The sequence below is a fragment of the Amblyomma mixtum genome, chromosome 1 (assembly GCF_055824585.1).
Source record: "Amblyomma mixtum isolate Tamu chromosome 1, ASM5582458v1, whole genome shotgun sequence".
NCBI lineage: Eukaryota > Metazoa > Arthropoda > Arachnida > Ixodida > Ixodidae > Amblyomma > Amblyomma mixtum.
The window spans coordinates 267,816,939-268,059,198 of NC_143012.1; the positions used below are offsets into that span (position 1 = coordinate 267,816,939).

The window sequence follows — 242,260 nt, forward strand, 5'->3', positions numbered from 1 at the left end:
ACTGGAAGGGTCTGATCGATAGCGATATTTTGCCTATTAATAACGGCAAGAAAAAGTTGCGCTTGCAAGATCAAGCTTGCAATTTGCAATATGACTACAGGATATAAGTGTCGCTACCTCCAGACAACTGAGAATGTGTTTAAATCATGAACGTCTCGAGAGGCAGCGAAACTCGTCCTCAAAATAGGTACCATGTGCGGGCTACCAGTTAATGGACTCGTCGCAGCGAAACCGACCGGATCCACAGTTATCTGCGAGGCTGACGGTTCAATAGACCTTACCTTGATCGCGGAGTGAATGGAGACGGACGGAGAGATACTCAGGCGCCGAGGGATCCCCGTCCGTCATCATCCGACATGCGGATGCTGCTCCCCCTCCCCCGCCCAAGGTGACAGACAGTCTTCAATGTCTGCTTCCCGGTGAGCTAGCCTTGCGAAAGACATGCCCACTCGGGGTATCTAACCGTGCCACCGTACCTTGCCCCATCGCAGACCGATGCCTAATCTGCAGCTGCCATCATGCCACCCGGTCAGGCGAGGCGCGCTTCCCCAAGAGCCTGCACTCCGGAGGGTGCAGCGTTCAGCCCAGTCGCTGCCTTTCGGAACTCCAGCGGGCGTGAAGCTCGCCGAGAAGCCAGGTTGTGACACGACCCTCACCCCACAGGCCACGCCGTGGGGGCTCGCGTCGCGGTCCATTCCGAGCCCTTGCCACCCAAGAATGCTCATCTGAAGGCCTGACAAAGCCATTTCCTACTTCTATCCACAAGCGCTCGCAAGCTGGTGCCCTGGAGAGGCATGCCCCAAATCCTGCATAACAGGTCCTTATGAATCAGTCAACTTTGCTACCGAACAGAATGCGAATAATTGAGTCAAAACCGAATGAAATGTGAGTCGAAGAATCAAAAGCTGAATCGAATACGAATCGAATAATTGTGTGGTTGTTCGCTAGCTGTGCGATTATTCGTACGCTACCAATATTCAAGCGAAGCTCTAGTAGCGGCGCTGTGTATGGGTCATAGAACTGAAGTTGCAGAAATCGAACGACCCAACGCGGGCCTCCCTTAGGGTACACAAAACACGAAGTAAGTTAACTCATTATATGGCCGTCATGTAATAACCGTAAAAAAATTGCCATTTGCTAATAGTGACACCATAGAGCAAATTCTAAATTCTAAAAGAGATTCTAAATTCCTCTTCTTTCCATCATACCGCTAATTCGTTTATGAGCATATACGTTACTAATTTCCTCCGTTCCTTCTAGAAATCTATGCTAAACCGACAGCTTGCCGCCCTGTGGTCTCTACATCTCACCTACCCGAGCACCTCCCCATCCTGCGCGATGCCATGTTGCGCACACAATATGCAGTCTATCTCATTTTTAGTCTCTCTATTCTGGATCTTTCCTGCGCACTTCCGTTTCTCCCGTCTGCGAAAGAAGGCATTCATACCTTCGTAGCCATACGAATTGAAAGGAACGCCGTGGACAACTTCATCGAATCTTTAATCATAGTGAAAATTCATTCTATAGATTGTCAGGTAAAAAGACGCATTTATTGATGAGAAAATAGCATCTGAAAAATTTCACGCCACTCAGTTCAAACTAGTGACATCAAGGCGAAATAGGGCTCCGAGATCACCGTTTTGAAGTGAATGTCGACGTAGCCTAGACTCTGGGATCCATGCTCAAAACGCTGCGTCGACGCACCCCAGTTTACTTGCGAAATCAACCGGTGATGGAGACTACTGTATTTGATTTCTTGGCCTTTTCAACCTTAAGAAAGCCGCGTTTTCATTGAAAGTAGCGTCTTTGTCGTTAGAACGCGGTAACATAATCATGCACGCCTAATTCAGTTTGTCTTCAGTGTCTCTTTACATATCTAGTGAAGCAGCGCAACGGCACAGGGCCAAAGGGAAGAAAGGGACGAACACAGCGCTGGCCATGTGCCGTTGCGCTACTTCACTAGATATGTCAGACCAACTCGCCCACCATTTCATGTTGTCTCTTTACAGCCAGCGCTCACAGCCACCATGTATAAAATTGGAAATTTTATTGCGAAAGCAATACTGCTTGCACTTTTCTGCCATCGATGGTCGTGGCGCCTCCTTACACAGCGGCGCATTACGTAACCGTGTGACGTCACGACAGACCAAGAGACGGGGCCCTAGCTTGCGCAATCGATGGCGGAGGTACAGCATTACACGCCGGCTGCGCCGCTGCCAAGAGAGGGCGCTTGCTAGAGCGGGATAAAACGGGGGGGGGCAGCAGCTGCGCTCCTCTCAGTGCCCTATGTCGGATGATGTGTACAACGCGAGGCTGGAACGATCTGCTGCGGCTACAGTGTACTAGAATAGGGGCAGTGTGTTCAGGAGCGCTTGCCGCTGAGGCGCTTCATGCAGAAAGCACGAGATGGCGCTACAGGAGCATGGGCTGTACGGAACCAACGGCGCAGCGCTGGCGCTGCGCGTTTTTAGAAGTGTTGTAATCATCCTCCGCCTCGAACAGACGTGCAAATGCTCGGAGGATGTGGAGATGCATGCTTGGAACTGACGTTCACATAAGAGATTAATTATATGTGTACTTTAGCGCATCACAACGCTCATTAGACGGATTTATTAACAAACCTGACAGCAAAGGGTTTGGAGACACCGAAATAGTGGGGTAAAGCCGTTAAATCTGTTGAGCCACGCTACAACGTAACCAGAAGTTATTCGAACGTAAAAAAAACATTGATTAATGGGTTTAATATCCGCAAGCAACACTCGCGCTTCAAGTAGCACCGTAGTAAAGGGCTTCGATTGAGTTGAAGCAACTCGGATTCCAGGTGCATTTTCTTGCGCAGTTCGCACTCATAAAAATGCAGCCGCTGTTGTAGAAAACACAAAACTGTACACGGCCCAAAGCCAAAGGCCTTCCCTGCTTGGTATTTACCTTCTTTCGCGGTAAACATGGTAAACATTTGTCCCTCGTTCTATCCTCCGGTTTCGCGAATTACCCGCAATGACTGGATTTGCACAGTTTATTCGTGACTTTTATTTACGTCATGAAGAGCTTCCCAACGTCAGGCTCATGTACGAGTCTGAGACACACCAACATCACACATTTGAATGAAAGGAATAAAACAGGTAGGAAAGAGGCCAAGTAAAAGGGATTAAACACAGAAAAAGAGCGAGTACATTCCAATCCAAACAACGGAGACCTACAGCGGAATTAATGTACTTAAATGAATTCCTTAATTCATTTTTGAATTATATTTACAAAATTGGCTTTGGAATGCACAAAAAAAAGCCGTGTATTTAGATAAAAAAAACGCAAAGGAGCGTCAGCATATGTGTTGCACAAGCCTGCTAAGAACAACGGCTAACTTTCAAGTGCAATTTCTTTTTTCGTCGTGCTTCTCTTGACTGATTAAGACCTTTAACGTAAAAGTGCAGCCTTGTTAAGACATAAAAGCGCACAACTGCTGATGTGAAATCATCAGCATGCAATTTGCACCCTATGGCATAGCCAAACTTGGCTTTCACTAGAATCATGACATCGACTATGCTGTCGCTGCAGAGCTCCTCTTGGCTGAAGAAGATTGTAAATATCCCCTCAAGTTTCTTTACTGCTTCAAAAAGCAACTTGGAGGGATACAGCAAGCCTCCCCTATCACAAATTTCTGTGAATTTTGAGACTCTGCTGCTGACATTTGAGTTCTGCAAAAGAAGAGAGCGGCAGTGCTCACATTTGTTGCGAGTAAGAAATTTCCGCGCAACATACCCTGCCATGTAATGAACGAGGCGGTCATCGCTCTTTTCCTCCACGTAAGCCCGGTGCTCAGCTGGAGTACTGTTTAGCCTTTGTTCTACCACCGTCAGATTTCCAGCTTCAACTAACTCATCAAGAGATGCAACGTTCCCTTCCATATCAGATTTATCAGGTGAGTGAAGTAGCGAGACCAAATCTTCATTGGCCTCAGTGTTGCCTGTTTGCATTGCTTTTGCCAAGTTTTAGAAAGACAGGCAGTTGACGACAATCAAGAATTGAGATGGCGTTGGGTGGTCGTTGGATCCACACGACTGCCTCACAATACCAAAGAAGTTCTCCAACTTATCTTGACTTAGTCGAGATGTTAATAGGTATTTAAAACCCTCTCCCCCCAAATACTCTAACAAGGCCAAAGTGCTGCACAGTGTCACACGGAGCCCATCTGCCGTCGACTGGCTCAAGAAGCCGCCAACTCCTTTTGCATGTGATTCCCAGCGAGACAAAAACTCGAGGAATTCCTTCAGAGTCTTCACATTTTCGGATCCTGGACGAAGGGCTTTGGCTGGGAACCGAGAAGTCATGATCTTGATCAGCTTGTTGATAGCCCTGAAACAGTGCGAAGTTCATAAATAGGCTAAAGTTATCATTTATCTGCAACGCTTGTAAGGGAAACTAGGAACACAGTTGATATGCACGTTCCTGAAGGCGGTAATTCTGAACAGCGCTCACCCACCACAGTGGTTCATTGGCTACGGTTTTCTGTTGCTCAACATGAAGTGGTATCCAGCGGCGGTTATATTCTTATGGGGGCACATTGCAAACATCTATGTGCTTATATTGTTGTGTGCAGTTAGGAATCTCAGGTGGACTAAATTATTCCACAATTTTCGATTACGGCGCTCCTCAAAGCCCACTGTGCCACTTCGTGGTGCATAACCCCATCAATCAATCAACGACATTCACAAACACATGGGATCCTCAGTAATGGGCTGTGGTTCGACAAGCATAAGAATGTTTTGCAACGAGCACAGAATATAATTATGCATGAAGTTGAAAGGTTTTCCTATTTTAGACAGAAACATTGCGGTGAAGAAAAGTAAGGACGAGAACATGAACAGACCACATTAAAGAAGAAGCAAAGACAGAATGTCACAATGGTAAAGTGCATCTTTAAAAAATTCACTTGTACTCGCTGCTCACTTGTCCTCAAACGTTAATAGTTATTTCTGCTTACGTGAAAAATGATAACGTTGCATCAATCTTCCCCCACGACGATTCCAACGTGTCTTTGTAGAAATTCAGACCATTCAAAACACGGTCCCCAAACAGCTGAAATGCAAGGGTCACTCGCATTTTCTCAAAGCCATTCGGCTGCAGATGTACCAGCGTGAGGCCGGGCATCGCCTTGAGAGTGATGTTCCCGCTGTCAATTCTGAACGCTTGCCTCAAAGGTTGGATGGAAACCTGAAATTATAGTTGTAAGTAGTAAGAGTTTAATGTATACTCACTCGCTCAGTGCAACTCAACAACATTAATCTGCAGGTTATTATAAGCCATCGACATGAAATCGAATAGCAATTAATAAGGCAATAGTCAGGAACAAACCGAATTTAAGTGACACTTCTTATGAAGACAAAATACTTACCATCCCATTCGGAGTGTTCAGTGGGTGGCTGAGCAATGTATTCCTGACACACTTGATTAAGTGGGGAAAGTCAGAGAGAAAATGCAGGTGACGAGCAGGATCTACAGGGTGCTCAGACTTGCAAGTCACCTTTCCTGACTCCACACCAATTCCTAAGATCTTCCACATGCGACGGTTCCATGAGGCTCCATCAGATGTAATAAAATCAACAAGAAGTCCACTGGCTTCAGCAAGTACTGTTGCTTCTGTTATTATTTTAGCAAGGAGTTCCGCTTTCGCATTTCCTCGAGTGGCAAAGCAACCAATTATTTGCGTCCACTTCCCAGTAAAGGGGATGAACATTACCACCATCCCGTGGTCGCAGGGAACGCTCTCTCCTCCTTCGGTAAAAGAGCCCATGTCGACAAATCCCTCAATATGCCCGGACGACGTCACGTTCAGGTGCTCCGACAGTTTGAGTTCATCGACCAAGAGCCCTCCACGCCTGCTAAATGTGCTCATGTGTCTTGTTTTCTGCTTCAGTTGTCTCAGTATTTTAGTGCTGAAGCCAAAGCCACTCTTGTACAGCTTCAAGTAACGCTTCAGTGTGCTCTTGCTCGGAAGTGAGAGAATATTGTGCTTACGCAAATGCTCGTAGAGTTTGGCACTCTTCATCTTCATAAGGATACATTCTAAGATCCAATCTTTTGAGTACACATTACCCTTCGCACTTTTCTTCTTGGCAGCTGAAAAGCACTGTCGGACACAATCTTGCTGTTTCAAAGGCAGGGATGCAATCTGTTCCTGTAAAACTTCTTCAGGCTTTAGGGAGTTCTCCTCCTGCATTTGCTTCAACCGGTCTTTTAACCGCGCACAGCGAGAAAACAGTCTCCTATTTTTTTTGTGCTGCTGCTCGGAGTCTAGCAGCAGTGGTCCGGGTGCGCTTTCTTATCAATCCCTTCAGCCTTGATTTTCGTGACTGAAGTGCCTTTCTGGTGTACCGGCAGGAGATGCATGCTTGTCCTGCAAAGAGCAAGTGAAACAAAACTTTATTCCGGGAATTGAAATTAGTCTGACTTTATAAAAAGTATGGCACACACCATAGTAAATGACTTTGTAAATTATCATGTGCTTGCGTGCATTTATATTCTTTACGCACAGAACACAAAAAATCATACCTTCAGATTGTTCCTTTCCTGCGCATTTTTTGCTGTAGTATGCCCCATTACGGATGGTGACCTGCTGCTCTAGGCCTTCTGTTAAGTTGGACTTGGGCATCTGGCTCGTTGGCAAGGCACCAAGGCAGACACGATGCGAATCAGTTCTAAAAAGAACGTCCGCTGCTTGTTCACGACTCAGAATGGTTCCCTTTTCGACGATGCTGCCGTAGAGATGCGCCGTGTACTTGACTTCAGGCCCGTCGTGCTCTGTAAATATAACCGCCCTTTCACAGACAACTTCTTCGGACTTGCACATTATGAGCTTGCAGTATCCAAATCCATTATGGCCCGGCACGTTGTGTGAACTCCAGTACACCGAAGGCACATCGAGAGAGCGAAGGCCTAACACAGAGGTTGCCTCAAACAGCTGCGGTTCAAGTGCATCGCCTTGCAAATATGGCGTGTCAAGTGAAGCGAGTTCCTTTACAGCGTCATTGTGACTGTTTTGTTCAGTACAAGGCCTCTTGGGATCAGCAGAACACACCGTAGGGCTCTTCCGCTTTCTTGGCGCCCGAGGCGTCGGCGTCTTCTTCGATAAATAGCCCGGCGTGTTTGGTAGGAGCGTAGGTACGGCATCCGGCAGCAACTCTGGCTTTCCTCGCGGAATGCGTACCTCTTTCCCCTCTATAATGTGGACGTAATCCCGTAGGATACAAGAAGGATCGAAATGACGCTCGCAGACCGAGCAACTTTCATCAAGGACCTTATCTTTTCGATGCAGGTTTCGTTCCCAAACCTTTCTTTTTCCTTCATCTTTCGGCACGGCGAAGAGGGAAGGCTGCTCGCCTTGGGCCCACTTGTAGCCGGTGTCGCACCCCGGCGCAAAGCAATGACGTTGCCGTCGGCGATTAGGCATTGGCTCTCACTCGCGAACACCGCAGCAAAACATCACACTGCTAGCACTGCCCGTGCGGCCGAAACACCCCGTTTCTTCACAAGCAAGGTGGAGCTCAAGAAGCACGCTGCAACCCGCCGCAACACACGGAGAACGCGTCCGTACAGCCGGTGCGACTGCAGCGCCACCACATACATCCGGGACCTGTCTACGCTGCCGGCTTCACGACGGTGCGTGGCGCGCTCCGCCGCCTGAACACACTGCCCCTATTCTAGTACACTGTACTGCGGCCAAGCGACGGCGCCGCGCCGAAGAAACAGACGAAGAACGGGAAGAACGGCTAGCTAAACAACGTGTGTATGCAGCAGCCTGGCGAGCACGCCGGTCAACATCGCTTGATGCGGGTGCATCTACAAGTGCTAGGCCAAGTTTAATGAGTGGTGTTTATATTTCCTCATATCTTTCAACTCTCTTCTATCTGCACGTGGCAGCGGTGGTGGCTCGGCTGGAGCCAGTAGGCAGGCCCGTGCACTTTCCTTTTCATCCTTCTCTCAGTCGCAACCAACCAACCGTCGGCGCAGAGCAGCGGTAGACACGGCGGATGCGGGCTGAAGAAACGGATGAAGTTGCTTTCGCAATTTCCGGGCTTAACCAAGCTGAGCCTCTACCAATTTTTTGCTAGATTATGCACAGCCAAAAACAAAAATCTGGGATAAAATCTACTACCGACCAACATTACGTCATGAATAGCACCTACGTTCCAAAAATGTTCAAAACGTTGAGAAAGAAAGCAGTAAATAAAATTAAATTAGCAAATGACTATCACTGCCGAACGCCTAGTAAAGATAAAACTGCACACACAGTCCAGCACCTTCAATAAATATTTAGTTGAATTCAAGATCCTTACAGCTCCTGGTTACGCAGCAGTAAGTCTCGGGGTTTTTTTGCGTTTTCGGTTAGGTGTGGCTGTTTCTCATCTTACAGCAAGCCCCGTCCATCTCTGGAAACCGATGCTTCGATTTTGCTTTAATAAGCATGTAAGAGATTGCGGTTTGTGCAATACTGTCAAAATTTCATGTATTTCTGCAAGACAAAGAAAATTATTAGCATTCATAGTATCTATTGTACGCAACAAGCCGGGCGTTTCAGGCTTAACAAGCACTTGTAATGGCTATTAGTATGAGAAGTTAATTGTACCGGGAAAAATAAGCAACAGCGACAAACGTTCAGCGTCGGCACATTGCGTAATATATGTTTACCGCTTTTCATCACCACAAAAAAATACAGGAAGAAACATGGCGAGAAGTTTTGCGGGAATAATTACTGCTTACATTTTATTCGTGATTGTAATAAACACAATTAATTTAACTCCAAAAACATGTGCCCCGCTAGAGGCCAGAGGCGACGTCATGGCACAAATCTCTTCGTGCATACTTCAGCGGAACCGTGTGGCCACGTGCGGAGCTACAGCTGCGTTGCCTTGGTTCTTGGTCAGGCATATAGACCTCAAGGCCTGCGAAGCTCGGGTCGCTGATCTCATTGTGGCGGCCATTCGGCTGTCGCCGCAGCGTCGTGAGTACACACACTGAGCCGCCCTTGGAGCCCTTCAGGCCAACTTGGACAGCTCGTACATGTACGCTGCGAACAGCTTTGCCTGCAAATGTGACATTAGGGAGCGGCACAGTGAGTAGAGATATCAGTTTCTTGTGGCACGTCCAGTCTCCTCAAGTTAAGGATTACTGACGAAATTCGCAGCACAACGTTACATTCGTGACTATATAATGAGGGATTCTGTCAAATGGATCCGATAGTGGAGCGTAATGCATACAGAGTCATTTACATTGAACCTGAAACAAACTGCGCCACAGGATTATAGGCCTCGCACCAACGTAACTTTATAACTTGCACCCGTTGCGTATGTACTCGCTAGCTCTTCCGGTGAGCGGCGTGTTGCTCCCTAAAATAACTAGATATTGCGCTCAACTTAACGCGAATGAATTGGTACTCTCACATGGACTTCACATAGTTCCCACTTTTGTAAGCGACGTTTTTAAGGAAGCTTTACGCACAACATGATTGCTGGACGATGGTGGCTGTTATCTGAACAGAAGCAAGCACGATGTCCACATAACATGCCTGCTGTCAGGCACATTGTTTTCATGTTAACGTGCCGCACTGGATATGGTTTATTATACGTACGCTCGAGCCTACCAGTTATTTTCAAAGTAATCTAAACAGGTTTGTTAGCACAGGCACTGTAGAAGTAATAAGTGTGGATGAGGCCGAACACTGCTTCCAAAAGGTGCAGCTTCAAACACCCTGTACTCTTTCTTCCATAAGCCGGAATTCGCTGTAGAAAGCTTGCGTTGCCAAGTAAGTAACAAGAAACAATTGTCACCAAATTTCGTACAAAGATCGAATACCAAATATTTTTAACATTACGTGTTGAGGGACTTCCTATTTATGGCAACCGTTACAGCAAATCACAGCTAATAGCGTAAAATGTCCGCCGAGGATTTTCATTCCTCTATAAATAGAGCTTGAACGAGAGATAGAAGCCGTAGAGGAGAGCTCGGGAGAAATTTTTAATCACCTCATTTACATCCACTGCAAACGGGCACTTTTGTATTTCGCCTCCATAGAAATGAAGCCGTCACGGCATGAATTCGGTCCCACGACCTTGGTCTCAGCAGCTGAACAGCACAGCCACTGAGCCTCTACGATGGGTGAAAATTTGTGCCGATCAGCACAAGAAAAAAAACAAATTGAAGGAAACACTTAAGCGCCTCGTTAAGGGTATGAGGTGATAGAGTAATGGGTCAATTTGCATATATGTAGAAGGCCATTCTCTACTTAGCATTCATAGATCTCTGGGAGTCCTCATGCCACTCCTGGTGCAGTGGTGCAGCTGTTAAGCGATGCGCCACTGCCCTGCGATGGCAGGGTCTCCCAGCGGTGAGCCTGTGCGGCCCAGGTTGCTCTTCACGAACGAACAATCATTAATTTAGCTGCCACCTGCCACGATGGGCAGTTTGCCATCCGGTGTGCAGGTTGTGATGACGTCGCAAGGTCACATGACCTAGGTGGCCCACCTGCCTTCTAAGTTGCTCTCTGGGAACCACATGCCAGAGTCATGCCCGTGATTTTTTTTCGCTCACAACACTGACAACGCCGACGCCTCATTTTCTGCGTACGGGGCGTTTTACGCTGCCACGTTACAATGCTGTTTAAGATTCCACTTACTCCGGCGACGAGTTCTTCCACCCGGATGTGCTCGTCGAGCGAGTGGCAGCCCCGTCCCGCGGGCGTCATGCTCATCACGATCAGGTCGGAGCAGACGTGCTTGTGCAGCAGGGTGGCCGCACTGACAGTGCCACCTTCGCGTGTCAGGTCCGGTCTCAGGCTGTACGCTTAGGAACGAGGAGAGAGGTGCACGGTCGTGAATTAAGAACACCGTCCCCCGTGAAGGGAGTGCGAGTGACGAAGGAACTGTCTACAAGCAAGCAACGGATACATTGAAGGAAACGCAATGAAGGCAAAACAAAAACGCGATAGTGTTAACATACATGCGGAAATGATATTTCTCTACTTTACCTTCGTAGATAGCTGGAAGTCCTCATGCCAATCCTGGCGCAGTGGGTCAGCGGTTAAGCGATGCTCCACTACCCCTGCTGGTGGCTGTTTCAAACGCAGTCACTGGTGGGGCTCGTGAGTAGACCCACATTGCGCATATTGCTCCAATCATTAATTTAACCGTCGCCTGCCACGGTGGGCACCTTCCGTGCCATCTTCCACAAGGGGGAGGGTAGTGGGAGTGTAGATTTTGATGACGTCACTAGATCACGTGACCTCACTCCTCCGCCGCCGACTCGTATTAAAACGTGGTTAATGTGATGACGATGAATTTTTATGGAGCAAGGGCATCTGCGGTCAAAGAGTACCATGACACAAGGTTTTTTCGTTTGCTCAAGTTGGGGTCAAAGACCCATTTCCCAAGCATTTCACCCTGAATAAGCCGAGAACCAAGCTAGGGGACGCTTGTACCGTTGGTCGGTATCCGGTGGCACTGGGGATCGAACCACGCGCCTACCGCATGCAAGGCAGATGCTCAACCACTAGGCCACCACTGCGGTAAGCGAGGTTAATGTAACAATTTCGGGAATCCCCTCGTATGTAGAGTAAGTTTCAATTGAAGGAGCAACTATACTAATTGATATCCCCCTCAGCGTTTGCATACAGCTAGAAAAGAGCGCTGTATAGCTTTTTCCTTGTATAGCCGTATGGCTGCGCTGAGGTTGATATAATTAGTAACTGCCGGTTTGAATGAAAACATGGTTAGAGATGCGATGTGCAGCGAACAAACCAATACCGACACGGCACGGCATTTTATTTTACAGATATTATGCTTCGGAACCATGTTTTTTTTTTTTTTTCAAGCAGGCCCGGGCGTCAAACCTGGGCGGGGGAGGTTGAGGTAATGAATGGGTCAGACAGGTATACTCAACACCGGCGCCTGTACCTTCGCACTGCATCCGTCGAACCATCTTACTCCTCTTACTGTAACCTGACTACAATACATATAATATATATTCATTTCTAGCCATTGTAAGGACAAGAGTGAGGACAGTCGTTACCCCGTGAAAATTGCCCGAGGTCTAAACTTAAATTTTAACATCTATAGTGTAGGATGCCTGCTTTGAGACCAGTAGAGCGTTTTGAAGTCTGTAAAAGTGGAATATCGTACCGTGGCGCATTGCAGCTGCGGCAGCCTTGAAGTGGGAGTTGTAGCGATCGTTGAGCCAAGTCTCAGTGCTGCGCGTCATAGATACCCTGGAAACAATAAAGGACAGACATGTCAAGACTGGCTTTCGTTTTATATGCACCATATTGCTGGACCACCGAAATATGCTTGGGTCGGATTAGTATTATCTCAAATGCTATTACAACAGAAGTTACGTGAACGTTCTAAAAGGTGATGACATGCATACCATATAAGTGCAATGGAATCGGTTCCAACAGGAATTTTGGCGGAAAAACGGCAAGAAGATTAGGCCCTTACTAAGGACACCATAGCAGGCAACCTAAACGCTATCGTATTTTCTTTTTCAGTATGTGGTTAAGAAGGCTCCCTTGTTTTTTTTATTTAGTTTTTTTTTTCAGAACACAACACCACACTAATTAGGCAATGGGGTCCTCCTTAGACGATGTTTTAGAGCATTAACTCATTTAACTCCTTGCCCGCTTTTACGGCGTCGTCCGCAAGCGCTAGTTCGCTTGCGGACTGACACTGATTAACACATGTTCCTATGCTTTCTTCTTTGTGGAGCCTACCGCCATTTGTCATTATCTTACGCAAACTAGCCTCGGTCTTCAATTACACAGCTGCAGGAGACTAAGGGCTAAGAAGATTCACGTCTGTTCATACGTACACAGGTCCCAGTTCCTGTTCTCACCTGAGTCTGTTGGGGCTCTTCCGTTTGACAAACTCCTGCTCCAGGTGCTTTGTGACGCAGTCGGCAACCTTCTCGCTCGTCTGGTTGGGCACCGTTCGGATAGAGAACCTTCCCACCACGCGGCCAGGGATGACCGCTTTTTCACCGGGTGACCAGTGCGCACCTTCGATGCCTGCCGAGTTGAAAGTAAACAAACGTTCGGAACACGCTCGCTCCGAGAGTAGCTTAGGACGTACGAAACGCCAAGGCTCTTTAGTTATAGGACCTGACAAACTTGAGATGATGTGGTTAGCCCTTATATTTCTTAGAGGACCAACAGTTGCTAAGAGCCACCGACAGCTGTCTTCTCAGCTTACACCAGCTAACCGCCATAAGCTGGCTGTGGAGACCATATCCAAATTCCGATTCAGAGTTTCATGACAGATGTCATAAAAAATTTGGCTCTCAAGCAGAATATTTCAGTTGCGAGAAAAATTATTCGCTGCGACTTCTGATCTAATTGCCTTATTACAAATAAGGTGAGTATGTGTGTACTAAGAAACCTTCGTTGTCCAGAGAACAGGATGACTGTTTGACCGCTCTGCTAGAGGCGGCTGGCGGTTCTCGTCAGAGTAACGACACAGATTAAGCAGCATTTTAACAAACAACCCAACCCCGTCTTTATGTCGTGTTGCATCTCTTCACATGCGACGCAGTCTGTCCTACACCTTACAGGTTTTTTTTCTTTGAAAACTGGCAAGTGACACATGTTTTCTGGCACGAACGCAGCCAATTAGAACAGGATTAGGAAAGAATGGGCAGAAAGCGCGCGGGCGTCATTGAAAGTAGGAAATGTTGAAGATCTTTAGTGAGAGGAAAGGTGGGAGGTCGGCTGGTGGAAACGTTATCCCAGCTTGCTACTCCATACTAATGGAATAGGAAGAGAAAAAAAGAAAGATGTATGCCGCCGCGGTGGCTCAGTGGTTATGGCGCTCGGCTGCTGACTCGAAAGACGCGGACTCGACCCCAGCTGCTGTGGTCGAATCTCGATGGACGCGAAATTCTAGAGGTCCATGTACCGTGCGATGTCAGAGCACGTTAAAGAACCCCACAGGGTCGAAATTTCCGGAGTCCTTCACTACGACGCTACGAGCCTGAGTAGCTTTGGGACGTTAAACCGCCATATACCCATAAAAAAAGGAAGATGTCTAGTGTAGGTGGGAGGTGATGACGCCATAATACAATGATATTGCGTGGAGTGTCCAAGTGAGACATCACTCCACGCACGCACAGGCAAGCACGCATCTCGCGTGATATGAAAAGCGGAATACACACGTGTAAGTGCACATAATGCACGTCCAAACGACGCACATGTCGATGTGCACATTGTTAAGCATTTGTCTCTCGCGCAGTGTTAACAGCGTAATCCTCGTGCACGCCGGCACATCACGCATACATGCTACGTTTAAGCCTTGCGTTCAATGTTTCTCCGTTGCTTAAAGGGACACTAAATCAGAATACTAATTCAAGCTAAATTAATAGGTTACCGTCGAGTTATAGAAAATTTGTCATTTTTAGCGAAATCAGAGCACCAATAGGCCAGACAAATTGCGTAAAAGAGAAGTACATGTGGCGACACCACTCATAGATTCTTTGCAGTAAAACGGAGAGTTTATCTAGTTGGTACTTTGTTTGACTACAAACTCAGCGCCGTGGCAAGGGACGAAGAAGGAAGGACAAGCGTTTTTCCAACACGTTCCAACAGTTCGTTAAACTAGCAGTTGTCCTTCCTTCCTTCCTTCATCCTTTTTGCATTTGGCAGCAGCGGGCAACAAGGGACAACATCTAAGCGCTCTTTGCTTATTGCTACAGATAACCCTAGGAAACAACGCAGTCTGGCCGTGCCTTGAGTCATCTACACGTGCAACGCACAGTCTGAAGCTACAACGCGCTTTCACCACGGCACCGCCCCCTCTGCAATCGACTACCGCCAGGAGCAGCTCGCCGCCTATATAAACTGAGCGCCGCTTGGACCCGGATCACTTGGCAGCAGCGGGCAACAAGGGACAACATCTAAGCGCTCTTTGCTTATTGCTACAGGTTAGCATTACAGCCTTACTTTGTTAATACATTTACTTCCTTCTCAATTGCCTTGCTGCTGCCAACTGTTCCAACTTTTTCCTGTGTCGCCTATTCGTGTCACTGAACTGCTGTTCAAGCTATGGCTGCTAAAGCATATGGGAAGAATTTAAGGAAGAACTTAAAAGGGAAATGAAAGAGTTTAAGAGCAAGGTTGAACGCGATTTAAGGCATGAATTGAGAGAAATGAAGGATAGTTAGGACTTCATTAACAAAGAGTACGAAGCTGCTAAAAGTAAGAATGAGCAGCTCGAAAGAGAAAATGAAGCGCTGAAAAAAGCAAATGAAACACTTCTAGATGAGAGTAACAAGGCAAAAAAGCAACTTGATGAGCACGAAACAAGAATAACAGCGAGTGAGCAATACTCAAGAAATCGAAATGTTGAAATAAAAGGAGTGAAAAAGGAGGATAGTGAAGACTTGATGAAGATCGTCAGTCTAATTGGAAATGCCTTGGGAGAACAAGTCACACCAGATGACATTGAAGTGTGCCACAGGACGAAGACTCGCAACGAGTCGTCTCATAACATTGTGGTACAATTTAAGACCAGATCAAAGAGGGATTCCTTGCTTCTCAAAGCAAGGAAAACAAGGCTTTCAATGAAAAACCTGGACGAGAACAACGAGGAGAGTCCCATTTATGTAAATGAGCACTTATGTCCCGTAATGGAGAAACTGTTGGGGATCACTGTTGCAAGGAAGAAGGAATGTAAGTGGAAGTTTGTGTGTACCAGGGACGGAAGGATTTTTGCTCGCAGAGATGAAACCTCAAATGTCATTAATGTGCGAAGCGAACGGGACGTTCAGTTGATTGTGTAATGTGCACCTAAAACTGTATAGTGTCGACTCTTCTGTCCAAAATGGCATTACTGCCGCTGGATATCAATAACATTTTTCATTCAGAAGCAATAAACGGCTTGAAATGCTTCCATTTGAATATTAGATCTGCACTGAACAAAGAGGACCAGTTGCACGTCCTTCTAGAAAATTTCACATTCAGTTTTGACATAATGATGTTAACAGAAACTTGGTATTGCTGCGACAGTGATGTCATGATGGACAAAAACTACAGCACCTATTTTTAAAACAGATACAATCAGAGAGGAGGCGGCGTACTGCTAAACGTGAAGAAGAGCCTGAATTGCAACTTGCATGAAGAGTTCTCCTTTGTCAATGAACACATTGAATGCTTAGCTGCTGTTAGTTCTAAACACTTTTTTTGCTGTCATCTACCGCCCTCCTGATGGCAATATAAATAGCTTCTTTTCTTGCTTAGAAAGGCTCCTTTGTTATACGAATGAAAATGGTCTGACACTTGTTTTGGGAGGGGACTTTAATATTGATTTGTTAAGCCAATCACCAGTGCAACGTCACTTCCAAACTATACTCTCTTCAAATGGGTTCTACAATTTAATAGACACGGCAACCCGCCTAACAATAAGCACTAGCACATTGATCGACCTCTTTATAACAAATCTTCCAACCCATGAGACTTTAGCAGGCGTTTGCGCTGAAACCATAAGCGATCACCTACCCATTTTTATGTTCACTAGGCTACCCGTAATGAACTCTGATACCAAACATGATGTTCGGTTTACAAAGCAGAACATCAACAAAAGAACGTTAGACAATTTTCGGGGAAAATTAATGGAGCTAAACTGGAATCCTGTTTACAGACTAAACTCGGCAAATGAAGCCTACAACGAATTTCTGAAGCTCTTTACTTTCGCCTACTATCAGTCTTTCCCGGTTGTTCTCATTAAGAAAGCTACGAAGTCTCGCAAGCCTTCGATTACAAATGAGTGCCTAGCAATGATAAAAAAGAAAGGAAAACTATATAAAAAGTTCCTGACCACCCGTGAACCAAATGACTGGAAGAAATTTAAGCAACACAGGAACAAAACAAACGCACGGCTAAGAAATGCGAAACGTAATTACCTGTACAATATTTTCGAACCTGGTAGCAACAGAAATACCCAAATAATATGGAAAAATCTAAATGAACTGTTAGACCGTTTTCCCAAAAACAAAGGCCCCACCGAAATAACAATAAACAATGATGTACTACGTGATAAAGAATTAGCTGAAGCCTTTAACCATTTTTTCATAAACGTGGTTTCGAATTCTTGCTCGCTCTCAAGTTCTTACCCTTTAGCGACGAATGCTGTAGTCAGGAACCCTAACACACTTTTTTTAGATCCAACTTCTGAAAGCTAAATCTACACAGTGTTTGTTTCACTTAGTAACAGCCATGCCACTGACATAGATAATATTCAAATAACCCCTGTTAAATATGCTCTTGACCTAATTTTACCACAGCTCAATCACGTATATAATCTTGCCCTCTCAACAGGCATCTTCCCTGACAGAATGCAGTTATCTAAAGTTATTGCTGTGTTTAAATCCAGTGACAAAAATTCTTTATCTAACTACCGCCCGATTTCTATCTTGCCGATTTTTTCAAAAGGCTTAGAAAAGATAATACATCTCCGAATAACAAAGTTCGCCAATAAGTTTAATCTTATCAGTACCTCTCAGTTTGGCTTTCGTAAAGGCCGTTCTACCGAGACTGCTCTTTTAGCGCAAAAAGAAATAATCCTAAAAGCATTTGAAGAAAAAGAAATAGCTGCTGGCCTGTATATTGATTTTTCGAAGGCATTCGACTGCCTACACCACACAACACTACTAAAAAAATTAGAATTGTATGGCATACGAGGAACTGCACTCCAATTAATAACGTCATACATGCAAAAACGGAAGCAATGTGTAACAATCGGAAACTACATGTCGACCTACAAAACAATTAATGCAGGCGTACCTCAAGGGAGCATCCTGGGGCCCTTGTTATTTAATTTCTACATCAATGATATCACAAGCATCCCTACAGCTGCAAAATTTGTAATCTATGCTGATGACGCTACTTTGTTGTTTCGAGGCAATAGTTATGACTCCCTGGAAAATAATATTAGGAACTCTCTGAATTATTTGCATTCTTGGAGTGTCGCAAATTCGCTGCAGATTAACAGCAAGAAAACCGAAGTCGTTATCTTCACTCCAAGGCAGTCATCAGCGCAACGTATTAATTTAACCTTCGGTGACACAACAATAGAAGTCGTGGATACAATAAAAATACTTGGTGTACATTTTCATAAACACATGTTATGGGACACTCACGTTAACAATATTGTTTCCCGAATTGCCAAAAGCGTCGGCTTACTAGCGAAATTCAAATATTTTCTACCGACACCAATTAAGTTACTTTTGTTCAATGCATTGTTTCAGTCACATGTAAACTATTGTTTTCTGATATGGGGAAGCACAACATTTACAAATTTACAACAGATTCACATGCTACAAAAAATAGCAGTTCGCCTTATCGCAGGGTTAGATCCTTATGCACACACTAGAAGCCTGTTTACGCAATTCAAAGTACTTTCTGTGCATCGGCTCTACTCTTATATTTTAGCCAAAAGATATAAACAGGATGTCCAAAACAATGAGGTCCTCATTCAAACCATATCAAATCTAAGTTTAAGAGAAGGTAGATCTACATCGCGGTCACCTGAAATTTGGAAAATTCCATTCTTACGCACAACCATCAGCCGTCAAATGCTCGAATATTCACTGCCAACCTTGTTAAATTATCTCCATAAACACGATATTAATATCCAAAGTGTTAGCACCCAAACTCTGAAGAATTTTTTTACACAACAAGAGTGATGGTTATGCTCGCTATAATTGTATAATGAGGTTTTCCTTTTCTCAGGTGTATTATGGTGGTCTTGATGTGATGGGGATATCTTATTGTTGTGTAAAATGCGATTTTTTCTTTTCAGACAAGAAGGTCTTGACTCACTTTCTATGTGTGTATGTTCTCGTGACTATGCTGCTATACATGTAAATGTGCAACTGCTGTATGCCTTGTAAATGGAGGCTCGAACCACGTGAAGTGATATGTTTTCACTTTTGTTCGAGTCCCTTTCCGCCTCGACGGAATAAAGTTCAATTTCAATTTTGCGAAAAAATATGCAGTTCGAATGGTTTGCTCCTCGTTCGTACAGTGCTGCCACCTCTGCACTGCCATCGCTCCAAATCTCTCGAAGGTAAGAGGATCTCTTGGCCTCACACCTTCTGTTGTTGTTACGACTGAAGGAAGGATGAAAAGGAACGTGCACGGACCTGCCCACTGGCTCGAGTTGAGCCTCAATCGCTGCCGCGTACACGCAGGGGAGAGTTGAGAGATGTGAGTGAGGGGAAAGATAGAAAGAACAGACGCACGTCGCAACAACTGCGTCCGTAACAGATACGCGGCTGTTAACAGATATCCAGGTCCTCTCCTTCCCCCTCCCTCACACCTATGGAGCTAAAAGCTTACATGTGTATTGCAAGAGCGTCGCACATGGCTTAGAAGCAAGCCCCTTAGGCCGCATGTTTGACAAAGAAATGTCCTAATAAGACATGTGTGTACGCGGTGTACACTCTTTTGCCCCTAATGAATGAATCTTTTTTATGTATCACGGTGCACCGCTGTCCAGGCATAACCACTGTGTGTGGGCACATAAGTTTGAAGTATATAAATAAATAATGAAGGGAAACCTCGAAAGAAAAAACTCTAGATGAGATATAAATCGCAATACGAACATAATTATTGTTGCACTTTAGCACCGTCTTACCATGCATGGAGAGTGCCGGATAGCGCCAACGGCGCATCAGCAACTGCACCCTGTCGTCAGTGGTGAGGTTCCAGATGCCCATCTTCTCCTGGTACTCATCCTGTGATTGAGCAGCAGAAAAATCTCGAGCTAAGGTCAGGCATAGCCAAGGAGGTTTCGGCACTAGGATGCAAAACCAGAACACTAACTCGCAAACTTCCCACCCTATCCTCAGAACAAAAACTGGAATGGAATTGCGACCGGCTTCCTCAGTATAGGACGAAGACAGAAGAGCCATATCACGTGACTGCACACCTCGCAGATTCAGGCATAGGTAGATGAGCACTAGATCAGATGGGGATAAGGCGATTACACTATCCCTGAGTTGCGACAACTCTGAGATATTTTTTTCAGCACGGTGAGCTACTATTGCTACAATCACTACCACCACTACAACAACCATTGTCATTGTCATTGTCAACCGTTTACTGTCACTGTTCAAACTACAAATACCATCGCTTCCAAAACACCCACCACCACCACTTGTATTATCCCCTCCATATGCACTACCCCCGTCCTCATCTGCGGCTCGAAGACGAACCGCAGTTACGTAAGAACTTCTGCACTGTCGCCCCACTTCTGGTTAAGAGGGTTCTTTGTGGTTGTCTGCGATCCTAAGTGCTCACCGGGTCGAAGTTGACGTGTTCGTAAAATTTCCACTCCATATCCGTTATGGGAGCGACGTCATCGTAGATGCCTTCCACGGCGATGTGTCCGCGGGGACCCATGAGGCTATCCAGGAGGTGGACAAGGTCAGACATCGCTTCGTGCCTGCATTGTGCGGACAAAGCTTCAGTGTGGTTCTAGTTCACATATCTTCATCTCATAGTGGGTAATAAATATAATGGTTTTCAGTCCCGTGAACTACCAGATCAAATGAATGATCGAGCACTGCATGATGATGTAGTGCTTTAGTGATGACACTAGTAGACGATCTGAACGGCTGTTCGGTAATTATTACCCCCCATAACTTGATGTCATGACTAAATTAGTTTTTTTTTTCGCATAAATTATTGAACCAGTCGAGCATTGGTGAGCCGCACATTGTTCAAGAGGCGTGAGAATGGGCTTTGTTCGCAGGCGAGCACTAAAGCATCAGTTCAGCGGTTACGTGTGAGATTCATAAGGCTGTCCATACCACGGGCACGTACCTGAGGCCAATTGTTGGTCGACCGGCATCTTAGCTACTACCTTGTGGCCTGCCCTGATTGCTTATCTTACTCGAACCAGGCAAATAGTAACTAAACTTACGTACAAAAACCTGCCAGCACAGCGAATATAGGCAATGGTATCAGGCTTAAATCGAATAGGTTTTAATTACGACATCCCCCATTACACACAGAATTTCGCAGGTGATAGTAAAGCTTCATGCAGTATGGGGAAGTTTAATTTACTGCTTCGCATATCAGCAGTGATGCCTCGGGGTAAAGAGGTTGCCACATGGGGAAGTAAACAGCCAGGATACGTAGAACGCTAGATAGGGAGATGAAGATTGGATTTTTTCGGAACAAGGTGGCTGTAGTTGGCGAAGCACAGGACTAATTGGGCATCCGGCGCCGAGGCCTTTGTCCTGCACTCACCTAAGCATGGCTGATGATGATTATTCGCTGGCTGTGTGCCGCGCTAAGTGACATATTGAAAGTTCACTGAGCATGCTAGTTATGTTGCATGATGCAGTATTTCAAACGTTTTGTTCGCTGTCTAACTGAAGACCATTGCTGACTCCATGAAAATTCTGCGACGTGACCACCGCTGTTAACCGCCGCGGTAGAGCTTCAATGAGAGAACATCAATATAAACAAGGCTTTCTGTTTTACGCATTCTTTGCCCCAAAGAATCAATGCGCAGCACTGGGGAAAAGAATACTGACTGTCAGGGAACTCCCTCAGCATCAATAATGATGGAATTAAGCGTAAATTATGGCAAAACGCGCCAGGATGAAAACACCGGGCGTAAGCTATCCGGCAGTACGCTTTTGTTAGGAGCTATTGTGAGACATTTCAGCGGCTAAAAAGACACGGACGAAGGTAGACGAGAAAGGAAGAACGCCGGTTCGTCCTGTTCGGCGTTCGTGCTGTCTCGTCTACCTTCGTCCGTGTCTTTTTTATCCCCTGGAATATCTCACAATTGTACTAGCAACCAACTAGCCCAGCTTTTTACGCTTAATGTTAGGATCTCAAGCGCTCATACTCGTGCGTTCGACAAAGCAGATGAGAATGCAAAAAGAAAGAGAAAAAAAGGAAAAGGAAACTGCCAACCACGAGAGATGACTTAGCATGAGGAGGAAAATGTTTTGGTGCTTGAAGCATTGCCGAAATGTCGTTTATATTTTAAGTTCAGTTGCTTCTATGAATACTACGTAATCGGTGATGCTCGCGATCTTTTTTCCACACACCGTGGCTTGCTGGCGGTCAAAATTTTCTCTGAAGGCTTATTTCAATGACGATCGAAGGTTTCCGCGTGTCAGCGGTAATAAACTCGAGTTCTGAGCGCATCCATTTTTTTTTTTTTTTTTGCTGTACCATTTCTCCTCACGTACATATTCTTGTTTGCGGTCGACAATGTAGGCAGTTAAAATGCAGCACAACTGCTTTCTTTCATTCCCACGTGATCTGCATTTACACGCGGCCAAGTTCAGTCGGAAGTTTCGACTTACGTGGTGCCACCGTAGATGCCAGAATGAAGGTCTGACCTGGCCCCGATCACCTCTACCTGGAAGTGGCACATTCCCCTGAAAAAAACAAAAAAGAAACATTAATGCTATCAAGCTCAACAATTTAGAGCGAAGCTGCGCACTACTGATTGAAATTCGTGGCTTTGAAACGCATTTCAGCCGGAAGTGCAAGTCATTAGTGTAAATGCAGCGACTTGATTGATATACTTACGGAGCACAATAACGTCCCCAACATGCGTCTCGTGCGTCTCACTTGTGCGAGAACCTGGCCGTGCGGAGGCCCAAGGACCTACGTGTCCCAAATTCCCCCGGCGGTGGCCTACACAGACGCCTGTCTCACGGAAACCGCGGGCTCCACAGCAGCCTTCTTCCTCCACCCTTCCCTCTCTACAACCAGCACTCACACAACTGGTTCATACACCTCCCCATCCTCCACTCTCGCCCTAGAAATACACGGGATCGTCGATGCCGTCACACACTTTGCCGCCCTACCCCCCGCTCCCACAAAGGTTGTCTAGATAGACTCGGAGGCAGCTCTGCGTGCCTTCCACAAAAGAGCCCTCCCCTTCCCTACCCGATCGGCCTTAGATGCTGCCCTCATAGCATTAAGCCCACAACGGGTGACCTTTCGGTGGATCCCTGGTCACATGGGTATTCCCGGCAATGAGCTGGCTCACCAGCTTGCCTGCGAAACTATACACCGGACGCCGGAAATCCCATGGACGAGCCCACCGACGGAGCAAGTGGTCAGGGCTTACAAACGCACTGTCGACGAATACTACACGCAGCAAAAATTGGACTTAGCTGATTTACCACCGCCGCACCCATCCTTATTGATCCGTGAAGCTCGCATTCTTCGCCGAATACAGTTTAATCTCCTACGTACGCCAGCCAAACTTTATCTGTACCGGTACACTTCAACACCTCAGTGCCCGAACTGTCGACACATATAAGCAAACATAGAACACTGCCTTACACAGTGCCACGCAGCCTTCCAGTCCCCCGCCTATTCTTTCCCCCCACCCCCACCGTGGCCCATCTGGCTCGCCTCCCTGGATCTAAAACTGCAACGTGCCCTCGTCACCTTGGCCCAGGACCTATTGAACGCCTAACAGAAAGGCTGTTTTTAATAAAAGTGTCACACCACCACCCCTGTTCCAAATAAAGGTTTCACCCCCACCTAACTTAGCCCCGCCGCGGTGGCGCAGTGGCTACGGTGCTCGGCTGCTGACCCGAAAGACGCGGGTTCGATCCCGGCCGCGGCGGCGGAATTTCGATGGAGGCGAAATTCTAGAGGCCCGTGTACTGTGCGATGTCAGTGCACGTTAAAGAACCCCAGGTGGTCGAAATTTCCGGAGCCCTTCACTACGGCGTCCCTCATAGCCTAAGTCGCTTTGGGACGTTAAACCCCAATAAACCAAACCAAACCAACCCACCTAACTTATGTGTCTTGAATTGTGTGAGTGCCTTATGAACGACAAGTGAAACCACTGCTTTGAACCATCGCTTCCGCGATACAGCTAATCAGGCTAAGAAAAGAAGAGATTACGCCCCTAGGCGAGGGCGGGCATGGTTTAGATCGGAAGCATTGTCTTGTTGTAACACCGCATATACGATTACTATATCATACTTCAGAAAAAAATACCCCTCATAAACTCTAATACTTGCGTGGAACTCAGGGTACTTGTAAGTTTCTGAAGCTATCTGTCATGTTTACAGTGCACCACAGAAGGTCCATCCGCCCATCCGCCCATTCCCCACTCCTCTGTATGACTAAAGAAATACGCGCCAGTAGAGCGCTTATGCACTGACAATGGTTCCCTTCGGCATCGGAAGTAGCCACGTTACACCGTGAGTAATCGCTGTTCTTGCACACCGACATCAGTCACAGAGAGAAGACGCTACTGAGAGAAAGGATGGTGATGTTGATGTCGTTGTGGGGGTGTGATGGTGATGCTGATTGTTTATTTTTAGGTCGGAGATCGCCATAGCACAAGATGTTTTTGTTACACAGGGCGGAGTGAAAGACCGGTTTCCAAGCATTTAGTCCCAGAGGAGCTGAGCGCCAGGCCAGGGTAAAGGTTGTACCCATTTTATCATCGATGAGTACACGATGGCACTAGGGATCGAACTTCGCACCTTCCGCATGCACAGGCAAAAATAAATCACCATGGAAAGAGGGGCATGCCATTCGCGGAATTTCGCTCTTCTTGCATGACTGCTTTACGACCATTTGGAAGTGCATCTCTCGCAATGAGACGGTTGCGTAGAAGGCCAACTCCTAGGCTTTTTGAACATTTTGAGTTAATAGTCACATCACATTCCTTACAGTTCCCTCGCTCCGGCACAAAGCATCGTTTCAAATAGCAAGCAGAAGTACTCAAAAATAGCAAAAAGCAGGAAAGCGAAACTGGGTTTCCACCAAACGATGACGTCACGAAAGACCGTCCTATGACGTCACGGGTACTGTTACAAAACCTATCGTGTGGGCGTTGACTGGCCAAACTGGCAACTGTAAGTTAGAGCTTGGGTCATCAGAAACAGTTAGCATGCCGTGTACCGTGTTACCGCTAGCGTTACCGGAGTACCGGGAGCCCGCGAGCCGTCTATGCGCATGCCCAGGTTGCCCTGAGGACGCCAGATGACGCAAGGCACCCGGCAACACATCGGGACCTATCAGCACGTGCGCACTGGCGGTGGGCGGGTAACGGCAACAAAGGTGTCTATAATTTGTCTGCAATGACCAAAAGCCTGCTCGAAATTTTCTGCTTCAGCAAATATACAGCTAATATCGACGGCCGTGCGTCCGGTGACGTCAAACACGCAAGGTTACCTGTAAAAATCTCTCCGACTGAGGCCACGAAATGGGAAATTTAAAATTCATTTGCGCGACAAAAAACAACGCCCCGCCGCGCAATTTAGCCCAAAGGACCAGAAAACTGCGGAGAACGTACCGTGATAATTTCAGTAAAATCAAATGAGGTGAAAAAAACAGTAGAGTAGGCTCTTAAGGCGGCAGTAAAATATCGGCGCTCTGGTTTAAGCTACTGAAATTTGGCAGTGCAAAACTTCTCGTTTCATTTTTGGGACAAATCTCTGCGAAAAAGTTCACAGTTTTTTTCGGAGACCATCGCCAGATGAGATAAGAAGATAATAGCCCTCCGATCAGAGGTGCAGCAAACATCGATATAAGGCATGCCCATCAACTACAGCGGATCCTTCCGCGGTCTCTCAGTGCCTTTGGCGTTCGGCTGTTGATCCTAAGGGTTTGCGGGTCCGATCCCAGCCGCGATATCCGTAGCCTGATGGAGGTATATCTGGAGGCAATCTGAATATCGCATTCCCCTTAGCTGCGGCCGGATTTATGTGGGCTAGACGGGGAAATGTGTGAATGAAAGGTTGCGCAAACACGCAGCGTCGCTAAGGACGGGTCATGGTTCGAACCTTCCCCTGCACTGCAAAAAATGTAAGGATTGCGAGGGCGGCCGTGTGCCCAACTTGGGTGCGAAAAGTATCATCGGGCATGGTAGAAGAGTGGATAGAGATATTGGAGGCCTCGAACATAATCGCCGCAGGTGACGACTTGTGTGTCAGTTCCACTTCAGTGTTCTTGCTGGAAAAAGAGCGCAAATTCCTCGGTACCTGATAGCAGGAGTGGTAGCGCTTTCATGCAGGTTTCGCCTTTCACATGTGCTGATTATGTGGTTCGGTCACCCCAGAGGTTTAGGTTTCTCGTCTTAATTCTTGTCTTACATATTTTTTATCTTGGTTTAGTCCGCTTGTCTATCGTACAGCAACGTCACGTTTTTATTTGGGTTTTTATCTTGTTGGCACGTGCTGAATTTCCTGGCGCACGCTTACCGAGTGACAAGTGTTTTTCGACCAAGCTTCAGTTGCTAGTGCGCTCTTGTCCGGTCCGTTCTTCCTGTGTTTTGCGTGTTTTTCTGTGCGCCATTTTGAGATGAATATCAGGACCACAGGTCACACGTTGTCCCCCTGCCTGGCCTATGTACACTTAGTGCTTTATCTCCATCTGGACACCTTTATATTTCTGGGCAGGGGGGATTTTTCGGCACAAAATGAGACAGAAGCCATCTTGCCTGAGGCCATACGTAATGGACGGTGTATGGGAGGTGAGCCAGGAGCTGTCCGAGATGCAAGCGAAGTTGATGTCATTGAAGAAGCCTCTCTTCGCGTTCGCCGCCAGGTAGTATCCAAGGCCAGGGGAGCCGATTTCCTCCGTGCTGTCGATCACGAACTGCGTGAGCACCGTGACGATGCAGTTATGTACATACATGCCGTCAGCGTAAGGCAGCGAGTCGAAATTGTTTCGCACCAGCTACTAGGCGAAGCGCCCAATAATTTGCGAGATATAGCAGAAACCTCAACTTTTCGAAAGCTTTCATAGCGTTATGACGGCATCAGTTCCTTCTGAAATCGTTGCCTAGAAAATTCTTGTATTGCTTAGTCACCTTCATAAGTACAAAATACTAGACAGACTATTTGAAGGGTGTCGTGCTTGCCTTTATCAGTGTAGTGGTTACAAAAAGTGTGAAAGATGTAGCCACTAGGCTCTCATCTGAGCATCGAAGCACAAAGCATTACATTCGACTAAAAAGATCTTGCTGCCGTTGGCCCGCAACGCAAAAATATTTGAACAGTGACGTCTTCACTTTAACATAAAAAACTCCGCATACTATCTGCATCTATCCTCGCTTAATTAAGGACACGGACGTAGCGCAAATGGTCAAGCGATTGCTTCATTAGCACGGCGCCCCGAGCGACTGGATAAACGATCTTACCATGCAGCGGCGGCGAGCTACGAGGGTGCCCACCATCATCAACCCCTCCCACTCCCTCCCCCCACCCCCCCCCCCCCACCCCCGCACTTTTGTTTGCCTGCTATCGTTCATTACCCTCCTTTCATGGGATTGTCAGAAAAAGCACACACGATTTAAAGGCCTCAAATGCATTTTTTTTTTTATTGAAGCAGGATTAGGCAAGCAAAACGATAGCTCGTTTTTTCCGACCTCTACTTTTGCATTGAACGGTCGCCAGCAGAAAAACAAAACTTATCACCCTGTGCCCACACAGGATTCCAACCAGCTCTGGCATAAACAGAGCAACTTCTTTTACCTATGCTCTATGACGTATTCCTACCGCCGATTCGCAGCATCGCGCTGAATCCGCGAAGTAGCGCAGTATCAGTAGCGATCCAATCAGAACTCAGAATCTGAACCCGAATTGCTCATTGAAACACGCTCTTGATTTTCGCGGAGCAAGAATACTTGCTCCGGATCGTTGATTAGGATACACCATTAGAACACTCGGCCACCCCTGCATACCCTCGCACTGTGTATTCTCACACCGTATTCCTCATCTTACATCCTTTCGTTCTGCGCTTCCAAACGCTCGGCGCCAGCAGTACTGCCGTTGCGGCCATGCAGCTGAGCCGGTTGTGCAGCTGAGCCGAACGGTAGTTTTATAGTATGTAGCCGCATATTAACGTAAGGAGGCGGCCAAGCAGCAATGGGGCGTCAAACCGCGAATGAAGCGTGGGATGCTGACAGCGCTGCTTTCATGAAAAGCAAAAACCGCTGAAGGTGGTGACATGTCAAGCGCCTAAAACGGCGCAGGCTAAGGAAAGCGGCTGATGTGAGAGGCTCAAGCCGCCAATGCCGCCAGTGAGACTATACAGGGTATTTCACCTAATACTTGAAACACTTTTTTAAAATAGGCTTCCTGAGTTATAACAGCGATTTTTCCGGCATAGAATTGTCAGCGGTGAAGTACATCAGAATACAGATAAGGTGTGCTAACAAACAGGCGGTTTAACTAATATTGAATAATTAACTTTAACTATTGCTTTTAGGCTACTTAATTATTAAGGGGCATGTAGCTTGCCTCAAGTAGTGTCAATATATGTTTTTTTATAATTTCAAAAACATGATTACCCTCGGCGCTGTGGCCCAACAAATTTTCGCTATCTCGGCGAATTAGTTGCTCTGGAGAGGTTGCTTTGCCTGCAAGCTTCTCGAAAGCGCAGTTATTTTGGCGCGATGTAGGCATAATTTGTTGGGCCACTGCACCGAGGGTTGTTTTCGAAACTCTAAAAACTGATATGGATATTACTTACGATGGGCTGCATGCCTCTCATTAATTAAAGAGCCCAACAGTAATAGTTTAACAGTTAACTATTCAATATTAGTTAACCATCCTGCAAGTTAGCACGCCTTAGCTGTTTTCTGATGTATTTTGCCACTTACAATGCTATGCCGAAAAAATCGCTGTTCTAACTCAAAAAGCCTATTTTGGAGAAGTGTGTAAAGTCTTAGGTGAAACGCCCTGTATATGCGCGCTGCCTAGAGCGAACGCAGTGGTAAGTTAAGCAGCCAAAGGCCTTTTCCATTGTATTAGAATAGGTCCGGTTACATCATGACACTGTCCAATACCGGTATAAGACAATATAATTTAGGAGCTATCCTAGATGTGTTACGCCTTTCCTGATGCATGCGTACAACTGCTCTCGGCGACGAAATAGGCTATCAATTTTCCACTGAATTCTTTAGCGACAATGAAACCCAGCTTAAGGGTACCCGGTTTGTGCAACGACCGCTATTTTGATAAGCAGTAGCGCTCGCCTTTTGAATCCTTTCTCTATAGATAACGTACTGAAAGTCTGGGTGTACGACAGGCGCGAACCACCAGGACTAAAACAGGAGGATATGACACATTACTGAGTCTTCACGTCACTCCACATTTTTCGAGTAATAATTTAAGGGAGACATCTGCGGTGAGATTTGGCGCTCAGCTGTAATGCTGATATCGCGGTTCGAAACGGCGGTTTGCACGTGCAGACCGCGGTGACCCGCTGCCATCGGTGCGCGGGCGCCCTAAAGACTGGCCCTTTTTTCGGTCGCTTCGCTGGCAAAGGTATTGCGCAGATCAATAGTACTTGATTTTAATCTGAGACTGCTGGGTTGTTCGAAAAGTGGTAATAAGATTGTCATTTATGATGAGGGCAGCTAGCTCCAAACAACCTTCCGCTCCTGCTTCGATATGAAGCACCCTATATGCTTAGTGGCATCGAGCGAGCGGCGTGCCTGGGGGCGGCGCTTAGCTGCAGGGAAGGGTTACCGCTAGCGTGGGTGCACCTCATCCCGGCTTTTCCGAAGAACGCGAACGTTGAGATAAGTGAGGACAGCGTAGCGAGCTGTGGAAAGGAAAATTAAAGGATGTAGCATTAAGAGACAGGAAGTGAACAGACAGGGTCACGAAACAAACGCCATTTAATTACATCCTAGTCGAAATCAAGAACAGAATGAGCAGGACATGTAGTGCAAAAGCAAGGTAACCGCTGGTCCTTAAGGATAACGCAGTGGATTCCAAGAGAGGTCAAGCGTAGCCGCTGGGGGCGGCAGAAAGTTAGGTGGGCGGGTGAGATTAAGAAATTGGCGGGGATATGGTGGCCGCAGCTGGCAAAGGACAGGGTTAATTGGAGAGACCTGGGAATGCCCTGCTGTGGACGTAGTGAGGCTAAATATGATAAGGTAAAGAAAGCGAATAAATTCTTTTGAAGGGCTCTTGTAGTTCAGGTATTTTAACCTGCATTCTTCTGGTTAAGTCATGGAAGATGCGCCTCAACAAGATATGTGGATGGTTTGCCACTCATGTGCCCATGTCTATAGACCGTCTAAAAAAAAATTTTGTAAGGGTTGTTTCTTCGTTTAAAGTCAATGCAGAGCTAATTTCGCTATGCAGACTCCTCAGTAGCCTATAGTTAAAGGAAAATAGAGCTTTCTCGCAGTTATCAAATGCGCTGTATGAGAATTTTAAACTGAAGAAGCGTGTAGTAGCTATGAGCATACGTTTGGATTTACCTTGACATTGATGGGCGTGGATTTCGCGCGGCTCTTGCTGAAGGCGCTGAGCGCTCCTATCCAGGCGACCAGGGGACCTTTGTCGTCGGCGGCGCCACGCCCAAAGAGCCGGCCGTCCCTCTCCGTCGGGTGGAACGGGTCTGTCGACCAACCGTCGTCCTGCGTTCGCCGCAACAACAGCCCTTCTTAACCCCGCATTTAAGGTCATACAAATGGCGTAAGACTCCCCCATGAATTATCCCCCCATTTCATTAACTAGCGTACCCTGCAAAATCATGGAACATGTCATCTACTCTCAGATCATAAGTTTCTTAGACTCAAACGATTTCTTCCATTCTTCACAACATGGGTTTCGTAAGGGCCTCTCTTGTGAAACCCAATTAGCGTTGTTCCTTCACGACTTGCACACTAATCTTGACCGTAACATACAGACTGATGCCATATTTCTAGATTTTGCAAAAGCTTTTGACAAAATTCCCCACCGTCGTTTATTAGTAAAACTTGCACAGCTGAACTTACATCCTAACATACTACAGTGGATTGAGCAGTTTCTCACTAATCGTTCTCAATCAGTCTTTGCTAATGGCCACCTGTCTAACAGCCTCCCGGTTACATCAGGCGTTCCGCAAGGATCTGTACTCGGTCCATTACTCTTTTTAATATATATTAATGATTTACCTGACCACGTTTCCTGCAGTATTCGAATGTTCGCTGACGACTGTGTTATTTACCGCACTATTAATAACTCTCGTGATCAACTTAGTCTTCAAACCGATCTTAACAGCGTACTTAATTGGTGTAACAACTGGCTCATGTCCCTAAATCCTAATAAATGCAAACTCTTATCCTTCTCTCGTCGTCATAGCCCGCATCGCTTCCAATATTCCATTTCTAACACCTCGATTGATTCAGTACCATCTTATAAGTATCTAGGAGTCACCTTGTCTTGTGATTTATCTTGGCGCACCCATATTGGCAACATCATTTCAGCATCGAATAAAACGCTTGGTTTTCTCAAGCGCCATCTCCGCCTTGCCCCTCAACACGTAAAATTACTCGCATATAAATCGCTCATCAGACCAAAATTAGAATATGCATCTGCCATATGGAGCCCGCACCAAACTTATTTAATTAATGCATTAGAAGCTGTCCAAAATCGTGCCACTCGATTCATCCACTCTTCATACTCATATGACGTCAGCATTTCTTCATTGAAAGCGTTATCAGGACTACCGCCCCTTTCGTTCCGTCGTCGCATTTCAAGTCTCACCCTTTATCACAAATTATTCCATTCTTCCCTCAATCGGTCACCGTATATCACAGCTGCCGCACGCATATCTCACCGCACCAGTCATCCCCTACAGGTTGCCCGGCCACCATCGCATACTGCCACCTTTTCTGCTTCATTTTTCTTTCGAGCAGCAACGGACTGGAACGGCCTACCCCGTGACATCGTCAACATCGCTTCATCCTCTACTTTTCAAGAACATGTAACCGATCACCTTCAGTGCTAACTAATATTCGCTGTTTTGTTTGCTCATTTTATTAAGATCCCACCCCTTATGTAATACCCCCGAAAGGGGGCCTTTAAGGTAAATAAACTGAACTGAACTGAACTGAACATCCGACAATGTTGCATCTCGTAAAGTATATAACACTGTTGCGCAACAGAAGACGAAAACACACAGAACATTCAAACATATCATGAGGTCAGACATGGGTTTACCCTCGCGGCTGCACTTAATTAAACTTGGAAGCAAAGCGAGAAGATTCGCATCATCGGGCTAACTGAGGATTGGTGATATTACTTGGGAAGTTCAAGGAAGGATGCTTTCATAAAAGTGATCAAGTATAGCACTAACGGTTTCGTTTTGGGGAGTGATGAGAACTCGTTCATTACTTCTTTGCGTTGCGTGTTGGATCATTGATTAAGAAAAAGGGGGTGAGTCTCACGACAAGACCGAAGATATTCTTAGTGTTTCTGTTTTTTTCTGGATACTTCAGGCTTTCTGCCGAAGTAACAATGTCATTCTGACCAAAAAAGCTGTCTCTGAAACCTTCTCTAAGTTTTTACATTTTGGTGTACAATGCCACAACTGAAACCTCCCGAATTTATCTCTTGGCCAGTCAGAATGCAAACTAAGCGTTGATGGGTGATATTTTACTGAAAGCGGAAAGGTGCTTTGCGTGAGTGAGGTCGGCTAGAGTACTCGCTTTTATGGCTCCAAGCCGGGAGATCGCAACAATTCCCAAAATTTTCCTGAACCGGCTGTTTCCATTGCTCTCACTCTGATGTGTTAGTAGCCTGCGGGCCTCCTCCATCCCGTACAGAATATAGAGAAATCGTTGCAAAACAAAGTTTCGTTCTTCAGGACGAGCCACTGAAAGAACTATTAGCAAGGTCAAATGCCGTTGAGGAAAAGAATAGATCCTCGGCAACCACCAAGATGCGAATAATTTGAAAACAAAATGTGTGCACATTATGAGCGAAGGGGTAAGTGGTGTTCTCCAAGCGCGAACCAGGATAATAGAAGAAAAGGTAGTCTCAATTCGCGGACCAATGTTTCGGCAACAAGGCAACCGTTAATGAAGACAAGTTCGCTTGACTAAACATTGGTTAGTGAACTGAACCTTCGCCCTCTCGTCAAGTTCACCGCAGCGATTTGAAGAATGGAAGTCTATTATGGACATAGGCACAGAAGCAGCATATTATCTCCAAAAATCACCTTGGCTGGTCGTTTCAGACTGATTAAAACCAACTTAAGCACCGGATAGTCCTGACTCTGACGATGAATGAAGATTCAAAAACCGAACGGCCCAGAGGGAGACCGCAAGGCAGCGCAGTAGACACTAGTTTTCTCTCTTCTTCGAAGACTACTGTATGTGCGCTTTGTCTTTTAACTGGTAGCACCCCTCATCGCTAAAGAACATCCCATTCACCTTGTGTGCAGGGGAGACGTCCAGATGCCCATAAACACACACAGTCTTCTTTCCAGGATCCCGTCCGGTGGACCCTAGGAGAAGCGGTGGTAAGGGCGCCTTACTCCCGTCCGGCAGCATATGGTCGCCGAGGCTCTCCAAGGTTACGTGAAGTCCTTGCTCCTGCAGCTTCTGCAGGACGTCGCGATGACAGAAAACTAAGAAGGCTCAAGTCTTCTAGGATTTTTTTTTTATCGCAGCAGTTTAGAACGCTCGAATTCAGAGAAAGTGTTGGCGCATTTCCGTACTTAACTAATACCAAAAAAAAAATGGCAGTGGTTTAGCTCTGGTTGAACCTGGAGGATTGCGAAAGCAACGCGGAGAGAGAGAGAGGGGTGATGGAGAGCGCGCAGCAGCGGCGGCGGCCCCGGCACGCTAGCTATGCGCCGCTACTGCACATGCGCAACTGGCGAGCGCGGCGGCGGCACCTCTGAGTCACCTGCGCAGCGACGGCGGCGGCGCGCCAGCTGTGCGCCGTGTGACGTCACTGCTCCTCGCGCATGCGCAGTATGGCCTTTCCTCAGCTCCACGAAATGGCTCAGCGACTCGCGTAGTGTAGCTTTCGCAACAAAATGTGAGAACAGGTACTGAAGAATGTTTTCAGTTGCGCACGAGTGGCATACATGCAGATATTGTGTAATTGTGCCTTTCTAAATCATAAATGTATATTCTACTGCAAATGTTTGCTGTCGGTTTCGTAATAGGACGATTGATCGCCTTCAAGTAGACTCTTTTTTTTTTAACCCCCTCGGCTCTCACGAAAATAAACCCTACTCAATTCTATTTCACACAATGATCTTTAGGTCAGGGTGGATCTCTGTTTATACACGATAGCAGGAGAAGTGAACTGGCGGCCAGAACTCAAATTTTTCCAGAGAGAAGAATGCTTTCCCGCTGCCGCTGAGAAACTGTGCTAAGGAGGCCTGTGTTTCTGCGCCACGAATAAAGTGACTTATAAAACCCAGCTTTTAGCTTTCTGCTGTATTCATTTAGGTTTCATTACGACACACGAATGAAATGAAGGCGAAGTCGTCACCTTATTCCTGAGGCTGCCGTATGTAAGCCGTAGGTGCCAAACAACGAAGGCATAAGAATATTATCGTACATATGCATGCCAAAAAGTACAGCCCTGCCTTAAAGTTCTCACGCCATTGGGCTTTTTGTTAGGTCGACACCAATCAATTCCGACGAGAGTGAAACTCCAAGTATCTGGAAAGGGCAGATAACTTCAAACCTCACCCCTCCAGACTTTGTCTTCGAGAGGTTCTTTTTTCGAGAGGTTCACTAAACTACCGAAATGCCAATGTTTGGAGACTTTAGGGGAAAGCAGTATAAGATATTTATTGCGCATTTTAGAGGTATCTCCTTGACAACGGAAGGTTATGAAACATGTAGTATTTGGTCCTACTAAACAATGCTAAAACGAGGCAATAACCTACTAGTAAGAAAAATGAAGAAACGCGAATCCATTGGACGGCGTTATTTTTTCATGACGCGCATATTTCGCCTGGTCCCTTTTACCGTCTTGGTCTCCTCGATGGCGCGCATAACGTCCTTTCTGTGCTGCTTCTCCGCAGACACGCTCGGGATGGCCACCAACTCCTTCAGCCAGGTCAGCATCTGGCTCTTGCTGTTGTCGATGATACTGCACACGGCAGAACATGCGGTCGTTTTGCTAGGTACAGGCAGCAGTGAGTGACTAGGATGCTCTACGTTCTCGAAAGTGTGTGGAACCATGACACGAACAGAGTTAGAGCCCAGGGAGTTTCTGCGATTTCTTGTCACCAAACCGATTTCTTGTGTTTATAGGAAATGCATTTTAGTTACCTTACCAACCGCAACCTGCAGCACTCTTTAATTACGCCATTCTCTGCATAGCAACAAAAAATATTCATGGCCTATCAAATCTAATTTAATGCTGACGAATTTGCTGCTCCTCTAAGTACTGCCACACACTTCATGCTATATTAGTTTCTGCTCCATGAAGGCATTCCGCTGTATTTTTTCTGTGTTATAGCGCATGCCGGCCTGAGATATGTGCCGCCATTTCGAGACGCTGCATCAAACCGCAAATGTGCGATGCGCTGCGCATAAAACGCGCGAAGGAAGATAACCGACAATTCGGGTATCTTCCTTCTTCAGTTTTGTTTTATTTGCCAACAAATGCTTTCGTTTCTCTGAATTCGTTTGCGCATCCACTTCATTCATCCAACTGAGCTTTGCCCGGGAGGGCTCACATTAGAGGGTGTAGCCGTCATGCGCCTATGTGCTAGGCGACTGTGGAACGACTGTTTGTACTAAGATTACACTCTTTGCACTTGACCTATGTTTACAACTCAAGTGGCGACACGAAGCTTAGAAATTGCGTCATGGCTACTTTCTTGTCTTGTCACACTGCTCACAGTTGAAAAACAACAGCAAGCAAGGGCCATGAACAAAGCTATTTTCTACAAGCGTTGCAGCAACTTACTCAAATACGTCTTCTAGATCCCTAGGGATACCTTCGTCAATTGGTCCAATGCTGTGTGATTTCGTCGCTAGTAAGAGAAAAAAAGTGTAGAGCAGCGTTGATCTGCCAGCGCAGTTCTGGGCATGCAGTCAAACATGCACACGCTACAAGCGATGGAAAACCATTCAATCCTAGGTATGAGATAAAGCAGGACCAATTCAAAAGCAAAGACGATAGGAATATTTATAGGTCAGTACTGATTTCCAAAAGTGGAGAAAAACAATAATTGGTGTTGCGTTCATGCGCAGACTGTATGATTATCGTATAAAACAGTTTAGTATGACATGATAATTATACCACGGTGAGCTACCACTTTTCACTAGCTACCACCTTTCACCTTTCATAATTTGCGCCCTTTGATCTGTAGCTTCTCAGGTTGCTCATCCAACTGAGCTGTTAGCTGCATCGCCTCACTGAGTGCCCTTGAATACTGAGCAACTTGGCACCTCCCAGCTGTCGCCTGCTTTTTTTTTTATTTAATCCACGGGACTTCATGCTTGGCATATCATAATCAGTGATGAAATTACGAACTATTTTTAAAAAAGCATAAGTTCTGATAAACTTTAGAGATTTGTGTCATTTCTGAGAACTGAACGCAAGGGGCAAAGCTAAAGTGAGATAATTATATTTACCATCACTGTTTTCGGCAACGTGCACAGCCTTGTCATGGCATCACTCGCGTCACTAGCCAAGCATCTATGTGTGAGCATAAATATTTCATCGTCGTAATGCCAGCGACATAATGTAAATAGTGGATCAGCACGAACAAAGAACAATCGAAGAAGGGAGACACAAACAACGCCTGAGTTCATGTTGTTCGTGCCCTTCCTTCTTATGTCGCCCACTATCCGCGCTGTTCCAGTGTTCCAGATGCCCAACGATGGTGAAGTATTGGGGAAATGACCTATGCACTGCCGCCCGGGGAACCATACATACGTGCACACCTCACAACGTTCCACTGCAGTCTCGGCATTTGGTAGCCGCTGCACTGCGAACAAAGAAGTCGCAACTGTCTCGTAAGCTCATGATTTGCAACAAGCACAGGCGCTTCGGTACGTTAGCTTCCACTGCACCTCGAAAGAACACAGCAGCTACCAACAGTACAAGCAGGGAAGTGGAGGGTTTTGAATAACGTGCTGTCGAAATTGGTAAGCTCACGCCGAATCCTAACATTGCGCCCCCGGACGCACCTGGCTAGAAATCACCGAGGCGCCCCTCTACAACTTATTTTACCCTCACATATATTATCACTCAGCGCACCGTACTCAACGCGCGGGCTGTCTCTTACCAGCGTTTGAGACTGAAATGGCAATAGGGCTACAGCAAGACGTACACAGAAAAGACTGACGCAGGACAAGCGCTCTTGTGTACGTCTTGCTGTAGACGCTATTGCCATTTCAGTCTCAAATAATGCACCATCTAGCCCAAATTGACGTTCTTCTCACCAGCGTCCTCGCGCGGAGACGAAGCACTCATATCTGCGACAACGGGATTAGGGACGAACGCCGGCAGCCACTTGCTTTTTTACCTCTTCTTCTTCCTTCACTAACGAAATGAGTTCGCGTAAAACCGTTGCTGGCCTAAAAAAAGCAATGGCTGACACACGCATCGAGAAACTGACCAAAAATCAGGCGGCCATCAACACATTTGCAAAAAGTGACCTCGGAATAAGGAAAGTAAAATTCATTTTGTGAATTTGTGAGTAATTGATTAATCGTCTGAGATGTCGGCTCAAGTTTCCAATCTTCTTTTTCCTCTTGCTCATGATATGCATCAACGTTCAGGATTTCCCAAGAAGCTGGGAAGCTTCCTCAAAATGGAAGCTTTTGTATGACATAAAACAAGCAAGAAGCACAATTTCGGTGAACAAACGCGCACATACTATACCAGCGCCGGTTTTTAATTATACGTTCGACCTGTCCCAGCAGTTGCTTTATTAATTGTTCTCATGCTGCTATAGAACAACCTTAAGCCCGAGTTTATAGATATATTTGGTGACTTCAGCAGTCAGTATCTTGGCGGCAAGGTATCAAAGCAAACAAAAGTGATAAAACATAGTATTTTGTGCAGTGAGAACCATCGCTGTGAACCACAGTCACACACTTAACACACCCAGGGTTGTTCTGAATCAATTCTTTTGAAGTATCCGTAAATGAAAAATGTGGGCGAGGCTAGTTCAAAGAGGAACAGTTGTGCCATCTGTGTTCGTGGGGACACCATAAAGTCGTGAGCCGTCGGGACATGTAGTTCTTTTCCCTCCATGCGTCGGGAGAATGATTGCTTTTTTTTTTTTTTTTTGACAGCTCACAGTTGTCGCGTGCTCCGGCCCGTGTTGCTAGAAGTAGGGTCAAAACAATCTGTGCGCGGAAAAATGGATACATTTCACAAGGAGCGGGCAGGAAAGGGGAAACTGTTCTCAAACACGTGCGCTGCGCAACACCCCACTGTTGTTTTCATCCAACTCCCAACGTCCCCGCGCCTTCCTAGCGAACCATCCTTCCTCCCTAGCGCCTCCAGGCTCCCTTCGTCTCTTCGGGGCGTCTCTTCGGGACGTTAAACGCCAAGTACCATAACATAATCGGTTGCTTCCTCGCGGACCTGCCAGAGCCGTTCAAATCCAGCGCGCTGTCTGCTGCGTCACGTGATAGACAATACAACTTCCCTCAGTAGAATTTTCGCGTGAATTCATAGCACAGTAAATTATTATTCTAACACCGTGATTCAAAGCTACTCGTAAATTTACAGCCGCACGAGGGCACTAGCTGCTTTCCCGTTACAAACGCTTTACGCAGCATCATCAGTCCAGTTTCAGCATATGAACAAGCGTTGCTACAATACAGCAATGGCGGCGCCCACGAACAATAGAGGAGGCTGTGCCATGACCATTGCTACCATAAGAAACGAACTGATTGCAGCGTCGTTTAGAGGCCTCAGCTGCGGGAGCAAAGACATTTTGGAGAGCATCGCGATGCTTTCGAATTGCCAGCTAGACGGATCGGGTCGTTCGTGGAACCGCCCGACGATGGATGTGGTGCAGTGGCTGTGCAAGGAGCTTCGCGGCGACAAGCAGCGCGTGATCATTTGACGATTGCCTCAACCGTCGAGCTGAAGGCGCTGTGTAGTGGCGTGAGCAAGCTTGTTTAGAGCGCCGAAGTGGTGCACTTAGCTTGGCTGCTCTGTGAGGAGCATGCTGCACATGCGTTTGTCGCTTGTATATGTGTATGCAAATGGCTAGAGCGCAACCATTTCTCCAGAAACCCTGTAGTATGTGCCTCGAAATTTTTCTTCCGCAGCACATTTGAGAGTGCGATCACTGGCGACGAATATTTTGCTGCCAGAGTCGCTTTATCTACCATGTCACTTAAAAGCGATCATTAACTGCGCGCGAAGTGGATGGCACACAGGTGTTCGCGCATCTGGGCTACTATCTCCCGAGACTTGTTGGTCATGTCGACGGAAAAGTTGAGTACTCGAGCACACTTTTCCAGAATGCGGGTTTCAGTAAGGTTCCATAAATTAGCCGGAACAGCTGAGAACATGATGAAGTGAAGAGGCAGTGGTTAACGTAGCAGTGGTGCCTATTTGTTTAGCTTCAGTCTTTCTGTTTAGCACTGGCTGCCAAATCAACTGAAGATCTCATAGATAAACTCATGTTTAATGTGTTTACATTGCTTTTTCTTCTTATCATCTTCTATGCGCACTACACCGTACTTGTCTGTTTCCTTCTGTTCTACGGAGTGCCAAATTGACAAAAAGAAAGCGTGGTGTTGACAGTTTCTTCGTGTTTGGAGTTAGTGAATGTGATTGAAAAGTTGAAGAAATCAACAGCGGTGCGTAATTTTCTAAAAGGCAAAATAAACTTTTCTCACCAAAGCCTAAACAAATTTAGTGAAACTGGAGTGCAGTGGCTTCCTGTGAGAATAAGTAATTAAGCACACATACATATTTGCTTACTCGAGGACAAAAATTAGTGGTTTTGTGCCTCTACTCGCGAACTGCAGCCTGACCCTGAGGTAGTTACGTACATCTTGCTGTGAAGCATGAGAGAAACAAAAATGTAGGAGGTTGTACAATTTTTTTGCACACATGTATGGTTTCGATTGGAGCTCATGAACTATCTCTGTGGCATCTTTTCATAGCTTATTTGTGTGGATGACCTATTACTGCTACTGTGAGCTTCATAATGCGAATCGTCGGGGTAGTGAGCTGCTGTTTGGTATATGACTGCAAGCAGACAGGTGCAAATTCTTTGTGCAGAATGAACTTGCTTGTTATAGATAGGGCTTACAGTCAGATACAACTCAAGAACATGGCAGCAAATGTCCCTTAAAGGGAGCCCTCCAACCAACAGCATCAACATATTGTCATGACGTTGCAATCATCCACCTTGCACCTCTGCACATTAGCGAGCGCAAGATGGTTGGCCGTGACATCGTGGCAATGAATCGTAGTCTTGGTTGGAGAACTTCGTTTGAGGGCATTTGCTGCTGCGTTCTTAAGTTGTGCCCGAGAATAAGTGCATTTTGTTCAGGCTCATGGAAGCAGTGTACAAATAAGGTCAGCCTTAGGAGATTGTTTAACCTGAAAGCAGAATGCTCGTTGTGTTAAGTAGCGTGGTTGTATGTTTCAGGCTGTTGTTGTGCATCAACTACGAGCACACACTTGTGTAGGCTGAAAGGTTCCACATCTACATCAAGCTTCATTTTCTAGCATAGCACTGTCTGCTCTCAGTCCGTCAGTGCACTGTTAGTGCCATTACTTAGTGAATGAGGATTTTTCACTGCATTTAAATACACTTACAATGGTCGTATCCATTACAAGCCACCATTGATGCAAAGGCATTCACGAGTGTTATGCAAAAATTCTCATATTGTGTCTTCCACGACAGTTCAGTGGCCGTAATCGCACTGACCACGTCATTTGCAGTCCTCTCACTGTGTTTTGTATTTCTGCTCAGGTCAGTTTTTTTGGTTCACTATCTGAAACTTTGTTGTTGTGAAATATTTGCTGCTTTCACAGTTCGTTCCATCAGCAAAGCTGCGAGTGATCTGTCGCAGGTATGAAACACACGCATTTATCACAACCAGATGAAGTGATTCCAACAAAGTTGACTAGATATGAAGGCCTGGTTTATTTGCGTTAGCATGACAAGTGTATATGCATGTGGCTTGCACGCTACTTTTGCATGTTTACTGTCTATTCAATTTTGTGCAGTCCAGTTTTTGAAAATAGAAGTTCGCGTTACATTTTTGTCTCACAGCCTTGTCACTGAACTCCCGCTCTGTTACTTTTGCTTAGGGTGATAACTGTCCACCCTGAAAGCCATGCTTTAAATATAACTGCATGTTATTTAATTACTGGTACATCAACTTCTTGGTCTAAGAAACAAACCCAGACAAACCGCACACGTATACTGCACATATCAGTAATAAAAAAAAAACGTTTTTCAGTGTCTGCTAATATTCACTAAATGAAAATGGCATTGTGAAATTAACACCAAGGAAAATGCGCTGAATTTTCTGGAAATAAAAGCCAAAAATTCCATTTATTACCAGCAGATGTGGGACATCTGCCACCAAGCATTTGCACTACCACAGAAGCTTCATTCAGGTGTTGATGGATTTGTGGTGTGACTGTTTTTGGTGACACATAAAACTGTACAATATTGTTCACATTCAGTTTTTATAATTCCGCAGATTTGTACGTCCTGCATGTTTGGAAGCTACAGCGTACTCGAGCTTAGTTGCTTGCACAATGCCGATTAACCTCCATGAAGTTGTGTGTATCTCTTCCAGCTACAGCCCGTCACTCCCATCATCTGACCTCATACCAGGCAGTCGGGCTGCCAAATTCAACATCGCCCAGCGCTCAGCCAGAGCTGTCATCAGGCATAGCGCCCAGCTTGTGGAGGGGTGCATCAGGTACCGAGTGCTCTGCTATGGACGGGAGTTCTCTTCAAGGATTGTCACACCGTGCACTTTGGGACACCGTGGATGCATTCAGACTTGGCTGCAGTACTCTGATGACATGCCTCCTAGTGGTACTCTTGGCGGACACCAACATGTGAAGTTAAGCCGGAATGAAGCACGAGCATGTATATACCGTGCTTTTCTACTGCTCAGCAAGGTATTCCTTTACAACCAGTTTATGAATATCTTCTTCGGTAGACCCTTCACCCAGAAACATGAAAGAGGCTAGTTGTGCAGTGTAGCATAAAGTGAATGGGCAGAATATTTTCTTTTGTTCACAGGTAATGTTCGTGTTTCATTCCGGCCTGACTTGACAGCAAAAAGGAAGGCAAGGCAGGATTTGCATTGTACCGGGCTTGCAGGCAGGTAGAATAGTGATGAGATGCTCTAGATATTCATGCTAGGCCAGCATTGTTTTCACCAGTAGCTACGCTATGAACTGCTCATGTGAACATTTTCTGTGCCTCAAGTTTCATTGGAAAATGCAAGGCTATTAAGTCTTCTTTACATTTTTTTGTCCAGCTCTAAATGGAAGTACATTTTTGACATGCGATTTGTTACTACTGCATGTCATGACAGTTGGTCTGTTATAGACAGACTGCACTTTTCTCTAGTGCTGTGTTCTTTGGATGAGACAGGGCACATTGTATGGGCTTTTCTCACTCACCTGCACACTCGCTGAGTATGTACTTCAACAGATGGTTTGGGGTCATTCCACGCCAAACGTCCCAGTTGTGGTGCTCAACCATCTCCGATTTGTTACAAAAATATTCATAAATACTTACCACAGTGTGTAATCTATATCTAAAATATTTTTGCCAAAAAAATTTAGTCGTGAGATGAGCGCAGTTTGAATATTTCAAAAAGGTATGAAACACGGCATAGCTCAATAAACGGATAAAAATCCAAATTTTTAGAAAACAGTCTGCAAATTTGTATTATCATTTTCACAGATTCTAGCTTTCTATGGTTTAGATCATGTATTTTTTTGTAGTATAAATATTCTTTTGGAATCTAAATGAACTCCAAAAATCTTAACATTTTGTCATCTTTTTCGAAAAAAATATCAACTTGCTCTCGGGAATTAGGAAATGGTTGCTTGCTTCCCTAGATGTCTTGCTTCCCTAGATAGCTATTACCTATAAAAAAAATGCTACAACTGACGAAACTCAATATGTCAAAGTAAAAAAAAAAATACTGAAGTTGCAGAAAAGTGTGTTTGTACAGTAAAGACCTGTTTGGTCACTCTGAGGTGGCTCAGCTGAAAATACCAACGATGGTGGGTTTAGTAGAACAGAACCTTTCATATCTGAAATTTTAATCGAGATGATGTAAAAATTTTGAAGTTCAGCTCTCACATAGCAAGTTGCATCATCTCTTAAAACTTCTCTTAACGAGGTAGTAGTAGGTAAAGTAAGGGTTTCAACCTCCCTTTAGGCAATAAATCATTTACCACATTGGGTCACAGGCACTCGTTTATGGGCTCTTCCGTCACATCTGGTAACCTGAAGTCACGAAAGGAGCTGTCCTCAGATACATTCTGCAGCAGCTAGATTGAGTGAGAGGAAATCGGGCTGTGGGCTTCTTTTTTTCTGTTTATCTTCTTTCTTCGCATGCAGGACTGCTGGCAAATGGTAGCACTTTGTTTGCAGTAGCATGACATGGCATCAGCTTCTGTCAAGAACAAAAAGATTATTGGTTTTTGAGGAATGGAAACGTCACTGTAACTGTCTCACTTCTCGGTGGACGACCCAACTGCGCCATGAGGGATTGTAATGTAAGATAGAAGTGATAAAGAGGTGCCGTAGTGGAGGACTCCGGAATAGTTTCACCACCTGGGGATCTTTAGCATGCACTGACCTCACACAGCACACGGGTACATATGTGTTTTTCCTCCACTGAGACGCGGCCACCACAGTCGGGTTCGTACCCGGGTACTCCTGCTCAGTAGCGGAGCACCCTTACCACTGAGCCGCCATGGCGGGTTCAAAAACTAAAAGTTAGCAGAAGCTACAAAGCATGAGAAGAGAGAGTGAGTGAAATCCGGGATCAGGCCAACAAGTGTGTGTCCGAACTCATTTACACTAAATGAGTCAGGGTATTGACATTACACCAGTATTCTAAAGCTAAAACAAGAAAATCAATAAAAAGAAAAATGAAGGTTTCAATCAGCCAGTGAGGAAAGATATTACAAATGGTTTTGAATTATGTGTGTGATAAATTGAGAACAGTGCCAGAGTTGTTAAAGGGACACTGAGGAGAAATTGAAGTTGACTTGCATCGACAGAATACCAGCTCCTGATTACAAAAACGCCATTTATACTGACAACAAAGCTCTTGTAACGTAGAAAAGAGCAAGAACCAAAATACAGGTATCACCGCCACAGGCCAAACTCGCAAGTACAAGCTTCACGTCGTCACAGGACAAAACAGTGTTGCTAGAACCAATAGTTCTAGCAACACTAGGACACGAGAAGCCACAAATCACTGAGGCGCAGCAAATGCATGCGCAAATCTCATTGACGTCGCCAGATGGCGCCACGTACCCAATAGCTAAGCGCGCTCCTGCAGCGCCGGGACCAATCAGCGCCCGCTCAGAGCGGTATGCGGGCTCCCGGTATTCCGCTAACGGTAACAAGGTACACGGTATGCTAAAGGTGTCTATTTGCGAGAACTTCGTTGACGACTTCGAGAACGGGATCCATTGTAACGCTGGCAAAACGCCGGTGCAAACGTAAACGAAGCGACGGCCGCAATAGCCGATAGATGCCTTCAACGTGCGGCCGGCGGTAGCTTTCTTTTCGGCTGCTGCTGGTGGGCCGCACTGCTGGGCCACCAGAAATCACGGAGTCTGCGTTACGTCTTGCGCACGTCATGTTTCACGTCACTTAGTCATGTGTCGTCATAGCAGAATCCCAAGTTTGAATCAGAGCGGCGGGAAAAACTTTTTCAACTTCGAATCCAAATTTCTTAGAAATAAATGCATCTTTCGCTGCTGGCCCAGTGGCAACAAAGCCATGAAATGCCGAACTATCGGATTTTGCTATAAAAAAAATATTAATAGAGCTCTCCTCAGTGTCCCTTTAATCGAACAAAGTCTACCTTTTTGTTTCTGTAGGAAGTGAGTGCCATGTCTGGGCCCTAATAATGTTCATCTTGCGTACAGAAATCCATTTGAGCTGCACACCATAAAGCAGCACACAATTAAAGGAGCAGAGGCACCAAAATTTTGGATGCATGTTTTTTCTTTTAAAAGGTGTGCTGGTCAGTGGTATACATGAGTCACGACATGGAATTCACCTATGGCAGCTGATTAATTCATTATTGAATATTTTTCTCGTGTTGTCCTAGTTTCGGTTTCAAAAGGCGGACAACGGCTGTGACATACAAGATGTGTTCAGGTCACGTAAGGCATGCAAAAAACTGTGACATAATCACTGTTCGTTCATTCTTTTTTCATTCCAACTCTTGAGCAGGCTTGCATTAAGACTTGATGTAATTAAAATGAAGAAAGCAGTGGCCATACTGGAATTTTTGTATGCCTCACCTGACCTGAATGTGTCTTGTATGTCAGAGCCATCATTTAACTGTTGTATGTCACAGCTGTCATTTAGCTGTTGAAACCGAAACAGCATGACACAAAAAAATTCAGTCATAATTTTTAAACCGCTTGTTGGCGCAATCCACGTGGCTTTCTATGTTTTCTAATGTGCTGTGCATCATTCTAGAGAGCGAAAACACAACTAAAATTTGATGTCTCTATTCCTTTAGGACTTGAAAACTGGAGTTCTTGTGCAGATTGTGCCTCAGCTGTGAACTTCCGCGTAGAGAATGTTTAAAAATTCTGATCCTAGTGCACGCATTTGAAATGCATACAGTGCATCTGATTTTGTCAATATTTGATGCATTCTTGCCTACTTGCTAATATGCTGTGCCATCAAAGTGGGCATCTCTCTACACAATTTTTTGTTCAAAGTGCGTACAGCCTTGTCGCCATATTTTGCGCACACCACTTGCTTGCTAAAACCAGCCTGATTCATTCCTCTCTAACTGTTGCTTGTGTGTGAACTTACTTGTTCTTATTTGTTGTTGCTTTCTAATATTTCAGAACCGAATGCTGGTTTTCTTACTATAGTACATTGCTGTCCCTAGGGTTTAATGACTATGTTTATCGAAATACTGTTCTTTGTTGAATGCTGGTTGCCTGCCTGTTTGCATAGTGTTTTCATGGTTAGAGATATGCTTCTCATGCCATCCTTTTTTTAAAGAGTGCTAGAAACATTGCTGGCTTTACAACTATACTTGGTTCAAAAATGAAAACTGAAGACTGTTCAGAGTTTTGTGGCAGGACATTTGTGCAAAGTGAATAACCTTTACAGTTAGGAACAAAATGTCATTTACTTGTTTGGTCAGGTTTCAGTGTTAGTCACTGCAGTGAAAAATAGATTTCCCATGAAGTTCTTCAGTCCTGACTTCCTTTTCTCATTAGGCAGGCTGTGTTGGAGGGCTTGTTGTGCTTTCTTTGGTGGTGCTTCTTTGATGATGCCTGTGCTTTGCAGTGACCTTGCCTGTGGAGTGTGGATACACATATGCAGTTTTAGAACATGCTAAAAATGGCTTTTCAAGGTGGGACATTCTTGGTAGATGGTTGTTTGTATACTTATCAGGGGAGGTGAGTCCTGCTACTTTTGTATGCCATAAATTCATGCTGGAACTACACAGGCCACCTTCCATGTTTGCTCTTTTTCCAGGGCTATAGGTATTTTGAAAATTTTGTTACTTTTAAAGTATTTTATGTCTGGTTGGTTGTTTGTAGTCTATGTTGATCGCGTTATCTTGAATTCATTCTTGAAGGCCAGTTAGAACGTGTTGCCTCAAGATGCACATTATTGTGAAGTAATGATGTGTAGACCAAGCTATTTTCACATCTTATTGTTCTATTTAGTGAGCTGTTTATTGTTGTAAATGCTTTTGTATTATGGATTTCTTTGATTTTTTACAGTAGACTCTTTCTATATTGCTTTATTTTTGGAAGGGGAGGGTCTAGGTATGAGCACACTGAATTTTGCCTGCTCCTAAAGGCTTACAAAACACTTGTTTCCTGGCCAAGAAGTTCACCATGTTTCAAGTGGTTATTCTTGTGAGTGTAGAAAACTGCAGAATTAGACGCGAGCAATATTTCTCAGCAATGAATGAAAACTAGGGCTGAATTATGGAAAAGAAAGCAAAAATTGTGATATTCAGAGGCATCTTTTGTTTCATAATGTGTCTTGCCCTTTCTAGACCATTTAATTTAGTTTTGGCATTGGCACTGTTGACTTGTGTACGTCGGGGAGAAAACCTGCTTGAGGCCTGTATATATTTCCTTTTCATTTTGTGTGGCAAAACAGAGTCTGCATTACACTGCTCACCTTTTTACTAGGGGTGTGCGAATATCAAATTTTTCGAATACGAATCGAATACGAATACTTGATTCCGAATATCGAATCGAATATCGAATAATCAAGGACAGACGCATTTAACCACTACAAAACATTTATTTGAGCAGCCAAGAACATCACAGTTCAACTATCGATGATTAAATGAACACAAAAGGTGTGTGTAGCTGCACAAAAAGTATCAAAGTCTCGAACATTATTCTTAGAAGAGCGGAAATATCAGAGAGGATGGCTAGTACACAGCATTGATTAAGGCTAGCTTGCCATCAGCACAAAAGTGCGTTGCTGGGATGAACATAAAAGGTTGTCGTGAAGGAAAACCAGCTGCTCCACATGGTCAGGCAGAAGTAGCTCCCTTCTAACTGAAACGACTCCTCCAGCCACAGAAAATGCCCTCTCACTTGGCACTGACCTGGCACGTATTGCGAGGTACTTCGTGCACAGCTCTGACTATAGCAGCTTCGCAGGTATAGCCACAAAAAAGCTCACCAGCGCAGTCAGCTACGGCATGGCCCTTGGAGGAAGGAAAAATTTTTCTTCCTCAAACGAAAAAATGTAAGGAAAAATTTTCCTTCATCCATGCGCATTGCTCTGCGCGCCGCCATGTTGTTATGTCTCTGTCTATAGGGCTTGCGGACCGAAATGAATGCCGGTGCTCTCAATGAATATTCGGCTAGATACGAATATTCGCGTCGTGTCAAATAATCGAAAGAACACGAATACTTGGATTTCGAATCGAATACGAATACTAAAAATATAATATTCGAAATATATTCAAAAATTTCGAATATTCGCACACCCCTACTTTTTACATTATGTTAGTAAGTGCGGAAGAATTTCAGATTGACCCATGCCATTTTATAGCCGCGCTGGTTGAGAGCATCAAATGGGGCCTGGTTTCCTCTATCCATCCATTAGATCCTCGATCCTGCGCTAAAAGACTGTAAACACAACTTCATACCTTGTGTATCTGCTTCCAGAATGAGATTTTCTTTTAAAGTAAGGTGCTTTAATGATAGCATTTCATGCATTCTGGTGCACCTTGTGACATTTTGCTTGTTGAGAATGTAAGTGCTTTAATAGCTGAGTTTGAGGTAGCTTGCATTGTAATTGAGGGCATCTGTTAGGCTTGGCCATGCTTGCTGGTTTTGCTGACAGCGTGAACTGCTGATTAACATGTTCACTGCAGCAGCGATTTCTGGAGCCTTAATCGTTGTGCATCATGGCCCACTAGTGGGCCATGACACACAACGATTAAGGCTCCAGAAATCACTGCTGCAGTGAACATCTAGTGGGCTGCCCTTAAATTTCCTTGGGTGCAGCATGACCACCAGTAAGCCACCCTACCACTAGTGAGGCAGTGGTGAAACTTCTTCTTTCAGCCACCAACAGATCATAGTAGTGACTTTGCACGTGTGCATGCTTGACCTGAGCTATCCCACATCTTCATCGCTGGGTAGCACAGCTTGCATACACAGTTTTATCCACCAGTGACCCAGGACCTAGTGAACGTGTTAATGTCCAGCTTTTCACTTGTATCACTCATCACTTGCTAGATATGTTTCATATTTTCTTTACTTTCTGTATGATTGTCACGAATTTTGCCAAAGATTTTTTTTCTTTTGTAAGCAGCATATGTTCTGTTTGTTTTTTTTGTGTCAGTATGATGTGTTCCAATAAGTAAAAATTTTTGAACTAATGTGTGAAAAAAATTTTATGCACACCATCCTGAAATTGGCTGTTTTCAAACCCACAGCAATAAAAGAGTTAAACAGTTGACCTCTACAAACAAGATAGAAGGATGTTGTCGAGTGTGAAAACAAATTAAATCCGTGGCTTGGAGTAGATTCCTTTCAGCATTTTGTTTAGAGTTACATTCCACTCCATATATTTCTTTGATGCAGGGCCATCTGCTCTCAATGTCATCGTGCATCGGACCACCATCCCACCTGCGACATGTCAAGTGGGGCAACGGAGACGCCAGAATAACTGCCAGATTTTTAAGCCATACCAGTGCCAGTACTGCCCTTATAGGACAGCTTACCGTACCAATCTGACAAACCACGAACGCACGCACACGGGTGAAAAGCCCTTCCACTGCACCTTATGTTCCAAGAGCTTCAATCAGAGGAGTCACCAGCGGAAACACATGCTGACACACACTGGGGAGAAGCCATACTGCTGCACCATGTGCCCAAAACGCTTCACTAAGCAACAGTATCAGTTATCACATATGAGAGTACACATGCATCCAGTTCTCGGAGGCTTGTCGTGAGCACATGTTTGCATTAAATGCAGTGTTGTGTATTTTGCTCTTGCCACATTTTCTGTGACTATTGATGTATCGTCCTCATGTATAAAATAAAATATAGGGTTTCTTTTATTTGCCTGCCCATAGGAACTGTATGTGCACTCATTTCGATCATGTGTGCAGTTTGTGCATATTTGAATGGCATTGTGCAGTAAATGCAATAATGTCATGCATATGCTGTTTCTTTAGTGGCGATAAATAATGCCAGTATTAGTGACAGGGTGGCTAGTGACCTGCAAGGCAATTGTAAGGAAGATTCTTTGCACCTGGAAATATCAAGGGATTGCCAGTGATACCATCATGAAATTGACTGAGACCAGGAAAATGACCACCTGAAATTAACTATAGTCTGCCATGATTCACAACAAAACTGCGCGTGCCCAGCGCGTGACTCGATACCGCAATGGCATGACTTTTTGTTTTGCTTTGAACGCATATAAGGCATGATATCCTGAGGTTCATTAACGTTCACTGACATTGCACAGTACACGGGCCTCTAGCATTTCACCTCCATCGAAATACAACTGCCGCGGCTGGGATTGAACCCGCGTCTTTCGGGTCAGCAGCTAAGTACCATAACCACTGAGCGCTGAAGTGGATATGATATCACGCATATAAGGCATGGTAAGGAATAGAGTAGTGGAGAGCTCTAAGTAATTTAGACCATTTGAGGCTCTTTAACGTGTACTGACATTGCACAGCACATGGGCACCTTTTGTGTTTTGCCTTCAAGGAACACGGCAATTGAGAATTTTTCAAGAATATTCGAGTCTACTTGCGGCCAATTTTTATTGCTGTTATCTGCCTAAAAAAAGAAAAAAAGCATTCACGTATGCAGTTAATGAAAACATCAGATGGTTAGAAGTAAAGGAAAAGGTAGCCAGTTAGCCTCCCATATTAAAGAGCTGGAAGACCAGCAATGATTGCTATGATCGAGCAGTCTAATGAAGGTTCTCAAAAGGTACTAATGAGGCTTCGAATGTCTTTAGTCGCGAGCAGCAACACAAAACAGAATATGCAGAGCTCGCTGATAGCTGAAACAGCTGAAGTCAGCAGTGCCCTGTACTTGGGCAAAGGCACTCGTACAAATGAGCCCTCTATGAGGCTTTAGAGCTCACCACTAATGGCAACTTTGATGTTCCATTGAGGAAATTTTCTCTCAATTTTCAAAAAGAAATCTTTATAGATTTTCAGGGAATTTAAGGAACATAAGTCGTTTCACCTATACCGAATTGCAGCAGTGATTAGGCTGCTGCCGGGGAAAAAAAATAAGCCTGAAATAGGGATTTTTGAATCTAAATGAGGGAATTTTCTTTGAACACATGGAACGTATCACAGCACTGTAGTAATGCAGCCCGCTGCTGGATTTTGTGCTATAGAATCTGCGAGAGCGGTGTTAGGCTGTTTTTATTTAGTCACTAAAAATGCCATTTAACTTCTTTTGTATCAGTCAACCCGGCCGGGCGTGCGCGTCCAAACTTACTTGAACATTACACTGAGCAGTGCTCACAATCTACAAATGATGTAGAAGGTTTTTGCATATTGAATCAAGATCGATGATGAATCAAAAGCAGGACACAGGCCCTTATGTATGGGCCCGAGCCTGGCCCCGGAATGCACTTGCCGGCCCGCGGAGCGAGCCCGTGCAGTGTGCAACAGCTATCTGTAGTCGAAGCCAGTACATGTCTTCATGGTATTTTGTTCCATGACTTTTCTTCAAACCAAGACGCTCACTGCGTGGAATAAAAAAAATGTGCTCAACCTAGCGATGTCACACATTGTGTTAGCTCTTCGGTCTCAAGCCCAGGCGTGGCGTCAGTGACAAAGGGCAGGATATTCAAAAATAGAATGAAATTGATTTCGAAATTATGTCATACTCACCTTGGTCTACTATATGTCGTTCAAATTGAGGAAGGAGTTAAAGCGGGTAGTGGTTTTGCATGCGTGCATGTGTGTGTGTTAAGGGTCTTAATGACATGAATTTCAGCTGTAAGTTGCCTGCCGGTGTAAGATCGCTCGCATTTTTCTAGAATTTCTTTGAGTAAGCTGCTGTATTCAACATTGGAGTTTATCAGGGGTTCCAGCAAAGGTGAACCAAAATTATTTAAAATAGGCTTTTTCATGTATGAAGGTGGCAATCTGCGTTGGCGAGCATCAAAAAACATGTAAATAATGTTAACTAGTTAGCCACTGAACTAATTTCTGGTAGTTAACTTTTTAACTTTAACAGTTAGGTTACTGGTTGCAATTAAAGAATTGTAGCCGGTCGTTAGTAACAGTGATATCAGTTTTTAGAATTTCGAAAAGGCAATTACCATCGCCGCTGGGGCTCAACAAAATTTGCTTTCTTAACTAGTTACATGTACTCGAAAGTATATATTGCCTGCATGCTTTTCGAAGGTGCATGTACTTTGGCACGATGCAGACAAATTTTTTTTAGCCATAGCGCGAGGATAATCACTTTCTAAATTCTAAAAACTGATATGACTATTACTAAAGACCAGCTACAAATCTCTGATTGCAGCTAGGCACCTAACTCTAATAGTTAAAAAATTAATTATCAGAAATTAGTTAAGTGGCTAACTATTTAGCATTATTTACTTGTTTTCTGACGTGCCCCAACGCAGGTATTATTGTAGAACAGAAGCCGCCTTCATACATCAAGAAGTCCATTAATAAAACTTTTGCTTCACCTTCGCTGAAACACCCAACTGTTGTAGCTAACGAGCCCTTCAACCACCTCTCCAGTGTGTCGGGTATGGTTCCGGCGATTAGAGTTCGCGTCACCGTACGTAAACATCTAGCCAATAAATTGCACGGTCCTACGCCGAACATGAAAAAAAAATAGAAATTGGTTTTCAGGAAAGGAAATGGCGCAGTAACTGCCTCACGTATCTCGGTGGACATCCGAACCGCGCCGTAAGGGATAATGGAGGGAGTGAAAGAAGAAAGGAAGAAAGAGGTGTCGTGCACTTTTGGATAAGGGAGCGAGGTGAACTTACGCTTGTTTTATTAAAGTGATTTTTCCGTTTGACTCATGGGCGTCCGGAAGGGGGGGGGGGGGGTGCACTGAAATTACGGATATTATTTATGCACTAGTTTCTTTTTGATGCTAACCTACCGCCGCCCCCATCCGCGGACATCGGGTGCCCCCCCCCCACCCCCCCCCCCCCCCCCTCCCTGGAAAAAGTTCTGCGGGCGTCCTTGGTTTGACTTACGCGTTCTTAAAGGGCAACTGCAGAGGTTTTCGAATTCGGGAGGCTAAAAGGTCGAATGTGCGAAAACCTGCAGGTAATTAAAGCAAGAGAAGTGCTTTACGACGGCCTTCGAGCTTCTCCGCAAAGTACAGCACCAAGTACGGGATGATGATGATGATGATGATATCAACTTTATTTTCCGCCAGATAAGGAAGCCCCCTACTCCCTGTCCCCGGCACGCAGGCCTTGGTGACGGGGGCCGGGACGTCCGCGATTAGAAGCAGGCGAAGAGGTCTTAATTCCTCGCGGCTTCTTCCGCCAGGCGGATGGCTTGTTGCTGTAAAGCAGGGGCCTCGCTCCGCAGCAGGGCTTCCCGGGTTTCTTTACAATTTATGTTTTCTTTAGCCCCTGGGGAGCTAGCGCATTCCCAGATTATGTGGTCGAGGGTCCCTCTGGCCCCACGTACAGTGCTTGCACTTATCGTTTTCTTTGTTATCTCTCTGAACATGATATACCCAGACCGGGTTTACGAAGTTCCCAGCTTGGAGGCGTCGCCATGCGATTACCTCCTTATTGTTTAGACTTTTATCTGGTGGTGGCACCAGTCTCCTCTGTAACCGATAGTTTTCGACATTCTCCGTATAATTTTGCAGACGCTCGTCCATGTTCCGGCAGTCGGGCGGCTCCACAGCTACCCGGAGAGCTCGGGCTAACTCGATTGTGGGCTGCGTCGACGTCGTTCCAGGAACGAACACGTGTGCGGGAGTCCAAATTAGACTAACTTTTCTATTTAGCCGTCTACTGGCCAGAATCGCTAAACGGCCGTTTATAATTTTGGAAAGGGCGTAGGATCTCGCCGGAAGCGGCACCAAGTACGGGGCACACGCGGGGACGTCATTACGGTACCGGTACATTTCCAGCTCATAGACGCTTGCTTTAAAGGAAGAAGACCAACGCTAGCGAAAGCAAAGCCCGCCGAGAGATGTTTGGCAGCATCCAACGACGCAAGGCAGTGTACGTGTGGTTGAAGACATTTGTAAACTTAACCGCCGCGGTTGCTCAGTGGTTGGGGCGCTCGGCTACTGAGCCGGAGCTACCCGGTTCGAACCCGGCCGCGGCGGCCGAGTTTTTATGGAGGGGACACGCAAAGGCGCCCTTGTGCTGTGCGATGTCAGTGCACGTTAAAGATCCCCAGGCGGTCGAAATTATCCCGGAGCCCACTACGACACCTCTTACTTCCTTTCTTCTTTCACTCCCTCCTTTAGCCCTTTCGTTACAGCGTTGTTCAGGTGTCCACCGAGATGTGGGACAGGTTCCTCTCCTGTGGTTCCATTTCCTCTCCTCAAAAAACAGTTTACCACCCGTTACGTCTTACTGAGCTTCTCTGCACTCCTCTTGTGACATGAGGAGAAGCCTAAATTTAATCGTCGATCAAGACGCCGTTTTAAATGCCACCACAAAAAAAAAAACGGCATGTTTTATCACAGCCTATATACGAGTAGATTTTAATCCTTGATTATTGTGGAATTATCAAAATGTGGTCTGGTTGCCCTTTAAAACAACTGCACGTGAAGTCGCCGCCCAACAAGGTAGCGGTGAGAGCATGCAGGACGAAGGCGATCGTTCGGGTCTCCGCCTTGCTGATAGAAAATTGGTGTGGAGCAAGGAAAATGTGCTTCTTGTGAAAATGTGCCACTTCTCGGTGATCACCTCAACTGCGCTGTGAGGGAGGGGATAGAGAAGGTGCCGCAGCGGAAGGTTTCGGAATAATTTAGACCACCTGGATATCTTTAACATGCACTGACATCGCATAGCATGCAGGCTTAACGCCTTTTACGTTTCGTCTCCATCGAAACGCGGCCGGGATTGAAGCCGTGTCTTCCGGCTAATTTAGGTAGGGGTGAACAGTGAGATGGTTCCTGACGTATTGCGGAACCTTGTGGGAATTAATGAGAGGTGGACCGATCGGTCGGAGCTGGAGTAAGGCTATAGAATGTGGCGTCCAATATGGTAGTGGAAGACTGTCTATGCGGTGTGCTTCCGTCAGCTCACTCAGCGCGGTGTGGACTCCCATGCGTAATAGACGAAGGGTGTTTTTGTGTTTGGGCAGATTTAAGGCCGCCTTGTAGGCTTGTCTGATTAGTGCATCGACCTTCTCTGTCTCCGTTTCGGTGAGGTAGAGGTAGGGCAAGGAGTACCATTCTGCTTATCACGAATGTCTGTACCAGTCTTCGGAAGTCGTGTTCGCGCATGCCGCGGTGTTTACTGGCTATGCGTTTGATCCGACGAATGATCTGGTGCTTGGAGGCATCGAGTTTGGAGATAGTCTCCGTAAAGCCCGTTGCCTTGCGGAAACATGCCTATAGTACGCGAAGCTTGTACAGTGGCTGCCTAACTATAGTGATGAGAAAGTAAGGGTTATCCCGTTTACGTGGGGTTGGGTGGAGCAACAGGAGCTCGGACTCCTCAGGGGAGCAAGCGAGGCCTATGGAGGCCGCGCACTCCTCCACCGCATTCGCTCCTGCCTGAAATGTTTCTTCCCCGCTTCCGACACTGCCTGTGGTGGCCCACAGGGTAATGTCGTATGCGTGGAAAGAATGGGAGAGACTCGGTATCTGTGATAGTTTGTGTGCCATCGGGATGAGTGTGATGTTAAAAAGAAAGGAGAGAGTACAGACCCTTGAGGCATTCCTCGATTACCCAGTGGGAAAGCGGGTGATTTCAGGAAGCCGACCCGGAATGCTGCTGTGCGATCGCGGAGGAAGCGGCGATGTAGGAGCGCTTTCGACTCCCGACACCAAGATTGGACAGAGCGTCTAATATGGCGTTGTGTCATATACGTTGTAAAGGCCTTTTGAAGGTCTAAGGCCAGCAGCGCTCGAGTTCGTTTGCAGTGCCCCAGGTGGAGGATGTCTTCCGATATCTGAAGCATTATGTCATATGTGGAGAGGTGCCTTCTAAAACTCGGCATTGTGTGGAGGGATAGATTGTTAGTTTGCATGTGTGTTTAACCTGTTGAGGATTACGTGTTCTAAAACATGCATCCAGTCCACCGCCAGGCTCGCCGGGCTGCAAGCGCCCGCATCTTGCATAACGGACATGAATACGAAACTCACGTAGTCTGCGCAGACGCCGCACAGTACTCCCACCCCTCAGCTTACGCCTTTTACGTACTCTCCAACAACCTACAACACACGACATCAGGCGCGACCAGGGCAAACACCTCGAAAGAAGCCGAAGAAGCAGCCATCGCGCGAGCGATACGTCTTCCACTGCCACTCTTATCCTGAGCGATTCCAAAACCTCCATTCAAAATTTTTCCCGCGGGCAGATACATGCTGCCGCCTATAAAATTCTCACTTTCAACCCCCCAACCACCTCTTCCCGTACATATAGGCTGGGTACCGGCCCATTCGGGCAATCCCGGTAACGAAGCGGCCCATGCCACTGCTCTAGCGTACGTCAACCGAGCGGCGCCTACCGAAAACCCAAGCAGCGCGAGAGACTTGCTGATCATATATTACGGCATCACGCTACACTATCGCGAAAACGTCTACTTTACACCTCGCCACACACAGCCCTGACAAAACAGGCGGCATGGCGGCAACTCCAGGCTTGCACCTTTCCCTTCCCAGCGCTACTTGCGCTTTTCTTCCCTTACTCACACCTCCGAATATTCCCTCTGCGGTGCCTCGAGAGCTACATTCGATCATATTATGTTCATCTGCCGACAGCTGCAACCACTGGCCCAATGGGCCCTTGCGGACTCGGAAGGGTGGAGGTCGTGCATGGTCTCTAGCTCCGACCCGGCCTCACATCATAGGCTAGGGCGGTAGACGGCGAAGGTCGCCGTTAGATACGGGCTGCCAGCCACCACCCACGACCAGGAGCCAGCCCACCTCTGAAATGTGCTCCGCCAATAATAAAGTTTATCACCACCGCCACCATGGCAGGTAAAGGCACTGTTTCCAGAGATGAAAACGGAGAAAAAAGCACAGGGAAAAATTCGAGTGAAAGGGCTCTCAAAAAGCTAAATATCGTAACTTGATTTCTTTAATTTTGTACTGTGATTAGCATGCTCTTCGGGAAGATATTGCTTACAAGTATTTCGCAATCGGCATATAGCTGTCTCGGGATGAGACGATTGATCAACATTCGCTGTTAAATTCACATCAGTTATTCATATGCAAATTGTCTATCTGATATCGTAGCCGACAGATATATGTTCGAGTTCCCCTTAAACGCATAAGGATGACAGCATATATCCGCAGCAATTATTTTTCCCTTTGCTAAGCATACAAACGTGAAAGAGGTCACCGGTGGTCGCTGGAAGGCGGACGATTTTGAAAACGCTTAGTCAAACATCATCGTAGATTGCTTTTTCATGTTGAGTTCACGGTGGAAAAGAATGCGTATACCAGCGCTGTAGAACAAATGTAGCAGAGCCAAGAACACGCACGCCACGTTGTGCTGATTACAACTTTTATTCCCGATCCCCATTCACTCCCTATAGCTCTGAGTTAAGAAACGGGCATTATTGCGACGCGCGGGATGAACACCACAAGCACGATGAGGATCGGCGCCCCGTGGTATAGCTCGTAAAGCGGCGGCACGCATCGTCAGCGGGACACAGTCTGGCGCGCGGCTTCTTCTTCGCTTCGTGAACGCGATCAAGCTCTGGGAAAACAGCGGCTCGCGGGTCGGCGCCAGGCACGGATAGGCAAGCGTTCGTCTTTATTACAACAACACTGATTCCGCGTCCCGCGCACTGTCGTACCACATAGACACGCGGCGGCCTTCGTTGCGAGTAGTGGTGGTCTGCTGCTGCTGCGCGCACGGCGGCGGCGTATCAGCTCAGTTTGCGGAACACCAGGTTGGACGGGTCGTCGGCCAGTTCCGGGTACGCGTCCACGGGATGGAAGTAGTCGGCGCGGTAGCCGGGCGCCGACCCGGCGCGCAGAATGTGCTCCTTGTCCTGGTCGCTCCAGGCGGCCGCGCCGTGCGGGTCGGCGAGGAGCAGCTGTCGCTCGTGCGCCCAGCGCTGGCTGAGCGCGTGCTTCTTGGCGTGCCACAGGATGCGCTGGCGCTCGCGGTCGGGCGGCGCCCCGTAGCGCAGGTTGAGCACTGCGTGCGGTGTGTGCAGCCGCACGTCGGACACGTCGCCCTGGTGCACAGTCGTGTTGACGGCGGCGCCCAGCCTCTGCAGCTGCGTCACGTCCTCGTGGAAGCGCCACGCACTGTCCTTAACGAAGTAGAAGGCGTCGCGGCCCTGCAGCACCGGGTGCAGGTCCACCAGGTGCGAGTTGTTGAACACCGAGGTGAACACGTCACGCCGGATGGGGTCGGCGCGCTCCGCCGATCGCACCACCGCGCGCCCCTCGACGCGAGACACACTGAGGCCCCGGCCGAACGGCGCCGCGGCGCGGCTCAGGCGGCGCGGGAGCAGCCCTTCCTGGGGCCTGCGCCTCCCCAGCGCCGACGGCTCGACGCTGGAGAGCTGCGCGAAGCCACGTAGTCGCCGCCGGGCCGCGCACGCCGCCCCGGACACGGCAGGTAGCCGCCACGGCAGCGCCGCTGTTTCGGCGTCGTGGTGGCGGTGACGCTGTTGCTGCTGCTCGTCCCACGGCGGCCAGCCGGACAGGCCCAGGCCGGAGAGCCCCAGGCCCTGGCTTTCCACCCAGTCGGGAAGCTCTGCGCACGTCCACAGCACGCTAGTGATCTCACGTCATGTTCTCCGGCGAAATGATACACGCGCCAGAAACCCACTTTACGTCATGCGAAAAGTTTGCCAAGAAGTCCTGAATTCGCACACAAAGTTCGCTTCTTTCCAACGCTACAACTAAAACTTCGTGAAGTTGTGTTGAAAAAGTATGTTATTTTTGGGCTTCTTCCCTTGTTTAGCATAGGACGTACTCCGGATACAACAGACATTCTTTTCTGGATCATGCGAGTCCGTTATAGCGAGCTTTGACTCTATTGTACGGCACTTTTGTTTTAACAAAGAACAACTCCTACACGGCGCATTCGTATTGAAACACTCCACTGGCTGTGCCCGTTTGCACGGGTTATATTCTTTGCCTCAGCCGGATGTTTGTTTCGGATATATACTTGTCCATCACTGTCTATGGCTACTTAATAAGGTCATCTCAGCTAGCCACTGTGATCACGAAGTTTTTGAGACTCTTCATGACGTGATTTGAAACAAATTTGATGGGCGAATGGTGGACGAGGACTTTCTCGGACGTTTTTCGTCGTTGTGGGGCTCCTAAATTAAGAGTGAATGGTAGCTAAGCTCAGCACGTGGCGGTAATGAGCTGACATCTTTGGGCTAGTCAGTCGATCAAATTCATGCTACGTGAGCCCACAATGCAACCGCTAGTTTGCATTGTTCCTCGCTGACATGCGTCGGTGACCACACGGTGTCTTATCCATGCGTGAACCTTTGTCATCCGCTATAATCATCTAGAAGATCTAGAGAGCGGACAAGTCCACATATTGCCAGCAAATAGAATATCCTTCTGGACATGTTCGGTGCTCTTTCGGCGCGTCGCGATGCTACCAGAAACACTGCTCGGCCTTACTTATTTCGAATACGAGAGAGGCTAGAGACGCGTATTTCTTCTATACATATGCGCTCAAAACTTTCTTCGCGCAGTGATTTGGATTTCAGAGAAGTTTCCTGGTCCAGTGATGAGCACAGTGTCATTGGATTTCAGCGAAGTTCTCTGGTTCAGTGATGTTGCTTACCGTATCCGAAAATTCCCTCAATTACACCCAGAAATCTCTATTCCAGGCCCATTCTGTCCTGCTACAGCTGGAAATCTCCGTCAGTTGAGAAAAGGGGAGACAAGTTCGGTTTTTTAAATGTTTGAAACTCCGTAAAAATTCAGTTTTCGCAAAAATTTTGCTCCTCAAGTTTCATGAATAACGGAAAATTGCCGATTGGAACATCACTTCTCTGCTCTTATATCAGAGTGGACAGTCAGTGTTATTCGGACCATTCCACACCCCTCATGGGAGAACCACGACTACCTTACCAAAGCGCATCAGAAAGCAAAACACAGTTTAACGCGAGTGCCTTGGAAACCAGCTGGTTCGGTATATAGTATAGCGATCCTTGCGCAAATCGATTCTATTTTTGAATTTCCCACCCTTCGCCATTGGCCGAATCGATGCCACGCCCTGGGCTTCAGGCAGTAACACAGAGCGCGCGTCGTTTCAGCCACTGCCGAAGGGCGGGAAATTAAAAGATGGAATTGAATCAGTTTAGGAACCGTTATTTTAGTCTCCCTCTGGACGCGCCGACCATGCACGTACAGCTTACCCTGGGCGGCGTCTCCGGCCGGCCGGTCGGGATGAAGGTTGACTGGGTCATTGCGGTTGAACTGGTAGAGATGCAGGTCGCGCACGTCGTGCAGGCGTAGCGCACGCTCCCACTGCGGCGTCATCCAGCGTCCCATGAGCGAATCGTAGATGCGCTCGCCGAAGTGCACCAGTCCCGTGAGCGGGTCCAGGATGCCGCCACGAAAGTCTACCGGCACGTAGAGAAGGGGAGCCGAGTCGTAAATGATGTGTCCGTACGGGCCGCGGTACACCTCCTTGAGCGCATCTCCGTGGCGGTCGAAGACGAGCGTGGGGCTACCCGCCTGGTCACAGGCCACGTAGAAGGAGTCTCTGTTGACGCGCAGCTGCACCAGGAAGCCACGCTCGTCGTACAGCAGCGTCATGCCGCGCCCGTCCGCATTGTTGTATACGTGCGTGACGAGCGTCGGCCGAGCCGGGTCGGCATAGAAGAATTGCGTCAGGTTGCCCAGGTGGTCCTTGCGCATGGCGAGTCGGCCCCGCGCGTCGTAGAAGTAGCGTACTTCGTAGCGGCCGCGCCGGGCCCGCTGGGCGCGCACCAACTGGCCGCGCGTGTTGTACGCGAAGCGTTCTTCGCCACGCTGCACGACGAAGCCACGACCGTCGACCACGAACGGCGTCTCGCCGAAGCGCAGCACGTGGTCGCCGGCGTCGTGCAGGATCTCGATCTTGTTGCCCATGTACTGCATGGTGACGATGTTGCCGCCGGCGTCGTAGCTGAAGCGCCAATGGTCTTTGCCCAGCATCTCGGTCAGCTGGCCGTCGGCGTCGTACGAGAAGTTGTGAGTGCGAAGCTGTACGCCTCCCGCTAGCCGCATCAGCGTCCGCGTCTGGGCCACCCGGCCGCGCGAGTCGTACTGCAGCTCCATGCGGAAGAGCTCCTTGTCGCCGACGCGCAGCGTGGACTGCTGGAGCCGGCCCAGAGGATCCAGCTGGCGGCCAAACGCGGCTGTGCCGTCCGAGAGCGTCTCATTGCCGGCCGGACCGTCGCGCGTGAGCCGGAATGCATCCAGCTGCACCAGGCGGCCGCCCTCCGAGAAGGCCAGCTCGGTCTCGGGGAACTGAAGCGTGCCGACGCGCACTCCCAGCGCGCGCAGACGTAGCCGCGCGTCATAGCGGTACTGAAAGTGCGCCGTGGTCAGCTGGAACTGGCTGTAGAAGCGCGCCACGCATTGGCTCAGCAGGGGACCGTCGTAAAAGTACTCGTGGCGTACTTGCACGTCCTCCTCGCTCCAGCTCTCGGCGCGCACCATGCCTGCGGTCGAGTAGTTGCGCTGCACCTTGCCGCCTCCGAAGACGACCTCGGTGGGTAGCGCGAGTGCGTTGTAGCGGTACAGCACGCGGCCTCGGTCTCCCGGGAAGATTCGCAGCAGCGGCAGTCCCCTGTCGTCGAGGTGCAGCACATAGGCGCCCGCGCCTCCTGGCGCCGTGTAGCTGAGCCGGTAGAAGCCGATCGATGCTAACAGCAGGAAGGCGTGGCGCGCACCGTCGCGTGGTGTCCGGACGTGCTCCAAGCCGCCGTGCTCGTCGTAACCGAAGGCGAATGTGCGGCCGCTAGGCAGCAGCACGCGGCTGGGTTGGCTGGCGCCGGACTCATAGGCATACCGAAGCGCACTGCCGTCGGCTGCGCGCACCTCAACCATGCGGCCAAGCCGATCGTAGGCTAGCGTTTGCGAGAGCGGGCCACGCTGCCAGCCGCTGGGCCGGCCCAGCCGGTCGTAGGCGGCGTTCAACGGCAACCGGGCACCGCCAGTGGGCAGCCACTGTACTGGACGCGCGAAGCTGTCGTACTGTACGACGAGCAGCGGGCGCCGCGATCCGTTGTAGATGATTTCGCGTGCCGCCACCCAGTCGTATTCGGCCGTGAGGTACTGGCTGCCGTTCACCAGCAGCGCACGTTCCACGGCCGAGATGGCACCCTTGGCCAGCTTGAGCTCATAGCGCCACTCCAGGCGGCGCTCGCTGGGCTTGCCGTCCCACAGCAGCGTCTGACGCAGCGGCACCGGGAACATGCCGGCCTGTACGGGCAGCAGGTGTTCGAGGACGCGGTGTGGTCCGGCCTCCCAGACAAGCGCTACCGTCTTCCATGGAGTGGAGAGGAGCAGGCCGCCGTAGGGCCGTACCGTCGTCGTCTCCGTAGCGAGGCCTCCGCGGCTGCACACCACGCTGCCCGGCCGAACGGTGGTCACCTCGATAGAGTCCTCGACGCTGACAGAGGCGGCGCCGGACGGTGCTAAGGTGAACGACAGTCGGTGCACCAGTCCGCTGGGTGTCACCAGCTGGCTCAGCCTGCCGGCCTCGTCGTAGGCGTAGTGAAAGGTGGCGCCGGTGGCATCGTATCGGCTGGTCAGCAGTCCACCGGGCCCGTACAGGAAATGCGTCTGCAGGCCATCGGGGTCCACGAACGACTCGAGAAGCTTGTCCTGTGCCACGTGCACGCGACACTTGTGGCCCCGCGCTGTTTCGATGGTGTGCAGGCTGTTGGCCGAGTCACGCAGGAACGCCACCTGCAACAGCCAAGGAGTGCTCAGTGCGCAGCACTCAAATGCGCGCCAGCCAGCGCAAGCCCGCGCTACGCACCTTGTTTCCGGACGTGTCCGTAACGGCGCTCAGCTTGCCGAAGCTGGTGTTCACGTTGTACAGGAAAGTGTACTTTGCCTTCCCAGTGAGAAGGCTACGAGTGACCACATGCTGGCCGTACTTGTTGAACACGAACAACTCGTGGCTGTCAGGCTGCGCGATCTGATACTCCTGCTGTTCGTCAGGCTCCGGAAGGTAGGGTAGCGCCGAGAACACCTGCCGGCGACCGAGGTCGGCCACGTGCACCACGCCGTCACTGGTGACTGCAAGCGCGGCCACGGCGCGCAGGTCGCTCTCCACGGCCAGGGTGGCGTTGCCTGGTGCTCGACAGCCTTCGCGCTGCTGGCAGCCGGCGAAGAGCGTGAGTGTGCCATCAGGAGAGAGGACACGCACGCTCTGTCTGTCAGCCTCGTCCACTTCTGCCACGTACAGCTCGCCCGTGGGACCGAATGCAAAGCTCACTAGGGCGCCCAGCTGGCTTCCCTGGTCCTGTTCGCCAGTGGGGCAGTAGACGGGTTGACCCGCGACCACCAGGAGCCGCTGGTCGACTGTCAGGCGAAGTACCATGTGGTCGTCGATGAAGTGCAGCGAGTTGTCGAGCGGGTTGATGGCCAGCTCGGTGGGCCAGCGCAGTTTGGCCTCCGAAACGGGCAGCGCGCCGGCGCAAGGGAAAGGCCGCCAGCGCCGTCGGCCTCGTGGATCACCAAGCAGAGTGTCAATAATGCCACGGCTGTCGACGACGCGGATGCTGCTGCCATCGGCCACGAACAGACTGTTGTCCACTGCCACCGCCAGTCCTACGGATGAAAAATGGAATGCTGAACTAACAGAGACATCAAAGCTGCATGCGCTTACGTACCTTTTGGATAGGCGAGCTTGGCCTCGAGGGCAGGCCTGCCGTCGCCGCAGTTGTCTCGGGGCAAGCAGCGCTCACCGCTACCCACAACCACGTCGAAGTTGGAGTCCGGGTCGTCGACCTTGTCAAGCGAGTGGACGCGCAGCACCTGGTGCCGCTCAGGGTCGGACACGTACAAGTGGCCGTCAGTGGGGCTGAGCGTGAGCTGGCACGACGCGTCTCCAGCGCCGCGCAGCCGAAGCACGGTGTACAACTGGCCCTCGGGCGTCACACGGCGCACCAGGTTCAGGTCGGCCAGGTAGACGCTTCCGTCGGGCCCCGCAGCCAGAGCCGAGGGTGCCAGCAACCGCTGTAGGCGCGCGGGTCCTCCGTTGCACTCGGCTGCGCTGCAGAGCACCGGGCGTGGCTCGCCCGTGCCGGCCAGCAGGGCCATGACGCGCGGGGCCTGTGCCAGATACAACGCCGACCCGTCGCCCTTCTGCAGCACGCCCTGCTGGAAGTTGTAGCGATGGTGCACGTCGAGGTTCCAACCGCCCAGTTCGGACACGTCCATGTCGTGGCCTGGCAGCGTGGTCGACTGTGTCGTCCAGATGGGCTGCTCGCAAGAGCTGTACTCGTAGCCCAGCGAGACGAGCACGCGCGCTAGGCCGTACACCTTCTGCTTGTAGACGTTCCGCTTGTTCCAGGCGAACGTGTACTCGATGCCCGGGTCCGCCTCGAAGGTCCGCTCGAACAGGATTCCCTCGACCACGATCCGCAGGTGCACTAGACGAAGTTCCGGTGGAATGGTGGACGGCGTCAAGCGCAGGTGCAGCGTCGCCAGGTAGCCCTGCACCTGGCCACTGCGGTACACGAGTTGTAGCCCGGATCCGGGCACCTGCAACGTCTCCTGCAGCTCGCGGCTCTCCGCCAGGACAGCGGATCCACCGCAGCCGCCGGACGGCCGCGCGCTCTGGTAGAGCACGGGCCGCATGCGCTGGTACGAGTGCGCCTCGCAGGCTGCCTGCTGCAGCCGGCGGCCGCCCTCGTCGGCCGGCTCGCCGCCCAGCACAGCCATCTCCACGTGGCCCATGACAACGATGCTGTTCCAGGGCACGAGCACTGTGCGCTTGATGGGGTGGAACGGGTTGCGCTGAAACTGGAGCGTTACCGCGCCGCCGCCGTTGACCAGGATGTCGAACCTGCGTGGTCGGAGGGCGCGGCGTCATCGGTGCGCGGGCCGCGGAGCGCGCGCCGTTGCTCACCAGCCGTCGTTGCGGGTCAGCGTGAAGCCGAACTGCGGGTCCGTGGCGACGCTGACTCGGATGCCGACGATGCCGTTGCCTTCCTTGCCGGTGACCCTCCCGCGAATCACTGACACTCGGCTGGAAAGGGCGCGCCAGTGTGAGACGCCCGCGGGCCCTGGCTGATGCCGGGACGGGGTTTAGGGACGGGAGGACAATAGACACACGCGCCCCCAGCGGCAGGCGATCTGGGGGCCTATGGGGTCAACACGGAGCGAGACAGAGACAGGACAGGACACCAGCCAGACGGCAGCCCCGCGGGCGCGCACTCACCTCTTGGCGAAGGCGCTCCAGAACTGGCTGCGAGGGGGGAGGGGACAAGCCAACAGTCAGGGCGCGGCACGCTGGCGGCGCGCCGCCGCACACACACACAGGACAGACACAGAGACTCCGTGTGACCACCACAGGGACGAGACAGACAGACGGGCGCCGCGCACTGACCTCTCGGAGTACTCGTCACGGTGCGAGTAGCTCTGCACGCTGTCCTCCTCGATGAGGAACTTCATGCGCTGATAGAAGGAGGCCGTCACAGCGGGCGGCTGCTTGCGCAGCAGGATGTCCTGCGGCTCCGGCGACGAGAGGCAGAGCAGGCTCTCCGCGCACTCGGGCCGGTAGCAGCACTCGCTGTCGGCGCAGTCCACCAGGCCGTCCTTGTCGTTGTCCGCCTTATCGCTGCACTGCGTCTCCTGCGGCACGCTGCAGTCGCGACCCGCCCAGCCGGCCAGGCACGCGCAGTGCCAGCGCTCGGCGCCCTCCCGCACGCACTGGCCGTGGCTGTGGCAGCCCTCGGGGCAGCCGTCTGCGAGGAGGAGGAGCAAGGGCTCAGCGCCGCCCGGCGGCGTCTCGGGGTCGCGGGAGGTACCTAGCGTGCAGTGCTGGCCCATCCAGCCCTGGATGCAGACGCAGGTGCCGTTGTTGCACTGGCCGTGCTGCAGGCAGCGCGGGTCGCACTCGCGCAGCTCGCACCGGCCGCCCGTCCAGCCTGGCTCGCAAGTGCAGCGGCCCTCCTCGCAGCGACCCCGGGACCCACAGTCGAGCTCGCACTTGGCTGCGCGTACACGGGGATACATCCATGAGGCGCTACTGGAGGACGCCGTGTAGAAGGTCATCGTCTTCCACCCCTCAGCCCTTCTCTTCCCTCTACTCCTTATCAAAACAAATGACGCCGTTAGACAAAAGTGGAGATGGCCCGTAATAAGTACATTTCTCCTCCTGTCTCTCCTGTACGTGCTGCGCTCACCTAGACGGGGTCAGAGCTCTTTATTAGTGCTGAAAAACTTTCCTCGCAGCCTCAGTGCTTTCAGTTCCTCCAGCGCATGAATCAAGTTGCTGACCACTAGTGAAAAGCATAGAACTATATGGTTTCTGCGAGAAGTTCGTAATGCTTTCGAACAGGCACCTCAGCTACAAGCAACAATTCGAAGAATGCAATGGTCATCGGTCGTCTCACGTCAAAACTGTTTCATCCGGCGTGCCGCAAGTAGAGTTTTCTTTGTGGCCACAAACGTGAATGACACGACAATGTGTAGACGACGAAACAAAATTTGTCACATATGCAGATGACATATCATTTTATTATTCCGCTCCATCTGTCTCGAATGTAAACATGAAACAAATGCAACACTTATTCACTGTGAAATGAACACGTAACACAACAAAAACAAAAGCGAGTCTTTATCACCCTTTGTAAACAGCAAACATGTTATTATTAATGGTACATGCACAACTCCAGAATGGAAAGAGTGAGCTCTTTTGAAATAATTTCTTATTTTATACTGAGAAATCGACACGTGATAACCACGTAAATTTCACGGCGCCTGAACTGTCTCTGATTTTGGATTAGTTATCACTTACAGCCGCATCTTTCATATAAAGCTATAAATCTATAATTCATTTTTATACATTCATGCAAGTTGTGGTCAGTTGGTTATCAGACACATCACTCACAAACCTGTCAATGTTACACGCTGTGAAGAAAAAAAGACTGCCATGACAGAAAAAAACTGCCAGAAAACACTTCCCTTATTTTTCATGGTTTTAATCTTGTGTAAACCTTGTGGTGAAACGCCGCATTTCTTCCCTATTTTTTTTATTCTGCATTGTTTATGTTTTTTCTTAGCTGTGAGCATTTTTGTTCGTGAAGACACTCTGTATACTACTTGCTTTTCCTCTTTGTGAAAATGTGGAGCTCGCCAATTTAAAATTGCAGGTTTTTTCTCACTCTCCATCATTCTTTGTAGCGGATAGTTGAGGCAGTTTTGTTATGAGAAATAAATAAGAGCAGCTACTGGGCAGACTCAATGCCCTCCATTGCACACTGGCCCACGATTCGGTCGTTCAACCAATCAACCGCCGCGATGCCTCAGTGGCCGTGGCGCTCGACTGATGAGGATGCGCCCAATGTGCACTGAAACTCCCATAGACGTCCATGGGATATTCAAGGGAGTTTACGTGCCTACTAGGTGGTCGCGTGATCGAATGCCGGCCATGGTGCCTGCAGTCCGATGGAGGCGAAATGCAAAAACGTCCATGCACTGTGTGATGTCGGGTCCACTGCAGAACAAAGGCACCTACCACTCATCTCTAATTAAACCGTTCCTACATTAGCTGTGCCCACCCTAATCCCCGCAAATATCTTAGTCATATTCTCCTACCTTGTACTTTCGCGCCTCATGCGTGCTTTGGCATTCTATTGGCCGGAACCCACTCCGCCACCACAGCGGATCATCCCTAGCGTCACCCTGCTCTTCGCATGACATGCCTTACCCATGCCCATTTCTTCTTGGTTTCAGCTGGACATCACCCACTCCCGTTTGTTCTCCTATAAAATATGTCTCTCCCTGTCTTTTAATCGATCACAAAATGAACAAGGGAGGGGAAAACCTCTGGTTGCTTGAGCCAACGTTTCGACAAGGGGACTTGTCGAAACGTTGGCTCAAGCAACCTGAGGTTTACCCCTCCCTTGTTCATTTTGTGATCGCCAAGGACCATCTACCACACCCTCTCTCTACCATGGACTCCTGTCTTTTAATGTTATGTCTGTCATTTTGCTTTTCATACTTCACTGCGTTGTTGTTCTCTACTTAATTTCTAAGATACTGGGCCAAGCAGTGGCCGGCAGTATTATGAAATGAATGAAATGAAATGAAGCTCCGTGACCCGGGAGCACCTGGCAAATGCGTTCCATAACATACTCTTCTGGCCTGGATCTACAGCCGTTACTTGCAAGGATAGCAGCGCAATGTCAGAGCACGTTGGAAGGTTCGAGGTGGTCGAAATTACAGCGGAGCCGCCCACTACGGCACGTTTCTCACTGCTTACTTTCACACCCTCCTTCATCCCTTCCCTAACGGCCTGGTTAGGTGTCCACCGAGGGTGCGACAATCACTGCGGCTTTCATTTCCTCATAGAAACATTTGCATTTACAACCCCAGCCGCGCGTGTGCCCACGACAGCGACGCGCACCTCGGCTGCAGTCGTCGCCGCTCCACTGCTCGAAGCAGACGCACGTCTCCCGCTCCAGGTCGTAGACGCCGTGCGCCGAGCAGTCCGGCAGGCAGCGGCTGAGCCGCTCGTCGGCGTCGCTGCAGTTCGCGCCGCGCCACCCGGGTCGGCACCAGCAGCGTCCCTGCACGCAGGCGCCGCGGGAGCCGCACTCGGGGTCCGGGCAGTCGGGCCGCTCGCAGTGCTCGCCGCCGAAGCCCGGCTCGCAGACGCAGCGGCCGCGAACGCATCGGCCGTGGCCCGAGCAGTCGGGCAGCTCGCAGAGGTCGTCCCTCACGGCGCACTCGGCGCCCTTCCAGCCGGGCTCGCAGCGGCAGCGGCCCTGCACCAGGCGCCCGTGGCCGCTGCACAGCACGGGGCACACGCTGTCGGCGCAGTCCAGTCCGATGTAACCGGGGAAGCAGTGGCACTGGCCCAGCCGGCAGCTGCCGTGGCCGTGGCACTGGCTCGGGCAGCTGGTGGGCACGTCCCGCGCCACGGCCGGCTGCAGCGCCAGCGACACCGGCAGGGGGTCGTCGTTGATCACCGACAGGAACCACGTGCCGGGCTCCAGGAAGTGTATCAGGTCCACTTCTTCCAACTGCGAGGCGAGGTGCGCGACCGCGTTCCAGGAACTGGAGACGGCAAGACTCATTCACTCCGGAGGTCGGCGACGCGTAAACGTCAAACCGACCTCTCTCCCTTCGAGGTCCGTGTCCTATTTTAAAACAACAGCGATTGCCCTTGTATGTGGGACACACTTTCCTACCCTTTAATAGAGCCAGAACAGCCTGGTTTCCAAAATTAAAAGGCGAGTGGATCCGCCCGATTTCTTTGGAGCTTGCCGTCGCTCGTATTTATGCTGTAAAAAAGCGACCTTGAAAGCACAACTGGGAATTAGCCGAAGCTGATCTGATCCACTTACAGCAGGCAGGCAAAGCAAAAAGGTATATATGGTACGCTTTACTGAACGCTGCAGCGTGTTTTGCTCTGCGGTCTTATTATCTCGCGTGAATGAGATATATTTACTGCTGTGTGATTATATATATATATATATATCTTTTTTTTTTTTTGGCTGCAGACCTATAACACATGCTTAAGACTGTTTGGGCAACGCACTTCCACACGTTGGCTGACGACAACGACCCCTGTCACTGTTTGTGTTCGAAACACTTGAACGCTTCATGTGCGTACACGAGGCTGATGACGAGACTTGTACATATATTTTTGGCCAAAATAGTTTTCCGGCCATAAATTATTTTCCAGCAACTAGATCAGTGAGCTTCTCAATAAGTGTCTCCATTGACGAACTCTAAATGCCAACTGTTCATTTAACTACATTTTCTGGAAGCAGGCACGCTGATGCCTTCCTTAGAATGCACATCTCATAATTACCATTTTACACCCAGCGTTCGCTTTCAGTGATGATAGCATGGCCCGAGTTAACGTCGTGAAGGAATTCGCAATATCATCGGGGTGCTACGTCGTAACATCTTTGCGCGATGTGGAACCATCGTCGAAGGCACTTTATTGGGAGAGATGCAGAACTGATCACAATAGAAGTTACGCGTGCAAACTGACAACAAAGAAGCGTAAAATTGACCCTGGTAATGGCTGTATGACTATTATCTACTAAATAGGTGTTTCAGTTTATGTGATTTCTGCCGGAATATTAGAATTATTAATTGTTTGTCCTCTAGCTTAAATATCTGGAAATGTTATTTTTTGCTACCTTTGACCAGTTATTAAAATGAAGAAAAGATAGAAGGCTTAGTTTTCCAGCTTTTCTCACACAGGGATGCAAATCCACTGGACTAGAATGACGCACATCCACGCAGTAGGTTTTTTTTCTAAAAGTGTTTATTCTTTGAAAGCAGACATTTAAAGGACTATGGTGTCGCAAAAAAAGTCCAAAATTGTTAATAGTCGCTACAAAACAGCTATTGTTGCGCATGTAAAAGAAAATTCAGGGGGCACTTTGACTGTCTAAAGTGGGTAGAGGCGGAAGCGTTTTCCGCACCACCTTCGCTGTTTCTGTGGCACTGCATGGTGGCGTCACATATAATTGAGTACTAATTACTAAGTGATGACAAATCACTAATTAATGGTTAATTACTGATTAATGTCTGGATACTAATTAACTGCTAATTAATGACGCTTAAGCTTCGCCTTTAGGAGTGGAACGCGACAGCGCGTTGTAGCGCTGCCAGGGAGTCCACGGAACGCCAGCACCCGTTCGGCGCGATGCCTTGCCCTGTGAACGCAACGCTTTTTGAGGAAAGGAAATGGCGCAGTAATTCTCTGTCATCTCGGTGGACACCTGAACCGTACCGTAGAGGAAGGGAGGAAGTGGGAGTGAAAGAAGATAGATAAAGAGGAGCCGTAATGAAGAAAATGAAAATTGTATTTGAGGAAAGGAAATTACGCAGTAACTGTCTCACAAAATTAAGGGGGCACTTTTTTGACCTAAAGTGTGGTCACTGATGTGTGGTTAAGATGTTAAGCTTCGCCCCTAAGAATGGAACGCGACAGCGTCTTGCAACGCTGCCAAGGAGTCCATAGAACGCCATCGCTCATTCGGTTCTACGCCTCGCTCGTCGGTAAATTGGTTTTTGAGGAAATGAAATGTATCTGTCTCTCATTTGTCGGTGGACACCTAAACCTCGCCGGAAGGGAATGGAGGAGGATGAGAGTGAGTGAAGACACCGTATTCACTAGACGCGCCTTTGTTCATTCCAAACCATCGAGCTGGCATGGCGGAGTGGATATCATGCTCGTCTCTCACGCCGAAGACCGGGGTTCGATTCCTGAGCTCGACCAATTTCTTAATCGGTTTTATTTATTTATATGGCCTGACTAGTAAAGCTAATTAGGCTAATTAGGTAATTAAGCAATTAACTACGCTCAGTCCCACTTGGAGCATCACTATACGATCCCTTCAATTGGTTGTATGGTTACTAGCCAAAGTACAATTGGCCCCGTTTGAAATTCGCGCACTGTGACGTCACGACCGTTTCCACCAATTGAAAAGCTGCTGCTTACAATGATGAGACATTAAAGGCTTCCGCCTTAATATATGGGGAACAAAATAAAATAAATCCGATTGAGCTATGTTCCTTATAAAAGTGGTCTTAAATATGCCTCGAAATACAAGGGAAGTATAGGGCCTGCCTTGTGTCCTTAAAATATCCCCGGCGATCAAAATTCATCCAGACCCCTCCATTATTTCGCCTCTTTCTCCTTCAATTCACTCCGTCCTTAACCATCCCTGCCTTCATGCCGCGGTTCAGGTGTCCATCGAGAGTGATAGTTATACTACGCCTTTCGTGCGGGAAGGCGCCTTTGTGCTGTGCGTTGTCAGAGCATGTTAAAGATCACCTACGTGGTCGAAATTCATCCGGAGCCCTCCACTACGGCCCCTCTTGCTGTTTTCCTTCTTTTACTCCCTGCTTCATTCCTTTCCTCACGGCGCGGCTCGGGTGTCCACAGAGAAGTGAGGCTGTTGCTGCGTGTTTCTTTTCCTCAAAGCCATTTTCATGCCGCAACCATATGTCGTAAAAGCGGCGTTTCTTTTGAGTGGGTCTCAGCTATTGTGACCCATCTGCTTACAAAGATTGGTTAAATACTGCAGGAGTGAGACTTAATGCCACTGTTAGAGATCGCTTAGAGCAACCAGGAGTGCCTTGTGCTTCGTACTTTCCGACTGGTTAACGGTAACCGCCTTTCAAAAGTACAAAGGCGAAATGTTTCAGTTACAAAGTTGTCAAAAGAAACCCCGAGCAGGTTTACGTCTGGAAGGATAGCTTCATTCTGAACGTGCTTTTTTTTTTTTTTACACTTTGAAGGATTCGCGTGAAACCCGAGTGGAGAACCAGATTACAGACTCAGTTTCGCGTTGATAGCGACGATGTTTGCGCGAACTCGCGCGCCCCGTGTCAAGGGCCTTGCTGGAGTACTGCTTTCATAATTGAAAAAAAAAAAAAAACACGTACTTTTGGCAGTTTAAAACCTGAGTGATTTACGCAGATTTGAACAGTGAGCATTCGTTAAAAGATACTCCTGCTTAATTGCTCCAGGCTGTCAATTGCTCTTTTAGTGTCATTCCCGCAGATGGCAGTATTAATTTTTAATCCCTTGGCCCAAATTTCCTGGGACACCCTGTAATTATACGGATGATTTACCGATCCGCATAATGGTCTCTTCAAAAACCAGGAGGTTTTTGTTAATTTGCGATCAAGTCCTCTACCGAGTGAAGCGATTCCCCATCACGGCGTCACATTTAGTACCATAACCATGGTATAAGTACTGGAAATTTTTGCCGTATGTTAAGCGAACAAGTGCTCTTACAAGTGTATTTGCATTGAAAGATGCGATAAATGGTCCTATTTTGCAATTAATCGTGAAACTTGAATTAGTGGATGATTTATGTACTCCGTATGCTGTCAGCGTTAAATTAAACGCGAACAAGACAATGGCATACGAGAATTTCTGGGGAGATCGTCGCAGAAAGTTGCCTCGCGGTACGACATCCGAAAAGAAAGAAGATGTCACTTTGCTGCACTGTGCTCTATGTAGCATTGTGCAGCGCAGTGTGCATTCGCGCTTCAATTCGATTGGTGAGGTGTGTTTTTCTTGAACTTTTAGAAAGTGCTATACTTTAATTGCAGCTCTGAGCCAGGCCCATTCGCCGAACCATGTATATGTTTGCACTCTGGCATTCACTACAACTTCTTATTTTCTTTAGAAATATATCTGTTTGACTAGGTTGGTACCTGCATTGTCCCTGAAATATATTCATCCGCTCCTCGCCTTTCCCCATTGATGACTAGAAGACCTAAGCAGTCTATCTCAGTACATTTCTGCTTCTCCTCTCAGATAAGGCCTCTTATCAATTGACCGTCATTGATGTTCACTGTTGCTGTTGATGTTGTTAACTCTTTAGTTCATTAAGGCAGGCTGAAGTTGCGCATTTGTTCAGCCAAAACTGGCCACTGCTTATCGGTCGCAGATAAGTAGCGCAGGCAATGTGCTACTGCACCAAAACTGCCCCGAGGCGATTTCCACATTGCTCAGCCGCGCACCGGGAGAGCGCGCGGAGGGTGGTGTCGCACTACTGCTACTCACCACTGCCGACCGGTGTCCCCCGGCGGTGGCCACCACCTCGGCCACGTCGCGGGCGGTCAGCGAGGGCGGCTCGTTGCGCCTGGCCAGCAGGGCGAGCCGGGCTCCCTGCGGCGCGGTCACGTTGAAGCGCACGAAGGCCGCCTCGGGCTGCTCGAAGCGCACGTTCCACGCGCCGTGCGGCTCCAGGTGGTGCGTCAGCCGGGAGCCCAGCTCCACTTCGGCGTACGCGTCCGCGTGCGCGGGGGGCCGGCACGGCTCGCGGACGGGATGCTGCTGCGTGTTCTGCTGCAGCTGTGTGTTCTGCTGTTGCTGCTGGTTCTGGCTGTGGTGCGGCTGCTGCTGGTTGCCGCCGCCGCCGTGCCTGTGGTGCGGAGGAGGCGGCGGCGGCGGCGCCGAGGCCGACAGGCTCTCGGCCGCCACGTCGAGCAGCACGCATGGTTTGGCGGCGGGCCCCGCGGCCGCCACGTAGGCGAGCGCGGCGGCCAGCGTCGCGGCGAGGGCTGCCAGCGCCAGGCAGGCCCACTGCCATCCGCTGCGGGGCCTCAGCCGCTGGGTGAGCGCGGCCGCCAGCGAGGAGGTGGTGGCCGCCGGCGGCGCCTCGATGATGAGCTGCGGGTTGACGCGGCTCGCGGCCGGGGGCACCATGGGTCCCGTGGTCTCGCTGTAGCTGGGCGGCTCGGCGTACGCGTTGCGCGGCGGCACCGCCGGCGCCGGCTCCGGGGGGCTCTCGGGCCACGTCGGCTCGGGAGCCGCGTACGGCCGCCGGTGCAGGGAGTCCATCGGCGCCTGCGGACACGGAGGCGCCCTTATGGCCCCCGGGCGGAGGTGCAGTCAGTCAGTTAGTCAGTCGATCGATACAATCAATCAATACAATCAATCAGTCAATCAACCAATAAATCCGCTGATCAAAAATTTACCAACAGCCGTGCCATTCATGCACTCTTTATTCACCGGCTTATTCCATTTAATGAATCAAACAACGAGTGAGTCAAAAACCTTTCTTGCAGCCTTTCTGCGCAAGCTTCAATTTCGCTAACCAGAGCTCGTCTATGAGGACTGTTTCCTTGAAAACCGACAGCAAGCGCATCCTGCTCTCGCAAGCTGGCGAAACTGACAAGAAATCCTAAGTGCGCTCAGTAGTTGTGGGCATCCCATTCAGTGCCACCGCTAGCAACTGGCCATAAATGCAGTTCACGCTCTGCAGGCTAACCTCTCCGGTATTTGCCTCGGAGTCCGAATAAACGTCATCAGCATCGCGGCATTTTGCGAGACTCGCGACAAAAGGAGTTCATTGTGTTGAAAGTGCCTGCAACTCCATGAAGACTTCTTCAAATGGGGTCGATGATTGGTTCCCATGGGACCGCGGTGATACTGCAACCTGAAGCATGGCAGGGAGCAGTTTATCAGATTGGTGTTTTTTTTCCTTGGCACACCGAATAGCTGCGTATATGAGTGCGATCATACTTTTAATTCGCTTTTCACCTCTAGGAAGCAGTGGCGGGAAAATGCCCTCATTTCTGCCTTTCCTCCCGCACCCTCACCTTTGAAAGCTTGGTCCTCTCCTACGCTCACTCTCCTTTTGTAAAACTCCCTGGTCTTTCCTCATCTTCACTTTGTTGGCCCTCCCTCGCCCTCACCCTCGCTTCGTCGGCTCTACCTCGGAAACATTCTCATTTTCAGCAGTATTAACATCCGAGCTGCTTCATTTACTATAAGGGTGTGCGAATATTCGAAAGGACAGCTCACTTCATTTTTACTCCTTTCGTGTTTAAAGTGAGTTGGTTCGCTGTCTTTGTCAGTAGCAAAAAGTCATTATCCAGTGGGTATGAAATACGGTCATAGAATACTAACTTCGTGTAGCGTGCCTACTCAATGTTGTTTCTTTAGACAGCTACAGCTTTAACTCCAAGACATACAGTGGCGCCGCTAGCGCTTTACTGTTTCGCACGAATTCGTTTTGTACACATATTAGCGCAAGTAGCGAATAATCACACAAAAAGTTCGGTTCGTATTCGATCCGGTTGCTATACTGTGCTGTTCGTATTCGATTCGGTTTCGGAAGGTACGTACATTCCAACATCCCGAGTATTTACTCGTGTAATGAACGCGCTCGCATAATGAACGCACGCCCTTATTTGGCTGTCAAAACAGTACAATTTTTTCGCCTCGCGCAGCAAAGCCCCCCTCCGTCTTTTTTTGATGTGCAGTCTGCTGGGGATGATACTGAATGTTATTTTTATTTTTATTTTGGTATACTCTCAACCTGAAATCAGGTTTTTAGAAGCGGCACACTTAAAGAAAAAGCACACAAATGACAGATATAGCAGTTGCAGAATGAAAGTAGATTACAATGCAAATTACGTGAATGTTTTTTTTTTTTTTTACAGGGCTGGGCACAAAGCAAGAAAGAACACCAAATGCAAAAAAACATTAGTTGTTCAATACAAAGCACATATCATTAAAGCTCCAACACAGATTCCATCAGTTATGTGTCAATACTGTCAGCTCGGCACGCTATAAAAATTTCAGGAGTGTCGGCTGTATTAGGATTGAGGCTCCTAGTGTATTCCATTCGCCCTGCTTAGGAACAAAACATACCGAAGTGTCCCACGTCCACATACCTTTACTTCTTGAAAAACTCCCTAATCTCCGATTGCTTTGCACGGGAAATTTCCGTGACAATAGATAGCTGTCACAATTGCGCCAAGTGGGAGAATGGGGTGGTGCGTGCACGCTGTCGCATGAACCAACACTTAGACACTGTGGGTATTAGCAGCCTCTCCCTACAGCACACTACCCGCGAAAAAGACAGGATTCGCTGCGTACACGCACGCGATGTAATGTGAAACAATTTCAGACTCCGCGATAACACGAAGGACACTGATAGCACGGTCCGCGAAGCGCACGCGACCGAAACAACAAGCAGAAAAAAGCGGAGCGAAGCTCAAAACAAGAACGTATTTTTTCCATAGCCTCCCATATGGTGACGCCCTCCGGCGCGGCCGTTCAACGCTCTCTCCTGAACTCCTCGAAACAGATCCGCTAGGGGTGCTCGTACCCCATAATCGCTTTCACCGCGCTCTTACGGACACATGCTGGTTCGCTGGCTTTCCAAACGCTTTGCTGGCACCTGTGGCGCAGGATTACTGCAAAAGAACATGCGGCAACCTATCTTAGCGCATTTCGCCGACACAAAATATTGAAAAACCAGTAAATAATGAGAGCTCGACAACATTACTTATTTTGCCCTAATTATTACTCACTTGTTTGAACGTGTTGAATTTTGCGGTGTCAATGTGTTATACTGCACTTAACCAAATGTTACCCATACTCTGCCTTGTGTATATTTACCATCATTTGTTATGAGTTGATTTGTTATGTGCGCTTTCTTTTAATCATTCCCCCCTATGTAATGCCCTCTTCTGGGTCTTTAGGGTAAGTAAATAAATAAATAAATAAATAAATATATGCGATTGCGGCCTATCAGCGTTGATGAAAAGAACCATGTAGAGTGAGCCATCCCGAAAAAAATAATCGCTTACAAGAGAATGAAATGACCCGAGTACAACTTTTATCAAAGCACTGTCTACACGGTGTCAAAGGTGACTTATGATACAAGCCCGGGCGGTTCAATATGATTCTGATTTATTTCCCGACGGGTCAGAAAAGGAGTGGTTCACCAGCTGTTCCAGAGGGTCCAGCTAAACGTGAACTCAACTCGCCACATAACATATCGCGATTTTAGAGGCTGCCCATTAGCTGGTCCCAGAGGTAAAGCAGTAGGTTCAGGAAATTCCGATCGCCCTTCCGACCATCCGCAGCGCAGACAGAACTCGAGTGTTTCGGCTCTAGCTTTGGCTGCATGGCCAAGAAAAATTGCTCGGGGCTACCAGCAGGCCGCACCCTCGAACCGTGCATTTTGCCCTCCCTCACCTCGCTGCTTATACCCTGCCTCACCTTCGCCCTCACGAATTTTGTGCGCCAAACCTCCATCACCTTCATCTCACCGAGTGAAGCTCCCTTAAGGCGAAGGCGACGACGCCCTCCCGAGGGCTTGTCGCACTCGTGAGAGTGCCCACGTCTGCTAGGGAATCCTTGTTGACTGCTACAGAAGGCAGAAGCAACAATCGCCATTAGGAAACAAGTGGCGCCTACAGTTGTTTCCTTATTATATCGCATGGCTCGTGATTATGTTAAATTGCCGTAAGATATCGTAGACTTCGGAAATTTAAAACGAAGTCTTTCTTTAATGTCGTTTGGAGCACGACCCAAAACAGTATTGCATCTTTGCGGTTGCTAAAGCAGTGGTCAGTGGTTTCTGTCACATTAGAGGCAGCAATTAACAGAAGAAACCATATATTTCCTGCGGAGCCAAGTTTTAAGCAGTAATGCTACGAAAGCTGAAAGAAAGTGACTCCAGATGAAGGGCAAAGAGTAGTGGTGACGTAAAGCACACTAGCTTCACGGATGACCGTACTGGCGCGGCCTCTGAGAGGTGGCCATTAACGATCAAGTGAGTCGAACAGCTGTTGCAACAAGGATGCGCCTATTTAAGCACAGTAGACCTAACATTGCTGCTCTGCCGAGCAGCGGAATTCGGGCATTATTCTGTTTGTCTAGTGTAACCGCGCTTTTTTAAAGTTTGAGTATTTTTATCAAGAGTAGAAATTGCGGTCGTCGCTAGTCGATTGAGCTGTAAGTATGCTGAAGCTTCTTGCGGGCTATCAAGAGGCATCACAGATATCCTGCATCTTTAATAAGCATCGGTTTTGGTAGAAACATCTTAGAATATAAAAATTTTCTCAATGCTTGCTGCCTGCTTTGTCATCCTCTACGAAAGCACATAATTCTCGCTACACACAGAGCTATATCGGTCAGAAATTACTGTCATAATGCGTCATTTAGCTTCGCATGCGGCCAGCGGAGCAGCGACGCCGGTAATTAACTTCTGAATAAGCCTTTTATAGGTGTAAACACACAAGGAAACGTTCAAGGAACGACAGCTCGGTTGGTTCATATTAGGTACAACAGCAGCGAAGTAAACGCAGAAAAAAATTGTGCAAAACAGGCCCTGCGTTCTCCTCCCTTTCTCTTCTTCTTCCACATTGCGTGGTTCAACCGTTGCTAGACACTTATTTTTCTGCTTCTACCGTTTGTTCAATGCTGCTTCCACTAAGCCGATCTAGAAAGACATGGCGTTCGTCGTAGCTACTTCGTGCACTACGTCGCCTGCTATGAAACTACCCTGTATATTTCGGTGGTCTATGCTGCTTTTCACTTATCCTCGAGCATATTTTATATGTTGCGGACGAAACCCTGCGCTCTTGTTTTTACGTATGCATTGCTAGTAACTGGTCAGTCGCTGTTCGAGCTCCGAACAAAACTGGTCTCTCTGGCTGGAGCACCAGACCGGAACGTCTGAGCCGTTCGGGCACGGTAACGACCTGTCTGCTGCTAATCGGACAGCTATGAAACCTGTGTGTTACTATGAAATCCGGTTTTATTGCTTACAGGATTTTTCTAGTGAACGTTGAGTGACTTCGCCACTCTGCAGTCCTGGGCAAAAGTGAAAGACACCCCCCTAGTGCTCCGAAGCTTGCCGCTCTGCATGGGGGCGCTACCGAAGCTAAGGGTCATAGGGTACTTCTTCTTTTTAATTAATTTCGTAGTCTTCATCATTGGGAGATGAATGAGCTGATTATTTTTTTAAATGTAATTGATACAAAAGGGTGGCGCTGGTGGTCACTCTCAAGGTTCGGTAGCACTGCACATAAATGCCCCCGAAAGCAGAAGACTAGACACCCATCGCCGTAGCTAATTTGGTAGAGCAGCGGACGCGGGAGGTCGCTGGTTCGGATCTCACTGGCGGCGTGGGGAAGTTTTTCTTCTGCTTTTTAATCAATTATTTCTTTAAAGATATAATCACCTTATTAACCGCCCGTTGATAAACACCACAACATTAATAAAAGAAAAACATCCCCCATGCTCCTCGGTGTCGGTGACTGTTGGTTTTCTTCGTGTATAACGTACTTCTGTTATAGAGTTCTTTATCTGCAACAGCTCGGCTAAACAGTATTTCATGGATAAAACCTGCATCCTAGACTGAAAAATGTGTGGCGTCCGGTTCAAAATACAGCAGAATAAATGTAGCTCTTTCCGAACGATGTCTCTGGCTCAAATCCGTCGTTCAGTTACTATTGCCAGATGACTAAAAACGCGCCGGCTCAGCCGACACTAAAAACAGCGACCAAGAGGCTAACAACTGCGTCTTGAAAAAGGCTTTACATCCTCCAGCTTGAAGCAGGGAACGAAGATTTAAAAAGAGAGAGAGAGAGCAATAGGGTGGGCCAGTGCGCACACAAGCGCTATGAGCGCTTCAGGGGACAGTTTATACGGCTACCATCCCATCGCAAGAAAGTGCAGCAGTGCCCTAAGAATCGGCAGAGAAGCATTCACTGACACAAGCGGGCTTCTTTCGAGTGCTACATCGTTCCTTCCGAGCGAGCGCGAGTGGGCGGCAGAGCGCACCGTAGCGCAGCATCCGGCAGCGTCCCCAAACCGAGCTCTGCAACATCTCTGCGTATCCGGCGCCTGGAGAGCTTCACCTGTATACCAAGAAGAGAGCCAGCGCCTCCCGGGCTTTAGCGCGAAAGTGCGTGGATCGATACCCGCTGGTGTAACGACGGCGGCCGTGCTCTTGCATTTATCTGAACTCCCCGTTCCCTTGGGACCACGGTCGATCGAAGCTCCGACCGGTCACATCTAGTTAAGACGCTGCGTCGACGGATCTATGCGCCATCCAAGGTTGCGTCGTGAACGTCCGGGTCGTGATACAGAAACACTCCTGCTCGAAATCTATATTGCATATATCGCTACGAAACTGCTCAGTGCTGTAAAAGTTGTAGTTGGAACCGGATAATCAGGAGTTAGGGTAATGGAGTGAATTCCAGTCGGAAGTAAACGTAGCAAGGGGCCGTACGTAGATATTCATTTAGGCAGATGAGATTAGGAAGTTTGAAGGGATAAGATGGCCGCAACTCGCTTCGGAAAAGGTTAATTGGAGATAAGTGGTCAAGGTCTTTGTCGCACAGTAAACGTAGTTGCGCCGCTGCTGCTGCTGGAAGTGGTGATGATGATGATGATAAATCTGGAGCCATGTTAATAAACTTGTTTTTACAGAAAAGCTGCTTGTCATTAGCTGGTTCTGATTTTGTGGATGACCAATGGCAACAGCCCAAGGTACCATAGCGGCAATACGAAAGGAAATTAATAATCATTCTCGCATTCCTAACAGCACTGAGAATTCGGCTCCTAGTTAGCTGGCGCCACCTACATCTTCCATTACTGCGCCTCGTGGCTTCCCGCCACGAGGCCCACGTCCCGCCACCACCTCCCGCCGGCCTGCACTGCGCATGCGCTTCCTACAGACAATGGCGCGAGTATCGCCGGCCACAATTCCTAGTGTTGCTGTCACGATCTTTGAGATCTGTACCACGGTCGGATTGTAAGAGTGTGCGCGTGGTTCCTTGACCGGCGTGCAGGGCGGCCGCCGTGGTTAGTGAACGTCGACGAAAAGCTGCGACCCGTCGTTTCATCTGCTTGCGTTCTTTGGCGCAACGATGAAACCTGAAACCGCGTGAGACGGCGTGCTCTGCTCTTAACACGGAGTCTGCTTGCTCTTGAACCTTTGTGGAAGCCCACGTGTCACCCTGAGGACGTGGACTCTGCGTGTTCATAATCAGTGGTGTGCTTCAAGCCAGCGAACACGAGGGAGCGCCACAGCTCTTAACTTTTGGTAAGGTGTCTGAAAGTTAGCTCTTTATTTCGGCGCTTAAGCGCGGTCATGGCTGCCTGGTGCTCGCTGCGTTCAATAGTACTGACAGCAAGAAAACCATGCCTCAAGTAGAGCCGCAGCTGGCAGTGTTGGATGGAAACGGTCGTCTTCGGGTCACCTTCGCGTCGGGTTTTCCTGCTCTTTGCGCCAATCTAAGGTCATAGTTTTACTTTGAGCGCGTGGTGCTCATCAGAATTTGCATAGGTCTAAGAGACTGAGGAACGCTGTTTATTGCCCCCGTATACATTTATATTCGCATTACTTTTATACTTGAGAGACTGCGATTTTCAGTGTGCAGTTCTGTTCGAGGTCTGTTCCATTTATAACGTTGGAATTTCAAATATATGGCCTAATTTCCCTATGTGGCCCGCGCTGCTGAAGTAGGGCACACTTATATAGGGACGTCCTTAATTTTTTTTTTCTGGACAGTGCAGTGACCAGAGACAGCATAAAAAGAAAAACAGATGCGACCGCCTCGTTGATCAATAACTCAATAAATTCGGCTTCGCCCGTGCATCTACTTAGTTCTCTATTAGCCCAGTCGATGCGATGAATATTTCAGTGAACCGATAGTCCCAGGTCCGAGCTTCTGACCGGGACAAATTATTCTTCAGCTCTAAAGATTTGAGAAAGCTGTGTAACTTTTCCTCGCATCTGAATGGCTGTGTTGAGAGGTACGTTAATTGCAAATTATGTTCTCCTTATGTGCGCCAGTGTCTGCGTACCGGTTCTGCTTTTTGTCACTGATACATCACAAGTAGTGCTCAGTCGGGGTTTCTCGTTTCCAGGCTTGTAGCTGTATGGTTTCGCCTTTTATGGTGACTCCAACTAAAGAAGGTGAAGGAAACCTTTCGATGCGCTTGCATTGCCGCAGGGTGGTGGCGGTAGTGGTACTAAGGGCAGGCGGGATTATATACTTTACACTGATCACGTCGGCAATTACTTCGCCTGCGTAACGCGAGGCGAGCGAGTTGATGTTTCATATTAACACAGTTACGTCGCAGAAAACCGGAGGTATATATTCCCTGAACATTTAGTTACCAATAGACACATCACGCGATTATCACCTAAACTTAAAAAACAATGGAAAGCAGATGTTACTTTTCTGCCTTGTGTTACAGCCTTGATAAAAAGGCTCGAATTCTTCCTCAGACTTAAAACAAGTTAAAACACACTTTTTGAATACAGTCCTTTGTGCATCTTCTTTTCTGGCTTTTTTGCTTTTCCTCACTGCAGTGCATTGCTGCATTTTCTTCTGTATTGCCTTGGAATTCTTCCTTCAATGTGCCTATACACGCATATTAAACCGATTGTCTAACTTCCGTACAGAGATTTTGCTTTGGGACCCCCTGCTGAATAATAACTAAAAGCGCGTCTGCCTCGGTTTATAGTATTGATTGATTGATTGATTGATTGAGCTGATTGATTGATTGATACCTCCTTCTTTGCCTTATCAATAAATAAAGCAATAATCAATCGATCGATAGATGAATTGATTGGTTGATTGAATAATTGATTGATACGGCAAAGATGCCTCCTTCTTTGTCTTGTCAATCAATCAATCAACCAATCAATCAACCAAAAATAAATCAATCAATTGGTCGATTGATTGGTTGATTGATTGATAAGGCAAGGAAGGAGGCATCTTTTCCCTATCAATCAATCAATCAATGAACAGAATTAGTGTGAAGCTTCTTATAAATCGCCAGTTGTAAGTTTAGCGCCCGTCTGCCTCCTCCTTTGCCTTATCAATCAATAAAGAAATCAATTGATCGATCGATCGATATTGATAGATTGATGAGGCAAGGAAGGAGGCAGACGAGCGCTAAACTTACAACTGGCGATTTATAAGAGGCTTCACATTAATTCTTCCGCCGTGGACTATGTACGTGTCAAAGATAAACTAAAAGCACTACAACAAGACTTATCGGAGAAAGCACGCTGGTGCGTAGCACTTCCGCGTTCGTCCAAGACCTGTACCCCTTTGCTTGTGAGCTGCTAAAATATTCATTCAACACAATAGCTACTATTTTAAACGCACAGGAGTCTTTGAGCAGCACGTACGTTGTTAGCGCAGCTACAGGGATGACAAATACGTCCAGTGCCCGCAGTTTGGCCTCTGACTTTTAAAAGATACTTTTCTAACTTACTCTCAATCTAAGCAGCGTCGTAAGTAACAAGGGCTAAAAGAAGTTTAAAACCACCACTTAACTGAAAGCCCCCGGTCTGGATTAAGCGCAAGATGTCTGCTAATTTTCATGCGGGTCTTCAGTTTTGTTTTTAACTTTAACGCGCGTTTTTGGGTAGAAACTGGGTTTAACCCATTTTTAAAAAAACCAGCTCGGGGAGCAAAAACTGGATAAAGTTTTACCTGGAAACGAAGGGCCCTACTCATATACCACAGCAGCTGATATCTACTGAGTCTTGGTGCATCGGTAGGTGTGCTTTTCCGTGTAGTGCTGTAAAAAGGCCCAGTTAAGAGTCGGGATTCCGTTGGACAGCTTTACTATCCTCACTCATGAGCATGTCCGGATATATTCATTAAAGGTAAGAAAGTCACTTCTGGAATCGGCAGCACATCTGTCGCTGTACATAAAAAAAAAAAACATCTTAGTGAAAGTTGACGTGTTGTGCATGCGGCCTTGCTACCTCCCTGCGCGCTGTCAGTTGCCTGTGGGAAGTGTCCATGCTGGTTTGGTCGTTCTTAGGCATCTGGCTCGCGCCCTGTGTCTTCCCTCTTTTAAGTTTGCGTGCATGTATTGTGAAATGTGAAACAAGCACTGCTGATCCAGGCGGCCATTTCTACCGTAGACGGATGGGCGGAAATTGTATTTTTTATCTTTTCTTGAGTCACCACCTAAAGAATGCAGACTGATGGGCGGTATTTCCTTGCCCTCAATCCTCTCGCATTTCCGGGTAGGCTTCGAGGTTTTGAGACCTGTCCCACGTGCTTCTCTGCGATTTTTCTTATACAGTAATGGAGGTCCCGGTTGTTTCAGTTCTGAAGATCGCAGAAACACGCTCGGACTCACGGAGAATACCAGTAGCATCTTCGAAATACAGCTGGAATTTTACCTGGCTTAATTTTAATAATTTGCACATAACTTAGCTGTTATATAACCGAGTTTATAACAGAACTCGTCGGTCAATCGGGTTGTCCTTTGCCTCCTGTATTCTCCTTCTGAGTCTTGTTTTCATTCTGTTCATCAGGCTGATTTTACAGATGTAAACTATATCCCAAGTTTCCTAGTTGCCGCCATGCTGTAGCCAGAGTCTTGTGTTCCTGATTATCGAGCGCGTTGGGATTGCTGTTGCTGCTCCTGATTGCACAATTTAATGATCTCCCTATTCTTGTTTTCTCTTTTGCCGGTCGCACTGGTCATTACGGTGGGCATTCTTGTTTTCTCTTTTGCCGGTCGCACTGGTCATTACGGTGGGCGTTTTCAGGTGTACCATTGCCGCATTGCAATCCTAACTGCTTTGTGACGTTTACCCCTTCCTGTATTCCTTTCCGTATTGAGTAGACCGCGTGTCGGAGCTTGTATCAGTGTCAATCTTTTTAATGCTGTTTTGACCCCGGATCTCTCCGAGTTTGTTGTACCGGCCATTATAGCTGTAATAAACAGTGCCGGATGACGCTCACTCTTACAACCACCTTAGCTGATTGGCCTACAGATATCGGTGAAGCTCCTCTGCTCGACAGGTGTCACTGAGCTTTCGCAGTGGTAGCTACTTCTTTTTTTTTTTTTTTTTTTTACCTGGCGTAAACGGTGCTGGAGCAAATGTGAAAACTGAAAGCGCCCACATCCACATGATGGGGACATGGCGAAGGCGCCTTAGGGAATGTGCCCGCTGTGGTCACGTGATTGATGTGGGCGTGGTCACTAGGAGCATTGGCGGGGGGAGGAAGGGTTATGGTGAGAACATCGCATAGGGATATTCATGGTTGTCCTTAAGAAATGTTTTCTTGAACGTCGATCCTGATTATGATTCTCGGATGTAGAACTGGGTAGATCATAAGCGTCCTCCTTTATTGTCAACACGATGTTTTGTGACAAAAAATTTAATACATGGCGCTAACTAGAAGAAAGATGACGCAATCTGTCAGTGAACAACTGTGCGTTCTCAGATGTGATCATTATCTTGCAATGGTTGACAGTAGTTACCCTTCCTAATTTCACTGTAAATGGCTGCAGCCGGCACAAAAAGCTACAGGCTTGACAATCGCAAACCCACGTAGGCCTAAACATTAGTAAGACTTCCAAGAGCTATCAGAGAGCTATGCACACCTACACTGTATGAGTCGAATAGCTGTGAGAAGCACCCTCCTTGACCTGCTTTTTCAACGCCTTAAATCTGTATTAAAATAAACGCTCGCCTTGATTCCTAGAGAACCATTTTTAAAAATATCGCCATGTTTAGCTTTATCTTCTGACATTTTCCGCGAGAGGAAGTGAGCATTTATGTGAATCTGCTTTTCAGCATACTGATGCAGGTTAATGGAGGAGAAAATGCTGGCGGTAGGTGTAGTCTATCTGCTGGGATTCTATTGGTGTTTCTGTAAATATTTCTTTGCGGCGGCTTATTTTTGTTAGTACGGTCTGCGCAGGACAGCAAGTACATGAGCACACAAATGCTTGCAAATGGAAGGGACTTCTCACTTGTCTTTACTTAGACACAGTTCGATATATTACGCGTTGTAGTTGATGCAGACAGTTTGGTCTTCATGCACGAGCACAGCCAGCCTGTCAGCCGTCTTCTTTTCAGACAGTCGCAGCCTTGAGTACCGCTTAGCCTATCTTCCACTCTGGAGTCAGTCTGAAATTGAAATATGTCTCTTGCCATTTCCAGGGAAAACATCCCTGTGGCTGCAGTAGATTTGCGCACCTCAGTTTCGTTGATTTCTCAACCTTTTCTTTGTAATAAACTTTTCCTCTCACGGTCAGTTGAGAAGGCGCTTCTCAGTGCGAAAATAGCACGAGCGATGCGTTGCCCGGTGCTATGTTTTGAGCAAGAGATAGAGCGGGACAAGAGAAAGGCAGTGGAGCTGACTGAGGCTACGACCGGCTTCCTACCTCACGCCGTAGAAAAGAGAACAAGGGCACGAAACATTAAAGAAGGGGATGAAAGGACCGCGCTGGTAATGAGCGCAAGCACGCGATGGTGGGTCACGCCATTTCTGCCGATCGCACAGGTTGGGAATTTGGAGACCTGCGGCAACAATTTGCAGTGTACCCGTGACGTGCTCGCTTCAGGGTCTGAAGTGTGAACACACGCACACGCCTTGTCCAGTAGTTCGTGTCATAACCATGAGGTGAGTAACGTGGTCTTGCTCTCTTAAACGATAGTACTTTGGCTGGATGTTTATGCATGCGGGTGCATTGCATAGGCGACTGTGTAAAGAGAGCGCAAGGGCAACTTAGGCTCCCAGTCGTTTCTTGATTTTTGCCGAACACAAGTGACGCGTCTGCCTTTGCAGAGATGAATGTGCCTTTTAAACTTACTTACTATTCAGACTTAGCCTCACGTGGCTCATGTTGGAAAACTCTTGTCTTTTTTCACTAGGCAAAGTTGAGCTTGCTTTTTGTCCGGATACTGCAGTAAACGACTGGAGCAGTCGGGACTTGGGAAATGGTTAGTTGTCAGAACGACCTCTCTTAAGCTGCTTTTTGGATTTCAGAAAGTGGTCACTGTAAATGCGAGCTCGTCATTCTCTGCTTGGTGCAAACGTGCTTAGAAGACCGTTTTGTGGCAGCTGTACTGCTGGAAAGTCGAAATACACGACCGCCACATCGTCTCATTTCTTGCCACGTCATTGTTAGAGCCCTGACACTTGTTTCAACCTTTTCTCTTCCTCAGTGCATGGTAGCCAACCGGCTTGCAGCTTTGTTCAACCTCCCACCCATTTCTCAAAATTATCCGTCACAACTAGCCTGTTTTTTGAGTAAACTATTTTTACCAAAAATATATTTGATTTACAGAAATAGATATATTTAAATATTTAGATATATCTATCTATAGATATAAATAGATATAGATATATAGATATAGATATTATAGATATTTTTTTAGAAAGCACGAAATGTTGGGCGAATTGATTTTACATGATGATGAAAACAGATGCTGCTGTATGTTGTGACTCTTTTTTTGCAGAATTAAAAGAATAAATATTTGCGCCAATATAAAAGTCAGGTGCTCACAAGTTGATAAAACTCTGCGGAGGTGAAATTTATATTCATGGTTGTTCGGAATGCCGGCTCAAGTTTAGCTTAAGTGGAGCTAGCGAGGCTTATACTTTGTTTGACTTCAAAATATGACCGCAAGCAAAGCATGCTTGTAGCTTCGATGTATTTTTGTTGTTTTAAATTTCTCCTTAGTATGGTGTAGTCGTTACTCAGCTATCACCAAAGCGTAAGCTATGTATCAAGAGTACCGACTACATAATGGTACCGTTTCCAGGAATCAATGCTGGTACTTTTTCATGCAGTTCTGTCTTCCTCTGTGGCTCCTGGAAACCGTTTGAAATGTGAAAAAAAAAAGAGAATATTGCTTGGCTTGCGGTTACAGGCGATTATTCATTTTAACAACTCTGATCATTTTTCCCTACGTACTGAAATGACAGACCGCATGTTAGCGTTGAGCTGATACAACCCGATTTGTATTGTTCAAAGAGCGTAAGCACTGGGATGTAGAGGGCGGAGTGTTTTAATTTTCAGTTCATTGAAGAAACAAAAGAAGCGATCCCAAGAGCCCATGGTATTAAAAAAAATAGCAAGCGATTATGCAATTTCAATCGCCCACCTTGATCTGGCTGATCTGTCCGGTCGCTCCATTTCAACGCTGTAGTCGTCGCATATTTGGCTGTTTCACCTTGTTTATTAAATATATTTTCTATTCAACACGCACAACAGCGCATCACCGTCAGGGAGGAGGTGCAGTGGCTTTTCTTTATTATTGAGAAAACTTCTTTCCACCTTTTATGATTAATGATCAAAACAATGGCAGCGCTCAAAACCAATTAAAACTTTAAAGCTTTCGGTCGGAATGGGATCTATGGCTCCAATTAGTAGTGAGCAAGTCGAGGTTCCAGCGAGTAACTGTGCAAAAAAGAACACTCGTGCGTCGCACACTTCGTGCATGTCCCCTCATCCGGGTATTCAGACCGCTCCATGCACAACATTCCCAACATTCAGCTGGAACGAGTTTCTTGTTACAATGAATGCCTTCCAAAGGCCAGTTATTACAGGGTCTGAACCTTCATGTGTTGCCCCCAGCGCGACACTTAGCGCCGCGCTGGCAATTAGCCGTTAGCCGCGCTTTGCTGCGACGAGCGCGTGCGAAGGACCGCCCCAAAACAAAGACACGGGGGGAGCCAGCGCGTCTACCGCGGAGAGGCAACAGAGCAAAGATGGAGACACTGCAATTGGCTGTGATGAAGGAGGGTCGCCGGCTCAGCAAAACAGTAGCGTAGGAGGCCGCTGGAGGTCTGAGGAACGTCTTAACTGCACGTCCGCATGTTTGGAGGAGACGACATGGCAATGCAACGAGTGCAGTGTGCCCCCCGCCGCGCGAGGATCGACGCTAGGGGCCGTCGTCACGGCCTAAACAGTCGGCCTCCCCAGGCTCCCCCGTCGGTTCGCAGAGGCCACCGCCCAACCCGCGGTCATCCGTCGAGGTCTATAAGCAAGAGCAGGGCACACTTACCTCGTGCGGGCGCACTCAGTATTGGTGCCGGGAGGATGTCCGGTCTGTTGGCGTCCTTCTTCTTCGGCGAGGCGGGCGTCGACGCGCCATGGCGGCCGCCTCCTCCGTGCTGCTGCTGCTGCTGCGCGCGGCTAGCTAGGCCTCGCGGCTCCGCCGGTCGATGCGCCGTTCTCCCACCACCCTCCTTTCCACAGCGCCCGCTCCACACCGCCTCCGCTCCCGCGCCTGCAGAGGCTGCTCCGCCACGCGGCGAGTCACATTGCGGCCCAGCCAGCTTTACAGGAGCGTGCCACCCCTCCCCTCCCCCCTCCTTTCCACTCTCCTTCCTTCTTCCCTTTCACTCACTTTGACGCTTTTATTTTCGCGCATCGCTTCTTTCGCGGAGCGGCCCATCCTCGCACGGTGGTGCAAACCTTTAGTGACGCCTTACGCTTGCGCGCGCGGCGCGGTGTAGGGGTCACGGGGAAGGTCGGTGGAGAGTCTTGCGCAAGATAGAGAAGAGTAGCAACATGAGTCGGGGTGGGAGGCAGAGAACCAATAGGGCGTGGTGTTAAGCTTATTGGTGCATCCTCACGAAATAAACAGCGAAGATACATGGGCCGATGAATTAGATGAGACGAAGCGCTCACTGTCGGCGGAGGTGGTTATTTCGCGAGGTACAATATATGCACCAATCGATGGCAACAGAAAAAAAAAGAAAACGGCAGTAATACGACAGGTAAGACTTGCTACAAAAAAAAAGCAAGAAAAACAGAAAAATAATGGTTAGAGAAACAGGCGTGGCCTGCTACCGTTCACAGCGGTGGCCTGTCGTATCTCACTTCGGTGGTTCTGAGCGGAGCTATTAACGTGAAGGTTTCTAGCGTACGGTAGCTTTAGAAGTAGGCCAGGATATTGCGAAAGATATAGCGCGTACCCTAAACTGCATTTTTCTTCGCATAAGCTGGAAGCGCGTTCAGCAAATAAAGAACAGAAATTTTATATCTAACCTATCCCCTTACACCTACCACAATTTACGTAATTTTGTGCAACACTGGCGTAGGAAGACTTTCATCGGTTGCCTCACACTACTTGGCAAAAACTGGCCTTTCTTTTTTAGCATTGGTATGCCGCACCGTGACAGCACCGTTGATGACGAAACCGCCAGATTTCGAAAAGGTCGGATAATATTCCCATAAAGAATTAGAGCAAAACGCATGCCAGACTTGTAACACGAAAGCGCCAAACTTTCGAAGCGCCACTTGCTCTTTCTTTTTTTTTTTGTTTTTCATCGGGTTTCAGTTAGTCTCAACGCCAATTAAAAAGTCTTGCTACCAAGGCAAAAGCTCGTCTTACTAGGCTACGCATCTACAGAAGACCAAGTAGCTGAACATAAACCTTGTCCTCGGAGCACCGCAAGAAATTTAATTTCCAATTGAAATTCGCGCAACACCAAGCGGGATCTGATGAACTTGAACAGCAGTTATACGAACACAACAAAATTGTCACACAAACGAAAAGCTAGTTGACTTCAAGGTTGTGAACCTTGTGCAGCTCCAAAGTGACGCTCAGTTTTCCGCAACTTTTGGTCTAGCGCCCGACTCTTGCGTCATTGCCACGCACTAGAACGAAGATAAAACCCACCTGAAACCATGGCCGCCATGGAATGTGTATCTGGAAAAAAGTCCAGGTAACTGGTGACGTAATATCTTTTCTTTTTCGGCAATGACTACTATCTTCACCACGAGTGTTTCAGACTTGAAACCTTTCTGGCTAGCTCCAATATGTTCAACAGGGGAAAATGGACGCAGCATGCTGTGCTGGCCACGGTTTCTAAATACACTACTTGAATGGCCGTATCTACAGATATAAAGTGCTTTGCTCTACCTATACGCACGCTTATCTTGCGACGACAGTTCTGCATCCTTCGATGGGACTACCATGGGAAACTCGAAAACGCATCACGGATGGCTGACAAGCCGTGGCGCCAGCTGACGGAAACGACAAAGAATGTGCGCGCTGAGCCAGACAGCGCTAAAATTACACAAGGAATATGCCTTTGAACCACTGTGCGATTATATTCACGACTATAAGATTACATCAGGTAGATTCCTCTGCTAGAATGAGAATTCACTGTTTTTTCTTTCCGTTTTTTTTTTTTAGAAATTCTAGTCTAAGACGCAAAATTATCGATACACCACTCACTGTACATGAGTGCGTTTGTATCCGCTGTGCACCCTGGCCAATCCCCCCGTGGATATGTGCCAATAAGCCCGATGATATCATAATCATCATCATATTCAACAGGGATTAGTCCGTTCGGGTCTAACCGCGTCGTCACAACTGTTACACTCTCTTAAAATAACCATTACTCCCTCAGAGAACAACTGCGAAGGGACATCAGCCATATTTTGTCTCCCCAGGGACTAAACGTCTATCGCAAGGACCAAGTGGTTTAGATAGTCCCATTTTGCCTGTTTTTGGATTAGTGTGTAGGGTTGCTGGCGGATCACTCACTAACTGCAATTGGTCCCTCTCTAGTCTAATTTTTTTTCGGCTACAGGCTACACAACCCTCGGTAGTTGCTAGCAACTTTGGAAACGAGTCATCCTGCCATGGATCCGCGCAGTATACCGTCTTCACTCCATCATTTTGTCTCACTTGCACATCGCTTAGTTTCACCGGTGTACGCCGCACAGCTCACGCTCGCTTAACGCAATGCATCTATTTGTCAAGACGTCTGGAGACGCAGTCATTCCAGCCGACAAACAAAACTCCCGGCCCCACTGTGGCTGCGCTGCAACGGCTCAGCGGAAGCAGGCTATCTGCCAGTGGGTGACGCTAATGAACTCGGGAAAATTAACGACCCTGAATGCGCAACATAGCTAGAGAAGCCGTACCAGGCTCGTTTGCTAGAGGGCGTGGAAAAAGCGCTAGCATAGGACGCGGTAAATAAGAAAGACGGCAGGGAAGCTTGTCTCCTTGTTAAAACAAGGCGCCCCTTACTGCCAGCTTTCGTGACTCTTAGCAGTGCTTGAGAGGAACTTGTTGCCGGCCTAGTTGGCGTTCACTGTTGGACATATTTTAAGACGAACCGATAATGAACAACACGACGCAGAGGGAGAGTCTTGTTTGCAGTGAAGTACATCCGAGACCCCGTTTCGGGAAAGGAGTTTTTCTGTAGCGGAATCTCGACGAAAATAATCTCCCCCCCTGCACCGCTTCGCGCCGCTTGCGGCGGCCCAAATAGCGCCACTGAACGCACACACAAAGAAGAGACTAGAAGTCGCACCATCCTGGACAAAACTGCGAGTTTTATTAGAGAAGTCTCTTTGAGCACATGACTAGTCGCCCCGCTGACGTCGACGATTGGGAGAGAGTGCCTGAAGAGAGAGAGAAGGCGCGCTCTTGCCTCCGGAAGTTTATTCCACCATCCGTCCGTCAGGCTGCTGCCGCCGCTTCGTTCCGTTCCGCTGGTCAGGACAGGCACACGTGCATCACGTGTGCACGCCGGAACGCGCGACCCAGCGACGACTTATGAAACTCTCTCTCGTCGCCATCCGTCGTCGTACGCGTGAGACGGTGCTGCGACTAGCTCGGATAAAATGTCTCTCTACAAGTGGTACCGACCTGCGACTCGCGTATACATACTTACCCGAAGCGCGTGTATTGAGACGCGCGCGCGCACACACTCGCTCGCAAAGGGGACGCGCGGCCGGCAGCGGTCGCTAAAGACCGGGGCGGGACTCGATCGAGAGACGCAGACAGAGAGAGAGAATGAGAGAAATAGAGAGAGGTGTGTGCGGGTGGAAGAGATCACGCATCCATTGGCACTAGCGGCATGTCTCATTGGTCCTTCCGGGAGCAGGCGGTCACGGGCAGACCCACGAGAAGCTCCTCGTTCGGAATGTCGTACACGAGGGTCAGGTGGAAGGCCATGTTGCACAGGCAGATCACGTACTCGCAGATGGAGAACCAGCTGAACGCTGCGAGAAAGCGAGCAAAGGCCGGGGGTTACCGCTACTGTACGTAACCTCAACGAGATGTGCACTATAGCGCTGCTCGCTCACAGCCCACGCTAATTTTCTTCAAACGGATCTCTACACAGTATGGTACTTGGTATGCGAGTCTTACGTCCCAATTCTAATTGTATACTGTGAGAGACACCGTAGCGTAGGGCTTCGGATTAATTTTGACAACCTGGGGTTCTTCAACGGGTTCTGACTTCGCACAGTACGCGGGTGGTTTAGCATTTCATCATCATCACCATCAGCCTGCCTTCGCCCACTGCAGGGCAAAGACCTCTCCCATATGTCTGTCTTTTGCCAGCTGCCGTTACACTATCTCCGCACACGTCCTAATCTAGTCCGCCCACCTAACTTTCTGCCGCCCGCTACTACGCATGTTGCCCCCATCGAAATGAGGCCGCGGCGGTTGGAGTTCGAAGCCTGCCACCTTTCGCTCGTAAAATGAACGCTATTGCCACTGAGCTAGGTCATCGCAAGTGTCTGCTAAGCCTATTTCATGAGCACTGCCCGCCTACAGCGTTTCGTAACCTTTCATGCTTCGGCCAGTCACTCGCGCATGAAACGACAGAAGTCCCTTTGATACTCTGTTTTTCGCGGTAACAAGACCGGCCCAACGAGCAGGAAAAGGTCAGTGGTCGCTGCGGCATGGTAAAGCGCGGTCGCTCTTCGACGATGACCGCCTGAATTGGCTCGTGCGCGGAGAAGCCCCTGTATGTGAGAGCCCACCTAGCTAACTCGCGGACTCACGAACTCGCGGTGAGTGATGATGCACGCGGCCGATAGCGGCAGCGTTTCGTATCGACCACATTTCCAATACAGTGACCTTTGCAAATATGTCACGGCAAAAATACTCCTGTCCTTTGGCTATTTTTGCGAGTGTTCGAAACTCGTGTCTACTGTGCTAAACGCTAACCCCCCCCCCCCCCCCCCCCCCTTCCCCGCCACCTGCCACGCAGCTACGGCATTGCGCTGCAGTTCGACTGGGGCGCATCTGTGGGGGAGTCATGGGGAGGGCAGATAGGGTGGGGGGGGGAGGGGGGGGGGAGAGCGGTGCAATATAGGCAATGATTTTTGTTTAATCATCGAAATGAGTCGGAAGGGGGGGGACAAGGTCTTTAACAGAATGTTCACGCTCAGGGCAAAAAAAAATATAGAAAGGATAAAATTTCATATCGAGCTCAGATGTAACGACATTTGTCTTACTTTCATTCGCCACAAGTTCGCCAAAACTCATTTGCACGAGCAATGCGTACTCCGTCCCCATTACACACGCAGAAAACATGAAACTTTGCAACTTCTCCAGTATCAACTGGCTTATTCATAATTTTCTGTCAGATGAGGCATCTCTACTGCATTTTCAAAGTGAACGGGGCCATTTTACCAGCACCTCTTGCAGGTACTCTCGACTTGTGTGCTGACACGCGATTTTATGACTGCTTTTTCAACTTGCCGGGCATGAACAACGTGTCACCTGCATGACGATGTATGCTTTGCAACTGTATCCCCCCTACAAAAATGCCCTCAATGGGCACTATAGGTACCTGAATAAATAAATAAATATCACATTTTAACAACTCAGCTTGCTCACTGGCAATGTTTGCATTCAGGTGAAATTTTTGACTGCCCTGCAGGCGTTATCGTCATCGTGACTCTCGTATAATGACACTAACTGCAACCGTGTAGCACAAACTCTGAAATTAATGAAATTAGCAAACTTACGGCCTTAAGCATTTACTGCCATTTCTCGTGCACGTCGGTCACGGGTATGACTGCTCTCATCTTTCGCACGAATAGGCGTACGCGGGCGCAAACGCGCCGGAATTTCAGCACACTATTCTGGTCGACTATAACGGTTCCCGCTTTTATCTAGCCCGTGTGAGAGGCGCGGCTCTGACCAGAGGAGCGAACTCTAATGGCCGAGGGAGGACCTCACAAATGTGACAGTAACCCTAATTCGTTCCACTGAAGCTACTCCGTTACTCCTTCCAGTCACTGGGTTCCCCTTCTGTCTACAGTACGCAGTGCGGGAGCAAGAATTCATCTCACATTGACAGACAGTGGCAGGACAGTTAGAATGCTTATACATCTGAGGGGTACTATATATATATATATATATATATATATATATATATATATATAAATCCCCTGTGTTCCTTGGTTTCTCTGGCTGTTGGCGTCTCTCAAATATGCAACAGCGAGCCCCTCCTTCGGCATTATATATATATATATATATATATATATATATATATATATATTAACAGCCGTCGCCGTAGCTCAGAGGTAGAGCACCGGACGCGTAATTCGGAGGTCGTGGGTTCGGATCCCACCGGCGACATATGGTTGTTTTTTCTTCTGCTTTTCTAATCAATTAGCTTGAAGCGATGACTTATTAAGTAATATTCTAAATTGATCAACACCACAAAATAAATAAATTAATTTAAAAAAAATCCCCTGTGCCCCTTGGTTTCTGTGGCTGTTGGCTTCTGTCATATTTACAACGAGCCCCTCATTCCCCTTCCTTGTTTGCTTAATTGCTTAGCGAGGGCCTCGATTCTGGCAGCCTTGATGCCATGGGAAGCATAAGAGGATTCTCACACAGCTTCCATCCTCTCCGTTCGATGACGTTCTACGTCACATCTGCGGTAAATGAGGACGTTCCACGTCCGCCGCTTATGAACGTGGGTGGCGCTGATGAACACTCTCAAGGTTAGGTTACTTGTAAACATAAATACCCCCGAAAGCAGAAGGTTTAACAGCCGTCGCCGTAGCTCAGAGGTAGAGCACCGGACGCGTAATTCGGAGGTCGTGGGTTCGGATCCCACCGGCGACATATGGTTGTTTTTTCTTCTGCTTTTCTAATCAATTAGCTTGAAGCGATGACTTATTAAGTAATATTCTAAATTGATCAACACCACAAAATAAATAAATTAATTTAAAAAAAATCCCCTGTGCCCCTTGGTTTCTGTGGCTGTTGGCTTCTGTCATATTTACAACGAGCCCCTCATTCCCCTTCCTTGTTTGCTTAATTGCTTAGCGAGGGCCTCGATTCTGGCAGCCTTGATGCCATGGGAAGCATAAGAGGATTCTCACACAGCTTCCATCCTCTCCGTTCGATGACGTTCTACGTCACACCTGCGGTAAATGAGGACGTTCCACGTCCGCCGCTTATGAACGTGGGTGGCGCTGATGAACACTCTCAAGGTTAGGTTACTTGTAAACATAAATACCCCCGAAAGCAGAAGGTTTAACAGCCGTCGCCGTAGCTCAGAGGTAGAGCACCGGACGCGTAATTCGGAGGTCGTGGGTTCGGATCCCACTGGCGGCATGTGGTTGTTTTTTCTTCTGCTTTTCTAATCAATTAGCTTGAAGCGATGACTTATTAAGTAATATTCTAAATTGATCAACACCACAAAATAAATAAATTAATTTAAAAAAAATCCCCTGTGCCCCTTGGTTTCTGTGGCTGTTGGCTTCTGTCATATTTACAACGAGCCCCTCATTCCCCTTCCTTGTTTGCTATATATATATATATATATATATATATATATATATAGTTCTTATAACGGCGGACTGCTACTGTGCGTTAGGCAAAATCCAATTCTTTGTCCAGTGGTACTCCGGATTCTTCTCTCCTCGTCCGCTGTCCTTTCGTCTGACGAGCCAGCACAAAGCCGGGCCGCACTGCTTTTCCCTCGTTACGGTTACTTTAAGCGCATGCGCCCTTGAAGGCGAACAGCTGATAGAGGCGATGACGGCACGCTCGATCAGCGCAGTACCCTTCGCCTTCCCGTTATGCCTACGGAGGAGCGGGGGGGGGGGGGGGGGGGGGGGGGCGGGGGCAGGAATTATGTAAGGTAATTGGGAAAGGCCTTTGTCCTGCTCGCTGGTGGCGCTGCTCATGATGATAACGATGACAGACAGGCTTATAGTGTTCCCCAAATACACACCCTTCAGTAAGGCTCAATGCATCTTCGTAGCCTGAAATAAGCGAAAATATGCTCAACGACTTTTAAGCCTATGTAGAGAGGCTGCCACACACATTCGGTCACGTACTACGTGCACAGGGTTTTACAAAACACAACAGAGATTAGCAGAGTGAATCTCCCGACAGCCACACGAAGTTGAGCTCACCCAGCTCGACGCAGTGGATGCGGTGCTTGTAGAAGAAGAAGAGCATGCCCGCGCTGGCCGCCAGAGTGAGCACCAGCAGCGACAGCTTGAGGCGCCGCGACTTGCGCTCCTGCGAGGACGCAGCAGCGACACGTGAGGACGAAGATGCAGCGGGATACGCCACAATAGATTTGCAGGTTACCGGTTTCACATCAGCCGTCCAAGACCGACTATCCACTCCTGGTGTGGCTCTCACTTCCTCTCCACTACACGTGACGGTGCAACATAGGAGAACCAAGCTGTCAGCTACGACCACGTATTCCGTCCGGCCTTCTTGCAGATTAAACTTCGGTACAAAATTAACACTTTATTCCGGGCAGACTAAGGCTAAATCAGACCCTTCACGTTGGGTCTGACTGTGCACCAGCTTCAGACTGCGGGCTGGGCAATATAATTTTATTTTTATTAATTTTACGTCCTCCGCTATGGACGAGGGTGGCGCTGGTGAACACTCAAGGTTCGGTTACACCACACATCAAATATCCCCGAAAGCAGAAGACAGGTCAGCTTTCGTCGTAGCTCAGTTGGTAAAACACCGGACGCGAAATTCGGAGGTCGTGGGTTCGAATCCCACAGGTGTCATGTCGTCTTTTTATACTGTTTTCTAATGAATATTCTTTGAAGTAATTGCCCTGTTAATATCTCATTGATTAACGTCACAAATAAAAAAAAAATCCCCAATGCTCCTTGCTTTTGGTGACCTCTGGCTTCCGTCATACAGACTACTTTACGCACACCAGACTGTACCACACCAGCAGTCTTAGGCGGTGCGGGCTGGGCGATGTTATTTCTGTATATCTGCCAGCACTATTTTGCCTACACCAGCAGTAGCTGGCAGGGCAGTGTTACGGCTGCCCGACCGTGTACCAGCGGCGCCATCCCTCACCAGCTCGGTGTCGTCCTTGTGGGCGCACATGTGCACCGCCAGGCAGGTGCCGAGCATGTAGAGCAGCGAGGAGACCATGAAGACGATGAATATCTTCTCGTGCACCGGGTAGTTCTCTCGGTTGGACACGTACGTGACGCCCACCAGGGACAGGGCCTCGGCCAGGTGCAGCGCGTAGGTGGCGCGCGTGAGGCGCGAGAAGAGCGCGCGGCGCGCGGGGGCCACCAGGGCGGCGCGCCGCGCGAAATAGCGCGGGTAGAGCGAGGCGAGCAGCAGCCGCGGGCCCGTGTGCAGCGCCACGCCCATGCGCCACACGTAGCGCTGCGGCGAGATGCCCGTGATGGCGCTCACCGACGGGCAGAAGTTGTACACCTGCGGGACAAATGCGGTGGTCACCTACTCTCGGTTCTGAGGCTGGCCGCCAGGCGCTGACCACTCACGAACCACTCTTGACTGCTATAATCGGACACAACTTAAGAACGCTAAAAACAATAAAAAAACTGCGCCAAAAGGACGGGACAAGAGAGAAGCACATGGGACAAGCGCAGGCATTGGCCGATTCTCGTGACTCTGCTAGCGTGACAAGGTAGAGTGTGGTAGATGAAAGGGGGTAGTCCCGTCCCCTCAGGGAAGGGGGTAGACACAGAGGGTGTTGGTAGACATCTCTCTCTCTCTCCAATGTGGCGCCGCACCCTGCACTGTCATGCTAGCAGGGTCGTGAGAACAGGCCGACGCCATTGGCTGGGAGCGGGTACATTGACGGGGGAAAGCCGCTGCGTTCTTAAGTTCTATACGACAGTAACAGTCCAGTGAATTCTGCAAACGCTGCGAACTTTTGTAGGAGGCAGAGGGCGAACGTGCGTACGAATGTTTTGCCGCGACACATCAACTCGGATGCCGTTTTGGATGAAAAGGCGAACACGACGCTACACGACAAGTTTGTCTCGTTCGCTTATCATCGATAGCACCCGGGGAAGCTATGGAGGTGGTCTACCACCATGATGTTTGTAACCTCATGTGAAAGACGCCGGCCATGCAGCCTGTTTCAACATCCGGCACGCTGATTGGCCTAAAATTCAATGGTTTGGGGACTCTAGCGTTGCTTGTCATTTTATAGTGAACAGCTCAAATATAGTCGAAAACTGTACGGCACTGTCGCTGTCTGATGCCAGAGCGCATACTCAGGCACATACTTGCAGGAGGTTGCCCTTCCACTGCCAATGTCTTGCAACAGGCCGCAGGAGATGCCGGACTCTGAACATTTGGATTGGAAAATGTTTATTGTCAGCACTGAGCCCTAGTGGGCATTATACTAGGTGGCTTCGAGCCCATGGCTCTTGGCGACCTTGTGAGCCCACTCAGTGGCCCGGACTTGCGTCAACGGGTCTGAGCTGGCCAGTATAGCCTCCTACCGCTCTAGAGAAGGGACTGGTAGTAGGTCCGCCGGTGGCGGCGCCTTTTTGCAGCTCCATAAAATGTGGTCATATCCGGCTATCTCGCCGCATTGTTTGCAAGTAGCGTTGTATTGTGTTGGATACATGTGTGCTAGTCTCGACGGGCTAAAGAAGGCTCGCGTCTGGAGCCGACGCCACGTGACCTCCTGGCTTTTGTCGAGCTTTTTGTCTGGTGGCGGATAGATCCTCCTTTCCAGTTTAAACTGATTGGTGTATTCGTGAAATGATATGAATGCATCTCTCGTGAAATTTGGGGACTCAACCCGGCTCACTGCTCGGCTGACATAACCTCGAGCTATACTGTGAGCCAACTCGTTTCCCCTGTTCCCCGAGTGTGCCGGCACCCATATTAGTTCCACCTCTCTTTGGTCCCAGTCTTTATGTCTTAATATTCGTTCTGCCTCCTGGGAGATCATACCCCGCGCAAAATTGTTGATAGCCACCTTGGAGTCGCTAATTATGGTGACTGCTTTGGTGCTGGCCATTGCCATGGCGATAGCCGCCTCCTCCGCTGTCCCTGAGTTTTTTGTTTTGACCGAACCGGCCGTTAATGTTTCACCCGAGTCGTTCACGGCCACGACCACAAAGGAGTCGCCTCCTTCGTATTCCGCCGCGTCTACATAGGTTGTGTATTCCGAGCCTTCGAGCTTGGCTTCAAGGGCCTTTGCTCTGGCTCTCCTCCTGCCTTCGTGAAAAGCAGGGTGCATGTTTTTTGGAAGTGGTTTAATAGTGAGTAATTTTCTAACTTTGGTCTGTAATTTTGCCTGCGCGTTTCTTTCCGGAATTCTATCATGTAATCCTAGGTTGCTCAGGATCTTTCTCCCCGTGGGTGAGGTCGCAAGCCTCCTTAATTGAGCAAATATATGTGCCTCACAACAAGATCACGCAAATGCTGCCATTAGAGAACTCAAACATAGCAACTCTCAGAGAATGGGTCACCGCATGCTTAGCGTAATGTCCCGCGCAGATATCCGATTTGACGCCGACAGCGACACACGCCAAAAAATACGGTGCGTGCTAGGTGTCACGGTTAGCCCAGTTAGTGGAACGACTACTCCGGTAAGGCGGTGGTCCCGGGTTCAAATTCTGGACCAGGACGAATTTTTCTCAGACTGCGAAGTTTCTGTAAAAGCTGTATATAGCTTTCCTTTGTAGCAGTATGGATGCGCTTGGGTGGATGCTAGTGAGTAATTACTCCCTCATTACAATACTATGGCCGTCGACCGGCGAATCCGGCTCTGATATGCGGTGCCAGTGTGAATACACACAGGTGTATGGCGCGGCTTCTGCGCAGGCGCACTCGTTGTTAGCTCGCACCGGTCGCTGCACCATTACCGAATTCCCATCTGAAAAACTAAAACTCCCTTTAGACCACGTACGATATATGTATACCAACGTCTTCCTCTCTCCACCGCTTCTCACCCCCTCGAACCTTTCCTCTCGAGGTGCCATATCGGTGCCCATCAATGTCAACAGAGTTTATCAGTCGGAAATGCGGAAGGGGCCCCTTAGGAGCTGACTTGTGCTGATAAGCGCAAAAGACCCGGCTGCAGAGCCTTTCTTATTTCTGATAGGACCCAAGGTCTTGCTTGGCACTTCAGGGTTTTTCCGTCCATCTGTGAAAGCAGGAAATGGCGCAGCCCGCAGTTTTTATCAAATTTGTCTCTCTTTTTTTTTTTTTTTGCTGTTTCTATTCAGACAGGAAAGGAAGGGGGCGGGGGTGGACTTGGACATGCCTGACAAATGCGCATGGGAGGCTGGTATGCTGAGGTCCATACGTAGCTCCATTTAAGTACAAAGAGGGGGGTATTAAACAGCACCGCATACCGTGCTTATACCGCCTTGGCAGCAGGTGCTGGCGTTTGCAATAACAGACTTCCCTCCGTACCGCCGCCTCCTCATTAAAGCCTAAAGCCCGTGTCTGGCCTCGAATACTGAAAGTTTTCCCCAACGCCTTGCGATTTGCGCTTCCTGCACTTGCCTGGAACCTTGAACGGCTCAAACGGGAAAAGCAGAACGGCATTCTGCACCTTTAATAAATTCACGCCTTTACCGCGTACGTCACGTCATGAACACTAGCTCTCAAAGTAAGCTGATAAAAGGTTTTATTGCCCGAAGTGTGCCCAGCGGCCGCAGCAAAACCCATGCAAAGTGTGTCTATGTGAAAAATTCACGCTTTAGGCGAAGTTGTGCCGGTCTTCAGCGATCGAGATTGCTCTAACAGGATCCATTCCTTATTCATTGAAGTCCTTTCATGTATATTTATTCACGCGCACCACCCCGTTCATTTATTTAGGACCCATTTTCCTGGCAGATGCCCTCTTAAACAGTCTTTTCACGAAATTTTTGTTTCAGCGTAACTTTTTTTTCGGCAAATTTCATTTTTAAGTATTTTATGTGCAATATAGAATCGCCAATCTTTCGCAGTGAAAAAGAGCATTTTTAGCACTTACTACTTCATCAACTTTTTTAAAGCTGTTTTCATTTTGAGTTGGCTATCATGCCACGGCAGTGTCCTGAAATCGCGTCGGAATTAAAAACCGGTTGCCGACCACTTCCACTCTAACTGTGAACTGGTTCTTGAGCTGTAAAATCATGGCTTTGTTGAAACCCGACCGAACGTGAACAAAACCCTAGCAACTCGCGCGTATTTTATTTCACGTCGATAACTGCATGAGAGATTCTTCTGGGATCATGACGTCAATGCACGTCTTCGTTTATTCCCTCCCCCCTCCCGCCCCTACGCTCACCGAAGAGATTCCTCCCTTCCCCCTTCTTGCTTTCATTTTAGCAGTCTGCAATAATGGTATATTTTTTCTGCCTCGCCGGCCTCTACTACGCGTAACCTTATATAACCGTACCTTTAAAATAAAAATAAATAAAAATAAATGAAAGTAATAAAATAGTGCTCAATATATATATATGGGCGTGTTCAGATAAGAACGGTAATCGAGGTCCCATGACCATTTTTTGTTTTCAATGAAATTTTTATATATGATGGGCAAATGTGTCCGCACAAAGGAATGAACCTTAGTTTTGCAAGAAGCTTCGTAGTTTTCTCGGAAAAAAATCGCACGTCACAAGAGGTGGAGAATCTCGTTTTTGGCACTTCGCAAAGTTGCAAGTTTGAAGCCTCATTCCATGCACAAAAAATTTTTTCCGCGCATCATTATTTTTTCAGAACCTCTTTACAACTTGTACAATGCGAGAAAGTAAAAATTGTTTGCTTGCTCTTTCAACCTTCCGAGTAAAAAAATTGCAAACTTCGCTTCTGGAGCTATGCGGTGCAAAAAAGGCACTTTTCAGGGCAGCCTTAGGGCAAGATGCCTAAAGATCTTCCCACTGAATATTTTTCTCAGTATTTTTCAGCTGTTTTTACGCACCTCAGGCAAGTTCTGTTGCTCTAGACTTGGCAGATAGTTTTCAGTATGGTCTCAAAATTGGCCGAAGTTCAAAAACGCCAAAAAAGTGACAACTTTGACTTGGGTTTAAAAAAAAACATCATCATCGAATTTTCTTAAAATTTGCCTGAATAATTCTCAATACATGATAATTTTAAGGCACTAGAAAAGTGTTGCATTATATTGTTTTAAAATACAAAATAAACACAAAACTGAGTTCATGTTTTTGTTATATAGAATTGCTTATTACTGCCTCTTAAAAAATAGTAGCTGCCAGAAATTTGATTTAGCACTCATTGAACGTGGTTACATTTTATTTACCCCAATATCCGAACCATTCTCAATGCTTACAGAGCTTCTATTCGCTTGTTAGCGGCGCTCTTAATGCGTGAAAATGAGAATAAATTCGCTATTTTGCCTGATGTCGTAAGAATTGGCTGGTGGCGGTCAAACGTTGTTTGTATTTTCTAATTTATTCTTCGTACGGTCTATTGGTATATATAATCGATTCATGAAAGATATTAGATCATTTCTCGGTTCTTAGAAAAATTTTTGTATATAAAAGTTAATATTAATGCGTTTCTGAAGTCGGCGTTTTCGAACCTGCATCTATTTACCTCTGTGTTCAATGGTTCTACAAGGCACTTTCAGGAGGAGACAAAACGTCGTCTCCTGAGGGGAACGATTTATCTGCAAGGTTTTTAATCAAGGGGAGTTTTAATCCGGAGGCAATTTCAAAATGGGATTCCGCTTGATGTGCACATTGCAATTCAGAAAATCGTAACAAGAAATAAACGACGGCAGTTGATTTCGGTTTTGCGCACAGTATATTGCCCAGCACGAAGCACTAACCAGATCACAGCGTGTTCCATTCCGAAGCAGCGGTGGAGGCCACGTAGGATGCACTGCCTTCAGTTGACTGAAACAACTTCCACAGGTGGAGCGTCTGAACTCCAGGCACTTTCTTTGCCAGTTTCCATTGTTCCTTCTTCACTTCGCGAAAGTCTGCAAGCTCCCTCTGTGGCAGCTCCAGAATGGTGATGTTCTTTAGTGTTTCTTGAATTACGTCTACGAAGACTCCGGCTCTGTGTATGGCCTCACTTGCAGGCTTTCGCAAGTTTTATATACAAAAATTTTTCTAAGAACCGAGAAATGATCTAATATCTTTCATGAATCGATTATATATACCAATAGACCGTACGAAGAATGAATTAGAAAATACAAACAACGTTTGACCGCCACCAGCCAATTCTTACGACATCAGGCAAAATAGCGAATTTATTCTCATTTTCACGCATTAAGAGCGCCGCTAACAAGCGAATCGAAGCTCTGTAAGCATTGAGAATGGTTCGGATATTGGGGTAAATAAAATTTAACCACGTTCAATGAGTGCTAAATCAAATTTCTGGCAGCTACTATTTCTAAGAGGCAGTAATAAGCAATTCTATATAACAAAAACATGAACTCAGTTTTGTGTTTATTTTTGTATTTTAAAACAATATAATGCAACTCTTTTCTAGTGCCTTAAAATTATCATGTATTGAGGATTATTCAGGCAAATTTTAACAAAATTCGATGATGATGTTTTTTTTTAAACCCAAGTCAAAGTTGTCACTTTTTTGGCGTTTTTGAACTTCGGCCAATTTTGAGACCGTACTGAAAACTATCTGCCAAGTCTAGAGCAACAGAACTTGCCTGAGGTGCGTAAAAACAGCTGAAAAATACTGAGAAAGATATTCAGTGGGAAGATCTTTAGGCATCTTGCCCTAAGGCTGCCCTGAAAAGTGCCTTTTTTGCACCGCATAGCTCCAGAAGCGAAGTTTGCAATTTTTTTACTCGGAAGGTTGAAAGAGCAAGCAAACCATTTTTACTTTCTCGCATTGTACAAGTTGTAAAGAGGTTCTGAAAAAATAATGATGCGCGGAAAAAATTTTTTGTGCATGGAATGAGGCTTCAAACTTGCAACTTTGCGAAGTGCCGAAAACGAGATTCTGCATCTCTTGTGACGTGCGATTTTTTTCCGAGAAAACTACGAAGCTTCTTGCAAAACTAAGGTTCATTCCTTTGTGTGGACACATTTGCCCATCATATATAAAAATTTCATTGAAAACAAAAAATGGTCATGGGACCTCGATTACCGTTCTTATCTGAACACGCCCATATATATATATATATATATATATATATATATATATATATATATATATATATATATATATATATGTACCGCACGATTTCTGTTAACTCTAAGCACGCTCAGCACCAGTATATAAAAAAGAAAAAGAGAACGCAGCAAAGTAGCAATAACCTCATTTGCTAAAAATTTCTGACAAAATGACTGGAAGGAGTCCCGTACCTTAAACTTGCTAGTGCGCAGTAAAGACATACAAAATACCCATGTTTCCGACTAATTTCCCGGCATCACACCAGTAAGTTAAAATACAAAAAAAAATGCGTTCGGTGGAGCTTTCGCTCAATCAGAATCTCGTACCAGTTAGCTTTAAACGAACCAAACCACGCCACGCTCACTTTTGAATGGCTTCACTGCATGACCTCCGAAAGCATCACGTGTGCTACGTAAATAGCATGCAGACTCATCGCGATTGCAGAACTAGTCTGCATAGCGACTCGAAACGCTCCAAACTCTCCCCGGCACTGCTACCATTGCAGTAAGAAAACCACGTGCGCCTCGCGTAAGGAAATTGAAGATCGCGCATGCCATTTGTAGAAGCTACACGCTAGTAACAATAGTACATCAAAGAGCCATGCAATACAATGGCGTCACAAAGAAGTCACCAGTTTCTATTTGATGAATGAAAGCTTATATTTGTGCACGAAAAACTCAGCATGGCGGCATTACTTAATGCGTGGAACGCGAAAACGCATCACAATTTGCCGGCCTCTCCCGTTGCGCGCAATCTCACGCACAAGTGAGGCTTCTGCACACGACACTCGAGCTAAGTGGCAAAGGTAACTTCGGCGAACAACGACCACAAGCTGCGGTGCACTGGAGGGCGATGTTTCAAGGCTATACAGAGAGCAGGAATAAAATAAACGGTGCCTCGATGCGCCAAAAATCAATCGCGTTACTAGAGCGGATCAACGTCGTTACGTGCGTACCGAGGGAGCGTTATCGGGCTTACCTTGCAAACCGTCGTGTTCACGGCGGTGTACTGGAACAACATCGACGTGGCAAAGCAGAACAGCAGCGTGAACAGAGGCAGCGCGACAGTCAGGTAGGCCAGGTTGAGGACCTTAATCCGGAGCAGCACGTGCTCCATCGGTACTAACGTATCCATCGCGCACTGGGACGCTGTGGCTGTCCGCTTCTCGGGATGGCTAGGAAGCTGCTGCTCGCCGGCGAGACCCAGGGCACGCTGCCATGGGATTTAGCGCCTGAACTTGGCACCGCGGGTCATTATGCGACCAGCCGCTGTCCAAACGGAATTTCTAGAGGCCTCCAGTTTTCTATGCGGCACATTAATTCGGCGGAAAACCTAACCGACGCCCGCGGACAAAAGCGGCTCTACCATCAGCACCGATCGGCCATTGCAGCTACCAACACAGCCGGCGAGGGGCGCCACCAGCGCGGATACGCGCAGCACTTGGCTTTTGGCTTTGCTTGGCTGCATGCTGGCCTTCTCTTCTCGTGGCCGAAAACCGCGCAGGCTTCGCGTACTGGCAGCTTGCCGCTCTTGTTGACGCGTCGCGTGCTGTGGTGTTGCGCGCGGAAAAACTTATGGTGCTGCTGAAAACAAAAATGTTGTTCATCTGAAGCCAGCGTTTCTTGCTGCTTCGTATAGTTTACATCCTGTCGTCCTGCTGCTGCCGGCAAGTGTTTCCTCGCGGTCATATTTGTCAAGCACGTTGATCACGTTGGCATGAGTAAAGTCTGCTGCAGGTTTAGTATTGCGTACTTAACGCGATCTGTGCTTTAGTGGCGGCGCTCTTACGAGTTGTGAACGTTACGGACAAAAGGATACCTGCACGCACGTGTTTTAATTGTGCTTTCTAAAACGGGAAGCAGGTTGACGATAATACGCCGCGTGCATGCCGACTCGGTGGGAGCTGCCACAGAGCGCTGCCTCCGGTATTTGTGTTTTTGCGGAGCGTGTGAGTGATCAACAACTGTTCCAAGCACGGTTAGACGCCTACGCGTCACTCACAACTTCAGTGTTGTCTAGTACGGGTTGGCAGCAGAGGCTTTGCGTCGACGTAGTACCAGTAACAGCCTGTACTTTTTATGCACGTGCGCCCGGTGATACTTATCACTGCGCGCATACTTGCGCATTGACGTCGCATGGCGTTGTGGCTATACGCGCGTGGTTGCATAGCAATGAACAGCATTGAGCGGTCGTTTTAAAGCACGGCTGTACCTTGCACAGTTCACTGTCAACAAGTTGTTTGGATACGCTTTGTATTGTCGAGGGACCCCTGATGAGTTGTCGACATGTGTCCATTGGACACTTCACAGAAGAGTGACAAACAGTCTCTCATGCAGGCGCCATGTCTGACAGCAGTGATAACAGTGACAGCAGCAGTGAAGATGCACCGGAGCAGCCCACATCGGAGGAGCACATTGGCAGTGGGGAATCGCCCGCAGATATAGCTTTTGAAACATTGCTCACCGATGTGTGCTGCCACCCAACTCGTGACGCAGTGGCCATTGGTACTGTGGATGGTGATGTCTTTGTCCATTCATATGCTTTGGACAGTCCTAGCCGTGAGCTGCTTCACTTAACGCACCACCGTACATCTTGCCGCAAGCTGCGCTTTTCAGCCGATGGTTCAGTGCTCATCACGGGCTCCAAGGACCAGTCCTTGTGCATGGTCGATCTGAACTCTGGTGCGGTGTCACAGCGCCTCCCTGAGGCCCACAGGTGGGTGCCCCTCTTATGTACACTGTTAGTAGCAGCTGATGAACCAGCCTGAACCAGTACTGTGATGCAGTGCAGCCATCTACAGTCTCTGCATCGTGGATGATAACCTGCTGGCCTCTGGCGACGATGATGGCCATGTCAAGGTATTTCACGCATTTAAGTGATCTCTTGCATGAAGCATGCTCTTTTTCTCACTATACTGACTCTATCGGTTAAGTTCAATCTTTATTTGCTCCATGAGGGAGAATGCAGATGTATCCGGTCAGTTCAGGGCAGGGTAGCTTGTTTTGATAGTGGACTTAATGCGATAAGTATGAAAGCAACTAATACAGTACAGACATGTCCAAATCAAGAATTAAGCAGCAAATGTTCCTGATTAGCTGCCGCTGATTAGCTGCCGAAGTCACCAAGTGATACTTTCTAGCTTTGGCTTTGATATGTAGCAAGTGCAATCACCTTTTCATGTCATTGAGGCTTTGGTGCAGTGTGATTCACGAAAATATGTAATCCTGTTTTCTTACAGATAGTTGAGGCTCATAGAAATATTTGAGGGTGCCCTGAATTAAGTTACATAAAAGCCGGGGCTTCTTCTGCAGCTTTTCTTTTCCCATTGGAATTGCTGAATTGCTAGAAACCACTGCAGCTAGCGTGATGCCGCATAGACAGTGTCATTGCACAGTCAGCCATATTTCATTATGCTGCTGCTTTATTTTCATTTTCAGGGTGTAGACTTCAGTGCTCTTTTCTCCATATGTAGAGGAACGGCAATTAGTAGTAATGTTTTTGTTTGCATTGGGACAACAAGGCTATTCTGATGCAGGAAAACGTATAACAGGTATCTAATTATGGATAGAAACATGGGAAAGGGTTGAGAGGAAAACTTAAGAGCTGTTAGCAGGAAGATGTCAATACAGATTATGGGCTACCTGCTTTGGGAAGCTTTGCATTTTGTACCCCTGTATAACTGGTGCAACATTGCAGTTTTGGAATGTGTTTCACTCATGGGCAAAGTGTGTTGTGTCTCAGTGAGTGGAAACTGGTGAAGGTTGTCACCAGATGCACTGGTGATTGCTTCTGCAGGTGTGGGATCGGCGGCGCAACACCGCCATCATGGACTGCCGAGAGAGTGATGACTTCATCAGTGATCTGGCTGCTGGTGACAACCGGAGAGTCCTGCTGGCCACCAGGTCAGTCTGCAAGGATGCCTGAAAGTGTTGCTTTGGTGAGCACCCTGCAAGAGTCAGCTTGCTAAGGATGTGCGAGGCAATTCATAATTTAATTTGATTTGATCCATTCTGCAAAGAAAGCTGGCTGCTTAGGTGTGTCAAAGCATATCATGTGGGCCTTGCACAACTTATTGAGGACCATAGTAAACACTACTTGTGTTGTTAACCCTTTCAGGCGCTTTGTACACAATTGTGTAAGCGGCAAACTTACAGCTTTTTCTGAGAAACTGGAGCACTTAACAGTGATTTCATTATTTCAGTCAAACGGAGCACTCTTCTTGTTGCAAATAAGTTGCGTTTTTGTACCATGTAGCGAATGCAGTAGATAATATTTCACATAAGAGTGAGCTGGGTAGCACTTTGTCCGCCGTTTTTGTTCAGGCAGATTTTTGCCGCGAGTGAAAACATCGATTATTTTTGCAAAATTTCGAGAGTAATGTGAATCTTCGAAACACAAAGCGCTTCCACGATCCCTAGGGTGTTTACCTGACACACGAGAACATTTCGATGTTATTATTTCTAACAAATCTGACACTTTGTACAGAATTCTCCACATTGTTGTAAGAACTGACCTGCTGGTCTTTCACGTTCGAAAACTAACAAATTCTCTTTCTTGAGGCCTGAATATACTACTTAGGTGAAAAAAAAAATTGATTTCAGTGAAAACAAAAAATGGCACCTGAAAGGGTTAAGGTACTGCTTTGCCTGGTTATGTCTTCTATATCCTATTTCAACTCCCAGACCCAAGCTAGTGCTTGGCATGGGAAGTCATATTAGTGTTGCCAGTGGCAAGACCTACCTGTCCTACACGTTGCTCTTTCGCTTAGCTCGCCAGAATTGTCAGCCGGCTTTGGCTTGTTCTCGGTAACTCGTCGAAAGTAGCAGGAGTTGTGGAAAGGCAAGATTTTGCCCTGCTTTTTGCAAAGCAACGCTGTCTTAGAAATGGTAGCGTGTGTGAAGAACACCATTAGACATCATGTGATTCAAAGCATGTTCATGCTGTTCTCGTGATTAAGACATCAAAATTGTCTCTATTTGTGAGTCTGACATCAGTGCTCGATGGGAATGTACATAAGTACTGAGAATGTGCCCTCCCTTGCACCACATCCACAGTTCCTTTTTTCTTCATTGCCTAGTTAGTGTTCTACTGCTGTTTACTTATAGGAAAGGCATCCCCATCTATACCGAGCTACAACTCGCATACAAAGCGGTGTCCCTCATAGGAGTGCTCACAACCAGTGGCGTCAACCTATGTCATGCTGTTGCCTTGCACCGGCTAGCTTGGCATTGCTGGTGTCTGGCTGATCTAAGTTGATTGATTGCATCACCACAACAGCAGGTACTTAGATGCCGTTAGCCACAGGGTCTTCATTGATGGGCATTTGCTGCTTCCTTCCTGGCATTTATGTCCAATTAGTATGTCCCAAAGTCTCGTTTAAACCCTAAAAAGCTGAGTCAGTGAAGTCTCTTCCTCCGCCAAGAGACAGTTACAAAGTTTGCTGAACTCTGGGAATGGTGAATCATTTGGCAAGGTTTCTGCCACATTCAGCCGAAAAGACGGCACTTTTTAATCCTCAAAACGACATTTAAGTGTATCTGGGAGAGCCTGCTGAGGAAGTAGCCTTTATGAGCATCAAAGATCTGTTCAGACAAGCGCTCAGCCAAGTGTTATCCAGAATCAGCAGATGCATCAGCTTATGACTTGGGTTCAGTTCTGCTGCAAGCAGCCAGATAGATATGAACGGCCATTTGCATACACCTCGAGGTCGCTAACACTGGCAGAAACGCGATGCGCACAGGTCGAAAAAGAAGCCCTGGCACTAACATGGACAGCTGAACACTTCGAAAACACCTCCGTGGCCTCATAGCAACATTTGAGGCATACCGTCAGCCTTTGCTCACCCTTCTGGGAAAGGCATCGCTAGATCTGCTGCCGCCACGCATTCAACATTTCCACATGCACCTGATGCACATCACTTGCACAATTGCAGTATGTGCAACAGCCAGTGGTTTGTCAAGGGCACCTGCAACTAAACCTTGCTGCAAGGGATACTTGCTTACAATTAAGTTAGTATCTATGTACTAGGGGCTGTTTGTTACGAGACTTCAAAGTGCGCTTTCAATCGATCAAGAAAGCACAAAACAGAGATGAAATTTGGCAGCATCTTCTGTGGGTGCAGAACCACAGCCGCCACACCTGCCTGTATCACTCGTTCTGAGATGTCAAACTCGTGGCCTGGCGCACAGTTCGTTTCTTCGGCATTAAGAATGACAGCCATCTTGGATGTAACTGTGAACGAGCACCAGACGTTGCCAGACCCGGAGCACAAATGACAGATGGCGAAGCGCTACATTAAAAACTGGTAAAACATGGCCGGCAGTCTTCAAATGCATTAAACAGAGCCAAAGAGCAACTATGAATGAGCACCATCAGCTCTTCCATCAGCTACTGATGCTCTCCGTAAATGCTGCCGTTCCGAGTGGCGGTGCCACCGCGATTGGCACAACAGCCCTTCCATCAGCTACCGACACTCCCTTGAGCACCTATTGCGCAGTTGAAAGTAAAATAAATGAATAAATAAAATCCTTTCGAACAAGTGTGCAGAATAGCCAAATGCTACTAGGTAGAGCTGCAGAGCAAACATGAATTTGCAGCCACACTGTAGCATTCCCCATATCTCATTTGTCTCACCTTTATTTATGATGCCATGTTTTGGTTACGATTGTAAGTCGACCCCACCCCAACTTCGGATTTTCAGGCTTTAAGAAATAGGTAGGCTTATAATGTGTAAATATGGTACTTGCTTCTTTACAATATCCACAAAGACGATTTAAAAGGTGTACATGTTTAAAAAAAAAATAGAAAGGAGGTATGCACCTTCAGTATGTAACTATACAATGCCTCTTACTGTGGCATTTCTCTCAAGGATCACTTTTGGTGTCCTGTATATACCCAAAACTTTGTTGCCTACAGGGCCAGAGCATGCATGGAAGGCAGGAAATACGAGGAGGTATCAAAAAAAATTCTGAGAACGATTATGATTGTCCCTAATGCGAAATGTGAGCGCAGCTTTGTAGTAGGTGTAGGCTCATTGTTTTTCTGTACTGGGTCATCGGCATGTCTGGCAACAATATAAGTTCGATGTTAGTATTAGCTGAAGGCAACGCTGTGCAGAGTACACAGTGCGAGAATGTGTTGTAGTCTAAAGGCCTATTCACACTTGCAAGTCTCAAAGGGAATGCGACCAACAGCTGCTTGCGACTATGAAGCAGCTCGACAGCACCGTTGTTCACACTTGCTAGGACCACCCGCGGGTCGCCTTCTCATTCTATTCTCGTTTGAAATGAGAACTTCTGCGAATGACGTCGTTTTCACGCTTTCAAGAGTTTCGTCTGCTTTGGCCGCATCTACTGTGCTCGCTCTCGGTCCTCGAAAGCAATGCGCTATGACGACCTGAGCGTAGAGGATGTCGTGGCGATGTGCACCGCGATCGTGCAAGGGGCCTGCCAGCCTGGATGCCGGCCGCTAGCATCAGAAAAATGCATTTTTTGTTGCATCCAAACCATGCCCTGGGAAATAGGAATTCAAAAATTAATCATTTTTGAGGGTCGTTGGCCAATACAGAGTTACTGGATTCAAGCACATTTCTTTTCATAGCAGCTTTGGTTCTGCTGTCAAAGGCGGCTCGATCGCCTGGCATTTGCTTGTTCTGCTTCTGAAGGCATCGCGGAAATCGAGAGTATCTTCATATCTTTATTTTATTATCAGACGGGGTTCACACAGTAAAGTGGTTACGAGAGTAGCACCTTTGTTATAGTGCCGGCCAATTCCGAAGCGCCCTGCTATGCGGCATAGAAGTGAAACCGGTTAGGCTTAGCGAAGATTACGGCAGCCAGGAATGTAGTGCAGTCCATCACCCAGCGCGCCTGCGAGCAGTGCCGTTGACAGAAGGTCGGCTCGCTTCTGATTGGTTCAGCTGTTTGTGACTCACATTCGCAAGGCTTGAAAATCGAGCTGCGAGTGACTGTCCTGCGACTGTCGCTTTTAAACTAATGTGACCGTTCGCGACTGTCACTTTTCGACCAAAACAGTCGTGCGACCCCTGCTACTCGCAAGTGTGAATGGGCCTTAACATGAGGCATGATCAGCTGCTGCGATAATATAATGCTCTCGTGCAGTAGCTGGCAAAGCTGATCTTTTTGCGGCGCCATGGGTTCGAGTTTCAGTCGCGGCAACATTAATTAATTAATTAATTAATTAATTATTTGTGGTTTGGCTTAGTTACACTGACGGCGGCGACGTGGCTGAACCCATGAACGGGCGTTTATTAAGAGCTGCTCTCTAAAAATTCAAAGACAAGTTTTTCAGAAAGAAAACAAAAGGCAGCCCAAGGCAGCAGTCACAGGAAGCACCAAGATTCATAAATCAGTTTGTCAAAATGCATTGTTCTGTGTACATCTGGAGCTGTGCAAATGATGCTATGCTGACCACATGCTGCATTACCACGTCTGCAATTCCATCATGAACAGCATGTCAGAACAAAGTGCGATCGTGGAATTCTTTGTGAAACTGTTCTTTGCTGAAAAAAACATCATCTCCCTTCCACACCCGCTCTACTCGCCAAATTCAGCTCTTGCGCAATTCGCCTTCTTCCCGAAGATAAAGATCCAGCTCCAAGGTTGTCATATTGACATCATTGCTGAGGTCTAGCGCGAATCGCAAGCAGTGCTCGACGCGCTTCGCAAACGAGGACACATTCCAGCAGTCAGGAACACTGAGAGCGCTCTATTCCTATTAAGGTTATAGTAGTGTGTAAAGACAGATAAATAAAGCATTTGCCCACAAACAGAGCTAGTTTCGAAACCCTTTGATGCCACTTCGTAAGTAAAGCTTGAGTAAGTTCTTCGAGAACATAGCGCAGAAAGGACACGGACGACACAGAAGTGGACAGGACAGGTGCTGACTTGCAACTTTATTTTCCTTTTCTTATTTTATCATAATTTTTGCTTAATTTCCACACGCTGTAATCTTGATTGTGCTCTTCTTTGCGCATGCTCATCGCTTGATGGTGGTGATCGGCTCCTATATATTAGACGTGATGGCATTTCGAAAATAAAGTTGCAAGTTAGCGCCTGTCCTGTCCACTTCTGTGTCGTCCGTGTCCTTTTTGCGCTATGTTTTCGAAGAACTGTTACCAACTAGCCCAAACCAAGCTACTGTTACATTGAGTAAGTTCTATAATGTGTTAGCCCCTGCGAAGGTTTTATTGGTGCTTTACTAATGATTCAACCATTTCATTACACTAGGACTTTTGAGATAGTGGTGCTGAGTAATTATCCCATTTACCGCTTGTGTGTATAACCTGTGCGTGGCTGTCAAGCTTAATTATTGGATGGTTTGCTGAACGTAACGTGTGGGGTCTGTGCAGTGGGGATGGAACCCTGACAGCCTTCAACCTGCGGCAGCGAGCTTTGCAGCTGCAGTCGGAGCCCTATGAGGATGAGTTTCTCTCCTTGGCCATACTGAAGGCAAGTGCCCCATTTTGCATGTGAACATGTGAAGTCTCAGGGATCTAGCGGAACTGCATCATGTCAGCTCCGATGATGAAATTTCATTTATAATAAAAGACTGCGCTCACTATGACTGTCGACTATCCTATGTCGAATTGAATACTAAACTGTGTTTTTTAAAGGTGATCTTCGTACCATTTTCTAATCGTTGCTTGTCAAATTGTGTTTGTTACCAGAATTCATAACATATGTAGCCTTTATTAATAGGGAACATGGGCCCTGTCAAGCCGCGCTTTTTCCGGCTTTTTGCCCATGTTCCCGACATTGTGTACACATGATGTCAAATAAATCTGTCTGTCTGACTGCACCTAATACAAATAAGCCCTCCCCCCTCTCCCTTTTTTTTTTTTCGAATTTGAAGGGTAAAAATTGGGCGCTATTTTTTGAGCTTGTTTGAACTTGAGCATGCTTGTTTGGCTGCAAAATATGTATGCACTGTTTGCTGAAAAAATTTTCTTTAAAAATAGAGCTTTTTTTTTTTTGCCACTCTAATGAGGTTCGTGATGTCAAGGCTGCAAAGAACTCCGTGACCACTGTTTTGAAGTGGATGGCAGGGTACGTTGGCTTCACAGATCCGAATGCATAAATTTAGTCTTGAAATACATGTATTTAGTTGTTTTACATTTTCTGGCTTTTAAAAGCTTTGCTATCAGTGAGAGTTGTCTCTTTGTCTTTAGAATTCGATAATCTATCCATTGGTGGACTTGATTTTGTCCGCAGTGTCACACGAGGCAGCTTTTCTCTCGTGGAGCTGGGTAGTTATAGTAAGCTAGCAAGTTCAGCTGTTAATCAGTGCCATTGCTTGACATGCTTTTTGTATTGTGCCTTTCCCTTTGCACTCGCCGATCACCATAAGAGCTGTTGCAAATGATTGGCTTGACCTTTTTTCTCAGAGCATACAAAGTGCAGCCAGCCAGTGGCATTACATGTCCGTGAAGTTCCTGCTCTTCCGGGGAAAAACACTGGTGACGTAGTAACAAACAGGCGCTACAATTTTCTCTGCAGCACGGCCGCAAAGTGCTGGTGGGTGCAGGCGACGGCAGTGTGAACCTGTTCAGCTGGGGCCGCTGGGACAACATGGGCGACCGACTGCTGATGGGGCGCTCACAGGCTGTCGACAGCCTGGCTGCCATCACCGAAGATCTCTTCTGCTTGGGCACTGCCGATGGCCGTATCAGGTGCGTTCTCATTCCTTGGGGGAGCTGGTGCGGTACTCTTGCTCTGTTTCTTTCTTCCTGGCCAAGGTGTTTTACTATGCGATGTAAAACCATGAGTTAGTAAGGGGGAATGGCAGCAGAGATACAAAATTTGGGCACCTGTGATGTACTTGAGTGGTTAGTTGATGCTTCTATTCCTTAGAGCAGAACCCCCCAAAAGAAAGGCTGAAGCTGGATTGTAGGCTGCTCTAGTTTAGGTTTTGCATTGCACTTATCATTAAGCACCAGGTGACTGATACACTGAAGTTTGATACGGAGAGAATTGAGCATGCTTTAAAGAATGGAAGTAGCCTAAAAGTGGTCAAGGGGAAACTAGGCATGGGCAAAAATCAGATGTATGCGTTAAAAGACAAAAAGAACAGTGGCATTAGCAATATGGATAAAATAGTTCAAATCGACGAAGAGTTCTACACAAATCTATGCTTAGCCAATGTGACCAGGATGTTCACGAGAGAGGCAGTAGTGAACAGCAATTCAGCATCCCACCAATAACAAAAGGGGAAGCAAAGAAAGCCTTAGAAGCAATGCAAAGGGGGAAAGCAGCTGGTGAGGATCAGATAACAGCAGATCTGTTGAAGGACGGTGGGGAAGGACAGTTATGCTTGAAAGACTAGTCGCCCTGTGTACACAATGCCTTTGATCTCGAGCGTACCGGAAGCTTGGAGGAACGCTAACATCATTTTAATCCGAAAGAAAGGAGACTTTAAGGACTTGAAAAATTCAGATTACTTGGATAAGCTTACTGTCCATTGCCTTCAGGGTACTTGCTAAGGTGATCGCTATTAGAGTCAGGACAACCTTAGACTATAATCAACCAAATGATCAGGCAGGCTTTCATAAAGGCTACTTGATAATAGGTCATATTCACACTATCAGTCAGGTGATAGAGATATGCGCAAAATATAACCCCTATATATAGCCTTCATAGATTTCGGAAAAGCATTTGACTCAGTGGAAACCTCAGCTATCATGCAGAAATTGCGGAATCTGGGTGTAGGTGAGCCTTCTGTAAAAATACTGGAAGATATTTATAACAGCTGCACAGCCACTGTACTCCTTCATAAAGTCGGCAATAAAATTCCAATAATGAAGGATGTCAGGCAGGGAGACCGAATCTCGCCAATGCTATTCACCGCCTGTTTATAGGAGGTGTTCCAAGGTCTGGATTGGGAACAGTTGAGGATAAGAGTTAATAGAGAATAGCTCAGTATCCTGCTTTTAGCCGATGACATTGCCTTGCTGAGTCACTCAGGGGATGAATTGCAAAGCATGATTAATGACTTAGAGAGGCAGAGCAGAAATGGTGGGTCTAAAAATAAATGTGCAGAAAACTAATGTTGAACATTCTCAGAAGGGTTGGGCAGTGAGATGCTGGAAGTGGTAAGGGAATACGTCTACATAGGCTAGGTAGTTACTGCAGATCAGGATCACCAGTCAAATATAACTAGAAGAATAAGAATGGGGTGGAGCGGTTTTGGAAGGTTCTCTCAGATCATGAAGGGGAGATGGGGGATCAGATCACAAAAATCGCAAAAAAAGTCGATTTTTGAAAAGTACACTTTTTGGTATCTCCAACACTGTTTCTATGTTTCACTGAAATATTTGACCCAAAAATAAACTTTAAGTGCTCAAAATAAATATATTTATCGGCATCTACACATAGACAGTCTGTGCTAGCCCAGAACTTTCAGGCTTGTTTTCTCGAAAGTTTGTTTTTAGTTTAATATGTTGCTCGTGGAAAGCGTAGCACAGCAAAGCAATGGTTGCATGGATTTTTGCCCCGTTTGTTTTGTTGTGATCAATGAAATGCGATCTGCGCCAAGACAGTCTCAGATTTACCATTTAGGCTCGCATGTTTTGATTACTTGATAATTAGAGCATGATACATTCTAAACATAAAAGAAGGTGCGTATTTTGTGCTTTCTAAAAAGAGCAGAGAAATTTTTTTAAAAAATTAAGAGTCTTGATTTTTACCACACTTCTTAGTAAATATTAAAAGCATTTACAGACCTGTAGCTTGTTTTTTTGTCATGCTAGGCTTTCCACAAGCAAGGAACATAGGGACAAAATATAAACAATGATAAAAGGGAAGCTACTAAAGCTGTCATTGTGAAACTTTATATCTGATTGTTTGATGCTGTTTTAAGCCAGTCTGGCAAATTTCATCACTCTAAGTCAAAAAACAGAAAAGTTTCCATCGATCCCCTCATCCCCCCCTTAATGGTAGTTTACCAATATCCCTCAAGAAGAAAGTATACAACAGCTGTACCAAACTGGTGCTCACCTATGGGGCAGAAATGGAGACTCACGAAAAAGGTTAAGCTCAAGCTGAGGACAACACAGCGAGCTGTGGACAGGAAGTTTATAGGTGTAATGTTAAGAGACCGGAAGAGGGCAAAGTGGGTGAGGGGACAGACTTGCGTTAATGACATCGCAGTCGAAATGAAGAAATGGGCTTGGCCAGATCATGTAATGTCAAGGCAAGTTAATCACAGGTCGTCAGAGGTAACAGAGTCGATTCCAAGAAAAGGCAAGCATAGCGGGGAGTGGCAGGAGGTTATTAGGGATAGGATGGTCACAGCTGGCACTGGACAGGGACAGAGATATGGGAGAGGCCTATGCCCTGCAGTGGGCGTAGTCATGCTGGTGGTGATAGTCATTTCGAAAAAACGGTTAGCATGCAGTGAAATTAAGGACTGGAGAAAAGGATTGGACAGTGTTAAAATTGGTTACCCTTTCTCTTGCTTCACTCTTTTGTGCTTTATCTACAGCGGCCATTGTGCTCTCCACATTTGATCACTGCAATTTGGGAGAGACACGCTCGATGGGCTTTTTGGGTGAAATGCCAATACATTATGTGCTCCAGTGCACAAAACGCTTGTGACGTGACTAAAGAATGTCTCGTTTTTCGAGAGATGGAAAACGATGCTTGGGCTGGTAACAATTGATAGACAAGCGGCAGCCCACAATCAGGTTGCCTGTTTGTTTTCTGCGTAAGTGATTGCGGTTGATTGGCATGCACAATTGTCCCTGCATTTATCATTTAATGTATTCTTGATATTTCGTTTATATGTGAATGTGTACCTTTTATTTATTTCTGGATAACGCAACACTTTGCTCTGAGTCGCTTGTTGCGTACTGGCTGCAGTGTGCATAAGGATGAATGCTGCACCGCCCTTGTCACTCGCTGTCACGCGTTTTGTTTTTGCTTTCTCTGAAAAGAAGGCTTGCGTGACGCATTGCTGTGTACAGGGGGCTTGAAGCCTGCTTTTCTTTTCTGCTCGATGTACGGCGATTTTGGGGGTGTTATTTATTTTTTCTTTTTTATTTCTCTGTAATGTTCTTGTCTTCGTTAGTACAAATCTTGAGTTTGCTCTCCCCTTATGTAATGCCCTCAGGCCTTTAAGGGAAAAATAAATGAAATGAAACTTCGACTGACTTTGTCCTGAGTGGTAAGCGATGAATGATAAATTACTTTGAATTGATGCTTACTTAAGAGCAGAACTTTCTTAGAGGCCACAGCCAACTAGAAAAAATACAGAAGTCGTGTTTGCAGGCTTAGAGTGCTTTGTGTACCACACGAGGCTAAGAAGACAGGCTTGCAAGAAAGAGTAGAGGTGGCTGTTGCTATGTTCACCACTTGTGGCGCAATAGAGTGCACTGCCAATTTTAAAATGACTGCACAGTCCACTGCCCATATTCCAACTATCGTCCTAGCTTAGATTAGACCTTATGCTGAGCTGTACCTGCTGCGAAAGCCTGGATGATAGCCAAATGAGAAGTTTTGTGTTTTATTGCGCAAAGCATGCATCTGGAGTTTATGGTGCTGAAGAGCGTTTCCAAAATGTGTGGCAGCACTCAACTGCATTTTGAAGAGTAAGTGTACAAAGAAGGGAACAAATTCACTATGACAATGAAAACACTGTTGTCAGATATATGAACACAAAAAATGTGAACTGAAGAGGAATGATCACGCATCATTTATATGCATCCTAAAGATAAAAGTATGGCAAAGGCAGACAGATTTTATAATGTGTAATACAGTCGTGCCTCGTTATTTGGACATTTTGGTTCCCCAAGCAAAGTTGGCCATACAACGATCCATCCATGACAATGAATCACGTAGAAAAAATATTTTAAAAAAAATACGCCGTGTTTAGGGTCTGCTTTTGTGCGTAGTAATGGTCACTGAAGTTGAAATTAGACACAATTTTGGTAGACCCCAAGGCTATTAGGCACCATTATCCTTGAAATAGATTGACATGCCAATAGTGACGGGTATGATATACCTGAGGGGCGTCTCATGGCTAGATGTCATAACTCCTACTACGACAGCTCACATCCCATGACACCATGGCTCATTCGGCTGACCGCTGCTGAATTAGGCTTTTTACATAAAACAGACTGCCACAGAGAATGTTTCCTTAGAGCCATTTGTGCAGTATTGCGCAAATGGCAAGGTGCTTTGACTCGGCAACTTTGCACTATAAAGCATGAAACCAGAAGGGAAAAGGGCTAGCTGTCAGCCATTTCAACATTTATACTGCATATATCTGGTGTCCTGCAATCAAATTGCAGAAAATGATACATCTGGTTGGGGCAGTTGAGATTTTGTTCTTATCATCGTGAATATTAGCGTTACAAAAATACATGGTCCCCAATGTACTTTGTGCATTTTCTCATTGTCCGGATAGCAAGTCTCCATATTAACAAGGCTTAAATGCATTGAAGAAGTTTCGTCCCCAGAAAAACTGTCCATAATTCAAGTCATCCGTATTGACGGGGTTGTATTAACGGAACACGACTACAGTAGCCGACCGATATTTCAGACTCCAATAATTCGGACTAGCGTGATATTTCGGACTTAGCTGAGGAACCGTCGCGCACCTCATAGAAACGTGTACGTTTTCACAGCCAATATTTCAGACTCTGCGGAGTCTAAAATTAGAATTTTCGGACTAAAATAGACGCCAACAATATTGTGGTGATCGTTTTTCAACCGAAAGTTTGTTATTTCGGCCTAATATAGACGCGAGCGGGCATCGCTGTCACTACCAACCCGTTTGCCGCCACCGTGAAAGGCGCCATCTTGGATTTAAATGGAATCGGCTCGGCAAGCGCAATCGGACTGGCTTAGATAGGCTTGTCTACTTGTTCTCCATTGTCGCCATTCGAGATGATGAGATGCTTTCCATTGCTATCGAGATGGCCTACAAAGGGCACGCGATCGCATTGAAAATGGTACTGCGGGACAGCTGCAGCGTCCACCGTGGCTTGAACGACGCACCCCGCAGTGCGGGGCAGCAAACGCGGTAGACGGTGGTTACCCATGGGTTACCTCTCTGTTTTCGCAAACGTCATTGCCCCATGCAAATTGATTGTTCTTGCTTCGCGCAACAAATGCATTCATTCGCGGCATGACCGCGGCCGCGTCGCACTATCTGGTATCATGATGTGATAGGGTGCGGACATGAAGAAAGCACGGCTATGACTCAGGTAAAGTCTAATATTATCGCTAGTGGGTGGAACATGGGAAGCGATGATTTTCACAATTTTGAAAGCTGGTTTTTTTGCAGAAAAGTTTCTTTTTTTAAGTTCGCGGATTTTTCGGACTGTTCGATTATTCGGACCATTTTTCGGGTCCCGCCGAATCTGAAAAATCAGGCGGCGAGTGTATATATGACAATATAAATCGCATGCAAAAAGAGAAGAAATGACATTAATTGTTGCAATTCTTAGTACATGTAAGAACGAAAATAACGTCAATGAATGGTCATGAAATATGCAATAATTATTGCTACAAATACACAGTATTAATAAACATTTCACAAATGCAACCAGTGCGGAGGCAAAGAAAGGAGGAGTCAGGTGTGCAGGATCTGTCTGACATGAAGTCCACCAAAAAGCCATCTGAAATAATTTCCCATACTTCAAGAGCTGTTAGCTGCACACAAAGACCGCAGTGTTACTTCACAGGAAAAAGGGTTGCCTTCACTGCAGCTTAGGTGCCAGATAAGATAACAGCATCTACTCTGTCACCTCCGCTTATGCCCCTTGTCTATGTACTGTTTTCTAACCAGCTAAATCATACAGCCAGCAGCCAAATGACTTTGATGCAGCGGTCAGGGATGATGGTTTACTGCTGCGAATACACCATCGTACGGAAAATGCATTAACTATGGTAACTACGACTGCAGAGCTGGCTAATGCAACCAGACATGCTCGTCAATAGTACCAGTGGCAATGTGTTGCCATACTCGCTGTACTACTGTCTGGCAGTGCTAAAACTCCATAATTAAAGCAGTCATTGATTTCGCATTGAATATAAAAATGATACCATGTCAATCTGATGACCTCATGCACTGCCGATGCTCGATTCTGTGTTCTTCTCATCTTCTCAATGCGGCACGCCTTTTTTCACAACGATCTCTACATGGAGCTGCACGGCACCCATTGGCTGCCTACGGAGTGAGCACCAAAATGGTGGATGCCATAGCAGATGACACAGTTGTCTCCACCCTGTACGGCAGCTGCGGGGACTGCATGCATCAAGGCACTCTGGGAGAGAGAGCTCCCCCTACCCCGTTTAACTGGCCTTACACCTCACATGGCATTTTTACAGCGCAGCTGTTATGTTCCCGTTGGTGGGTTAAGCCGCGTTGCCATTGCCTTTGCCGTCGGTGTAACCGAGCGCGTGGGGGGGGGGGGGAACAGAGTGAGAGGAACACGCTCCCCTTGAGACCAGTTCTGCCGGTTGTACCGACCGGTTATCGCTGGAGTGGTGCGCGCCGCATGCGCCGTCATTACCGTCAACCGTTCCCACTGCATGTGTGGAGGTAGGATGGCTAGGGTAGGGGAGGTTTAGTGTGCAGTGGCATGCGCACCTACGCGCTGCGTCCTCGCAGTTGCGCCATGCTCCGCTCCATTGGCGAGTGGTGCTGTGAAATGTGTTGCAAGCGATAGGTTGTCTGCATCGGTCACACCACTCACAGCATTGTCTTCCTAGTTTAAACCGTCTGCTTATGAACCAGCCATTGGTGCAGCAGGTTGAACGTATCTCTATCCATTGCTCTGACCACAAATCCACCTTCATGGCATTCGATGTCTGGGAGAGGAGCGTTACTTGAAGCAAGGGCGTCTGTGGAAAATAAAGAATGCTTTGTAAATGTACATACATGCACATATCTCTCAAATTCTTTACCTCAGTATATCGCAAAATCAAAACACCTACAGAGCTGCGCTCAATTTTCGCATTTAGGAGTATCGTAGTCGTCCTTGGAATTTTTACCCTCTCCACATCTCCAAAGAGGCAGTGTAGTCTCACGGGAGAAATGCGAATTAATGAAGTTCAAATTAACAAGCTTTCACCTGCCATCTCTCTTGAGAAGTGAAGTTGTAATAGTTTTTATTGACTTTTGCTGTCTAGTTTGCTTCTACAAAACATTGAACTGGCATGGACTTATAGTGTAGCTGCTTTTGTTTTCCAGGGTGGCTAGTGTTCTACCCAACAAGTGCCTCGGTGTGCTGGGCTCACATGGTCATTTCCCAGTCGAGAGCCTGTCAGTGTCTCGTGACGACCAACTGCTGGCGAGCTGCTCACATGACCAGCGCGTCAAGTTCTGGGACATTTCTTCCGTGGACAACCTCCGGCCACGCAGCCAGGACTTCTTTGCTGGCCTCGAGGCATGATGTGGCAGACTGTTTGCCTTGCAAACAAAATGCTTTGACTTAATGACCTGTCTTAGGATTGGTCAAAACAGTGTGCTGTTTGGCAGCCAGGCTTGCAAGTCTGTCTCTCTCTGTTACAAATAAACAGCCCTTTTAAAGTTTTCATGGAAGCCTTCCTGCAGCCATTTGTTGCATTGCCGATTGCCAGTTCCGTTAATTGGCAACAGTAAGTGCCACATGAATAATGCTTACTATTTAAACCTTACGTATTTGCTTACGTTCAATAGTGTTTCACTTAGTAGTATTTTATTTCCTTCTATGCCTCATTCTAGCCATCAATGCTTTCGTATTTTTAAACCACAAAATTTGGTACTTGCAGCATTTTTTTAGTACTGTGAAATTGTTCGGGCTCTTAAGGCATCAGAGCAGTAGTTTTATAACCGGAGCTCTGAAGTGATTTATTTTTTTTTTTCTGCACTGGTGTGAGAGTGAACTCCCTTACAGTCATTGCATTAAGTCAGTTGACCTAATGCAAAAAAGTGTTATTATTAGTAGTAGTGGTAGCAGTTATAACCGCGCTCAAATGACCACTGCACGTATTTATAACAACATAGAAACACTGTATACTCGAAGCCATGTGCATGTAGCATGATGGTTTGCACGCACAGCGCACTGCACTAGCGGCCGGGTGGGGCACCTGGCCTGATATCATCTGAAGTAGCACACACTGAGTGTTAACGTCATGCTTGCTTACTCGTACGCACACAGGCTTGCCGCTGTTCTGTCGCGGACACGTGCACAGCCACAGAAGTGCCTTGAGATTGTCCGGGATGATTCTCACCACCCAGTAGACCGCTAAAGCGATGTCGCCTGCCTTCTCGGTTGCTTAGCCCCCTCGCTGTGATTGCTTGTTGAATGAGTTTAGAAAGCACTTTTCATGGCTCGTCTGTGTTGCTGCAGTCCATGATCTCAATAGCACATACCTTGCGCTTTTTAGTGAACAACCGACTGAAGGTGCAAGGCTGCGTTGCCGGTTGCCAAAGAGCTCCACGACCAGTTTCCATGACGTAGGACAATAACAGCCCTCCAGTTATTGTCCTGTGCATGCGCACTGGCATCCCATTGTTCCCCTATGCCCCTAACCGATAGGGTCACCCTATTCTAAAAGTCCCTACTATCTCATCGCGTAGCGTCCTTTTTCTGGACTCCCTGTTTCTGTATCATCTCTTCTCCTTCTATTTTCTTTTCTGTAGCAGGTAGGCCTTGTGCCTCTCCAGGTGCCTCTTCGGCTTGTTCCTTCTCTCATTACCTGTATCGGTTTATAGATTATCTCTCCAAATAATAACAATGGCATTGTGCCGCACAGGAAGGCTTGTTTCAGTCAACTTGAAAGAATCTGGTTGCAGCTGCTGAGAGACAACACCGGACCACCAGTTGCCATGTTCCATTCGTGACTCGTGTTGTCATGACTAAAAATGGCAGGCACTGGCTTCGGTATCGAAAGCAGTGTTTCCCATTGCCAAGAAAGCATAAAAAGAATGAACCACGGAAAAAAAAAGAATATGGCTGCCAAATACGGCTTCAGCACTGTTCAAGGAATTGTTGTTGCTGGTATATTTGGTACAGGCACCTCACTCCCCATGCCTGCATACACGAAGTATTTAAAGGGACACTGAGGGGAGCACTATTAATATTTTTTTTACAGTAAAATCCGATAGTTCGGCATGTCATGGCTTTGTTGCCACTTGGCCGGCAGCGAAAGATGCATTTATTTCTAAGAAATTTGGATTCGAAGTTGAAAAAGTTTTTCCCGCCGCTCTGATTCAAACTTGGGATTCTCCTATGACGACACAGGACTAAGTGACGTGAAACATGACGTGCGCATGACGTACCGCAGACTCCGTGATTTCTGGCGGCCAGCAGTGCGGCCTAGCAGCAGCCGAAAAGAAAGCTACCGCCGGCCGCACGTTGAAGGCATCTATCGGCTATTGCGGCCATCGCTACAGTCGCTTCGATTACGTTTGCACTGGCGTTTTGCCAGCGTTACGATGGATCTCGTTCTCGAAGTCGTCAACGAAGTTCTCGCAAATAGACACCTTTAGCATACCGTGTACCTTGTTACCGCTAGCTGAATACCGGGAGCCCGCCTACCGCCGGAAAACAGGCGCTGATTGGTCCCGATGTTTCAGGAGCGCACGTAGCTGCCGGGCACGTGGCGCCATCTGGCGACGTCAAGGAGATTTGCACATGCATTGGCTGCGCCTCAGTGATTTGTGGCTTCTTGGGTCCTTGAGTTGCTAGAACCAACACTGCTTTGTCCTATGACGTCATCACACTTGTACTTGTGAGTTTGGCCTGTGGCGGCGATACCTGTATTTTGGTTCTTGCTGTTTTCTACGTTACAAGAGCTTTGTTGTCAGTATGAGTGGCGTTTTTGTAATCAGGAGCTCGTATTCTGTCGATACAAGCCAACTTCAATTTCTCCTCAGTGTCCCTTTAAATGTTTGCATTTACCTCTTTCTTGGTGCCTAGTTGAATCGCTAGTCAAGGAGGGATATAATTAAACTTGCATGTCCTGTTCTTTTCACATTGTGCTAACATCTTATAATGCAGTAACGATCCTTCAGTCATAAAATTAAACTTGCCATATTAGAGTGCGGCTCAGAATACCGTATTTTCCGGTGTATAAGACGCGTCTTTTTTTCAAAAATCTTGCTGGTGCGTCCTATACAAGGGTGCGTCTTATATGCGAATTTTTCGTTTTTTTTTTTTTGTGAGTTCAGAAATTACTCAGGTTCACGTTCGAGCTTTTTTCGCCGAAAAAATATCACTACCAATCATGCGGTTGTAGCATGGTTAATACTTCAATATGGGGACCACCATGCGCAATTTTTTTTTAGGTGAACTTTATCACGAAACGAAGAGGATGATGACTTCCGGGATTATAAACACGTGGCCGTTTCAAAGGCCCCAAGCAAAAGTCATGTGAAATGCCAAAAGATGTCGACAATCGAGCTTCTCGCCATTGTCAAGACAAGCAAAGACAAGCCGGCGTTTTTTTTTAGTCACCCATTGCAACTTTGTTTGCTCCGTGTACGTAGTGCGAATGTTTCAGCCGTGTTGACTCCAGAAATGAACGCGCATCCGTTATGATAGTGCATCTTCAGTTTCAGTTTATTTCCCACAACAAGTACAGGGCATGCATGTACGAGGTGTGGTGAGGGTGACGGGATAAAAGCTGCGTCAAGGGCAGCTTGACTGGCCCCGTCTCCCCGAACAACATGGCAGCAAGCACGACAGTTCAGAAGGACATAAAATATATATGATGGTAAGAATAACAAGGAACAATTGGAAAAAAATATACGAACAAGATAAGTGCAAAAACAGTGAATGAGTGCATTAGTTAAAAAATACAGTCAAATTTTACAGTACAGGTTAGTTAATGATGTCGAATAATTTTTTCTTGGTTAGAACCCGCAGCTGCTCTTCCGTTAGCTTATATTTGTTTAGTGTACTAGGCAGCCTGTTTCGAAGCATCTGGAGACCGTAGTTAGTATACGTGGTCGCGGAACGTGCCAATGTTCATGGTGGCGGGTGGAGCGAGATGACATGTTAATCTGCAAGTTTGCAACGGCTCGTAATGTTGTTATATTTTTATGGATTTCAGATTTCAAAGATGCCAGCAACTGGCGCTCATAAAGCGTAGAAATTTTAGTAATCTTGTATTTAAGGAATAGGTCGGAAGTGTGGGCATTATATGGAGAGCTTGAAATGGCTCTAATTGCATTTTTTTGTAATGTAACCAATCTATTTAGTGATATCTTGGTGCCATTACTCCAAACCAGATGACAATATAATAGATGAGGTGCAAAAAGCGTGTTATAGAGCATTAGTTTTTGAGGGACAGGTAAAAAATGTACTTTTCTCAATATACCTAATGCTTTGCACAGTTTAGTTTGTATGTTTTCGGCATGAAAATCCCATAGCATGTTTTCATCAAAAACGACACCCAGGGATTTTGCTGATGAAGAAAATTCTATTTCAGTATTATTGAACTTCAGTGGATTAATGCGAACATTTGTTTGTTTAGCTTGAAAGAGAACTACTTTTGTTTTGGAACAGTTTATTTTTAGGTTATTAGCTCTTGACCATTTACATAGTTTGTCCAAGAATAGGTTGGCGGATTTGACAAGGTCATTTGCATTGCTTCCTGTAAAAAATGTACTGGTGTCGTCGGCGTATATAACATAATTTATGGTGCTATCTAGAGATACAAGGTCATTGATGTAAGCATTGAAAAACAGTGGGCCGAGAATACTCCCCTGAGGTACGCCATACTTATTTTTTTGTAATGAGGACATTTCATTTCCTATACATATTGCTTGATGTCGATTTGTCAAGTAACTTTGAACCAAATTAAAAGAAATACCACGAACACCATAGCAAGACAGTTTCTCTAGTAGGATATTATGATTGATTCTGTCAAACACCTTGGAGAAATCCACAAATAGTCCTAGTTTTAGTTGCTTCCTTTCAATATTATCTAAAATTAATTCTTTTTGGTGAAGTAGAGCTGTCTCAGTAGATCTACCTGTCCGGAAGCCATATTGCGATGATGTAATAACAGAGTTAGCATCAAAGAAACCAGTGAGTCTTATAAAGATGATTTTCTCGAGTGGTTTTGAAAATATTGGTATTATTGATATTGGCCTATAATTTCCTAAGTTATCTTTTTCTCCACTTTTGTACACTACTGTCACTTTAGCAGTCTTCAGTTTCTCTGGAAATACACCGGTATACAAAACTAGGTTGTAAATATGGGTTAGGTATGGGGCAATAAGGTCAATGACAAAGCTAACCGGCTGCATTTTTATTCCATCTATATCCTCGCATTTGCTTCTCTTCAAAGCATGGAATAAATTCAGGACTTCACACTCGTCAGTAGGGTTAAAAAAAAACGGAATGTTGTACTGGGGCAGATAGATATCGCTGGGCGTCGGTGTTGTAAGGACTCTCGACTAATGAGAGAAAATAATCATTGAATTTTTCTGCTAGAGCTTTTCCCTCGTACTTTTGGCCATCTATTTTTAATTCCAAAGTTCTTGTCTGATACCTGGAAGGTAGAATTGAACTCAGTTTCTTCCATGCTTGTCTAGAATCCATAATTCCGTCAGATACGTGTATAATAGTCGCGTTTTGCATGCTTCAAACACTTGTTTAACAAGTTTCGGTATTTTCTAAAATCTTCTAGAACTTCAAGGGTCACAACTCTCAAGAAAATTGTGATACATCCTTGTTTTAACCTTTATCATTTTTAGTAATTTATTAGTCATCCAGGGCTTTCGTGCCCGTTTGGGTTTCTTTACTACTTTATATGGAAAATGTTTCTTGTGTATTGAAGAAAACAGTGAAATAAAATGGTCATGTGCGTCATTGGGCGAAGAGTAACATAGCAAGTCATGCCAGTGTGTGATAGCTATTTCGTTTCGAAACAGCTGAAGTGTATTTTCTGTAACATCCTGAATGATAAAACTTTGCATGCAATTTTTTGCGGGTATAAGTTTCTGATCGGCAACCAGAAATATAGGTAAATGATCACTAATTGCTGCTGTTACAGTACCACTAAGTATATTATTATCAAGAATATTAGTAATAAATAAGTCAATTGCCGTTGCACTATTTGCAGTAACGCGTGTAGGGGTTTCTACAACGTTGTAAAATGAATGCGACTCAAGGATCATTAAAAACTCTTTTTGTTTCGCGGTGCAAGAGAGAATGTCGATGTTAAGGTCACCACCAAGAACCATTGTGTAGTTACACTGATTTACAGAGGAAAACACCAAATCTAAATAACTAAAGAACTTGTTTAGGTCACCTTCGGGTGGCCTGTACATGACAGAGAACACAAAATTGCCACTCTTTACACAAATAGCTTCATAATGATCAGTTGACAGTGATAAGTCACTCATAATTTCATAGCCATTTCCACATTTAAGATATAGACAAACACCACTGCCGCGCTTACATTCACGGTTCAAAACTAATGGGTTGTAACCATTGAGATGCATAACATCACTGGTGTCACTGTACCACGTTTCAGTCATCATGATGACTGTGAAATCAAAGTCAAATTGTTCTAGAAATGCACAAAATTCATCACTCGTATTTCAGGCTGATTGCATATTCAGGTGCGAGAAGGTAAGGGTTTCGGATGCACTATCATAACGCATCTGAAGATGAAGGCTTCGAAGGTTTTAAGTAAAAATAAAATGTTGTTATGGACATAAGGAGAGTTCTTTCATTTTTATGCGTAGCATATTGCAATCACTCAGTTCAGCCCTTGGGCGCGGCCGGGCAGCCACCAAACCACATGACGTGACGTCACGACAGCCGGAGGAAAAACCGTAGGTAAAGATGATGGCGATTCTTGGTGAGAATTGCAACCACAGTAAACAAGGAAAAAAAAATAAAGAAAAGAAAAACAAAAAAAACGGCTGAGCATGGTGGCGGTTGCCACCGCCCCGTTTCAAAGGGGGCGCTCCTATCCATCCATACGGCACGGAGGAAAAGCTGCTGAGAAAATCGAGTGCCGCGAAGCAATACCTCGCGCAAAAAGACCGCGCAATATGCAACGCATTCTTGGCTTAACCAAGCTAAGCCTGGGCATCTTTTTTTTTATCCTTTTTTGCTAAAATGTGGGCGGGTATGGCGTGAGTGTTGCCTTTATCGATCACTTAGCGTTGCTTAAAGGTACGGTGAATTTCGCGATGGTCGCACAAGCATATCTAATTAAGCCTCACTAGCCTAACTGGGTAAATTGGGGTGTGTCTTATACACGGGTGCGTCTTATATATCAACGTTTTCAATAACAGCCTGCTTATATGGCGAGTGCGTCTTATACAAGGGTGCATCTTATACACCGGAAAATACGGTAAATATGTTCTTGCGAATGTTGGGGGACCCCTGCTCTGTACAAAAAAGGGGAGAATGTGAGAATCAAGCTACCCTTTTGCAGTCTCTTTGAAACTCGGATACGAGTAAGAATAGTTTACTTTTTGTTTTTTGCTGATGAGCTACAGACGGGTGTTGATGAGACAAAAGCCACAATTGTACCCTTTTGACAAATGTCCTCCACGCGTGATCTCTAAAGAAGGCAGCAACCGCGTCCAATGTTCACACAGGGGCTGCTCTCCTTTTAAGGCGTGGATTTGGGCGTTTGTTCATGGATTCCGCATTAGAATCTTCATCGTCAGCATAACACGCCACAGCGAGAGCAGAGGAATGGACAACCAGAAGGTGGCTGTCATGGGAGGATGGGCTAGCAGTGTAACACGCCACCTGCCAGCAATGGCAGGTAGCGTGTGAAGAGCTGCGCTTAAATTTCGCATTTCTGACAGTCCTAATCATCTGTCAATTTTTCGAAGAGGAGTGCAATGAAGGGCGACTGGCGTATCACTCCCCGCGCTTTTATTTTTTTTTTTTTTTGCAGAGCAGCGGGTGAAGACAAAACCTGTGAACCACACTTGTGGGAAAAAAAAAATCTTTCTGAAAGCCATCTTTTCCATAACAAGGCCACATAAATAACGCAATCCTACCTTGCAAGCCAAATTAGGCGCCTGACTCGCTGTCACAAAATTCGGCGCATTTTGGAAACAAACAAAGCAAAAACAGCGCCGCGCGCACGGCGTCTCGCCGGCGTGAGCCGAACGGGGGAGAAGGAAAACCCCCGCTGAGCCTGAGCTCTGGCTCTCTCTCCCCTCCACCTCCGCTCACCGACACGGCGTGCACGGAGGGAATGAGTCATCCATGCCGAGAGAGAGAGAAATAACATTTATTGACACCCGTCAAAAGGTTGACCCGGATCCGAGTCGCAGCTCGGTCCCAGCGGAATCTCCTGGATCTCGGCAGCGGCCAGGGTGAGACGGATGACAGTGCGTTGTTCTTTTTCGTCCTCTTTCAGAAGCAGTGCCTCCCAGGACTCAGCAGTTCTGTAAGGCTCTCCAAAGCTAGGACATTTCCATATCATATGGACCATGTCCGCTATGCCCTCGCAACGCTTGCACCTGGGGCTGAAAATCTCCGGGTGCCACTTACTATAGAGCTGCGGGTTTGGGAAAACTCCAGTTTGAAGCTTGCGCCACACGACCTCTTCGCTTTTAGTGAGTTGTCTATTCGGTTTTGGAAATGTCGCTCTGCCTAATTTGTAATGATTTAGAATTTCTTGGTATGTATTAGGAATCTCATCGAACCGTAGGGGCTCTTCATCTCGCGAGGGGGATGGGGTTGCGTATGAGACACCCCTGGGATCCCGGAAGGTAGCTAATCTTCGGGCCAGTGTGTGCGCTTTCTCGTTCCCCCTCAACCCCTGGTGCGCCGGTGTCCAAATGAGCGCGACCTGTTCTGCCGGTGGTGGGGCACCAGCCAGCACTCGTGCTGCTACAGCTGAAATGCAGCCCGCGTCAAAGTTTCTGATCGCTGACTTTGAGTCACTGACAATAATTTTGACCTGTTTTTGAGTTAGAGCCAGCGCAATGGCCAGCTCTTCCGCCTCCGTTGCGGTCGAGTTTCGGGTGCTGCAGCACGCTACCGGGCCCTCGTTTTCCCTGGTTGTTACCGAAACGCGCCCCGTACCGTCCGCGCATTCTGCAGCATCTGTATACAAGACGTCCTGTCTGCCATCAAATCGGGCTTGCAAAGCTACTGCTCTATCCCTCCTCCGGCTCTCATGGTAGATGGGATGCATGTTTTTTGGGAGTGGAGGTATCTTTAATTTGTCTCTAACCTGTGTAGGAACCTTTTCAGTACGTCTGGAGCATGCTCGTGGCTCATGCCCTAGCTTCTCCAGAATGGTTGTGACCGGTACGGCTGCGCAACAGTCTCTGGTATTGCGAGGTTGTTGCAGCCTCAATGAGCTCTTCGAGGGTATTGGAAACACCCAGTTCATAATCCTGCTCGTCGATGTATTGGGTGGTAAACCTAGTGCCGTTTTTATCCCTTTGCGAATGAGAATGTCGAGTTTGTCTTTTTCTGCCTTGTGAAGCCGCAGATATGGCGCCACGTAGACTATCCTACTGATTACGAAAGATTGGACTAGCCTGAGGAGGTTAGCTTCTTTCATACCTGCATGTTTGTTTGCAATCCGTTTCAGGAGTCTACAAGTTTGCTTGTGCTGGCCTCTAGCCTCTGAATAGTTTCCGAGTTCCTGCCGTTGGCCTGAATTCGTAGTCCAAGAACTTTAATGCTTGCCACCGTTTGTATAATGTTACCGTTGACCCTGAGTGTGATTCCCGGGTTATATGGTCCGTCCTGCTTTATACGCGGACGCTGGGGCGATCGCATTGGGGGGAGGAAGAGCGCTTCCGATTTTTCGGCTGAACACCTTAGCCCGATCGGTTCTAAGTACCTTTCTGTAACATCGATTGCTCGCTGGAGCGTCTGTTCAATTTGGCCGTCACTGCCCCTGCACATCCACAGAGTCAGATCATCTGCGTATAATGTGTGGTTCAGCCCCGGGATTTCGTTCAGTTGTGCGGGGAGGCCATGCCGAAGATTTCTCTCGAACATGCGAATGGCTTCTACTGCTGACCGGGGGAAAAGGGCGTAGCCTTGCGTGCACTAAGATACGTCCCCCTCGCCCGTCGGCGGCGGCGCCACGCCAGAACTAGCCCGAACCTTCTCGAAACGTCTCCCGACTTTAACCAATGAGGACGCGCGGCCGGCGAGAGAAAGGAAGGGAAACTACACGGGAGATGCTGCGTGTATGTGCGCGCCTACTTTGGCGCGTATAACAAACAGACGTGAGAGCGAGCCTATAAAAGAAGGACGTTGAACGCTGTCAAATTAGTCCGGACCGCCGTTGAAGCTTCATCGAAGCGCGCCCGTTCGACTCCCGGGAAAACACCAGTCGGCCAGCATCGGACCAACGAGGCAACGTTCGCCAGTCTGCGGGACGGCATCGTCGTGGAACTCTGGTCGTCGGACTGCCGCAGTGCCCGGTGAACAAATTGTGTTTTATTTGTTTACCTCTCTCTCTTGTGTTGGTGCACTTTAGGTGCAATATTGCCTTTGTACTGTAGTCTCTCTTTCGAGTTTAACTTTGCACGCGTTGCATTGTTTTGTTAATCACTTTGTATGTGTTTGTACTAGTGATTGTGAAATCCTCTGTATCGTCTCTTTGCAGTATAAACTTTGTTTTGTTTGTGAACCTTTGGCTCCGACCCATTCTCTGGCTTGCGACCAGCGAAAGCTGGGCACCAAACGCCCAAAAACCTCTTGTCACTTGGTAGCTGGTCTCCGCTGAGCTTGCCACGCTGAGTCGCTACGCCTGCTGTAGCGCTGGACAAAGGAAGGCGCGAGTCAATGCGCTGGGTCGCGTCTACAGCAAATTAACACAAATCTGCTATAGAGGCGCAGCTCACCACCCTGACTGCAAAGCCACCACCATTAGCGTAATTGACCAAGCACTGGATATGGTCGCGACAGCATTAATACCAGCCACCACATTGAAAGCGGAAAAAGCATCGAGAGCACCAGCCTTTGTCTCCAGTCCCCCAGTGACGCCGCAAGCATCAGCACAGACTCGCAAGCAGCTTGTCGAAATTACCGCAACAGCTTCGTATCCCAGTACGTGGCCAGAGACCTCAGATCCTATGTCACCACCTCATCCAAGGTAGTACTGGATCCCTGGCCATGAGGCACTTCCTGGCAACCGGTGCACACACGCTGTTGCCCGCACAAGTGCCATCCAGCTCCAGGAACCAACATCCACCGCACTCCCTCTGCGGAGTCATGTACCAAACCAGCATGGATCTACTCAAGCATCAATGTTTGGCCCAGCAGAGACACCCACAAGTGACTCAGGGGAGACGAGACGGTCGCCTGGCGACAGCACAAACCACTCCATATACTCATCATATACTCATCAACAATCTATCTCGTATACGCTGCCAGTGCTATTAAATAACTTAAAGAAATGTTTGACCCTTTCCAGCATTCAAATACTGTTATTAAGAAATTTTTTCTGAACAAGTTTGTGTCATGACGCTGAATGTATTTTTGTGTTGGTACTTTTTGCTTTTTTTTTTCAAGGTGTGTTATTTTCTTTTGTGCTATAATGTATAGCGCAGAATTTATTGCCGCTTGTCTGTTGCAATGCCAGCGTGAAAAAAGGGGGCAGGACCTCTGTCAAGCTTCCGAGCTTTTAGTCCTGTCTCCTTCTCTAATATAGAGAAAATAAAATGCTGATTGATTGATTGATTGATTGATTGATTGATTGATTGATTGATTGATTGATTGATTGATCTGCGCTTCCTGCACTAACTACACCCCACACTTTACCCTAACATATTCCTACACTAATGAATAGCGTTACCTGTACCATACCAGCTGAGTGTTATCCACCTGACCATACCAACTGAGTGTTAGCGTTACCTGTACCATACCAACTGAGAGAACTCTCTTCTATCGCAACCATGCCCAATGGGAAGCTGTGCTGTCCAGCTCAGACCTGGACAACGAGTGCAAGCTGATGGACCGGGCCAGTCCGACAGCAGCCGCTGCAAGCACCAGATGCTGGGCCCCACGCAGACAGCGCAGATTTGCTTATTGGACCCAATAATTGTCTTACATCATCACCATCATTATCATCATAATCATCATCGCGCAAACCTCTAGGTTGCCAGATGAGTTTGGAGAAACACTGTAGTCTTGGTGGACGCAACCCACCAACCGTGGTGTGACGAAAGGAATGCAGTGGTGGGAGAAAGGAGAAAGAGGCGCCATTGTCGTGGGCTTCAGATCACTTTCGATGTTTAAACTCCCCGAGAGTTTAATGTATAGTGAAGTTGCTCAACAACTCTGGTAGCTTTTGCATTTTTCCCACATCGAAGCGAGGCGTCGTGGCGAGACTTGTTCCACATCCTTGGGCTCAAGAGCCGAACACCGTAGAAGACGCTATCAGAGTGGTGGTGAGTTCCGACGGCGCTTATAATGCTGACGCAAAACCATCAATAAACAGTTGCATATTGTTGGACTTGGCATTATCATGATCCTATAATGTATTGTGCGGTAATAAATTTCCAATAGTGTGAGAATGTGTTTCCGCAGTGACTCTCTGTAGCCTGTACGTAGCAGAGCACACAGCAGAGCTTTCATAGCATTTAGGCTGGCTCCACTTTTTGCAGGGTATACGGCAAGGAACTGGAAATTTTTTGTTTAGGCTTTAGTGCACATTCATCATGCCAGGGTTTACTTTATTAGCCCATGTGCACGAATTCACTACAGTCTCTAGACAACCCGGAAAACTTGTCGACATTACGGAGGTTTTGTGCGCTCACACTAATAGCTTGCAGCACAATGGCGGAACAACGTTCCGCACTCCTACAACTGACCAATAAATGTTACAAATCGGTGCCCTTGAAAAGAGAAGAGCGAAATATGCACTCAACATTTATTCCACTTGCAAAACTTGTGGCAGTGCCAGCAGTCTAGCTGAAATCTGCCAAGATTTCCCAGAATGTTTACAACATCGACAAGCCGGAATTTAGGGTATATTTCATCTCCTATCCAAGATTAATACGAAACCACATGAACAACCTGGCCACAAAAGCTACTACAAGCGCCACATGGTATACTTTTTGGTGGTAGACGCAGGGTCAAGCCAGTTTCAAGAACCGGCCTGAATGGCACGCTTGAATGATCATAGTATTTTGTCCACAGCACTGTTGCAGGTCATCATATCAGTTTTAGCCGACCTGAACAGTATTGCATGCAAATCCCCGCGGAGCGCTCATAGTCCAATTAGCTGACATCGCTTAGCAATGCTGCGATATCACAGAGCAAGACTTGGTGCATACCCATCACCAACTACGGGTTATCAAAACCATCTCAAGTACGTGAACCCTTCAGCAATCTGCGGCTTGCTTACTTTCAAAAGCATACAGTAACGCGCCTGCTAACAACTCTCGGTAGTGTTAAAGCAGTTTTCTAAATCTGTAAAAAGAAATAAGATATACGCAAGTATTTCTCGCTAGTGCGCGATTGACAGCAGTGTTAATAGAAAAAGAAAGTAATGAAAACAGAATTAAGTTCTACATCCAAAATTGAAGCGTAAAAGTCTTTTGAGAACTGCCGACCACATCCCTATGTTCACAGCATTTGACACTTCTTTGTAGAGTTCATTGCGTCTCCGGGTTGGCAGTGAAACGCTTTGACGAATTCTGGTATGTTCTGCAGAAGCAGGTCGCACAAAGCTTTGCCATTGGTGCCACTGCTGCCATCACAACCGATGTAACACAGAGCGATAAAGAACAACTGAAGACCACTGTACTTCTCCAACCCGAGCACCGCGTTATCCAAAGCAGGATCCTCCATCTCGTAGGCGTGCGCCACAACTCCAAAGCTAAAAACTTCTGTCAGCAAGTCTTCGATGTTGTGTATGCCACTGAACGGGCCTGTTTTTATGCACTCTTTGGCCGACTGAACTTGTGACGAATTTTCTGAGTTGAAATGAAGAAATAATTTCCCCAGTGCTCTGGCAATCTCGTATCCGAGGCCGCCGTAGTTCACAGATGAGGGCAGCTGGGAATCGAAGAGTGGGTAGGACAAAGCGTACGGCATCAGTTGGAAGTCTTTGTCTTTGAAGGACAGGAAAAAGTACCTCAAGCTGTACAGGGCTTGCACCGCACGGTCTATTTCTGGTACCTTTTTCATGTGCACCGACTGTTGCCAGTTCCACACGAATGAGTCAGACATATCTGGTAGCTGGCCTCGAGCCAGGGTGTCAGCCTCCTTGATGTGCTGCTCGAAGTTACGGAAAACCATTTCATGGAGCCTTCTGATACTGGCCTCAGTTATATTCTCATCAAAAGAGTTCCAGTTGGAAAGTAGGCGGAAGTAAGAATTAAACACTGACATGGCAAGTCTTTTGGCAACAGCAAGTGCACTGCCTTGTAGGACATCCGTGTTATATCGGTCAAATGGGGCGCGCATTGAGAAGAACATAGCTTTGGCTAAGCAAAAAATTTTGTGGTACATTTGCGCCGTGCTGTAGTCTTGGTCGTAATAATTGAATATCAGGTCTTTGTTTGCGAAAAGAGCCGCAACTTGAATAATACACCAGGAGACTAAGGTATGGAAGGAGTCGGAGCCGTTCACTCTCCAGAGGCTCAAGATTGTCTCCAGATAGTAGGGCGTTGTGGTTGTCTGCAAAACACTACTAGCCAGGCTGATGTTAAGTCTTTGAAGCGTCTCTGTCCAATGATCTTCGGTTAGACCCACATCTGACGCATTCAGGAAAATGTCAACACGTTGCTCGTCAGATATTTTGTTATGAGCATGGGACAGTTCGCTCAGTGCTGGTTCCTCCAATGCCTGATTTTCCTCGTACGTTATTGGCAACGTACCTTCGCGTTGGAAGCGTTTCTTGAGGAATTCGAAATACTCTTCTTTCTTCTCGGTTGTCTCCAAGTGCTCGTGTTTGGCCAGTACGAAACGGAGGAACTTGCCGGGAACTAGCGTAATCGCTCCGCCGCTGGGTTCCACATCAACATCGAGCAGCACATCCCATCCCAGCTTCAGAGAGCTGTGAAGAAGTGTGTACAGCACGTCTGCATCCTTGGAAGGCTGCGGCCACATGATGCCTGCTTCTAACAGCGCCCCCTTGACGACAGAAAGCTCGTCTTCTTTACCTTCGAGCACATCGGCGCAGCTGCGGTAGATGATGGCCGCTCGTTGCTCCTGGTTCTGTCCCGTCTGTGGCACGTCGATGTTGTTCAGCGCCGTGGTTACCTTGTCGAGCATAGGCATGAACTGGCTCACCCAAACGTCGTGCTCGTTTCTCTTCTGCCAGCCGTCGCAAACAAAGCGCGTGAAGCTCTTGCACGGGTTCACCGATTCGTTGATGGACAGGAGGAGCCGGGCCGCGTAGGCGACACAGGCGTGCGTCTTGCATGCAGTCGACAGGGTCTCTGGAGAGTACCAGGCGACAATGGCGATCGCCAGCGCTGCGAGCGCCGTGAAGACAGTGGCGGCAAGTGCGCACAGAATGAGCTTCACACGCGTTGCCGGCTTCTGGGTGGTCTGGAGAGAGATAAGAAAAAGCGGCAGGACGGTTACCACTGTGTAACGAGAGATTTAGCGACAGCTGTTAAGGTATTTATATTTTATGCAATGTTGAGGTTGAGAATATTTGAGTGACTGTGTAGTTCGAGAGCGCTGTATTTAGTTTTCCATACATGCTTGTGTTTCGGCTAGCTCTTCTCTCAGTCCTGTGCTCTAAAGTTGCACGGCGCCACCGATGACCCTCTCCTCGAGCTGCACGTTTCACAGCAGCTGCTGCAGATGGACCTCACTACAACCACCCCCCCAGTTGCGCCTTCTTACGCTCTGGCCATACCCTCCTCTTTCTACGGTAACCATCCTCCAGATGGGGATTCGTCCGCTCTCACCACACCCTCCTCCTTCCACGGTAACCATATTCCCGATTTTTCCGACGGAAACTACCCACTGCATGGTTATGTATTCCTCCACTCACGTGATGCCCTCCTTCCGTAGTAACCATCCTCAGAGCGGTTTTCATGGCAACATACCCACCGATTGCCCCTACCTGCGACTACGAAACCCAGAAACGGGTGCTTAGAGCTGGTTCAAACCTGTCAAAACTGTCATTGGTATTGAAAAATGCACAGAACAACGGGACATATTTACTGGACTAAAAGAACAATACTTTTTTTCCACGTCGACTCAGTCCTTGTTCTTTGGGCTTGTAACTGTTTCACAAATTTACTACACGCCGAGCACGTTCATGTCAACCATGGCCTTTCCTCCACTTAAGCCCGACCGTGTAATTTCGTGTAACGCTGAGGCTACCGTTTAGTGGGTAGCTGAGACATTATAATATAACAACTCTTTCCGGATTTCACTGTTTTTGTTCTTCCCATTTTTTTCTAATTGGCTGAAGCAACACCACGTTCCCCGATCTCAGGGCATTTGCCCACATCAAAGAGCGAACGCGGGGTGTGGTGGTGTTTCTTCCGCTAATGGCAGGTATATGGTTAAAAATTGCTAATACAAGCGCTTAACTCTGGGTGCCACAGCTGCATAAATGCGTTCCCATTCACCCTCTTCAGAAGTACCTATGATCTACGAGGCTGTCTTCACCTTCGCCTACTGCTCCGTCCTGTTGTTCGTCATGCTTTGTGTTCATTTGTATGACATGAATGGCTTATCCTCATGCATATGAGGCCGTGCATGAAGTGTAAGCTTGTAAAGGCAAGCGTGGCTTCGTTTTCCTAATGGGCGAGCGTGGACATTCGTTAGGAGCCAGGTGACGCTCTGCAGTGCAGATTCAAAAGTGCTGGCATGAAGTGTGGCCCCAAAATTGGGTCCGCGAAAATCTGGACTGCAATGGAATCGGATTAAAATCACTGTACTACACTGGACCTGTCCACATTATGGCCCAGCTGCTTCTGCGTTCTGGGGAGATAACACCGAAGTGTACAAATTTGTTATGTTTCAGTCGCTAAGCGCTTTGTATACTCCATGATGGTATGTTTATTGGTGGAATTTTCTCACTGTAGACAGTGCGTACTACATCAGTAAGCCTGGAACTTCACATATTATCCACCAATGCAAATTAGATCGTTTAATATGTATAATTTCAGGGATCAGTTTCGGTTTTGGTTCAAAAGAAAGGGTACCTTCATACCTCAAACATTTTATATATCTGTTGAAAAGGGCTCTAGGCCCCTATTAAGTGTTGCGCCTATAGTCTTCGATGCACCAGAAGAGCTAGCTTCGGAAGCAGTGGTACCAATGCTCCTGCTGACACGCGGTTAAGCGTCTTATTAATATTAGGAATGAAATTCTGCTACATCACGTGGCTTCAAAGGCACCATGCCCAGTTTCCATCTTGACGAATTCCTCATGCCATCATTTCTTTGGACTACACGCGCGGCGAATGCTTCATAGGACACCGACCGCTCAAAACAATGCGTAAATTTTCTTCCCAAACATTTGCATGCAGTCCAGGCTATATCTCTCACGTCGAGTGCACGAGAAATGCACACACCGGGGGTGATTTTGGGCGATCCTGGTCGGAGTACGGATTGCTGTGGCAGGCGGGCTGCCCAGGGCACGGTTCCTCGGTACTCGTCGGGCTGCTTCCAGACGACAGCTGTGGCATGGAGCCGAGCGCTCCCGACTGGATCCAGCCGGACGGTGGCGACAGCACGGCTCCTTCAACGTTGCCCGAGGTCCCGACGCCACCCTGGGTACCCACGAGGGGCGGCACTGCGTCCGCGGGTCTGGTTGGATCGGTACTCCCTAAGTGTGTGCTTCCAGGATCGCAGCCCGCCTTGTGATTGCCAGCTGGTCGGATGCGGTCACCTTTCCGACCTGCCGATGGGGGCACGGCAAACCGGCAGATATGTTTAGGTATACACACTGTTGCTCCTAGAACACATATCATGAGTATATGTATGTGTAAAGTATTAAAAAATGTACCCACTTGGGGAGGAACGCCATATGTGCGTACCAAGGTTACACTGTGAGCTTAAGAGGCGCGCTGTAGTGGAGTGCTGCGGCTTAATTCGGATAATTTGATGTTTTTACACTGAGTTCTAACGAAATATGAGCTCAAAGTATCATTCACACTGAGGTTCTATTAAATTACGACGAAGTATAAATGCCTCGAAGTTCTCAGTCTTTCACAGAGGCGGCCACATGGCCCCCAACAGGGATCGCAGCTGATCTCCAGGATCTTTATTGTTGCGAACGCTATTCAGCGGGCTGCAAATGCAGCGTGCTTATTTTATAGTGACAGCTCTCTAGGCTCGTGCGGCGAAACCATATCGCTGTGATATGCGTTGCCCGGTGATGGATGAGCTGTTCAAAAAAAGAAAAAAACTGGCATACAATTCCGATAGCCGGTAATGTGAAATTTGAGCATAGCTCCAAGTGTTTTTACGCGACGGCTGGCAGGTGGCGTATTACTACTACGCTGCCACCCTCGGGGATCTTCCCATGGCAGCCACCTTCCGGTTGTCCATTCCTCTTCTCTCGCCGCCGTTTCGCTCTGCTACTACCTGCCACTAAGCTTAGCCTGACTAAGCTTAGGGTGACCTGTCAGGTGGCGTGTTACGCCGATTGCGCGCCCGACAACGCCGACTACTAGGACGCAAAATGCAAAAATGGGCGTCTAGGAGCTGCGCTCTAAAACTCTAGGGTGATCCTAGGTGGATCGTTCGAATGCGTTAGCAGCTAAACGTTCTTTACATCCGAGGTTGACAAAAAATTCGTTATATCCGAAGTGGCATACTTAGGCTCGTTATATCTGAGGTGGCGCACTTAGATTCGATATATCTCCGAGGTTAACACACGAAAAGTATTTGTATACGTGGAGGCATACTAGTGTTGGTTATATCTGAGGTAGTATACTTTGTTCGTATAGGTAGCACGTATACTAAGTTCGCTCGTAGCCTGGTGGACAGGTTGTCCACCGTGGTAGGTGGGCTACCTGCCACTAGTTACTCGCAGACGGCGGTCGTTATTTCTGCTTGCACCGACTCTTGTAATGCCCACGCATTATAATAAGGCGGGCGTCCGGCGTGACAAGCTCAGCGAGCGGTGATCATGCTGGACCGTGGACTGCGCATCACGCCTGTCTATACCCCTCCCACCACATCCCACATCTAACGCCACATCAGCATATAGCGCCTCCCCAGCTTTCGCCGAAATTCACATGACTATACGAAGATAAACGTGCGGTGAATTTGTTTAGTTGCTCATTCTGCAAACCGCAACAGAGCATCCGTCCATCCGTCCAGTTCTCCACATAATTCCTAGGCGAATCTGACCCTCAAATCACTCAGCTACTGTAACAGTACTCGAGTCGACTGCATCATGTGGATGTTTTTCTTTCACTGCAGGCAAATCTGTGCCTAACGGCACTTGTGTCAATTGACGAGTGCTGCCGAGGAGGTACAGAGGGCAAAACACATGTCTAGAACACGTTCTGAGTGTGTTTCGGGCTTAATACGCGATAACTAGCGATAAAATTTGGTTAAAAATAATGTGGATGTAAACATGTGCAGTTAAACTCATAGAATTTCATCGTCATTTTTTGTCTTCTTGGTCGCAGCAGCTTTGGGATGTGTTTTGCCCTCTGTACTTAGCAGCCACATTCAAATGTCCAGAGTGACTCAGTAACGTACAGCCTTGATAAAGTTATGTGCTCATGGTTCGAATTTCAGCCGTGCAGTGTGGCAGTAATGGCATCACTGAAGCTTTAAATTTCTCTGCGAAAGCAAACTCTGTGGCCTGATGACTTTTGATAAAGGCCTGCATGTAAAGCTACATGTATAAAGACTGGTTCTCGACACGCATTGCAACGTGAACTGCAGGAAGAGCAGTACAGTGCAGTGAATGGCACCAACAACTTACCGCTCGAACGCACATACCTGGCATCATTCTTCGGAGTACGTGCGACTGCGGGCGCGAGGTTGTGCTGCCTTCACCCGTCGGGTTTCCATGGCTGCCCGGAAAATGGGTGCCGCCGGGCGGCCGGTTGTGCCCTGGCGGAGGAACCGTCCTCTTCCGTCTCCCCGTCCTGGAGTGCGACTTTTCGGAGCCATGGGAAGAGGAGAGAGTAGATCTTCGGTCCATCGATGGCCGTTGCGGGCTTCTTGAAGAGCAGCAGCTAGACGGAACTGTTCGCGAGCGGCGTTCGATCGTCTTCTTGGCTCGTGACGGGAACGAGCAGCGAACGTTGTTCTTTTTTTTTCCTCTAAAATGAGCGGGTTTTCATCGTACGTAGCTCATATCCACAGCGAACTACGGAGTGTCGATGAAGAATCGACACTCCGATGAATAGATGAATGAAGAATAACGTAGAAACGCGCAAGAGCGCAAAAACCGTACAGTAGTAAAAGCCGGATCGAAGTTTTAGAAGCGTATCAGTAATGTAGTACAGACAGTGACCAGCAAGGACGAAGGAAGAAGAAGAAGACTGGTTAAAGGGACACTGACGAATTCTGTCATAGGCTACAACAACAACAACAACAAATTTTCAGCAGCAATACATTCCAAGCTGAGTTTCTGGCAGTAGTTCTTGCTCTGCGTAAGCTCGATCCTTCTATTTCTGCAGTGGCAGTCATTACCGATTCTTTATCATTGTGTTCGTCCCTGGCATCGCATGTTGACTGTCCCACTTTAAGCACTTTTTTATCGCTCCTTCCTTCGCATTTGAGCCTTGTTCACTTGATATGGGTACCCGGCCACAGCAGCGTGACTGTAAATGAGATCGCGGATAACCTCGCAAGGGCTTCCCTAGGCGGCCCCGTGTTGCCCATCATCCCGCCTACAGCGTATATCACAGCATCTAGGTTCCGGCGACGAGCGTTATTAAGCGCGCAAGACACAGCACTTTTAACATCGGCCGAATATCAGCATCTGAAATATTCCTGGTGCAGGAAAATTTGTCAATCTCGGCAGCTAGAAGTATCTCTGACGAGGTTGCGCTGCCGTATCCCACCTCGAAGTTTTTATCTGTACAGGTCTGGTTTGGCGTTATCTCCCCTCTGTGCATTTTGCCGTGATCCTGAATCTATCGATCATTTTTGGCCCCATTGTCGTCGTTTCACCTCTTCGAGAAGAAGACTGCTGGAGTTGCCCTTACAGCAACTTTGCTTTAGTTTGAGCAGCCCACACTTGCTATCATTTGGCGCCACCACGCTTGGGTTCAGCCACAGGTCTGTTTGTGACACTGTTCAAAATTTCTTGCTGGAATCTCATCGACTGCCTTGCTAAAGCTTTCAGTATTTTCTTTTTTATGCTACATTCTTTTTCGAATTAATCTCTCTTTTCTCTCTCTCTCTCTCTCCAATCCAAACTCATATATATATATATATATATATATATATATATATATATATATATATATATTATTTTCCCTCTCCCTGCCGTTCTTGTGGTAGACTCTCCCGGTGATCCTCTCCCATGTGCTTTTCTTTTGCCTTTACTATGTATTTTTTTATGTATGTATGTACGTATGTATGAGTATAGCCATCGTCTTCCTCCTGTACTGTCGGGAATGTAAAGGAGCCGGGACCCTTTGTCAAGCTGTCACCACAGCTTTTAGTCCCGGCTCCTCCTTCGTAACAAAGGAAATAAACCTCAACTTCAGGTGAATACCAACCTTTACCTGCCGATTCTTGGCCGATCCCTCAGTGTGGGTATTTGCCATCCTGTCAAAGGCTACAACAACAACAACATTGAAAGGGAGCTGTACAATAGCTTACCGCATTCTAGCGACAAAGAAGCTAGTTTCACAGAAAACGACGCTTTTTATGAGCTTTTCTGAAAAGGACAGAAAAGTAAAACCAATGTCGCCACCACTGGCCAATTCCGCTAGAAGACTGATGTGCATGGACAAAGCTTATTGAACGCAGATCGCAAAGACTAGGCTTTGCAAACATTCACATCAGTACAGCGAACACGGTGTACTTTCCCGTGTGTACGTCGTCAGTTTGAATCATGTGGCGGAAAAATTTTGAAATGCGATTTTCTCAGCAATGCATTATTTTTCTTGCTGCCAAGGCACGGCAGGGCAGGGCAGGCAGGCAGGCACCCCGTTTCTCTCGCTCGTAAGTGCCCCACTGGCGCCACATCTCGCAATACTCGCATCGACCTCGTTCTTGAAAGTCTACCGATCCTAAATTGACCCGAGTACGTATAACGTGACACTGCTCGGGCCACAAGGCCACGCTCGCAGCCATAACGAACTGCTCAAGTGGCAGCCGCATGTGCAGAATACAAACGACAGTGTCTCCCTGGAAACAATGTCTCCCTCAATTTCTTTAGCTCACCCACACCACTAGTTCAAAATCTCAGAAAGAGGATATCGGAAAATCAAAACAACAATCAGCTGCGCTGTGAATGTCCCAACACCAAGCGTAACCGCCCACTGGGGTTTAAAAAAGTGCGTGTGTTCTGCAGCCTAAATGCAAATAGAGGTCAAATGGTACTCACTGGTAACGTTTGCTAGCGCTATTTAGCACTGAAGATTCTTTCAACAGTCCCTCGAGTTTGCTTTGTCAAAATCAGCGCCCTACTCCATGTGCCCAACCAGCGGAAAAAAAAAAGCTGAGAATCCTCTTGGATCATCAAGAGAATATTTGTAATGTCTCGTTAAATACGTGTTCTGCCGCCAGGGGGGGTGGGGGGAGCGGGGGGGGGGGGTGGTCGCCCCCCCCCCCCCCCCCCCCCCCCCCAAAAGCCTTCGCACATCTTCCCAAACGTCCGTTTTCGGGCTCTCACAGGGCGAGTTGTGATTTTTGACGTAAAAATGGAAAGCTTTTTCGTCTGTGATGAGTCAAGCAGTCCCCCGCTTTGTACGTTCACCGTGTTCGCGGCTGTCTTATTTCACACAATTCTACATTCTACGGTTTGGTATTTATACAATTCGTAGTAATTGTCGAGGTATCATGGTCCTGCCGTGCCCCCACCGTTGTCTTGCCTTGGCTCTGGTGCGGCGACCACAGCTGCGGCGGTGCCATTCAGCTGCGGTTGCGGTGGCCAGCAACCTCGTCGGGGCCGCAAGGAGCCACCCATTCATGTCGTTACCCCATCATGGGACACGGCGACGTCAGCGAGGGGATCATTGGCTCGACAAGGAGCGCTCACCAGCCGCCTGGTCGGAGGGTACTGTCAGCATGCTGCCGACGGACACATTTCTCGCCCAGCCCAAGCAAGTTTCAAGAATTCGCTAACTGCTTCGACCTTCGGACAGAACGCACTTTCTACAAATTTATGGCCGGAAGAAAGTGGACCTCGCGAAGTCTCCCGTACTCCGAACTCCGAAGGGAAGAGGAGGGACATCACACGAGTGGGGGGGGGGGGGGGGGGGGGGGGGGGCAGGAGAAACGGACCGAAGGACACACGGGGAGACGAGCGCAAGAGAGGGAACAGGAGAGTCGACACAGAACGCGGCGAGAGCAGCGCAGTTCGCACGGCGCCATCTCCATCGAAAGCGTGGACTGGCATCCCTCTCAATTTTCTTAAGCGACCTCAATAAATAGTTTTTAAACATCCACTGAGTGTCCGCTAACAGTACCAAGGGCGGAACAAAGCCCCTTCCCAGGACTGAGTTATGAAGGCCGCTAACCCAGCTCATGAAATGTCAGGGCAGGTGCTTTGACCTTCCTGGACTCGCCGTGGCGGGATATCTCAGCCGTCGACCTCTATTCCCCCGGTATCAAAATGAATATTGCCCACGTGACTGTTAACATTCAAAACATGACTTATGATATATCTATATCATTCGCCATTTATCTTTCAGCAACAAAGCGCACAAAAGTTGTTGTACAAATAAAATGTGAATAGAATAATCGTTGTTTCTATTTTTTTATTTCTTTTTTTTATTTTTTATTTATTTACTTACTTATTTTTGTTATTTTCTTTTTTTTTCTTTTTTGTATAAGGAAGTCCGTCCGCCCCCCCCCCCCCCCCCCCCCCCCTAAAACCAGTTTCTGGGACCGCCACTGCCTGCCGCGTATGCATTTCGGAAAATATGCCTCACTAGACATTGTTGTATGTTTCCTAAGGCAGACTCGTAGAACCGTGAACGGAAAAAATACACAGAAGAAACTGCAGCACCTACGGTTGCAAAATATTTCGCGTGTGTTCATGGGAGCACCCATGACCCGAGAAGTATATTTTATTAATGCTGACAAGTAGAACTTTCTTTGAAGTCTGAATAGGTTACAGAAATGGTTGTGGACCCTACACAAGAGAAGCTAGGCAACAAAAACTAATGAACTTCACCGCTGCGAAGAGGAGACATCTGGGCCACGCTCTCAGTAGCAGTCTTTTAGTGTCGAAGAGCGCAACCTTGCAGGGCAGCTTGCCTTACAGTACACATGCCAGAAAAAGCACGGTACAGGTCCGCCATATGTGTTGTACTAACTGCGGATAATCAGTGCGGTGTTTGTACAGAAACAACGCTTAAAACTGTTCGAGACGTTTATTTTGCGGTTTCGAAACAATAAGTGCATCGTTCTGCATCCCGCCATTTGCGTCGTTAGTCCAGCGTAGAGAGGAACAGTGCGGTCCCACTGAGCAGCCATTGTTGCGGGCTGCCCTCGCAAGGCACTGACAGGCTCGCCACCAGCTCTTGTCTCTCCGTGTTGGTGTATACAGCCAGGCTCACCGTTGAACCCGCAGAGCGATTTCGGGAGCCCTGCACGTAGACCAAATAGTTTCATTCGCTCTATAGTGATGCAACCCGAATCTAGACAGTGGACAGCAGTTTTGACGTAAAAGGGGGCAACAGGTTGCGACTGCCACCCAGTTACAGTTCTAGCACGTGCGACACGCGATCTTAACGCCGCCAGCGGCAGCGGCAAGGTCCACAGTAGTTAGTCTGGTGGCGCCGTGCATTGAATCGATTCCTCAGCTTTTCCATCGGCAAGATTTTTTAAATAACTTTTTTTTTTTTGTAGAACTTTACCACGCTAAACTTCTTTCCGGGCAAATCAGGGTATTCATAGGTCTTAGGTTCGCTACAGCAGGCACAACGTGGGCAAGAGAAAGCCGTATGCTGCAACTGCTGTGATTAGTAAACACTCATGAACACTATAAAGCAAACTGCTGGCTGGCGCCAATTCTTCTGCTAGCACGAAGTGGCGAGAAGATGCTGTCAGTTTTTGAAACAGTCTGACTGGGGCAGTAATTTCGCAACAGAAGTTGTTTTTTTTATTTTATTTTATCTCCTAACCCGCAACGGAGCGCTAGGAGGTACCTCCTTGTCCCGTGCTTGGCTGTTATAGCCTGCTGGCCGTTGCCATTGCGCAGTGGTTTGCTCGCGAGCAGCGGCACCGGCATGTGTCTGAGGTGCTTTAATTTTGTGGCAGCTGTGGGAGAAGCATGATGCCGTGGAGGCAGCGTCTTTCGCCATTTACTAACCGTCTGCATGTCACATTAGTGCAGGGGAGATTTCGTAGTAGCACACGCGCTTTCGTTGATTCGCGGAATATGGCTAACGTCGAGGTTGAAGGGATTTCATTAGCCCTAATTCAGTCGAGATTGTCATACTTTACAAGTTGGAGGTACTAACTCTAAATACTTATATTGTGGCAATGTATGCTAGTTTTACGTCCGGTGTTCAGTGAGCGTCAGTCTTGCGTATATCGTTCGGAAGGCGCACTGTTCAGCGGGAAAAATGAGGCCAGGCCACAGATACCAAGTTCGAGAGACAATGCTTGGATGCAGAGCCACGCGGGCCTACAAACCACGGGAGAGAGAGAGAGACCGTTATGAAGAAAAAGGGAGAGTTCACATACCTGTGACACGTCCTATCCCCACCGCCACTGACTGCATGCAGACAGGAGTGGTGATAAAATGGGGGTATATAGAAAAGGGTGGAAGGAAGCACAGGAATATGCACCGCATGCTGTCGCCATGATGGGTGCTTGGCAGCTCCTGTCATACTTGATGTCGCAACTCTCAAAGCTCGCTTATGACGCCCGCATCCTTTAGGAACGTCAGGGGGTGCTGTAAAGCTTTGAGAGCGCGGTGCCCATCAGAGAAGAGGAGATAGCCTAGGATGTCAGCAAGAGGACTCGGCGCCCGAAACTTGTAGTCAGCTCTGCTCGCTGTGCGACAACTCTTGGGCACTGGCGTACCATTTGCTGTAGTGTCTCTTCGGGGTTTCTGCACAGCGGACAGTAGGGGTTGTTGGAGAGGTTATTGCAGTAGAGCCGTGAGCCTCTCTAGATACAGCCCACTTTCATCCGAACTAGGAGGGATCTTTCCTTACAAGTGAGGCCCTTTGCCGGGAGTAGTTCTGCCGATGTTCCATTATAGATCCTAGTGTCTAGGAGCTCCATCACGAGGAAACATTCAGTAAGGGGCCTGGCCAGGTCCAGGGGAGCCACAGCGGTGGTGAAGGGGGCAAATTTACCGTGAGCTCCTTTTGCCAGAGTTCAGCAGCTTTGTTGGCTTGTGCTAGGACGTAACGAAGGAACCATACCAAGCGGATGGAGCAGCCCTGCGAGCACAACTCATCCAGGCTGACGGCTAGGTTTCGAACCATGGGGGGAGGGGGATGGGGGAGGGGGGGGGGCACACCGTGGATTCAGAAACGGGTTCAATACTGGTCGGGGGTCCGTGCACTGGCAGCGGCTGGGACTGCTGAGCAGGAAGTGGGGATGTTGGCCGCCAGGTGAATAGCTGCCACATCTGTTGCCGAAGGAGGGTGCGACGCGTGGAGTTCGTGCCGATGTGCAGTGTTTTATTTCAATTGTTTTAGTTTCCGGGAATGACAGAACACTCGTGAAGATGTGACGGTGGTCGGCCAACTCTTCCTATAAGCTTGCAGCCACCAGCTGTTAATGTACCACTGCAGAAGTGTTGTTTTGTTTTGTTCTAGCTCCTGGTAGGCTGAGGTTCACCTTGTACTGGTGTTCATAGCCTGGACATGGCAGTTTGGAAGGGGCCTCCTACCTTGAATGGGGCATGTTGAGGTGATGCTCCAAAAGAGTTCGGTCGTCTGGTGTACGGTCGACGCGGTCGGTTGTGCCCGAAGCTCCGCCAGGCTCTAATTTATGGTGGCAGCAACTAGACAGCGTCAGTGGAGTCCGGGGCAAAGGCGGATGGCTGTCTTTTGACGCCGGCTATGGCAAGTTGCTGCGCAATGATGAACTACACCAGTGATAGCGCGTGCAGGAACTGTGAGTCCCAGTTGCGTTAATGCTGTTGCCTCCTGCCAGACACTTCTGAACTACCTGCTTACAGCATGTGTTGACGGCGAGTTGCCAGGTGAGACGGCGGTCAGACTGCTGGCCAAGGCACTCCACCATCTTCCTCCAAGGCAGTTGGTGCCCGGCTTCGGACTTGGTCGCAGAGAGGCTGAACCTAACGCCGTTGGCGAAAGCCAGCTGGGTGCTCCAGGTGACATGGGTCCGTTGCCACCGTTGTGATATATATGCTTGTCTCGAAATCTTTATGCCGAATTTTAACGCGAAATGAATATACCTCCACAGGCACGCTGAAAATTCGCTTTACCGAGTATCCGAATGGTCCAGTGAGCTTATCCCAATTTTTTTGCGTTGGCTAAATTTGGACGGAAAAGCTTCTAAGTCTTCATATTCGGTCACCTTAATTTTCGTACTCAAGTTCGCCACGGCTTCCATACAAAGTAAGCCTGAATTTACCGGGATTGAAGCGAAAAAACATTTATTCCTTAATAGGACGCTTTAGAAAATATGCCCTTACCTTCACTGATTTGCACTTCTGGCTTCTGCACCAAACCGCGAAATGTAAATTATACTACTAGTTCACTGTATTATACCTTGGGGACCCAGGCGGCGGAGCAGGGTGGCACAGGCAGCACGCTGGGTGCGCCTGGGCGGCAGGGACGCAGCCGCTTTTCCTCCAGCTGACCACCCTCGCACTGGAGCCCCACAAGGGTCACCCACAGCGGAGGTCCCTCGTCTGCCGCTCCCCACCACGCCTCCAGCTGTAGCTCGTCCACGGGAAGGCCCGTCTCCCTGCGTTTCACGACACAAACGCTCAGGGAAGCACCTCAGACGAGGTGCCGGCAGCTCCTGGGATTCACATAGAGGCTTATCTACAGGCAGCCGCAATAAAGGGTGCTTGGTGGGGCGAACAAGAGAGAAAAAACTTGGACACGAGACGAGCCTTGTTCTTGTGCCTCACTCCTTCCGCGCTGTGCACCTTCATTATGTTACACAGACTAGCCCGATCCACAACTACAGCGAGTAGGAGCCCTGCCTTTCTGCCTCTGTGTTGCCTACCTATCGAGGTACTCGTGGGTGGAGATCGTCATGAGTGACGTAAGCCGGCGTCCTTTCAACGGCTGCATCCTTAGACTGCCAGAAGCACTTTCGACAGAGACACCTGAAACTGCTTACGTGTGAAAATGCGAAAACACTACTGACCCTGGGTGCAGTGACACCAACCCACGCACACACAGACGTGCGTTTATGACAACACCCGGAATGCTGTGCGAATAACGGTCGCATCACAATTTTGATATGAAAATTTATTTTCGAGGAAAGGAAAGGGCGCAGTAACTGTATTGCAATGGAGTTACGAAGTGACTGACAAGTGTCCCCATTGTGGTGCTGCGCCCGACCAGTGTGACGAAAAACACTTGCTGTGGATTTGCCCAGCTACAGCTTCCGGGAGACGACGTTTACTAAGAAAGGTTGGCCTGCGATGGGACGTTGCAGACGACTATCGGAAGTGGACTCAAGATAATCGCTTTATCGCGAACTTTTGCCGCTTTTTAAGCGAGGCTTGTTTTTCACTCCTTTTGTAACTTTCTTTCCCTTTTTCATTACGCCTAACGGCAAACAGCTCGAATAAAAAAAAAAAAACTATCGCCACTCTGTGAATACCTCAACCACGCGTTAAGGGAAGAGGTGTACAGTCCGGGAAGGCATACAACTGAAGGTGCATATGTCTTCTGTTAAAATCCCTGTCGCAAGCTAGCCTCCAGCTTGACGAGCGCACATGTAAGCTATGTGTAACGAGAAATCGTATGACACCGCCCGGAACTTTGTACGACAAATGACTGCGTCACAATTTTCGTACGAATGTTGCCGGGAAAACTGGCGGCACATTGAGGTCGACCAATGGGTAGTATATATAGACAAACAACATGTATATGATTGTCTGAAGTGGTGATTCTCGGCTTTCTCTGTGTGTGATACGGCCGCTTGATGACGTCACCTTACTTTTCCTGCCATCACTGGGATTTTCTATCTCATCTGCGAGTACACGAACTAACACACGCCGGCGGCTTTTCTTGTAATGGGACTAAAGAAATTGTGAAAATCTATAAGTGATGAGACTCCATAGTGAGCTTAAGAGGAGTGGCAAAGACACCAAGTGTGTTGAGGAAAATATAGTTTCTCGCTTGAAATTTTGTTCTCTTGGGCGCCCAACCAAGACCGACAGGTATGAAGAGTAATCTGAAATACATCACATATGGCGTTCAAGCAGAGCCACGAAATCGGAAGAAAGCCAAAGCCAAAATAATATACATAAAGATACTGCACTTGATTTTCGCAAGAGTTTCGGTCGCTGTTTCACTTTGCATCGTTTTCTAGTCAGCGAGTGGGTTTGAACTCATGGCTGAGATAGTAATGCCACTGGCCATATGGTTGTATGTACCACCATTCTTAATTTGCTTCCGTTGAAACCCATAACCACTCTTTTTCCCCTTTCTTTCCCTCTTTGTGTAGTGGTGGGGCAAAAGACCTTCGCTCAGACCTCTTTCTTTGCCTTTGATTTTTTTTTATTTCATTCTTTTCGCCAGCTCTCTTTGCATACCTGCCGGAGAATGGCGTCAGTTCTGGAAGTGCACTGATGAATATTATCCAGGTTAACATAGCGAGTGGTACTAAAACGCTTAACAATTCTTGTGGAAGCACGTTCTGCAACACAATCATTCTCCTTACTAGAGCGCGCACACAGCGAAAAGAGAAACAGAGATGAGTTCAGCCACTCGTATTGTGTCGTGCCGAAAGTACCAGCGTGTGAATTCGAGCGTATACCGAGCGGTCTGCTGACGCCAGGCGCTGAGGAAGGCCCCCGGCCGGAGCAACTGGCCCAGGTGCAATGGCTGGCCTCGGACGAAGCTCCACTGGGAAAGGGCTTGTGCCCGACCCGCCACAGCCCGTAGGTACGTCTCTGGCACCCACTGTCGCCCGCCCGACCACAGGGAGAGCCACGCGTCGGGAACCTGCACCGCCACATATGAGCCATGGCTGTGTCTCTGTCTGACATCAATGTCAAAATCACATCAGAGCCGAAGGGAATATGCACAGTTTTGCGACCTACTCCAGCCGTCTTTCCACTCTTGCACTCTATGTTTATTTTTAAGCCTCCATAGTATTGCTATATACCAAAGAATATCTTGTGAGCCCGTGCGCTGTGGTACGAGCCGTAGAGTACGTTTCGCTCAGTGCAATGACTTTCTGCCAGCCAGGATGGCTACACCGAAGGTATGAGCGGTAGCACTTTACGTTAGCTAGTAAGAATTTCTTTCCACATGTGCCCCTCTCGTTTCTCTCGATAACCAATTTGTGCAACACCTTTGGTGATGATGTATGCGTATATGATCTTAACACTACTTGTGTGCCTTAACCGAAAGGCGGCATGGGGCAGTCCTCGCTTAGCGTCGAGTCGCAGCTGTATTACAGGACTGGGAAAGGCTGTACGGCATAGTGACGTTCAGTCGGTTCCATCGTTTGCTTTCTGAGTGTTTACAGTGGCATCTAGGCTCACCCTACGCGCACTGAATGCACCGGCCGCAGCTGGTGTCTAAGTCCACAAGAACCACGTGGCGTGTGAACGCTCTCCAGTGTCCCTCACCGTGTGGTTGGTCAACGCCGATGCGGCCTCAGGCAGCGCACAACCGGCGTGACGGAGCGCCCTGCTCACAGCAGCCAAGGTCGAGTGAACCTCGAGCACCAGCTTGGACGCGTGAGCACGCTCCTGGCGCAGGAAGCTCGCCACGGCATCCTCGTCTCCGTCTGCTTCAGTGGCCGAAGGCGCCTGAAGGCCACCCTGCGTCCATCGCCGCGAACACTCAGATATAGTGCGGCTACAATGATATACATGTGTTTCGCCCTGCTTTAATCCTAGCGACAATCACTTGTCGCGATATTTGCCGGCACGTGTCTCGAAATGGAACCCGTATGTAGTAAATAACTTAAATAACTGCATAGCCGCGAGGTTGGCCTTTCTGCACGCTTGGATTTCCTTGACTAACAGTTCAGGTGAAGGGAATCAGAGTCAACAATTTTGCAATTCGGCAATTCGTGTATTGCTGGGACTTCCTCTTACTGATACCACAAACTTGTTGTGTTGTTTCTTCCCGTTAGCACCTTTGCTCCTCACCCTTTATTACAACCCCCCCCCCCCCCCCCCTCCTGAAACATCGCCGAACTTCTCTGGGTAAGCTTAACTCCAGTATTTTCGCTTGTTCCGTAAGGTTTAAACGTATTAAGTCCGGTCACCACGGGGCCATTTAGGTTCGAGGACGTGCCCACGTCACCGGAAAGCACGCACCTGGTGCAGACTTTTCCAGAGACTGAGCAGTGGTGCCAGTTGGTCTGCTTCGGTAACTTGGCGAGATCCGCCGACCCCGGCCTGTAGGCGGCGCAGCTGTGCCACCAGGGACACGGCGCCTAGCCGTTGCACCGACCCTTCCACGTTGGCCGCCAGCCCGAGGTAGCCGCCGGGCTCATCGTCAGGAAGCTGCTCGATGAGCTGCACGTGCGCCTGCCGGTGCCCGCGGATCGCACTGTCAATTTCATTGCCGTGCAATTGCGCTCTTACTATGAAGGCCGTTCCAGAAACGCTTACAGTGGTGTTGAAAACATGGAATAACTACGAAAGTTTGGTCAAAACGTTGGAAACTGAACCTTAGAGCTCTTTTTCGTGTTGGTTACAATAGTTAAAGAGAGACACAACGTTCTCGCCACCGCAAACCTCTCGACGTCACTAAGAAGTTCAGGACGTTATGCACTGGCAGAATCTGGAGATCCAGATCGCAGCTGCCGAGATATTCTCCCAGCAGTGAATCTGGTTAGAAAGAAGCAGCAAAATTAGTCTGGTCAGTGTGCCGGCATGTGTTTTATACTGGTGAGTGTCTCCGGAAAATTAGAACAGACGTGTAGAGTTCCTACTAGCCAGGAGAAACAAGAGGGATACTGAGGGGTGTGTTTCCATGACAGGCAGATGACAAGCCTTGTCAGAAGCGAGTAGACCTATTCGTGTCTGACCGGAGCAGTGTGTGTGTATGCCAGGGGCTTCACTCTTGTGGGGGTGGTTGGGGTGGGGCACCCCACTTCCTTTTATAAACCCGGCACTAGTGTGTGATCAGTTGAAATATGGCGCTTCTGATTCTAGAGGGCGTATTAGCGACGAGAGGCACAGTGTAGAACGTTACAGTCCAGAGCATCAGAGGGACAGGTGCTGTATACGCTGCTCATGGAGTGGTCAAGTCCCGCGCGAAGAGGCCTGCACATACTTTCGACCAGAACTGTACCTGGAAGCTTGTGGACGATGGGACGCGGACGCCCTTGACTAGGTACGCCGGCTCCTGGCGGTCCGTGCCCGGCAGAGTGCTGCGGTCGAAGCACTGGCGCACATAGGCGCCCAGCACCCGCCGGTCGAATGGGTCGTCAAGGTGTGCCCCGTAGACGGACAGCTCCAGGAGACCCCGAAGTGTTTCCCATGGACCCGGACCACCGCTGCCGCCGCCGCCTCCTCCTCCACAGAGTCGCCGTACGGCATCCACACCGGCTCGGAGGTCTGCCTCGCTGAACTCGTAGTGCTTGGTCCAGCCCTTGGGTGGCCGCATAAAAAACAAGCGAGTGCTCCGTCCATACATCTCGGAGGCATAATGCACACAATCACTAAAATAATTACTGATATGGGGCGACAGGGACGTGAAAGGAACTCATCCTGATGGTCACACATGTACAGATCGTAATGAATTTGTGTCATTGCTTGAATTGACACACAAGTGGTTACTCGTATGTTTGCTGTGTGTGCACGCTCTTTGGCATGCTTCTGACTTGGTATGCAGCCCATAAGAGTTTACGGCCGCTCAGCTCTTGCAAGCGCGTGAATCAAAACCACTGAGGAAAAACACGATAGAACTGCTTCTCTACGCTTGGCTTACGGTTATTTGCAACCAAAAGAAATTTCAAGAAGACTTGGTTTTCCGCAGTAACAGAAGTAACACAGTATGGCAGAGGCCTTTGTCCTGTAATGGACGTAATCAGGCTGATGATGATAATGATGCATCGTGTGGAACGGTATGGTATGCGAGACTTAATGTTCTAAGCAGCCTAGTCTTTAGCCACTGAGCCACGACGGCGGGTATTACCAGGAATCACTAATTAGGTATTAGCCAAGCAAAGCAGAAGGCAGCCGCAGTGAGAGCCAGACATTGTTAGAAGTGGCCTTTAACTACATATACTAGTTTTGTTATTGGAGCGATAAGAGGTGCAGCCATCCAGGTCTCGGCAAATGGCGACGCCGGATTTCATACCTGTGGTACATAGGCGAGCCTCTCCTGAAGAATCGCGTGCAGCCAGGCGAGAGCAAAGTGAGCCTGTGCGCAGAGCAGGCTGGTGCCATTCAGCGCCGAGGGTCCCCAGGCGTCGTACGTGCGTCGCATGCTCCTGCGCACGCCAGCAGGCGGCTGCGTACACCGCAAAACAACTCAGGTCCTTGCCCATCTAAGACCGGCCTGCTGGCCCAGCCTCCCACCGCCTTTGGCCCGAAAACACGAAAAGTGATGGAGTAAGTAGCACATTCGGGAGGCCAGTAAGCTCCGAAACGCGGGAAAGCCCGGCGGTTGTCTGAGTAATGGTTAGTAGACCTGGCGAAATCGCAGGGAGACATCAAACTGCTATACCTTGTGGTAGCATTTGATGATAACTGCGGACATCAATTGAGACTTCAACCATGAAGACGTGGGAGAATGGAGTGGAGTTTCACATACTATGCCAGGGGCGATCGTCGGTGGGCACGAACGCCGCGAAAACCATGAAAAGATAACTGTTGCGTGTGCGAGTACCTGTGGAGTAAGAGCCGAAGCACCGAGCGAGTGGTGTGAAAAATCCGTCATCTTAGATGCCATCATCAGCCTTCATTCGCACTTTCCTTTTCCTCCTCTTCCCTTTCCCCTGTGTGGAGTAGCAGGCCAGGGCCATGTTACCACCGGCCGACCTCTCCACCTTTCCCTCATTAAAATTCATTTATCTCTCTCCGTCATCTTATTACTGTGGGACGGTCGGGGTGGCGGAACCTGGCTTGGGGGAGGGGATCCTAGTCGAGCCCCTGTAGGTTTTCCCTGTCTCAGACGGTCGGAGATTGCCCACAAAACGTTCTCTGTGGTGTGGGAGTACGCTCGACGCCGAGGGCCCACTATTGGTGGACTGAGTGTTCGCCCTTCAAGGAGGCCTGAAAAGGAACTCAGATCAAATCAAATCAAATCTAGTCAAAATTCCTGCTGTCCCCAATCCCACCTAATTCCCACAACCCAGACCAATTTCCAATTTCCCATCCATTTGCCCATCCCTTCCGCTACTTCCCAGGGGAGATCAGGGGAGTCTCCCCGGGCCCGCTCCCCCGGCCGTGGGTCGCTACAGTAGCTTTTCTCCCTTTTATTTTACTTTTCCACCCACGGGTGGTGAAATTACAATTTGCCTACGGGCCTATTCTTTTATTTTCAAATTGGGTTAAACCTGTTGTACGTACGTGGTGCAGGCAGGGGCTTATTATTTTTATTTCCTTTTGGTTGCCCCAACCTAACATTTGATGTTACCCTAACATGGTGCCAGTAAACCGCTGCCCGTTAAAATACTAACAGTGACCGACGCATTGCGCATTCGTGCTTAGCACTAATGAGGGCTAGACGACTAGTGGTCGGAGCTACGTTTTCCCGCCTTTTGCGTACGTATAGCCGTTCCCCTAAAGGTGGCAACGCTTTGCAAATATAAATAATCACAGTTCTTCATATTTGCAAAACAGTGTCACCTTTTTGAGGAATTACAACGAATGAGATGGCCGGCTGTCGAGGCGCTTTACACTGTTGGTGATGTTGACAATAAGTGCGATTTGGTAGCGTTAAGAAAGGTAACATTAAACTCTACGAGATAGACGAACAGACAGAAATACGCGGATACGGGAAAGCGAAAGCGTGGACGCTAAATCCATTTCATGCATTATATGTATACGTAATCGTGGGGGATACATGCCTCGTACACAACTGTAATGCAGGCCTTGAGCAGCGCGCTCGGAATGGCCGGATGAGCCTCGGTGCTCAGACAGAGCCGGAAGTCGGGATGCCGCTCGAGCCGCGCCAGTTCCTGCAATCGTGCACAATGTCTCGCTGTGTTGCTGCCCCATCCCAGCGTGCACAGTCGGCCTACAGACCTGCGCTAGGGAGGGCAGCCATTGGGTTGCCAGGTGCAGGTTGGCGAGCCAAAGCCAGGTGCCCTGTTGGGCGCATTGCCGCAGCGCCTCCTGAGCCGCCTGCTGCTGTTGTGCTCCCCGGCCCATAAAGACCTGCGCCGGCCCACAACGCGCTCGCTAAATTCCTGATGGTATCGCAGAATTCGATTCGCGCAACTAGAAATGTGGAAAAGTTTTAAGGGGATTACTTAAGCTTAACGCTTCCGGTGGAGAATCGAGCTTCACCTATTTCAGGTCCAGCAGCTTACATGAAGTGTCATTGTTTTTCGTTCTTTCAGCCATTATCTGGTGCTCTAGAAATGTGTAATACGGAGACATGCTTTTGCAGCGATAACTGCGTGGAGTAATTTCTTCGGGGTAAACGGTCCAATGTGTGTCGTATCTGAAAATTCCAGGTTTCATCCACAGATAAAAAAAAAATGTTGGACACGTGAGCCATATAATATGGCCCATCAGTGGCGGCATTCCATGCAGTTCAGTGGTTTCAGTGCGGAAGCAGACCTGCTGTAGCCGTCCCTGGGCAGCATCGCGCAGCTCCTGACCGGGGTCTGCGCCTGGCGCCGTGACCAGCAACAGCGGTTGGCCTTTGTCCTGAAGTAGCCTCTGCAGGGGCACAGCCGCGGGACTGAGACCGTGCAGTCCTGCATGAGTGCACGCAATGCCTATAGTGCACGCAATTACCAAACGGCTCACAGTGTGCGGGAAGACGTTTACCTCAGCCGTTGTGATATTACAGGCGCTGACACTGCAAAGGTCGGTTTAACGCGATAAAATTCAGCTTGGGCTAGACTGAAATAGTTACCGGGCACCAGAACCACCAATGCGTGCGATGGCCTTGCAGTTGGCTGCTTGTGGGCCCAACGTAAGCAATAATGCGTGAGTGCGTAGGAAAAGGAATTTGGAACCCATTACGCAATAAACAGAACGATCTACTGCTATAAGGGCGGGAAATCCTTTGGGCGTGCTTTAGTAGTTGCTTAGAAACAGCTTTCACAACCACTCTGGTATATCCGTGCAAACTCCGTTCTAATCACTCTGGTCGCAGCCGTAAGATCTCCTTCGCTCCGGTTTGGTAACTCCGTACCCTGAAAGCTGAAGGCAATTCAGAATGTCAGAAAAACTAAATCTGAACTGTTTTGACTGCAGTGATAGCTCCTTGAGCGACATATCGGGGAAAAAAACTTGGTTTCATATTTAGAGGACCAAGAACAGGAACAAAGAATTTTTATGTCTGCTTGCCTGAAATCTTGCATCACCTTCGGGAGAACAAAAGCCTGGAGGGAGCAGGGAGGGGGCCGTAACTCATCCGGTGCCATAGTTTTTATTACAATCCTTCGTACTGCTCTAGACGTCATGGCGCTACGCGTGTCTGCTCACCCAAGGCGTGACAGGCGAAGCGACCGAGCGCCGAGAGAGCCCGGTCGGGCCTTAGGCTCTGCACCAGCAGAGCCTGCTGGAACGGGCTCAGGCAGCGGGTCGCGTGTTCGGGCAGGTGCTCTTCGCAGCGGCCGCTCTTGGCAAACGAATGCCACAGGGAGGCATCGTCGAGGCGCAGAGCAGCCCACACCTCGGAGCCCAGTGTGGCCTGTGTGATGAACACAGATTGTTTTTGCAACCATGCTTGGCACCCACAGGACCTCGTCGTCATTCGACCAAACTTCTCTTATTTCTTACGGCTACTCTCCAACGCATTCTGACATGTTTGAACGCCCTTCCAACACCTTACGAAATTGTTCTCGAGCTTCAGGCGAACGGCTTCTTTGCGCGTGCAGGTTTTCAGCCACTATATCTTCATTCCTTCTTTCTTTATATCATTCACGTCCTCAAATCGCAATGTTTGACATCAAACCAAATCCTTCATTTACTTTCTACTTCTTTTCCTGTAAAGCGTGCTTTGTCTGCACGACCTATGAGCGTTGCAAGCGGCCTAACCACGCACTCTCCAAACGCACCGGTGCTACTGGTTTGGTTTATGGGGTTTAACGTCCTAAAGCGACTAAGGCTATGAGAGACGCCGTAGTGGAGGGCTCCGGAAATTTCGACCACCTGGGGTTCTTTAACGTGCACTGACATCGCACAGTACACGGGCCTCTAGAATTTCTCCTCCAGAGAAATTCAACCGCCGCGGCCGGGATCGAACCCGCGTCTTTCGGGCCAGCAGCCGAGCACCATAGCCACTGAGCCACCGCGGCGGCGCGCACCGGTGCTACTGAGTGAAAGGCAACGTGAAAGGAACCCTGATGATAACTCCATCCAAATATTGTTCTTAGCAAAACTTAACTTTGTGGCTCTTATTTTATTTATTTGTTTATTTATTTATTTGTTTATTTATTTATTTGTTTATTTATTTATTTGTTTATTTATTTATTTATTTATTTATTTATTTATTTATTTATTTATTTATTTATTTATTTATTTATTTATTTTGCGGTCTCGCTTCCAAGATATTAGCACGCTGGATACAAGATAAAATAAAAAACAACGAAATGTAAGAACTACACGGGCACATAACTGAAGACACAAAAGGTCACTCGGTACATGAAAAGGCAAGCAATAGCTGAAATGCGACTCAACACCCAAGAGGCAAGGATGAGCGCACACAATTAAATCACTCGCTCCATAAAGACAAATGGGATTGAAATAATGTCTACGCACCTTGCGTTTCAACGTTGTTAGTAATATTATTGCGTATGTGCGTTAACGTTTGTGGGGCAGCAAAAACCCATCTGTGGCTGAGAAAACTGAATTTAAAATCCCCCCCCCCCCCTTCCATCAAGCTCGGGACGCCCACACCGAGAAGAAATGGTTTTAGTTGTTTTGAACTGATCAACGGTGCAGCATACAATCTGAGATCTGCGCGAAAAATTCAGTGTCTTGTTGCGTTACTGGTCAGAAGTATGAACCAACAAGCCCAAATTTCAACGTTTATTCAGTGTGGACGCTCCCACTTTTTTTTCCGAAATTGACTGGTTAAGCGACATCTGCAATTCTTTTTTTTTTGCTTTTTTTAGCTTACAAAAGCTCAATTTTCGATGAGAGTTGTTTCTTTGTCGTTAGAATTCAGTAGTTTATCGCTGCAGGCAAACTTGTTTTCATTGGAATGCTTAGTGCCGGAGGGAGGCCTTGATTTAATACAAGACATGCAAACGCACGCACGCTGACTGCCTTCTACATATGCATACGTCCGCGCGTGCGGTATAATAATGCACGATTGCAGTGGATCTTGCCCACCAAGTCACGCATTCGGCTCCTTTTTAGTGGCTACCATTACTGCGATTTCGAGTGTGTTTTAACGTTGTTTGGAACACGCTTCAACCGCACAATTGCCCGCTGCGGCTACACTCACCTTGAGCTGAGATAGCGCTGCCGACCGATCCTCTATGAGCCAACTGGGCCGCTGTTCGGGCTGTGTCGCCGCTTCCTTCACCAGGGTGCCAGTCAGGGCTTCCCATTCCTGGAAGCGAGAGGGAACGTCGCGCGTGAGCTGTGAAATCGCCTCCCGAATCCGAGGCAGATGCTGCACCACAGTATCACCACCTGTTCAAGCTCTGAGTGCCGGGATTCGAGGGCTCGGGGTCTTTTCCCAAGCCATTCACCCTGGAAATCCGAGCACCAGGCCGGGGGATAACCTTGTACCCATTCGAAGAAACCGGTGGGTAGCCGGCCGGCAGTGGGAGTCGAACCACACACCTCCCGCATGCTAGGTGGATGCTTAAACCACTGGGTCACAACTTGTTGCTTATCAAACAATTGTTACACGATGCTGAAGAACGCGCTGATTTACCTGTATTAGCAGGTGTGAAAAGGTACGTCATCGTGGTTTCCTCGGCAAACACAAGTTCACGTCATAGACACACTGTCTCATCCTTCGCACAGTGAGAATATGTGTACCACCTCAACATGAAAGGATAGGAGGAAAGAAAGAGGGAGGGGGGGGGGGGATAGTTTCAAGTGGCCTGTTTTTACACTTGTCTTCACTCCGTGCTTCTTGCTGGTTGAAGAAATAAATAACGAGACAGTTTCTGACATTAGATGGACATGTACTTACATTCTCTTTAAATAGCTCGGGGCGCTGACCATGAATCAGGTGCAGGGCGAAGGTCAGATGGTCCTTCTTGAACAAGGACCGTGCCGCGTGCTCGTAGACAAGGTGCACGAGAGTACGTTCGGCTAACTTGAGATCCTTCTTCTTGCCATTAGTAGCCTGGAAGTTGGCGTACGACAATAAGACAACCTGCATGAAGCTAGAAATACTATGGTATTTTATTTATTTGACTGTGTTATAGATTTGTAATATGGCGGTATTTGATTACTTATTGGCGTGTTTTAACTATTTTATATTATTTCATGAAAAACTAATTGCATTTAAGGCCAAGCTGGCTAAAATATCAGTGCGGGGGTATACAAGGCTATGGTATAAAAAATAGAGAATGTTTGAGCAATGTAGCGTAATGCACTAAACTCAACTAGAACTGGGCTGCTGCATGTGTGCGTTGTGTAGATTTTTTTGCGACTTTGCGTGGTACTTGACGAATACAGCGCACACGTGCGTGCAGCACATGCCATGCTCGACGCTGCACGGCAACCTCGCGGGTCCTACCTTCGTCCGTGCAGTGAAGCGAAAGAGCGGACGCAGGGGGTGCGCTTCATGCCTACACGCACAAACCCGCTTGTTACTCAATGCTGCAGGCGATCGCAACAAGGGCGGAATCTCTGTTGCGGCTACACAACAAAAGCCAACGCTGTGAGTTCCCCTCCGCTCCCAGCTTCCACTCTATAGAGCTACGCGTGATGGGCGACGGAAAGTGTTCCATAAACAGCTCTCTAAAAGGAACAAGTAAACTTCTGCGTGGTCGGCACAGCTAGCTTGGGAGATTTCTGATATCTCCGATATAATAAAAAGAAAAAAAATCGTAACTCGTTTAAGCAGCACTTTTTGCATGTATGCGTATTGTACAGGAGAGCCCAGAGGCTTTGGAAGGCCGCTCTTCAATGCGAATTCCTCGCATATGTTGGTGCTTGCTATTCTGCCAACACTGGGTCGCGGCGCTGACATGGCGCTTGCTCCAAATTCTGATTGCCGGCACGTAAATCCCGATAGAATTTGTTCCAAACGAGAGTATGCGGGATGATGACTCACATGTCGCGCTTGCGAGTGTGGATAGAGCCGCTACTACTTGGCCACGAGCCCTGTAGCCCGACCTCCGCGGCTAGAAAGTGTGAGTACACACGACGACGCACCTGCAGGCGCAGCGATCGGCGAAAGAGGTCCACCAGCCCGGCCATGCCCCAGCGGTAGGTGGGAGCCAGCCGCACCATGGGTTCGAGCAGACCCACGAGGCGCGCCCCGAGCCTGGCCACGGGCTCGTACACGGCCCGTTCCTGCTCCAGCGACGCCTGCAGCCGCTGCGCCTCCGCTAGGGACGCCTCGGCACGCGCCCCACTCGCCTTGGCTTCCTGCGTAGACACGCAGATCACTCCATCGACGGTTCAGGGAGGCCTCCATTAACGACCATCGCCGTAAAAACGAGGACAACGGGCTGGTGTCGGTCACAGAAACTGCAATATGTTCGTCGGGCATTATGCACGACACTCAGCGGAAATAAAAAGAACAGGGTAGAGAGATAGGGAAGACGTATAAAACGCAGGAATAGACAGGATGAATGATAGTAGGGAGAGGCAGAAACTATTTAGAACCTGTGTTTAAGTAAACATATTCACAAAAGCACGCTAAAATGTAAAATGAAAAAGACCTAAACACGAATAAGTCTCCTCTCAAAGTCTTATAGTATACGTCAGAGTTCGCACTAAAATGTATACACAGGGACAAGACGCGCACTTGTGGTGCGCTGTGACAGTTCACATGCGGTTCAATGATTTCCCTTTTCTAAGTTCACTTTAATCGGGTTAATCATTACACTTCAATAATTCGCCGCAGCCACCTCTCGAGCTTTCACCGCGCGTTCCAGGCATAACCGCTACAAAAAGGCTCTACAGTCGAGCACAACTTAAGTATGCAGTGAAGTTGCGCCCATATTCACAACCACCGCACAAAATTTCTCCACGACAAAAAAAAAAGTAGTAGGTTGTTAAAACTTTCCTTATTCCTTAAATGAGAAGCTAATTACAAGAAAAAAACTATAAGCTCTAAAATTTTTATTCCTGACATTTTTAATATAGTCACACATTAAAAACCTGGTTTCGTTTACTGTTATCATTGGATAGTGCAGTAATACAGGTCGCTGCGGACTGTGGCCCGGTGTTACCAACTGCTGTTTTTATTTTTTTTTTAAATTGTGTCCTACTATGGGGGCGCAGCCACATGCCTGCAGCGCCTGTCGCAGCTCCTGGTTGTGCAGGAAGTCTCCCGAGAGGAGCAGTTCCAACAGGCGAGCGTCCAGTTCGGCAAGCTGCAGCCGCAGTGCGTCGGCCTCGTGCAGCAGCTGCTGCCGACGTTCCTCCAGTTCGGGACGCTCCTCCTGCAGCGCCACCTGGAGCAGCTGCATGCGCAGAAAAGAGGACACCCGAAAATTTGTTGTCCCTACACCAACTTACTGTCTCACGTATGAATCTAATGGCGCCATTTTGCGTCCAGTCGTACTTAGTTTATTGTATTTTCAGTGCTTATTCCCTTTCGTGGGCACATACAGGGCATCTAATTTTATTCAGTGTAGAATTTTCATTCTAGAAATATGGAACATCAGAGCAACGGTTTCTAAGTTAGCGTATCCAGTCAGACAAGTATCTCGGCCAAGCATGTTTGAGATATTAATTAATTGCAGAACATGTTAGGATTAATAAGAGTAACTTTGTATTATATTTGTAGCAAATCAAAAACCCTCCATATTTACTATATTCAAATGTTACAGGTTCTCCACTGCTTTGTGTAATGCCTGAAACCAGTGGCCTTTAAGGGGGAATGGTTATAACGATCAACAGTGGATCATCATCTCCTTCAGACGAAGTGCCACTATAAAAAAAAGAGAGGTCACCAGATGGATTGCTTGTGTTGCTTTCCACTTCAATCACCATCTGCCACGAACCTGGTCGCACAGGCCGGCTTCTGTGGTGCTGAAGTCTAGCGTGCGCACCAGGGTGGCCGCGTACGGAGGCAACGCGGCCTCGGAGTCCTGGCTCAGCAGGAAAAGGCGAAAATCATCGCTGTAGTCCACCGCCTTGTCGCCAATGTTCACCACCTGCCTGGACCCTACAGAAGATGGGAACGCCGCGCAATCACCTTGTCAGAGTTGTACAGCAGTCACGCAACCGTAGAAGTTTGTTGCTGACACGCTGAGACCTACAGCATCTCCAGAAAGGTCAGCCCTATAAACTTTATTCTTGCTTTATGTTTCGCGTCGGACTGAAACAAATATTGTATATTTGTAAAATAAACGCCAGGCAGAGTGAAGTGCTCTTTTGAAAGGTGGGCTAAAAGGGAGTCACTTGTGACAGGGAGCAAAAGAGACCAATATTTACTGAGCGCTATTATGAAACAAGCGAAACGTTTTTAAGTGGGGTGCAATATAAAAGTGTATTTCCTTAGGTAAGATATGTTAGGTGCATTGGTCTAGCACCAGATGGAGCCTGGATAATAATGAAGTGATGGCGAGTGGCGGCTATGTTACAAACAGAGGATATTATACAAAAATAAATAAATACAATGAGAAGCGTTTCATTTTGTTATTTAACTTGTTCACTTTCGCCAAAGTCTCTACTTCCATCAACCAACTCCACCCGGCCGTCATAACGTGTACTAATCATGACATCACTTTCACTGAGACACAGCAAAAGAAGCTGTTACGAACTGGGTGAAAATGAACAGCCTTGCGTGGAAGGGAAAACTCACCTTGGGTGACCAGGTCTCTTCGCAGGAGGGGATACAGGACGGGGTCAATCTCCTGCACGTCCTGCACGAGCAGGGCCTTTCCCAGCCGTACCGAAAGCTCCAGCGTCGTCAGAAAGGCGGGGTCCTGGCGAGGACGCCACAGAGCGTTGGCTTTCTCGCCACACCACCAGACAGAAGGCTCATGGCCTTCATTGCCATAAACTGTTTCCAAAGCTGGTTACTGACGTACCGTTCATTAAGAATGACACGCGGTACAAGAGGAAGGATTTCCAGCCGGAATTAGCCATCTCCACGTACGCCCACTTAGCGCGTACTTTACAATGCAGCACCCTGTTAAGACCACCGTTGTCGTTCCCGACTATGACACCAATGTGCTCTGAAAAACGATGCTGGTGCCTGTTGTGACTGCCGGAGAAAGCACACTAAACACATAGGTTTGGCGGGGGCTTTTTGATTAATATATCTTTGTTGTTTATTGAAATACTGCCCAGTCATGAAATGCATCGTTTGCCAGTCATGTTGCATGCAGCCTGCCACAAAAGCCTCAACGCTTTGTATTCAGAGCTCCCCTCAAGGGGAACGCAGTTCTTCGTTGGCACTTACAGTATCTCGGTGAGTCGGTGAGGCAGTTTTGAAGCAATTCTTCTGCCTCATTTCGGAAAAGATCTCAGGCGGCCGCTATGCAAGCGTGAAGACCGGTCGGACGAACGAAAACAAGAAACTCGAGGAGCGTTCCTTTTCTGATATCTCGCTTAACGGTTCCCGGATAGAGTACGTTGTAGATGCTTCCTGTGGATTACTGGGGTGAACTCAGTGGTCCTTCATGTCACCTTCGTCCGCAGTCTCACGTCAGTGTCTCGCAAAGAATCGCACGCCATACCTGTTGCGTGATCAGCTGTGGGTCCTTGAGGTGGCACTGGAGCCAGCGGCTGGCCTGACCTGACGGGTCGATGATGAAGGGCCGCTGTGGCAACTGTACACAAAAAGGTGGTTTTACTCGAGCGCCAGTGCAGTCAAGCTGACGTGAAAGCCGCGGGTACACATTTTCTCTTTATATCAACTAACCACAGTCTCAAAAATAATGAAATAATGTTTCGTTGCTTGATTTATTTAGTTAAGTCAAATGCAAACGAGAAAAATACCACAGTTCTTTTTCATATAATTTGCGCAACTTTGGACGGATTGTCAGCATTATTTCCATATTCGCTAATGATCAGAGGTAAGGATTTGACACCATGACCTCGTTCCATTTAAAAAATATTAGTGCTTGATTTTGGTTATCCTACGCCTTCTTAGAGGGAACAAATGGGGACACTTAAGCGCCGCCTTTAAGGGCCACCGCAGCGGAGACCTAGTGGTTTGAGCATGCGCCTCGCATGCAGGAGGTGCGGGGTTCAATCCCCTGCGCCGCCGAGTGCCCACCGGTGTTACAATAGGTACAAGCTTTCTCCGAGTCTGGTGCTGAACTTTAGGGTGAAATGCATGGGAAATGGGACACTATTTTCTCTTTCACAATCACAATCATTAAGTGAAAAACCACAGGACATACATAAAAGCCTCGCTTTAAATAAGCCGTGCCAACGTGTCTGCGTGGCGTAGCGGTAGCGTGTCTGACTCGCAGCCCGAGGGTCAAGGGTTTTCCGATGCGCCACTGGCGTGGCTGGCGCCATCTATGGAAGCCTCTTGTAATCGACTATACCTAACTTTACCGTCACGCCGACACCGGCTTCTCTGAGACGCAGGGTCTTTACGCTTTCGCCCAAAAAGTACCTGAAAAGGACCACGAAATAACCGCAGTCATCTGTTCAGCAAGTTCTGATTTCTACGCCTATGACTCAACAGGTAGCATCCAATACATCTTTCCACACAAACGAGGCGGCTACTCACGGGCAGCCTCAACAGGGCGGCGTTCTCGGTGGAGAGCCTGTCCGGCGGTAGGCCCTGCGCTCTCCAGGCGAGCTGCTCCTTCTCGGAGCAGAGCAGGTGCGTTAACTCTGCGCTGCCCTCCCGCTGCTGCTGCAGCTCGGGCAGTAGGCGGCGCCATCGGTGCAGCAACCGGGAGCGGGCCTCCTCACGCGAGGCCGGCAGTGCCGCCAGGTAGGCGGCGCAGGCCGAGGCCAGCAGGCAGCGCTGGGCCAGCGGTTGGGCCTCGAGTGCCGCCAGACGTCGCGACCAGCGCGCGTGCTCAGCCTCCAGCTGGGCCAGAAGGTCTTGAGCCGAGGCGAGCCGGGCGTCGGACTCACGCAACCCGAGCTCGATGCGCGCAGCCTCGCGGGTGCATTCTCCCAGCCGCTCCCGAAGCTCGGACACCCGCTCGTCGACGCCGGCCAGCGCAGAGCCCAATTTGCCCAGACGCTGCTCGGCGCCAGACAGCTTCCTGCAGCAGAGGAATGTCTTGAGCAAGTCTGGTCATTCTAAACACGAAGTGCAGCACGAACTAAACAGTGGGCATTTAAAGACACACATGCATGTCCTCCTTTTATATTTGCTATCAGGGACAAAGGTCTTGAGATGTGTTGTGAGATCTATCTTTTGCTTCTTTTATGACACTTTTATTGCATTAAAACCACTACACACATGCATTCCTGCCAACTATGGCCCCATTTGGCAGCCCCACTACAAAGCGCATACGTCCGAATTCCGTCACCACAAGTATCGTCTCGATATGCTAGCTAATAACGGGGGTTTCGGCTTCGGTTGCGATTCAAGCGTCTTGGAGATTTTCGCTCCTGATAGTAAGTCTCCTTGCCCATGTTTCTGTTCGCACCGCCATTTATTTTTGTTCACTTTTGCATCACGCCCGTGTGGATCGGCTGTTGTCCGCTGAGCACAAACTATTGAAAATATACGTTACATACTTAACTGCAACTAGGTTAGAACACACTAATTGCCGGGAGCAACAAAGAAATAAGAAATAACACCCGACCGCAGCGTTGCTGTCGTGTACTTTTCCCAACATTTCTATTACGCGGTACACTGTCTAGAATGACGGTTCAAGATACGCGATCTTTCTTTTAAAAAAATTATTGATATGCATTAAGCTGCTGTCTACCTGCAGGCACTTGCACCGCTTGCACGTGCCGGGAGAATTGCGCAACAATAGGCTCATTTATTTCGTGCGGTTGTATCAGGTACCTTATCTCTGAGCGACATTTGGATAGCGCATTTACATGATCTGGTTGATGTGTTACGTTGCCGTACCACTGGTGGAGCGGACGCATCTTCATCGGAACTCCTTTGGGTGCCAGGACGAGCGCTTGTACTCTGTCATCTTATTTGTGAATGTACTTCTTCGTGTTATAACCTTCCTTAGTGTGAGCTACAAGTCGTTCTGTTGTTGTTGTTGTTGTGACTGAGAGAAGGATGAAAAGGAAATTGCACGGGCCTGCTACTGGCTCTAGACAAGCCACCACCGCTGCCACGTGCAGATAGAGGAGAGGTAAGAGATCAGAGGAAAGAGAAAAAAGGCAAGAAAAGACGCGCGTCGCAGCAACAACTGCGTCCGCCGGAGCGGACGCTGCTGAAAAATCAGATAAGCGGCCGAAGCCGCGCTCGCCGAAGCGAGGACACTATACTCCGTTTCATACATCATGTGCAACGCGGTGAAGGCTACGGAAGTAGTCCACAGAAAAAAATAAAGAGAGGTGTATCCCTCCGCGCTGTTTTGTGGCCGTGCGGTCTAGCGCGTCGCTCCATCTTCCTCCCTTCCCGTTACGGCGAGGTTTAGGTGTCCACCGAAATATGACAGATACATTTCCTTTCCACAAAAACCAATTTACCGACGAGCGAGGCGTATTTGTCCGCGTTTCAGATTGGTCCAAATTGTCGTCACGCCGCTGAGCTGGACGCCATTTTCTCAAAAGTAAAAGGGAGGCGGACAGAAAGAGTAAACACGGCGGCCAGCGGGGACAGCGAAAACGTGAAATGGAAAAAGACGACACACGCAAAATACAAAATCACAGATCTCGACCGATTCGCTCGCAATATCATCGTTTTTTGTCACGCTGATGACAAATGTATTACCCACGAAGCCTGTCGGCAATGCATTTGTTATTTTTCGCTCACCACAAGCAACGCACTATTTTCTGTCACGGATGCAGGCTGCGCAAAAAAGAGCGCTAGCTTTGACAGCGTTGCACCTGATGTATGAAACGGAGTATAGGAAATGCGCAGTTATACTAATGCTTCATTTACTTATTTAAGCGACTGTTGTTGTTGTTGCTGCGACTGAGAGAACGATGAAAAGGAAAGTTGCACGGGCTTGCCAACTGGCGCCAGCCGAGCCACCATCGCTGCCACGTGCAGATAGAGGAGAGTTGACAGATCAGAGGAAAGATAATAAGAAAAGAAAAGATGCGCGTCGCAGCAACAACCGAGTCTGCCAAAGCGGACGCTGGCTGAAAAAACAGATAAGCGGCCGTAGCCGCGCTTACTTCCCGCTTGTTTTTTGTTGTAGGCGACATCCGAGCAGGACAAGCGAAATGTTTCAGCCCTGGTAAAAGTCATTTCGGGTGCCCCTCCACTCGTCACCTAATTTATAATTAGTTTAAACCATTTGCCAACATGTTGCACAGAAGCGTTATGTCGGTCGAGTAGGTTCTTCATTCTTTTGAAAATATTTGCGTACACACAAGCCATGACATGAAAGGGGACACACACAGACGCAAACTACAACTGCCCCTGTGTGTGTCCCCTTTCATGCCCTGGATTGTGTGCGCGCAGATATTTCCGACAACATGTTGCGTCAACCCCGAGCGCGACTCACCGCTGCAGCTCCGCCTGCTCCGCTTCCAGCGGGCCGATCTTGTGCAGGACGTCGGCGTACTGGACGTTGGCCTGCACCCATGCGGCCAGTGGTGCAGCGGCTGCCGAGGCACGCTTGGCGTTCTGCAAGAATGCCGTACACCTTGCTCAGGTGGTCATGTACTTACAGTGCAGTGCGGTCACAATCAATTCAATCGCAGGTCGCGCACGATGCTGCTAATCAGAAAGCTAAATGGTTTATTTGAAAGACCGAGAGGGCGATTTAAGAATGCGTGCTCAAGCCTAGTGTACCTTGCAGTCGATACGAGGGGGCTGGCGAGGGGGGATGAAATATGGGTGACGGGGCAAGAAAAACTAGCCATGAGGCGTATCGATGAGGTCAGGAACGATAGTAAGCAGAAAGAGTTAGGAAGCCCGTTCAGCTCTTGGTGTCGCTGCGAACCAGATGCGGCAGCAGTGACAGTGTAGCTGGGGTGTGACGTTCTTGTCAAAATTCGTTTCATGTAAATAGGACGGAAGAAAAAATTTGCAGTGGGAAGCAACACACTACAAGTGCCGGTTAAGGGTGTACCAGGTTTGTTAACAAGCGATATAATATGCATGTATTCTAGTATCCGAATTTTGGTATGAAATGTGGCAATCCCATTGCTGCGCATTTATTCACTCCAACAGATTATTTAAAAAAAAATGAAAAAGTAGCAGTTTTATTTTCCCTGAAAAATCGAGTGAAATGAGTTGAAGCTCACCTTGGCGTCAAAGGAAGCAGCATTCGTTCGGAGCAGTTCCTGGACGCTACTCTTGATCTCGGGAGTCACGGAGCGGGCATTGAAGCTCATGATTTCTTCTTTGACGCCTCGCCTCGCCAGGAAGCTGTGTGTGTACCGACCCATGGATAGCGCTTTTCGAGACGACTTTTTTTTATCTGTGCGAGTTTTTGCATTGATAAAAAACAAGTTCGGTTTGCTTACAGCTTTAGTTCCCACAGTGTTCCTTACTTTTTTTTACAGCAACAGCTACATATGGATGTCCTCCTGCGAGATCATGTCCTCATCGGCGTCGTCAGTACGCGCTGCTCCCGCTACCTATATCATGCAACCAGCACAACCACCTCACTAAGCCACTAGGTCAAAGTGGGTACAACACCCACTTGTGTGCTATAACACCCTAACACTCAATCCATCCCTATCAACCCTATCTATCACCCCTACTGACTATTTACTGAACCCGGTGACTGCAACACTGTCAGTGCTGCACTCTCTCACCGTCCTTATATTAGAGTTTATGAATGGATGGGTCAATGTGCCCTCACTCATACACCTTACTCCCACATCCCGTCCAGAGTTACTATACACTCCGAATGGCATCAGCATTAACCACCACTCCAGCACCCTCCCCTTTCCCATCGCTTTTTTTCCTTGCTGGGCCAGTCACGCCCGTACCCCTTCACCTCCACAACCGATGAATAGTCATTGCACTCGTCTACCCCAGCATTCTTAGCATAATGCAGTCAGCTTAGTCTTCGCGCTAATGCATGTGTAGCGGCATAAAAGCAACACACATCCTGCACCTACGCCCAGAGTTACGAAACACTCGGACTCACGTCAGCGCTTTGCACCACTCCAGCTGTCGCTGAAGTTCGCATCACCTCAAGGGCAAACATCCAGTGAATCTTTCTGAAGAAACACTTATAATCTCATGTCTATCGAAATGAACACGTTTCGTAAGCCATTTTAGACACAAACTTTGTATAGTTCAAAATCAATGAAATAACTGCGCAAAGTTTCTATTTTGTATAAATCAATAGAGATCCAGAATATTTCCCCTTAACCCTGCATAACTGACAGCATCTGAATAGCTTCTTAAGAATTCGCGACAGATTAAGTAGCAAATGGCACCTCTTCATGCTGACCCATGATGTGTCGAAGATCCCCATGAGCCGCAGAACGCCCTCCAGTATGTCCCTGATGACGTCAGGGGGCGCCCGTAGCGAGCGGATTTCCGACAGGGCGTCCGACCGTATGCTCCCTACGGCCTGTTGAGCTGTAACGCGGGCGTGTATGCACTTCAAAGGATAGGCGTAATAAGAAAAGAGAGTATAATAATCTACCTGGTTTGAAAGACAGGCCACTCGCAACCGCAAGACAGGCTTCAGAACCATGTGCCCTTACATTGCAGAGACGGCGATTTCGTCACTGAACGCAAATAGAAATCGACAATTTTTGACGCAGTGCCGAATGAACGTGATGTGCGGTGCCACTTAGTTGGTGCCCCTTAATTACTTTATGAGCCCTTGCCTACAGCAGGTTCAGGGTTGCGAACATGGACCTCATGCTGGCTGGTAGGCAAAGCCTTTAACTACCTTGTCTACGGCCAGTGCGGGGAAGAAACTGGTGCGAACAGTGGCACACCATACGAACTTTCAGCTTGGGAGGTTTTTTTTTTTCTTTTCTTTTGGTGTTGTTCTCTTATATTTTTTATGGCCTTATCTGCCGCCAGACGACCTCCACAGGGCACAATTCCCTGAAGAAGACGATAATGTGAACAAGCAGGTGGGACTTGTGGCTGGCGACACCAATCTGGTCAGTTTCCCCACCGCTCTTCCTAGAAGAAACGGTTATCAAAAATTGCCCACGTTCTGAGGGAAGCACGCTTATAGGAAAAGGAGGGGTGGCTTTCAGAATGGTGTCACCAGCCACAGGTCCCACGTGCTATGGCTGCAACTCGCTCACAACATGACCTAATGCAGCTCACTAGCGACAAATATCCCTGTCACCTTCTGGCGCCAGATAAAAGTGAACAGTCCGGTAGTTCTTGAAAAAATGAAAATGGCCTCTTCCTTGGTACAATAACTGGGTGAGGAAGCGCCTCCAATGCATTCTGTTTTCTCCGCCTTCACCAAACCTACCTGCGAGTCATTTGTGCAGCTAGATTTAACGAATCGGGGAAGGACATCAATGACCGGGATCATTCGTGCAGTTTGCCTTCAGAACCACAAAAGAGAGAACAGTAAGTTCACAGCTCTTCCTCAACAATAATGCAGAAGTGTAGATAAAATGCCATTTTTTCGCACATTTCTACGAAATTTAGACCCGTACAAAAGCTATATGACGCTGGCCTTCCATTTTTCAATTCAGATAAGTGATGGGATACGGATAAGCTATGCAATTGCGTTGAAACCGCGCGCGTAAGACGGAAGGACCGTTACCGAGTGGCCGTCTTCGGGGACGAGATCATACACAAATTAGCTGAGTGGTTCCTTACGGCAAAAATGATGCTGCGCACAGTTTCACTCGCCACTTGAAGTTAATCTTTCCTGTGCGCCTTACCCGCCACTTTCACGACGCGCGAAGAACGAAGTACGGTGGAGGTGGCAACCGCAATGCTCGCGGTGTGTGTGGCTATGTACTCACCGTTTTTCACGAGCGGCTCAATCTGGGCCAGCTCGCGGTCGATTTGCTGCTTGCGCTCCTTGATCCGCTCGCTCTCCTGGCGCATCGTGGATCGCAGCTGCTCCATCTCCGATTTCTGCTCACTTGTGCTCTGCGAGAACGCTGACTCTCAGCCGATGTGCTAAATTTAACGCTCGGGCACGCCTCGGATCTTACGGTCATGCTGCTTGTTATCTGCTGCAGAGCCGTGTCGGCCTCCCCTTGTTTCTCCGCTAGCAGTTTGCGCTGCACGGCCGCCTCTGCCTCCAGCTTGGAGACCGCCTCCTTGGCCTCGTTCAGCTTGCTTATGCCCAGCTGAAGAGAGACACACCAGCTATTGTCACAATAGTTCTGCCGGAATTGCAGGAACACATATGACTTCTACACTGAGCGAAATGAATTCCCCATTGAACAATATATGACGTTCCCACTGAGGCTCATTTGAGGTCTTCAGAGTGATCTTCAAGTATTCAGAACACTGCTACTGAGATAACTGTTTCCGAAGAAAAATCACCGCAGCGGACAACATTCGGAGCCGAGTGGCAAAAGAATACGTGGTACCGTACGTGTCGACTGCCTACCATTGTCTAATTTCTTATCTTTGTCGTAAGAGTAGATTAATGAAAGCTACCGTATCAGAATAACTGGACACCAGTGGCTGTCCGTATACAAAACCGTCGATTCGTACAGCCCCTTCTGGGAAAGTTATTCGCGGTACCTAGGGCAAACATTTATATGACACCCATTTTGCCGGCCAAGCGAGAGAATTCAAAAATAAGAAAGGTGCTTCGCTAGTGAGGGTGCACGCATCACCTGCAGGTGCTTCTTGGACTCCTCCATCTCCGCCTTCTGCTGGGCGAAGATGTCGCGGAAGGCGCACACCATGGTGATGTAGTGGCTGGCGCCGACCGCCAGGCCACCGGAGCAGCACGCCTCGTGCAGCTGGACGAAGAGCGCAGCATCGGGCGCTCCCCGGCTGCCCACGCTGCTCGCATCCAGCACTAGGGCGGGCAGCTGCATGGAATGCAAGCGAGACATCAAAACGGACTTGTCAGCGGTCCTCCGTTTTTCCTTTTCGTTCGCGGCGAGTCGACGAACGTCTTATCTCCTGTCGCGGCAGTAATCTCCCATTTCAGTGGTATGTTTCATTTTACAGACGTGAGGAAAGAACACATTCAAGACATTTAGCTCCTATTTTTTTGCGTTAAATTTCGTTTGTCTTGCTTTCCATGATGAATGACTAAACTGCGCATTTTAGCAACACCATGTTAAAGATGCTGTCTAGAGCACTGTCCGACGGCGGTTATTGCAAGTTAAAACTCTGTCCGACCGTACGCCACGTGTACTTCCCAGCAATTCCGTCCGATACTTCTCAGCGGCACTTGGGTCCATTCTCTGTTTGTCTTAATGTCTGTTATAGTGCCAGAATAAAGAAAAGGCTTGCCTTCGGTATGTGCGGACCTGGGAGTGGATGCTTTGCGGGAAGGCGGGAGAAGGGGGGTACATTAATGTTAATACTATGGTAGAACTAATAAAACAGGACTTAAAAATTATAGTGTAGTGACCCGAGCTAGATAAATTATTGCTGTCAACTCTTCTTCCCAGGGTAGGGTTAAATGTCTGTGAGTTATTTGGTTTTTCTTAACTGACGTCACAGGGCACGAACTGAGGCGACGAGACAGTGATATATTTGTGCCGCTTCATGAGGGCGAACATGGCGTGTTCGTAGCGGCAACGCTAGGCTCTCTTCCCCGTCGAAGCGGTGGGCAGGTACCTGCTTGTAGCTGTCCCTGCTCCAGGAGGCGAGCCAGTGGACGCTGCAGCCCCGGCGAAGCCACGGGTGGCGCTCGGCGTGGCGCTCGACGAACGACGCGTCCAGCACCAGGGCCACGTGAAGGTTCCGCCGCACACCTGCCAGTTCGCATCGGCACAAAACACCAACCACACATAAGAACTCCCTCTTTAACGGCGATTAAGCAAGAAAGTTCGGCTAGTTCGTGTTGGGACACGGGCTGCGACATGTTAGCTAGCGCGAAAAAAAAACAGCGGACAGAGACAGAGAAACAAACGGGACACACCCTTGTCCCGCCTAGCATGTGTCCCGTCTATTTCTCTGTCTCTGTCCGCTGTTTTTTTTTTTTTTCGCGCTAGCTAACATGTCACAGCTTTCACGGCGAAAGCCGTTATTGGTAAAGCAACCCAGAGGACGCGCGTGTATTCGCTTATAACATCCAAGGCTTGGTAAGGGAACAGTCGTGAAGAGGGAAGCCAAAGAGAACTGGTTATGAGAAAAGGCGCAGTGAATAGTTAATACTTTATGGACATCTCAACCGCATCTTGAGGGAAGAGATGAAGCACGGAGTAAAAAAGGAAGAATAAGGTGTCACAGTGCAAGGATGCTAATTATTTTCACCACCTGGGATTTTTTTAACGTGCACAAGCATTGCACGGCTCTTGCGGTCTTTTTTTCATTTCGCTTCAGTCGAAACACGGCCATCGTGGTCGCTGTTTCATCTGACGCCCATATGGTTGGCAGGCAAACGCCGCAGAAAACAGAAGGCATAATTTCATACCGCGTCCTCTGGGTGCCGTAGAAGACCCATCCACGACGGTAGCGAAGTTTTGGTGCATATGTTTAACGCTGACACAAAACCAGCCACGAACAAGTGCACAATGCTGCACTAGGTACTTGAAAACTCAGAGATACATTAAGTTTTCAGATGCATACTGAGTACGGTTGAGTGTATCGGCTCTTCCTGCTGTTTGTTTTCAGGACTGTGCAAGGAACGATGAATTTCTTTTATTTCAACCACAGCCACAGATTCAAGTGTACCCCTGAACGGTGCTATTCGCGGTCACTGCTAAACAAAGTTTTTCTCTGTTCGCAAGATTGCGTGTTGTATAAGATTGTGGTATCATAAAGGAACCGAAGATGCCAGTTCGAATTTTTAGTTCAGCTTGTAAATGGACACTATAACATTGATACATAGCACACTCTCACTTTTTCCACTGATTACGCCACACGATAACGATACTAGCTGACCATAACCCCATAGCCAATAGCAAGCATTGCTCGAAGTTTTCCTTTTCTTCCTAGAAGTATTGATGAATAAAATCGTCTTTCTAACGTGATTTTAACCCGAGGTATTCTCCTTATATTGTCACATCGGTCTTTATGTAGCTAGTAATATTATTTTGTCTTCCTATCCTTACCATTTTTGTGCTGCATCGTAATTAAGGTTTTGAAAAAAGAAGATGCGCAAAACAGGCATCCTCTTTTCTTCAAAACCATGCACCAATTATCCCCCCAGAGTGTATTACTACGCATTTAAGCTACTGCGTGCGTTTGTACGTTGCGACTCCCTTGAGTTATGTACCCCTGCGCTTTGCGCATTTTCTGGGTCTTGGAGTCTCGGAAACGTCTTGTACACAAGGCCGCAGTATTAAAAAAAATAAAAATCCGCTCGCTGCCCTTATGCTTAAGACGAGGCGGGACCATTTTCTTTTTTCAGACGTGGATGAAGCATTGAACGAGACCGCTAGCGCTTGAGAGTCGCACATGATGTCACAGTGGTAACCTGAGAGACATCTGCCACCTCCTCATAAAACGCACTAGCTTTGCTTGCGTAAGCTGCTTTGAAAACCGGCTACGCATTACCGTTTTGAAGTGGGCACTGTCTTGCAGTGAAGCTGCATTAGCAACTTGAAAACGGCTATTACCCGCTCGTCATATAGTAAATGAGTTGTCGCCGACAATTGGTCTGACCGTTCTGTTGTTGACAGCAGTGGCCAGACAGGAGTCGGCAGAAATAGTGAGGTTTATTTGGACACAAAGCCCTGAGGGACCATTATCCAGCTCGCTACTCTGCAATGGGAAAGGGTAAGATAATATAGGGTTGTGATGGGTGACGATGCTGATGGAGGAGAAATTCGAATAAACTTGTACATGCACATCAGAAGCACGACAGATCGCGAGTCGAAATCCATGGTAGTGAGCTCTACACGAGCTAACAGGAAGCAACTGAAGTGTCGTTGGGGTGCGTGTTGAGCGAAGAAGCTCCTTCAGATAAACAAGCAGCCGCCTTCACGTCAACTGCAGAATTTTCCGAGCTTTCTTTAAAGGTGACCGCGAGGCTTTAATGGGCAGCTCACGGTGGCAGAAGTGCTCCCAGGGAGTCTGCCCGTCGGCCTCGGGCTCTTCCTGCTGGAGGGCGGCAAGGTCCAGCTCGTCAGGCCGGAAGAGACCGGGTGCCTCACCCGTGGCCCACAGGGCGGCAAGCATGTCCAGAGAGGCATCGTCCAGTTGCTGGTCCTCGACCAACAGCACCGACCGCTGGCCCTCCAGCCCGGCCGCCTGCACTAGCTGAAAGAGAGAAAGCGATGGCCTTTGTGGCCAGGGCTTCCGGCATGTGTCTGGGTAGCTACATGCACCGTAGTCCGTGAGATAGGTGAGAGTGTTTGTTAGGTTGATCGCTGCAGACGGAGAATATACCGGTCATGGAGAGCGGCTAGCGGGCCATACATCGCACTGTATGGTAACCCAAGCCATAGCACTGCGCCGCGCTGTTGGTACTGAACGATACTGAGTTACCGACGCGCTCAAAAAGGTTCGCTGGACGGTATGATATGTGTGCATACGCTAGCACTAATCCTGACCGCAAGAAGCTAATATGTCGCCAGAAAGTCATCAGTGCTGCCTTTTAGCACCACAGCACAGTGTACGATGCATAAGACTTTCATTGTTCTCATTTGTGCCTACGCGTCAAATGAAAAGAGTGCCAATGACTGTAACAAGCACAACAGCGATTCGTGCATGCTCCAGAGGAAAATATAAAAAATGAAGTGAATCGAAGAGAGGAAAAGGAAGAAAAAAGATAGGTTAGGGGCTATTCAGGCACTCTAATCGCTGCCAACAATGAACGTGTGCCTAGTTAAAACCGTTGTTTGCGTATTTACGTAATTGATAAATATTAAATTGAGCAGCGGCGAGCGACCTGACGTGATGACTGATGAAGAGACCCAGGACCCGTCTTAGCAATGAACTTTAACGAGGCCCATCACTATGGAACAATGGATTGTGAAGTGGATGCAGGACATAACTCGGCCACTAGTCGGTTTTGTGGCAGTCACCTCTACATTGATACCATTGATGCGGCTTTGTAAAGGCCAGCAACCCTACCGGACGCAGGTCGGTCCGACTGGCGGCCAACGAGCGCCCCCTGGGCGAGATGCAGGGTAGACGTGCGCGGTGAGCAGCCAGGCGCAGCGCCAAGCGACGAGCCATGCCCGAGGCGCCGCCCAACAGGAGCCAGCCCGCCGGCCGCCCCAGCGCCCAGTCCGCCTGAGCCACCAGCGAGAGCCACTCGCGTATGGGCACAGCCTCCGCACCTGCGCGAGCCGCCACCAGCACGAGTCAGTTCGGAGAAGCTAGCCTCTCAACTGTCACATCCTGCATACTGGCAGGGGATCCTAAACGGGATCGAGGCTCAGGCAGGGCTATTATCATCGCCATCAACCGGGGCAACGTCCACTGCACGATAAAGTCCTTTCCAAATGACCTCCGATTAACTCTGTCCTGCGCCAACTGCGGCTACTTTATCCCCGCTATCTGATCTCATCCTCCCACCTGACTCTGTTTCAACTTGCTGTGCTTGCCTTCCCTTGGAATCAACTCCGTTACCCTTACGGACCATCGGTTATCTTTCCTTCGCACTACATGCCCTGCCTATTCCCATCTTTCTTGATTTCGACTAGAATGTCATTAACTCGCGTTTGTTCCCTTATCCACTCTCTTCCTGTCTCTTAACGTTACATCAATCATTTTCCTTTGCATAGCTGACTGCGTTGTCCCCAGTTAACTTCACGCTTTTCGTTAGCCTCCACGTTTCTGTCTCATAGGCAATTACCATTAGAATACAACTTTTTTTTTACTTTTCTCTTGAGGGATACTGGTAATCTGCCATTCATGATCTGACAGTACATCTCAAATGCACTCCACCCCGTTATTATTCTGCTATAGTTATTTCACTGTTGGGGTCCGCATCTGCAGTCGCTACCTGGCCTAAGTAGATGAATCCCTTTACCACTTCCAGTGCTTCGCCGCCGATGGTAAACTCTTGTTTCCTTCCGAAACTGCTTAACATTACATTTCTCCGTATTAAATTTTAAACCCACTGTTCCGCTCTGCCTGACTAGGTCTTGGAGCTGCCTCCGAACTATGAGAGACGCTGCAGTGTAGGACTCTAGAGTAATTCTGAACATCTGGGCTTCTTTAACGTGCACCGACATCGTTCAGCGCGTGGACGCTTTTGCGTTTCGCCCCCATCGAAATGTGTCCACCGCTATATCATTTCGATTCCCCGACCTCATTCCCAGAAGCCGAGTATCTTAGCCACTCAAGCCCACAAAGTCTGGACAAACGCTTCTAGCTTGTGCGGCTGCCACCATGTGCTGTATGGCGCTGGACATCATGGATTACCGCGGGAATTTCGAATTCTTTGTACGCCACATTGATAAACACTGTGGCCAACGAGCCACCTATGATCACATCCTGTGGGACTGCAAAATAGAGCCACCTCCGGGTGATCTAGTTACTGCTCCTTCTCTCGAGCGGTGGGAGACCGTGCTGGCTAGCTCTGACCCCAGAACGCAAGTTTTGGCGGTGGAGTGGTCTGACAAAGTCGTTGAGGGCTGCGTACTCTCGACCACTTAACGCTACCTCTTACCAAGCTCTTTCCGGTGAATAAAATGTTTTACAATCAAAATTTCCAATGGCCGTCAGAACTGGTTGGTGTGAGAGCAAAAAACATTTTGTAAGTCCCATTCTGCAGCGCGCAGGAAAAGCTGCCCATAGTATCAACAACTCAGCGCCACATCTCCCCGCTTTCTATAGTTCTCCCACAATCGCAAAAGAAAATATTCCCATTATACTACGCGGTGTTCGCTACTATCGGCTGACAGATGGCGCTAGTTGTCATGTCCAGGATAGCTGGGCTAGGAGACACCTATAGGTGCCCCGAGGCTCTTTTCGAAGGGGCGCAAGACTATACTCACGCAAGGTGCTGCGTCAAGGCGTCTTGTAATGCTGCATTTCTTGTATACGAATGAAAAAAGTCGAGCGAGTAATTCATAACCGGAAGAAGGGGATGAGCCACACACTGAAACCCTGCATGCCAAGTATCCTACAGTGCAAGTGAAATGCGGGATTTCAAGCCACACTTCAGAATACAGTGAAGGCTAAAAGCACGTACCACATTCTCTGACTGTCTTCATAACAACGTCATTCCAGTCTTTTAAGTCAAGCTTTGAGAGCTGACTCCCCCACACCGCTGCCTTCGTTGAGGAATCCCCAACCGCGGACACGTAGACGACCTCTGCGAATAAAGTAGAATCACAACAAAAGTACGATAATGGGAAATAAAGATCTCAGCAGCCAAAATGTTTGCCCCTAGAGCACAGGCATGGGCACACGCAGGTTTCACTGTGGAGGAAAATTGTGCGGATTTTTTATTTTTATTTTTTCTTCTTGGCACCCCATAAGAAGTATAGCAATGCCACGCCCCCCTCCCCTCACATACGCCTATGAAGCTAAGCGCCTATGAAGACAAAGCAAAAACCAGACAACTCGTAGAGGGGAAGATGCTATTCAAACACGTTTAAAATTTTGATAGAATTTTTTTGTAGAATTTTGGAGAACGACATGCTCGGAAAGTAGACTATGGCACATAACCTAGATGTTTTGTAAGGTGGCTTTACTGCAATGCATTTATGTAGTTAAGAGAATGGAGATGCCAAACTCTCAACTACCGTTTCTTTTTTTTTTCAGTGCCCCGACCAGGAAGAATTTCTCTTCAATTGCGAATATTCTGAAAATCCTGCGAGAACCTCCTCTGCAGCCTTAAGGCTGCACTCAGGGGAATGGTGACGAATAATTGTTCCTTTGATTGAAATCTATATACTTCACTTTGGGAGATTTCACTGAACACAAAGGACTATTCCTTGACGATACTTGAACACCTAACTGGCGTGAGGGGTCATAAAGGGACGCCAGTTATTCACCATGCTGTCGCTGGAGTACACTGGTCGAGTGTTGGGGCCAGTGGGCGCGCAGCACGCCCGCCATGAGGGCGTCCAGCTGTGCGCGGTCGGCATCGTCGGCGAGGGGATCCCTGAGCAACCGACAGCCCTCGTGCGCCCAGCATGCCAGCACGCCTGCCGCGTCGGCGGGTGCCGAGTAGCGAACCAGGCCACGCACCCAGTCGGTCAGCAGCCGCGCTGTCCACGCTTCCGCCGCCGGCAGTCGGGATTGCGCCTGCGCCGCGCGAGGCACCCGTGTCTCCCTCACCAAAAAAGCCTCCGTCGTAACATGGCCAAACAGCACGGAAGTTGGCGACTGAAAAGCGACCTGTATTATAAATGGACTCAGCGTTTATGCTCCCTCTCTCTGTGGACATTGCGGACTGGGCATGTAATGTGAAGGCAAGAAAACCGGTAGTCCTTAAGCGTAACGGAGTGGATTCGAAGAGGAGGCAAGCGTAGCAGGGGGCGGCAGAAAGTTAGATGGGCGGATGAGAGTAAGAAGTTTTCGGGGATAGGGTGGCCGCAGCTGGCAAAGGACAGAGTCACTTGGAGAGATATAAGAGAGGCCTTTGCCCTGCAGTGGGCGTAGTCAGGCTGATGATGACGATGATGATGTGCTCTGTACTGCCAGGCAGTTTCGTGCGTGCGCTTTATGTTGTATCAGTATGAACCAACTAGTACATTATATGCTTCACGCGAACTATGTGTTCCCTTTACTATTAGTAGAGTTCCTCCAGGAAGAGTCCTTAGATGAGCACAAGGAAGACGCAGGGACGAAAGGGCCCAATTACAAGAACAGCAAAGCGCTTACTGGCAGCTTCGGAAACGGGCGGCATAGGCAGTACTTTTCCATCGCGATGGTAGCATGGCGTACTGCCAGGCGTACGATCAGTGATTGTCACACGTTGCTCACGGACATGCTGGGTGCTTTGCTTAGGCAAAACTGAACACTTTAGACTCAATTTTATGATGTTGACGGAAACAGCTGAAAATTTCGCAAAATCTGGAATTTCAGAAAGTAGACAAATACGAAAACACTTTTAGCTGACAACGTATTTATTTTCTAGCGAATAAGTCGGTTAATCTGTCATGCCTGTGTTCTCCAAGCAAAGATGTTACGTAGGTCTTACAGCTGGGCATAGCGGTGAGAGCCTTTTGCGAACCCCCGATAGTCGCCCGATGGCCTCAAGAGGTCCACTACATCCACGATCTCGTTAGCTGCAGGCGCGTAAGTGGCTACATGCCCGCGTTACTGTTTTTTTTTTTTTTTGGTATTTCCCTTCCGGAAGAAACATGCCTTAGAACGCCCCTTCAAAAAAAAAATTCCTAATTATGTCGGCATCGGCGCCACGTAGTCTCCGAAGTTTTGCACCTGACTGGGCTTCGTCGAGGTAGAGAAGGTGTTCCCATTGGTTGAAAGTGGCCCTTTCAAACTACTTCTCAGAGCTAGCTAAGCAAGACCATGGAAAGTCAAACAACGACCTGAATCCGCAATGCTTACTGCAATTAATGATTACCCATGGCTTTATTTACTTGAACATTCTTGCTACCATATAGACAGCGATAACAGTCTTCGTAATAGCGCATTCTGCTACTTCTGTGAGCATCGCATAACCGCTGCACCTCTGAGCCGGGAGAGTTATGAGGTCTCACAGCGGTTTATGCATGTCAAGTAGACGAATATGGGCATTTACTCTTTAACGCTATCGCGTCAAACCCTTAAGGCGGAGCTTAAGTGTCCCGTCCAGTTTTTTCTCAGCAAAATCTCTGTAAAACTGAGTTCGGTGCTTATTATTACTTCGCAAGATTGTGAATTCATGTACCATAAAGCCAATGAGTCACAGTCGGGAAATAAGAATTTGTAAAACCCACGTCTTTAAATCAGATTTCGTAAAATAGTGTTTTAAGTGCCAATACATCCACCATCCTTGAGGAAGCATTCCAGACGGAGTATACAGGCTCAGAGTAAAAGCATAGAACAGCGTTTGCTTACCTGCTGCACAAGTGTGACCATTGAGGCACCCAGCGCCTCGTGCTGGTCGGCTAGGGTCCCTTCGGCCAGGTGCTGAATCACCGGCTGCAGATAAGCCGCACATATTCGCGCCAGCTCCGGAGGTTGCGGTGCCCTGAGAGGTATATTTCAACTCGGCATCAATACAAGAGCAGAGCGACCCGGTGAACAATGTTTACTCATGCATAAGTTCGTATCGTAAGGATGAGCATAGCCGTCATTTGTATCTGCGTGTACAGCGCGTTTTCGATATGCTGCGCAGCTTCAGACGTAGTCCATGACACCGGTACTTTGCTAACGCACACAGCGAATCACAAAGATCAGCCAAGATACGACACGACAAACGTGGCGCTGTCGTTTTCTGTCAAAGCGTTTGACTTTCAGTCTGTGCACGCAACATTGTCACTTGTCTGCTGTGTTAAAAACACAAGGTGACTTCCGCACACGCACATGGCAGTAGCTAAACTGTATGGTGAAGCTTCCACGATAGTACCGAGGCGTCTAAGATGTGGGAGTCAAGAACGGCAGTCCCTCTTCTTGTGCATAGGTTGTACCGACGTCGTAGGAGCCGCCATATTTGGGACTAGTATAGAAAGCGTTCCTGTGCTTTCTATACTCATGTATAGATAGCACAGTAGTGGCCCTGAGTGGTCGGCCATTGGTCTTAGTACTATCGGAGCATTCTGCATACAGTGATGTAGCAGTGTCGAGAGGAGCGCGAGAAAGAAACAACGCACCCGAGAGCGAAGACTCGTGCGGCCGACAGGAGTCTCGGAGGCAGCGCTGGAGCGGGCAGGGACACAGTGGCCACCAGCTGGACCCTCTGCAGCGTCACCCAGGGGCATCCCGGCTCGCCAGGGTCGTGGTATCCGCCGTGGGTGCGCACCTGATGCAGCCAGGCGGCTAGCTGGCACGAGCCCCAGCGGTCGCGGCGCGCCGCCCCGAGTCCGCGCAGGCAAAGCACCAGCCAGCCGGCGCCACGGGGCTGCAGGCCGCCGCCGGCACACGGCGCGCACGCCAGCCGAAGGGCGCGGGACACCTGAGCGGCGCCCGTCTGCGCCGTGCAGGGAAGCCAGCGCACCTCGCAGGGAGCAGGCAGACGTGCCAAGCAGTGCGACAGTAGCACGCTGCGAACAATAAGGATCATGCTTAATCAACATACATTCAGGAATAGTTTTCAACTGTAGAGACGTTAGCACATGGTGCGTGTCATCTTTTGCGATGATCTTGAGCCGGTGATCTTAAGTCTGTAAACCCGACTAAAGCTTGCGGTATACAAAATATATGACGTCGATAACAGGCTTATTTCGGTAAATGAGAAATTTTGCATGCAAAGCTAGATAGAACGCTGGCGCGGCGAAAATAAAGGTTCGATCGCCAGGGGCTGCAATAGATTAAATAAAGTTTCGTTAATCTAGGCCTGGACCGTATATTGTTTTTGAAGCTATATTAAAATTTATTTCACGAAATTTACCGGTTTAACACTTACTGGTAACGACAGGCTTTCAACAAGTTGACTTGTCTGCTTTATTGTCGTGTGTTTTGTTAAATGTAATGAATAATTTCTTAGTAAACCTGTCTTAACTGTAGAGGCGAATCACCTGAGCCCACGGAGTTCATTCGAGAAGAATGCCCTGTTGTCGAGAAAGCTAGTGATCTATGAACGGAACATAAAAACTAAACTGGAAATAAATTCTTTGCTGTATTGTGTTCTTCGTTGCTAGACAGTATGGCGGCTCGCTGAGTTAACAAAGAAGCCAAATATCCTTTTCGGCAAAACAGAAAAGTAACCTTTTTCCACATCCGTGCGGTCCAGCTATGAGCACCAGCTCGGGAGACGCCAGCCATGGCGTGAGCACATCCAGGGCGCTGCAGACGTCCACGGTTTCCACTACAGGAGTCGCTGGAAGCTCTGACAGACTGATCTCTCTTGACGCCTGGCAGGGAACAAGGGCAGGTCGGTCAGAGAGAAAGACAAGATGCGGTACATATGTTATAAGCGTCCCAGAAGTAGCACGAATTCGTATGTGTTGGAATCGTATGCAAGCAAGCAACAAGGACAAAACCATTTCTGAACTGTTACGAAAGCCTAAGATGCAGGTCTTCCAGTTTTTGACTAAAGTGTTTTTTTTTTTTTTCATGAGAACATTAGACCAGGCGATAAGCAGTGATGACAACTCGTAAATTTTGCCGATGGCAAAAAAGAAAAAAAAAATGCTTTAAGAGGAAGCAAGCAACAAAAAAGGCGACAACATGCCACAGGAAATGATTTCACGGCAGACAAGCTGTAGAAGAATGAATAAGCGAGAGGGGAACGGGGAAAAATTAAAAGTTTATTTCATGTAGCGATTCTGCATAATAACAGACACAGAAGCTGGCAAAGCATGGGGAGTCGCTCACAGTATCCGCATATATAATACAAGCGGAGAAGCGAATAGATCGAGGCAGCGCATTCACCTGTGGTTCGTACTTGGCCATTCTGCTGGCCTCCTTGTCCCAGAAGCAGTTCAGCGGGTGGCTGTGGTCAGGAGCTGCCACGTCCAACCACGAGAAGACCTTAAAAGAGAGTGACATGCAGGCGAAGTTGCCTACGTCAGCAGTAGGGCGGACCAGTATCGCTTAAGTGCAACGCAAACTTTTTATCTAAGGGTGGCCGGGATAATACCAGATGCTATACAGACGGGAAATTCAGTACAAGTTGACTGTATTACATTTGAGGAAGGTTAGAAACTGCGCAAAGGGACGAGGACTGGAAGTAAAACAACGAATACGGCACCACGGGATCGTCCTCTTGCGCCGTTTGTAACCAGCCTCGAAAACGAACCAACTATCCCACAAGAACGCTCATTGTACTACCTGTGCTGACACTGACCCATTTCTCTACTATTCCTATATTTCAGTGCATCAGGTAATTTGCCTAGGTTTTACAGCCGATAGAAAAAAAAATCAAATTTTTATTGTAATAACTGCCTGGCTCACCATTATTGCCAGCAATGCCAATAATGACGATGTCGTTAATTTTCGTTTCCGTTTGCTGGACGTATTTGACGAGTTCGTCCTGCGTACGGAAACTAGGGGCTACTTTCATATCGGAGACGAGAATCTCTAGCTGTTCACGAAACGCACCTCTTTGGCAACCTTGTCCCTTCCGCTTGGACCCAGGCTCACGGTCAGCCCACGGACCAGCGCCAGAGCAAACTCAGTCCTTGCTTTGACTCTGGTAAGGTGGGACAGGGCATTCCGGACCACTGCCACAGCAGACGTCTCAAGAACAAAGTCCTTCTGCACGGGTATGGCACATGCATGCAGTGGTGCAGGGACGGTTTGGGAAAGACAGGCAGAGAAGAGCGAACTCAAAGTGGAAAAACAAACCTGAAGTTGTGGCTGGTCATTCAAGACTTCGACAGACACTGTTTTTAGCAATAGTTACACTGCCCGTGCCATGAATTTTTGCGAAAGGAGGTATAAAAAGCCCTTTCTCATCGTTCTGATATTTTTTTCACAGGGTAGCTGCGTATCACAACGATGCGCAGCGAGTAGCAGTACGACAGGCGTTGTCTTTTTCATTATTCTAGATAGGAAAACTTTGCTTGCTAACATGGACTTGCGAAGTGGTCAGCTGCCACAGGGCGGAAGTATTAAGATGTGACAAACTGTTTCAGTCATATTTTTACACTTAATAAAGACATGAACAAGTTTATAGCCGAGGCTGAGCGTTTACAATGAGCGTGTTTTTACGATCAACGAGGTTGATGGCTGACAAAAACATAAATGGTGGCTTTTGCTATAATACTGCATTAAGTCACAGAAAGGCCCATGAAAGTTACCAAACGCTTTGAAAGAATGAAGAAAGAATAAAAGAGAAGCGTTTTAGATTTTATAATCAATGTGCCATAGAATCTCAAGAAAGAGCGCATTGTCTAGCGATGAACATGATAAAACCGAGAACTTTAATGCGCAACAAAACGAACATCGATTTTTGTTACCATTTGCAGAGTGAAGCGCAGGGCCCGAAAGAAGTGCTCCTCTACCAGACCCGCCAGGGCAGCTTCTTGGGGCTGGCCTTGGAGCCACGACGTAACGATTCCCTTGATTGGGCTGTTCTCAGCACTGCATGTACGTTCGTTTCGAGACTTATACTTCGATAGTTACATGCATTTTCATGCTGATAAAATGAAGAGGACGAACAAAGCATCAAAACATCGCAGTCATTGTGACTTCGTAACAAGCAACCAACAACGAACTTTCTCTTATTATGAGCATTTTGTTGTCAAGCCGTTGGCATTACAATTCATGTTAGTGATGAAGAGTGCAGAAGTAAATGATATTATCTCAGTAATTTGCATAACAAGCAGTGAGTCCACGAAATATATACAGCACCTCGGGTGTCCTGGAAACGAATGGTTAAAGTAAGATTTGTTAATGCCTCCACTGAGCCCCTAGGTATTAGGTTTTATCATACTCGGTCATAGGTGTTGTTCCATAGGTAGCCTTAAGCCCGAGAGTTTAGATTGCTCTCGCTTAACAAGACTTAAAAAGCCTTAACAAGAGTGAACACGGCATTAGTACAAAAAATTGGCGTTCTAATCTGTGTTGCGTCTAGATTACCCCACTGCAGGAATGCATGCGTCCTGTTCAGTGTTTTTATCCCATCCATGCACAAGCAACCACACAAGGAAGATTTTCACTAAAAAATCCTTTGTGCACTCGTTTCGTTCCGTCATTTTTCACGCACGTGCCAGCAGCGATGACGTAGCGTGTACGATGCGTCTGCTTGGAATCTTCTCCTTGCCTGGGAATACTGGCGCAATTATTTGTTTTTATTTTCATTTACATTCCGGTGGTGCGACGTGTTCCAAGCGAGGTCATTCAGGCGGATGCAAATAACGAGGACGCTAACATTCCCGCAGGCATTATTTATACACATTTTCTGCGCGTGGCGAACCAACCACACGCAAAAAACTATCACATACGAAGAAAACGAGCGAAGACACCACAGACACGCGTAAGCGCGGACAGGAGCACGTACGTGCGATGGAGGATACGAACGCTTGCTTGCATGCACGATACAACACATCACACCTTGCACGTTCGAAAGGGCTAAAAAGCAGCAACGTTTTCAAAGTATCTCTCTTCGGTCATCTGCTGAGAATATTGTGGATTCATAAGTGGATAAAATTTCTCTTGTACGGATTTTAACGAGAACATCTTCGACGGAAGTCCACCAGGTTGAGTTTTGAAAAAAAGTTATTTTCAACCCAACGTTTCCAGGCCATCTCGGTCCCTTGTTCCGAGCTCAGGAACCTTGTTCAGGGACCGAGAACAACTAGTAAATAGACTGCCAATGGCGTCCTATTTTTATGATCGTAATAAAGAAGATCAATGAATCTTACGGACTTTAGCCAGAGTTGCTGTTAGTACAGTAACAAAGTTTTCGTCACCTGTTTAAAGGTGAACCAGGTACTGTACCATCTGTACGCGTTCCCTTGTGGTGTCCTTCTCTGCCCATGCTAGGAAGCTAACAAGGCACTCATAAAATATTTGAGAAACACAGGCTATAGCTCCAGATCCAAACTCACTGTGGGCATCCTGCGTCGTGACAGACAAAGGGACAACATGGACACGTTTCATTACGAAAACTGAACTTTCTTTTTTCTTCCCCTTTCTTTCGTTCGCTGTCTCTCTCTCTAGCTGCCGTCATGCATCATACTGCACTTTGCTCACCTGAGGAACACCATGCCCACGCGGGACACAGTGGCTGGCGAGGCAGCTGCCAGACTGTCCGTCTCGAAGACGAAATGCACGTTGGGTCCGAACTGGATGCGCTCCCCCGAGGGAAGCGTGAGCAGCCGATTGTCGTCCAGGACGGAGTTGAGCGACTCCACCCACTCCGGGTCCACGTCTCCGTCGCACACGATCCAGCAGGACACCTCTGCGCGTGGTGAAAGAAAAGGAGTCTGCGGAACTCAATGGACCTCAGCAAGGGAACCAGATCAGCAGGGAGGTGAGCCGCACTAGCTCATGGACGGTTGTGCGTATTTATTTCGTGGCTGAGGACAAGTCTGCTCTTAATCAGGATCCGGGTTAGTGCCTCCGGTTCGAATTCGGTCGGTCAAGTTGGTCTTCGCCGTAGCACGTAGACCACGATAGAGTGCCCGTGCCCCCGAGCCGGAAGCTTTGTACAGTTCCCTCTAATATGAAGGGAAACAATGATTTCGCCTTCATTCAATGACTACAGTACTCTTTAATTAGGCATGTGCGACATGCACATGTTTTAGTGTTTTCTAATTAGTTTTCCTTTTGGCTTGTAATATGCAAAAGTCATTTTGAACTTTATTAAAGAGATAACCAAAAAATTCGTCTTTTTGTGCTAACTGGTTGTTCCCTTTCAGAGGGATCTAAACAGGTCTGTACAGTTGTCCATAGTTTTACTTCGGAAAATGAAGCATGCGGACGGGAAGACGCCGACGAAGCCAAAACGGGGGAATAGGGCCAATAGAGCTGGCGCTGAAATTGACGCGGCGGCCTGCATATTCATCGTCTCCGGCACTTGCAAGACCACCCGACACTAGCCGGCGGGGGTTGCTCTCACCCTGCGGCTCCTTGGCAGCTTGACGTGCACTCGCTGTCAGCACCCCGTCGCACCATTCCCTCGTGTCCGGATGCACGAAGCCAAGCAGCTGTGGGAAAGCAAACAAAAGACTTGAGTCCAGATGCGAAACGCAGCGAGCGCCTTTACAGCGTTTGTCTGAATGTGGCACTGTCAACGTTCACATATTTCGCTTTGCAATCTTGGTTGCTACTTACATCCTTTTTTCTTTCAGCGAGTGTTGAGTGTACTGTACTATGGGTAACGTAGCACTATAAGTCCTGCAGTGCTGTTTGCACCCGTTGAATTTACAGTGTTCAGTTTCAACACCTCAGTATATTTTGATTTGTTTCTGTACAAAGTCGATCACACTTGTCTAGAGTGCTCGGATGCTGTGCTGCGGAGCAAATGAACTTAAATTTTTTCGCAGCTGCTTTGCTAGCGGTAAGTCGCTGGTGCCTGTGTGCTCACGTCTTTATTCGGCTGCTCTCCAGCGCAAGCATTGTCGGGGAAAGTCAATACCTGCTTCAGAATTTCTCTTCATTCCCACCGAACGGCACCTTTCCAGCGCTCTAGACAAGTGTGATCGACTCTATAGTACTGTTACGCCCTTGTGGGTTTTCGCTTTTATCCTTCTTTAGATTTTTGTCCTTTCCCTATCGGGTATATGCAGTACAACACGTTAACTGTGCTGTGCTGCTCCCCTCCTGTATAATACCCTGACAAATGCCTTTAGAGGCACTGAAGTGTAATTATGAGTAAATTAACCAATCACTAAATTTCTGCGTCAAGCCTACATATTTAGTTTCAAAAAGTCGGCATCACTAAATTCTTATAAACTTGCTTGATCTTTCCGAACTGCTTCAAATTATTTGTTCAGTGAGCATTGGACGTCCGTCATTCTCCTTCAGTCGCCTTAATTACAAGGCATACAAAATCACTGCGCTAAATATCCCCACTTCAACGAATTCTAACAGCTGGGATCCAAGTTATAATTTATAGTACAAGGCCGGGCGGAGCTACTACGTGCCTGGTGTCGGGGCAGGGACTTTGGGCCCAGAAGCCATAGCCGCGGCGGCGGTCTGCGTCCCGCGGCGGCCGTGTGCAGGGCACGCTGCAGCAGGCGCCAGACGCTCGTCTTGCCCGAGCCAGGAGGACCCACCAGCATCACGCCGGCCCGCTGCGAGAGCTGCTCACGCAGCTGCATCACCTTGCGCACCTGCAGTCGCGTGACCACACCGAGGACAAGCGTCAGAGTAGGACTCGAGGCACGCCTTGATCATACGCTGGTTGCACCCATCAGCCTCGACAAGGCGCCTTGGGGTATCTGAGCATGCTTACTGGCGACTAGCGGCCGAGGTAAGCGGTAACGCTAGTGTGGTATATCCCTATTCTGAAGTTTTCTATGAACACTGACTCAGCAATTCGCCGACGCGTTTACTTTTATAGTGATGGCGAGAACCCGCTAAAGTCGCAGTACGCAGTCTTGTTGTCAGCGTCCAGTGCCTTTCCTCTCCGCTACGGGCACATCGTTCGGCACTTTCACTCCTCTCTCTGGCTGGCTCCCGCCACACTGTTTTTGACTGAGTAGTTCTGCTTGTCTTACTCGTGGACTACTCAGTCCACTCAGTGATTTCCAACATGGTTTCTTCTTCTTACACGTGGAAGTGTCTCCGGAACAAAATGGCGCCAGGCGGTAACTGAAGAGCGCGTGCACTGCATAGCTTCGTTATGGTACCTTCTGATCCTAAAGCAAATACCAACGAGAATGAGGGTAGTCAAAATGTTTTATAAAAAATCGGCGGAAAGAAACAGCGCGCAAGCAGCTGCGTCAAAAGAACGCTTACCGACGGGCTGCCGTCTGTGTCTCTCACCGATGGAATATGCCACTGACATGCGAAGTTTAAAAGCACACCGGCTTGGTACACGCGAATTGAGAGAAGGAGGATATAGCGAGTTTTCTGATGAAGTAATGAACAATGAAGCAGGTAGTGTCTGTCTCTTTGCTGCTGTATCAGGAATCGATTTCTTACGGGGCGCTGGCGCCTCGGAGGAATGTGCTTTAGAATGCCTATAACCGTCAACAAGGTTGTACTGCAGTCAGCCTATCAGCTATTGAAGTGCTGCAAATATTTTCTGCGCGTCCAAGACAAGTCAACGCTGCCAAAAAGCAAAGGATGACCGTGGGCTAAAATCTGCCTCCTATAGGAGTACCATGAAGAGCGTATGCCCTGACCTGTCCATCACAACAAAGTAAAGTCGGACACGGCGTGGCACACTGAAAACAAAACTAAGGCGTGGTGGAACACGAGGCTTGCACTAAGAGCCCGAGCAGAGAACAGTGTAATACCAGAATATAATTCCCATGCTTTGTTTGGAAAATGTCAGTGGCGTTCGCTGCTGGCCATGCAAAGTGTTTGGAAACAATTTATTTCCTGCAATTCTTTCCCCACGATTCGAAGATCCCATGCTCACCTTTGCCTGATTTTTTTCTTTCCGTTCCAATTCCCGCACCTAATCCTTTCATCCATACAAATCTAAAGCTTCAGCCATTCAAGCGGATGCAGGTAAACATTGCGCATGGAACAAAACCTATTTCTTCCAAAGGAACATCGACATCGCTATTAATAGATAGGACTAGAGGAAGTAAAGACCTGCGCATCGTCCCACGTGAGTCCCAGGTGGGTGTATGCCTCTTGGAGGGCCGAGGACATTTCTTCATCTCCGAGGGCGTCATCGGCTTGCGGCGCACCGGGGAAGACGTCACGCAAAAGCCGGTTGAAGTGACTGCAGTCACGCAGGGCCAGTTTGGGCAGCACCTGGAGCCGAACCGACCTCACAACGAGGCCCTGCTCCCATGCCTGGCGGCCGTTGGTGTCTGTGGTCAATAAACACCGTGCACATGGGCCCTTACCATTACGACAGCGTAGCATACTCCGAAGTTGAGGAGGAGTGCTTGCCGAAGCACCTCATTCTGCTTTCAAGGTGCGCCATAGAGACCACGCCTTCTGATTCATTAGAATCATCAGCAGTAGAAGTAGTAGTATCGGCAGCAGTTGAGCTCATTTTCGGATTATGTTGCAAGAAATAGTAAATTCACAGCTTCCCTCTATTTCTAAGGTTCAGTTCGAAACGTTTAATTCTCCGGTTGTCCTCAGGACATTTCAAACGAACTGAGCAGCGTGCACTCTGCTTGATGCACATTTCCTGTAAAATTGAATATTTATGACGCTATATACGTAATACCCAAATTAATTTGAAATCGATAGTGAACACCGTGAATCACAAATACTTAAGGAAAACAGCACGACAGTGTAACCACTGCTCAGAGCGCTCAGCTGCAGCGGGGTAAAGTCGAAATCAGCTGCTGTTCGACAGCGCAGGCTGCAGTGACATCAGGGAGTTACCAATGGGGAGGCACACCTTCCGGCGGAGTGGCGGAGAGGCGCATTCGCCCGCAGGCCAGCAGTACGCTCTTGAGTGCCCGCAGGCCCCAGTCGTAGTGCTGCTGAGGCACCAGCAGCTCCCTGCACGCAGCGGGCAGGCCAATTCGCGCTTACTTACATCGAACAAGGTCAGCCACTGCGCCCCCTCCCCCGCCCTGAAAAAAAAGAATAAATCATGTTCGTTCAGCGCCCTGTAGCCTTGCTGGCGTCGAATGCCACCAGACCCTTTCTGCATTCTTATAGACCTTTACAGCACGCAGATTTTCCGTTTGAGACCAGTTGGCGCCACGGGTGCGCTCAGAACACGGCGCCATTACGGGCCTCGTAAGTCGCCGGCGTGTACGCCTCGACGCAGCAGTGTAAATGCCGCGGGTGGCTGCCGAATGTGTTCTTCCTACGAAGATGTGAAAAAGCAGAGAAAATACACGCTGTGTTGTTGATTGCAAGAATTGCGGCAGATAGTTAAAGGTGCGGGATGCGATCGTTTGCGAGCTTCACGGAACCGAGCTGCACAAGGACGTGCTGCCCCTGTTTGCGCCCGTTCACCATCCACCCTTTCCGAACAGGCGAACGCAAAAAGCAAGTTCTCCAGCGCTAGATAGCCAATATAGAAAGAAAGGTTTCGATATTGGAAAACTTGCGAAGATAAGTGCTCAACATAGCCGCATGAACAAGCTGTTCCGCCACCGAAACCGTCACTTCGTGCTTTTAGTTGCTGTGTGGTGTGCCGAGACCCCATTGCTCGTAAGTTAAAGGGCAACTCCGGCGATTTTTCAGCCATTTTAAGTTAATGACTGATTTGTGTTCCTACCTCCTGTAATGTGTACGATACAAGGTTTTTAAAAGTGACCCTAAAATAATTTTTAAACAGCAAAAAACGCACAACTCGAAACCGAAACCGCAAAACCGAAACCGGGGAGGTGCCTTCGTGGGGTATTGACTGTGACGTCACTGACGGGTTCGCCGCGCTGCGAAGTCCCAGAAGATATCGCAACTACCATGATCCGCGCTGTCGACATGACCGAAAGCGCGGAGAACAGCTTTTCCGAGACCAGCGAGTCTTTAGAAGACAACTCATTCGACGATTTTGGACTGGACGAGTCGCCTTTCAGGTATGATCCACCGCCGCGCGAGCCCGCCGAGTCACACCACAGGCCGCGTCACCTGCAGCATGGAGACGGTCTGAACTCGGAGAAGTTACTCGAGTCATTTACTTGACTTGAGTCATTTGATTTATTACTTTTGATTGATTTATTACTATTTGATTACTTGATTTGAGTCATTTCTCGTGCAAGCATTTGTGACTCAGTCGTCATGCAGAACAAAAATTAATGTGATGCCCCCGCTGACAGCTGTTCGTGTGGCGAGTGCCAGCCGACCCAGCCTGATGAAAGAATCTGCTGCCCGAACGTTGCCGCGGTGCGCAACGTCCTTACAGGGGCATGCACCACCAACAGTGTTCTCTTTGCGAAGCTTTGTCTCGACGGCAAGCTTTTGGAAGTGAGTTCACGCCATAATCCTTCCTCTTGACGGCCGCGCTTCGTTCAGCTGGCCGCTGCGATGGGCGGTTGTACTCGAATAACGTTGGCACAGAATATGCCTTCAAGCGTCGGTTGAACGAAACCTTAGCGAGTCCAAAGCCCTCTCTGAAATACACGTTGTCTTCATAGCAATCTGGCGCGAAATGTTCCGAGCACAAGCGGGAATGCTTCCTCGGAGACCAGTTGACACGGCGGTCAGCTCGCACCCACTTGTCGCGAAGGTTCTTATTGCTAGGAAACCTATGGTAGATCACACCCGTTGTCACAGATGAAGAATTTGTGCACCCCACAGCACAACAGAAGTTGCCGTGACCCATCACTCTGGTGTACACATCACATCAGGCACGTTGAGATGGCGCGAAATTGCACAGGCGGTCGAAATAATTCCGGAGACCTCCACTACGGCACCTGTTTCTTCCTTTCTTCTTTCACTAATTCTTACGTCGCGGTTGGGGTGTCCGTTACTGAGCCATTTACTTTCCTCAAAACCAATTTTCAGTTTTCCCCTGCACTGCCAACGCCAGCGCGCGCCCGACCAGCTTGACCAACACCACCTTGACTTTCTGGTGTTGGCTTGACACGCCGACTCGCCAGTGACGTCACAGTCCAGGGTGGCCTGTAGAAGCTGCTCGATCAATAGGTGCGTCTCGCGTCGAGGAGCGCTTGTCTTCGAAATTCGCTTGCGGAAAAACTAAGCCGCTTTCAGGTGCGAAATTTTACATGCGACATCAGATTACGATATAGAATGCAGACTTAAAATTTCGTTTCGATCGATGAACATTGAAAAATCGCCGGAGTTGCCCTTTAAGGTGCGCGGCCATTCGTAAAAGAAGCGCCCGAGGCCGAATTAGGAAAGAAACAAAAAAAGACGACTTAGGCTCCAGCATACTGCTACTGTATATTGTGCAGTGCAAAGCCGTGCGAGCGGATGGCACTTACCGTCAGTCCTCGTATTACACGCTGTCTTGGTGCTATTGTTGAACTTCGCTCCAAGTAGCGCGGTTTTGGTGGACCATATAATCGGAATAAAGAATTTGCGTTACGGGTGCTGCGCTGGGTGGTCGTCACTTCCTCGCGGTCCATGCGAGAGTTTCTAAAAGTGACTCCGGCTGACTGTTTAAAACCAACGAGATCTCGATCATTTTCATCTCCGCGTATCGAGCATAGAGCGTACCACAATTTTATATGTGAAGCTGACATAATTGGGAACCTTGTGTACTATTAACGCGTTGCCACGCGCGCTATAACGCGGAATCCTTCGAAACAATTGCACGCCAGCTTGTGAAAGCTGCTTGACGCATAATAGTACTGCTTACATGATTAGTTAACATTGGTGTGCGTATTATTCCTTTCTGTGTTTAACAAACCAGTAGAAATATTTTAGGTTTCCTAAGCACCGTTGACAGGTTGTAAACAAATGCGTACGATGTGGATGTGAGCGTTTAAGAGCGGTGTCTGCATGCGTGTACACAACACCTAAACGATCTGCGCTGCCTCAGAAGCATTAAGCCTTGCCGTTCTAGATAATAACAAAAAAAACATTAAGCAAATCCTTCAGCGGATGCAAAGACAAGCATTCAGATGATGCACCCATTGGCTCAAACAGGTGGAGAGCTGAGCAGCTCTCGGCGACAAGGAGCCCGATCACGCTTTCACGCCTCAAGTGATCAAATTAGGGTCCTCACATGCCCTTCATAGCTTTAGACCAACCACAATGTCGTCTTTTTAGTCCTTTACAACCGTATAAGCCGAAACACTGCCTGTCGGAGCCGAACCATCAGACGCAGCAGCCGTCGCGACGAGGTGCGCGCCGAGCGGTCAGGAGGCGTGTAATGGCGGCGTGATCACGTGATCAAAGATGGCAGCCCCAATAATACGGCGTTGTAAAGCCTCTATACGCCGACAGGACTCAGCGGCAGCTGTTTACCACGCAGCGCGCTCCTTCGCGAGTGCGCAAAACCCATAACCTTCTGCTGCTTTCTTGCTTGCCAGATTTAATCAACTTTTTCTTGCTTGCTTGCTTTCAAAACTATTGTGTGTTTTTTCCGGTTCAAAGTTATAATTTGCAGCAATAAATCAGGCGGGTTAAATTCATTGCAAACAAAATTTCCGGCTACCTTATCTTGAAGAGTTTCTGCACCTCTTTACCGCGTTTATTAACTGCTGTCCTGTACTGTATTTATAGTCGACAGGTAACTGTTGTTAAAGGTAAAGTTTGTATCCATGAAATTAGCATTCACAGGTTATCAATGGTTTGAGTTCTTTCCCTAGTATCTAGAGGGCCAGTGCATGAATTTACCATGCACTGATATCCATGGTTAATTTTGAACATTACCTCTCACCAGTAACCACAAGAAAGCAGCCCTTCTTTCTCTTCTGCTGCACTGACATCTAATTCGCATCTCTCATAGATCAAGATACCGACAAATACCGACAAGGGTCAGCCAAGTCAAATCATTTATGGTTGTATTGCCTCCGTTCTTCTTGCTCCATTCGTTCTCAGTGCTCACAAGAACACAGGGAATATATAAACATGCGGGAAATATGCAAGGGTATTGTGGTGCGGGACAGTCTCTCTGAGGGTCTATGCAAACAACTAGAGAAGTGCACTGACAGCTAACACAATGTCCACCATGTCATCTTGCAGTGCTTACAATTTTAGTAAAACTTCGCAAGGAAGCGCGGGGCTAATGCAAGGAAAAGGAGACACACTACCTGGCGAGCTGGAAGGCGGCCACGAGTCGAGCGGCGAGTGACTGGGACCCCTCGAACCCTCCGGCCAGCAGCAGCGCCCGGGCAATGTCGGCGCTGTCAGGTTCGGCCATCGCCACGGGCCGAAACAGCTGCTTAAGGCTGTCGGGCAAACGCTGCCGACCTCCGTACTGTTTACCCGCCGGGTTCAGGGTGATGAAGACTCCGGCGCTCCGGTCGAGTTCCACCTAAGCAGCGGGCAGCCCAAGACACACATTTCGCTCGAGGACATCATCGTCTTATAGAGGATACTCTAGCACCAACCAAGGGTTCAAAACGAGATCCCAACATTTCAGGAACAGTTCCCTGTCTTTTGTCAACACGTCTCTGCGCATGTCTTGTCCCTTTTACCACTCTCCTCGCAGATACATACAATTAAGTCGAAGCGCCATCTCTAGACATTTCTGCAAAACGAAAGGCATCGGCGAGCAGAGATCGAGGAGGAATGAGTGTTTTACACCAGAGCCTCTAAGTCGCGACGCCAGCTATCGGACGCGATACGAATCTCCACCTCGATGATGCACTAGTAGGGTGCATCATAGGGGTGGAGCTGTGGAGCGTAATCAGTGAAGTCTGCGTTCGTACTTATTTTGCTCTCTATGTACGAACCCCCAAAATGCTGGCAGGGACACCGGAGTGCATGAACGGCGATTCCTGTAGCATCGTCTTGTGCTACTCAGCCATGTTACCGGAGAAGTTAAAAGCACGCACAGCGTGATCCGGTCAGCAGTAATGAACCGCGAGCGTGTAATCCTTACAGAGAGATAGCTTGTGAATGAAAACATAGAAAGCATTATCGCAACAGTGACACATTTGAGCAGCGGTAACGCGGGACGCAGGAAGGGAAACAGCGCCAGCAGTGCCGTACAAGCGCTCGCACAGCTAAGGGTTACGAGGCAAAGGAGCAAACGTCTACTCCTATTAGTGACTGCGCTCTTTTCATGCATGTTAGTGGCCGGTGCCATCCTATTATCTGTAGAGGTGGATACGTTCACGGCTTATCATGCTGCCGAATTTGGCGCTGGGCTAAACCTTTTCCTGTAACGCAGGCGCTGAAGGCATCGCTGGCCAAGCGCTCCTCTTTTCGTATCAACATCTTAAAAATACAGAAAATCAGCTGTCATCTGTACGTGTACGTAAACTAGCGGACCTCCGTATGCGGGTATTGGTGATATACCTGCGTTCCCTGCAGGCGAACACTGGTCCTGCCGTGATGTAGCGCCATCTGGAGGTCTCCGATGAGTGCGGCCATGGCTGAAAGGACGCCTTCGTCGAGCCTGTTGAACTCGTCCAGGCAGCCCCAGGCGCCGCTGCGGGCCAGGCCCACCAGCAGGCGGCCCAGTGAGCGCTCGTCCATGCTCTGCGAGTAAGCCCCGTGAAGAAGGTTATTCGCGGTGCAAACTTGCGCCGATTCACTATCGACCATGGCTTGAAAGCCGACACGTTCCCGGTATTCCTTATGCTGCAACACCTTCCTTAGCGTACTCAACACATGGCGGGGCCGTTACAGTCACCGCCATCCACTGCCGACGGAATATAGTCACCCGTAAATCCCTACATCCCACCGAGTTACCCCGACTGCACTAAACTGAATTCTTTTTCTAAACGGACCCAAGTTACACCCACATCTAAGGTCGCTTACTCCCAAAGCTAAGCCCACATGCGTAGTCCTATTTAACGAGATAATCGCGTCAACTTTACTTCTCTGACTAGTCTATTGCTTTAATTTTTAGAATATTTATTTTTGCTTGCCTCCGTCATTTACAATGACAGAAAAACGTAGTCTTGAACATCATTAACTTTTTAATAATGTCAACGGTTGCAAATTAGCAGTTAGACGGCTCAAGCAGCATCCTATTTTTAATATCCTAATAAACGCCTCAGAACGCACGAAATTTTAAGATTAGGGGTATTCGAGGAAAGTCAATTAATAAACAACCAATTAATACACACACTACATAGGGGCTGGGCAGCACAGAGCCAGTCCTTGGCGTCGCATTACAGACTATAATCTTGTGTTGAAGCATTCGTCGAATGTGCTATCAGATATGCGAAAGGAAGCGTGCGCACCTCGTCGCAGTTGAACACCAGGACTTGCCGTCCGAGTGCGTTTCCGAGAGCCTTGACGGACTCCGTTTTTCCGGTGCCTGCCGGTCCGTAGGGATTTCCCCCAACACCCAACCGCATCCCTGCACCAATGCCAAAACGGGACAGCCCGAGCTCACAGCTTATGCTGAGGATTACGCAAGCGCCGTCTGCACTTCTGGATAAATTATTACCGGCTGCGTGGCGTTGGAAGCTCAAATTCACTGCGAAGCGAAAACTATACAAAGGTTATTCTTTCGCGTTAAGCGACCACAGCCATTGAACAATAAACTGCAAATTTAAGAAAAAATTGTGTGAGCTGCAAACATAGCTCGCCTGTATGACATCATCGGTCTGGTACTAGCTGGAAGCAGGGGTTCTTCTCCATACGTCACACAGAGCAACGTGGCTCCACCGCGATCAAGCATCATAATTATTCTGTCCCTGTAAGTTCAAAAGACTATGAGTGAATCCCTTTTAAAGGGAGCCGCCGCGGTGGCTCAGTGGCTATGGTGCTCGGCTGCTGGCCCGAAAGACGCGGGTTCGATCCCGGTCGCGGCGGCTGAATTTCTTTGGAGCAGAAATTCGAGGCCCGTGTACTGTGCGATGTCAGTGCACGTTAAAGAACCCCCAGGTGGTCGAAATTACCGGAGCCCTCCACTACGGCGTCTCTCATAGCCTTAGTCGCTTTGGGACGTTAAACCCCATAAACCAAACCAAACCAAACCCTTTTAAAGGTGAGTTACTCAGGGACCGTTGCCATTAAACTACAGCAGGGGCCATCGGTTGTAACGATTCTTATCTTCATTAAATCAGACATAAGTCCTTGAAGTCAGATGTCAGCTGATATCCTGCAGCAACGTACGTCGTCAGCTCCAATAAAAAAGGCTGGCGTAACGAAAAGGAAAGAAACACAAAAAAAAACTTGCAGATACACAGGCAAAACGTTGGGTGCAACTGCCGCAGAAATACGTTGCCACCGATCGCCAGTACAAATTCCTATGTTGCTGCTGTGTTCTTGTCGTTGCTGTTCTGTTAACCGTCGATGCATAGTGGATAATTTATCCTCCTACCTAAGCGGCTATGTACGGTGTGCACGCTTTTGAATGCATGGGTATAGTCTCTGTTAAGGCTAAAGCCTTGTACAGCTCATTAGCAACTACACCCGGCGTCGTTTTCGGCGTACAGGAAAAGTGGTCCGGACGCCTCCAGTGATGCCATCAGCAAACTAATGCTTTCAGCTTCAAAGCACACAACGAGACTAAAATGTTCTCCGTAATTTTTGTTCCCCAAATTGTCCAGGCGAACACTGCAGTGCGGACGTAAATGTGGGTGAAAATCTTACGAGGAAGTCACATTGAATGCGTATTATTTCTGCATTTCAGAAATCGTGAGAAGAATCTCTACAAAATTCGACGCTCCCACTTTTGTTCAGAAATTCTTTTAGTATGTAGCTGCGCAGCCTATAATATTCGGCTAGGAACTGCAGCGTCCCATTCGGTTTTTGGTTTTTAGAGAAACAGAATGAGGCTCCCCTCTCTTTGCCTCGAGAGGGACAGATAGCAGGGATGTGGTACTTCACACCGATGTGCACTAGCTCAAAGCAATATAGTTTCTTTAGAGAGCATGATCTTCAGAACCAAACACTTACGCTTGCGCCCATGTGTTAAGTGCTATGGCCTCTCTGTAGCTGCTAACAAATAGTTGCTGACTGCACGCGGCCGCATAAGTATAGTGGCTGAGCCACTTTTCCGTTGGGTTCATGAACGCATGCTCCATAGAGCTCCGAAAAAAACACCCACCTTGCGTCAGGCTGACGAAGCACTTGTGCGTAAGAGCCGTGTAGACGAGTCTGGGAGCGCTGCCCTGGTACTCGTACGTGTAGTCAAAGCAGGCATCAACCATCTTTACAACAGCCCGACCGTTTTGCAGATAGAACCTGCAACAGCACTTCACTGTTACAAATTACAGCATGCAAGTATACTGGCGCCTTGTCAGTGTTACAACAAACAGAAGTTACATGCAGTTGTGCCACGGCTTGGGTTTGGATGCCTCATCTGATCAAGTCTTTTAAGATGCGAGGCTTCCAAAGGATAGGACGCAGTTCCTTGAATTTGGCCTTAGGCTAACAAAATATTCTTAGCGGAATACAATGATCTACGCTCTATCCGCTGATCTCAGTACGCAAGCTGTCAAATCAAAGACTAAATGATTATGGCTGAAGTCTTCTCTTCACATAAAAATCAGGCGAAAAAATAAACGCATCTTATGAGATCTATCACCATCCGTTTTATCAAGAGAATAGATCAGACACTCGAAAAGCGTAATTATCTTTCCTGATAAGATGCACTCCTAGAGGAACCTATAGAGATCATTTTTGCGATGACTGCGCGACATCCCTACTGCTATGACGCAAGATATGTGCCTGCTAATTTTAGAAAGAAAAGTCACAATTACATCGACGCAAACACGCGTTGGGGTAAGTGCTCGCAGATGTTTTTTTTTTTTTGTAACACGATAGAAACTAAAGGCACTTTACGACTGTTTGTGACTGAACCATTAGCGCTGATTGAAGAACATGATGAGAACCGAGTTGACTGACACAGGACGCAAGAAGACGTACACAACACCATCGCCTTGTGTATTGTGCCGCTTCTTTTGCCGTAGTCCGTAACTAACAGAATACACTGGGCACACTCTGAAAGTTTACAACATTGAACTCAATCTTTAGTCTCTCAAGAATTTTAAAAGCGGCTTCACAGCTGTCCTCTGCGATGAGAATTTAGACCAAGGACCCAGAATCATGGCCTCCTTAAGGGGACGAGGACGCGCGAAAAAGTCATCTGCCTTCCTCTCTCTCCTCCCTATCTCTCCCTTCGTTCCCCTTTCCAAATGTAGGCTATCATATTAGGCGTCGCCTAGTTAACCTAATGCCTTTCCGTTCATCATTCTCTCTCTCTATTTACGTAAAGTCACCGTGCTGTTTTTTCGTCAAATAAGGAATTCTGGATGCGTTGATTAGCGCCATATGAGTTCCGAAATTATTCACAGTCACGGTGTGAGACGCAGAAGTGAGCCAAGCTCGCATTCCAAATAGGCCACCGCAGGGTCGGCTGTGCCCAGCGGCAGCTGCACGGCACCTGAGCTGCTTCTGCCAGTGCCACGCTTGCACCGAGCGCACGTCGTGCGCCCTGAGCTCCTCGACGACGGCCAGTCGGTGGATGGCGTCGATGAGCAGCGCATGGAGAGAACCCATCTCGGCTCCCGCGGCAGCCAGCGCCGCCAGCTGCGCGTGGACCTCGTCCAAGAGCTGCGCCAGCCGCCCGGATTCGATGGCCGACTCGCAAGCCTCCGTGAATCGGATCCACTCGGCCAGGCACACCACCTGTCCGGGCCCCAGAACGACGCTCTTAGCATTCGTTCGCTTGCCAATGTCGCAGCGGTAGCACACAAAAATTTTGAATTAGATTCACCTCCTGCTGGATCTGCCTGCTGCAGAAAGCATTAAAGGACTGCCTCTCTCAGTGGTCGCTCCAGAAACAGCCGACCCAGGAGAGATGGAGAGGACAGAAAGTGCAGAGCGGATGAGGGAACAAACGCGGGTTAATGACATCCTAGTCGAAATCAAGAGGAAGAAATGGGCTTGGGCAGGGCATGTAATGCGAAGGCAAGATAACCGATGGTCCTTAAGGGTAACGGAGTGGATTCCAAGAGAAAGCAAACGTAGCAGGGGACGGCAGAAAGTTAGGTGAGCGGATGAAAACAAGAAGATGCGGTGATACGGTGGCAGCAGCTGGCAAATAACAGGGTTAATTGGAGAAACATGGGAGAGATCTTTTCCCTGCAGGGGAAGTGGCCAGTGTGATGATGATGATAACGATGAAGGAGCAGAATGACATCGATCAGGAGAAGAAAGCGGACGAACCGCGAAGCATAGGCTTTGCCTCGCATTATGAGCGGTTGAGAGCTTCCGGCATATCATGCAGGGAGCAGCACAACCCCGTGGCTATGGAGTGAGTAGAAAGATTTAGTATTGCGTATGCCGTCAATCGTCACAGCTTACCGCGACCACCAACTGCCTATGTGCTCGCGCAGGTAGTGCCAGGCTCCTCTACCTGGGCCGTCGGAGCCATATGCTCGTGCGCATTGGTGCCAATGGATGTCTGCAATAGCGGCGCAAGCTTCAGAACCACTATGCTCCCTCAGCGCTCGCTCAGCTAGCCACCAGGCGAGTAGAGATGGAAATTATGACAAGAGGAGAAGCAGGACAAAAGAGGACAGATGAAAGCAAGTATGCACCTCACCACATCCTGATTTGCCGGTCAAAGTCATCTAAGGGCATTTATCTACTTACCGACGGCATCATCAGACAGTTTAACTTTAGCGAGTGCAATTGCGGTTTCAAAGGCGCATCTCTTCCATTTATTAGGGTACATAGTGCAGAGACTTTCTGAAAATTTGATGTTCTATACCAATGACCGAGAAACCTCGCGAGCAGCGCTTTTATCCATTCTGCTTTAATACCTTCCCGCGCTAAATAGAGAAACAGGGGAAAAGACGACAACAAAAGGTATAGCAGACCTGCAAATCTTCGCATTTACGGCTCACTGCCATGTTCACGGAGAGAAGGAGAAATGAACAAGCTCGACTAAACAGAATAGTACGAAGCATCATAGGCTGTACGGCTAATTGCGTCGCGAGTCTCTCAATGTTAGTGGCGCTGTACAGGGTGTTTCTTCTAAGACTTTACACAGTTTTTAAATATAGGTTTTTTGCGTTAAAGGAGCTCTTTTTCTGGCATAGTATTGTCAGTGGTGTAGTACATCACGATACAGCTAACACGTGCGACCTAGCAGGCTGGTTAACTAATATTGAATAGCTAACTTTTCAACCATAACTGTTAAGCCCCTTAACTAATGAGAGGCGTGTAGCCCACCTTAATAACATCGATATCAGTTCTTAGAATTTCGACAACGCGGTTACCTTTGGAGCTGTGGACCAAGAAATTTCGCCTATTTCGACCAGTTACGTGCACTGGAGAAGTTGCCTGCCTGCAAGCTTCCCGAAAGCGCATGTACTTTGGCGCGATGTGGCCAAAATTTCTTGGGCCATAGCGCCAATGGTAACTGTGTTTTTGAAGCTCTGAACACTGATATGTATATTAATTAAGGTGGGCTACACGCCTCTTAATAGTTAAGGAGCCTAACACCAGGTGGTCGAAATTTCCGGAGCCCTCCACTACGGCGTCTCTCATCTCCTTAGTCGCTTTGGGACGTTAAACCCCATAAACCAACCAACCAGTAATGGTTGAAAGGTTAACTATTCAGTATCAGTTAACCAGCCTGCTAGTTAGCACGCATTAGCTGAATTCTGGTGTACTACATCGCTGACAATGCTATGCCGAAAAAAGCGCTGTTCTAACTCTAAGGGCTATTTTTTAAAATCGTGTTGTCTTCGGTGAAACACCCGGTATATTCGTATGTTCGTTGCTAGTACCATGGCTTGCCAGTGCACCCGCGGGTCGAGTGAGTGAGTGAGTGAGTTGAAAAGCGCTAACCTGAGCCGGGTAGAGTGACGAGTCTGGGCCGCGGCTTCCAAGGCAGTCCCGGAGTAGCATCTGCAGCGTGGTCCTGATCTGCTGGCTCAGTGCACCAAGCCAAACCTGAAAAGGACAGTCGAATACGAAGAATCGCTTTCCATCTCCCAACCCGCCACAAACATGTCTGCATGCAAACATGGCTTATGGATCTCCAGCGCCCCCATTGTCAGCCATGGTTTCATTTTAATATTGGTAAATTAATAACTGATGATTGGAAGTTGTTCTTGACACTTCATTTTACCTGCAGTATGAAGATCTTACGGCGTGTATGGAATGGACAAAAGGTTGCAGTAAATATTGAGCTTCACGTCGTTCGGGCTTTGTACAGCGCTGGAATGACAGGATCCCTCGAGAATCGCTTGACAACTGGTCAATGAGCATGCTATGAGCCCCCACTGCGTCATTCAATATAAACGAAGCATCGCTTCAGCACGTAAATCCAACTAGTGCATTGAATTTTCTACACAGCCGTACACGCATCCACAGGAGGCCATGGGGACTAAGATAAAGTTGTTAAAAACATGATTTTCGCGCTTTTTTTTATCGCTTAACATGTTATACGGAGCTATTCTAGGCAGAATCGCACTGTACTACCATCCCAATCATCACGAGATCAGCGCCAACCACGTGACGGGGTGCCCGTAGCGGTCGTTGTGCCCGTAGCGGTCGTTAGGGTATATAGGCCAAGTTGCCGCTAAGTCTATAGGTCAGATCTTACACCAGTGAACAGACAGCAGCAGGACGACAGCATTCGCGTAGTCCAGAGCATTACGCGGCAAAGCACAAACAATCACGTCGCGTATTATTTAATCAAATATTAGAACACTGAGATACTGCTCGTTCGCCCCTTGTTGGGGGAATGTCCTGTGGGTTGTGGTCCAGATTCTGTCCCACAATTACGCATTTACGTAAACTAATAAAAATTAAGATTTTCGCACAAAAGTGCGTGCATAAAACAATCGAGACACTCATCGCGACAGCTGCTTGAGGCGCTCACCTCGGGGTCCGGAGTGAGGGCCACGGGCTCACTGAGGACTAGGCGCTCGCCCTCTGGAGACAGCACGGCCGTGACACAGTCCTCGCCCCACTCGACTCGGTGGACGGCCGCGAACAGCTTGCGCAGATGCGGCTCCACCGCGCTCGGCCGATTGCCCAGTACTTCCAGCAGGTCTTCGTCACCCAGGAAGTAGAAGCGAGGGAAGCGGCTGCGCTTGTCCTGTGCGTGCGTGAGCGGAAGTGGATGACGCCCGGTGGTGTGACTTTCTGGCTTGTTTTCCGTGTACTGCGCAAGCTTCTGCGTTCTTTCTACTTGCTGTCGACTACAGTCAAGATCCTGTGCTTGCGTATGCTCGCCGCATGAGACTGAGAGTACAGAAAGCCTGTCCACGAACGTCGTGGAATCTCTAGGCTAGAGGGTTAGTATCTAGTGTTGCAAAGCAAAACACATGCGTACTTTGGAAGTACGGCCTTACCTGAAGTATCGCCAAATAAATATAAATAAGAAATCATTAGCGCCTGCAGGTTGAGAAATTCCTATCATAACGAGATGCGTGTGCTCATGCATGTCTCAGAAGACATTATTCACGCACTTTCGGTAAGAGCATAAGAGCTGCCCCATTCTAGTGAGCCACTGTTCCAGTATGTGCTAAGAAATATACGACGGCAGCACGCTGAAGGCGACGGATAACTGCTGCTAGCCTTTGCTAGTTAAGAACTGTCCGGGAGCAGTCCGGCGTAACAGGTTTCGCTGCTGTTGTGGCGCTGCCAACGCGGACCAGTTCAAGGGGTCCCTTCAAAAAACGGAGGGTGACCACACGACCTCGGCCCATGCCGCAAGATCAACCGATGAATGCCATATGAGCCCCCACCTCCATGTGCTGGTGCAGGGCCCTCTGGCAGCGTCCCAGCTGGTCGGCCAGGGAGTCCAGGGACTGCGTCTCTGCGGTACTGCCCACGAGTACGATTCGCTCGTCCCGTGCCACTGCAGCCATCAGGGCCCTGGAAATGAGCTACCAGCATCAGAAAACGCATGGTATAAAACTGGGGTAGACTTTAGGTTTTTAAGGGTATTACGGTGTCGTTCGCAGCACTATAGTTATCCTCTGTCAAAGAAAAGAAGGTTTAATGCGACGACCTTGTTGAATACGACAATTTAAATAGACGTAAATAGACCTCCATTTAAAAAAACCGTCCATCCCCCGCACAGCGGTATGACGCTCAAGCCAGTCTGCCGGCGTCCCGTGGATACACTTATAACAAACAAGCCGCCGCGGTGGCTGTGTGGTTATGGCGCTCGGCTTCTGACCCAAAAGACGCGGGTTCGATACCGGTCGCATTTAGATGAAGGAGAAATGCTAGAGGCCAGAGTACTATGCGATGTCAATGCATGTTGAATAACCCCAGGTGGTCGCAATCTCCGGCCGTAATACAGCGCGCAGGCTGCTCGGCTCAAACAAGATGTGGATACAATGGCTGGAGAAGGCCCCAACCTGAACTGCCGGCTGGCGGCCTCGAAGCGGGGCGCCTGGTCGGGAAGCAGGGAGCGCGGGGCTCCCAACAGCGGTTCCAACTGCAGCCACTGCTGCTGCACCCGCTGCAGGCCGCGCAGAGCGGGCTCCAGCCTTCCCAACCGCTCCTCCCACAGGGCGGCGCCGTCCGCCAGACCCGCGCTGGGACCTACTCCCCCACGGCAGGCGTCGGTGAGCGAATGCACCAGCAGCTGAAGCTCGCCCACCTGCGTGGACATAGCCGTAGTAGTGACGAGTGTCTCTTTCCGCTGCATGTAGTTCATTGTGAGGCATTCCTAGGTGGTGCCCTTGTAATCGGGCACGACGAGGAATAGCAGAGGCGGAACGCTCGCTCGTATAACTTGGGCATACATGTAAACACCATTGTTCACCAGAACTGTATGAAGCAATAATGATGACGTGACGTCAGTAACAGTTCGTAATCTTTTACAATGCTTATTACACATCGCATCAGATGATCGATATGAATAATGTGCATAAAAAATGGCAATGTCTCGCAAAGGGGCTCTGCCAGTGAACTCTATTTAGTCGTGCATAACAGAAAAAAAGATACTAACGCCATAGAGACGTCTTAAATTGAGAATAATCTCGCAGATGCCAGAGAGTTAGACTCAAACGCAAGAACATCAATATTTCGATAGCTTAGTGGACCGCTAGGAGGACGCAGCGCACCTTTCCAAGAACCTGTGCCCACTCTTGTACGATCATCAGGTGGTTGCCCGCAGAATCGGCGTGGTCCACCAAGGAGAACCTCGCGGTGCTGCCCCACACGTCCAGCTCACTAAGTATCGCCCGTATATTTGCCTCCGAGCGTGCTCTGCTGTTCAGGTCCTGCGCAGTTGAACGACACGAGTGATAATGTACCAGGAGATATCATGATCATCTACTGAGGGACCAAGACGCCGGCGGAGATACGTCGTTACCTGGAGCTGAGCTTTCTTCGCTGCCAGCCTTGGAGCGACTTCCAGAAGGTGCACCAGGCGCAGCTCCTCGAGAGGTCGGATGGCCGCTTCGGCCAGCTGGAACATCTCGGCCCAGTGCTGGGCCGAGAAGGCTTCACCTCGGCACAGCGGAAGAATAGCAAGCGCCGCCTGCGGTACGGTCCTCACCATGTCAGTGAATGCGCCCTCCTCAGGAGACAGCCATTGTCCACATTGCATTGTTTACATGACACAGCATACTACGTGCTATATGTACTAGTACTTGGGTTTCGGACTGATTGGATAAAAATTATAGTATGGCTCAACAAGACCAGGGAAAAGGGTACAGCACATGCCCTGCGTTTCTTTGTGTGTTTTGTGTCCCTCTTCTTGTTCCGCCGTCCTGTTCGAACTGTTGTCCACACCTGCAAACTTGCACTGCCACCCTGCAGTCACACTTACTAGCCCACTTTTGCAACACAGCAACGGTCACTACGGCGATGCAAATTTTTCCTAGAATGGTCTATACGCCGGGACCAAATGCCCACGCTTCTTATACAGAGACTCATCTGCTGCTTTAGCAGGATTCTAATCCCCAAAACCGAAATACTAGTGGGCTTTCTGAGAGAACAAGTATCTATTGCTGTGCTATAATATACCCCCCCCCCCCCCCCCCCCCACCCCATGGCGTCACATATATGGCACTTTGACCCAGAAGCCGGGATTAGCGAGTAGTTCCTTTCACCGCAATGCAATGATCGCAATGGCCTAATCGCCGATTATCGCTGAGCAGGTCAAGAATGCTCTACGTGCAAAGTGATGGGTCATCTAACAATGAATTTAATGTGATCAAGGTGCTTTTAGCGACATCTGCGCAGGAGAACTTCGGGGTTAAACGGTATCTAGTCGCATCCAATGCTACAGCTTTTCCTGTTATCAAGGGAGCCGGGTCCGTCAAGTAGGTGCCGCTCCCAAAAGGTAGCTTTTTCATCTGCGGAAAAAGTGAAAGCAGTGGGTGTTTCCTTCTCTGTGTCTTCCAGAGAACTCTATTTGGTCACTCTTATAAACCAACACGGATATGTGACGAAAGACAGATGCGGTGGTGCTGCTTTCAGCGGGTTGGTGGGTACGGCCCATATTAATGCATATGAACGAAAGTTTTGAAAGTTTTCTGATTTCAAGGTGCACCTATGAGGTCGTCCCTTAGCTAACAAAAGACAAGTGGATCCTAGAATCGAATGTGAAAGTATACAGAACGCCATTTTAAAGCTGATGTATATTTAAAGCCCCAAAATAAGTGCCTGCGCTACCGCGGCCCACAGAAACACATGCAAACAAAGCTTTCTAAAGTAATTTAGTTTCACTATATACGCTTACGGCGACAGCCTTTCGTTAACAGCTGGCGAGCACTTTTAAAAAGAGCGTGAAAAAGTATGCATCATTACTCCGAAGTTGATGTCCTTTTTAACCATAACAGAAAATTTGTGTTGGGATAATGGACTCACCTCCCGCAACATCTACGCGTTCAATCAGCTGTGTGTTTCTCCGAACCAGAAAAAAAAAATTCCGATTTTTCTTTGAATCTACCCAAATGAAAATGAAAAGTTTAATCTGAACTTCGATGCGGCCGCACTACGTTCTTGGATTAGATGAAGACCGCCGTGCCTGTGTTATCGTGCATTTACTTCCATGATGCAAGATCTATTTTCTGAGTAATCTCTAAAAAAAAACAGCATAGTCACCCTGTGCGTATCGATTTCCTTGTACAGCGACGCCGCAACGGCCGCTGGCGTGTCGGGATCCTTGGCCCGCTGGCCCCATTCGGCCAGGAAGCCCTCGAGATGATGCAGCTGTCCCCTGAAAAGCGGTCATGATCCCCGAGGTAGTCCGTTGGCGACAAGAAAACCGCATATGGGCAGTCGGCCATTTACCAAAGAGGAGCTTATTCGCACGATAAATTTTAGGCGTACAACTAGCGTTAAAGGAGAACGTAATCTGCATGCACATTCATGCACGCACGCAGCTGGTGAAATTGGCAAGCGCTTTGTGCACATTTTGGCAACAGCCTTGTAGATATGTTTAAACCTATTGTAAATTAATGACCAACGCATCATCTGCAGCAATAAGGACATGTATACGAAGCACAGTCCCAGACATATCTGGCTGCAGCCACTCTCCGTACTTTATTCGCATAGAGCAAACAGTCCAACCTTATCCAGCCAAGATGCATCATTGTGATCAACCACTGTTGACTGAATTCGCTCGGCTGCTAGCCCGAAAGACGCGGGTTCGATCCCGGCCGCGGCGGCTGAATTTATTTGGAGGAGAAATTCGAGGCCCGTGTACTGTACGATGTCAGTGCACATTAAAGAACCCCAGGTGGTCGAAATTTCCGGAGCCCTCCACTACGGCGTCTCTCATAGCCTTAGTCGCTTTGGGACGTTAAACCCCATAAACCAACCAACCAACCATCTTTTCTGAACTGCTATATGGGGTATTCTTCCGTGCAAGCAAGAACGACGAAGTTGCAGCGAAGTGCGCCGACGGAATTTCTTTATTCCATCAAACAAAGTTACTGGCGAGCGCCAGCAGAGCTGGGCCGCCGTCAGTGACAAGCTAGGTCGAAGTGCCGCGACAGCGCTCGGTGCCGCTGTATATATGCCCTTATCAAAGGGGCGTGTCCCAGTAGCGCGCGTATTGCTATCAGTCTGCGCGCAGCCACTACACTATACTTGTGTTTCTATACAGAGCAATGCTCTCCCTTATCCAGACAACATGCCTCATGAGAATCCACTGCTGCTGACTGAGTTCCTGCAGCTCCTTTCGGAACTGCTCGCGCAAAGCCCACGCAGCTTCGGCCTCCTGTAGCTCCTGCTCGATGTTCGCCAGCTCTCCAGGTTCGGTCATTCCAAGTTGCTCGGCTTCAGACCTGCAGAAGAGACTACGATCGGCTATTTGTCCTTTGAAGGACCACGGCCGGACAACGCGTCGCCGCCGCTGCTCCTGTCCTGCCGTGGAAGGACACACTGCTCGGTGGACTCGCAAGCGTGGCGACTCACGCCAGCCGGCGCCGGGTGTCCAGCAGGGCGTCCAGTTCTGCCCGCAGCTCGCCGAGCAGGTTGGTTGCCTGGTCACCCAGGCGAGGACGCGCCTGCTCCCAGCGGGACAGGAAGCGCTCCCGCAGGTGCTCGAAGTTCTCCAGGCGGGCCGACGCGTTCGCCTTCAGCACCTCCATCTGCGGTGGCGCCAACCTCGCGAATAAGTTGGCCTAAGATTCATGGTCCAGATTTACCGTGTTAGATACCAACACGACGAGCAAACCACTCAACGAGATTCCCTCGAACAACGACGAGCGAATGAACTCGGTTCTGGAAGTGCGCAAGCCTCACTGCAACCTCATATGAAAAGGAGTAGTCGCAGAAAAGACCACGCTGATGGAAACCCGATTTCTGATGGTGAAGACAAAATTCTCGAAGCGGTTTCCAAGACAACAGAAAAAGACTAAAAGTAGTGAAAAAAACGACAAACGAAGTTGAGAGGATAGTTATACAATGTAACATGTCTAGGCGCCAAGTGCATATGTGATGATGCGGAAGGAAAGGAAGACTGTAGGGAAAGAATATGTACGGGAGTTCAGTTTTGAGTTTATTTAATTGTAAAAATGAAAGTTGTTTATATTAGTTTATTTTTTATCTACTTCAGCCTCGCATGAGCTATGGCGGGAGGAGATAGAAATGAAGTAACAAATCATAACAATCAGCAGCATTTAAGGTACTATGAAAGCAAATAGAAACACACAGTAAAAACACGTCACCTGCAAATCGCAGAACATAAAAATTCTTTAAAAGGCAAACAGTGAGTAGGACCTTCCTAGAAGGAAGTTCGCAATTTCTACAGTGCGCCGAAAAAAAAGTCAGTACGAGCACAGAAAGTTGAAATGTTTATTTCCGAATAGCGTTTTAATTACGTGCAATAAGAGAGTAATTACTCACTAGCATCCACCCAAGCGCACCGATACGGCTACACAGGCAATACAGCCTTCCTTTGTGGCTATATGGCTGCGCTTGCGTGGAAACTAATGAGTAATTGCTGCCTTATTACAAATAATTGCATCGAGGGGTCTTGCCTAAGTTTTAGACTAACACTGTTCCCGCTTACGGTGGTTGATCAATTCGCTCTCGCTCTGCCATCTTCTAGTCGCCCTGGTGTACTCAGTTAGTTGAGCGACTCAAGACTCCCGCCCAGGATGAAATTTCGTTCAACTACGAAGTTGCTGTGGAACCTGTATAGCCTTTTTGGCCGTACGGAGGCGCTTGGGTGGATATGCTAATGAATAGTTACTCCCTAATTTCAAATCTACTCCCCTTGGAGGGATTGCTCTATATATTAGATTAATTTAATGGATTAGAAAATTGTAAATAGTTGCCAAGAGACTCCAAGCACGGAGTTAACATGTGCAAGAACTTTAAACATTCAGTGCGACGACGGGAAGAAAGTGGAGTGAGCCCCAGATCAGACAGATGAAAAAAGGTGAAAAATCCCGCGTCGTCATGCTCACTGACAAAACGCTCTGGCCTTTCGCGAACCGCGGCGTGTGAAAGTGGAAAAGAGTTACAGATACACACTCGGATCGCCGGATGGAAGTCCTTCAGAAATGCATTCCTATAGTAGGCCCGCGGTGGCCCATGTATTCTGTCGAGGCTGCGTCATTCTTCTAAACTCAGCTTCATAGCACGGATAACTTATCCTCCCACCTAGCCGGTCGTGCATGCAGGGAATATGGCACACGTGGCCATGCGCGCTTACAAAGACATGGGTTGTCTTTACTCTTGTAGTGCTAAGCCCTGCGGTGCGTACACCCTAAATGCGAATAAGCTTAAAGGGAGTAAAAAGGGAGTAAGCTGCCCTCTAGCGTACTCCTTTTAGGGGCAGGGTATGCTGCCCAAGTTGCGCACTAGATTTTCGATCGCGAGCTATACGGAATGTTTACTCCTGGCAACGGACGTACACTCTCACTGCAAAGCATAGCAGCAACCTGATGCAGTTAGCAATGGGAGGAGGCGTTTAAACGCTGTGCCAGAGGTCTTGAGGTTAGCAAACAGAAGAGTGTGAATCGTCGTTTAAAATCTTCCCAACTGATAGACATTCGCATGTTTTGAAGAGGGAATTTGTTCCCGTTGCCAACATTTAGTATCCCGTGTTTTCAGTGACGGAACTATACTCCAGGCCTTGGGCAGCATACCAAGCCCCTTAAAGGGCCACTGACCAGGGTCCGGACATTTTTGAAAAACAAGCCCACTGCATAGATGAGGCATCGAAGATATCCTTTGCAAAATACTAGAGCCATGCGCACCCCGAAAAGCTGCGAAAATTCAAATCAAAGCCCGCTCGTTCTTTCCTTCAACAAAAACGGCCCCGCCCCACTACTCTGAACCCCGTTGACGTCATGGGGGGTTACTTTCGCTAAAGGCACTCCATTGGTGCATCGTTCTGACTGACGAGAGAAGGTTGGGCGTAGCCTTGGCGTCGCGTCGTCTGCACAACGCTTTCCGCAGCGCCTTCCGTTCTGGCTCATGCCTACAAACCCGCATGAAGAAACAAAAAAAAATAAACTGCGGAGGGAACGTGCGGCGACAGCCTTGAACCCTAGCCATAAAAAGTAAAAAATAGTAAAACTGAGGGAGGCTTGGCAAGGCAAAATCACCCCTTCTTTCTCCGATGTAAGCCGGAGGCGTGGTGTCTGTGGAGTGCGTCACATGGCTACGTCATGGCACCGCCTTGAATAGAATTCTTTTCTTGGTTTTTGCATTTTCTCCGCACACTGAACGATCGAGAGGCGCGATCGGCTCGTCCACCTGGACTTGTTAGCGAGCGCATCCTTTCATACATCTGTTTGTCATTCCCAGTTAGCGAGCCACCTTTTCATTTTTTGTTTTAGGCCTCCCCACCGTTTCACGAGCGGAGAGGCGGAAGTCGGTTGTGTTCGAAACACACGGCGAAGCGCGGACCCGGCAACCGCCCGTTTGCTTTTCTCCATGCGTGTTTGTGTTCTGTGTGTTTGTGTCTTTTCTCCGCTCCAAAGCCCTTGTCATTCATTGGAGTCAAGGCGTACGCAAGATGCACGAAGGATAAGCTGTGTGGGTGCGGAGCGGTCAAATGGGCGAGCGAGGGAAAGTCTGCTGCACTAGTAATTAAAACCTTGTTTTGGGGGGCTTGCATAGAAGAAAAAAAAAACTGAGAAGGGAGCGCGCACGCAGAGCGTCTCGTGACGTGATCACGGCGGGGGGGGGGGGGGGGGGGGGGGGCGAATCAACTTACTCAGTTTCACTATTTTTTTACTTTTTATGGCTAGGGTTCAAGGCTGTCGCCGTACGCTCCCTCCGCAGTTTTGTTGTTGTTGTTGTTCCTTCATGCGGGTTTCTAGGCAAGTGCCAAAACGGAAGGCGCTGCGGAAAGCGTTGTGCAGACGACGCGACGCCAAGGCTACGCCCAACCTTCTCCCGTCAGTCAGAACGATGCACCAATGGAGTGCCTTTACCGAAAGTAACCCCCATGACGTCCAGGGGGTACAGAGTAGTGGGGCGGGGACGTTTTTGTTGAAGGAAAGAACGAGCGGGCTTTGATTTGAATTTTCGCAGCTTTTCGAGGCGCGCATGGCTCTAGTATTTTGCAGAGGTTATCTTCGATGCCTCATCTATGCAGTGGGCTTGTTTTTCAAAAATGTCCGGACCCTGGTCAGTGGCCCTTTAAAGGGTGTGTGCTAGACGACAGCTTGTGCCTTTTTTGCTCCTTTCGTGCTTAGAGTGGACGCAGGTGTAGCCCTGTGAAAATCAGGCATACAAGCCCCTAGGACGTCTTTATACACTAAGAGCTCGAAATTTCCGGAGTCCTTCACTACGTCGTCCCTCACAGCCTGAGTCGCTTTGGGACGTGAAACCCCCACAAACCAAACAAGCCTGACTAAGAGCTCCATTGAGCTGTACGGTTCCCAACCGACCTGGTGCGCGACGACGTCCCTGTGCTGGTGCAGGCGCTCGTCCAGGCTGTGCCAGAGCTGCTGCAGGCCGTCCATGTCGGCGGGTGGCGGCCGGCGCGACCAGCGGGCCAGCAGCTGCTGCTTGTCCTGCGCGGCCGCGTGCTGGGCGGCCGCCCCATCGCGGCCGGACAGCGCGCGACCGAAGGCGGCGCTGAGCTGCGCCAGTTGCTCGGCGCTCTGGGCGCTGCCCGAGAGCGCCTCCAGCGAGGCCTCCAGGTAGGCGCGCACCGCGGCCGCGTCGCGCGCCACCGAGGCGCGCAGCTCGAGCACCAGGCCGGACTCGAGCTCGGAGAGGGCGAAGTCCACGTACGAGCGCACGGGAGCGTAGCTCACCACCAGGCACTCGAAGTGCTCCTCCTCTCTGCGACCCGTTTAGAGGAGGATTTGCGGACAATTCTTAGCAAGGGAAGTTTGGCGAGCAGGTCTTATGCAGGGTGGCCCATCAATCCAATCTTTTTTTTTTTAGTAAAGTTGATCCTAAGGCACTTTCTGGATATGCTGATGTTTCTTGGCCAGCAAAATATGTTTTTATTACCATAAAGTCAAGACCGAACTCCTGACGCCAAGACCGAAAAGGACTCCGTGATCCCCGTTTTGAAGTAAACGGCGGTGCATCGCAGCCTCCGGCATCCGCGATCGAAATACTGTCATTGCGCACCGCAGATTACTTGCGAAATCAGCCGGTGATGGCGACACCTTAATTTTATTTTCTAGCATTTTTGTACCTTATAAAAGCTGTGTTTAAGTCACAGTAGCCTCTATGTGATCAGGACACGGTAATCTGTCCATGAAGGCTAACTTCAGTTTGTCTGCAGTTTTCTCTTCGAAGTAACCAAGTTATCAATTAACACGTACCGTTCTTGGTGATTGAAACCAATTATTTGGCGTGAGTTAATCTGCCTATTAAACTATTAAACAAGAAAAAATTACTTAAACTGCGAAATCTTGGCTTCATGAATGAAACGAGAGTAGGAAAATTGCAGATAACTCTGAAGAACAAACGGCTGGAGTGTTTGCTATCAGGTGCGCTTTAAATAGCTCACTTCACGGGCTTCAGAAGGACGCCAACGAAATGCAGAAACGACCACGGAGCCGCAATGTTCCCTTACATGCTCCAGCTTGCAGCTAAATAGAAATTTTCAATTAATAAACAATTTGTTCATACCACGTACTAATATTAAGAGAAAACGACGTTTTAACGTAGCTTTTGCTCCTCTGTTTCCTCCTTGACGAATACAGCATTCGCATCCCGTTGTCTAATTCAACTAATTTCTAATCGACGTTCATAAACAAATGACTGTGTGGCGAGCGCGGTAGAGAAAGGAAAGCCCAATCGTCATCGCGAAGAGTATCTTGGCAGGCACTCACGGAAAAGCTCTTCCGAACTCCTGACACTTCGCCTTGACAGTGCGGAAGTTGATCTTCCATTCCTCCGGGGTCAGCTTCTCTGCAAAGGCTTGTAGGTTCACCGAGCTCAGGGCCACCCATTCCTGCAAAGAAAGAAGGTAACCGAGCCATGGCACATCGTCCGCGACTGGGAAGTCGCTGGTATCTCGCTGCTGGTGCTCTACTGGTGGCCACAGACGATGCCAGACATCCTTCAAAGCACGTGTTACGATGCCCTTAGCGACTGTGCTGTTGGAATCAGCAGCCGTCTGAGCTTTCTAGAAAGGTGTCAGATGTGTTTATTTGTTCTGCAGCTAAGAAACTCCCTTCACACTGCGGTGCTAGATCCTCAAGACACATCGGGGTAAAGGGGTCTAGAAAGCAGCAACATACAGCCACCACCACCTCTGAATGAAATCTAGTTCCTCAAAGGGACACTCAGGACGAATAGAAGTTAGTCTGACCAATAGGGCACCGTGTATTTTGCTGCCGACAAACCTCAATACAATACCAGAAGCCAGAGAATTAATTTCTACTAAAAACAATAATTTTTTAGAGTAATCCTTAGTGTCCCTTTAAATCATAGCCTCAGAAAATTTCCCGCCCCATAGCGTGAAAAGCGTTTCTACTTTCTCCCTAGACATGCTACTCATTTGGAAGCACAAAATGCTCTCTAGCGAGCGTTGTCTGTTTAAGCCAAGCGCGTCCAACCATTGATTAAAGCGAACTCTCCTAAGCGGTCAGACATGCGACGGGACCTGGAATCTGCCGGCAGCGGCTTGGACGGAGGCGAAGAGCCGTTGTGTGCGTCTGTAGAGGTCGACGAAGTGGTGCGCGTTCCGGTCGACGATCACCGAGAAAACGAGGCTCTGGTCCACCGCCAGGTCGTCGCTGACGCCTCGAAAGTGAAGCGGCAGCGCCAGGAACCGCTTCACCTGCTGGTAGTACCTTGAGCGCACCTCTTCCAGCGGTGGCCGGAAGCAGAGCTGCCCGCTCCTGCGTCAGCGTGTTAAGATGATCGGAAAACACCCGCTCGAGAGAACCACTGGGCTTGAAGGATGGTTCGGAGCCTGCCTCTGCTTTGCACTGCGTTTCTTCAGTGCACACACTGGATAAGTAGAGTTTCTGTAGACAGGCCTGAGCCCCCGTCTGGGTCGTACAGAGTGGTTTACTTAGCATCGCCAGTGCTAAAACTGTCTTGGCAGTGAGGCGAACACTTCTCTGAAACGATCCAGTGCTTACAAAGTTCTGGGGGTGCCACAGGAGCCCTGTACTACTTTGCCGCTTATAAACCAGATGGGCTGCATTGTTTTTAACAAATAATTCGCACATTATTAACCAAGGCCCGCGTCAAACAAGCGAACTCGAATATTTCTTATTGAAGGACAGACGTCGCTTTGTGTTCTCCACGGCATGAAACTAAAAAAGGTCTCACCATCGCTGCTTTCCTTACTGTGACCTTGTTAGACTCAGATAGCCTGGCGAACTCAAAACACAGTGTGCGTATTGCTCATTAGCACTTCAGCAAAAATTATTTGAGATTTGCATGGCCTCGACAGCCAGATACGCTGCTGATCTTTACAGACGCAAGGCGCTGTGTTTTATACTATCTTCAATTAACCAGGGGCCGTATTCTGCAACGATACATCCAATTTTCTATTTCATTTGGCCGTGACGTCAATGTGACGAAAGCAACTGCAGGTGAAAGCAAAGGGTGCGGTAGCGGCGCTGCCACTATCCAGCCTCGTGCCACTGCATCCAGTACGGCTGAGTCACACGCACCATGCTACGCCAATTCGTCGCACAACACCCAATCTCTTTGTCGCGACTGGATTAGCGACGATAAAGCTCGTCAGCCGTGTCAAACGTGTTGTCGTGCTCCGTCACTCGTGTGCGTCGGCGCCAGTCGCCTAGCACGACATGGGCTCGAGACACGTTTAAGCAATCAGATGGCATTATGAGCATGTTTCTGTCACGACCAGCGTGACGTCTGCTCTAACGCCCTAAGACAATGGGAGCAGCGACCAATGGCAAAGAACCAAGCGGAATGAAAAGAAAATTGATCGTTACAGAATACGGCCCCAGCTATTTCCCGGAGCAATTGTGCAACTTCTTCGATTATTGGTTACTGTTGTCGCTATACTGAGTAGTTTTTGTTATGCTTACTTACATGTCATACTTTACGCACTGCGCCGCTCTCTGCTCAGACATCCTCTCTGTAGAACACCTGTGACGTACCGCTATTTGTTTCTTTAGCCAGGGCTCCGAGCCGTCTAAATCAGAATTTCGCGCTAAAAAAGCTATTTATTATTACAAAAACATTTTGCCAATTTTTAATATTTATGTAATACATCAAGATGATGCCCTCTTACGATTAAAACTTCACGCATTGGTGACGGCTTGTGAGAACAACGCTTTCACTTCAACTGCAACATTATTTATTTTCCTATAATTTTTCCCTTCTCAATGTCATCATCCCTCTTCCCCAGTGCACGGTAGCCAACCAGAACAGCCTTCCGGTTAACATTCCTGCCTTCTCTTTTCCTCTTTGTCTCCCTCTCTCTATCTCAGCCTCTTTATTTTTTGTTTCCCGTGGTTGTGTCCGACTGTGGTTAAGAAACTTCAAGCTTATTGGAGCTTGAGAGGCAATAAGAGTTTGCGCATACCTGCAGGTGAGCTCCAGGCGCGTCTCGGGCAGGTGCTGCAGTAGCGTCTCGAGTCCCCGCAGGTACTGGCACTCGAGGGCCTTGTACAACTGCCGGTCCCAGTGAGCTCGCCAGGGGCGAACCTGCTCGGGGCTCTCCTGCGCACACGTCAACTGCTATGGCCCACAGCCATAGATGGGCTTGGCCACCATGCAGAAGTTGCACTGACATTGACCATTCCTATTACGCTGTTTCCACTTTCAACTTGCCTGCAAGGCTCACTTTGCTGGGGCAGCATGTAACGTCTTCCATTATCCGAGAATGTGACAGCTGGCCCGCTGCCCTTTATTTCACGCCACATTACGCGTCCTCAGTAAAATAAGAGTGCAAAATCGTTCGCGGTGTGACGACACCCCAATTTTTTTCTTTTTTGAAAGTAATTTTTCGAAATGTCTAAGCACCACAAACTTCCACGCATGTGCGCACAAGTAGCCTCGGTGCAGTACGGATAGGTAACGACTGTGCGCGTCTCTAGAGCACTTACCAAACAATGTCCTAGCACAGCAGCCTATACGAGCTTTCAAGATACCACGGACGTGAAACTGTGCTAACGGTGGCGGCGGCTCCGCGGCGAGGCGCGCGGTGTGACGTCATGCCAGATGGCACGGCGAGCGCGCTGCGTCCGCCAGCTGCGGCGGTTGCTAGGCAACGGCTCAAGGTCGGTCTCTGTGCCTCCTCGGAGCACCGCCACAGCGAAATCGCAAGTTCGTGGCCAATGTAGCTTTCACTACAAAAAAGATCCTACCTGTTGCTGCGCCATAATGGACCTGATGTCGGCGAGCACGTCCTTCCAACCCTGTTGCCGGTGCACGAGGTCCAGCTCGAACAGGGACACCACCTACGCAGTGTGTCCTTGTGTTTGCATCGTGCCCCAGTTAGCTCATGCGCATCAGGATAAGTATAGTTGTGTGCACACAGATCTTTGAATTCGCTCCAGGAGACATCGCAGCGTGATGCAAGCCATCACGTTGATGAGTAGTAGCATATCTGTATAATGCGGTTTACCATCATTACATCATCGGACATAGCGGTTAGTTCTATTCGGATTTAAGAGGTCATTGAAAATGAGTAGTTAGATGTTTATAGTATAAATAATCAGGATAGGTATTATGCAGTGCTTCTTTTCCTTCGAATTTTCCGCAACTAGTGGCCGATCATGCTCAATTTTTATTTTCATATTCAAATAGTTTATTTCAACAGCACATGGCTCTCGGGAAGGCCAAAAAATGTATGCAAAAATGCCTGAAGTAATGCTTAAACCCTTTCAGGCTTCAATCAGTGGCGAAGTGTTTTAAAGTCAGCGGAGAGATAGAACTAGAACATAATCTTTGCGTTATGCTGATCCGGCGTTAATGATGTTCACAATCCCTCGGGAGCCCCGTCGGACCACCCATTGTTATGTGGCAGTCCTGGGTTTTCTACTGACTTTATAGATGGTGGCACTGAAACAACGGTACAGAAGTAGGAAACACATAACAAGCCTGAGTTTGTATGCAGTCATGCCACAACAGCACAAGTGCTTAATTATTTTCTCGTTTTACACAAGATGTACGGAATATACCCAGTTGTGCCCCCCAAAACTGGAAACTGACGTACGTAAGCATTACTGGCAACTTAAAGGCTGATCAACTTGATTGTCGGCTCGCGACCTGAGACAACACACCCGGAGTGTTGTATCGCTTTGATACAACATGAGAAGCAAAGCCTTCTCGTGTCTCAGCACGATGTTGCACCTTTCGGCAAACGGCCAAATGCAAGGCACGGAGATGGCGGTTCCGGCTAGCCAAACGGGCCGCAAGGGCACGCAGTCTGGCAACAAAGGCATCCAGGGCAGTCACGTCTCCCCACGGTACTCGCTGACGCAACGCCCCGGTCAGCTCCTCGGCCAGTCCCAGCATCAGCGGCCGCTGGCTAGGCACCATCTGGTCAGCCACCGAGCTGTAGAACGAGGCCACCTGCACGCAGGGTCCGAGAAGCAATTTGCACATGCTGAGGCATCTGAGAGCGACGTTAGGGAAGCAGGGTTCTTCAGAAAGCAGTCCTAAGAAAGAAAGGACGCGTGGTCATCGAATGGCCCAAGCGGCAGTGTTCTGTGACGACCTAATAAATCCGTGGAGAGGTCTTGAGCAGAGAAATCCGTACGTACTGTCTCTTGCAAAAGTTTACTGTCCACCGTACTGTAAACTTTTGCAACTTACGGCACCTGTACTTAAATATGGCCAGGTGTGTATCGATATATAGGCCAATTTAGGTTCACTCCAAGAGCGCAGCCGCCTTGAAAAGTCTGGCCAGTTATCAACAGGATCTCTTATTTATTGCGGCGTAGCAGAGAGTGGCAGAAAATCACGTAGGCAGATGAGATTAAGAAGTTTGCGGGGATAGGGTCGCCCCAGCTGGCACAATATAGGGTTAATTGGACAAATATGGGAGAAACCTTTGTCCTGCAGTGGGAGTAGTCAGTCTGATGATGATGATGCCCGACTTTAACCTTTTCGTGCAGAAGAAACAAGTCCATGAGAAGCTTTCGCTCTATGGATATTAGCCTAAGTATTGCAATCTGAGCACTACAATGACGTCTGGAAACGGCTAGAAATTGTCTGTATAAATGATAAGCATTCCGCAGGGTGTATATTCCTAACATCTATACCGAAGCAGCTTCGTGATCTCTCACCTGCTGTAGATGTCGGGCCCGATGGCCGACACGAGCAGCGGTATCCTCGAGTTGACGCAGTGGTCCCGGGGGAAGGCGGCAGCCCAGGGCTCTCAGCTGCCGCGCCTCGGCCGCTATCGACGCTAGCCGCGGGCTCAAGCTTACCCGAGGTCGACCACCTGCGCCTAGAACTAGGGCGGGCTCTTCTTCCTGTAGGCTGCGCACAGAGATTCACTCTCATCAGTTGCTCCAGTTTGACGAGAGAACACTTCTCCTTGTACCGCTTTGCATTGTAAGAAACTGTAGTAATGAGCGCCTGATACACTATGTCGACTCTGCGGAATGCCGCACTAACGATGCTTCTGAGCGTTAAACACGCTGCGCTGCATCTTTTTCTCTCTTCGGGTATAACACAGGTTAGAGCCGCAGATCTTTTGCCTGGAATTACTTTTTTGCAGTAATGTTTTCAGCGCCTACCTGATCCCAACCTATTTTTCCTCCTAGCGTCCTGCTCTGTGCACCTCTTGCTTCCTTCCCACTGCATGCATGACCAAGCGATTGCAGTCTTTTAGATTTCTTCTTGTTCACGTTACGAACCCTCCGGAAATCCGCGAGTCGTTACTGCTTTGCGAGGGCAGGAGTCAGCGCTATGACAAATATGGCAACATCAGGCTTTGCATGAAACAGTAACACATATGTCAGAACGTTTTGCACTCACGACGCGCCCTACATCTTGACATTCACGATGTGTGTACTACCAGCAAGAAATGAAACGAGAACACAAGAACACAAAAATATTGGTTGCTGAAGAAGAAATAGAGGTGAGGTGCATACTTTCCCGAAGCGGTATTCGCGCCATCGAAGTGAAATCGGTTTGGTTTATGGTTTGGTTTATGGGGTTTAACGTCCCAAAGCGACTCAGGCTATGAGGGACGCCGTAGTGGAGGGCTCCGGAAATTTCAACCACCTGGGGTTATTTAACGTGCACTGACATCGCACAGTACACGGGCCTCTAGAATTTCTCCTCCAAAGAAATTCCAGCCGCCGCGGCCGGGATCGAACCCGCGTCTTTTGGGTCAGCAGCCGAGCACCATAATCACTGAGCCACCGCGGCGGCCGAAGTGAATTCGAAAAATTTTCACGAGCACATCGAAACGAGAAAATTTTAGATGAGGCAGACTGAATACTAGGGCGAAGTGAAATCGAGTGCCCAGTATTCAGTCTGCTTCGTCTAAAATTTTCTCGTTTCGATGTGCTCGTTTCACTTGTCGTATTCGTGTTTCATTTCTTCCTGGTAGAACCTGCAGCTCTGCTTTATTATACTGAAAACAAAAATGGCCATAGACTGACAAGTTCAAAACAGAGAACTGGCCTCAAAACATGGAGGTCATTCACATTTTAAACGCTTGAGCATTTTACCAAGGTGCGGTGCACCCTGGAAGGGGCCTAAATGGTGTAACCCACAAAATACTGCAATGAAAAGAACGATGATCAAAAGTTTTCATGAACTTCAAAAAAAAGCAAAAAAAACGATGTCAAAACCACCTAAATTGTTAACAGCTCCAGGGCCTCAACAAGGAGGCTATACCGGTTGTCCCGCCTAAGATTAACCAAGATTTAAAGAAACAGTGCGGCCTATCTGAGTGAAACCGATTGAGGGCTGTTGAGAGAAGCGTGATCTAGTCTGCAGTTTTTTTCGTTCTCCAAAGTAAATAATTAGTAAGTACTAATTAGACAATTTTTAAATCTGCGTACTTTATGAATAAAGTGTCCGGCAAGAAGTTGCAGGTCGTCTTGAAAAATAACTGACTTAAATGTGCGCACCAAGCCAGGTTTCTCGCTCCTGCGAACTAAAGCTTGCAGGTACTCTACCTTGTCTTTAACAAGGGAGCAAAATTACTCATTGGCATCCACCCAAGCGCAGCCATACGGCTACAGCTTGGGGGATTCCCCTAAACATTTGACCCTTACCTTGTCTTGGCGGCGACCTGTTGGGCGCTGCGACTCCAGGCATCCAGACGGTCGGCCGCCGCCTCCCGCGCCTCGTCGCACGCCTTTTTGAGCGTCTGCACCAGCGGATCCCAGACGTCGCTGCCATCGTGCAGCAAGCGCACCACTTCTTGGGCTTCCTCCAGCTGCACACGACGCACAGTTACAGAATGGTTATTGCGGCTGTGCTCTCCGGGCAAAAAAAGGTCGCCTCACCCGCGTGCGAAGCTCCTGCAGGCCGACGATGTCCCTGACGACGTCTGGGACGCCCTGGAGGCTGCAGGAGGCTTGCTCATAGGACTTCTTCGCCTCGACCACGCAGTCGCTCAGGGCACGAAGAAGCATTTCCCTGAATGACGGAGTAAAGATAGCCAGAGATGTCTAAATTTTGACATCACCGCACGTCGGCTGCGCTCGGCTACTGAGCCGGAGTCCCCGGGTTCGAACTCGGGAACTCCGGCTCAGTAGCCGAGCGCCCTAACCACATAGCCCATTCTAGTGGAGTTCATGCGCGGTGATGTTGAAATTTAGACATGGGCTATGTGGTTAGGGCGCTCGGCTATTGAGCCGGAGTTCCCGGGTTCTAACTCAGCCGCGACGGCCGCGCTTCGATGGAGGCGGAACTCAAAGGCGCCCGTGTGCTGCGCGATGTCAATGCACACTAAGAATCCTCAGGTGGTCAAAACTATTCCGGAGACCTCCACTACGGCATCTCTTTCTCTATTTCTTCTTTCACTCTCACCTTCCTCTCTTCCCTTACGGCATGGTTCGGGTGTCCATCGAAATGTGTGACAAGTAATTGCTGCACCATTTTCTTTCCTCGAAAATCAATTTTCAAACTCGTGGCCTACGCAATGAAATATACCGCTTAAAATCATCCGTGCATGTTCAGCTCTATGCTTGGTCGTAACATCTTGGAGGTTTTAAAAAATATATTTCAGTTATGCGAAAAATTTAATAAATTTTTCTCACAGGGGCCACTGTTGTCTTCTACTATAAGTACGAAATGTGCATTTAGAACTCGGTGGGAATAGCTGTCACCTTTCACATGATGTTCTTTCACAGATATGTTAAATATTAATCTAGAATACGATTCTAAACGGTGCTCCCAAGTGCCTACCTTTCTGGGGCCAGCTGAGCCTGCACATCTGGATGTTTCAGCAGCTCAGAGTACGACTTGCACTCTTGTAGTAGCTGCAATAGGCGAAGAAGTGCTTCATTTATTATTGAGTCACGCTGCAGGCATGACTCACTCCGAACTAATCGCTTTGAAGTGTGCGTGGTCAATCAATCAATGAGAAAAACCTTACTGCGCAGTCAGATTAAGACTTCGATAACCGCTATTTTAACGATCCCTAAAAACGGGCACAAGTAAACCTATACACAGGAAAAGCGCTGTTCTATCACTATGTCGGTGGTAAAGTGCTTGTCTGCTTTTATGCGGACCTATCATCGTGTCTGTCGAGCTCATAAAGTCTGACGAATGTCATTAACAATGACTACAGCGCACGAAGGTGACTAGTGAAGCCAGGTGACAAAGCCACACTTTGCACAGTCAGAAACATAAGGAAGCTGGTACGCTTCCATGAGTTTCGATGGATGAATGTCATTAGAAGTACTACAAGCGGTAAAGTGCCTGCATTGTTAAGTAATGGCAGCAGGGATGATCACTGATCACACAAAAGCGTATGAGACGAGGAGGCTTGCGGCATCGAGCACACAGTTGGCATGCCTTTGTGCGCAAAGAATTGTGTCTCAGTGCCACAGAGGTGCCACACATTCGCAACGCTTTGTGAGTTCGTCCCAGTGTGGGAGAGTGAAGACTTCCCTGCCGGGTAAACGAATGGCAAGCGCATCCTGCGAATTTCTGGTGTTATCATCGTGAACAGCTAAGGACATGCTGCGACTCTCTTTCCGCAAGCAGCTAGAGTCACGTTGCGTTCGAAGTTGAAACGAGAGCAGTTTTCTCTGGCCACAAATGGCATGCGAGAAAGCGCTCTCCTAAGAAGCCAGGGCAGAACTGATTGTGATTTTGCTTCCATCGATGGTGGCATGCCTGTGCACTGTAAAAGTTTCAAGGAGTGCGTGCCGGGACTGACCGGCAGGCCCGTGGTCCTGAGCAGGCGGTCCCTTAGAGTGGCGGCCGCCCGTGCAGCCATCGGGGACAGCCACTGTGCGTGCAGCGCCATAGCGGCCCTCCACTGGGGGTCCGGGTCCGGGAGGCGCGGCGGAGCCGGCAGGGGTTCAGAGGCCGGAGGCGCAAGGCGCACCAATTGCTCCTGCGCCGTGCGCGCCTGCAGCAGGGCGCGCAGCCGGCCGCCCAGAACGGAGTCCGCGCTGGGACTGCGGCCGCACGCGGAGAGCGCCTGGCCCAACTGCTGCTGCAACTGACTGAAGGGAGCGCGCCAGGGTTCCAGGTCGCCCAGGAGGGTCTCCAGCCGAGCCGCCAGGCCACGCCCTGAGAGTGCCGTTCGAAAGAACAGTTCAGAGCTGCCTGCTTTTGACTACGAGAGAAATATAATCCTTCACAGAGGCAGCTAAAGACTTTCTTTCGTCTAAATGCCATCGCAATAATAATGTATGTTGTAACTAACTTTCTTTTGAAGCTGTCTTGTCAAATAGTGCGTAGTGTCTGAAAAATGAAGAACGAGACACAGACCGAGGTGATGTATTTTCAGGCCCCTTAAGGGTGAGTGTTCTTAGTGTTCTTTATGCCTTTTTTGGTCGACCCTGGCCAAGTGGCACGTGACACAGGCGCGACGCTCGAGCTAAGCTCAGCTACGCCTCATTGTCGATGGTTGCATGAGGCCTGCGTTGCTGCTTAAGGGGCTATCTAGGACAGCCTGAGCCAAAAGGAGCCCCATGATAGAGGCAGCCATATGTTGCCAGTACATTAGTCACTCCCAAGAATGCGCTACCACTGCCCATGTCATCCAGGCAGGTCTGAGGGTCAGTTCACTTAAAGGGGAGTGGGTGCGGTGCGGTGCAACTGTCACTGTCGCCTATTCGTCGGACCGGGGTCGACAAGATCTCGCTATATTTTGTAGCGTGAGCTACACTTTCCGTGGATGAGCAGTTTCGCGTGAGAGTGGATGAGCCAAGCTGCGCATGCAAGGGAAGCGAGTGACGTCCGAGCTGCGCAGCTGCTGCGCCGGCGCCGCCGCTGCGCGGGGGAGAACCGCCAGCTGCGCATTCGAGAACCGTGACGTCATAGACCTGGCAGACGTGCCGGCGCCAGCGCGTGTTCCAGAGGGCCTATGGCCTATGGCTTCAGCGCAACGTTTCTGGCACAACGTTGTCAACGCCAACGCATGCAGTGCACACCTGTAACTACCGCCACTTCGCTTAAAGCAGTGGTGAGGTGTCCACTGTTCCAAGAGGGCAGTTATGCGCCTTCCCTACGGTTCAGGTGTCCACCGAGATGTGGACACCTCGCCCTCACCTCACGCTACGTTTATCCTGGCATAGCAGAGCTAAGCCATTGACAATTTTTTCTTCGTTCTTTTCAAGCTCCAAGCCTTAATGTATGGTTCTCGATTGTGGTTGGTCTTCAACAGACTGTACCACCCCTCAGCCATCAATTTTCCCACGTTCCTCTTGGAAAACGCGTGCCGCAGGAGGTGAATTAGCTAGCCGCTTCGTCCACGACTAGAAGGAGGTTAAGGGAACGGTGTGTCTTACCAGACGGAAGCATATGTGCAAAGCACGGTCACTGCCCTGGCGAAGGTTAGCGAGTGCCACCAGACAGGCTGCGTTTGCCTTACGCCTCGCATATGTAACCAACACCTGAGGCCGCATAAGAAACGTGTGCACGTCATATAAGATTTTGCACTATAAGAACATGCATCTCGAAAGTATGGGTGGGACTTTAATCGGATAATTCTTATGTTCAATCGAATGCTCTGTTGTGCGAGCTTTTTACGAAGCTGTTATACAGAGTCCTCCCCGGTGGATTCATAGCGGAGACCACCAACATCCGTACAAGTGACAGCGTAAGTCTCCAACATCCGTTCACGTGACCATCACGTGATTGTCACGCGAGGCCAAAGCTATGGCCTGCGCCAGGAACGCGATCTTGTGCCCGCTGCGATCGCTGTGGCATAGTTGTTGTAGCCCAGGCTGCTACTAAGTCTTCGATACTACAGTATATCTTAACAATCAGCAAAAGGCAGACATCAGTCCAGCGATAGCTTTCGCTCAGTTTAGCACAGCAGAGCGTTAGCACTTGGCAGTTCTTTTAGGGCAGAGATCCGATGGAAAGAAATCCTGGAACTGGAGTGGCACGTAAATGTATGAAAGTATGAACTGAAGCAATGGTCATGAACAGTGAATAGCGGACACTACCAACCAGAGCAAATGCGACGAACTTACAAACAAACGCACCCTAAACCTTGCGTAGACCCTATTTCTACACTCTCTTTGTATTCTCATTGCCCTTTCGTGTGGCTAAAGTGTGCATTCTTACTCACGCATATAGTAATTTGCTCCCTTCAGAGCCTTTCCCTTCTCTCGCTGCGGCAAAGGATGCGATTGTCCAACTGTGCACGAGCTGGCGCGTAAGCTTCACCGCATATCAGGCATGCACAAAGGCGAAGATAAACTAAGAAAGTGCAGGTGCTTTACTTGAATGGCAAGTGGCGCCACCGTGCGGTTCCTATGTTCATTTCATAGTAGCTATGTATATGATTAGTCTCTGTCATTCACTCCAGCAATGGCCCGAATTTCCTGCACCAACCTTTCCTGCGTAAAGCCAAATGGCACAGCCAAGCCGCATAGTGATGTGCTTGCACAGAGATCGACGCTACAATGTGACGCATTTCCTAGGCAATTCCAACTCGCACGCCGCATAGATCACTCTTCTGGTCCTTGACAACTTTTCTAATCAACGCCATTACAACGAAGCTCTCACCCAGAGCATCGTGGAGCGACTCCAGCGGCTGAGACGAACGTAGGTCTTCCGTCAAGGCCAGACCCGTGTCGAGCCAGTCAGCGCACTCGTCCAGGCTCACCGAGGCCAGGGCGCACCAGTGCTGCTCTAAGGCCGCTCCATCCTTGTCTGCAAATCGTGCGATAAAAAAGAAAGGAGTGCAGCAGACATATTTGACTTAGTTCGCATTCAGCATGTCCAAATAATAAATAAGCTGCAAAGTGCGAGTTTCCCTATTGGGGCGAAGTAGGAGCGACAGTACACAAATATGTTGCCGCACATTGTGGCCTTGTGAGTTAGCGCGCTAAGGTCATCAGTCCAGCAACCTAAGGTCTGCGCGCTCAAAAAACAACATCCATACCTGCCTGCGGTTCGCGATTCTTTCTTTCTTTCTTTCTTTCTTTCTTTCTTTCTTTCTTTCTTTCTTTCTTTCTTTCTTTCTTTCTTTCTTTCTTTCTTTCTTTCTTTCTTTCTTTCTTTCTTTCTTTCTTTCTTTCTTTCTTTCTTTCTTTCTTTCTTTCTTTCTTTCTTTCTTTCTTTCTTTCTTTATTTCTCTCTTTCTTCCTTCCTTTCTTTTCTTCCTTTCTTTTCTTGCTCTCTTTCTTTCTTTCTTTCTTTCTTTCTTTCTTTCATTCTTTTATTCGAGGCAAAATCATACAATTGCCTCAGAAGGCATAGAAAAAGGCCGGAGAGTGCTTGACTAGGTTATGCCACCCTGGCAGCGCAGGCAGCAAATTCGATCATCAGGTACTACATGCCGCTTTCAATACGCAAAGTTATCGTAAACGCCCTTGGTTATAGCATACTGCGCTATGGCATAACGATTTATGGTCACTGTGCAGTTCGCTGGAAGTGCAGGATTAATTCTCTCCTACGATCTTTATTAAAAAATATCGGCTATGATTTAGGCCTTCCCTCCAATTCTGATCTCTTTAAGGTATTTTCTCTACCTGATTTTGATCGCCTTTTGATGGAAACGATCGTCCTGAAACATTTTTGGCTTAGTGACTATAAGATTCCGTATGTTCCCACACGGTCTCTTCGACCGAAGGAACCTTTTTGTATTCCTCGACGGTCCACAAGATATGGAAGGCGTGTAAGAGATTATTACGTTCCCTTTCACTTTAACAGGCTACCTCCAAGTGTTCGCCGGGCAAAAACTAAATACAAAATAAAAAAGATGCTGCGATACATTAATTAGAGGGTTTACGACATCATGCATGTGCTTTACCACCTGTCAAGTAAATCTTGTGATTTCATTGGTTACTGCTGTATTTATTGCACTGATCTGAGGTATTGTCATGCCACTTTGGTTTTTCTTCCTTGCGATTTAATCTGATGAGGATATTTTTTTCCTTCATGTAACATGAGTCTTGTGTCTATTTTGTTCTCACCGTCATACTAATTTGATGTCCGTTATTTTGAATGTGTTTTTTTTTTTTTTGCCTGTGTGTATGTCTGCGCGGTTCCGCTGCCTGTCGGGCTCTGCCGCTCAAGCCCTATGAGGCTTTGGCAGGCCGGATTTCTGTGCATTTTTTTAAATATTTGGCGCAATAAAGTATTATTATTATTATTATCTTTTACATAACGCTACACAAGTGCACCTTGTCAATATACTGACCCAATACCTTACATCAATGCACATAGAGTAACAGCATTCTACTCCTTCATGCACTTGTAGTTATTCATGAGGGAGGACAAGGGAAAAACAAATGTGTACTGCATCCACACTAAACCAATTTCACACACACCGGAATAACTTTCACATGCTTGCATGAAGTATAATGATGTATAATCATATGATGTATAATTATATGTACCCATGTGCTGCCTCTGCTGTCAGGGGGGCATAGCCTAGTCAGGCCCCATCCGGGCCTTTTGCTATTGCCTCCTGAGCCAATTTGTATCAAATTGTCTCAAATAAAAAAGGAAGAAAGAAAGAAATGAAAACACAATGTAATGCAGAAGCCTGACGCCAAGAGTTGGCTCAGGAGTAAGGTTTTTCATCCTATGCTCGAAGAGAAATATTCCTTTTATTTTCTTAAATTGCTTTGCAGAGATTCTATAATTCAGTAAGTTAAGCATATCAGTGTACTCATTCAAGAGTTCTGGGGTTAGTGACGATAATCTCTGTAAACCATAATTGGTGCGTGATCTGGTCTTGACTACTAAATTCTGCAGTAGTCCCTATGAGGATAATTAACTTGATATTTTTAGCCTGAAACTGCGTTCTGTTTACTTGGAATTGGCGTAGGGCTTCGATGGATAGTGTTTCTTGATTAATCTGTTTTATCTGAAGTATGTTATCACTGGCAAAAAACGGAGCAGAAGTTTCAGTCAATGGTACGTTAGATGGAGTCTCTTTAATTGGCTATCAGTTAGCTTTCGTTCGCTATCACCATTCCTTAGCACTCTGCTGTGGTCAGTTATGAAGCTCCCTCAAGGAAGACGGATTTCGGAAAGCTCCGCTTTTATTATTCCTTTTATTCCCTCTTCCACGCTCCCTTCGGTACTCCATTTTGATACCTGAGTGCTGTTTAGAGCGTTGGTGCTTGACACTTAAAACTGTTCCTCACTAAGAAATTTTCAGGAGGTGACAAAGCACCCCTACTGCTATATCGAGTAGGCAGTAGACATACCACATATGTTGCGTATTTTCATAAACATATATACACAATGTACTTCAAACCATTTCTAACCGCGCACCCTACTACGAACTCGCTATATTTACTGCAACGACCTATGACGTTATGAGGTGCGGTCCTGGGCGAGCAATGCACATCAGTGCGCGTCGTTAGCACTATCTCGCACTTAATCCTCATTTGCTCAAGCTTTTTGTCTACGCTGAGAAATGATTACCCACGACTGCCCACCTATTTAATGTCGCTAGCTGGTCGTTGTTTGAGCAGCCTATATTAGCTAAAACATTATATATAAAACCTATTTGTTGCAGGCAAATTTGAAATGGCCCCTGAAACTGTTCGCACTGAAGTTAAGAAATGTCAAAGACTGATTACTATTGAATCATCCAACATCCTCTAGCAAAAATGTTCGATAAAGCTTATGCAACGACAAAGATATCGGAGATTAAAAACGATCATCTTCCATTTCTCTCTCAACTAGTACACAGGAGGGAGCCAGAACAAATAAATAATAGAAGCCGTGACCCCTCTCCGCCCCTTGCCTCGATTATTTACTTTTTTAGTGCGAAAGCACTACCTCACTAGGAAAGATGAAAAACCCGAGGTATGCGTGAAGCCTCAACCTTTGACGGAGCGCCAGCGGCAGAGGGCTTATGCAGCTGCTCCGTGCGCGCGGCTGCCGATAGCGAATGACGATACGATCTTGCATGCAGTTGCTTTTGAAGCGGTGTAGCTTCAAGTGCTTTCGCACGTCCTACTCGGTTTAGCTACGTTAAAAAACCCAACCATATTTTTTTACGCCACACAGTGCAATCTCCATCTGACCGCGCCCCCGCTTCCTTCGTCCACGAACGTACTAGCGGTTTTTGGTTGCTAAGTTGTACGTGGTAACCCATGCGCAATAAGACAAGACCAGGTGCAAATGTTGAAGGTGCATTACAACGCATATTTACAAAGTTCAAGGTCAGTAGATCCTGTGCTACTCCTGCCGCTGAGTGGAAAATTGTGACTGCATTGCACCTTTGACAGTCAGTTTTCGCCTTTAGCAGCATTACTCTTCTGACCCTCAAGTGAAGATTGGCGCATATAAGGACTGTGAGTTGCGCGCAGGATGTTACTGAGGTGCACTCACCACGTGGTGCCGCTGGTTCGTCCCTGGCTGTCCCCAGGGCGGCCTGCATCAGGACATTGCGAGCGATGACCACGAACCAAAATGCAGTTTGTTTCTTGCCAGCGAGATTTTTTAGCTGCCATCTTATTAAACAAATGGACAGATTGACGCAATCCATGCAACTGTGGAAGGACTTTTCTTACGGCCGCCTTCGTGCCTTTTCAAAGTGCGACATTTATGAACCACTGAATATTCCAAGGCCGATACTGCGATCAGTAGGGAACCTCACCGGGTGGTCACTTCGAATATAAGCGTTTACAATCTCGTTATTTTTTCGTTCGGTAATTATACTGCCGTCCAAGTAAGTACGACATGGCTAAGGGCTGGGACGTCTATGTTGTCTGTAAAACATTGATAGAACGAAAATAAGTCGGTTCTACTTCGCATATTCTCTCGCGCTCTGTTAAATCCCCAGTGTGTTTGGGCAACGCCCTGCGCTGTTTACCTTAACTGCATGTTGGCGGCTCAGGGCTTCTTTTTGGGGGGTGACCTACAAGATTATTTATTTTCCAGTTCCTGAAGTTAGAGTGTCGACCTACAAAAACAAACCAACCAGTTTAGGGGTAAACACGGCAATCATGCTAAGCTTACAGTAGCTTGTGTCTTAAAAGTCACGTCGGTAAATGCGGGAGTCATGTTGAGCTGACATTCAGCGTGCGTCATAAAAGCAGTGTAAAAGTTATTTACGACCTTTTTTCTTTTCCTTCTGTTAAGAATGCACCTTGTTTATTTTTCTTCCGTTAAGAATGCAGTTGACTGCATTTTAATTGAACAAGGCTTGAAATAGGATTCTTACACAACTTTTGTTATTTTAACTTGTAGCTTTTGCCCTTTGGTGGTTATGGCTGCCAGTTTTTCTCACGAGTCGCCCCTGCTTAAAATTCGCGGTGGTGCGCGGAAAAGAAAGTACGAGCATGCGCAACAACTAATATTTGCTGTATTCCTGCACTCTGACCTTTATTAATCCCGACGAGCATCAAGGATTACCGAAGCACTGCTAGAAAACTACGCATAAAAATAGAATCAATTGCCTAGATTTGCGGCGTTCATTGCATAGTCCACATATGCCTTCTTCCAAATACCTCATCCTCCGGCCAGAGACGCCTTGTTTGGAGTAGCATGCGTTTCCGCATCCTCCCTACTTGCAGCCTCAGCAAGCGATTTTACACGGTATCCCTTGAGCTAGCGCGAGGAAAGCCAGCAGCCCTTATGAGTGTATGCCCAAGCAGCTGTTGGCTATCGTATTCATGCAAACGGACTAGGGCTAGAGCTGAACTGCACGTACAAGAGAGGACGCTCAACAATTCCACTTGACAGCAGTATAAATGAAGGCTGCACCAGTTTGAAGGCCTCTGGTCGCACTAAAGAACAGAGTGCATACGCACCTGCAACTGGGCGAGGCTGGTGGCAAGGAGTGGCTCTGAAGCCAGCAAGGGCTGGAAAACGGAGCGCAGACAGGCGCCCAGTGAGTCTGCGACCGAAGGTGCTAGTAAGGCACACACTCCGACAACCGCACTCAGGTTCTCGGCTGTCAACACCTGAGGCCTCCGCTTGAAGAACACCAGCTGCCGATCTCCGCCGTCCTCGAGCGCCGACGCCTGCATCCATGAAACAAACGCGCGTTCCAGTGAAGAGTTTGGCTGGCAACACAAGTTTTCGTGACAGTTCACGGCAAACCACAAAGCTCGGGCCCTTCATCGATGTAGTAGTTTCTTTTTTGACAAAGCAAGAAGGAACCAACTGAGCTCAAGGAGCCTGTGTGTATCATGAAGGTAGCTCTGCGACACTTTTCATACTATAGTCTCTATAAAGCTGTGCCATGGTTCTCGATACTATACGCATAACATTAATAATGAGCGTTCACACCTCTAGAATGGAGAGCATGGCTGACGAGCCTAAACGTAGCTTGCCGGTTGGCACGTGCCCAATGCGAAAATCCTACTTCGCAAATACGCGGGACAGAGCGCTTATCCCGCGGACATACGGAATGCCTGCGCTGGCGGGAAATTTTTTTGCAATAGCTGCCCTCGGTTGGAATACTTTCTTTTCAATTCTTGCAACAAAATGGGCAGGGTAACCATTTCCCGAAAGTTCCCGCCGCACCACTTTAAGCTCGGCTTCCAGGCGCTCTTTATCATTGCAAATCCGCGTGACACGTGTCAGCAGAGACGAAGCAACCGACCTCTTGTGAACCACAGGATGATTTGATTTAAAATCAAGGTAGCGGCCTGTGTGTGTGTACGCTTGCGGTACACGGTGAAAGACAGGTCGCTCCCTTTCCGGTGCGCGAGGACGTCAAGGAGTGGCAGGCAGTCGTTTTCAACTTCCACATTGAATTGCAAGCTGGGGTTTACCGCATTCGGTTCTTGTAGAAGCCTAGAGGTGTCTTCTCTCCGTAAAATGCAAAAACAGTCATCCACATAGCGGTAGAATTTCTTGGGTCTTGGTGTGAAACCCACAAAGACTTCCGCTTCCAGAGCCGCCATTACGAGGTTGGCAGTTGTGACCGATATGGACGCACCCATAGCGGTGCCGTGTGTCTGCTTATAAATCTTGGAGCGGTAGGAAATATAAGTGCTAATGAGGCAAAATTGCAGCAACGTGCAGATGTCACCAACGTAAAACGGCGTGCGTCCAGCGACAGCAGAGTCCTTTTTTAAGGCGTCTTCACATGTGCTGAAGGCAAGGTCGATGAGGACACTGGTGAACAGCGACACGACGTCGAACGACACCATCACGTCTCCTGCGCCCAATTTCAGGTTGCGGAGCTTTTCAACAAAGTCCGAGGAATTCGCCACATGCGTAACCGGTTTGCCGGCTTCGTCAACGTTAAGGACCGGCTACCGGATATCAACTTCCCTGGTGTTGTTTACCGGGTTCCTTGTGGCGGCTGCTGCCAGGTCTACGTCGGCGAGACGGGAAAGTTCACGCGGCGTCTCAAGGAGCACCAGCGCGACGTCAGAAACAAAGATATCGCTTCCAGTGCGCTTGCTGAGCACGCACACGAGTCGGGACATCAGATCGACTGGGACAACGCAGCAGTTTTAGCCAAAGAACAAAACTTGACAACGCGGCTTCTCCTTGAATCATCATTCACCCATTCGACAACCGGGACCATGAACCGCACTGCAGGCAGCTTGCCACTAATCTATTACCAGTCATTACGTCACAAATTTTCCGCTTAAATTACGCGTACTTGCTTTGTCCGCCTCATTGTGAACAAGGAACCCATAGCGGTTCCAAAACGTCAGTCCCTCGAAATCGGGCAACGTTACCAGTAAGCTGAAATATGAAATGTAATTATTGAAAGAAAGCATAAAAATAAAGAAAACGCACCGAGTTTGAAATAACTGAAAACCGAAAGTTCCTGCATTGGACAGTATAATTTACAACCTGCTCCTCTGGCCTGTATTTTGGTGTGAAATTAATGTAATCGTGCATAAGAACAGTGCACATGCACGTCGTGTTCACACATTTGCTGCTTTTGAAGTTTTTCAATGACACTGGAGCAGTGGTAGCAGATGAGACACCAGCGGAGCAGTTGCCGACATAAAAAAAATATAAGGATAATCTCGCCAGCACCTTATTACCAGCGCAATCTTCGCATCTCTGTTGATTAGATTGCCGCGCGCTGAAATTTTTGACGTGGGCAGACTAAGGACAGGTGGCAACCACGAAGGAGTGAAAGTATTCTTATTCTCGCCGAGTAACCATATTATTCACTAGGCCACTTAAAAAAAGAAAATCGACACTTTAAAGCTATTAAATGCCTCGCACAGCTAAGCATCTCACCGCTAGTGCGCCCTTTATCAAATTACTTCGAAAGAAGACTATTGTGAGAAGGAAAGCCCGCTCACATGTCCTGTGAAAAGGCTGACAAAATAAATAGCACCGGGAGCGTCAGTCAGCGCATATTACGTCTATTTTAAACTAAAAGTTGTAAGAAAGGTTCGACGTCTAGATGAATATTTATCGGTAATTTTTGGACTTGGTGAGCTCCATTCTGAAGTTTACATCGAGTTTACATCTGTTCAGCCCTCTCACTGCTGTCCCGGTAGCTTAGACAATGCTAATTATATAGTAGCTGCACACCGCATACATGTGTCCAACAATGGGCACATCAAGCAGTTTTGTTGTTACTTTTTTTGCCCGCTAAACAACCTAGATACCCGTTGTAGATTTATTCTCATGCGGTTCTTCTGAGTAAACTGAAAACATCCATCTGAGCAGCGTACTTATCCAATACTGAAAAAAAATATATAACATATATATTTACTGCTGCTAGCAGCGCAGCAGCACGGAATAATTGGAGGAACACCTGATGTGCTGTCATTCTGAGCAGCGCCTCAGAAAGAACCACCGATTTTGCCGGCTTGCGTGTTTGCGACTGTCGCCACGACAACGTTCGCACGTGGCACGCCACTCCGACCGATCCAGTGTCCATCGAGCGCTCCTTGTGATTTTAGAGGAATCCGCCTGGAATAAGCCAAGTATTGAAGACGGCAATACGCCAAACAGAGGGGGAAACGCAGCTATAGGAGTAGCTAAATTATTAACAAATTAATTATGTACGTAGGAGTAACGACAAAAAACATTCGTAATACATTCACGCTTTAGTGGCCGCCCAACCTACACTCGCCGGCAACCAATATACCGCGATCGCCGAGCCTACACAATGCAATGTACAGTCCTACGCTATGGTGCAACTCGTGTATTATACGCCCAGTGGTCGTCGCACGGCATGAGTGGTGATTTTTTTCTGTACTTCTTCATGTGAGGCTTTAAAATTCTTCGTCTTACATAGTTAGTTAGTTGTCGTTACTTAGTTCCTGCGCGTTAAATAACCGATGAAGTTACGCAGTGCTAGCTTTCTTTCCTTTTTTATAGACAGCATGAACGGAATTTCTCGATCCGACGCAGACAGTGTTGAATTACAGCTGAGAGTTCCCGTGCGAGACAGATATTATACGGCAAATCAAATGAATGGGCCCCGACATTTCACTGTTCCATTACGGGGTCCGGTTATAGATGACTAATCTACTAAATTTCTGCTCGTCACGGCTATGCCGTTCCGTTTCATGTTCCGTTTAAATGGGCGAATGCACAACCCCCACCCCTTGATCGCTCAGAAGCAATATTCGCAATTCTGCGCTGCTGACGTTCATCACTGCCATAGTGGTTTTGTATGGCCGTTCGTCATTCATCGCTGCGTATACCTGAGCGGCGAAGAGCAGCGTCCGGCCGTCTGGCGAGCGCGCGGCGCACAGCGTCAGGGCCGCCGGGTCGTCGACGAAGGCCCGCAAGAAACGATGGCCCCCATGTGGACCCTGTTCCTCCGGAGTGCCTAGGAAAGCACACGCGGTTCGCGTCACCAGGTCCACGCACGGACCACCCTCCGCCATCGTCGGTGCGTGGTCCTCGCTGCTGTCTCCCGAACGTACCGGGACGGGCAACCAAACCGTTGCCCCTGGTTACGCCCCAGCATCAACAGCGCTCGCGATGGGGAACTGTCTGCTCGCGCGCTACATTTTGAACCTACCGTTGGTTCTCGTCGGAGAAGATATATCGAAGTTCTTCTTTTTGGAATCGGGCGAAAGGCTGTGAGGGCAAGGAAGGGCAATGATTGATGTGACGTGATGTGATCTGATGTGATCTGATGTGAGGCGACGTGACGTGACGTAAAGTGAAGTGACTTGACATGCGATGCGATGTAATGTGATGTGATGCATTGTGATGTGATGCAATGCGATGCGATGTGGTGCGATGTGATGTAATGTAATTTAATGTGACGTGATGTGATTATATTTGATTTGATTCCATGCAGTAAAACTGCAGAGCAGTGGAAACTACAGCGGACGTCAGTTAAGCATGGCATGTATGGGCCGTCCCGTGCTCTAATGTTTGTGATTGGCTAGAGCCTTGGCTTTGCTGGCTATCGAACCAAGGTGGTTAGATTGATTCTTCGTTATTTCTGACAGTTTTGCACAAAATTATCTCAGGAGTCACAGAAAAAATACTTAAACGTACCTGACGAGGCCATGCTACCCTTACAGCGTGGACAGCATTTAACTGGTCATGGCCACACAACATAAGTAGGAACAATATCCCTCACAGCATTTTCATGACAAAGGAAACCGGCGCCACTTTATCAGCTACTGCTCTGAAGGGAGAATAAGAGCTTTGTGAATTTTTCCCCGCATCGCCCAAGTCATTTCAGCAGCCTCCGCAAAAGCTGAGCTGTTCCAGTCTTGTTTACACAACTGGAATCGCCTGCTGCTCCCTCTGTCGGAGCTGCGCTCTCCCACCCTACAGCAGCAAAAACGCCGACGGGGGGACTTCTATCGGGATCCTGATGGAGGGCCGAGCATCGGGAATTCTGCACATCTTGAGATTCCACGCGGCAGGGGCCGGAAACCGTTGCCCCCTAACACACACACAGAGGTTCCGTCTCTACCCTCTGGTGGCCTCGTCCATCTTCAGGGAGGAAAAAGAAGCCGAAAGAGTGGGAGGTGTCGAGAGGCGCCCACGAGGCAGCCACGGGATAAGCGAGATGACGATCTCCAGACATCGCGGTCACTGTGATCGCGGTGCGGTGGGTTTGGTATGTGTACGACCCATCTGGTTGCATTTACGGCTCGGCGATAACACCTCTTGAGGCATCCGGGCCTCGATCTCTCAAGAGCTTTTTTTCTCTTTTATATATATGCATATCAGTGAACGAGATTGTCAAGTTCGACGTATTAAGCAGATATCGCACAGAAGATGCTTTGAAAGCTCACTCGGCAAATGGCGTGAGTCCACAATGCTGCCTAGCAGTTCGATCATGTGCCTTGAGTTTCAGTTTCATTTTATGTGCCGTTCATTTCATTACAGCAACAAATGTGAGTGTAAGAACAAAAACCTGCTACATGAGCAGCTGGGCCAGAGTTCTTACTCCTTGGTGTTGTTAAGCCCAGTGCACAGAATGGAATGGAAAAGATAGAAATAGTGAGCTCCCTTTGCTTTTTTTTCTCGTCCCTGTCAAAAGTCGCGCTGTTCCTTTTTTGAAGTGGCATACCAACTCGCCCAAGCATAAGTTCTAACGTGTTTCATTTCTAGTACATCGGTCCCTTTGTTGGTTTTGGACAAGATGATACCGTTTAGTTTTATGGAAGTTTTTAGACGTTCGATAGATTGCAAGTCGTGTTGAAGACTCCGTTCGAAACAGAGCGCCCAGTGGATGGGAAATGTTGGCGGGAGAATTCGTTGGACATTGCGTAGTCGAGCTACACTCTAAACCACTAATATGCGTCCTATATGTGAGTAGAAAGGAAGCAAATTGCTTTATTGTACACTCCATTTTACAAAAGGTAGTGCGCAAGAGTACAGCTTACTCCCTTCTTACACCCTTCTGTTTAGAGTGTATGACACGCTGTAGCATGAAAATACCACGTGCTTGTGTTCAAGCTTACACGTGGTCAACGCGTGCAAGCTTACAACGCGTACATGTGGTCAAGCTTAAAGGGAGACTGAAGCACTTTTTTTGAAAATCGGGCTGGCAGCGGCATCCTATAGTTTTTCATGCTCTATACTGGAATATCGCATCAAAATAAGGCAAAAACCAGCGCGAATTGCCTTTTTTAGCCGAAATATGCGGCCTGTGCCGCGGGGCACGCCGCGCGGCGCGCCGCCGCCCGTGATTGGTCAAGAGAGGTCGTGACGTCACTTTGAGGACCGGAGAAGCTGCCGCTGCGGATCCGGCGCTGCGTTGAGTGCAGATCGCAGCTTTCCGTG

General features: G+C 48.2%; 6 protein-coding genes, 1 long non-coding RNA gene and 1 pseudogene across 11 annotated transcripts; 2 read left to right on the forward strand and 6 right to left on the reverse strand.

The window, feature by feature from the left end:
* Positions 1-6,324: 6,324 nt before the first annotated feature.
* LOC149371641 (uncharacterized) lies at positions 6,325-7,678 on the reverse strand. Its single transcript, XM_089585217.1, has one exon. It carries the CDS (start codon positions 7,445-7,447, stop codon positions 6,332-6,334), a length of 1,116 nt encoding a protein of 371 aa, XP_089441343.1. The 5' UTR covers positions 7,448-7,678; the 3' UTR covers positions 6,325-6,331.
* A 1,292-nt stretch (positions 7,679-8,970) lies between these two features.
* LOC149371642 (cytosolic non-specific dipeptidase-like) lies at positions 8,971-37,227 on the reverse strand. Its single transcript, XM_089580876.1, has 13 exons — positions 37,197-37,227; positions 35,713-35,779; positions 34,764-34,887; positions 33,204-33,374; positions 30,264-30,422; positions 26,484-26,641; positions 22,366-22,440; positions 20,336-20,480; positions 19,671-19,770; positions 12,880-13,051; positions 12,171-12,256; positions 10,670-10,836; positions 8,971-9,080 (listed from the first exon to the last, which is right to left on the reverse strand). Exons 1-13 carry the CDS (start codon positions 37,225-37,227, stop codon positions 9,033-9,035), a joined length of 1,503 nt encoding a protein of 500 aa, XP_089437002.1. The 3' UTR covers positions 8,971-9,032.
* A 1,362-nt stretch (positions 37,228-38,589) lies between these two features.
* LOC149371643 (uncharacterized) lies at positions 38,590-49,551 on the forward strand. The gene is made up of 2 exons (XR_016286904.1): positions 38,590-40,808; positions 41,547-49,551. It is a non-coding gene; the product is annotated as an uncharacterized LOC149371643 (long non-coding RNA).
* A 7,580-nt stretch (positions 49,552-57,131) lies between these two features.
* On the reverse strand, positions 57,132-89,074 carry LOC149371644 (teneurin-m-like). 3 transcript variants are annotated; one of them, XM_089565886.1, is made up of 11 exons: positions 88,893-89,074; positions 73,355-74,159; positions 68,213-68,831; positions 65,610-65,795; positions 65,189-65,546; positions 65,021-65,047; positions 64,709-64,828; positions 63,468-64,645; positions 62,609-63,405; positions 59,991-62,535; positions 57,132-58,357 (listed from the first exon to the last, which is right to left on the reverse strand). In XM_089565886.1, the coding sequence occupies exons 2-11, from the start codon at positions 74,132-74,134 to the stop codon at positions 57,516-57,518; spliced, it is 7,452 nt and encodes a 2,483-aa protein (XP_089422012.1). In that variant the 5' UTR covers positions 74,135-74,159; positions 88,893-89,074; the 3' UTR covers positions 57,132-57,515. The 3 variants fall into 3 exon arrangements, with proteins under 3 accessions (XP_089422012.1, XP_089422013.1, XP_089422014.1); XM_089565887.1 differs by lacking the exon at positions 88,893-89,074 and adding an exon at positions 75,976-76,365; XM_089565888.1 differs by lacking the exon at positions 65,021-65,047.
* LOC149371645 (WD repeat-containing protein 55) lies at positions 68,259-123,533 on the forward strand. Of its 2 annotated transcripts, none has more exons than XM_089565890.1 (7): positions 68,259-68,939; positions 107,312-107,690; positions 107,761-107,833; positions 108,771-108,877; positions 114,346-114,445; positions 115,493-115,665; positions 123,192-123,533. In XM_089565890.1, exons 2-7 carry the CDS (start codon positions 107,317-107,319, stop codon positions 123,391-123,393), a joined length of 1,029 nt encoding a protein of 342 aa, XP_089422016.1. In that variant the 5' UTR covers positions 68,259-68,939; positions 107,312-107,316; the 3' UTR covers positions 123,394-123,533. The 2 variants fall into 2 exon arrangements, with proteins under 2 accessions (XP_089422016.1, XP_089422015.1); XM_089565889.1 differs by lacking the exon at positions 68,259-68,939 and adding an exon at positions 106,452-106,641.
* On the reverse strand, positions 92,166-106,383 carry LOC149371646 (post-GPI attachment to proteins factor 2-like; annotated as a pseudogene). The gene is made up of 4 exons (XR_016286905.1): positions 105,954-106,383; positions 97,956-98,327; positions 97,031-97,139; positions 92,166-92,857 (listed from the first exon to the last, which is right to left on the reverse strand). The product of XR_016286905.1 is annotated as a post-GPI attachment to proteins factor 2-like (transcript).
* Positions 123,534-147,372: 23,839 nt separating the features above from the next.
* LOC149371647 (cytoplasmic dynein 2 heavy chain 1-like) lies at positions 147,373-191,199 on the reverse strand. Its single transcript, XM_089580886.1, has 38 exons — positions 191,115-191,199; positions 190,247-190,454; positions 188,509-188,632; positions 187,649-187,804; positions 186,980-187,078; positions 186,314-186,459; positions 185,260-185,649; positions 184,505-184,637; positions 182,491-182,743; positions 181,683-181,805; positions 179,612-179,820; positions 178,585-178,795; positions 176,207-176,343; positions 175,246-175,446; positions 174,610-174,747; positions 174,415-174,544; positions 172,900-173,044; positions 171,751-171,874; positions 171,006-171,127; positions 168,128-168,617; positions 167,121-167,213; positions 166,241-166,364; positions 165,438-165,601; positions 164,717-164,894; positions 163,636-163,847; positions 162,443-162,598; positions 161,741-161,848; positions 159,772-159,979; positions 158,896-159,035; positions 158,356-158,487; positions 158,178-158,288; positions 156,464-156,616; positions 155,453-155,752; positions 154,471-154,683; positions 153,772-153,966; positions 152,952-153,139; positions 150,719-150,917; positions 147,373-147,607 (listed from the first exon to the last, which is right to left on the reverse strand). Exons 2-38 carry the CDS (start codon positions 190,258-190,260, stop codon positions 147,449-147,451), a joined length of 6,378 nt encoding a protein of 2,125 aa, XP_089437012.1. The 5' UTR covers positions 190,261-190,454; positions 191,115-191,199; the 3' UTR covers positions 147,373-147,448.
* Positions 191,200-192,081: 882 nt separating this feature from the next.
* On the reverse strand, positions 192,082-234,497 carry LOC149371648 (cytoplasmic dynein 2 heavy chain 1-like). Its single transcript, XM_089580899.1, has 30 exons — positions 234,449-234,497; positions 230,657-230,803; positions 227,847-228,205; positions 226,868-226,941; positions 225,964-226,096; positions 225,730-225,893; positions 223,780-223,975; positions 222,842-223,063; positions 221,854-221,946; positions 221,070-221,206; positions 219,162-219,399; positions 218,386-218,507; positions 216,979-217,378; positions 213,041-213,216; positions 212,761-212,910; positions 211,724-211,838; positions 209,985-210,152; positions 209,734-209,892; positions 209,023-209,267; positions 208,402-208,531; positions 207,531-207,749; positions 206,492-206,596; positions 204,075-204,319; positions 202,737-202,873; positions 200,920-201,038; positions 200,027-200,209; positions 198,814-199,037; positions 194,535-194,638; positions 193,766-193,989; positions 192,082-192,330 (listed from the first exon to the last, which is right to left on the reverse strand). Exons 1-30 carry the CDS (start codon positions 234,495-234,497, stop codon positions 192,082-192,084), a joined length of 5,286 nt encoding a protein of 1,761 aa, XP_089437025.1.
* Positions 234,498-242,260: the final 7,763 nt, after the last annotated feature.

What these genes read in the sequence shown, in the direction of transcription:
- LOC149371641 (XM_089585217.1), bottom strand. Translation starts at nt 7,447, where the DNA reads ATGCCTAATCGCCGACGGCAACGTCATTGCTTTGCGCCGGGGTGCGAC.
- LOC149371642 (XM_089580876.1), bottom strand. Translation starts at nt 37,227, where the DNA reads ATGAGTGCTTCGTCTCCGCGCGAGGACGCTG. An exon ending in GATCTAGAAGACGTATTTGA is followed by an intron (nt 34,888 to 35,712) that starts GTAAGTTGCTGC and finishes TGCCGTGTGCAG; the next exon opens with TATCATCGACAACAGCAAGA. An exon ending in ACGTCTCCCCTGCACACAAG is followed by an intron (nt 30,423 to 33,203) that starts GTGAATGGGATG and finishes CGGCGAACGCAG; the next exon opens with GACGACGGTTGGTCGACAGA.
- LOC149371644 (XM_089565886.1), bottom strand. Translation starts at nt 74,134, where the DNA reads ATGGACTCCCTGCACCGGCGGCCGTACGCGGCTCCCGAGCCGACGTGG. An exon ending in CGTGACGAGTACTCCGAGAG is followed by an intron (nt 65,048 to 65,188) that starts GTCAGTGCGCGG and finishes CCCCCCTCGCAG; the next exon opens with CCAGTTCTGGAGCGCCTTCG. An exon ending in GGCCGGAGACGCCGCCCAGG is followed by an intron (nt 58,358 to 59,990) that starts GTAAGCTGTACG and finishes GGACGTGCGCAG; the next exon opens with AGCTTCCCGACTGGGTGGAA.
- LOC149371645 (XM_089565890.1), top strand. Translation starts at nt 107,317, where the DNA reads ATGTCTGACAGCAGTGATAACAGTGACAGCAGCAGTGAAGATGCACCG. An exon ending in CGCCTCCCTGAGGCCCACAG is followed by an intron (nt 107,691 to 107,760) that starts GTGGGTGCCCCT and finishes ACTGTGATGCAG; the next exon opens with TGCAGCCATCTACAGTCTCT. An exon ending in TCTCCTTGGCCATACTGAAG is followed by an intron (nt 114,446 to 115,492) that starts GCAAGTGCCCCA and finishes TTTTCTCTGCAG; the next exon opens with CACGGCCGCAAAGTGCTGGT.
- LOC149371647 (XM_089580886.1), bottom strand. An exon ending in GGGACAAGGTTGCCAAAGAG is followed by an intron (nt 187,079 to 187,648) that starts GTGCGTTTCGTG and finishes CTCTCTTTTAAG; the next exon opens with GTCTTCTCGTGGTTGGACGT. An exon ending in CTTCGCCTGTCACGCCTTGG is followed by an intron (nt 159,036 to 159,771) that starts GTGAGCAGACAC and finishes GCACTCATGCAG; the next exon opens with GACTGCACGGTCTCAGTCCC.
- LOC149371648 (XM_089580899.1), bottom strand. Translation starts at nt 234,497, where the DNA reads ATGCAGGCCGCCCTGGGGACAGCCAGGGACGAACCAGCGGCACCACGT. An exon ending in CAGGTCGCCGCCAAGACAAG is followed by an intron (nt 223,976 to 225,729) that starts GTAAGGGTCAAA and finishes CTCTGTGCGCAG; the next exon opens with CCTACAGGAAGAAGAGCCCG. An exon ending in CACTGGCAGAAGCAGCTCAG is followed by an intron (nt 202,874 to 204,074) that starts GTGCCGTGCAGC and finishes GTGCTGTTGCAG; the next exon opens with GTTCTATCTGCAAAACGGTC.